The sequence below is a fragment of the Eumetopias jubatus genome, unplaced genomic scaffold (genome assembly GCF_037043125.1).
Source record: "Eumetopias jubatus isolate StellerSeaLion01/CBP00866 unplaced genomic scaffold, mEumJub1_p1.0 scaffold_9, whole genome shotgun sequence".
NCBI classification, from domain to species: domain Eukaryota; kingdom Metazoa; phylum Chordata; class Mammalia; order Carnivora; family Otariidae; genus Eumetopias; species Eumetopias jubatus.
The window spans coordinates 6,805,887-7,094,244 of NW_028274815.1; the positions used below are offsets into that span (position 1 = coordinate 6,805,887).

Sequence of the window (288,358 nt, forward strand, 5' to 3'; positions counted from 1 at the left end):
TTGGCATAAAATACTTTTGGAGGTCAGTGAAATATACATCACCACTAGCTCATTGCTATTGCTAAAGTACAATCCAGCATGACCATGCCACATACTAAAGTAATATTGTGCTTTTTCAATCCAAACAGGACTCCATCAACTGTAGGATGTGTCCTTAACTTTAGGAAAGGCTAAAGAAAAATGCTGCCGGTTGTCAAAACATTTCAGAAAAGTCAAAAAGTGAAAAAATGTGCATCTTGGAACAGAGGATATACTGGTAAGAAAAAACTGCAAAGTGGTCAACAGAGTTAGACTGCAGAGCGTTCATCTAAAGACAAAATTGTGGACATGAAGTCTAATTCCCACTGACTTCTAAGGGCAGGGGTGCTATTTCTCGGACAGGAGTGGTCGCTAGCAGGGGTTTTGCGTCTTTGTGAACAAGCAGTCCTCCCTCCCCGCCGCCTGGGGCCGGGAGCCTCCCAGCACCACACGCTGCCACCTCTCACTACAAGGAAAAGCAACAGAGAGTCACTGTTGCCCCTGTTCCAGGAGGAAGAGATTTCAAAGAATCAATAGCAACAGAAAGTCAGGCAGATTCTGGATGGTCTCAGAGTCTTTGGATAGAAAAGCATTCTAGGGGAGTTGTGAAACTTCATTCTTTTCCCATTCTTACCTTGCGAAATTCTTCCTGCAGCCTGTTCCACATCAGAAATCTTGTTAAGTTTCTTGGGTGCACAGAAAGAACCGGCTAATTGGAAACCATCCTGCCCTAAAATCCTTCTTCTAGGTTAGGTGTTCTGATTTTAACAGACTTCCCTACCAGAAGGAAAACTGCATACAAAGTAAAATTTAAAAGAGATGTCAACAAAAAGAAGGAACTGATGTTAAAGTGGAAAACAAGATGAGTCACGGTGTTTAATCTGCCGCAGGTAATCCACGTCAATTATCTAAGTAGAAAAGGCTCCTGCATGCTCCCCAAAATGTTTGCTCTTCTTGCAGGGCATGCAGTTCACACCCTAGCATCCCCGGCAGTTCGCGGCCACCACAGGACTCAGGAAGGCCAGTGGAAGGGGGATACACCACCTGCCTGTGTGGACCATGCACACGGCTGGTGTGCGGTCCTCCAACCTCTCTGCTCCCCTCTGTGCTCACAGAATGCACGAGATGGGCCCGAGGACTCTGAAGCCTTGGAGCCTGGTGAAGCCACAGATGAAGGAGCACAGGTCTCCAAGTCTTTAGGTCAATTTAGATGACAGTGAATGTCACAGGAATAAGAATAAATTTCAACAGTATTAAGTCAATGAAATTGGGGGGGTTGTTAAGAGTGGTTAGCCTATCTCACTAAAGAAATTTTCAAGCAACACACAATGGCCTGCTCACATATAAAATATTCAGTATAGAATCCCAGAATAACATGCTCATTCTTGGTCAAACTTAGAGTGATCAACCTGAGATAAATGACAGAGAGCAGTGAGGGGTGGTCAGTGAAAATAATAAATAATGCTACTAAAAGAAAGGTTGGAAGACTGAGCTATAGATAAGGTGAACCTACATACCAGGCTCTCTGAGATGGCCCTGATATTAAATGTTCTCCTAATAATGATGTATCCCCATGGGGCTCAGAGAAAACATGCTCATGCTAAGTCATACTCGAAATTTTCTCAACGTCCTAAAGTAAAACATAAAGTGAAGCATTTTAATCTGACTCCACAATTATATTAATTTCGAAGACGGGCATCTCCACAAAGTACCAAACAAAGAGCTTACAGCGCGTTGCCGATTACAGACACACCCACGGGGCACAGGGCCTAGCACTCTAAAGTGAGGGCGCTTATCAGGTTGCGCTGTGGATAACCCTCCCTGGGAGTTTTTAACAAAGCCTGGTATAAATGTCCTGACAGACTCCCAGAGTCCCAGACAGAAAAGCTTACAGCGGCCAGACAGGTAGCAGGGCGGGGATAAAGTGATGGGGAGCCCTGGGGGCCTGTAAGGAACTACAGCACAAAGCCACAGTGTGAAGGCATTCCAGTTCAGCATTTTTAAGACACAGTGTAGGATCTGCGGGCAGACTCTCCAAGTCTACGGTAGACTTTATTCACTCACTTGACAAGTACTGCCTCGAGGTCCACTGGCTATCTGAAATCCAAGATTTGGTCTAAAAGCTGTCTTGAGGTTCTGTCCCATTCTGCTAAGGAATGCTTTATGGTAAAATAGGATAAATATATGGCAATATAAAAAAAAAAAAGAACTTAAGAAAAAAAAGCGAAGTCAGGTTAAAGGTAGAGGAAGAAAAACACAAAGAACTCAAAAAGAAAATAACTTTTTAAAGAATACAAAGAGTTTAATGTGCATTAACTATAATAACATACATTGTATGAGTTCTCAGAAACATGCTAGCTAAAAACGTGCTAGTATCAGGAGCTAGAATTTTAAAAACAACAATCTAACTTTTTATTACATATTTGACCAAGAAGATGCTAGAAGATACGAAATGTCAGGTTTTGTGAAGTTCATTGACATGCTTTTTGCTATACATTTGGGCTTTTATCTAGAATTTCATAAACAGAAAACTTCATTAAAACTAATTCAAATTTTACAACGACTAGGAAAGAAAACTGGTAGAGGTGAACAAATCTCTCTTCTCCAGCGACTGGGTAGCAGGATTACTGAGTGGTAGGTAGTATCTTCTTGACCCCCTTAGGTTTGGTGAGGAAGCCGACCGTGAGAAGCTAACCGAATTGTCACGAGAAATGGTCTACGGGCAAGGTACTAAGATCTAGAGCCCTTGTTGCCTTGAAAGAAAACAAGGTAAATAAGTATAAAATATATGTTAGAATTAGAAAATGATGGTGGGTAATCAAGACAATCTTTGTTATTTCAAACAGCTTAATTTGAATAATATGGAGCATGTAATTCTGTATTTGTTTTAATAGTAAAAGGTCATTTATTCAAATTTTAATAATTTGGTTTCATATATTATTTCACATTTTGTTAAATCTTGGCAAAACTAAGAAAGGGCTCCTGATGTCTATCACTGATGTAAGTAGCACTACAAAAACCATATTCAGACTCAGAAAATTCAGGACTTAAGTGTGTTCTCTGTAAACAAATGACTGCTGATTACACTCCATAGGCACATTCAGAATACTGTGTGCTCGAAAACAATCACACCGCCTTTATCACACAGATTGTGTAATTCACATTTCTGCCAACTTTGGTCTTCAGTGAGATCAAATCATTGACATTTTCATTGACTTTTTCAAGAGTCATACTACTGAGAGTCTGGAAATAATTGCTCTTCCTTCTGCAGGACCCTTTTATGTTCTTATAAATTCTTTATTTTCTCGATGCCTCACTGTAATGGGAAATTCAGGGTGGAGCTAATCATACAAGCCACCCAAGCCCCATTCAAGAAGTTCTCTGCTCTGAGTCCGAGTAAGGCTGAGTTAATGAAACCTTTCAGCCACCACAGGGACCTGGGCACAGCGGACTCAGGATGGTGTAAACCAAGACTGTGCTTTACTAGTAATTTTACTTACAAAGTTTTGGCTGTGTAGGGGACAGTAGTTTGTTTCTAGTGATGGTTTTAGATGTTTCTTACCTAACTCTGTTTCTTAAAGCAGTAAGAATATACTCTAATTGGTGAGAATTGTGTCTAAAAACTGGCTTAAAACTAGTTGAATTTGAAAACTAATTTTTTACGTACCTTAGTTTAAATTGGATCCTCTGAAGATGTATCTATTTCAAGGGCCGCATTTTCTTCCTAGACATGAAAGGGTTTAAAATTACGTAAGATTTTAATTTCTCTTTCTAGTTAATCAGTCTCAACCAAGGATTCTCAACCTTTCTGAAGTGCTGAACCATTAAGAGACCATCCAGTGCAGGCTCACTGTTAACATATAAATTTCTATTTTTCAATTAATTTTCATAATTATGGCCTAGGCTTGAAATGATGGGGTAGGGAAGGGTAAGGGGCACCACCACCAGGAAATTAAAAATTAAAAATTAATTAAAAATTAAAAAAAATCATTTCAAATAGCCCACCCCAGGCTAGCCAGCCCTCACCTGTACCCCCAAGCAAGGAAGTTTCCCCGCCTGCTTCTTCCCTTCTGCCAAGTGTCAGCGTAAGTCTAAAAGGGCAGGTAGGGAATAAGGGAGCCTAGACGTTCAGTCTCAAGTGTTTGCCAAAATTAATTTTATCGCACCTTCCCTTTTCCCTCCTTTTCCCTCAGTGTCACTCACCCACAAAGTGAAGGGGACAGTGACCTCTAGTTCCCTCTTTTCCGGGTAGTTGTGTTGATTTACTCAAGAGTGAGCCAGGAATTCAGGGATTTTTAAACTCTGGGATACTTCTAAATAGGCTGAGAATTCCTGGTATAACCAAAAATTATCTAGTCTTAAAACCTTTTTAGTATTTTAGTCAGAAGAATAAAGAATTTAATTTCATCAAACAGTATTTTCTAATGGTTAGTATTTGTAAGAAAAAAAAAAATCATGATTACAAATGTATTTTCCTGTAGCACTACAACATGCAAATGATCTTTAAAGAGTTCTCAAGTTGAGAATTTTAGCAAATAAATTTCTAAAATTATTTGGCTAGGCAATTAAAATTATTGACTGCTATCTAAAACTCACATAAATAAAATATCACACAAAAACAGATTTTCCCGTCAATTTTGGAAATGTTGGTTCAGTTACGAATGCTTAAATTTCCCAGAATTTGAGAGCTGACCTTACACGTTCAGCACTGTGAAAATTATATCAATTGAGAGATGTCAATAGCTTCCTTCCATTTCCAGTTTCCCCCACAGGAGGGCTGTACTCCTATGCACCACTCCACATGTCCAAGGTGAATGACTGGGCTTAATGTTCTGCTATGTGAACAGAACTATCTGTGGCTTATGGTGAAGGCAGAATGATTTATAAAATATGGTAAGACTCTAAGTGACACAGAATCGAAGGGACTAGCAAGATTAAAGCACCAATTTTCTTTTCTATCATTTTCCACCCAGCTTAAAGCAGAGTTTTGTATACGTGAGGATCAGACTGAGCTATACAGTATAAATAGACACACATACACGCACACATAGACACAAAGCTTCAAAGTAATGATGGTATGACTCAAAAAGCCATCTGGTTTGTCAATTTCTTGTAACAGTATGAGAAGAAAACTTTTCCACAATGCTCATATAACAATTAAGTCGATATCCTCCCAGGATCTGAATGAGCTACTTCTTGTAGCTACAGAAATGCACAGTGGAGCGCTGTGCTGCTGGGCACTGATGCCACAGCACCATCCAGGTGCGGGGACCTAGGAGCCATGCTCTCTCCAAAGGACTATGGGGCAGCTCAGCACACATCTGCCCCGTGAACCTGAACATCTTTCACAAACTGTACACACATACGACAAAACACACACACACAGTACTCTTTTATTTGTAATCAAAATGTGAATCATCATCACTGTAGTGAATAAAAATTCATGAGTCAGAATAACATGCAATTTTTTTATTGTTTTCTAAATCTATTTGTACACTTAATACTCTAGTATTAACTTCACAAACAGCATAAAGAATGTACGACAATCTTAACAAGCTATCAAGCTGCATCTACTCACCGGAAAAAGAACAAAATATCGCCTCTGAAATAATTACTAATTATACAACATTGTGAACTAAAGCACTATAAATACTAAAATGTTAACATTTCAATATATAATGTCAATAACATCCTGCCTTTTTTTAATTGGTTAAAACTATTTGTTAAAGTCATGCGAAATAAACACTTTAAGGAAATGTTAGATTATTCTCAAACATCAAGGCAATGAAACCCAAACCGCAACTATTTAGTGCAATGACTGGTCAACTAAATAATTTATTCAGTGTATTAATAAAAATCTATTAAGTGAAAACCATCACAAATGTAACACTAAATTTGGGTAATTGCACATTCTACGATCTCACCATCTACGGTCTTATCTGTGACTGAGGATATACTGCCAAAATTAATTCTACATAAATAGGCTAAGTTAAAACAACAAAAAAATTCAATGCATGATGACAGGGTCCACTTCTAGTCCATACAATACTTATATGTGATCATTCTCTTAACCCTGCTAACAATAAATGGAAAGTCTCACCAGTTTTATCTGCTTTTTACCCTTGCTTTGTTACATTTTAAAATATTTTAAAGAAGTATATCCTTTCTTATGGTCCTCCCCTGGGGTTAGCATGCCAGTTTTGGAATAGATGAAGTAGATAGACATACTCTACTCTGGCATAGAAGACAATAATTTAGTTTTACCTAATTAAATATTTCCTTGTCATCTGTCAAATGACACTGACCTTTCTGATGTAATTATTTCCTTATTCTCTTGGTCCATGAATATTTATTAGAGCCTATTATTACCCATGTCTCCCTGATTCTCCAGAGAAAGAATTCACGTTTTTCCCTCTCATTGCTAGGCTAAGAAAAGTTGGGCACACCATTTAAGAGTCACAGGAGAGACCAGCATGGGTTCTCAGGCTGGTGGATGGTGCTTATAGCCAGGTCTGGGATTTGGAGGCAAGCCCACAGGCCACTCTCCTAGCAGCTCAAAAAGGTCTTGTCACTGGGGCTCTATTTTGAGCACTGTTCATTCATCTTCTTATCAATTTTTAAAGCCCTTGTTAAACAATATGTCTATTATATACAACACTGGTTCTCAATTTATAGAGCATTTAGTCTCTGGGCTACTCCATAACCTACAAATTCTTATCTTCTACCCTCTAAGAGCAAAATTTGCTTCTGGTTCGTCTAACACCATGTCTTCCTTTGAATATCTGATGAATGAATGTTGTACAAAAGGGGTGTCTAGCTTTCCATTTTCTTTGGCAAATCACGCCCTTTCTATCTAATAATATTTCTGACCTATCTTTATACTTAGATCTTGTCTCAAAAAATTTTATGGGGTTGTGTGCCAATGAAAGTTCCAATAACAACGAGTTTTTAAGCTTCTAATTACAAAGACAGCGGAGGCTGACTGATCAACCACCCTTTCTTATACTTTCCTCTGTTGTAGAGTGTATGTTTTTTTTTACCAAAGACTTTCCCATTCGTTAATTATTTGTGAATGAAATACAAAGATGACATGCATGGATGGTTTCACTATAAACTCAGGTCAATTCTGTCATGGGGTATAATACTATTCTGCTTTTGCTTATTTCTCTTAAAGAATGCTTTCTCTTTCCTCTCCGAAGCCTGCACTATCAGCAGAGGCCACTGCGTGAAGTTCTGAAGAATCCTTGGAGAGCCTTGTGTAACTTGAACGTTGGCTTCGCTTATGCGTCATGCTTTTTAGGTTTTCATTCTGAATAGCAGTTGGGTTGGAACTGGAACCAGGCCTCAGAATGACTTGGGAAGTCTCCCTCATTCCTTCCATTTCATCAAAATTCTGATTGGATCTGTTAGCTGGGGCACTGTTGTTGTTCAGAGTCACAGTACTGGGTGTTCGATTCAGATTATAGGCTTTTTGACACGCTGGCCAGTTTTCTTCAGGACTGCTGGCGATCAAGCTACATTCGGAAGGGCTTTTCTTGTCTTCAGAACAAATGGACATCCGAGCTATAATTGGATCTTGCAGGCCACTCAAGCTATGTGGTATTCCCCGTTTTCCACTGTGGCTATCATCTTCAAGCTCAATGAGATTTGCCTTTTCAAGCTGGGAATCATCAGCCCCTTCATTGTGAAGAGAGTGATTGGGAGAACTTTCGCTGGATCTCACTCCTGAATCGGATGAGTCCTTTTTGTCAAGGAGGGCATCTGACAAATATTCTTTTGCTTTAATGAAGGTTCTAATTGGCTCAGCACTGTGTTCTGGAGACTTTGATACCCTCTCTACTTTGCCTTCAATTTTTTTATCTTTATCATCTTTGAGCAGTGGAGTATTATCTGATTCTTCTGTCCCAGATTCATCCTCATCACTTGGAAGTTTTTGATAGCGCAGTCCACCTCCCTTAAGCTTCAAATCTGTCTGGAAGAGGCTTGACCTTTCTGAGGACTTCTTGCCTGGGAGAAGCTTACTACCTGACTGATCAGATTTCTCATCTTCTTCAGTAATAGGATCCAGGGGTGAGGCATCATTAGTGGAAACCCCTGATGAAGAATAATCTAGAACATCTCCCCTCTTCATTAAAAATGACTTCCTTCCATCATCTTGCTTTGGTTCACTATCCTTCCCTTTCTCTGGTTCTAGATTAGAATGAATAGAGCCCCCTGATGAACTCTGACCTATGTAGTATGTGCTATGTGGAGAAGACCTGCCGCTGATTGTTGTGGAGCCTGTACCCCCTTCTAACTGAGACATCTGAGCGATATATTCTCTATAGGCATCTCTATACTCGGCCTGCACCTTATCAGTAAGCTTTGAAATTTCAATACTGGAATCCTGGGAATTGAGACTCGAAAGACTTGGGGTTCTGCGAGTTTGTGACTGTGAAGACAGAAAAAAATAAATTTAAAAATTCAAATAAGCAAAAAAAAAAAGGCATAATAAATATCAACTTAGGAAATATATATGTACACTCAGAATTTTTAAAGTCCTCAAAATACCAAATTCTTTTAAAAGAAGTCTACATAAGACAGTTTAATGAAAGCTGTGAACTTATGGATAATTTTACTGTTATTAGAAAGCTTTATATAAATTTTAATAAAGTTAGTTTATTATTAATATTTAAAAGTATAATTAAAGGTTGTATTAACAAATAATCTTAGCACCTATTTTTATCACTTTAAACTTTTAGCTTTTATTTAAGGTAAAAGTCACCTTTGTTGATAAAATATAAAAATTCCTCTTAGAAAAGACAAAGAAGATTAGAGTTAAGATATATCTCAAAAACAAAACGGTCAAGTTTTCAGTGTATGTTAAAAAGAACCTTTCTCTGGTGAGCACTGGTTATTGTATGGAAGTGCTGAGCCACTATATTGTACACCTGAAACTAATATTACACTGTATGTTAACTAACTGGAATTAAAAAAATATATTTTTAAATAGAAAAAAAGAATTATTCACTAAATATCTTAAAAAAAAAAAGAGCCTTTCTAACTTGTACGACTCAAGTTTCAATTGGGAAAATGTACTCTAAGTGTCAAAAAAAATAATAATAATTTAAAAGGAATAAAGTATAGGGTGCAATATAAAAGACAAATACAGGATTCAAATCAACAGAAATGGAAGCCATGAGGCCAACAGTCAGGTCCCAGTAAACAGGGATATGAAGTATTTTTAAAAGTTTGATTTCCAATGTGAAGTTTTAGGATTAGAATTGCTTTAGATCTCAGAAAAGCTGGTAAGGGAGGAGTAAAGAATACAGATTAGGAAAAAGAGGAGTGAAATGGAAGAAAAAGAACCAAGGAAGTCTAAGAAGGGATAAGAGTAAAGGCTGAAGCAAAGAAGCAGAAATAAGGCCAAGAGTCTTCCTCCCACGGGAAGAAAACGACCCATCTCCTTGAGAAGGTCTCCTGCAAGTGGATTCGGACTGTACAGACAGCGCCATCTCCGCTCTCAAATGCAGTGTGTACACACCACTTCGGGGACCCAGGAGGTCTAAACAACTCTCATCAGAGCATCACAGGACAATACCAGTGCCTCTCACTCTCATTCCCACCAGTATGTCCAGTGGGGCTTCCAGAAGTCCAAGGTGTGTGAGGTCACAAGAGATTTAATGCAGAAGCAGATACGGGGGCAGTGGGTCTGGTTGCCTTCTATTGAGCCAGGCATCAAAGAGATTTGCAAAGCAATCCCATTTTCACTAAAGTTTGTCTTGTTTTGGAAGATATTGCCATTTCTCATAAAAATGTTATTCATGTTAACACATAAGTGGTTTATTTTTAAATAAATAAGTAATAAAGTATTTCTAAAGTTTCTCAGTTTTTATTTCTAATGTAATATACAGATACAACTCACATAAACAAAAGCTCTCTGGGGTCTTCAACCATTTTTAAAAGTGCAAGGGGACTCTGAGATTACAAGACTGTTGGGAGAGCTGCTGCATGGATGGGAAGGCTAGGAGTTCCCAGGTCACGGGAGGAGATACCAAGTGTGGAAAAGCAGAGGAGGAGGATTTCTTACGTAACACTAAAAGGAATCCCAGGGAAAAGAAAGGAAACACTGCTGCAGAAACACAGGGACGAAAGGGTCAGGTGTGAGCTTATCTTCTCATAAAAGGGAATTTTTATCTCAGTCAGTACCCAATGATCAAATAGTTTCCCAACATAAAGAAAAAGGTACTTGGTAATATAAAAAGATACAACAAAAAATTGTTTTTAGTACCAAGCCAAACCAAACTGCCTTAAAAATCGCAGACCTACCAGGTGCTGCTTTTCCTAAATACTGCTGTCAGCACAGTTTCTCTGCAGCTACTTACTGCGTTTCCGCCCTGGCTTGTCTCCTCTCTTCTCTGCAACCTACTCTGTTTTTCCCTAGTTTATTTTTCTTATTCTCTCCTTACTCCCTCTCACGTGTCTCTCACTTTCTTCTTTATTCCTGATCCTCCCCAGGCTCCTGTCTGCTAAGAACATCCAAAGAAGAAAGTCACCCAGGGGCGCCTGGGTGGCTCAGTTGTTAAATGTCTGCCTTCGGCTCAGGTCATGATCCCACGGTCCTGGGATCGAGCCCCGCATCGGGCTCCCTGCTCAGCGGGAAGCCTGCTTCTCCCTCCCCCACTCTCCCTGCTTGGGTTCCCTCTCTCGCTGTGTCTCTCTCTGTCAGATAAATAAATAAAATCTTAAAAAAAAAAAAGTCACCCATATCTAATATCAGATAACAGAAATAAAATGACTATCCATGAATACTGGGTATAGGTACTGACAACCAGATTATGCTGCTCAAAGGGATAATATATGGTAAATTTCCAAAATAGATGTATCTTAGCCACCGATGAATGAATTTAACAAGAAAATAGCAAGTGAACCCTGAACTCTGCTAACCAGCCTAACCAAAGCAGCCCAGTTCCCACTGCCTCTCTGTGCCATTACCCTAGTTTATTGCTTTGACAGTTCTTGCCAATTTCCAAAAAGATCTTTTTTCTTTGTTTTACTCACTGTCCTCTTCAGAAAAATACAGTTCCTTAAGAATAGGGAGCCCTCTGTCTTGCCCACTGAAGTACTCATTAAGTATTTTCTGAATGGCTACATAAATGCACCAACATATTCCCAGTGAATTAAAATCGCCCTACTTCTCTTCAGTAATATGAAAAATTACATTTAATAAATACCTGCCAACTTAGATTACTGTGACGTGGGGCACCTTCATCTAGGCCAAGTGTATTCAGTTCTTCAAAGCTAAAGTTCAGTGTGTAGGGAGTTTGATTGGAAAGCTCGGTATGAGGCAATTCATTGTGTGAAGAGCGACGAGCAGATTCACCATGAGGAACTGGGCCACTGTTGTTCTCACTAAGTAAACGTGGGTCTTCAGGGACCACTTGGTTTTCTGCATTTCTCATTTCTAGTACCTTAACAGAAGAAAAAAAATAACATTAATATCCACACTGAGCAATCACATTTTAGAAGCTTTAGAAATTATTTTTTAAAATAAAACATTATAGTTATTACAATGAAAATGAGAAAGCAGACTTCTTGTGAGTTTCTAATGAATTTGAAACATATCTGCTTATCTTTCATTTCAATTATACTAAAAGAAAGAATGGCAAAACCACCATCATATACGTATTGCACTCTAATCTGACCATTATGTTATTATTACTTTAGTTTAAAATTTAACTGGAGAACAAAACAGAACGCAACTGTAGTGTGTCAAAGAGAACCAGAGCTGCACAGTGGCTAATGTGGTGAAAGCAGATTCTAATCAGAAACTACTGCAATGGGCAAAAAGAGACCTCAGGGTAGAAATGGCCTCAATCCAAAAAGCAGCATGGACGAGAAGGTATTTATAGCAAGCAGTGGGGTGGGGGTCAGTGGGTAGAAAATTGCTAAGAGGAAACATCAAGGTTAAGGGGGAATTCTGACTGAACCAACTTGACAGGATTCTCGCTGAAGGCAGGCCAGAGTGATCAGATATCATCTGGGGGGTTGGTGGGGAATGAGGAGTTTGATCACGGACCAAGGATGATCAGATAGTGAGGGTGGGAGTTGTTCCTAAACTGACTTAACATGATGATCCTTGCTAAAACTGGGCAATGCAGGCCTGACAAGGACAGACACCAAGGTCGAGGCCTAGAGGCTTAGGGAGCCTGACTAGAGGCAGTTCAAAGAGAAAGCCTTCGTCAATGAAAGCACAGAGAATCGGCAGGTCACCTCTTCCCCAAATCTCCAAGTGAAATGCCCAAAGAAAAGGTTACCACGTGCTGCTATGTATATTCTGCATAACATAATAGACAAGGGTCATAGTTAAGTGTAAAATGTATTTGTTACATGTTTTTTAAAAATACAGAAAAACAGTTGGACCAGTAATGATTAGCACTTGCCTCATACAATATTATACATAATTCTATAAACATAAAATATCTTACTGTGCTTCTAAAAAGATGCCAGTCCCCAAAATTCATACTCATCTCTTTCTTCAGTTCATCAATGTTACACTGAGCTAAGACACGGCCATTTATGTTTGCCTGAATAAAAATAAATGCAAGTATAGAGACAAACAAAACAGGAGATATCTGAATTATTAGTGATTAAAAAGTACATTTATATTTAGTACTAAGAAAGTCATTACTGACTAGAAAATACTGACCTAAACAAGTTTACTATCCTATGTAATAATATTGTAAGCATGCTGACTTTGAACAACATCAGCCACTCCGTATTTTTCCAAGTGTCTTAAGCACAAAAGTAAAACAAATCACTCTTCAGGGACCAACCCAAGAGCTAACCCTCCCAACTATTTCCAAAACTACCTACACACTGCCATGAACAATAAACAAAACCGTTAGTTTTTCTCCTCTAATCTCGTAAAATATGAACAGGAACGAAGCTCCCGGGAGGGGACAAAGACATCTGTCCTTGTAAGTATGTCAGTCACAGATAAAAGTTCTAAATGAAGTAAACTCTGACAAGCTTGTTTATCAGTTATATTAGATAACTTCAGCCAAAGAATGTCCACCCACTAATTTCCCAATTTATTAAATTCACCAAAAATGACTGTGTCACCACTGGGTCTCTGTAATTCTAATTTCTGCCAAAAAAGAACAGATGGAATTTTCTTCATTAATAGTAGGTGGGTTGCTGATTTTACAAAATACACAACCTGGATTTATTAACTGTGGCAAAATGATGAATACTTCTGTTTAAAACTGATGGAATGTTCAGTCTCCAAGTTAATTCTGAAGACATGAGTGTACAGAGCAGTCCTGGGACAGAGGTCCTGCTGCAGAAATGCAAGGCAGTTCACCACACTTAAGAGATCAGGCGCTAGGATGGGCCTCAGAAGCCAGGGCTGCCGGCAGAGCTGAGTGGGAAGAAGATGCTGTCATAATGGAAACAAAACTGCCAAAGATTCAAGTTGGAGGGCTCACCCTCTCCTGACACTACCCAAGCTGCCTGGAAGAGTCAGGTTTGCACCTCAGAAAGGCAGTGCTTGATGCTTTCACAAACAGGGATTAGCACTAGCCAGAGCTGTAAGGAAACTGACGTAAATGCAGTTTATATTTCCTAAATGTAGACTGAGATTAGTAAAATGATATCTATACATGCTCATAATTCTTTACAAAACTTTTTAGATGCCATTCTTTAAAGTATGCAAACATTAGAGGCTTGTTATTAATGTTTACTTTACTGTAGTTCTCTGCTAGAAAAAAACATAAAAAGCATATTTAGTGGCAGTATCTACTATAACAGGGACGCAGCCTTGCGTAACATGGGAAGCCTTCCCTCAATCCCAGGCATTACTGTCCAACTTCATGGTAGCTACTAGAAGGGCAAGAACAGGACCTAGGAAGAAATAAACTCCCTCAAATGTGTTAATCAAACCTATGAGGTTCATCAAATGGGACACACTCATAAGTCCTATTAAGACACAAAAGTAACAGTTTGGGGAAAATGAAGTGTGGTTTACTCTGATAATTATTAAGTCACAAATAAGTAATATAATCAAAGAAAATAACACATAAAAAGGCTTCAAATGTTCTATGCTGCATACTGGAGACATGAGTTATTATTACTCTGTGAAGCTCCATAGAGCTTTGTATTTCTCATCAAGGCATTTCTACTTATATTAGGTCATTTAAAAAATAACACTGTAATACAGCTACTTTATTTTCTTTTATCCATTTATAAACTAAGAAATAATAGGGCAATTTTAGGATACAAAATAATAAGAATCATGTTTCCATTTGGAGCTTTCCTATTTCAACAGAGCATCCATCTTTGAGAAGCTAAAAACAGAGTGTTCATTGTCCACGGAGCCCCATCTCCCACACCCTCAGTCCTGCTTCCAGTCGGCAGGTAAATATGTACATCACCTTTTTGATGGTTGCACAATACTGAGGCAGCATACTCTGGTCCAGCCCTTCTATTTGTTTCAGTTTCTCACATACTGCATCCACATTCATTGAATTCAGTGATATCATTGCTCCTGAGGCTGGGCCTGACCCCTAGATGAGCATGGAAAAATACACATATGAATAGCTTTTAATGCCAGATGTACACAGCACAGGACAGAGAAACATTCACAGAGTTGCACTGTGAAGTACTCTGATTAATAACAAATTTTCAAACTAAAGCTAAAAACAGTAAATGTGTATAGTATGGGAAATGCCAGTAGGGAATAGATTTAGCTACTGTTTTACTTTAAGGAGTAGCTTGTATTATAGCAAATACAGCCTGATCACAACCACTTTTCTAAGAAGATGGAACATTCCATGAATCAAGCATAGGCTAACTTCTCAAATGTCTGCAGCCTGACCACGGAAGAGTAGGGTGCAGCCCTTAAGGAGGAGTTTAAAAAAAAAAAAAAGGAACAAAGAGGGAAAATTACTGATGCCTATATTATAAAAACACAAAATGTAAAAATAAAAAAAAATCTTTGAAATAATTTTTAAATGCCTAAACAGCTTTAAATGTCTCTATATACTACCTTAATAATATGACAGCTAAAGTTTTCAGATCTTGATCATATTTTAAATCCAAGGAACTTAAAATTTCCCTTTAAGAATCTATACAATAAGCATATAAAATATAAAATATTACTTCTTAACACATATAAAAGTAAATACAATCCATTAAAATTTGGTCTCATTTAAAAGAAAAATCACAATAACAAATAATCTAGTATTTATTTAGAAGAAAAACGTTTTCTGAATGTGGTGACATACTAAAGAAGTATTTGCCCTGTGGTCCATTATATATGGATCGCCTCAATTACAGACGTGGACACTGAAGTCTAAAGAGATTAAGTTTTGGCTTCAAAGTCACAGAATAAATAGCCAGTTAGTAGATTTGGGCCAGAACCCTAACTTATCAGGTCTTAACAACTTTCTACTTTCCTTTTTGAAAAGTTTAAAGAAACTATAACCTATAGTTATAGTGGACCTCTATAATGGAGAGAAGACAAACGAACTAGCATAGCAGATAAAGACAACGTTCCAAATGATCTGCCCTGTTTACCATTCAATCTAATCTTAAAATAAGTAATATTTATCCTATCCTCAAGGATGTGTAAATTTATATTTTCTATCTTCTACCATTATCAGGACAAAAGTACACTATGACACAGCCAAAACGGCCTAGTAGCCAGTTGTTAAACTTTATTTGTAATGTGAAAACATAAATGATACTGTCTTTATGAACTGATAAGTAAATATATACACAAATAGTATATACACAGCATACATCTATATTACATATAAATACAGCTAGGAAATGAGACCATATTGAACAGGGAGTTGGAGTATTAATTCTATGACAGGGAGTCTCAGCAAGTTAACAAGTATGAGACGGGCCCATAAAAGTTTTAAAATTAATGACTTGGAATATCCTGCACCAAACAGGTTTACTCATAGTTTGTTTTTAATTAAATATAAAATTGAAATATGCCATGTTATATGGTCCGAGGTACAATGCTTCAAAAATACTAACAGCAAAACACTAGTATTTCCATAGTTTAGTTTTCATATCTCTACACATAGTTTGATTTTCTGCCTGAATGAGTATAGCCAATATTCAAAACATAATTCCCCAGTATCTACAATGGAAATTTCAAATCCTTTGTATGAATTTTTAATAACCATACTTGTTTTATCTTCCTTTCCTTTTAAACAGCTTTATTGAGTTATAATTCACATACCCTACAATTCTCCCTTTTAAAGTGTATGATTCAATGGTTTTTAGTATATTTGCATAGTTGTAAAACCATCACCATGATTCACTTTATGACATTTTCACATCCCTAAAATGAAATGCCTGTATCCATTAGCGGTCATTTTCCATCCCTCCAACCAACATCGATTCCCAGCCCCTGTCAACTAGGAATCTTTCTGTCTCTAGATTGGCCTATTTTGGACATTTTATATAAATGGAGCCATACAACATGTGACCTTTTGTGTCTGGCTTCCTTCACTTAGAATAATGTCAAGGTTCACCCATGTGATAGCATGTATTAGCACTTTGTTCTTTTTTATTGCTGAATAATATTTATCTTTTAAATGACCTTTAATACTGTCTTCTAAATATTCTTATTCCTCAACCAGTCTCTTCTCTCTGGATACATTTCTACTTTAGATATTCTCGGTTCAAAAAATAACAAATGAACAGTTTGATCACCAAAATAAATAATTAACATACTGGATTATAACTTATTCTATATAGAATGAGTCTATAGTGATATAAAGAAATAACTGAATAAGTGAAAATAAATAATTGAATAAATGATTGAGGAATAAAAGACAGCTTTTCCTTATAGAGTTGGATTAATAAATGTGGAGAGAAACAGAGAATTACCATTAAGAAAACATTACAGTAATAGTGGTTGCACATAAGATACATCAATGTGTACTAAAATTAATGGGCAAAAGTATAAGCAGAAACAGGTTATTTGCAGAGTGTCAAAGTATCTTTCCCAAGATATTTATTCATTACAAAGGAAAAAATAAGACTTCACAGTGTTGAAATCCGGCAGACGCCACCTTAACCAAGTGATTAAGGTTGGCATTACCAGGGTAAGACTGCGGCCCAGCACCGACCCTCTAATAGGATGCGCTGAGAAGGGCATCGCATCATTCCTATGGGTCTCTTACCAGGATATATAACCTCCAGAAGACAAACCCAAGCAGAGGAACAATCTGCAAAACACCTGACCCGTATTCTTAAAAGTGGTAATTAAGGTCATGAAAGACAAGGAAGGACCAAGGAATTGTCACAGACCAGAGAACTCTAAGAAATAATTAGCAACAAACACAACTGAATTAGATCTTGGATCAGAAAAATGACATTAGTGAAAAAACTGGTGAAATACAAGTAAAGTCTACAGTTAGTCAACAGAATTGTACCACTTTAATTTCTGCTCTTGAACAATATACTACAGTTATGAAAGATGTTAACATTAAAGGAATACTATTTTTGTACCTTTTCTTTAAGTCTAAAATTATTTTAAAGTAAAAAGGTTTTTTTCTTAATCCCCAAAAAACTTTATTTCTGACTGTGCTTTTAAAAAGGAAAAGTATAACAGACATGGAGCAAATTAACTCTGCCAGCTTAGGGGGAAATGTAAACTTTTAGAGTATCTTATTTCCACAGGGAATCTGGAAACTCAGCAATAGAGACCTGCTGATAGATACTACTCTTGTCCTTTGAAAGAGAAAGCTCCATATGATTTTACTTTTATGAGTCTTTAAAACTTGCACTTTATCAATTATCTTAAAAATTTCTCAAAAAAAACCCACAATTTATCATTGGGCATTATGTAGAAAATATATATTCCCTAATGACTTTTAGAAGCTTTATAAGACAGACACACACATGAACATAAGATCCCTGTGATTCCATCAAAGCTATAGTCTGACTCTAGATTAGATTTAAGTAGGGCTTTATCAAGATAAAGAGTAAATTATCAATAAGTTAAAATATGTTACAATATGCTTCTCTGAGGAGGAGAAATGGTAATTATCTGCCAGGTCGTTGCTAAAGTAATCACATATAATACAATTATTTTGAAACCAAATCAATCTTAGTAACCATAATAATGATTTTTGGATGGAAATCTCATCAAAGGAAGGAGAAAGAGTACAAAAGTTATAAGGAAAAAGCATACTTAATAATCCAACAGGTAAATTAATAGGAAACTAATTATGTTACTTTGACAATACAAAGGATGGTAATATTTTCAAGTTTATCATGCATTCTTACTTGAAATATACCTGCTGTAAGTCTAGAACAGATCATTTCAGCAAATATCACAATTTATTTTTTTTAAATTTCTAATGTGGATATTTGAATAAAGAAGATGTTAGTTTGTTTAAACTGTTAAGTATAAACTTCAAATTGCACACAAATCAGAATTTCTTCAGGAAAAAGCAAAGATAACAAAAGAGACTAGAATTACCTTGACGTACAACTGTATTGTTTTATATGTAAGTAGATTAAAACTACACTCTGAAACATTATCACTTTGGTAAATTTATTAAATAAGTTTAGAATTGATTAGCCAGAATGAGTGCCATGCAAAGGCTGAAAGCAGCTATTAAAATAAACCCAAGGCACTGAAATAAGCACAGATTTATCAACAGCCCAGCGTGAAAGTGCCAAAGACTGCTTCTAATAGTCTAATAAGAAAAGTGAGTAAGATTTCACTGAAAATTTCTGTACCTGTCTCTGTTTGTTAAACCCAGAGTCACACGGCTTTAAAGAAGGAATAAAACAGAATGAAGGACACGAGCTTAAGTAAAACATCAAACAGGTACATAAAATAAACATAGGCAGCACGCTTGTCATTCCTCAGACTTTCCATTAACTTTGAACACACCACCTCTGCAGCAGCACAAAGCAAAGAACGCTCACATGCGCACACGCACACACACACACACACACACACACACACAGTAGTTTAACATGTGCTTGGTAACTTTACAATTGTACTCTCAAAATTCATTGAGAGTACATTTCCCATTAAACAAATGACTCATAGGCCATACATTCAACAAGGTAACTGGGTAAATAAAACTTGCTCTGAAAAGTCAGTATTCCTACCACATACCAATGTAACATTAATATTTAAATATTCTGATTTTAAAACACTACAACTAAAGTTAACCAATTTAATAATAAGACTTAAGCACTTGGAATTCACATGATCACTTCATAAAATGAAATATTATCTAGCCACACTATACTTAATGCTCAGAAATATACTTTTCAAACTCCAGTTTTGTTCCATTGGGCATTTGGCACATGACAGATGCACTAAAACACCATCTGAAAAGAAAGGCCTTAACAGCCTTACAGCTTTATGCTGTAATGGCGAAAAATATCTGCATACCATGATTAACATAATTATTTTAGTGATGTAGATTTTTAAAAACTCCCATTCAAAGCAGATGCCACTGCTGTTACTTATTTTTCTATACCCATTAGGTTGGTGGCAAAAATTGTTTAGTTAAAATAATCTACAGATGACTGACAATATTGATTCAAAGTTAATTTCTAACATTGTTTTTATAAAGGACAGGGCTCTGCTAGCCTAATGTCAGCTGTTCTCCTTCTGACCTACTCAATATCTGCAATACCTAATGGAAACCTTTCTTTCTAATTTACATACCAGCCTTATAAATAGGATTTTCAGGAAGTTATTATGTATCTATCTATATATCTGTGAAGACTTGAAAAAAACATCAAAAAGGAGTCCAAGCTTAGTTTAAGATACCCAAAATACAAAAGAAAGCTATTGTTAACCTAGCTGGAAAATATAACTTATTCTTCAAATTACATGAGAAATAATGAGGTCAAAGTTGACAGATGAGGCTTAACCTACAATTTAAGGGCAATTTAAAAAAAACAAAAGTACTAAAAAGTGCAATGAATGTGATTTATTTTTTTAACTTCTAACTGTACTCTAGTATCTCAGTGATCTCATTACTGCAGTATATTTCTGTGGAAATCTATCAATTCCGTGACAGTTTATTAATTGCTTAGGGAAAAACGTTTTCTTGAGTTTAAGTCTGGCACAAAGACTTTCAAGCTCAAAGTGAATACAATTTTTCACTATATTATTAAAGTAAAAATAAGTGAATGCTTTTCCATACTGAAACAGAATAATAAAAATGTACTTCTAATATACTTTAGAAAGTGTGAATGACCCTGAGAAAAGCCACTGAGAGGTGGCAGCGAGTACCTGTCCGGATCCTACACTCAAACAAAACCTAAAATAAGCCCATTCCTTACCCAAGGCATCTTTAACTTTCTCGTCCAATTCTGCTCCTGAACAATGAGAGACAGCTTGATTTGGACATACATTTGTTCGAAAACAGGTTAAAAGTTCTAAGCCAGTGGTGGAAATAAAAATTATCTACAGTTGAGCCCCATCTTTTTTTACTTTACTTTTTTTTTTTTTACTTTTTACTTAGTTACTCTGCCAATTGGATCCAGTTTAATGAAAACCAAGACCTTCATTTTTAATACCTTTATTAATTCAGCAATTTTCATTGATCTCTAACAGCACACTAGAATTAAGGATACTGTCATTAACACTGTCTTTGCACTTCTGAAGTTCTTCACAATGACACTGGGTACTAATTCTTTTCATGCCTTTTTTTAATTAATTTTAATTTTTTTTAAAGATTTTATTTATTTATTTGCCAAACAGAGAGCACAAGCAGGGGGAGCGGCAGGCAGAGGGAGAAGCAGACTTCCCGCTGAGCAGGGAGCCTGATGTGGGACTCGATCCCAGGACCCTGAGATCATGACCTGAGCCGAAGGCAGACGCTTATCTGACTGAGCCACCCAGGCATCCCAATTTTTCATGCCTTTTCAAAGTGGTATGTAAGTGATCTAAATACAGCTGCCTAAAGGTATCAAGTAAACCCTGAGGCACAGAAGCCTGAGAAAGAATGACTTCGGAGCCCGGATAATTCCCTTGGTAGCCTTTGAACCCCCAAGCTCGATGTGGGCAGGAGTTTCATCAGTTTTGTTCACTGTGATATCCTACTAGGATGGTGCCTGGTAGACACTCAATAAATTTGTTGAGCCAGTGAGTGATCACACAGGCACCTGTAGAACTCAGTGCTAAATAATTTAAGAAAGGATAAGAAGGAAAGAGATGCTGTATCATTCCTGCTTTTGAAGGACTGCTTTTCAGTGAAAAACAGTTTCTACCATGAGCAGCAGACCTTAAATAAAAACTGACTCCCGTACTCCTAAGAGCAACTCTGAAAGACCATAACAAAATGCCACTGAGGTGCCCTGGCCTGAGACAAGTCCTCCGACTGGGTCCTCCCCTTCATGGTCACAGAATGCTCGGATGCCACTACTTCTATTGGGACCTGGACTGAAAGAAAGCACAGGCACCAAGTAAATTCCCTGGAAAGCTGTCAAAATTTTAAAGTATTTGGAGCATTCAAATAACCTAGAAATCCTTCTCAATTCTAAGAAAACAAACCAATTGACACCTTTGGGGCCAGAGAAGCATCAACAGATAAAAGGCTGAGTTAATCTACACTGACTAGTGTATTTGTACACTAGTCCTACTACTGAGACAGAGGTAATTTAACATGAAACAGTTTTGGTTTCTGAGTCTTTAAAGCTCCATGAAATTTGGCCTTTGGTGTAGTAATAATAATAATTAAGTCCTTAAAGTGTCCTAAGGCTGAGTAATCCTTACATCAGACCTATGTGGTAGGTCTGCTTTTTCCAGATGAGGTTGGGTATCCAAGAGGTTAAGTAATTTGTCCAAGGCAAAGTGCTAACCACCAGGGTCTATTTGACTTAAGATCAAATACCTGGCTAAGTCATGCTTAGTATTAACAGGAGCAAGGAAGGCAGCATGGTCTGAGGAATGGGCCGCGACACAGGCATGTGGATTCTAGTCCCACATCTGGCACTCTCCTCCTGTGAACCTCAGGCAAGTCTCACAGACCCAGTCCTGAATGATGTCTGCACTGTGGAGCTGAACGAGGCCACAGGTCCTAGTGTCCCTGAGGATCCTTAGGAGGGGAGGCAAGTCCAAGGTGGGGGCCACACTTGTGCTTTTACTGGTTTTATGAACTAGAGTTCTGATTAATATTTCATTTCTGAAAGAAACTTCTCTGCTTTGAAAAGTTTGAAAACTACTGGTCCTTTCTAGCTCTAATCTTCTGGGAAACATATCTTGGGTCCAATGTTAATTTTCTTCCCCAGTTTTAGAAGATGTGGCATATATTTTCTCTATATAAAATTATTTTTTTAAGTTAGCACAGAGTCTTGTACTTTACATCTTCACTTTTGTGAAACACTTGGACATATCTGTAACTTATCTGGTAAGTCCTTGGCTGGCCTTCACAAGCTATAATCATTACAATGTTCCTTAATGTGAGCAAAACCAATTGTTTCATTAGGATCTACTTTATAAAGGTTTATCAGAATTCCTTGTGGTAAAAAAAGATGGGACCATTTATGTTGAAAATAACAGTTGGTTAACTCTTTGTGGTCTTGCTCTATTGGCAGTGTTGTTATTTTTACTCATTACTGTGTGTCTGTAATGACTAGACAATTTATCCAAAAGTATTTGTGTGGTTCCTGACTTATCTATAAGCAGCTCTTGTCATCAACTGTTGCAAACAGGAGGACAGTTGAATAAGCAGATGGACTCAACCCATAGTCCTGTTATCTCAGAAATATAAAACTTTCTACTACAGGACTGTAAAGCCGTATGAGCCACAAAGGGCTAAATAATTTTTATATTAATACTTCTATGTTGGTTCAGCTATAAAGATCCTGGACAATGTTCCCATGTACAGGTACTTCACATTTCCACCACTGCTTTTGATTTGGCTTTGAACTAAGTTGTCTATTTTTACTAGTCTTCTACCAAACAAATTTTACATGCTATTGTCATTGTTAATTTCTTAAAAGCAAAGAAAAGCTTGGTAAGCACTTATTATTCATTAAGCCAATCACAAAACTATCGTTTAATATTAAAAGAAGAGCAAATAGTATGGTTATTTTACTAAACAAAGGCACTAATATATGCAGAGCACCTTTATTCTTTGTTACTGGGTTTCTAAACACATCACAAGAATTGCATTATTTCCCCTTCCCCAAAAACTCGTTTTAAATTTGCTTAATGCTCCTTCACTGGTCCCTGAAAGAAACTACAGATATCTTTTAATTACAAGTGTTTGTTCACATTCTTAAGCATAGGAATAGCTACTATTTTAGCATATCTGTGTCGTTAAGACCATCAAATTCTTCACAGTCTCTGCTTTTCATCAAAAGTTTGCTAAGGAATTTTAGCTTAGAGAATTACATTACATGCATGAATGTATGTATGAAGGGTTCTCTGACTAAACTAAAAGTCATTCTTGCATATCATGGCAATGATCCACGCATTAAAGATTCCCCCAACACCCAAACAGAATTATTATGGTTTATTGTGCCTATTATTCCTGGATAATTGGAGTCACTCAAACACTTCAGCTGAAATGTTAATATGACTTAAAAAGAATTATCAACTCCTCAACGAAAACACCAAAATGGTTCTCTTTCTCTCTCTTACTAACATTAACTCAAAGAAAATTAAAGCTAAAAAACTACTGCCTACCCAAATGCATGTTTTAAGTTAAAAGTTACGGATAAGCTCAGGATGCAGTATTTCCCCCACAGTAATTCTAACTGTCATGCCACACTTCAGCAGAACTCTAGATTAAATTGATCATGTCCACGTGGGCGTAACATTCTGTAAATAAATCAATATAAGTTAAAATATAAATTGGATTCCTAAATTCCACATTGAGTAAATGAACATTTTGAGGCTCACCACATTAAACATGTTTCTTATTAAACACAAAGTCCTGAACAATAAATATACGAAGTGATTTCCTATAGAATTTTTTTAAGAAACCCACTTTAAGGTGTTGGCCCAAAAAGGTTTAAATAATTCCCTTTACATAATGAACTACCTCTGTTTATCTTGAAATTTTATTTTAATAAAAATACAGAAAAAAAAAATAGTACTACATTCACACTAAGGTTTCATAAACTGTGAACACCCAGATTAAGAATGAGTCAGTACAGATGCATTCTGGTCTACACCATCTAGCTTATAATGTCCTTTTGTGGTCTCAAGGGTGATTCTGGATACTTTCAAAAGTATTCCACATGTGCAGTACCAACTGCAGGCTTAAGAAAAATAATCAAAGGTGAAAATATTGCTCAACACTAAGGAACAAATACCACCAACTGACTGCTCCTGATGGCTGCTAGAAAAATCCCGTCCTTCTTGGACAATAAAAAAAGAGCCCATCCCATGTCATTGAAAAAGGGGAAAAACAGGAGGAAATAAAGGGTAAAGTTAAACATTAGCTTTTAAATTAATCCGTGAACTACAATGATTAGTATCAGCTACTCTACACTAGCGGCCATCACAACACAGATGCAGAGTTAGGGGACTGCTGTCACCACAGCTAAGACACTTGTTACTGCTGCAGAAGCGATGACAGGCTTGTGTTCCCACCACAAGACTACTCCGTTACCCGCAAGGAGTCTGTGGGTGAAGGAAGCCCCTCAGCAGCATCCTCCTTGATAACCTCCTAACAACACAAAACAAGAGTGTGGGTGAAAGGTGAGTGGGGCCAAACTAGGATGATGAATGAACACGATGCTAACATGATCAGAGACAACACTGAAACCTGGACATGAAGAGAGTTTCCCTCAGTGACATTTAAATTTGAAATAACAGTTTAAGTTCTATAGCTTTGACCTTCTAACTTATAAAAATATATTAACAGGAAATTCCTTTTTTTAAATTGTTAAACTAAGCTGACCATCAGGAACACGTAATATTTTACAATGTATTTTGTTTCGGATTAGATTCAATCATACATTTCAGTAATTCCCTTATCCTATTTAATTTCTGCCATTAGATTAAAATGCTCTTCCAATATATCCTCAAATTTTCATACCACAGAGCTAACACACACATATATATATATGTTTTATATATATATATATATACACACACACACAGATACCATGTATGTATGTTTTTGTAAAAAGATATTAGAAACTAGCAGATGTAAAGGTTTAGTTTTTAAAGTTTTGGTAACAGACACTGCACTATAAGCCAGAAACTCTCGTTGTAAACAACTCAACATTTATTCACTGAGGCCACTAGTCATTTTCCTTCCATAGACATTCATCAGAAATGAAAACAAAATACATTTTATGTTAGTAATAGCTTATGTGTCTTAAAACTATTTATAAAATAAGTTGCATTCTTTTGCTACAGAAAGAAAATAACCAAACTTCTACTGCTGTCTATGTGTCTTAGCAGATTAATACTTTAGTTACCCTTTTTTATACTTACTAGGCCATTGCTCTGATCTCTGGGCAAATTCGTTTTTACTGATGGACGTGAGATGAGGTGTTGGGAGCCGCCAGGGTAATACCTTGGCGTGTAAAGGTAGGGGGCAAAGAATGGCTATGGAAAAAACACGTAACAAAAGAAGGGGATAAACAATTACAGAAATCAAAATGTGATGAGATTTATCAAATGAAACTAACCAATAAAATACAACTCCAAATTTTTAATAATGCAAGTGACAAAACAAAAGAAAAAGAGCCTTACTCATAGTCTATAAGATATCAAACCCAAATTTAAGACCCAGTATTTAAATTTTCAGATTGTTGATTTAATATAAGGTTTTTTAAGCAACTAAAGTTTTACACCTTACAGTGTGACAAGAGTTTCTCCTTAACATTTTTATGGGCTTACCATGTATCAGTTCCTAAGTGATTTACAAATATTAACTCACTCTCTCTTAAAAAAAAAAAAAGAAAAAAGGCAGAATGGACTCTTAATAGAATACTATTTTTTACAAAAAAAGATTAGCCTTAAGCAAGACCAAAAAAAGTCTCAATATACATGAGAAGACCCTAGCATGGATTCCAGGAATATTTTTACTCTAAGTTCCTAGAGCTTACTTTATATCCTATTCCCTGGAGTGTATCTCCTAAATCAGGTGTATTTTTTTTAATGGGGAATCCATTGTTTAGTGAGATTTATAACTATGGCATTTATTTGTAGCCAACTTCACATAAACAGGAGATATGAGATTATATGGGCTAAACATAAAGATTAAAACTCATTAAGCTTCATTACACTGAAATAACATCTTCTCCTACCTTTTTACTGCTGCCATTTAAGAAAATTATTCCCCTTTTAACTTTCAGACTAAAAACCTCAAATAACTAGAACAAAAAAATAACTAGATCTAAAAACATGAGAAAATTTTAAGTGTTTTTAAAATGATAAAATGCCATTAAAGCATCACATCAGCCTATATGGTATGGTAAATTAAAAAAATAAATAAATTTCTTGGTTTCAAAACCTCAACTGTCATCTACTGATCAATGAGCCATTTTATGTTAAATTATAGCAGATTTTAAGACTGCTAAATAAAACCCTGCATTTCAACACTGTCTACCACACAGTTAAATTTTACAAGGATGGAATACATTATAAAATGTTATTGTTCCACCTTTTTCTCCTTGTCTGAATAAAAGAGTAGAATAACATTCATACGACCTGTATGAATAGTGCGCCTAATTACAGTTGAGCTTGAACAACACAGGGGTTAGGAGTGCTGACACCCACCCCTCCATCGTGTAGTCGAAAATCTGTCAAAATAACTTTTGACTTCCCCAAAACTTAACTACTAATAGCCTACTGGCGACTGGAAGCCTTACTGAAAACATAAACATTCTAAATGCACATATTTTGTAGGTTATATGTACTATATGCTGTATTCATACAATAAAGTAAGCTAGATCTAGAACAGAAAATATTAAGAAAATCATAAGGAAGAGAAAACACACTTACAGTACTGTACTGTATTTATTTTTAAAAATGCTGTGTATTAAGTGGACCCACAGAGCTCAAACCCGTGTTGTTCAAGGGTCAACTGTACTTACATGGCCAACATTTTTCAAAACCTGAAAATTTAATTTAAATTCTGGAATTCCTTCATTGCCACATTTATTCTAAACTTCACTTTCTTCCTAGCTCACAGGATATTTCCTTAGGCATGCAATTGGCTTCTGTGACCACTAGCCCCTACGTTTTTCTCAAATTAGACTAAAGAGGGAGACAACAAAAATAAGAAACTGTAATGGACCTTAGTGTACAGTTCCAGAAAGTGTAATACTAGGGCTCATGCTCCATTACCCTGTAGAAAATATTAATGCTTAAGAACAGTAGGATGGGTATAGCTCGGGCCACTAAAGTTGACAGGGTCTGTATACCACCGATCATCGTACTTTCAACTTTTTCAGTAGAAAGTGATCATATTTATACTAAGTAAACAATTACACATGGCTGCAGATAACTTGAAATATAACTCTAGAAATGGGCTACAGCGCTATTATTTGGCAATAACATCTAAATCCTACAAGCAGTATCTTCTATCATAATCTCACATTTAAAAGCTGTAACACATATTAAATATAGGTTTACTGAATACTGTGGAAATTTAAGTTTTAAGTTAAATCATTGTTCTAAATGCCAATATAATTTTGCAAAATGTAACAAATGGAATATCTGTTTATGAACAAATAGAGAAACATCTCCCTTTGTAGCATAGGATAGTCGCTGATGACCTTGTGGAGTTCGCTTTCTTATAAAAGCAAAACGCATCTCTAACATTCAAGACTCAATTGAGATCTAGAACCCATTAAAGTTAAAATTTCTTTTGATTTAAAAAAAATCATATATTTTAACTCATGACCATAACCCTGAGAGCAAGAGTCACTCGCTCTACCAACGGAGCTAGCCAGGCGCCCCTATACCTTTTTTGAACATATAAATACATTACTCAAAAAACAAAAAAAGTTATCTGTAGCAAATACAACATCAAGATTTGACAAACCACGAAGATGAGTAGTGTTGCAACATTATTCTCTCTACTTTTCTATAGCTTGAAGTATTTTATTAAAATTATAAAAGAGGGTTGCCTGGGTGACTCAGTTGGTTAAGCGTCTGCCTTCGGCTCAGGTCATGATCCCAGGGCCCTGGGATTGAGTCCGAGTCTGGCTCCCTGCTCAGCGGGAAGTCTGCTTCTTCCTCTGCCTGCTACTCTCCCCACTTGAGCTCTCTCTATCTCTCTGACAAAATCTTTTTAAAAATAAATAAATAATAAAATTATAAAAGAATTTAAAAAATCATATTTTAAATTCAAACTTAACATTTTTCCTATTTTAAAGCTAACATGCAGTTTCAAAACAATAACAGAATCCATAGCAGAAAACTTCTGATATTTCCCCCAAACAAATTCTTAGAATGAAAGATTCCTAGCACTTTCTTACTCTGTTGTAGAACGGATGCTGAGGTCCTGTCATCCCACTGTAATAGCTGCTATGAGGCTGTGGTGACACGACCCCACCTCCAAATGGTCCATTGAAGGAAGTGGAAGAAGAACAGACAGATGGAGGCTGACTGTAGCCTGACGGTGGTCTCGGTGGAGCTTCATGTAAAGGCAGTGGAGGATACGCAAGTCCTCCGATATTAATCTGGTCTCTCGCAGCGCGAACATCTAAAAGATTAAATGGTACCCCAGAAGGCAAAAGAAAATAAGACTTTAGTAATTAGTCCAGCTATCACTTCCGCCTTTAAAAGGTTATCAGATAGAAACATGCTTTTTTTCACTCTTGCCAAGGATTCCAACTGACTTAAAGGAGACAGGAAATCCTGACTCATAAAATCTCATCCACAGAAATTCTAGTGAGAAAATCCAACTACTCTGCATAAAAGCTTTTGTCACCATTTGAAAAGTCACCAACATCTGGATTCTTCTCTTCAGTTACCAGAACAATAATTTTTCTCTGACTTTCTAAGGTATTTGTGCTATTCTAACAATGGTTATGATCCATAAAGTGTTACTATTAATAATTTAGTGGTCTAATATTAATATAATGATTACTAAACTGTGGGTTTGTGAACTATATGATTTATCCTTCTCTGAACAAAACAATTCCATAGCCACAAACTACACTTTGATATCAGCCTTCAAGAATATAGTAGTTTTAAGCTCTCTCTTCATAACTCCCAGAAAACTCAACAATGGGTCAGCAGTGCCACACAAAAGATAATGTGTTTCAATAAAGGTTGTGTGTGTGTGTGTGTGTGTGTGTGTGTGTGCGCGCGCACACGCGCGCGTGCACATAGTGGTACTTCAAGAATAAATGATATTATTCCAAACCTTTAACATCACTATCCTTAAGTTCCAGTCCACAAATTTAAGTTAAAATTTAGAAAGTAATATAAAAATATGTTTGCCCCTTTGGACAGAGACCCCTATTAAGATTAGTCACAGAAAAATTACAATGGACTGACATCTTAAAGTGGTGACTATATCTTAAAAGGAATCTGATTCCAAAGAAGTCAGGTGTGTGGGTCAAGAAACATTGTAATAAAGTGGTTTAACAAGTAACATTTTCTTAAGTCTCTAAAGGATGTCAAGACTCCTAATCCTCAATTTCATTAATTATCCTGCCTAGTGCTTGGTTCAGTATTTCCTGGGTTTTCATGGAGCAAGACAAACTTCACATAGCTAAATTAGAAATGGGAAATTCTGAAGACTTCAGATAAGACAAATTAAATTTACTGCTAATACCTACCTGCAATAATTTCCCGTAGCTTGGGGTCTAGGTTTACAGTGCATGGCAAAAAGGTTTTTACATCTCGAGCCACAAGAACTGGGGTCCTTGAAGACAAAAACACTTCAAAGTTTCTTATATCTCCATCTATTTCAAGCAGTGGCTCAACATCTTTAGTTGTTGGAATATTCTTTGATATTCTTTAAACAAGAAACAAATGAAAAAGGTCATTAATGTCACTATTAGAAAGGAAAATTCTACATGTACCTTAAAATTTATTTATAAAAATAAATAACACATTATACATCTTGTTCTCATTAAAAATTTTAAGGAAAAAAATTGGTACACTACAAAATTACTAAGATAACAAGTGTGAGGTCAGAATTACAATGCCTTTGACCAAAGGTAGGACTAGAGCTAGGAAACAGGAGAGTAGCGTATTCCAGGCACTTCACATGTTGGCGTGGACCTCTCAGGGAAAATTAAATGAGTTATCATTTTACACATGAGGACAGTGAGCCTCAGACAAATAAGGTGTCCTGCCTAAAGACACACAACTGCACAAGAGAAGCTGACTGGCTCCAAACTCCATGCTTATTATGAGATACTGTGGTTCTTGCCTTTGCAAAGAAAAGGATAAACAACTTTTAAATAAATTACATAAACTAGAAAAAAGTTAGCATAGGTTTTTCCTTTTTCAAAAAAGGTTTTATTCTCTATTTCTTCACTGCTCAGACCCAATCCTGGGCTGGTAGCCAAATATTAAAAGCCATCTGAGGGAAAATCCAGAGAACAAAATTAGCAAACAAGAGAAGAATAGTGTGCTGGTGAGAAGATAAGGACGGCAAGTTTGTCTTCATGAATTTCAGGGAGTCCCTCTTACGCCCGGACTCACTCACGTATGTACAAAACGGAAAAGCCCTCCGAAATGGGATTACTTAATAAATTAAAATGGCATTCAAACTGATTATTAATATAGTTTAAATGATATGAAAAACTTGGAGAACGATTACAAAGAATCATTTGCCAAAGTGGCCAAAATTTCAGAGCTTAAACAGTTAAAAAGGTGGTTCATCTGTTTCAGAAGTTTAACATAAAATACTGAGAAGCTAGAAAGATTTAGATAAAAACACACAGCTGACAAATCACATGAAACAAATTAACTGAATTTTAATGCCAGCTCTGCTTAAACTTGAATGTGAACAGTGTTCTCAATATGATGAACAATACTGCTGTTCACAAGCCAACAGTCTACTGCTGGTTTCCAGATTGAAGTCTCGATTCTAACCTTTTGAGCTCAATACATTAAGCTCTTCTACTGAAAGAGATATTTATGTAAATGATAATCTTTTGGCAGTGGGCCATTAAAATCATATGTGTCTTTTATTTTTCAGATATTTTCCCAAAGGTTAGTATTTAAAGAATTTCAGTAACTTCACTTTTCAATTAAGACTGAATTTAAATTTCTAGTATTATGAATCATGTGAATTAAAGTTGCCAGCAGTTAAATGGTCCACAGAAAGCATTATAAAACCTCAGGAATCAATGAGTTCTTAGTAAGTTTAAATGCAATTTCTTTCTATGCTACCAATCTAGCAGTACTTGTTAATGCCAACATCAATGTAAGTTAAAAGCATTTTGATTATAAATGACAGTGGTTTATAGAAAGTCCATATTAATTCCTTGGCAGAAATTACATAAGCCATTCAAATCACTTCCATTCAAAATGAGGTCTTAAATTACAGGGAAAAAAACTTCCTATTTAAATCAAAATATAAACAGATTCGAAAAGCGTAATTTATGAAGAAGGCATTACTTATCATACTTTATCTAAAAGTAGCCACCTAATAATGTCATTATTTAATCATTGGAGGTTAAAAATAAGATAAATTTTCTTTAAAAATTGAAACAGGGAAAACTCTTAACTGCCTCAGAATTTTTTACCTTAAAACCAATTTAACCCCTCATAGACCCAAATACTTTCTATCACAGTGAATGCCCATTTGTTAAATAATGTTGTATGCATTCTGGAAAGAGATGGAACATACAGACAGAAAACAGCTACTCTGCACTGTAGCGAATGGGTGAGGAACAAAAGATGAAGTGAAATGCACATCTGTGGAAACACAACCAAACACCCTGAACACCTTCAGAGCTAACTATGCTCTCTTGTTCTGTCTGGACGCAATTAATGCCTACTCATCCTTCGTCTCAGCCCAACTCCCCCTCTTCAAGGAAGTCCTCCCCAAGAGCAGGCCCTCATAGCACATACACTTTCTTGCACACCACATATCACTATTGGAATTATTTTATTAATGTCTACTCCCCCTCTAGACTAGAAGTTTTCTTAAAGCTGGGAACAAGTTTGGTTTTGTTCACTACTGTATCTCCAAGTGCCTTGAAGTGGAGTACTGTCACATTACTTTTGCTTAACAAATATTTGTAGAGTGAATACACACAAAAAGATGCATTGTTCTCAAAGAACTCTACTCTTCTACAATAATTTTCACTTTCATTACCCTTTCTGATTTTGAAAAAGAATTTATGCTTGGAAAAGTGTAGGTCGATCCACTTTCAGTTAATTTTTGTACATGGTGTGAGATAGGGGTCCAACCTCATTCTTTCGCATGTGGAAATCTAGTTGGCCCAGCACCATTTGTGGAAGAGACTATTCTTTCCCCCATGAAATGGACTTGGCACCCTTCTCAAAGCTCAATTGTCCAGAGATGTATGAGTTTATTTCTGAACTCTCAATTTTATTCCATTGGTCTATATACCTATCCTTAGGCCAGTGCCTCACTGTTCTGATTACTGTAGTTTTGTAATAAGTTTTGAAATTGAGAAACATGAGCCCTCCAACTTTATTCTTCTTTTTAAAGATTGTTTTTGCTATTTGGGATCCCTCACAATTTCATATGAATCTGAAGATCAGGTTTCTATTTCTGGAAAAAAAAAAAAAAGGCTATTGGAATTTTGGTAGGGATTGCACTGAATCTGTAAATCACTTTGGGTAGTACTGACATCTTAATATTTACTCTTCCCTGTCAATGAACATGAGATATATTTCCATTTACTTAGATTTTTTAAAGATTTTATTTATTTGACAGAGAGAGACACAGTGAGAGAGGGAACACAAGCAGGGGGAGTGGGAGAAGGAGAAGCAGGCTTCCCGCAAAGCGGGGAGCCCGATGCGGGGCTCGATCCCAGGACCCTAGGATCATGACCTGAGCCAAAGGCAGACACTTAACAACCGAGCCACCCAGGTGCCCCTAGATTTTTTTTTTTTAGATCTTCTTTAATTTAGCAATTTGTAGTTTTCAATGTACAAGTCTTTAACCTCACTGGTCAAATTTATTCCTGGGCATTTTATTCTTTTAAATGCTATAGTAAATAGAATTGCTTTCTTAATTTCCTTTCAGATTGTTCACTGAGGGGGTATAGAAACATGACTTATTTTTGTGTTGATCTGTAGCCTGCAACTTTGCTGAATTTATCAGCTCTAGCAGCTTTCTTGTGGATTCCTTGGGATTTTCTGTATATAGGATCATGTCATTTGCGATGGGAGATAGTTTTATTTCTTCCTTTCCAATTTGGATCCTTTTACTTCTGCTTCTTGTCTAATTGCACTCAACAGAACTTCCAGTAGAGTAGTGAACAGCAGTGGTGAAAGTGGGTATCTTAGTCAACTCGGGCTGCTATAACAAAACACCAAAGACTGCACAGCTTAAACATTTATTTCTCACGGTTTGTAGAGTCTGGAAGTCTGAGACCAGAGTGACAGCTCAGACAGCTTCTGATGAGAACCCTCTCCCTGGTTTGCAGCTAGCTCTCTGGTCCTTCTCATAAGGATACTAATCCCATCGTGAGGACTCTACCCTAATGATCTCATCTGAACCTACTTACCTCCCAAAGTCCCCATCTCTGATACGATCACATAGAGGAGAAGGGCTTCAGCGTATGAATTTTGGAGGGATACATGTAGTCCATAGAGCAGGAATCCTTGTCATGTTCTGTCTTAGTGGGGAAACTTGCAGTGTTTCATCATTGAGAATGAAGTTAGCTGTGGGTCTTTTACAAATGCCCTTTTTCATGTTGAATAAGTTCCCATGTATTCCCAGTTTTCTGAGTGTTTTTATCATGAAAGGATGCTGGATTTTGTCAAAGGGTTTTTCTGCACCCTCTGAGTATTCTCTTGCAATCCTTTTTATTTCTGTATGATTGGTGGTAATGTCTCCACTTTCTTTTATTCTTTGTCAGTCTAGTAAAAGGTCTTTGATCTTTTTCAAAGAAACAACTTGTGGTTTTGTCAGTTCTCACTACTGTTATTCTATTCTCTATTTTATTTATCTCAGCTTTTTTTTTTTTAAGATTTTATTTATTTGACAGAGAGAGACATAGCGAGAGCAGGAACACAAGCAGGGGGAGTGGGAGAGGGAGAAGCAGGCTCCCCGCAGAGCAGAGAGTCCAATGTGGGACTTGATCCCAGGACCCTGGGATCATGACCTGAGCCGAAGGCAGACGCTTAACAACTGAGCCACCCAGGCGCCCTACTTATCTCAGCTTTAATCTTTATGATTTCATTCCTTCTGCTAGCTTTGAAATTTTTAAAATATAGTTTTTTTCCTAGTTCCTCAAGGTCTAAAGTTAGGATATTTAGGTCTTTTTTTTAGATATGTATTGGATTTATAGCTATAATTTCCCACTGAGCACTGCCTTTGCTGCATCCCTTAAATTTTAATCACCCCTACAATTCTTATAAAAGTACCTTGATAACAATTCATGAATCACCTTCATATTATGTTGGAAAGGCCATTAGCCTAGGGAGTCAGAAAAATAGACATTTTCCTTAGCAATAGCTAAAGTAAAGTTATAACATAATAAGAGCTAAAACTGCCCACATGCAGAAGGCTGTGTTGAGTGTAGAACAACACTCAATGGAGCAAAGAACTTGTTAGAAGTGAAAACAAAGAGACATCCCCATGCAGTGGTCAGAGCTGATTCTCAAGACAACAGTGCACACAGTGTCAAGTGTTCTCAGTAACAGTACTTTTCAAAGCTTACAAAAGTAATCTTGCATTTTAAAGGCATCCTATTCAGTAACTACACTAGGAAACAACAAAGTATTTTTATATGTGGCAGAGTGAATACATAATCACGCCAAATCTTCAGGTTTGTTTCTGGTTTCAAGTATTTAATGTGTTTGATTTATGTGCTTAAGGATGGTCCAATTAGGGTTATATAATACAAACCATAAAAGTACTTGTCTGTTTCCAAATAAAACTTTGGCAAAGCTAAACAATGTATTCTTTTCCCAAAGAGCTTATTCAACATGTAAAAAAAATTATTTCCTTCTGAATGTGTATATATCTAAGAATATGTACATTTCCTACTTGGTCAAAATACTAGGACCAAAGATTACTTTTTTACACTGGAGGAAACATGTAGTCATGTAATAAAAAAATGTTTTAAATGCTCAATACACGAACTCAGTAGACTATCATTAAGACCACAATTTGCATATCAGCAGCTGGGCTTCAGCTAGACCTCACAAGGGCAGCACAAGATATGACTCTGGTGGCAGAGATAACACTACATCCAGGACCTCACGTGACACGGCTCCCCCTCTTCCCAGTTATGTTCACACTTCTGAATTGTAAGTCAGTGCTACAGGCCATGTCTCGTTCATATGTTTCAGTTGTTCTTGCTTCTGGCTTTGAGCATGAAAAATAAACTAGGGCTAGAAATAACAGGAAAATTTTATGACCATAAAAATCTCCTTCTTGGGATTAAGAGTACACTTATTGTGATGAGCACTGAGTAATGTAGAGAGGTGTTGTATCACTATATTGTACACCTGAAACTAATATAACATTGTACATTAATTATACTGGAATTTAAAAAAATCTCCTTTATACATTTTTAAAAGCATTGAATTATTGTGACACAGAAGCATTTACACTCGAAAAGAAATGCAGCTTAATAATCTCCAGTGATGATTCAACTCAATCCAGTAATGAACAACAGTGTGTTCAACTGCTGAGAGAACTTAGTATACCAAAGTCTGGGGTAAAAAAATCTCCCTTTGCAGCTTTTATATAAACTTATTACATATTTACATGTTAGATGCTTTCCATTAAAGGCAGTTATTTCTAGGAATACAATGCCTACACTGCCACTTAAAATGCAACTTGGATGGATTCTGAAAGCATAGAACAGAGGCAATGGCTTTCCTTAAATCCAGATTTGATCATCTCAGTCAGAATAAGGCTGTAATATTTGACAATTAAAATTAAAAAGAAATTAAAAGCAATGAGGGGGGCCTGGGTGGCTCAGTGAGTTAAGTGTCTGTCTTCGGCTCAGATCATGATCTCGGGGCCCTGAGATCAAGCCCCCAGGGCAGGCTTCTTGCCCAGTCCCTGCTCAGTGGGGAGTCTGCTTGTCCCTCCTCCTCTGTGCCCCCTCCCCACCCGGCTCATGAGGGCACATGCACTCTCTCAAATAAATAAAATCTTTTAAAAAAATAAAAACAAAGGCTGGGTCACTTGTTAACGGTCACTGGGTCAGTTACCTCTCTTTGATTCCAGTTTCCTTACTTCAGAGGGCTGAAGCAGATCTCTCAGATCCTGTTGACAGGCCTTTAGATGCTTTCCACACACCCTGCCATGCGGGAGATGCTCTTTCAAAGTAATGAAGGAAAGCACTGGCCTACACAGTCCCTTCCACATCTGAGCTCCCTTGGTCTTTGGTGTAAAAATGACACAGGAAGCATAACTGTACTTGGCTTTAAGGTTGCAATTTTGGTAACTACAGGGGTGAGAAAGGATCAACAGACAGGAAGGGTAAGATAGGAAAGCCCAAAGAGGCATCTGCCTAGGGTCACCTCGCTACTGATAGGGCACTGCCTTCATTCCTGTGTGTTGTGGAAAATGTTCTGAGGAACGCGTCCCTCTTCTTACATACAATCCAATAGGAAAACTGTATTTGAGGGCTATAAAGACAAGAAAATTTAAAAAAAACTAGCATTTGTAGAACACCTACGGCCTGCCATTCTCTGAGCCAGGTGTTTGATCTAGTTTTCTATCTCCCAACATTCCAGGAGGTACCACTTAAATTTTTGAAATGGGAAAACTGAGGCTCGGAGATGTTAAGCACCCAGCCTGACATTACCTCAGAGGTAGGTGGCCCAGCTGGAACCTATCTGACCTGATTCAAAGGCCTGTGCCTTGTTCCCTCCACCGGTTCAAACTGGGTGCCACAGACATGGTTCAAAGTTCTTAATTAATGATTTACATATTTTTAATTCCTTAAAATATAATAAAATAGAATGCTGTTACATATTAAATTTTAACACACTCAAGAAGACCAACATATAAGCCAGGTCATCTTGGCTTTTTGTTTTAATTTTTCGCAGACTTTGAAATAAAGTTTCTCCTCCATCTTCATGTGTATATTTAAATTCTTTCATTTTTTTAATCTAGTTTTTCTGTTCATAAAATTAGGCAAGCAAGTGTACTACTCCACCCTATGTGCCTGAGTGCAGAGCGTAATAAACAGAAAATCACAATGTTAATTCACAACATGACCCAGGACCTTGTCAGAGAAGCAGCACCCAACAAACACTTCAACCAATTATAAGAAATGTGAGCAACTGTAAGATAATGCTGGTGATTGACCTATGAAGCCAAATTAATTGAAAACATCCTGCCACTACAAAGCAGGTTAAAAAATTGGTAACATTTGTATCTACTTAGGATTTAGAATTTTCTCTTTTTTTCTTCTAATTTTATTTATCTGAGAGAGAGAGCGCGCACGCACAAGCAGGGGGAGGGGCAGAGGGAGAGGGAAAAGCAGGCTCTCAGCTCCATCCCAGGACCCCGAGATCATGACCTGAGCCTAAGGCAGACGCTTAACCACTGAGCCACCCAGGCTCCCCAGGATTTACAATATTCTTAATATTACCAAAACTAAGTAGAGAAACAAAGAGATGTTTAAACCAATGTTAAGACTGCAAGGATCGTCCACATGTTTCAATTTTAATATTCTGTAGCACAGCTCATTTTTCTAACTAAATTTATTAGGAAATGTTATAATTTGAATCAATTAACTTATATTCATTCTGCTTTATTTACTGGGATTGTGCATAAGATTTGATTTGCAAAAAGGTTTCCACTAAGGGGAAAAAGCCTAAAAAACAATGTACTAAAGCATGATGCCTACCCAGTTGTTACCACGCAAGTGATAAGATAACAACAATTCAGACAGTAAAATAATAGTTTCATGGTAGAGTTATGAGAGAAGACTCAACCTCGCAGTAAAGAGGTTAAGAGAGGCAAAATAATTCACAACTGACTCAGTATGAAAACAGTATCTATCATAACAGAGTAAAGACTATTGTTTTATATCGAGTTTGTACTATGATGTATTAAAAAATATTCTGATGAAAGTAAATGAGATCCAAGTTTCAAGGCTGTTGGAAGTACTAATAGTATTGTGAGGTGCTACCAAGCAGTAAGAGATACTCATGTTATTGTTTCATTTTAGAAATTTAAAAACTTGTTCCATTAACCATATAGAAGCAGCAAATGTTTTGCAATAAAACTCTGAAAAGCAGGTATAGAGAATGGAAGCTCTGAAGTCAAAGTCTGCCTATGAATATGCCTCAGATTAAAGGAAAACCTTTATTAGACAAGCTGTTTTGAAGACTGAATGTCTATTAAGTATAGAACCCAAGATCTAACAATGATTAGAATTTAATATTTTTTCATCCAAATACAAATTTTTAAGATCAATTTTAAACACTCCTCTTTTTCATGTCCACCCTTTCCCCAAAAGCTAATTTAAAGGTATTTTAGCAGGAAAAAGTACTATTTAAACTCAATAAAAGACTATGCCATATGATCAGATAACCATTCATTTGCCTATGATCATGATTCTCAGTGCTTATGAATGTCCTGTGAAGCCATTAAAAAAAAGGAATGGAAATTAAACGTTAAAATTTAAAATATTCATATTTAAACTCGGAGTTTTCCTTGTTTTTCTGCTATGGAAAGGGAAAAACAAAATGCATTAGATCTTACTTCGTGGCTGAACATGCTAATCATAATGTCTCTAGTGAAATACTCCCATCTCGTGGACTTCTCCGGTATTGCTAACAGAAGCTACTTGTAGCTTGGCTTTACAGGAGCATCTCCCCTTACCTTAGTGTTTCAATTATGAAGCATTCTTGTTTTTTATTCTCATATTTCAAGGAGTCTTAAAAATATTTTGATTTGAAATTCTGAAATCATAAACTTCTGTTGAAGAAAATAATTTCAGGTAAAAAACCTGATCTCTGAAAGTCTCTCTATAAAGATTCTACATATAGAGAGAACATACATATATGTGCGTACATAAATATATATATATGCTCTATACAGACTCTATATAAATATAGTTTGGTGGAAAATTTGAATTCTTCAATAATCAGAATGGGTTTTTTTTAATATAAACGTGCATAATACTCTTACTGTATTATAAAATAAACTGTAAACCTTCATTATTTTTTGTTTCACATATTAAAACATATACTTTAGAGAAATTAATTTTTCTACTTCTGTGTTTTCAAATAACCTTAACTAATATACTTCAATTTTTCATGTTGGAATTAGAAACACACAACTTTGGAATATTTAAAATTCTTTATTCTACATTATCATAAAATTACTGGACATGGCATCATGAGTTCAAATGAGAAAATATTTTAAAAATCAATTTTATCCTATTTAAAGCAAAGTTACTGAAAAGCTACCTAAAAAAAATTACAGCCACTTAGTGCATATAAAAATGATATAAAGTTAAACAGACATACCAGCTGTTTAAGTGCCAAATATCACAACTGATTTTAAGCATTCCCTACAAAACCTACTGCAGTTACCAGACACAATTAGAACTGAATAAAGCACTTATTTGGGGTTTTACATAAGTTGGTAAGAAGTTTGCATTTTTCTAATAGAAAAGATATTCAATCTGGAAAAAATTCTATCTGCCCATTGATACATAATAACATTCCCATTGACTATAATATATAATTCTAAATATTTATTTGAAAAATGAATAGAATATATCTGGAAATAATAAAATTAGTATAGTTATGTATTTCTAATGTCTCAGACCTACTGCCCCACTGTGTAGTGACAGACCATCTCTCCTGGCTTCCAGAAATAGGCCTGGGGAAGGTCCAATAGTTACAGCTGTGTGATCTTAGGTAACTGCCACTCTGCCTCCCAGACTTAATATTAAATAAAATAATCTATGTAAAGTGCTTAATCCAATATATCCAACATATATTGAAGGCTCAACTAATACTAACTAGTACTTTTATTAGCATGTACCCAGGACATAACAGACTCTATAAATATTTGCTTAATGAATGAACCCAATGAAAATGTTTAGCATGAAAAAATGGAGTCCAGCTAATTTATAAGGCCTTTTTATTTTTTTTTTTTTAAGATTTTATTTATTTATTTGACAGACAGAGACACAGCGAGAGAGGGAACATAAGCAGGGGGAGTGGGAGAAGGAGAAGCAGGCTTCCCGCAGAGCGGGGAGCCCGATGTGGTGCTCGATCCCAGGACTCTGGGATCATGACCTGAGCCGAAGGCAGATGCCTAACACCTGAGCCACCCAGGCGCCCCTATAAGGCCTTTTTAAACAATACTGTCAACAGCCTGTAAGTAGGACCTGAAGTGGGAGGGATCTGTCTAAAAGTGTGCCAATATCAAAAACTGACAAGGCAAGAAACAACAAATGTTGGAGAGGTTGTGGAGAAAGAGGAACCCTCTTACACTATTGGTGGGAATGCAAGTTCGTACAGCCACTTTGGAAAACAGTGTGGACGTGCCTCAAAAAATTAAAAATAGAGCTACCCTATGACCCAGCAACTGCACTACTGTATTTACCCCAAAGACACAGATGTAGTGAAAAGAAGTAGCAGCAATGTCCGCAATAGCCAAACTGTGGGAAGAGCCAAGATGCCCTTCAACAGATGAATGTAAAGAAGATGTGGTCCATATATTCGATGGAATATTACTCAGCCATCAGAAAGGATGAATACCCAACTTTTACATCAACATGGATGGGACTGGAGGAGACGATGCTAAGTGAAATAAGTCAGCAGAGAAAGTCAATTATCAGTATGGTTTCACTTATTTGTGGAACATAAGGAACAGCATGGAGGACATTAGGAGAAGGAAGGGAAAAATGAAGGGGGGAAATCGGAGGGAAAGACGAACCATGAGAGACGATGGACTCTGAGAAACAAACTGAGGGTTCTAGAGGGGAGGGGGGGTGGGAGGATGGGTTAGCCTGGTGATGGGTATTAAAGAGGGCACGTTCTGCGTGGAGCACTGGGTGTTATGCACAATGAATCATGGAACACTACATCAAAAACGAATGATGTACTGTATGGTGACACAACATAACAAAATAAAAGTGTGCGAATATGAAGCAATTCCAAACCACGGCATTCATAAAAGGATTATAAATGCAAGGAATCTTAGAAATGTGGCTGAACTCAGAGTTCAGGGAAATGTCTATGAAAACATTGCTTTGATTTTAGTATCACCCAACAAAAGGTGAAAACTAGTAGGTGTTAACTGAAATGGTATTCACCATTCAATTGTGTGTACTGAGAACTTACTAAGTGCCTGACCCAGGGATATACTGGTATAATAACAAGGAAACATTTACCCACATTTAGAACCAAAGAACAAGTATCTGTATGAATAGTATTCTCAAGATAAAACGTGGCTTCTCATTCACCACCCTCCCCCAATCCATGCTTTCCTCAATCCAAATGTCATATTTCTTTACTGTTTCAGAAATAATCACTACTGCCTACTCTATACCAAAAATGTCTAGAAGCGAGGAATTCAGCAAGGTTTAAGGAAGTTACAGTCCATGGAGTTAATAGTCTAGTTCAGGAAACAAGTATTAAAGAAAGAGCAATGAGAATATTTAAAGAAGGGTAACTATGATAAGCACTATGAAGGAAAATGCCAGCACATAATGAACATATCTAGTAAAATCTTGGAGAATGGGGTATGCCTGGTCACAAAACGCTTCTTGAGGTTGTGGTATTTACGATGTGAATGAGATGGGGGGGGGAGGATGGGGGCCACAGAAAAGTGCAGGTGGAAAGGTGAAAAGCAAGAGGGAGAAAAAGAAAAAAAAAAGCAAGAGGGAGAAGGCATGAGAATGGGCTGGAGAGCCAGGCTAGGACTGTTTAGAACTCCAGGTAGACCTGATTCCTCTATATCAAATTCTGACCAATTATTTCTCTTTATCCTTAGAGCCCAAGTTGACATACAATGACCATCATTTCCATCTTATAGTACTCATAAATCAAATTCAGTATTACTCTACAAGCAACCCATTAGTTGCTAACACCTATCAGTTAATGCAATGGAAACCACCTTTCATTCACTCTCAATCAGGGGTTTAAATGTGAGGATTAGGGGACAAGCCATGCAGCTGGCAAGTCTAAGGGAAAGAAGGCTATTTAAAAAATGATTCAAAAAGTAGGCTTCTAAATCCAACATTTTACTAGAAAATAAAGAATAAAATGAACTTAAGAAACAAACTATTACAACAAGAAAGATATACATGGAAATTAGTCACTTAAATTACTGGAGATGTTTAGAATAACCAGTTTTCTTTAGTACACTGCAACAAGACTATAGAGGATATTGTTCATTTCTTAGCTTTTTCACACTCATCTCTATGAGCCATTCTCTATCACTCATTTCATCTTTACTGTGGGATCCCCACCTACTTTCTGCACAACTTTTCATTTACCCTAGTTTTCCCACCAAGATTCACTCTTACCCCTTTACCAGCACAGGATTCTCAAAATATGCTCCCTTATGTTAACAGAATTCCCTAACTCCAGCCAAGTTACAGTGATGCAACCAAATACTAGGCACCTTAAAGCATACAGGGTATGGATACAATTTTTTCAAGACCTTGCAACAGATCTCCTTTTTACTCAGTATAAAAAGCCAAAACCCTTCAATGACCCTCCATGTCCCACACTCCCCTGACCTCCCTGACCTCATCTCCTACCTCCTCCCCTTTACTGAGTCCTCTCTAGCCACATCAAATCTCTTGTGGTTGCTATTACTGGTACACCCCGGTATTCTCTGGTCTGAGGACCTTTGTCCGTACTGTTGCCTCCGCCTGTCCTCCCTAGACATCTGCTTGGCTAATTCTCTCACTTCCTTCAAGTCTTTGCTCAACTTTTCCCTTCTCAACAAGAACTACCCTGAATACAGTATTTATATTATATGTATTAAGGGAAAGTGTGTTTTGAGAAAAAAGATGGAAACAATAATTATATATAAGACAGCGATTTAATAAATGTTGAATGGTGACACCACCAACACATACTGAGAACTCACATCATATCAAAAAGATAGAATTTCATTAAGATTCTAAACTACACATAAAAAGCACCAAAACAACATGCATAAAACAGTATTTGGCGTAAGTATTTCTATCTAAATTAGGAGAAATATTTAGTACAAAGGATGTACTTTGTACTACAAAGGAGATGAGACAACCTCTTCACAAATCTAAACTAACTAGTCCAGCTTTTCATGCTATTGAAATTCATAACTTAAATCCACATGCAACAGAAATAAACCTGTTCATAATCTGGGTCACATCATGGGCATAGGGGCAACAAATAATTGCCCAGAACATGAAGGAAAGAGGAAGGAGGTCAGTCAGAGCTAAGGGAGACATGAGATAACTAGAAATGAGCAAATTAAACTTAGGAAAATTTTGGCTGAATATCAAGTAAGAACATCATAAGATATGAGGTTTTATTATGAAAAATGTCAAGTACAGAAATACCACTACTTGAAAAATTTAAAGATACTGAATTGAGCATAAATGTTATAAGTCAGATGTCTATATAGTGCCTATTCAGCAAACAGCTATTTCAGTGAAGTGGAACATGGTTATCATTCTAAGACTCTCCCAAAACTTACTCAATTGTTTACAAGTATGGCACTATCCTTATCACAAAACTATTCTGACCATATCATCCTGAATAAATGACTGCTTGAGCAATGTCAAAACAGAAATTTAAAACATTATCTTCATGAAAACTACTTAAATTCAGCTTTTAAAAGCCTCTATCGTTGTTTAAAATGCTTACTGAAAAATACCAGAAATAAAGTTTTATATTAAAATATTTCAATGGTTGTCTAAAACGTCGTAATAAAAAGTAGACAGAAAATCTTTATCTATAGTTTTTATTTTACTCCCTTTCTTCTTACTAAATGTATGTTAACAAAAAAAAACCCTCAAATGATCTAGACAAAAGCTTTTAGCTCAACACATAATTGCAAGAAAATTACAATAATTGTACCAATTAAAATAATCTTGAATGAACAGTATGTCATCTTAATGTTCCGATGGTTTTTAGAGGGATCTACTTAATTAGCTGAAATTGCTTTCCAGTGTTAGTATCAAATGTCATTTGTTAAAAGTTGAACAATTTAGAAAATAATTTAACAAAGCAATTTTACCAAACACCAAGAACCAACATTTTCTTTTTCAGCTGAATAAAGCAAGCAGATGTGTCATCAAGTTGCTATAAAAATAAATGAGGCTTTTTATGGATTAAAAAATAAATTTTACTACTAGCGTTAAAAATACTATTTTCTGATTGTTTTTATCAAATCAGATTTCTTTAATAAAATAAATGAATATCAATTATATACTGCTGCTTTTGTCTGCTGTAAATAAAACTTTTTATTATTCAAATGACAAGCAATGGAATCAAAGAACTCAACTATGATTAACTAGAAAGAGTCATCTAAATTATTCTAACATATTCCAATATATGTTCTTTCAATATGCTGATCAAATTGTCTTCACATAGTTTTTTATTGCAAATCATCTTACATTCAATTATTAAGTCAATCCCTTAAGGAATTCTTGAAGATTCTTACTACATTGTCTTTTTCTCTCTTCCTTAGACTAGCTATAAAATATTCTTTGTTAAGTATTTGTAGGCATGTAAATCATGCTTCTTTCTTAAAAAAAAAAAAAATATCTAGGGGCACCTGGGTGGCTCAGTGAGTTAAGTGTCTGCCTTTGGCTCAGGTCATGATCCCAGAGTACTGGGATGGAGGCCTGCACAGGGCTTCCTGCTTGGCAGGGAGTCTGATTCTCCCTCTGCCCTTTACCCTGTTTATGCTCTCTCTCGTTCTCTCTCTCTCAAATAAATAAATAAAATCTTTTAAAAAAATCTAAAAATCCCCCTGAATCCAACCCATTAATGGATGTCAGGCCCAGCAAGTTCTAAAGTCTAAAATAATGGATTAATTTAATGGCAAAACAAAGTTCTGATTATCTCATATCTCCAATATAGAATATTCTATATTTACTTGAACAAAATATCAAAATATTCCCCCTACAAAACTTCACTCCAAGTTATTTTTATTAATACGATGAAAAAATACCCCATCAAAAACATTTCTTTGGCAACTGTTCTATTTCATAAACAAGATGAAAAAATTACTACTGTCTTTAAGCTATAGGTGATGTATTCTCTTTTGTAAGATACATTTTAATTCATAAAAATGTAAATTTTTGAACATTTCCTTGAGCATTAGAAAGTCATACAGTTTGACAGTCAAGCAATTTTCTATCAGCAAAGAACAGTAGTTTCAGCCTGAGAAGTGTTTTACCATTCAGAAAGCAATGTTTCAGCCTGAGGCTGATGAAACTTGTTAAATGGCTAATTGTTTGAGCTATCACATTTTTACTTTCCTCTGATTGTTTCAAGTGTGTATGTTTTACCTTCAGTCTGAATGTAAGTTCCTCAACACTCAAGCACTTAGGGACAAAAGATATGTTGTATGAAAGTTACCCTCTAATGGTTTAGAAAAAAGGGTGTGTGTGTGTAGAAAACCAGTCAGCACAGGAGACAGTATGAAACTAATGATATAGCAATTGAGACAGAATCTTAACTTCAGATAAACTGCATAAAGGGCACATGGGGTTCTCTGTACTGTTCTTGTTCTTGCAAATTTTCTAAGTTTGAAAGTATTTTCAAATGGAAAACAATTTTATTTAAAAACATGTAAGTTCCTCAAGGACATAACATACTTGTCATATTTGTCCCTCTATGCACCCCACCTCCTGGGCCAGCCCTGCAACAGTGGAAAGCATAAAGGACAACCATATAAGCCTTGGCTCATAGTAAAAACTCATGTTGAGTGAAGAAAATTGACTAGAATAGATAAACAAAAATCAAGGGAAGCTATGAGTCTCTAACCCCTATTCATATTGGTTTCTTGAAGAAAAGAAGAGGCAAGATTTTAGGAAAATATGTTCAAATGATATAGTATCTAAAATGAGATCAAATTACTCCTCATCCTTTTGTATCCTTGTCTTCCTGCCACTATCCCAGCAAAGATTAAATAGGAAACTCCAAAGCTAGTACTTTCTAATTCAAAGTACTACCCAACAATAAGTTAAAAGCTCTGTTTCACACAAACATGCTCAGCATCTTCTATATAATTTAACAACGTGCGGGAATAAGAAATTCTCTGCAAAGAAATGGGATACTATGGACTTCTTAAAGTCTATGTGGTTTCACCTGGATAATTTACTAACCCAAGAGCTGCAGATTCTAATCATGCTTGACCTCCTTGATGGACTGTCCACCTTATTTTCTTCCTGTAGGGTCTGAAGTGGCTAATTTGACTTCCTGGCGATTTGTAGATTTCAGTTCTTAACACACTAATGAGCACTGCCCCTTCTGCATCCATTTGCTTCATACTTTTTAGAGGTACTGCTACTGACATTAGAATCAATCAACCAACCAATCAAGTGTGGTTTGTGATTCACCCTGCCACCATGAAACAAAACACTAGGTTTTTGTGTGTTTTTTTTAAGCTTTCAGTACAGCTATGTTTATATACATAATGATTCTCAACTACATGCATGTAAAGGTTACTGAAATCATATGCGTTTACTAAGAAGTACAGTTCTTGGATGCATTTAGCTTAAACTATGTCCTTAAGTAAAAATGTTAGCAAAGCAACAAATAATTATTCAATATTCGCATCTCCTTTCTCCCAAGGGAAAAATACTAGTTCCCCAAAATATCTATTTATTTATTCATTTACTCTATCCTACAATATGCTCAAAAGGATTTCAAAGGTATAATCGCAATACTATCACCAACAACAAGCTCAAGATTTCTTTGCAGTTAATTCTGTCCTCAGGATATATTCTACTAAGAATAAAGAGTCAGAGTACTAAGTTCAAAGGTGATTGAATTAATTATTTTCTCTGTGTGGTTATGTTATCAATTTTATATACAGTTAGGATCATTTCTTCCTGTTTTTATATGATACTAGGATTTGCTTTTTCCATCCTCTTTATTTTGGAATATGACTGAGAGTCCAACCACATGAAAATGGACAGAAATGTCTCATCTCCCATCTCTGCATCCACGACAGGCAAGCATTTTCACCAGATTCTGGTTTACCCTTCCTAGAAGTTTGTTTTCTGTTTTGACCAAAAAAAAAAAAAAAACCTATTTATATATAAATGTTCTATTCCTCCTTCTTTCTTATACAAGCACTATCATGCTGTACACTCGTTCATACTTTGCTATTTTTACTTAATATATCCTGGAAATTCCTCCATATCAATCACAGAGTTTTTTTCTCATTCTTTTCTACAGTTATAAAATATTAGCGTAGATATGCTAAAATCTATTCAACCAATGTTCCTATACACGTATGCTTAAGTTGCATCGTTTTGTATTTGTGGAGGTGTATATTCAGAGTAAATTTCTACAAGTGGGATCGCTGGACTGAAAGTAAATATACATGTACTTGTTCACTACTGTATCTCCAGCATCCAGCAGCAGGACCACAAATAATAACCACTTAATACATTTTTATTGGATTGAACTGAAATATGAATTTTTTTGAGGACTTTAAAAACCTTGTATTCATTTTCACAACTCTCCTGCTTCTGTCTCCTGGGGACCCAGACTTTGACCACTTCCCACCTTCTTCACAGAACATACAGAGAGGGCCTAGTGCCTGGGGGATTCAAGCACACAGCCCTTGAAATGCAAAAAGTTGATTAGTGTTTCTGTAATCTTGAGATACAGTGTACTTCTAAGCAATATACTCAACTAAAGGAAGGTAAAGAGCCTGACCTGAGTCCTCTTCTGTACCAAAACCACAGATTGACATGGGCTATATTTACTCTGTTAAAAGCCCGGGGAAGGGGGGGGGCAGGGAGGAAAACTGAAAAACATAATAACTAATAGGTTATCTTAAATAGAGAAAGCTGATGTTTTTACAAAGGCAAAGAAAAATTGCAAAAAAAAATAATATAGCAATGTCTGCTTAATAGGTTAGTTGTCATTGGAGTAAATAAGACAATTTATATTAAACATCTTGTATCTTAAATAGAGTATTACTATCTTATAATATTCTAGAAAGAAATGGAGAACACAGAATTGTAAAAACTCCAGACATTTCATTTTCATCATAAACGTTCACTGTCTTAAGTATTCCAGACAAGGCTACAGCTGAAGAAAATTTAGATGACACTACCATGCTGTGAGAAGCGGCACCCTCTGCCCATGGACTCTGGAGCAGGTACCCAGCTCTAGCACTCAGTGGCTGTGAGACATCAGGACATGACTCACCTTCTCTGGGCTTCAATTTTCTCATGTGTAAAATAAGAATAATAACACTTACTGCTTCATAGATTGTGAGAATAAAAGGTGTTAAAACAAAGTGTTTAGAACAGTGACAGGCACCTAAGTAGTTTACAGACTCTGAGAGACCTGGATGGAAAGAGCTCTACTACTCAACAGCTAAGTGACTTTGGGAAGTGATCTAAACTTTCTGAACCACAATCTTCCTTGTTAATAACATGGAACTGTTCTAACCACCGAGCTTTCTAAAGCTTCAAGAGAACTAAGGCACCTGGCAGACCCTGGTGCTTGAGGAAGAAAGGCTGGAGATACACATGCCAAAAGGAGAAAACGCTAATGATGAGCAACCCCTCCTCCTTAAACGAGGACACAAGGAGCTCTCCTGTTGCCATGGTTTCAAATTTCTTGAAACCAAATGTATTACTCTAAGAACAATACCAGTTCAGACAGACTCTAAGAATCCTGTTTATAGTTCCTAAATGAAGGCTTAGTTTTTTTCTCAGACATATTTTTATTTACACACAAATAATAATTTCTCAAGGATGAGGTGAAGTGCCAAAGGACTACCTGTCCATGCTAATTAGCACTTTGTGTAAAAACTATACCATGTGAAAAATAAAACCTATTATATTGGTATGAATTATAATTAAGTTAAAACATTTAAAAAGTTAAATTTTAACTGTTTAATAATAACTACGCTCATCTAGCAAACATTCATAACTATGCAAAACGTGTTATGATGTAAAACTTATTCATGAAATAAAACTATTTTTCTACACAACCAAGAGAAAAATCAATTGTGTATCTTATAAGAAAAAAGATTTCTTTCTTTTGTTTTTTTTTTTTAAAGATATTATTTATTTATTTGACAGAGAGACAGCGAGAGAGGGAACACAAGCAGGGGGAGCGGGAGAGGGAGAAGCAGGCCTCCTGCAGAGCAGGAAGCCCGATGCAGGGCTCGATCCCAGGACCCTGAGATCATGACCTGAGCCGAAGGCAGACGCTTAACGACTGAGCCACCCAGGCGCCCCGAAAAAAGATGATTTCTAAAATATCAAAGAGCAGACGGAATTCAGGGCCACGTCGCCACAGCATGCGGTACTTATGCATCAATGCCGTCTACTGGGGCACCTACTTGACACGGCATACAGTTTAAACAGCTTTAGTATAAATTAAACAGCAAAATCAAGAAGAGTTCATATCTGTAGACTATTACTACACCATTCTCTATAATTCTAAAGCCTAGGACTAAATAAAATACATACATGAAAAATGGGGAGGGGCGCCTGGGTGGTCCAGTTGGTTAAGCGACCAACTCTTGATTTCAGCTCAGGTCATGCTCTCAGGGTCATGAGATCTATCCCCGCGCTGGGCTCCGTGCTCAGCATGGAATCTGCTCGACATTTCTCCCCCTCTCCCTCCCACACTACCCCTCCCCCACCTCTTTTTTTCTCTCTCTCTCTAAATAAAATCTTTAAAAAATATGGGGCTTGAAAAATAAGGAAAACTGTATGCTAACAGTACTTTAAGAAAAAATTTTTGTAATCTTAAAAGTTTTAATATATGAACTATACACTAAATGCTTTGTTAGTTAGTATTTCATTTATATGTTACAATAATTATTTCAGTTATACCGAGTTTTACAAAACTGTCTAATTTCTTGGCACTATCTTTTTTCTAAGAGATGTTTATTTAGAGCAGCAATTAAACACTTTGAAGGTATTAAGTATTCTGGCAAACAAAAAGGATTATAATTTCATTTGTGAATTTGATAAATTGTCAACTCTTAAAACTTTACATACTTGACATTTCGCTGAACCTTAACTGCGTATCTTTTGAGAAAAAATTTAATTAATTTCTTATCAGAAGAAAAAATCTTAAAAGTACTTCAAATGACTGACCTTAAAGGAACAATAAATTCCTTTACTGCTTAATGCAAAGAATGTTTTCCAGCTTATATTCAGTTTCAAAAGTCCTCCAGATAACAAAACTGAAAATATCTGTACTAAATGATTTAAAAAATTTAACCTCCTTGGGGCGCCTGGGTGGCTCAGATAGTTAAGCATCTGCCTTCGGCTCAGATCATGATCCCAGGGTCCTGGGATCAAGCCCCACATCAGGCTGCTGGCTTGGCGGGGAGCCTCTTCTTCCCCTGCTCATGCTCTCTCTCTCTCTCTCTCTCTCTGTATCTCTGTGTCTCAAATGAATAAATAAATAAATAAATAAATAAATAAAATTTAACCTTAATATTCTAAGGAAAGACACAGAATAAAAAATAAGATGGAAAAAATAATAACATTTCAAGATTTGCATTTTGTATGTATAAATACACAAAACTAATAGGACTATTAATTAAACTTTTTTTTACCATGTAAGTTACCCTGAAAAGGGAAGACTATATCCAACTAAAGAGGTAAATCCTACATGAGACATTTACCTGTGCTAATACAACTCCAAATTATAATGGAATAAATGAGAATGGTTAGTTGAATACAGAAGTATACATTTCATGCATATTATTTTGTATTCATTTTGCTTTATATGCATTAACTTTTTTCTCAAAAGTCAACTCAATCTAAGATAAAGTTAAATATCAAGAGGTCAGACAAAGTACCTTTCATAGATGGTTTTTAATGTCATTTGATCTGGAATACCTTCAGTCTCTTCCAAATATAATATGAGCCATGAAGTTCGGTATGGCCACTGCTCAGTAAGGTTGATCCAGCTAGCAAGCCTGTCCCAGTTGAAACTAATCTGATTGGCTCTCAGTAATCGTCCTTTAAAAAATATAAAAACATTTTAAAATTAATAGATGTGTAATATTATATTAAGCAAAACATTTAGCATATTGATAAATAATTTAAATATTTAAAAGTTGCAATTTAATTTACACTACAAATTCAAACCTACTATTTATATGGCTTCTATAATCCAAAGAGCTGTACTGGAAAAATGCTAGGGATTAAACACAATTCTGTTTAAGTCTAAAGTAATTTTTTTGTGTCATTTGCTACTAGTGTTACATACTGCCATGTACATGCCGGCAAAAATCTTTCAGAATTATGTGTCAGCCAGTCTCAACACTGCCCACAATCAGGCAGCAGAACATCAATGCACCCATGATGGACCCCATCCTCTAAAGTACCATTCTAAGTTGATAAGGAAATGATATAGTGCATTAGAAGGTGATCACTTCTATGAAGTAAATTAATAAAGCAAGGAATGAAGAAGGAAGTGTAATTTTATATAAGGTAACAAAGGAAGGTCCCATTGAAAAGCTGACATTTAAGCAAAGACTTAAAAGGAGATGAGAAAGCCCATTATGCATCTCTCCAAAGAAAGATCATTACATGGCAGGAACGTGCTTGGCATTTTCAGGGAACAGCAAAGAGGTCAGTAAGGGATGGAAGAGGAGAGTAGAAGATGAGGTCAGAGGTAGGGAAAGAGGTAAAGAGAGAGACATCACGTCAAAAAGGGCCTTGTAAGAAACTGTAAGAACTTAAGATTTTTATCTTCAGCAAAATGGGAAGATAATAGAGTTCTGAGCAGAGAAATAACATGATTGGCGTCTATTTCAAAAGGTCACTGTAGCTGCCACATGGAGACTAGACCAGAGGAAAAGTAGGAGCAGGGAGAGGTCAGGCTACTGCTATAATTAATACAGATGAGACATAATGATACAAAGGATAAGGGTAGTATGTTACAAACCATGAAAAATGGTTAGATTCTGGATATAGTCTAAACATAGAACTAAAGAATGCACTACAGATTGGAGGCAGTATATGAAAAAAAGACACCAATGTTTTTTTGCCCAAGGAACTGGGAAAAGAGTTGGATTAACTGAGATGGGAGACTATAAGCGGATTAAGTTTGGAGCAGAGGATCAGAAGTTCAGTTTTGGACCTGGTATGTATCAGACATGTATTAAACACCACTAAATATCAAGTAGGCAACTGGAGAGCAACAAGGTTGAAGATATACATTTGAGAATCTTTTGCATGTAGATGGTATGCAACCCTTTGGGACTAAATGAGATCACCAAAGGAGCTGGTTCAGATTGAAAAGGAAAGAAACAATGACTGCACCAGGGGCACTCTGACACTAAATGGTAAGAGTAGATGAGGTTTTTATGGTACTTATCATTACATGACTTTATATGTTTCTGTCTTTACCAATAGGGCAAGAACTTTATCTTGTTTACTGCTTATCTCCACAATACCCAGACTGATAATCTGGCATCTCTAGACAGTCACCATATATTTGTTAAATGCATACAAAGATATTGATAATATGCTAGAACATTTCCATTGTAGAACATAATCAATTTAATAAAGTTTGAGACCTCACTTAAAGGGATTTAATTAGCAAAAATATTGTACATATATTAGATACAACTTCACTTGCAATTTAGTTCATAGCATGTACCCCAACCTTAGTCTAAAAGCAAATTCCAGTGTAACTATCGTAACAGTGTTAACACTAGTCAATATTACAAAGTACCATTCAATATGATGCAAAGAAACATACACTTATATACTAAATTTATATTTATATGTATTTGTATTTATATGTAAGCATTAACATGGTGAAGAGCTGAATTCTATGCTTGGAATTCCGTCACAGGGCAATAATCTTCAATTTTATTGTCAATATTTTTATTTAAAATATCATTTGAAAACTAAAACGACAGCAGCATATAAAATTTGAATTTCAACATTGTTTTAAAGATTTTATTTATTTATTTGAGAGGGAGAGAGAGTGTGCGTAAGAGCACAAGAGCAGGGTGAAGGAGATGCAGACTCCCCACCAAGCAGGGAGCCCGATGCGGGGCTTGATCTCCAGACTCTGGGATCATGACCTGATCCGAAGGCAGACGCCTAACCGACTGAGCCACTCAGGCGCCCCCAAATTTCAACATTTTAAATTATAAGTTAATTAAGACATCCATGTTCTTGGATTGGAATATTCTATTGACATTTTTACCCAAGTCATCTATAGATTCAATGAAATCTGTCAAAATTCCCAATGACGTTTTTTGCAGAAATAGAAAAACCCATCCTAAAATTCATATGGAATCTCATGTGACACTGAATAGCCAAAAGAATCCTGAAAAAGAAGAACAAAACTGGAGGACTCACACTTCCTTACTTCAAAACTGACTACAAAGCCACAGTAATCAAAACAGTATAGACTGGCATAAACATAGGCATATAGACCAACAGAACAGAGAGCTGAAATAAAGCCTCATGTGTATGGTCAAATGATTTTGACAAGGGTGCCAAGACCATTAGATGGGGAAAGGACAGTCTTTTCAATAAATGGTGCTGGGGAAACTGGAGATCCACATGCTAAAGAATGAAGTTGAACCCCTACCTAACACCATATATAAAAATTAACTCAAAATGGATCAAGTTACCTAAATGTAACTTAAAACAATAAAACACTTAGAAGAAAACATAGGATAAAAATTTCTCAACATTGGATTTGGCAGTACTTTCTTGAATATGACACCAAAGCCACACAAACAACAACAAAAAACAAACTGAACTTCAAGAAAATTTTAAAATTTTGTACACCACAACGCACTATCCACAAAGTAAAAATGCAACTCACAGAATGAGGGAAAATATCTGCAAATCATTTATCTGATAAGGGATTAATATCCACAATATACAGAGAACTTCTAAAACACAGCAATAAAAAACCCAAACAACCCAATCCAAAAGTGGACAAAGGACTTGAATAAACATTTCTCCAAAGAAGATATAGGAATGGCAATAAGCATATAAAAAGATGCTCAACATCACTGTCATTAGGGAAATGCAAATCCAATCTTCAATGAGATACTACCTCTCACCTATTAGGATGGCTACTCTCAAAAAAAAAAAAAGAAAAAGAAAAAAGTGTTGGCGAGGATGTAGAGAAATTGGAACCTTTGTGCATTGTTGGTGGGAATGTAAAATGGTACAGCCACGGAAAACAGAATTAGGTTCCTCAAAAAATTAAAAATAGAAATACCATGTGACCCAGCAATTCCATTTCTGAGTATATATCCAAAAGAACTGAAAGTATGGTCTTGGAAAATATTAAGATACACTCATGTTCATACCATCATTATTCACAATAGCTAAAACACTGAAGCAACCCACATGTCCATCAACAGATGAATGGATAAGCCAAAATGTGGTATATACATAATGGAATAGTATTCATTCTTTAAAAGAAAGGAAATTCTACATGCTACAACATGGTGAACCTTGAAGACATTATGTTAAGTGAAATAAACCAGTCACAAAAAGATAAATACTGTATGATTCCACTTTTATGAGGTACTTAGTGTAGTAATATTCTGTAGAAACAGAAAGTAGAATAGTGGTTGCAAGGTGCTGAGGAAGGGGAGAAGGGGGAGTAATTATATAACAGGTACAGAGTTTCGGTTTTACCAGATGGAAAGAATTATGGGGATGGATGTTGGTGATGGGTGCACAACAGTGTGAATGCATTTAACACTATCAAACTATACCCTTCAATACGGTTAAGATAGTAAATTTTGTTATGTGTTATTTATTTAACCCAATAAAAAAGAAAAAAATCTATCATCTGAAAACTAAAAGTGTACAAAATCTGAATGCCAACATTTTAAATTATAAGTTAATTATACTCAGTCATACAAATTAGCATAAAATTATCTTTATATAAAGAGAAAAATTAAACCTGAGGTGAAATAAAAGATTTTTTAAATCATCAAGTTTTAAAAATAACAGTGTACAACTGATGGTTGATTTTCATTGTCAAAACTAATATAGGTTTTATTAGATACACTTAAGGCAAATAAAAGTGGTATACAGCAGTATAAACATATGAACACAGTACATCCTTTTGTTTCTGAAAGTGAATTGCTTTGCTAATGTGTTCAAGTTTATTATCTACCACAAGATAGTAAGAAACAAAAGTTACCTGTCACAGAAACAATATTAAGTAATCTTCTCATGGTCTGAGGACTTATGTCACTGAACCAGTCCTCGGTAACCAGCAGTTTTGTAAGATCAAAGGACATCTGCCGAGTAATGGTCCGCTGCATCTGCCTTCTTCGGTAAGTATCCTGAAGGAGTTTAAGAACAATGAGAATGAACCAATACTCCCAAGTCTGAGAACTTAAGGCTTTTTGAGAAGTTAATATATGTTTATGATGACAACAAAAATAATCTAAAATTTTAGTCAAAGAGGAAGATTATATACTAATAAGTCATTATTATTATTATTCCCTGAGGCAGAATCTTTACAGAACAGTTATAAAGTAATATTAGCAGCAACTGCATCAAATGGTGTGATTTAACTTCAGATGTATTTTGATTTATAGTCGTACAATTAGAGAAAGCTAAATGCCTTTAAGATTATAAATAAGCAGAATTATGTAAAGAGAATTCAAGTCAAACTCTTATAGGAGTTCCAATTTCATAGGGACCCTGAAATAATAAAACAAATAAATTCTTGTCTAGTCGTAAGAATTCAGCACCTTGATGTTTAGGTTATTTTTAAATGTGTGACAACTACCCTCGCATATGTATAAGAATTAAAGGTGCTCCTGAGATTAAGAATTCCTTCATTCTTAATCTCAGGAAACAAACTGAGGGTTGCTGGAGTGGTGGGGGAGTAGGAGGGATGGGGTGGCTGGGTGACAGACACTGGGGAGGGTATGTGCTATGGTGAGCACTGTGAGTTGTGCAAGACTGTTGAATCACAGATCTGTACCTCTGAAACAAGTAATACAATATATGTTAAAAAAAAAAAAGAAGAAGAAGAAGAAGAAGACAGCAGGAGGGGAAGAATGAAGGGGGGAAATCAGAGGGGGAGACGAACCATGAGAGACGATGGACTCTGAAAAACAAACTGAGCGTTCTAGAGGGGAGGAGGGTGGGGGGATGGGTTAGCCTGGTGATGGGTATTAAAGAGGGCACATTCTGCATGGAGCACTGGGTGTTATACACAAACAATGAACCATGGAACACTACATCAAGAACTAATGATGTAATGTATGCTGATTAACATAACAATAAAACATCTAAAAAAAAAAAAGAATTAAAGGCGCTCTAGTGGGCAGAGTGGGATAGAGAATCCCTTCTAATCCGAGGAAGAATAAGCACAACAAAGGTGAGTTCTCATCTGAAGTCATGGCAGATGCAAGCACAGGGAGCCCAAAAGGCCAAACTACTAAGAGACAAATTCGAAATGTGAAATTATACCCTCCTTCTAATTTAGTACTATCAAATGTCATTCATATTAATTTTGCACTCATACTTATATAGGTTAGAGACATAAAATCAAAACATTAAAATGTCACTGAAGACACATTTTATATAAAATGTCCTAAATGTAATGGTAGCAAACTAGGAAAAAGAAAACAGTGCCAATGCTAGCCCAATGTTAAGTGGCACTATCACTGTAACTTACCTGCAAGTGGACGTCTTCCTGTCTTGTAACACTCTCTTGATCTATACACAAAAGAGGGTTCTAAGAGTGGGGTAGGACAGGGAAAACACGAGTGTTCGAGGAGAAACCTGAGGTGGCTGGGCAGGACACACAATCACTGTGTGGGTGTAAAAGAAAGGGTCACAACCTCACAGATATCAGGGAAAGAGGAAAGCCAGCAGGAAGAGCATGGAGCTCTTCTCACACCACAAGCCTCTTTCCGCCGAACAGCTCTGGTGGCAACAGGCACCTGGAACAGGTACAACCTAACCTGGAATGAATACAGGGCTTCTCAACCCCGGATGACATCATCTGGAGAGCTTTCAAATCTCACTCCCAAAGATTCTGATTCAGCTGCTCTGAGGAAGGGCAGCTGGGAACAGGTTAGGAGAGGAATGGGACTACCACACAATGCGCAGTTGTTACGGGCTCTAGGCTCACATGTTTCCTAAAATGCCACCTGAAGCCAAAAGGAAATTCAATAATACAATTTATTTGATGAGTTCGATGCAGTATTTACAGTAGCACATATTTACGTAGTGTCACCTCAGCTTGACCTTAACAGCAGCAGCACAAACACACCGCTCACAACAGCGGCATCTTACCCGCCTGTTAAGGGCTGTCTTGCTCCCGAGTTTAGTCATCTCTCCAAGGCTGTTTTGTGAAACTCTTCTGTCAGCATCTTCCTGTATCCCTTAAAGAATGTGTCGAGAGAGCACCACTGTATTAAAATTCTGTTGTACATGATATTTATTTAATTATTTTAAAGATTTTATTTATTCATGAGAGACAGAGAGAGACAGGCAGAGGCAGAGGGAAAAGCAGGCTCCCCGCAGAGCAGGGAGCCCGATGCGGGACTCGATCCCAGGACCCCAGGATCACAACCTGAGCCGAAGGCAGGCACTTGACCGAAGGTGCCCCTGTTGTACATGATGTTTAAAGAAAAGTGAAATACCAACAGTATTTTTCAAGGTAAAAGGGGAGTCAGCATAAAATACTACGTAACTACTTCAAACTGAAGTACCTGAGGAACTGGATCTTTACCTGCATTATCTGTGCATGGAATGTCCCCATTTGTTGTTGAAGTCACAAGAAATTTTCTTGCATTGCTTAGTCCACGACTATTAAGGAAAACAGGTAAATGAACTATATTGCGCATATAGTCATGTCCATTTATATTTGAGTCACGAAGCACACTGTTGAGGTTCTGGTTAATTGCCTTTATAATAATATGTGGATCACTTGCAAAAATGGCAATGAATGGGCCTTTTGAAAAGAGAATTCGGACCTGTGGTAGAAAAAAATGTATACTTATGATATAAATTTCAAATTATCCAACAAAAGTCCCTTTCAAATCTGTACTAACCTTTGGTGACTGTATTTTTTAAATACTTTTTTCAAACTCTTATTTCATATGAAAACAAATTTCATTAAATTCTCAATCTGGTTTTTCACCAACAGTGATAAAACCTCCAAAGAAAACAATGAATCCTGTCCTATTTTGAGATATTTATGGACAACATAAAAGGAAAGATCAAAACACATAGGAATTTTGTGAATATACGTGAGGTGCTGGGCACACTGGTCTCTCTCCACAGCTACACACTATTGTTTTGACATACCTTATAGAGAGCCACTGATGTACGCCTATTTAAACAAAAACTACAAATTCTGTGGGTTCCCTACTGTTGCCTCTGATTCTAACCATAAGTATCTGCAAAAGAAAGCTGGAGTCACACTATGGACTTCAGAGCTATTTTGTTCGTTTTCTCCCACAGCCATTGAAGCTAAAATTATTTAAATCTCTTTGTGATGAGACATTTACTCCTGCTATCCTTCTGCACTTAAAAAAAATAGTTGGTTTGACAAAAGAGAAAGTACTATTCAAATTCCACTTGAGAAATTCACAAAGTCATTCCTCTCAGCTACCACATGTGACAATTATTTATAAGTTTCAAGATGGCGAAGACATACAGTGTCCAGCATCTGGAGTACTTTGTCCTGCTCGCAGGCATCTAATCCATCAATGATAACCACCAGCCTTGTCTGATTCTGAGTGAAGCTGTCAATGGTTTTTGCCATCCTGGCCATCAGTTCCACTTCACACTTAAGAACCTATGCAAAAGAAAGGACAGAAGCACCGAAGATAGAAGACATTTAAGCACATTTCTTAAAAAGCCTGACAGAAACTCATCTAATAGGAAGAAAAGAAATCCCAAGTCCTCACTGCCAGTTGTGGTCCCACTTAAAACTGCAGTGAGTGCTTCACAATTTATAAATGTGATACAAAAATTTATGACTTTACATAAATTAGAGCATTTCACCCTTACAATGAGGTAGCCACAGTCATACCTACACTGTAAAAGGACAAACTGGGCTGAGTGACTTATTTGCCAAGATCACATACTCTGGAAGTCAAAAGACTAGGAATTGAATGCAAATTCAAATGATCTAAACATCACACTACAGTTGGCTCCTGATGGCACATGACCTTGATCAAAGGAAGGGGTTACAGATATTGTATAAAGTCCCTTTTGATTCTAAAAGTATGGTGCTATTTTATATGTTTTGGTGGTTTTATTTGCTTCCTCTACCGGAATCTAGAGGAGCCTATATTATTAGGCAGGACACCCATTACTATTAGGTAGTTGGTGACCTGTGGAGCAATCTCCTAACTCCTAGAAGTACCTTATAAAAGTCTATTTTATAAAAACCTGTATTTTAATTTTTCCCACTTCAGATGTACATTTCCACAGGGCAAATCTGGACTAAAACTAAAAACAAATGCAACACTGTAACATTTACAGAGTCCACACCCTAAAGCCCCACCATCAGGGTCATGGTAGCATACCCACATTCATTTACTTTCTAATGATCAGTGAGTGCTTACCTTCATGAATCCTTCACTTTTCAGTTTGTGCAGTTTTGAGGCAGCATTATGGAGGCGTTTCCTTTGAGAATTCAGGAGAGAGTCCAGCACCTGCCACCATGTACGACAGTTCAGCACAAAGGCCAATCCCACTATTGACGCGATTGATATGAGGACAGCATTCACTGTCAGATGTTTTGGGTCAACTCTGAAGATAGCCAGGAGAGTAATTCCAGCAATAATGCAACCAAAGATAAAAAGGAAGATGACAAAAGATGGCAGGCAACATGTTTTTTTCCATTTCTTTTTGCCTGTAAGACAACAAATAGTTTTACCAATTATTTACATACCAAGTATCTAGAGGATCCTAACCATGACAGACATGGCATATGAATTTCTGATGTTCAATTCGTGTTTTCACAGAAACGCACTGAACATTCATCTCAGCCTCATCCCCTACACATATACACAAAGAAGGAGGAAGAAGGAAGTCCTACCCTGTGTATCTTCAGTCTTGAATACTCGAAAGAGCCTGGTTGCCAAAAAGCCAAACTCTCTCTCACAGGCATCCGAGAGAGTTGCGATCATTTCAGCCATCGATGTTTCTCCACCTACACTGGACAGCCTGTTGTAATCTGTAAACAAAAACCTTGGGGTGAAAGGAAGTAAAGTGTTACTCAGATATCTAAAGCAATAAATAATTTCCACATACATCAATTCTGTATCATGTACCCTACATTTTCTTAATGTCTCTTTTAAAATATTGCCATTCAAGTTCTGAAGAGGGAAAAGAACTTGTAATTAGGTTCCTTCCACTTCTAACATCGTACATACTTGTCTTAGGAAAAGGCAATAACCAAAGTAAAATGTGACAGAGTTGTATGAAGTTAATTCTGATGAAAAGCAGCAGGGTCAAATGTGGCGGCAGAGCCTCAGGCACAGCATCGGACACATGCAGGGCCCTCGGCACAGGGACTGAAAGAGCCACGCGGAGAAGCGTATGAGGCCCCAACCGAAGAGATCAGAAGGCTGACAGAATACTACAGTCATTAAGATTAAAGGCCATTTCAAAACTCAAGTTTTAGAATGTTTTATTTATAGCTTAAACATTTAGTAAGGATTTAGAAATGAGGTGTAAAAGATTCTTTTCAGGTTGTTCTTTGAGATAACTGAATAATTTGTATCCTGATCCTCTTGAGTGGATAGGATTTCTGCATTTGCTCCTTTCTCCCCTTCCATCCCTAAATTAAATACTCATCTCAATCCAGTAGAAAAGCACTGCTTTCAAAACACAATTTAGGATCACACTGTACTCTGTGTGTGGTATTAATTTATGCTATTTTTTTTAAAGATTTTATTTATTTGGGAGAGAGAGAGAGACAGTGAGAGCAGGAACAAAGCAGGGGGAGTGGGAGAGGGAGAAGCAGGCTTCCCGCCGAGCAGGGAGCCCGACGTGGGGCTCTATCCCAAGACCCTGGGATCATGACCTGAGCCAAAGTCAGATGCTTAACAACTGAGCCACCCAGGAGCCCGTGATTTATGCTATTTTAATTGTTCTAACTTTTTTTTTAAATAACATCTCATTAATCTAAAATAAATTTTCTGTGACAATATTTCCCTCAATTATTTTATCCCACTCTGTATGTTTTCTTAACTTTTTCATTCTACCTTTTCATTTGTAAATCCTTCTCCTAATACTTAATCATATATGCTAATTATACAAGTTTTTATTTTATTTTTATCTCATATTTATAGTTTTGATGTTTCATCTGGTTTGGCCTATTAATTTTCATCTTAAGTTACACATTTTATCTTTTAATAATTTTAAAATTCTTAATCATTTAGTATGCATTTAACTATTTTCCTCATTTCTATTGAATTCCTCTTGCTTTCAATTCTGTTTTTCACTTGACGTTCCTCTGGAACCCTCTAACTTTCCTTTATTCTTGACATACATGTTTTTCACCTTTTCTGAACTGTTTTCTCACACATTTCCTATTTGACATTAATAATAATTTTAGATAGGCAAGTCAATTTATTTCCACAGGTGAGGAAAGAGTGGTTCAGAGGGCACGCTCAGTAGCCAAGGTTACATGCTAATGCAAGGCGATGCCAGGACCCCATCCTACGTCCTGTGCTCTCTTCAAAGTGTTCCTAAAGGATGGAAAAGGTGTCATGGCGGCGGGGGGGTGGGTTATGCTCAGATCAAATTTGGTAAATCAAAGTTAACCAGATTTTTTTAGGGAGAGGTGTCTCTCATCCTTTTATGTACAAGAGGAAGATATGATATAAAGTGTTTCTCAAACCTACTTAACCAGGACATATTGTTTTATTTCTCATATAAAACGTTCAAGAAACCAATGCCTTGGTATGCCTGGGTGGCTCAGTCGCTTAAATGTCTGCCTTCAGCTTGGGTCATGATCCCGGGGTCCTGGGATCGAGTCTCACATCGGGCTCCTTGCTCAGTGGGGAGTCTGCTTCTCCCTCTCCCTCTGCCTGCCACTGCCCCCTGCTTGTGCTCTCTCTCTCTCTCAATCTCTCTGACAAATAAATAAAATCTTTGGGAAACAAAAAGAAATCAATGCTTTTTTGGAACATACACTGAGAAAGCATTATAAACTTTATTTTTGCTTCATTGCATGAAAAGCTACTTCTGTCAAAGGGACCAACTCACCTCACAGGTAAAGCTTTAGTGGTCTGCTCTGGCAATTCAGGTGGGTTTACAAACATCAATTTGAGGAGGAGCTCCAAATATCCAATATGTCTTGCCAATCTAGTGCTGAGGACCCAAGCCCAATTCCAACTCTCTCCTTCCCTTCGTCCACCAAAGTAAATGACAACTGAAATTCAGTTTAAAAAAAGTATTCAAAACAATCATCACTCAAGCAGCCTCTTTTCTCACACTGTCAAATATCAAGTAATGAAAAGTAGGCTTACATGACTTTCCCTGGTTCCATGCTATTTCCTAACTACTCCTCAAAGAATTCCTCAGCTAATTAACCAACATAGAGAAGGTATGTGGAAAACAGTAAGCTAACTAAAATATGATGTAAGAAACACAATCAGAAAGATAATGCCTTAAACAGAAACATATCACTTAGTTCAGACTCAAATGTAAATGATTTTGGGTTTATCACTTCTTGCACCTGTTGAAGTTACCAGTTCCTCCAATAGTGAATCTATTTCCTCTGCTACAACTGAAGATACCCCTAAGAATAGGACTATAATTGTTTTTACTTTGCTTTTAAGTAAAATAAAGATCATAGGCATGATCAAAATGCCCAAGAGCATGCCACTGATGGCTATGAAGACTTACTTTCAAAAAAGACTTAAATATAGTAAGTCATTAGCATATAAAACAGTGAGTATAATAAATTAGAGTTCTACTTCAATATCAACAAGCAGTACACCAGTGTTTAAAGCTACTCCAGCCAGGTTGTGGACAGTTCCTCTACGCCAACTTATAAAACAGCAAAAAGATTATGAAATCTTTTAATTAATTATGAAAATCACTTATAGGAGAGATATAGATAATATTTTATATTTTATAAATATAGATATATAAACTATTAATATCTTTAAATAAAACAAGGAGTTTTAACACTGTCTCTATTTTTGAAAAAATAAAAAGCAAAAACTTACTAAAAAATATATATAAGAGAGCCAAGAAGCTCAATGATACTGCTATCCCAAGATTCAGGTCGACTGTAAAAGTAAACAATAAACCAAGCCCTCCACAAAGCAGCAAGGTCAGAAATACTATAAGCCAGGAAAACTGAAAAAGAGGTTCAATCTGTTGTCCTGCAAAAGTCTTCATTTCATCTGAAAGAGAAATAGGAAAATCTTAATCCTGTTTTAAGAAATACAATTTCTTTTTTTTTTTCCCCCTCCAAGTTTTTATTTAAATTCCCGTTAGTTAACATACAGAGTAATATTAGTTTCAGGTGTAGTTTCGTTTTTTTTCTCCCAAGTTTTTAAGAAATACAACTTCTAACTCAATTTGCAATTTTCAATATAAACATTTACTGGGCACTTACTACTAAGTCCCTAGATAGAATGTTGCTCCTTAACCATTTTGCCAATGTGCTCTTTAGATAAACATCCTAACTCCATTCCCTAGGGGTACACCCACCCTTGTTTTACCCACTCTCTTGCTTCATACTGAGGATACATAAATCCTTTTTCATATATTCCCATCTGTCAAGATTTTGTCTTTATTTTTTGTGGTTTGTATTATATAAGCAACAAGGTATAGTTTCCACATACAAAACTGGAACACATTACTTTGCTATGCGATAAAAATTTTACAGGCAATACTGAAACCTGTCCTTGAAGAATGAATAAGATTTTCCCAATCAAAGGGGCAGTGGGAGGAGCTGTCTAAGAAGCTCCTAACAAAGGGAGCAACTCAAGAAAAGTATCTAGTCTGTTCTTGCAAGAGCCAACAGCCCTCCGTAACTGCAACACGGGGCATACGCATGAGGCAGTGCTGCTGGGTATGCCATGCAAAGTGACGAGTTTAGGAAGGGCTCTGGATATGATGACTATAAACAGCATATGCAGGGGAGCCTGGCTGGCAGTGGAGCATGCAACTCTTGATCTTGGGGTCCTGAGTTCAAGCCCCATGTTGGGTGGAGCCTACTTAAAATTAATAATAATAATAAAAATAGCACATGCAGAAAATCTGCTACCAAGGGATCTTAAGAATGTTATAACACAACTGGATCTTTGTTTTAGGAAGAGAACTCAAATGACTGTGTGGAGGATCAACTGGAAGCGGTAACACATTCAATGTAGTAAACTGTGCAACACATACTCATACATGAAAATCTATTTTGCTTTACTTAAGAACAAACACCAGAGAAAGCTTCGTTATATATACAGACTTTGTACAAACATGCCCTTTACCTTCTAGTTTCTTCAGTAAGAAGGATTTCCCACTTCCCCACTGTGCATACAGCCCCACACAAATGGGTGGCTGCATGGTAGGCTCGCTGAGAATGTCTGCCAGCGCACTGCTATACAAATCATAGCCAAGCATGTCACCGTCTGTTTCAGTAGGAGACAAGTGTCCTGTAATTATAAACACACCATATTCTTACATTAAAAAGAGACATTACCACTAAAAAGGAACATCAATTCTCAGTTATCAATTGTTTATTTAATTAGAAAAAAACTGTTTTATTAAATGGTTACGCCCATATAAAAGTAGGTTAAAAGATTCTTAAACACCGTATTTCACTGAACTTAAGATACCTACTTATTGTAAGATGCATCATTATTATGTATAACTAAGAAAGAAATAACATATTGCCAAACTGTGACACAGTGCTCTCTTATCCACCAATTATAAAACACATTCCAATTTCAGACATGTTAAAATGTGGAACACTGTACATTTTAGAATCAATAAAACATGATTAAAACACAAACTAGTATATAGGAATAAATTCAATATGTGTTAATACCTATATACAGAAAGCTATTAAATGTTACTGAAGAATAAAATATAGTAATCAGAGAAAAAGACATTATATGGCTCCAGGCAGAAAGGTTTAATGGCTTTGAGACAGCAATTCTCACCAAATTAATTTACCACTTTAAGACAATTCCAATCAAAATCCACAGGAATTTTTGAAAAATTGAAAGGCAGAAGAACATATAAGAATAGCTAAGAAAAAATTTTAAAAGACTATCAGAGAGGGGCACCTGGGTGGCTCAGTCAGTTAAGCGTCTGCCTTCGGCTTGGGTCATGATTCCAGGGTCCCAGGATCAAGTCCCACATTGGGCTCCCTGCTCAGCGGAGAGCCTGCTTCTCCCTCTCCCTCTGCCTGCTGCTCTGCCTACGTGTGCTCTCTCTCTAACTCTCTGTCAAACAAATAAATAAAATCTTTAAGAAAAAAAAACAAAAAAAAGACTACCAGAGAAAGAGTAGTTGTCTTTGGAGAAAAATAACCAAAAGCTACAATAATTAAAGCATCACAGAACCAGCACAAGATATTAGCAATAAGTGGCATTTCAAACCAGTAGGCAAGGGAGGAATTAATAAGTGGTGCTGGGAGGGGCGAACCATCCATTTTTAAAAAAATTAAAGGAAAACTCTATACATCTTATACCTTAAAAAAATAAGTTTCTCAAAAGGGAAAATGAACTTGTGGGACTTCATCAAGATAAAAAGCTTCTGCACAGCAAAGGAAACAGTCAACAAAACAGAGAGGCAACCCACAGAATGGGAGAAGATATTTGCAAATGACACTACAGACGAAGGGCTGATATCCAAGATCTATATAGAACTTCTCAAACTCAACATCCCAAAAAAACCAAATAAGTCAAAAACTGGGCAGAAGACATGAACAGACACATTTCAAAAGAAGACCTATAGATGGCTAACAGATACATGAAAAAATGTTCATCATCATTAGCCATCAGGGAAATTCAAATCAAAACCACACTGAGATACCAACTTACACCAGTTAGAATGGCAAAAATTGGCCAAAAATAGAAAGGCAAGAAACAACAAACATTGGAGAGGTTGTGGAGAAACGGGAACCCTCTTACACTGTTGGTGGGAATGCAAGTTGGTACAGCCACTTTGGAAAACAGGGTGGAGGTACCTCAAACAATTAAAAATAGAGCTACCCTATGACCCAGCAATTGCACTACTGGGTATTTACCCCAAAGACACAGGTGTAGTGAAAAGAAGGGCCATATGCACCCCAACGTTCATAGCAGCAATGTCCACAAAAGCCAAACTATGGAAAGAGCCAAGATGCCCTTCAACAGATGAATGGATAAAGAAGATGTCGTCCACATATACAATGGAATATTACTCAGCCATCAGAAAGGATGAATACCCAACTTTTACATCAACATGGATGGGACTGGAGGAGATTATGCTAAGTGAAATAAGTCAGCAGGGAAAGTCAATTATTATATGGTTTCACTTATCTGTGGAACATAAGAAATTGCATGGAGGACATTAGGAGAAGGAAGGGAAAATGAAGGGGGTGAAATCGGGAGGGAGACGAACCATGAGAGACTATGGACACTGAGGGTTTTGGGGGGGAGTGGGGGGATGGGTTAGCCCGGTGATGGGTATTAAGGAGGGCACGTATTGCATGGAGCCCTGGGTGTTATATGAAAACAATGAAACACTACATCAAAAACTAATGATGTACTACTGTATGGTGACTAACATAATAAAATTAAATTTTAAAAAAATAAGTTCCTGAAACATTAAAAAATTAAATGTAAAAAACCATAAAAAATACTAGAAGAAAATACAAGGAAAAAAACCTTTTTAATCTTTGTGTATTAAAGTCCCTTCTTTCTCAATATAATACTAAAGCCAGAACTGCAGGAAAAGACCAACAAATAAACTACAAATCTGCATAACTTTTAGATGGGGAATAAAAAAAAAAAACCCATCACCATAAACAAAGAAGAAGCTGGGAGGGGGTACAACATATAGGATGGACCCAGGATCCATATCCATAACATATAAAGACACTTAAAATCAATTTTTAAAAAAAATATCAAAAACTCAAGAGAAAAATGGGCAAAGGATATAAAGAGGAAAATGGAAAAAATACAAATATCCTGTGAACATATGAAAAGATCACCATCTAATAATTTTATAATGCAAATTACATGAGATTTTTTTCTTGAATTGATCTGATTAGCCAAGATTAAGGAGGTTGGAGCTCTCCAGTATTCTCAAGGTCATAGGGAGCTGCCCTACAGTACATGGTCCAAGGCAGAAGAAATTGTTACAGTCGCTTGGAAAGTCACCCAAAACTATGAGCATTAACTGACTTGCCTATTCTACTTCTGGGCATTTATTCTAAGAAATAATCCTAAAAACACGAGTTAATGAATACATGTACAAAGATGTTTACTGTACTAGCTTTTAAATATAGTTCATTATTAAAAATATTTATAATATGGTATGACCCGATTATTAATTTTTAAAACTGTATATATAGTACAAAACATTTTTAGAAATGTACAGAAAATCCTGTAGGGTCATTCAAACAGTTACGAATTAAGATATAAGGGACAATGGGAAATTTGCACTTTCTACTATATTTGTGTCTTCATTTTGAAATTTATGTGTGCATTAATATTATAATCAGAAAAAATATTTTAAAATACAAGAACTCATAATACAATAGAAGCATACTTAAAAACAATCTATAAGTAAGAAGCTCAACTGGAAGGTGGTGGGATTCTACTATCTCCTTGGTTTCTGAGACTGGCATATCTCTTTTTTTTTTTTTTAAGATTTTATTTATTTATCCATGAGAGACAGAGAGAGAGAGAGAGAGAGAGAGAGAGGCAGAGGGGGAAGCAGGCTCCCAAGGAGCAGGGAGCCCGATGCGGGACTCGATCCCAGGACTCTGGGATCATGACCTGAGCCGAAGGCAGATGCTTAACCATCTGAGCCACCCAGGCACTCTGGCATATCTCTTTTTTAATTCTAGTAGAAAATTGTTCCATATTTCAAAACACCACATATGATTATATACTCATGTACATTCTTCTCAATCAAAAACCATTTGAGTACAATATTCGAAGCATTATGCTAGATGTTACAGAGGATGTAAAGATAAGAAGAAATAGTCCCTGTCCTGAAGAACGTGGAATCAGAAGGGAGAAAATTCTAAAAGAAAAAGAAGGCCATGTACAATAAGTATAAAAAAAAGAATGTAAACACAAGTGCTTAAGTATTCAAATGAGGCAAAAATTTTGTCTGGTTTAGGCAGATCAGTTAAAACGTCACTGAGAAGGGGACAACTGACAGGAGCCTTGGAGAGAGATTCAGACAAGGAACCTTGGTGGAGATGGAGAGGTAAGACCTGTGGCAGGCATAACAAGCAAACATGGAGAACTCTTAAGTGCTCAGGCCACAGAGAAAACAGAGCATGTTTTGATAAAAGCACAAAGTATACCTGGGAGAATAAGAAGGAAAAGATTTTTAGAAAAGCAGGCTAGATTTTTAGAGGTCTTCAAAGTTGATAGACAACTCTGGATGTACTTCATTTAGATGCTACAGGACAATGCAGAAGAACTCTTGACAGGAAGGAGTATTCTTCCACAGCAAAATAGTAACTTTCTCAACTTCCATAATCTCCAGTTAAGTGATACATGCAAAACTGCTATTGGCTTCTTAGTTTTTCATAGAACATTCATTTTTTAAAAGCTCAGTCAGGAACAAAGCCCAATACTTACTGGCTCCAAATATTTGAGTTAAAATACTTTTTTGATGGCTACAATCAATGTTGTAGGGAGTCTCGCCTGCTTTGTTGGGCCTATAAAGTAACCTCCCATCTTTGGGATTTCTTAAAAGAAGTTCTGCCAGTTTCCGACTCCTCCCACGAATAGCAATATGCAAAGGAGTGTCTCCTTTCTGTAAACAGAGAGGAAATTGGAACTTTCATATACTTTACATATAGTATATACAGAATAACAATTTTCATGTTTCAGAACTTTTCATATTTTTTATATAGGGTGAAAAAGTAATCTGAATTTTTCTCTCTCTCCTCTGTAATTTTTTTCTCAAGATCCTCACCTAGCTTTTCTTGGGTATTATTTCTCCCACAGCCCTCTAGAATGAAGGTCATTCTTCTCCCCTCCCCTCAACTCACTGAAAGGAGAAGCAACAGGCTTTCTCCTTGCAGCACCTCCCAGGCCATGGATTTACCTCTATCCCTCATCCAATTATTTATTGTCCATGATGTCCTCCACTTTCCCCAACTAATTCAAATTCTACTGTACAACTTTCTTCTGCATTTGTCTAGAAAGCTTCACAATCTATACTGATATCCCATGTAGCATGAGTGACCTCAGATGCTCCCACGCCCTCTGCCAACCAGCCACCATCATGTTAGGCCCTTAAATTCATTCTACACTTCCCTCCTTGGAGTCCTTCATATCATATCTATCCAACTCTGTCCAGTACCACCTCTTCTGCCCTCCTCACCTTTCACTTCTCCCTATATCAACCTACCTTCTTCCCTTAGTAGAATCCCCAGTCACATTAGTATTCACATCCAACACTAATGAAAACATGTAAAAAACAAACAAACAAACAAACAAAAAAAAGACCTTAGGTCTGCAATGTATTCTCCCACTTTTTACTTCACAAACACCTCTCTTGAAGACAATGACCTAAGAAGTTAACAAATTAAGTTCTCGGTTCTCATCTACCCTGATCTCTCTAGAACACTAAATGAAAATGACCTGCAAGATTCTTTCTATAGCTTCGATGGCACAACCTTATCTTGATTTTGACTCTCCTCTTCTGCTTTGGGTCTACTTTTTCCTTTTCTAGATTCTCTTTCCACATCCTAAACACATGGCACAATAACTATGTATTAAGCTCACTCTATGTAAGGTACTGTGCTGGGTACTCTGGAAGATAAAAAGATGGAAGACAAAACAGTCCCTGACCCTAAACAGCTTACAATATAACAGGAAGAAATTAGATAAACATGCAAATTATAAAACAAAGTAGAATGTGACACATGCCGTAAGTTCTGACCTCAGCTTTCATCTTTCTTCCCATTGATACCTTAGGCACACCATGCAATCCTTACCTCTCGGTAACTAAGTGCCAAATTCTCATCACTAGGCTTGATTTCTTGCCCAAATTCTAGTCCCACACTTCCCAATGCCTATTGGTGACAGTCTCCTGAATGTCTCATCAGCCCTCAAACAAAACACACCTAAACCAGATTTCATCATTTTATTTCCCCACCTGAACCCCGTCTCTTATATCCCCAAACCTGTGAGAAGGTAGAAACATCATCTGTGGCATTTCTGCCAGACACAAGGTTTCTGAAAATGCAGGGAAGACGTTAACACGCTCAGCCAGTGTGCAGAACTGAGATCAGGGACAGGCTAGGTGAAAATAGCATTAATCTTCATTCTGAAATGTATCTGTAGGAAATCCTCCATGAAGAGCCAGGATCAAGACTTTTATAGGTTTGTATTCCAAATTCTAGCATGACAGCACCTTATCCATCCTAAGTATATGCTGAATGAAAACAAATGCTCCAAGTATCATGTGTGTTTTTCAGCAAGTATGTGCTGACTTGAGGCGAGGCAATACACAAAAGGATATGGAGACAGAGAACTCCAGGAAACTTATTAGTGGGTATGAAACAAATATTTATAAATGGCATGTTACCGAATTAATGAGGCCATGTGGAATCTGAAAGGGCACTTAGTCCAGTGGTTTCTTATTGCAAATTAGGAGGCCAGGGCCAGAAACAAGTCAACGGCAGAATGAGAAGAGGAGGTAATGCAGGAAGTTTTCTATAAAGCTAAATATATTCAGCTGCAAAATCTCTTGATTTTATGTCATTCATTCCTAGTTTCAATATCAAAGTTTACTTTCTTTTATAAGAAATTATACAAACATGGTAATAGATGGGAAGATTTTTTTGTTTTTTCTTAAGCAATGTTGTTTCTTGATAAATGCAAATACATACTGATTCTGTGTTTTTTGTTTAATTGCCTCATAAACAGTAGAAAGATAAACTTCAATTTATTATGGATTAGGAGAGCCCAAATCATATCATACATTTAGATGGAAAAATTTATATTTCTAACTTCATATATAAATCAATTCATTCCCTTTATGGGAGGAAATCAAGAAGTAGAGAAATTCTGTTTAAAATGAAAACAAAATCAAACCAGGAATCAATTCTATATGAAGTAGTAAGCAATTTAGAGTTAAATTTGCCATGGAAAATATGAACATTTCTCTAAGAGGATTATGGCGAGGACATGGCAGAACATTTTATCTCCTGTTAGTGGATATTAACACTAGTCTGCTCTGAGTCTATCTTTTCCAGACCCTTGGATTCTTTCCTCCTGTTTGTCTGCAACAAGCTCTACATCTGATGATGTCCTCTTTGTACGGTGGTCAATGGCAGCTTGCCATAACCGGTGTGAGCAACAGAAGGAAAATCTGATGCAGCCTCTTTAACAGCATCCTAAGCCTGCCCATTCCTCAGCACGCTATCAGAACAGCCAAGAAGATATCACAGGACCAAAATCCCACATAGATCGCCCTGGCAAGTAATCTCTCCCTCCACAAAATAAAACCAGACTCCCTTAAGTCCAGCAAATATACAGGTCAGTCTACCAACAGCCTTCCAAAAAGTGTTCTCTCTGCACAGATGTTTTACCTTATCTACAGCAGATACTTTAGCTCCTTTATCTAGCAGCAGCTCTACTACTTCAATATTTCTCATCTTGGTAGCCTTTATAAGTGGTGTTTCACCGTCCTGCAGGCACAGATAAGATTTGCCAGATTAATAGCTTTACTCATAAATGTTTAAAGTTACATCAATGTACATATAAGAATTGAAATATCTGACTCTGGCACAAGTCTATATTGAAAATGTTCTCAAAAAAACATAGCTGTAAAAACTAACAAGAAAAAATGCTTTTCCTTTCCCAACCAATCATTTGTATCAAAATAATTTTATATCACTCAGCCAAGAATGGATATGCCCAGCTCCTTAGCAGCCATTTCTGGCAACAGTCCCCTGCCCCTCATTGATTTGGCTATTTCCCAGTTTCTACCGTTGGCACGTGGGCAGCCCCTCCAGAGACTACTTCCCATTCACACCACTCCCCACCAACCAACCCACAGCTTGGCCAGTCAATGTCCAGGCAAGAAAGTGCCTAGATTTTTCAGAGATCTTTACCAGCATCACTTCAGTTCTCTGTGCACCTAAGGACCCGTGTGTAACAGGAAAAACAATTTGATACAAGAAGTGTGCCTCTGGAAAAACCTCAAAAAAGTTCATGATTGCTTTTCAAAATCAAATTAAGGGATATAGGAAGAGACCATAGTTCAGCAGTGAATTAGGAGACAGAAACCTGGTCAGAACCCACAGATGGTCACAGTGGCTGACACATAGGTTTAAAAAAAAAATTATTATCAAGGAGCCACCCACACACCAAAAGGTATCCCAGGAAACTTTCTGCCCTAGGGCTCTAAAGCTACCATAGTATAGGAAGATGCTGGTCCCAATCTCTAGCAGATAAAATAGGAGTATCTTATGAGTGACTCCACAAGTTTGTTTATTCATTTAGAATTCGTACCAATTCAATTCAAATATATCCATTCCAAATACATTTTCCCCATGGAAAACTATTACACATAAGGTCAAATACAATCACTAAAGTCTTATATAGGTTTTATATTTTTCACATGATTTGAGCAAATAGATTAAAGTGACTGGTTTGGGGAACCAAGAACCACTTACACTGGTCTTTTAAAAGAAAATGTGTTCTGCATTCCAAATAAAAGCATAAAAGTTCTGAAAAAAATGACCTGTCCACAATTTATGAAGAGCTGATATTTTCTGAAAGTATTTCATTAAAGTAACACATTACACACTATATTTTCCTGTGAATAAAGAACTTCTGGAAGGATACAAAATTACTCCCCAATTTAATATAGATTATTACCAGTAAAATCAGTATAATTCTGATATCAAACAAAAGACGATTGAAAAAAATAAGCAGTACTAATATTCAGCACTGGGTATTGCTAGGAGAACAGAAATGTCCTTGATACCTTTGTGCATATCTCAGTGTCAGGATTGCACTGTAAGATATCTCTCACCATTGTTGCATTTCCTTTCTCTACAGCCCAATACAAAGCAGTTTTGTTGTCCTATATAATAGAAAAAAATCAACAATCACTTCATTTAAGATACGATATTGGAAACTGCTATTTGTAAACATAAAACATCATTTTTAACATTTCTGCCAGAATACCAACAAACAGGAAATAATATTAACCCTTATTCTATCTTGGATTTACTCTTAAGAAATTCTTTATGAAAGAAGCCTAAGAAAACAGTATTACTTGATGTAGAAAGCAGCAATCCCACATACCTGATAAGGTAAAGTATGCTTTTGTTAATGTGGTCAGATTTCCGGGCTGTGCAGTGGAAGTTGTCAATACCTGAGCTCATCCTTGAACAAGTCAAATATTCTGCAAATATTATGACCCTTGGCTTTTCATCTGCCCAATCTTTTCAAAAGATAATGCATGAGAATGTACTACACAAACAGAAGGTGAATTTTTTTTTTACCATGTTTTCCTTTCTTAATCCTCACCCACCCTGCATCCATTACACCAATCCTGATCTGATCCTTTATAATCCCATCTAGTTCAAAAACCAAAAATTGATCCAACAGACCCTGAAAGGAGAGCTAGAGAACAAAATAAAGTGACTAAAACGTAGGAAAACAGGCTTGACAGACAAAAAGGAATTAGGTAAACTCTAAATAGGGGATCCAGTAACCATCTTTTAGTGAAACTATGATTTTAACGCCAAAGACAGTCACTGACTTTCCAGGGCTGCCACACTAAGTCTCCCACACCAAACTTTCCTGGTAGAGTTCCCCACCTCAACAACGTGCCGTAGCTTCCCAACGTTCCTGGTCTGGCCCTCAGACCTCTCCAGCCCTGCCCCTTTCTATTTCCCATGCCACACTGTCTCCCATGCCACACTCCCCACCGGCCCGCAGCCAGCCAGACCTTTTTGCCAGCTAAGGAGTACAGTCTTTCACTTCCCCGTTTTCTTGAATTTCATCTTATTATTCCACTATCCTTGCCTAAAATACCAGGCTTCCTTTTTCTTTACCTATCTAAATCCAACCCATCTTTCAAACCTTGCTCAAATTCTACCTTCTCTCAAAAGCCTTCCTTAATGCCTTCTTTTCCCACCTCAAGACTCTTACAGTGGTAAGTTTCACTAGCCAATCAATCATATACTATCTTATACCAAAAGGCATCACTTTGTATGTTTATGTAAAAACACAAAAATAAACATAAAATAAAGTAAAACCTCCTTAACTAAAATACACATTTCTTACAAGGCAAGGGTTTCATGTTAAGTCCCTCATAGCATTTGGCATAATATTTGTTAGTTTGATTCAAAAATAGATTTGGATACAAGCTAAACTCAAGGGAAAACTAAGTAGAAATGTAGGCTGTCCAACAACAAAATGGAATATTAAGTAGATTTTTTTTTAACCTAAAGCTCTTGAAACATTGGATAAATTCACAAGTTTAGGGGAGGTTTACCTAATCTTAGTAACCTCTGTAGCTCTGTGAGCTATGACTGCCTTAAGCAAAGTCCACAGGCACTATCAAGGGGTCCTAGGAAAGGCAAGCAGAATGGGGAAGAAGGAAAAGAAAGATAAAACAGCAAGAATGGAAGAACAACACATGGATGAGAAAGACAAAACAGAGGGAAAATACTAAAGAAAATAAACTGGATACATTCAAAGTATCAGCAACTGTCTCAGTATCATACTACTCATTTCAGGATTGAATATATTTATACACTAGTAAGAGAGGTGTATTTGAAAAATATGAGCTTCGAACATGCTCTAATGTCATCTAACGTGACATTAAGAGAAATTCTGTAATAAGGGCAGTCAAACTTAATATAGGCATCCATTAACTATATTAGGATCTACTAGCTCATCTCCAGAGAAAACTCAGAAAGACATTGTTCTCAGTCAACATGCACAAATGATGGTGCACAATGACAGCAGCACAGGAATCACACACACCTGTCCTCTAATGTCTATATCAGCATATTTCTGGAGAAGTGCTCGAACGATTTCCACATGACCACCTCTGACAGCGCCAATCAACACAGTATCTCCACTCTAAAAAGATCAAAAAAAAAAAAAAGGTAAACTGATAAAAGAACAAATAAACACTGTTTTGAAGTTAATTGTATATTAATAGATATTTCTCTGCAAATTTCTTGGGAAAAAGAGTATCTCAAAATAAGAGAAAAATTTTAGTTAACTAACATTAATACCAGACATTAATAGCCCTAGAGTAAGAGATAGGTTATACCTCAAAATGAGGACTCTTAAATTCCACGACGAAAGTTTAGAAAGATAAGTTACCAAGAGCAATAAGCCATACTCTTTGAAGGTGACTGACTTCCCACTATAAATGTAAAATTAAATTAAATGACACCAGAGCTGTCAATGAATCAAATGAACATTGAGAAATAATACAAAACCGTTGGACTAATGCTATATGATGAAAGCCATGGATTATAAAAAAGGGAGTTGTACGGCTACGGCTGTCAGTGAGTTTATAACCACATTTCATTAAGGGATAGGGTAGTTCCCAGACCAGTATCCACAGTCATGGCAATCTGGCATTACAAGCTAACAGTGCATAAGACTGACCCATTCCCCATGACAAGGATTAGATGAAGTTCATTACCTCATAAAGACATCTCTTTGCCCTAAAATTATATTTACCAAACAACAATCATTATTAATTATATCTTCCTACTACTTCAAATGTAAAATGGCTATTCTGGCAATGCCTGCCTAATTTTTTTTTACTCTAAATTACAAATCAGTTGTAGGAATTTGAGTTGGGCAAGTCCATGAGCTGTGGCTCATCTCAATCCTTCGTGGGCCTCAATGGGTTATAAATCAAGATGCAAGTCCTTGAGGATTATTGAATTTAGCACCCTGTGTAGTATCTTAACTACTACATTAAAAGCAGAAATAAATGCAAAGCAAACCAATTTTAGTTGAGAATGTTAGCATTAATATGGTGCCAGAGTAGTAAGTTAATAAAAGGTTATAAATATCTCATTGCTTACTATGTGCCATGTACCGTTCTAGGTATTGGGAAACAAGACAGACAAGTTCTCAGCTCTAGAAGAACTGACAGTCTAGAGGAGACAGACAACATAAAATAAACACAAACAAAAAATTAGACAAATGGCATGTAAATAAATTAAAATATAGTGATGACATAGAAAGTGACTGGACTGTGACTTTGGATTGGGTCACTGAAGATCTTTCTGAGGAACTCATATTTAAGCTGAGGTCAGAATGACAAGGAGGAGGCAGCCATATAGTGATCATGAAGATCAGCATTCCCCACAGAGCATAGCTGGTGCAGAGGTCCCAAAACAGCAACAAGAGCAGTATGCTCTAGAAAGGAAAAAAGTTAATATGGTGGCAACCAATTAAAACAGAGGGAAGGGAAGTAGACAGACACAGGATGTGTTCTGGAGGTAGAGCCAAAGGGACCTGCTGAAGAATTAGATGTGGTAGGTGGGGATGAGAAATCAAGGCTAATGCGTAGAACTTGGGGCTTTAACAACAGGGTGAATGGTGATGCCATTCACTCAGATGGAGAAGACTGAAGGAAAAGCAGGGTTGGGATGAACCAAACAAGACATCTGCTTTGCTGTAACTTTTAAAGCCCATCAGACACTCAAGCAGACAGTTCGAGTTGGAAATAGAAGTGTAGTGTTCTGAGAAAAGATTAGAGCAAGAGGTACAATTTTGAAAATTCTAAGTATAGCTGAAGGCTTGGGAAAGTGAGTAACACCAGCCATGAACAACACTACAATCACAGACATCAAGGACAATTACAGACTAATAGTACATGTGACATTTTCAGTAACAATATTATTTGACAAAGATTAAAAACAACACTCTTCAGAAAGATTGCATACATTTTAACTTCTTAGTTTTAAAAGTAGAAATAAAATTTATCTTTTATTAAAACAAATGTATGACATACATGAAGAATCCTGAAAAGGTGTGAGAAGATAATCTTCCATTATGTTACCACTAGAAGACAAATCTCAAATAGGTAACCTACCCTATCAGGTATGTTCACATATGTTCCGGCATCGAGGAGATCCTGTACAATCTCTGTATGTCCCTCCTTTGATGCAATCATCAAAGCTGTATTTCCATCCTTATCTGTTAAATTTACATTTGGATTCCTCTTCAAAATTTCTTTTACTGAGTGTGTGTAGCCTCCTTTTACTGCCACAATCAGTGCAGTCATTGAATTCTAAAAAACAAAAACAAGCCCAAGAAATCAGTATAATCTAGAAAACATATGATTTATGCCACAGTCATAAAACTGATGTTTTCAAAAAGGTGGTCTATTATTAAGAGTGATTTCTGATAATGAAATGCCAATATAAATAGTCACATACCAAAACTGGCTAGGAAGTCTATTTTCTGTTTTTGAAGATACATTAATTTTCTTGAGTCAACAGGACAGTTACAACATTCAACTCTTCAAATGATAATCTGAAATTGGATTCGCTGACAATAAACAGACCCTCTCACTAATATAATGAGATGAGATGGGATGATTCAAAATGAAACACATTCTAAATTAAATAATCCAAAATAAGGTCAATCAGGCTTCAAACAAAGAATTGTTTATAATAAAAATCTGTAAAACAATGAATCATGGAACACTACATCAAAAACTAATGATGTAATGTATGGTGATTAACATAACAATAAAATTTAAAGTAAAAAAAAGTATAAAAAATCTGTAGGAAAACTGAAGTACAACAATGAATTAATAGCTACAGGATATTTCAATAAATTATAATATATTCTTCTGTCTTTCACAGTGATCTAGAAACCACATTTTCAAAAATGATCTCATTTTTAGTGGTTCTTTTAAAAGTTGCACATCTGGGCGCCTGGGTGGCTCAACTGATTAAGTGGCCAACTCTTGATTTCAGCTCAGGTCATGGTCTTGGGGTCCCAGGATTTAGCCCCCCATCAGGCTCTGCACTCAGTGGGGAGTATGCTTGAGGATTCTCTCTCTCTCTCTCTCTCTCTCTCTCTCTCCCCCCCCGTCCCTCCCCCTGCTTGCATGCTCTCTCAAAAAAAAAATAATAAAATAAAATCTGCATATCTAATTTATAACAATAAATCACCTAATAGAAGAACCTGACTCATTACCAAAAGAAGTATTAAAGTTGCTTCCTGAGAAACTGATCTATATTGAGATGTCATATAATCTCCTTATTGAAATATTTCAGTCATTAGATCAGCCCCCCAAAATGAGTCATAATTCTCTCACATATTAAGATAGCCTTTTAAAATCCTGTAAGAGTCAAAAATCATAGAAATAAGCCACTTATCCACTTGATAAAACTGTCCAGAAAAAAGGAAAGTGAAAGGTATGAATTTCATGGCTGTCTAAGAATCATGCTCTTTCTCTACATAGCACTAAAAATATTATATACTCCATAAAGGTCAGCAATTAGTAGCTTCTGCCAATATGGAAAACAGGAGGAATTGGTTGATATTAAGCCAAGTGTGATTTAGAGTTCATTTTGTTACAATGCAGCCAGAGATTTGGTAGTAACCCTTCTAAATACTTTATGATCCATCTCACATAATACTTAATTTTACAAAGAATACTCTGTATTAATCATTTCTTGAACATAAATAGCATTTCCTTTAACTATAATCTCACAAGTTCAACAGAAAAGCCATCCGTTAGGCTTCTCCAGAACCCTGAGCACATTTGGCACAGGGCTGCAGGCACAGCAGGTGCTCAACAAGTTATTAATAACTGCTACTTGGTAGGATGTATTGAACCAGTTTTTAAGCTTTCTACGTTTTGACCACTGATTTCTGACATTTTTAAATCTATTAGAGGAGGAAAATAAGTCACAGCTAAAAATATACAAAAATTATAATATTTTAAAATCTTAAGGAAAAGGTATTTTAACAGGGCATAACTTTTTCCCACAATTAACAGTATCTCAAACTATTTGATTTAAAGAGTATTTCAAGGGGCGCCTGGGTGGCTCAGTCATTAAGTGTCTGCCTTCGGCTCAGGTCATGATCCCAGGGTCCTGGGATCGAGCCCCGCGTCAGGCTCCCTGCTCAGTGGGAGGCCTGCTTCTCCCTCTCTCCCACTCGCCCTGCTTGTGTTCCCTCTCTCACTGTCTCTCTCTCTCTGTCAAAAATGAATAAAAATCTTTAAAAAAACAAAATAAAATAAAAATAAAAGTGTATTTCAATACTGATTCAATCAATAGTAAGATTACTGTAAGATGTTCTTTATAGTTTTAGCCTCCCAAAATTTACACGCATTAACAATAGATCCCTAAAAGCATGTTTATAATACATACTATCTAGAACACAATATATTTGTCAGGATAATAGAAAGAAAATGCTTGTTTTTCTAAGTATCACTTAAGAACTACAGGAAAAATTTTCTAGACATATACTAAGAAAGAATATTCTCTCCCTTAAAACTAAAAACATATCTCTATTACCAGGGTTTATTAAACAGAAAATATACTTACAGCTCCTTCTTGATCAACATCAGCTCCCATGGCCAATAAATGTTTAACACACTCCAAATGACCCTTCCGTGCAGCCCAAACAAGAGGGGTAGTTCCATACTATAAAAAAATAGTAACAAATGTAAAATTATTATCAGAGCTGTAATAAAAGAAACTTTCTCAACACAAATTTTAATAAAACTCATATTAAGTATTCTTAAATTACCTTTTATACAAATTATAATTTCAATCCTAGATAAGCCATATTTTCCCCAGTGTCTTTCTCCTGAAGAGATGACTAACCGCTGTATGAAACAACTTTTATAATTAGTGACAATTTTTTCCATCATAAAGTCACATGGCCTCTAATTTTCAACAAGCTTTCCTTGCTTCCTGTATCTTGTGAAATACAATTTAAAGTCCAACAGTCTGACTACAGGCAAAAAGAGTAACAACCAAATGACAAATATAATTCTAAGTACTTTACATGGGTTAACTCATGTTTATCACATAACTCATCTTTATCACAAGAATAAGGAGAATTTGAAATATCACATTTTCACAGAGAGCAAATGAGGCCCTGAGAAATTAATTACAGGTTTAAAGTCACAAAGCTACTAAGAGGTAGAGTAAGACCCATAACCCCAACAGGCCTGCTTCAGTCTGTGCTCTTAACCACCACCCCCTAATTAGCCTCTAAACTTGATAAAATAAACTTCCTTAGAAACTGCACTTAAAAGCACCTTTAGCTGGAATGTGATTCAAAAGACATCAGAGAATTGTACATTATGCATAAAAGCAATGCTGTGTCTTTGGGAAGTCTGGCAATCAAGAGACATACCCACCGCGATCTTTAACTACATGAGACTACAGATTGAAATAAACATGTAATAAACGCCTACTTTCTATAATAGCTCTGTTCAACAAAACTTTCTATGCTGATGGAAATGCTCCATAATTCTGCACTGGCCAATACAGTAGCCACGAGTCTCATATGGCTATTGAGCACTTTAAATGTGGCAAGTATGACTGAGGAACTTTGTTTTTGTATCTTCTGTGTTTAGTACAGATACAGGGTACTGCACACAGTAGGTACTAAACATTTTCTCAAAATGCCAGAGTGACAGACTAGGTGGCATACTACCTGATTCTGGAGGGGCCTTGAATACCAGGTCATATAAACCATTTTTCAATATGCCAGAAGGAGAAATTAAAGATTTCACAATCATACTAAAGTGTCAAATCAAAAACATCAATAGAGAGAATCATATCCACTTTGGACATAAAATAAAACCTCACTAATCTGAATTAAAAGACAGCCTATCTTGATGAGCATGAGTGTTGTATGTTAAGTGATGAATCACTGAATTCTACTCCTGAAACCAACATTGCATTGTATGTTAACTAACTAGAATTTAAACAAGAATTTGAAAAGAAAAAAAAAATAGAAGACAACCATTCTGAATTAATGAACAGTCCCAATACAATATTTTTAAGTACCATATTATAAGTATTTGCAATAGTCTCTTTACAGTCCTTGTCAACCTATTATTTTAGGTGATATTTTTAAAAAATGAGCATAACCTACATAAAGTGTATAAAATACATCAGTCTAGGGGCACCTGGGTGTCTCATTTGGTTAACCATCTGACTTTGGCTCAGGTCATGATCTCAGGGTCCTGGGATTGAGCCCTGCGTGGGTCAGGCTTCGTGCTCAGCACGGAGTCTGCTTCTCCCTCTTCCTCTGCCCCTCCCCCACTTCTCTCTCTCACTCTCAAATAAAATCTAAAAAATAAATAAAATACATCTATCTTAAATGCATTACTTGATTTTTTTCCATATATATACACCCATACAAGCACCACCCAGATTAATGTAAGATGATTCCCAACATTCCCATCAGGTTAAGCAATATTATTTTACTTAAATTTATACTCAGAATATATTCCAATTATCAAAAATGTCTAATTATTAGCTATTTTCCTATATTTCACTGAATTGTTATTAATTTGAAAAGATTACAGTTACCCACAATGTGTCAAGTTCTAATTAAATAAATACTTATTAATATGTTTGAGATGAATGTTAAGGATTTAAAAAATGAATAGAACAAAATTCTGGGAAATTTTCTAAAGCGTATGGCAAATGAGCTGAGTGTGAAGGATGAACAGAAAGTAAAGCAGACGAAGAGGAAAGAGCTCTTCACACTGAAAGAGCACATGCAAAGGCATGGAAGGGCTAAAAACAGATGAATCCAGGCACCCACATCCTTTGGCAGTCTGGCAGGCAGGCAGTTTTAGGGTTCAGATGGCAGGAGAAAGGGCAGAAAGGGAGCCAAGGCCTGTCTACACACATCATACCAGGGATTGATGTCTTCAGCATTTTAAGTATAAGAGAGAGAGAAAAAAAAAACTAAACCTGAATTTTACAAAGATCATTCTGACAACCATACATAGAAAGCAGCTAGGACTGAAGGTAGGAGTAAGAGTTACAATAGAAAACTTCAAATAATGAAAACAGGAATCATCCCTATCTATTTTCCAGAGAATGATGAATGTGATGTAAAGAAAACAATGGAGGGAGAGTTACTATGTGTAAGGAATCCACCTATGAGATATCTATCTATATAAAATATATTCATATATATAAATAGAAGATTCACCAGCACAGTCTCATGAGATCATATGAAAAAACTTGCATTTAGACATACTGAGTAGACATAATATGAACTGGAACCTGGAAAGATCCTGCTGACCTACCTTATCAGAGCAGTTGACTTTAGCACCATTTTGCAGTAAAAGATGCACTATATCTGCATGGCCTCTCCCTGCTGCCCAAATGATTGGGTAAACACTGTACTGCTGGGAGAGAGGTAGGTGGGGAAGTAGGTAGAAAAGGAGATGAGAGGAGGGAGAATGCAAGGGAGGGAGGGAAAGAAAAATCTTTTAGGTAGATATTTACAACACACATTTGCTAAGAAAAGTAAATAGTAAAGGGAGTAATACAAAGTAATATTTTAAAAAACCAAGTTACAGATCATCCTCCACTTTAAAAAACATATTAATACTCATAAGACATAATCAGCTAATAAAATGTACTCAACCTTAAATACATATATTATGAACACATTTATTTTTACAGATTAATATATTTAATATGATTATCTAGCCAATAGGAAACACTATTAAGAGAAATGTAAAATAAAATCCTTCCATTAACTTACATAATCCTTCTACTAACTTGAGTAAGTTTCTCCTTTTTTAAAAAGCTTTACTGAGGTATAACTGACAAAATCGCAAGATGTTTAAAGTGTACAACATGATTATCTGACATATGTATACAGTATAAAAGGATGTCCCCCATCAGAAGGATAATCTCTCAATCAGCAGTCTGAGATCAAGTCTCAAACAGAACAGCAATGCATGTATTACCATGTAAAGAAATGTACAGAAAAATGGTATGGATATTTGGTAAATACCCTTTTTCTTTAAATTAAGTTTAGATTAAGAATGCATACCCACAGAATACAGGCAAGGTGACTTAGGGATTTCAAAAATCTCCTTGTGAAATGTTATATGTTATAATTAACATTTAAGCTCTAAGAGTTGCCTTTTTGTTGATAAAAACTGAGAAATAAGCTTAGCCTGAGAAAAAAATTCTCATTGTGATTTGACATCACATCTTGCATTATTATTTTTATTAACATCTAGATAATTTCTTTCCAATCTGAAGTCTAAAATACAATCAGCCTTAAGTATTACCTAAAAGAACTTACCACTCATATTACAGTGAAATTTTTGTGAACGCTTACCAAACCAGTGACACTTGGATTGGCACCATGAGAAAGAAGTAATTCTACCACTTCAGTACGGCCTTTATAACATGCCCACATAAGAGCTGTCCATCCTCCCTAAGGAAAAAAGGGTTGAGGGGACAGAAAACTTATGGTCATCTCCAAGCACAAAATGCCATTAATGAAGTTCCTTCTTTGACTATTTCTACATAAAACCACTGTGTATGAAGGCACTACTATGTAGTTTTAAATCCCCAAGCTCCCCAGACAAATACACAATAGAATCTGAAATAAGTCAAATCTCTTAATTCCAAAATTACTCCAAATTTTGACTGTATCATGGAAACTAAAATAGAGAACATTCATGTTCGATTTTTCAAATTTCCAAGATTTATTTTGGCTGTTCAAAAATCTTTTCTTCAAAACACTTTCTATGTCCCTAGATTTCCTTGTATGAGTCTAGACTTTTTCTAGAGAGGCATTCTGGCAATCATATTCAACTCCTGCATTAAACACATCCTATAAATCCCAGATTATAGCACCTCTTCTTAAAAACAAGAGGATACTGAGGCAGAGGATCTGCAGGTCACAATTTCCAGCATGAATGAACAACATTATGACATTCTATTTTCTAAACTATAGGAGCAATTTTCTTTTCTTTTTTATTTTAAGCAATTTTCTCTTCAGCTATAATGCAATTCAGTAAAAAAGACCAATGTAATCAAATTATACAAATAAATGTTTTGTTTTTTTTAAACCAGTGTTTAAATCCACATTTGGTTCTGAGAATATAAATCACTTAATCCTTCTGAGTCTCTTTCATCATCACTAAAAAGGAGATTAAAAAATACCTGCCCTGATCTGAAAAAGGCACAGTTGTAGAAAGGGAAAACAGATCAGTGGTGGCAGCGGTTGAGGAGTGGGTAGAGGGGATAATTATAAAGGAGCAGGTGGGGTACTGCTGAGGTGATGGAACTGCTCTGTATAGAACATGGTGGTAGACATAAGACATGCACTTGTCAAAATCCAGGGAACTATACACCATAAGAGTGAATTTTACTGTATGCAAATTTTTAAAAAATCAACCAGAATATGGAAAGAAAAAATTCAATACAGACTGGACCAAATCAATCTAACTATACTACAAATGAATCACAAAATCACATAACTACTTAGAAGCTAACCTTAGGTAAGTTTGGAAAGCAATATTTTGACTGAATACTGTAATGTTAAAGACAGAAAGAACTGTACACAAACACTGTACTTAGTAGGTAAATCTGTTTCTCTCGGAGTATTAATTAGAAATTCTGGAACTGCTTTATTTGTATACTAGAATTGAACAAATAAGTAAATATACTGTGTAGATAATAGAGCCAGATTTGTCACCATCAGAGAAGAGTTACAACTTAGGGAAAGGGAAAAGGTTGTAACAAATTGGGTTAGCAGTATCAACCTGGTCTCTTAAAAAAAAAAAAATACAAACACACACAAATATAGAAATAGATGCATGTATATGCAAGAGTTAGTATACAGACATGTATTTTCTATGTCTATCCATTGAGAAGGACTACAAGTAGTGATATCCCAGTAACAATAAGCTCACCTAACACCTAAACCAAGATACTGGTTTCTCAATACCATTTTCCGATAAAAGAAACCATGGTTCCTTGGAAAACTGATTGATTCCAGGGCTGATAATCAGGAAAATAAGCCAGGAAAAATACAAGATAAACATGGGCCTGAAGTATATGATGCCAGAAAGTAAGGAAGTGCTTTAAAAAAAAAAAAGATAGGGTATCTCAAAAGGGCACAGAAGCTCCCAATGGCCAAAGTTGGAACAACCTGAGCAGGAAAGTAAGTACAGAACTAAATTATAACCCAAAGAATAAAATAAATGTTCATCAGACTATATATATATATATGTATAGATATCTAACTACATACAAATACATAGAGAGAGACATGGAAAGAGAAAGAACTCTTCCTTACAGAAGAATGCAAATTAATCATCGTATTGGGAATGAGGGAAGTAGAAAAATCACCATTAAAACACCACAGTAGTAACTGCTGCATGCAAGACACATTGGTAGATGTTAAAGTAAATGAGTGAAAGTTTAATCAAAAGCAGGACATTTGTATAGTTTCAAAGTATCTTCTCCAAAATACTTAGTAATTACAAAGGCGGAAACAGTAATCTTACAGTGAATAAATCTGGCCGACCATACCAAGAGATCAAGGTTAACATCACCAGTGACGGATTTGCTATCATGTACCTTGGTGTGGTGTGCTTAGAAGAGAATACCATCTCCATGCTATCCTTCCCAACAAAGCACAATCTCAATCTAATCATGAGAAACATCAGATAATCTAAATTGAGAGACATCCTAAAAATGCCAGAAGAGGGGGCGCCTGGGTGGGTTAAGCCTCTGCCACAGGCTCAGGTCATGATCTCAGGGTCTTGGGATCAAACCCCGAGTCAGGCTCCCTGCTTAGTGGGGAGTCTGCTTGTCCTTCTCCTTCTCCCTCTTCCCCCGTTCTCATGCACTCACTCTCTCTCTAATAAATAAAATCTTTAAAAAACTAAAATAAAAAAATAAGAGACAAAAATGCCAGAGGAGCAATCTTTAAAAGGGTCAAGGTCATGAAAGACAAGGAAAGGCTGACTATTTAGGTCAAATTATAGAACTTAGCATTTAGTCAATATTTTAATCTTTAAAATGCCTGCCCAGAATTGTTTTAATATCATGCTCTCTTTTTAATTTGTATAATGTTACCCTACACAAGAATTTAGGAGAAAACTATACCTGAATTTGCAAAATGAAAAGATTAGAACTGAATACCATTAGTTTAGCGCCCACAAAGGTCCCCTTAAGAAAAAAATCCTTACATTTAAAAAAATCCTCACTAGACTTTGAGATGTTATATCCTGGCTCTTCCTGAACCCACAGACAAACCCTGGCGGACACTCTCCTCCCCTACACAAGTCCCAGGGACTCTGCCTTCCCTCACAGCTCAGCAGTTACTACCACCCACCCAGTCCGTTGAGGTCAGGGTCCCTCAACACTAACTATTCAGGGAGACACAGCCCTCAGTTTCCCCAATTGTGGTGTTTTAAAGCCAAACATTAAGACCCTGTAAATATGTTAAAAGATGCTGCTGTAATTACTTAGGGGAAATAAAGAAACATATAGAAAACTAAAAAAGCTTAAGATCATTTTGTACAAATCTTACTAAGTCTGACACATTCATAATGTGTCCTTTATAGTTCCTAACTTCCTATTAATATATGTGGAAGAGCAATAGAGGAGAAAACTTTTGTAGTAAGGCAGACCTGGGTTCAAAACTCAGCCTGATTGCTTTGGGCAAAGGGTACTTCCTCCAGTTTCAATTTCCGGAACTATATACATTGAGAACAAAATGCATCCCTAGCCCAGAGGATTGTTCTGAGAAGTCAACTAACCATAGAGAAGCTAAAGCACATAAAGAGACCAGGCATAGAATAGGTACCTAATATTAATTCATCTGATTAACTGGTTTGGGTGCCTTTAATAAAATATTGAGAACTAGGTACCTCCACACATTTCCTTTCTACTTTATATCCCAGTAAGATGAGAACACCACATTTTACTCTCACCTGCCATACCGACCCATCCTCTGCCTAGGTTACTGACATCATGATCTTCTCTCCCTAAACTTTTATAGCAATATACTTTAACTTCTTTTCAGAAATAAGTAGGATATAAATAGTTCTGTTATCTTCCTATAAAAATAAGTATGCCACCTACTTCATTAAGTTTGAGAATACATTTAAGATTATAGAGATAAACATACTGTGTAAATTATAATTATAATATAATAGTAAGTACAAGATGGTAGAATGCTGCAGTTTCTTAAAAACTCAGACCGCCTGCACTTCATATCAGCAAAGTAGTATGTTTTACACGTCAAGGCAGATCAATTCCTTCCTCTCTTTCACTGTTAAAATTAACTTTGGAAAAGGCTGAACATTTCACAGAATAAATAAGCTAGAAATGATCTCGTTCTTCATCTTTATGTCTTAAGCAGATGCCAGGAGCAAATAAGAGCTAAGACAATTAAGGGTCATATTTTGTTAAACTTGTAATGTGTACAGACTAGTAATGTGCTCATGCCTTAACACGATTAACATTTTTTAAATTTATAAGTATTATTCTGAAAATTATAACTTTAAACAACTGAAAATATTTTTAAAACTATACCGTCCCTCTTAAAGTTCCCCTTAAAGGAAACCATTCTCTCATATAAGCTTTAAAACATTGATATATTGGAAGTTAATGAGTTGTTTTTAGTAATATTTCAGAATTTTAAACTCTGAAATAAACTGAAAATGATGACTAAGAATATTCTACAATGGTCATTATATCCCCCGGGTTTTCACACATTCTTGAGAGTTGTTTCAATGCCCAGCCCCAAATCCTAAAAGATTATAACCGCCCCCCAACAAAAATACAATGTTCCAGACATACCTATTACTGTTAATAAGATTCCAGCTAATTAAACAACACACCATAACCAACGTACATACCATATCGCGGTGCTCCAAGTTGACCCCACATTTAAGCAGTTCTTCCACAATGTGCATGTGCCCTTCTTTTGACGCCGATATAAGCGCTGTCCAGTTATCCTTAAATGCACAGTCACCAATGTTATCATTTCAAAACCAAAAATAACAATCCAAAGTGAGGAAAAATAAATTTGAGTTTACATACCAAATGATCATACCAAACTGACATGATTTGACCCACTGTGAACTACTCTAAAATAACACTGCAGCATGAGCTCTGTTAAGAACATATCTGTGCCTCAGGCAGTGGTGCCGCAGTGCTTTCACAACTGCTTGGTCAGTCTTTTCACTGGACGTCTAATCATATACTGTGTTTTTTTTAAAAAAGAAAAGATGACTATCAAAACCTTAAAGCTAATCCTTGTGGCTGGCAACCATTACAATAAATTGAAATTAAAGAGCCTGTCATCAGATTTAAGAGCACATTCGTAGGCTATTAAACTAAGGTGATCCCATATGATAAATTTAGAAACTACGTGATAAAGAAAAAACTACTGTCCTTTTTTTTTAAATAAAGGCTACAAGTATCCAAGTATATGTGCTTCTATTCAGCCAGTGCCATCCATATACGAACATGAAGAGCTGAGACCTTTCATTTAAAGTAAAAATTTCTCTCCTCCATCACCCCTTTAAAAAACTGACTTAGCATATTACTAGTCAAAGTTAAGATAGATCTGAAAGAACAACTGTAATCTACTAATTTTGAATCACTTCTTAAAAACAAAGAGCAAAGTTAAGGAAAAGAAAAAGACAAAAAATAAGTAGATTATTTTAATATATACCAAATCTTCCAGATTGCAATTAGCTCCATTCTTAATTAACTCTTTCACTATTTCCAGATTGCCTTGCTCAGCAGCTATCATCAATGGGGTCTGGCCACACTAGAGAATATAAAAGACAAAGAAGGCTTTATGAAATGCCACAGTTAAATATACCACAGTTACGTTTTCACAACAGTATGTTAAACATTGTTTACAGAATTTCTTAAATTTAGAAACACCTTTGAAATCTTAAGTTTTCAGTTTGGTAATAATATAGAAGTCAAAGAGAAAAAGAAAAAAAATTTTTAAAGATTTTATTTATTTGTCAGAAAGAGAGAGAGGGAGAGAGAGCACAAGCAGGGGAAGCAGCAGGCAGAGAGAGAAGCAGGCTCCCTGCTGAACAAGGAGCCTGATGTGGTACCCAATCCCAGAACCCCGGGATCATGACCTGAGCCAAAGGCAGACACTCAACTGACTGAGCCACCCAGGCATCCCTGAAACATTTTTTTACTACAGCATTAGTAGCCTGGTTTTGGCACTACAATTTCATTCAAAGTAAGTAAACATGAATACTAGGCTCTGAAAAGTAATTAGCACAATATATATAAAAATCTTAGCATATCTATAATACATTATATGTTAAAAAAAGAAGAAGAAGATAGCAGGAAGGGAAGAATGAAGGGGGGAAATCGGAGGAGGAGACGTACCATGAGAGACTATGGACTCTGAGAAACAAACTGAGGGTTCTAGAGGGGAGGGGGGTGGGGGAATGGGTTAGCCTGGTGATGGGTATTAAAGAGGGTACGTACTGCATGGAGCACTGGGTATTATATGCAGAAAATGAATCATGGAACACTACATCAAAAACTAATGATGTAATGTATGGTGATTAATAACATAATAATAAAAAAATTAATTAAAAAAAAGGTGCATATTGCCTAAAATTAGTGATCCATAAGCTTCCATTCTGACTAGTGGACCACAATTGCATTCTGGGTTGTCAGAATATGGATGTACCAGTTTATTTGTCCATTCATTTATTGAAAAGCATTTTGTTAGCTTCTGGTGTTTGGTTGTAAATAAAGCTACATAAACATTCAAAAAAAATAACCAAATTTTCTAACTATACCAGATAAAATATGATATAGAACATGATTTTAACTGTATATATAAGATGTTCATCAGGACAAGAGAGAGGAAAAGTAAAACAATAAATAAAAACAATATAGGTACTATATATAATATATATATCGTTTTTTAAGACCTCCCTTAAAACCTTAATTCATTAAACTAAAGCTTCTTCTCATTACACACTTGCCCAGCCTGCATGCCTAGAATGAGCCACAATAGTGAGAGACAGTACTTCTGAGCTCTGAGACAGTGCGGCAGGACCCGGGCAGCCAGGTCTGGGATGGGTTCCCTCCAGCAGCAAGATTCATCTACCCCAAGTACAATACACACGTGGTCAATCTTCTGTAAGTGCCACGGTATGAAACAGATGAGCAGCACTGGGCTAACAGTGATAGTACTAAAGGTTTACTAAGGTATATGAGAAAAAATTTACACCCAAAATTAAGTTCAATTAGACAAATATTTATTTAAGCATCTACTTATTATGTGTGTATCAGTGTGGGGGAAAATATCTGTGATTTTTTATAATGCTAATATGGCATCGTTTCTCTGCCTAAAATCCTCAGTGGTTTTCTATTGCTCTTTTGGATCAGAACCAAAATATTTACAGTGGCCATGGCAGGACTACCTCAAAACTTACTCCATGCCATTTCCTCCTCACCAACATACCCTTAAGCTCTTTCCCATCTCTGGACACTCACACAAAGTTTTCCCTCTGTCCCACCCAATTAACTGCCACCCATCCTTCAGCTCTTGGGTCAAACATCAACCCTTCAAGGAAGCCTAACTAACCCCTTCTAATCTTCCTTTACTATACTAATCCTTGTTTGTAATTACTTATATTTGTGTGATTAACAACTGATTATTGTCCATTTCTCCTAAGGGCTCTAAACTCCATGAGGGTGAGAAGCATGTCTGTTTTTTTTTTTTAATTTAATATTGTTTTCCCCAAAAAAGAGAGGCAAACCAAGAAAAAGACTCTTAAATATAGAGAACAAACTGATGGTTAACAGAGGAGAGACGGGTGGGGGATGGGTTAAAAAGGTGATTGGGATCAAGGAGTGCACTTGTCATGATGAGCGCCAGGTACTGTATGGAAGTGCTGAATCACTAAATTGTACATCTGAAAATAATATCATACTGTATGAAAAAAATAAACATAAGTGTAAATGCAAAAATAATAATATAATAATAATAATACTGTATCGCCAGGGTAAAGGACAGTGACTGTTACACAGGTACTCAAATATTTGTTGAGTAAATGAGTGAGCAAAGGCTCAAAGAATTTAAAAAAATCCGTCAGTGGCAACATATAAAAAAGCAAATAATTATAATAACTGACAAAGTACAACAGATGCTATTATAAGAATAATACAAGTAAAGAGTTAAATACAAATACTCGTTTAAACAAAGTACAAAAGTAAATCACATTAAATAGAGACATTCTTATATAACAATGGATACTAAATTATACATCATTCAACCAAAGTCATTAGCGAATGAGGTATGCACAAATAGATTTTCCAGGTGAAAAAATTTATCCTTTAAACATTAAATTTGATTATATATTTTATGATAACCATTATTTTAAAAAGCAATGCACACATTACTTACTACTTGTTAAACAGATTACCTTAAACATCATGTTTACAATTGAGTCATAACTACAGACATCAATTATTATACCAAGCTTGCCTCTGTCAGCTCTAACACCTCTTTGACAAACTTTCTATAGCATCCTTCTCCATTCTAATCGACTGAGATAAAAAGTGAGATAACAAAGTAACTGGTATAACACATAAATTAAAGCCAATTAATCCTGAATCCATGGCCCTAAGGATATATGAATTTTACATCAGAGTTTTCAGATTAGTAATTCCAGAGACTCAGAAGTTTTCTGTTTACTTTCTGGGGTCACATTCACATTTCAGATTGTTCACAGAGATAGGTGCTTCTAAAGTATGAGGGAAAAAATAACATAGATGTGCATAAATACCTATAACACAAATAAGAAAGATGGTATAAATTTGATTAACTAGAAACAAGCCAGACAAAAGACTTGAACAATCATTAGTTTCTCTCACAAAAACTATTATTTGTCTCTCCAGTACCCAGAGTGACAAGATTTTATTTAGGGGTAGCAATGTGCTCAGCTAAAAAAATCCACATTGTTCAGCTTCACTTGCAGCTGGAAATAATCCCATGATACTGCTCTAGTTAAGTCTCCCAGGACAGCTCAGTAATTAGACTAGCTCAGCCAGCATGTCTTTTTCCTTCTTCTTGCCCCATATGTGGACACAATGCTGGAGTTGTAGCAAGATGGCTGATACGCAGTCACCAGCACTCAGTGAGTAGTGGAGAGATGAGCAGAAGGAGCCTGGGAAGATATCCTGAAGCCATCATAACAATCTTGGAATGGTTCCTCCAGCTTGTCATCATGTGAGAAAAATAAGACCTTACTTTCATTAAGACACTGTTTTAGGAGCTATTACATGCAGTCCAATGTAATTCTCAACTGATACACCTTTTATACCTACACTAATCAAAAAGATAAATAATTTTCAAAAAAGGTTACCATGAAGTTGTATTAGACTTTCAAAGATAGAAGAAAAGTTACCTTATAAGCTAGGCCTTATAACAAAACATTTATTTATTCTATTAGTTCTTGCTTAACCAATCTTGTAACTACACTTGTGGAGATAGAGTAACTTAGAAACAGCCATGACAACTTTATTCTTCTGCTTCAAAATGAATCACTAAAGGCCCCTTCCATACCTAATCCCACACATCCCAGTAAACCCCAAGTCCATTGCTTCCCAAAATACACAGAATCACATACCTCATGTAACCCCTACTCCACTTATAATAACCTCAAGCCAAAACACATTAGAACAAACACTGCACCAAATGAAGTTTCCCCAATAGGTCCCATACTTTCTCAGCTTCCCAGAAGACTATAGTGCAAAAATATTTCCTATTCAGCATCTCTCTGCTCTTCCCAATTCCTAGGTAGTCCTACTTCTATTTATTTAGATGTACTAGACCTCAATAACCATTGCCCTTTAAAGCAAACCTTTGGAGAATATATACTTCTTCCAATAATTGTAGTGAAATTAAAACATTTTTAAATTCTCCTTTGAAATGTCCCTCAGAGCCTTCTTCTAAGCACATAACAAAATGCATCCCTTGAATTTAGATTCCCACTTCATTTTCTTAGGAGAATACTGTCCAACCTCAGCACTATAATCTTGTACCAAGAAGAGCTGAGAGTAACTTTCTGTTCTTTTCGAAAAGGGAAGAGAAGGGAAGGGAAAGGGAAAGGGAAAGTGAAAGGAAAAGGAAAAAGGAAAAGAAAGGAAAGGAAAGGAAAGGAAAGTCAAGTCTTCACTTCTCTACAAAGGGCAAAGATCTGCCATTATTGAGAATATTTACAGGCCACGAAGTACCTAGTTTACAAATAAAGCAGAGAGAAAAGAAGACAAGAAATTAGCATTTACTGATGACAGCCAATTGTATGCTAAACACAGTATGGCAATTTTCCCCACATTATTTTATTTTATTGATGTAATCTTTAAGAAACCTTTTCAAAACTGATGAAACACATTAACATAAAGTAATTAAATACTTCAAAGGGCAAGAAAGAAGAGAAGAAAATCCACACAACTTTACAGAATTCTATAAAGTTTAAATTTTATCAGAAGCTGTAGAAGCAAAATGCCAAAAAAGGCCTTGAGAAAGCTACTTTCTCTCCAACCCTCACATTGAGCCATAATTGAAAAATCCAGGTTGTTTCAAATCATTATTTTAAAACTCCAATTTCAACTGATGCAATACTAAACTAGATATAATTACCATTAATATCTGGGGTGCCTGGGTGGCTCATTTGGTTAAGCAGCTGACTCATGATTTCGCCTCAGGTCATGATCTCAGGGTTGTGAAATCGAGCCCCTCATCGGGCTCCACACTCAGGACGGCATCTACTTGAGATTATCCCTCTCTCTCTCCCTCTTCACCTCCCTCCACATGTGTGCTCTCTAAATAAATAAATAAATACTAAAAATTTAAAAATAAATACCATTAATATCAGTTAAATGCTACCTCATGCATGGTATCTAGTGAAGCTCTATACCAAATACACTTCATTCTTTTTTTTTTAAGATTTTTTTAATTTATTTATTTGACAGACAGAGACATAGCGAGAGAGGGAACACAAGCAGGGGGAGTAGGAGAAGGAGAAGCAGGCTTCCCCGCTGAGCAGGGAGCCCGATGTGAGGCTCGATCCCAGGACACGGGGATCACAACCTGAGCCGAAGGCAGACGCTTAACGACTGAGCCACCCAGGCGCCCCTACACTTCATTCTTTATGGGAATAAGAATAATATACTTCTGTGCTTATTGATGTGCTATATTTTTCCTAAGTGAAGCTATTTTCTCAGTAGAGAAAATGTCTATGAAGTAAAATTTAATCTTTTTAAAATATCATCATTTTATTATTCCAAATATGCTAATATAGGCTAATGACTTTTGTAAATAACTCTTTATAACAATCTCCAATTACAAATTTTCTCTCTTATCTATTTAAAACAATTATTGACAACACGTAATCACAGAAGAGTTACCTAACCAAAACATACTGTGTTCAATATAGAAACACTGAAAATATCGGCATATCATTAGATGAACTTATTCTGAAAACTCAAAGAATGGCAACAGAGCATAAACAGATTATAGCTTGAAATAGAACAGAGTTCAAATTTGGGTTCTACGAGATAATATCTGGGATAAGAAACTAAGGGCTTAAGCCATTTACCTGTAAATCAAGATAAATAACAGCATTATTCTTTACAGAGTTGCTATGCAAATTAAATAAGCTGATTCAGTAAAATCATTAACTATCATAAGGTTATTGCAATAACAAAATATCAAAATTTTATGTTAAGATTTCCTTATGACAATTAACATTTAATGAAATTAGGTACCCTATGTCAAAAATAATAATCATAATCATAAAGTAATAATTGCTGATTTCACAACTTTAAAAACATTTACAGTATTTGCATATTCATGTTCACAGCAGCACTATTCACAGCAAACAAGAGGAAGAAAAAAACCCAACTGTCCATCAACAGATAAATGCATAAGCAAAATTCAATGGAATAGTATTTAGCTTTAAAACGGAAAGAAATCAGAGCGCCTGGGTGGCTCAGTCGGTTAAGCATCTACCTTCAGCTCAGGTCATGATCCCAGGGTCCTGGGGTAGAACCCCGCATCAAGCTCCCTGCTCAGTGCGGAGTCTGCTTCTCCCTCTGCCTCTGCCCCTCCCCACTGCTCATTTGTTCGTTCTCTCTCTCAAATAAATAAAATAAAATCTTTAAATAAAATAAAGAGGAAAGAAATCTTGTCACATGCTACAACATGACTGAACCTTAAGGATATTATGCTAAGTGAAATCAACCATCACAAAGACAAATACTGTAAGATTCCACTTATATGAGGTACTGAGAGTAGTCAAGTTCATAGAAACAGAAAGTAGAAGAATAGTTACCAGGAGCTGGAGAGAGAAAGAAATAGGGAGTTGCTGTTTTACAGGTATGGAGTTTTAGATTTGAAAAAGTTCTGGAGATATTTCACAACATTATGAACTAGTCACACAACTGAACACAAATGAAATGGTTGGGATGATAAATTCTATATCTTGTCCCCATAACAAAAAAAATGAAACTCTTTACATGTCTACACACACAGATACATGCATGTACACACATACAGACATACATATATATGTACCACTCCTCATTCACCTTATCCACTGTCAAAAAAATTATACTACATTGAAAATACAGTTTTAAGAAAGTTTTGTTTTTTGATTAAGTTTATTTATTTCTTTATTTTTAAGTAATCTCTACACTCAATGTGGGGCTTGAACTCACAATCAGAAGATCAATGGTCACATGCTCTTCAAGCTGAGCCTGGCTCAGCTTAAGTTTTATTTTTCTTGAATTTTATAAAATAAATACAAACTTTGGCACTTAAATAATTCATACTAAAAGTTTTTTAATCCCTAAAATGCTGTACTGTGGTGCTTCACGATGAAATAAAATCAACAGTTTACTTATTTGTATTGTTGAATAGAAATATCTAATAGAAGTTAATGAAAATGGTAAATATATGGGGGCCCCTGGGTGGCTCAGTCATTAAGAGTCTGCCTTCAGGTCAGGTCATGATCCCACGGTCCTGGGATAGAGTCCCACATCGGGCTCCCTGCTTGGCGGGAAACCTGCTTCTCCCTCTCCCATTCCCCCTGCTTGTGTTCCTGCTCTATCTCTCTCTGTCAAATAAATAAATAAAATCTTTTTTAAAAAATGGTAAATATATACTTCCCTATCTTACTAAACAAAACCCACAACCTATTTAACTGTCTCTTAAAGATGCGGTCTGTTTAGGGGAAGAATGAAGGGGGGGAAATTGGGGGAGATGAACCATGAGAGACGATGGACTCTGAAAAACAAACTGAGGGTTCTAGAGGGGAGGGGGGTGGGGGGGATGGGTTAGCCCGGTGATGGGTATTAAAGAGGGCACGTTCTGTGTGGAGCACTGGGTGTTATACGCAAACAATGAATCCTGGAACACGACATCAAAAACTAATGATGTAATGTACGGTGATTAACGTAACAGTAAAAAATTTTTTAAAAAATAATAAAATAAAAAAAAGATGCAGTCTGTTTAAAATCCCTAAGTGTATGGAATGAATATCTCAGGAAGAGAACTAAGTTTCCATTAAAGAAAATATTTTAAAAATTTTGTCTAGTTAATCTATTTCTAAGAGATTGGGTCTAGAAGCTCTCTAAAACTTCCTAGAAACACTTCAGACTTTAGTCATCAAACTTCCCAAATATTGATTATTCCATCTAAAAAAAAAAAAGAGTCAATCATAAATCTAAACTCCATACTCAATCATGTATGTGAGTTCAAATGTATTCCAAAAGTATGGAATTTGAAGTACTTTTAACAATCTTACCAAGCCTAAGAACTTTATATTTCATACTCACCTGTATCCTTAGCACAATGCCTTGTACACAGTAGTGGCAGTCAACAAATATTCGTGTAAAGAATTTAATTTTAGAAACATGGTCTTAGGGGGTGTCTGGCTGGCTCAGTTAGTAGAGCATCCTACTCTTGATGCCAAGGTCGTGAGTTCAAGCCCCACATTGGGCGTGAAAAAAAGAAAAAGAAAGGAAACTTGGTCTTACCTCATTTCTCTCATCTACATCTTTGCATTTTTCAAGAAGAGCTTTGAGGGCAGGAATGTTTTCTTCCTCTACATAATTTATTACACTCTGTGATATCAGAACTGACATCTTCACAGAAAGCTGTATTTATCTTTATTCCAATACTGTTAAAAGCAGATTAAATAACACATAGTTTGTGATTAGGAAAAAACCAATTTACTACTAACTATATTATCCTTTTTAACCTTACACTTGTCCAAACACACCTCCACTGGCAGGAGTAAAAACAAAGCCCCATAGTTCAGCTGTCAAAATGCCCACCCCTCCCTTCCCATGACTCACACACCTCTCAATCTTAACTCATCCAAAGCCATCCCTACCACCCCTACACAGAAGAAAGTGCTCCACTGTTCCTTCATCTCCGTAAACGGCAGGTCCAGCTCCATTCTTCCATGGAATTATCCATGACTTACCTCATCCTCGACACTCTACATTCAATCTATTAGAGAATCCTTTTGTCTTCACCTATAAAACATATTTCACATCTAACTGCTACTCACCACCTCCATCACAACCACCCTGGCCCAAGCCACTGTGAGTTCTCATCTAGATCCCAACTGCTCTTCCTACTTCCATTTGCCTTGCCCACAGTCTCTCCTCCACAAGCCACCACAGTGATCTTCGGAAAACATAAGTCTGACCAGAGCTTCTGAAACCATAATATGCATCAGAATCACCTAGAGAGCTTGTAAAACAGATGCCTGGGCCTTACCCTCAGAGATTCTGATTCAGTAGGTGTGGGTGCAGCCCGAGTCTGCATCTTTAATAAGCTCCCAGGAGATGCTACCACTTCAGCTGCTGCCTGAAGAAGCCCGCCTGGAGTAGTACTGAGTCAGATTCCATCTTTCCTTGCTCAAAGCCCTCCAATGGCTTCTCAAAAAATACAAATCACATGTGTTACCTTGGTCTCGATGACTCTAACTGACCTCATCTCTTACCATTCCCCCTTACCCATTTCACGGCTTGAACATGCCAAGCGCTGTGCCACTTCAGGGATTCTGTCTGCCTAAATCTCTTCCACCAGAAATGCACACGCCCCCCCCCCCACTTCCTTCACTCACCCGATTAGGAAATCCTCACCTGACCCTGTGATGTAATACAGTAGTAACTTCACACATCCTCCGTAGCGGCCCCCACACTCCCACCCCCTTGCTCTGCGTTATGTTATCCGTGGCACTTAAACACCACTGCAGATATACCATATTGTGTGTTTACTGTCCATCTACCACTACTAGAATGTAAATTCAAAAAAAGTAGGCATGTCGTTTTACCCAACTGGACATCCAAAGGCAAATAAACAAGTCTCAATGCATACCTTGCACAAAACACATATACTAAAATTGACATAAATATCTAAAAGCACAAAACTTTTGGAAGATAATATAGACTATTTTGGATTAAGCAAAGATTTATTTGATATAACACTAAAAACATGGTCCTCAAAAAAAGAAAAGTGATAAATCAGAGTTCACCAAAATTAAAAATTTTTGCTCTAAGAGAATAAAATTACTTGAGACTGGTGACGTCTTTTTTCCTTCCATTTTCCCCCTTCTTGAGCAATGTCAATTACTGGTATCCCAAGTTTGTCCCCTCATGTTTATAGCATATGACTTGTATCTCAAGTTTCACAGGTTCACAGATGGATAGGAATCATGCCTCAAGACGGACTCTACCCAGAGCCTCACTCATACCTGATTTAGATTTAGAACTTGAGAGCTGATGAGATTCAAATGAGACTTTGAACTTTGAGTGAATGCTTTAATGAGCTGACACTTTGGAGGGCCTTGGGATAGGGTGATGTGCTTTGCACATGGGGTAGAAGTGTATCTCTGGGGACCAGAAGACTGAAACTATTCCACTATATGATTCCATTTATATGACATTCTGGAAAAGGAAAACTATATGGACAGAAAACAGATCAGAGGTTGTCAGTCTAAAGGACGAGAATGAGGGGACTACATTAGGTGCAAGAGAATTGGGGAAGTTCTTGGACTGTTCTATATTCTGCTTGTGGTGGTATTTACATGATTATATGCATTGATCAAAATTCAAAACTGGAGAGTAAAAAAGGTAAATAATATTGATGTAAATTGTACCTCAATAATACCTATTTTTCAAAAATCCTCAAAAAAAAGTTATGTTACTTGATCCAGTAACTTCACTCCTAGGTATCAATTCTAAAAACACAGGGAACATGGACAAAGATTTTAAACACAACATAATTTTATTCATAAGAACAAGAAACTTAGAGACAGGAGATTATGAAAGTTACGTTCAAACGGTGGAATAATATAGGGTCACCAAATGTTTCAAAAAATATTGACCAAAAAAAATGCTTGTGATACATTCTGTGGCAGAAAAAATTAACTAAAAAAAAAAAAAAAAACCCAACTACATATACAGCAACTCAACTATTATAAATATACACATTTTTAAATACTGAAATGAAACAGATCAAATGGTGATGGCATTAATGTAATTTTTATTTTCTTTAGAAACTTTATTCCCCAATTTTCCAGAATGTGATACTTTGTTTTTCCTGAAGTATAATGGACATACAATATCCTATTAGTTTCAAGTATACCTCCTGATCCCCCTAAGTCTAGTTGCCATCCATCACCACACAAAGTTATTACAATATTACTGACTGTACTTCCTATGCTGTACACCACATCCCCAAATATATGATACTTTTGTCATTGCAAACCAGTTAGAGATTTTTATTAACCAATATCCAATGCCTTCATTTGTTCTCACATCTTAAAGGATCAAGTCTAATACCTCAGTAAGGCATCCAGGATCTGGTTCTAACTACCACTCTTCTCTCTTTACACCAGCACCACTTCCTCCCAAAGCCCAGCGAAGCTGACGCAAAGTTGTCCCTACCTGCATGCTGCTCCACACACCTGCCTTTGCTCAATTTACCCCTTCCATTTTGAACACCATCCTCACATCCACTGTATCAAAGCATCGACCACTCTCTCCAGAGTACAACCATTACCATTTTCTGTCTAACATGTTTCCTAACATCTCACATCAGCCTAACCGACTCTCAGTGCCCTTCTTTAGGGTCTTCACCATCTATACTAATCAAGACTTCAAGAGACAAATTTAAACTAGCTTAAGCAAAACAGGAAATTTATCTTAAGGATACTGATTTATTTCCCATAACCACACTGTGGGAATGGTGGGTGCCACTGTACTTCAAATGCCAGTAGAATTCTAGTTCTCTGTTGGCTTCATCTACTTTCATTATAGACCAACTTCATCTACACAAATGGGAATATGGCTGCCAATAGCTATCTAGTCCCAAATCAGATAGTTTCTCAAAACAGAGAAAACAGACTATTCTTTGTTCCCAGATTCAAAAGTCCCAGGTTGGGTCAAGTGCCAACTGGAACCAATTTACTGTAGTCACAGGGTTGGGAAGGGGTTACAAGGTCACATAGTGTTGGCACTGTTTCCAAAAAAGAGGAAACTGTTGTAATCTAGGCACCTGTCCTAAGAATTACTACTGTACCATCTCTCACCTGGATCAATGTGACAGTCCCCCAACTTATTCTCCTCTCTCCAGTCTTCCCCCACCTCAATCAAGTTGCCACACTGAAGCAAGGGTGATCTAAAATACGCTTCTTTTAAAATCCTTCTTTTAGTCCCCCATAAATTCATGCTGGGAGAACAAAAGATGATGGCTTTATTACTCACAAGTTGTTCAAGGGACTGAAACCCTCAAAACCTTTGAAAGCGACTGTAAAGATTCAATTCTATGATTCCTATGAAAAGCTTTGCTCTGTGCAGGGCAGTCAGGACTCATAAACACAATTCTGGATTATGATGGTGAAGATTTACAGATCCTTCAACAGTCTGGACCCATCTTACCATTCCAGTCTCATCTCTGTCTCCCCTCCCAGCCGCATCCCTCCCACCCTTGACCCAAAGCTGCTTCCCTACTCACATCCACTCTTCCAGGTCCAGGCAGGCTAATCTGCTTGCAACCCTTGGCTGCCCCACACTTTCTTTCTTTCTTTACTGCCCCCTCAGCTTAGACAGCCCATCCTCCACAGATATGCCTGGACAGTTTCTACTCATCCTTGTGGATTGGCTCTAACATTATCTTCCTCTGGAAGCCTCCACTGACTGGCTGCTTACTCTAAGCTGGGCCAGTGCCCTGACTCTCAGACTCTATACCCTGTGGATACACCTAAATTTTGACTGCTCATATACCATTTTACTCATTCTTGTCCACAACTCTAAACTCCAAGTTCTTGAGGCAAGACCCACCTTATATGTGGCACAATGCCTACAAAATTGGGGCTGAGAAAGAGAAAAGTAGCCTCTGACTGTCAGGAACTGGACGGACATGCAGAGTTAGACCTTGGTATTCTCACGTGAAGATAAACATGGACAGCCGAGTGACTATGTAGTGTACACCCAAGAACAATGAATAGCATGGATGGAATGTTTAAGTAAAAAGTAAGCACCGAGACTGGAAAGCGAGGGTGGTTGGTTAGATCTGTAACTTCCTCAAGGATAAGGGCTGTCTCTCCTTTGTTCTTATATCCCCAGAACCTATCACAGGAACATACCAAGTAGAAACATCACAGTAACTGTCAAATTGAAAAACTGCATGGGTGTACTAAACGTGCCTCCTCTGTAGGTCTTTGCCTGCCCATAGGCTCTGCTACCATCAACAGCCCTGTCTTCTACAATCAGCCATTATCAGGGATGGGCACATGATCTGGGACATGTGAATGCTCAAAAACATAAGCCGGGCCAATGAGATTCCTCTCTTTAGAACTCTTCAGATTCAGAAACCAAAGACTCAGTCATTATGGGCCATGTGCCAAATGATACAGTTTTGAGATAACCAGTCAGCAGAGAGAACCTAAGAGATACGAATAGAGAAGAGGCAGAAGTGAAGCTGCCTTGGACCCTAATTTCTTGCTGATTCTCATTAAGTCCTATAAATCTCCTTTTCCCTGAGGTAAGAGAGTAAATCTCTGTTCCTTTCCTTCTAAACAGCCCTGACTAACATACTGGCAGATAAAGCTGAGCAACACAGTTTTTGAGCAAAAGCAGGAAGAGGGAGATGGCACACTGGCATGATCCTAGGAAAGTTAATCTCCCAGCAGTGTATGTGGTCCAGGATAGAAAAACACAAAGAATTAGAACTCTGGACACCAGTCAGGGAACCACCAAAACAACCCACAGGAAAGGGGACAGGTGGTGAAAATGAAGAAGAAATGACAGATATGAGCTTAAACAATATAAAACCCCCCATATTTGACTTTTTAACCTAAAAAAATACCCAGAAGAGAGGTTCTGGATGTAAAAATCAAAGAAACCATAAGACTGTAGATTTAAAAAAAGGATGACAAGATGCCAAGCATAGGTGACTGAAGGAGGGTGTACCCATTAACAAAAAAGGGAAGTCAGAAGGAAGTCAGGACTTTTCTCTCCAGGGTTATGGCCATGGGGTGCTTTGGCCAGGCTGAATTTGAGGTGCTCCAAAAAAGCTGGGTTGGTTAATCCACCCAGTATTTGTAAAAACAGATCTGGAGATCATGCACACAAAGAATGTAGAACAAGGATTCTCAAACTTGTGTGCACCAGAGCCACTTGGCAAATTTGTCAAATACAAATATCCCTTGGCTTCTCCGCCAAAGAATCCCACCGGCAGGTCTGGGGTGGGCCCAGAATTGACATTTTAACAAGCACCCCAAAATGATTCTGATGAGAGTATCCATGCGACTAAAGCTAGAGAACAAAGAACGCAACCTGGCCGCAGCATTTCTCCCCCTTGGCTCTCCATCAGCTCCCGAAGGTGCTTTAAACATTTTTAGATGTTCAGTCCTCAGTGTTGTCAAAGTGTGGGCAGTGACAAAACATCAGAATCACCCCCTGGAATCGGAAGGAGTGACTCCAGAGCCACACCCCAGGCCAGCTGAACGGGAATTTCTGAGGGTAAGGCTAGGAAAACTACTTTTTTAGCCAGCGCCCCTAGCGGCTAAAGGGATGGTTCCACAAACAGTTATTAATAAGAAAACATTCTTCATTGGTTTAAACCTTTCTGTCAAAACACCTTGGAAGAAAAATAATCCAATATTGCTGGCTGACAAAGAAATCGTTTCCCTATAAATAAATCATGGAAGCATCGTAATCAACGCCTTGCTGATATTTTGCCAGGCACTTAAAGGCCTGCACAGGACAATGGAGAAATGAAGCCCCATAAGAAAGCCAAGGAAGAAAACTAACCACCCCGCCCTTGGAAGCCCGGGGAAAGAAACCTGGGCACCTGCCTTAACGGTACCAGCTAAGGCGGGTCCCGAGATGGAGGGTGTGCGAACGGAGGCCGCACAAAAGAAAACAAATAGTTTCCCTGAGGCCCCTCCCCCCCACCCCATCCCACCCCGCCCCACCCCCCAAGCCAAGCGCCTCTGCGCCGCCTCACAGACTGACCACGGGAGACACCGAGTCCGAGAGCTTCCCGGCGCTGCAGCGAGCGCGGCCTCTCCGGAAAAGCCAGACCTCGAGCTCCCCAGGCGCCCAGCCGCGGGCCCCCACACCCGGCCTCGCCCTCTCCCCGCTCGGCCGCGGCCCTGCCACACGTGGCCTCACCCCCTCCCCCTCCGGCCGCCGCCCCGCCAACACTCGGCTTCGCCCCCTCCCCAGCCACCCCCTCCTCACCCGGCCGCGGGCCCCCACACCCGGCCTCGCCCTCTCCTCACCCGGCCGCGGGCCCCCACACCCGGCCTCGCCCCCTCCTCACCAGGCCGCCGGCCCTCCACACTCGGCCTCGCCCAGCCAGGCTCCGGGCCTCGCCCCCTCCCCGCTGGGCCTCGCCCCCACCTCCTCTCCCCGTCATCCCGCGAAGCTGACCATCGCACTGACCGTCTCACAATCCGGCCTAAGGACCGCGCAGGCAGCTCGAAGGGAAAGGGCCTGCTCTGTGGCAGACGCTGTCAGAAGACGGGAAAGGGAGAGACTGAGGCTTCCAGCGCTTCGCCCTCACCAAGCCCGACGGCCATTTTCCTCCCTCTCCTGAAACTGACAGATCACGTGGCCGCTGGCGGCAGGGCGGGGCTGCAGGTGGCCACGCCCCCCGGAGGGCGGAGGAGCCCGAAAGCAGCGGGAAGCCGGTGGGCGAGGTGGGTGCGGTGCAGGGTCTGCGAATCCCCGGACTCAGCGGCCCTCCGCCCCCTCCCTGTGGGCTCCAAATGGTTGTATTTTTTTTCCTTTAAAATTTTTTATTGTTATGTTAATCACCATACATCACATCATTAGTTTTTGATGTAGTGTTCCAGGATTCATTGTTTGGGCATTAACACCCAGTGCTCCTCGCAGAACCTGCCCTCTTTAATACCCATCACCAGGCTAACCCATCCCCCCACCCCCCTCCCCTCTAGAACCCTCAGTTTGTTTTTCAGAGTCCATCCTCTCTCATGGTTCCTCTCCTCCTCCAATTTCCCCCCCTTCATTCTTCCCCTCCTGCTAGCTTCTTCTTTTTTTTTTTAACATATGTTGCATTATTTGTTTCAGAGGTACAGATCTGTGATTCAACAGTCTTGCACAATTCACAGCGCTCACCATAGCACATACCCTCCCCAATGTCTATCACCCAGCCACCCCATCCCTCCCACCCCACCCCCCACTCCAGCAACCCTCAGTTTGTTTCCTGAGATTAAGAATTCCTCATATCAGTGAGGTCATCTGATATATGTCTTTCTCTGACTGACTTATTTCACTCAGCATAACACCCTCCAGTTCCATCCACGTCGTTGCAAATGGCAAGATCTCATTCCTTTTGATGGCTGCGTAATATTCCATTGTATTTATATACCACTTATTCTTTATCCATTCATCTGTCGATGGACATCTTGGCTCTTTCCACAGTTTGGCTATTGTGGACATTGCTGCTATAAACATCGGGGTGCACATACCCCTTCAGATCCCTACATTTGTATCTTTGGGGTAAATACCCAGTAGTGCAATTAGCTGGATCATATGGTAGCTCTATTTTCAACTGTTTGAGGAACCTCCATACTGGTTTCCAGAGTGGTTGCACCAGCTTGCCTTCCCACCAACAGTGTAGGAGGGTTCCCCTTTCTCCGCATCCCCGCCAACGTCTGTCGTTTCCTGACTTGTTAATTTTAGCCATTCTGACGGGTGTGAGGTGGTATCTCATTGAGGTTTTGATTTGGATTTCCCTGATGCTGAGCGATGTGGAGAACTTTTTCACGCGTCTGTTGGCCATTTGGATGTCTTCTTTGGAAAAATGTCTGTTCATGTCTCCTGCCCATTTCTTGATTGGATTATTTATACTTTGGGTGTTGAGTTTGAGAAGTTCTTTATAGATTTTGGATACTAGCCCTTTATCTGCTATGACATTTGCAAATATCTTCTCCCATTCTGTCGGTTGTCTTTTGGTTTTGTGGACTGTTTCTTTTGCTGTGCAAAAGCTTTTGATCTTGATGAAATCCCAATAGTTCATTTTTGCCCTTGCTTCCCTTGCCTTTGGCGATGTTTCTAGGAAGAAGTTGCTGCGGCTGAGGTCGAAGAGGTTGCTGCCTGTGTTCTCCTTTAGGATTTTGACGGACTCCTGTCTCACGTTTAGGTCTTTCAACCATTTGGAAATGTCTATTTTTTGCGTGTGGTGTAAGGAAATGGTCCAGTTTCATTCTTCTGCATGCGGCTGTCCAGTTTTGCCAACACCATTTGTGGAAGAGACTGTCTTTTTGCCATTGGACATTCTTTCCTGCTTTGTCAAAGATAAGTTGACCATAGAGTTGAGGGTCCATTTCTGGGCTCCCCATTCTGTTCCATTGATCTATGTGTCTGTTTTTGTGCCAGTACCATACTGTCTTGATGATGACAGCTTTGTAATAGAGCTGGAAGTCCGGAACTGTGATGCCGCCGGCTTTGCTTTTCTTTTTCAACATTCCTCTGGCTATTCGGGGTCTTTTCTGGTTCCGTACAAATTTTAGGATGATTTGTTCCATTTCTTTGAAAAAAGTGGATGGTATTTTGTTGGGGATTGCATTGAACGTGTAGATTGCTCTAGGTAGCATTGACATCTTCACAATGTTTGTTCTTCCAATCCATGAGCATGGAACGTTTTTCCATTTCTTTGTGTCTTCCTCGATTTCTTTCATGAGTATTTTATAGTTTTCTGAGTACAGATCCTTTGCCTCTTTGGTTAGATTGATTCCTAGGTATCTTAAGGTTTTGGGTGCAATTGTAAATGGGATCAACTCCTTAATTTCTCTCTCTTCTGTCTTGTTGTTGGTGTATAGAAATGCCACTGATTTCTGTGCATTGATTTTATATCCTGCCACTTTACTGAATTCCGGTATGAGTTCTAGCAGTTTTGGGGTGGAGTCTTTTGGGTTTTCCACATAAAGTATCATATCATCAGCAAAGAGTGAGAGTTTGACTTCTTTGCCGATTTGGATGCCTTTGATTTCTTTTTGTTGTCTGAGTGCTGTGACTAGGACTCAAATGGGTGTATTTTTGACAAGTGCCACGGGCAATATTTTCTTCCTTGTCAGTGTCACTCTTTTTATTATAGTTAATTTATAATCCCTATTCACCATTGTCATCAAAATTCAGGCAGAGAAATAAATCCAATTATAACTTCAGAAGACATTGCTAATACATGGCAAACTAAGGCCTGCTCAAGTGTCTTCCTCCGGAACCCAGAGGCCAGGTGTCCACCCTGTCCGAGCGCCTGTGCGATCTATATCTATCCTGGTCTTCCAGAGAGCCTACCTCTTCCCTGCCCGTCTCCCCGGGCCCCTGGGCAGCCCTGGCCGTCTGGCCTCCACCCGGTCTGGGCTGAAGGTACCTCGGGAGTTGCCCGAGGCCAAAAGCGATTGACAGCTTTCAACTCACATCCTACTGTGGACACCTTTCAAGACTCCCTCCTGTTCTGCTCCCTGGGCGTCTGTGACTCCCATTCTCCTAGTTAGGCTCCCATTTCTCTGGCTGCTACTCTCAGATTCCACCTCCCTTCGACTGTTGATGTTTCCAGAGTTCAGCGCAAAGCTGAGCTCTTTGCCCCCGCACCCAATGTGATCATCCTCCTGTGCTGCTCTGGTCTCGGGACCAGGCTCCTGCCCCCATCCACCGAGACCGAGACCGGAATTGGGAAGTCATTTTATACAGCTCTCCCTCCCCTCCCCAAGGTCATCCTATCAGCCACTTCATCAACCCCAATTTAATGGCTGCAGAAACTCCCCACCAGGATTATCCCAATAGCCCCCAACTCTCTCCCTGCCTCTGCTGGTGCCCCACTAACTGGTTCTTCAGGAGATTGCTCCCTTGGGTCACCTCTTTGATTAAATTCCTCAGCAGCCTTCCATTTCCATAGAATAATTTCCCAAAAAGTACTTGACATGCAGGACGACTCAGAAGCTGGCCCCTGCCAGACTTCCTGCCGTTGCTCTGTCCATTAATCTCCTCCTATCCTGCCTCTACCCCCAGGATGGCAAGTATTTACAGTTCCTGGAACATTGAGCCATCCTGGGTCTCATCTCCATCCTTTGCACAGTGTTGTTCCCTCCCCTAGACGTTCTTCCCTGTCTCTTTGTCCAGCTGATTTCAAGGGATGCTACTGAAGTGGTCCCCAATTTTGTGTAGCTTCCTGATTGACCCCAAGCATAGGCGGTCAGTCCATCTACTGTATCCACCTTCATACGCCACAGTGCCTAGAGGTACTGAGAGAGCTTGTGTTAAAGCATATTTAACCTGTTTACCTGTCTTACCCCTACTCTAAGGTTCACTCCGTCCTTATTCCACATCAACTCCCTTACCCTGTTTGGAACAGTGTCTGGCCTTAGTAAGCCAATAAGGAAGAAACTACACTATTTACAACCCTCTCATACGATTTGGGGTACTGCCTCCTTGTCTCATGCATGTCTCGCCAACATCTGACGGAGCCATACTCTTCACTGGCTTTTTCCAGGAGTTGCCAGATTGATCCCCTGGGAAATACTTTTCAATGGTCCCCAACCTTGGCACATCAGAACCATCCATGGACCTTCTTAAAAACTAAGACCATGCTCGGGGATTTAAAAATATCTCCCCAGCCGATTCCAATGACATACCATTCTCAGACTTGGGTTTGAGTCCCATTGTGTCCAAATCAGTGATTTCAATACGAACATACTGTTTTCATGTCTAATAATTTTTTGAGGGCCTACACAGGATAGCAGGTGACGTTTTAGTAACCACTGATTGTAAAAGTGACATGGCAATAGGAATGTGTGGTTTCATAGGGATTTGTAGCCCCAGAATGGCAATCTGCACTCTAAACATAAGGTACCGAGTAGTCAGCAAGGCATTTGACAGGTTTTTTTGATGAGTGTGTGGACACAAAGAGAAAACGTGGATTGGGTCAAAAGGCACTGAAGATCTTGCGGAAGTGTGTTGGCTAGTGAAATGATGACTCAGGGAGATGGGGTTCTTCAATCTTTGCATGCCTTCGCCTGAGGGACACCACTGTGAGAGGAGCTGCCCCCAAGATAATCCCTACCTCACACCACTTCCTCCAGCCCTTTGCACCCCATAATTTTTGCAAGTGCAGCAGCATTGCTTGGTTAGTGCAACTGCCCCTCCACAGAAAGGCCAGGGGTTTCTGCATCAGCTGACCTCTGAGTCATGCTGAGTGACAGTGAACCAGCTCACCAGAAAGCCTCTCTCGGGGTAAACTGGAATAGGGGCAGGAAGCTGTCGTTCTCCAGCTTCAGTGGTCCCAAGCCCCTCTGCACTACAGCAGGGAGTTCTCATTTAAGAGCCTTGCAAATCCCGTTCTAGAAGTGGGACATTCAGTCCCAGATGTTGAAAAGACAATTGCTTTTGCAACTTAAACCTCCTCCCCTCCTCCTCTCCCCAAATAAAAATCCCTGAAGATACTCCGGGTACAAGTTGTGCTTTTAGGAATATTAAAACAAAAAACAAAAAACAAAAAACAGTCCAGATAACCGCCTGGAAAGAAGCTACTGGAAACAGGCTTTACTCCAGGTCACATGCTAATGGAGGATGAGAGGAGGGTCAGATTCCAAGGATGGCAGAGAGGGAGGAAAGAGAAGCAATGAAGGAGAGAAAAGATTCACTAAGTAGGGTTTCCCCTCCATCTCGGCTCTGACCTGGGGAAGGAAGAAACCTGAGGAAGGGTTTTAGTGTTATAACAGGCCAAGCATTTAATTACCAAAATGAGAACTTTTACTAAAAGTGACTAGATATGATCTAAGAGTGAGGAGAAAAGTTATGAAATGATAAGCCCTACTGGAAATTTCATCCAGGGGTGGGAAGCAAGAAATAGCCAAGCAGCATTTACAGGTGCAGTCCTGAGGAACAATAAGTTACTTTATAATCCCACTGTAGCCCATTCTCTTCTACCAACATAATGGTTACCTTTAGGAAATAATATCTATTTTGATAATGTATATTTCCTAACTCATGCCAAATGCTGTTTATCCCCTTCATACTCAAGGACTCTAACACTCCTCTCTTGCCACAATGTAACTATTGCAAAACAGAAGTGAAATGCCTTCTCCTCAACTTTCTTCCAAACTTCTCTCTCTTTTCACTTTCCTTGGTCTTTCTGCAGTTTGTACAGCTTGCCTAAATCTTTCTGGCAAACTCATCCTAAGGGCTTTCTCGCTTCAGCAGAAACACTTAAATCACTCCAAGAGTCTGGCTTTTCTATTTGTCATGTGCTATTATGTGGAAGGAAAACTAGGAGTTATCTTTCCATCCCTCACCACTCTCCCCATCGACACTGTAATTTTAATCACCCTTTCATCTTTTTTAACAGTATCAGCATATGGGGATGAGGGTTTCAGCAGTCCAATCTCCTTACATGGCTTCAATTTCCTTGTATATTAGATTTTCCATAGAAATCTTAAAAAGTTACGGGGCTCCTGGGTGGCTCAGTCAGTTAAGCATCTGACTCTTGGTTTCTGCTCAGGTCATGATCTTAGGGTCCTGGGATCAAGCTGCCCTTGGGCTCTGAGCTCAGTGGGGAGTCTGCTTGTCCCTCTCCCTCTCCCCTCTGCTCCTCCCCCCACTCAGGCTCACATTCTCCCTCTCTCTCCTTAAAATAAATAAATGAATAAAAATATTTTTAAAGGGGCGCCTGGGTGGCTCAGTCGTTAAGCATCTGCCTTAGGCTCAGGTCATGGTCCCAGGGTCCTGGGATCGAGCCCCGCGTTGGGCTCCCTGCTCAGCGGGAAGCCTGCTTCTCCCTTCCCCACCCCCCGTTTGTGTTCCCTCTCTTGCTGTGTCTCTCTCTGTCAAATAAATAAATAAAATGTTAAAAAAAAACCTTAAAAAATCTTAAAAAAAGAAATCTTAAGAAATTATACACTATCTTGCTTTTAAAACAGCTTTCCTCTGATTATAAAAAGGAACATGTGTTCATTATGAAGAATTTGTAAAATACAAAAAATTTGAAGAGGTATCTCCCCTAATCTCACCACATAGAATTCTCTAACTTTTCTAACAAATTTGAAGCAAAAACTTTATTGAACAGTTATTACTTTAAACATCCATTACTGAAAAGCAGCAGGGGAACAGGGGTGTTCCTGAGATGCCGTTTTTCTGCCTTAATTAATGATGGTGTGACTATCACTTCTCTAGGTATTTTTGCCAGCGTCCTCCCTGACCAGTTTGATTAGTATGTTCCTTCTGCATTAAAACACACACACACACACACACAGAGAGAGAGAGAGAGAGAGAGAGAGAGAGAGAAGGAAGTTTCCTTCATCCTAGGATGACACCGGGAAGAGAAGGAACATAAGACCCTATGCTCAGGTGGGGTGGGGAGAGAGAGGGAGAGACAGGGAGGGGAAAACTGGAGGAAAGAAAGTTGTAACAGAGTTAATTATCAGTTCACATGAAAAAGACTGAGTTTTAGTTGTTTGCAGCTCAACTGAAGTCAAACAAGGCTACCAGCAGGGCAGACACATTACCATGTTGCCAACCTAGGAAGCTGACTTAACGAGACAACAGGAAGAAGGAAAGAAAGACATTTTTTATTCTTTTCTTTTAAAGATTTTTTAAAAAGATTTTATTTATTTATTTATTTTAGAGATAGAGAGTGAGCCGGAGGGGCGGGGGGGGGGGGGGAGAAGCAGAGGGAGAGGGACAACCAGACTCTGCGCTTGAGTGCAGAGCCTGACTTGGGGCTCCATCCCAGGACTCTAGATCATGACCTGAGCAGAAGGCAGTCGCTTAACCAACTGAGCCACCCAGGTGCCCCGGAAAGAGAGAAATTAAGGATGCAGTTAATATGCAGATCAAATAAGCTGCATGTTCACTGAACCCACTCCAACCCATAAAAACAGAAAAGTCGTCAAGCTACATTTATATGTGTATTTGAGGCAGTAAAGAGAGTAAGTCACATGTACTTCTCTTCCTTTGTACTGGTGCCCAGGCTTTTCCTGAAAGTGATTTTCCTTCAGGGGCACAGGTAGGTCATAAACAGATAAAATTAATGAAAACTTCAACTTTTATCAAGAATAACAGAAAAGTAGACAACAGGATGATTCAAAATACACCCAATATAAGGAAACAGCCCAAATGACTATCATCTGACTTTCTGAATCAGTTTGCTCAGGGAGAAACGACTAATGATGAAGAACTATGGAATTTTATTCCAATAATCATGTGCCCCTGTGACATTTTATTCCATTAGGAATTTGGACCCATAAACCACAGTGTGAGTAGGTATTTTTAGTATACGACGGTGGTCCTTTTTGGTGGAAATTCCCGTATGAATGGGTAAGCCATCCAGACCTCATGCTGCCACAGTGATTGAATGGAAGCTTCTTTTGTCTAGAGTATAGCACTTCAATATCATGTTTTTCTCTTGAACAGATTTTGGCAGGTGAGAACTTCCTTTTTGGCCAGGTATAGATCTTCCACTTACAATTTTACATGTCTAATGATTGAAAGAACATTTCAAATGCTAGCACGAGAAGCCCAGGAGGCTGGCTTTAGGTGGGCCCAGGCTCACGCCTCGGCCCCAGAGAGAAGTAGCTCATCTTTGAATGCTTAGCATTCATCATTATTCCTGGCACATAGTATAAGCTCATGGAACATTTCCTGACTGGCGACAATGAGGCCGTATCCTGATGATGAAACCAGAGTTAGCTAGGCAGGACAGGGCTGGTGGTGGGGAATATGGTATGGAGGGGACTTCTGGGTAAAGAACAGCACGTACAAAGGCAGAAGAGAGAAATTGGAGAAAGTATAATTATCCAACATGGCTGGAACATTATAAAGGTGAGTGCCTTAGTCCATTCAGACTGTTTAACAAAGTACCATAGACTAGGTGGCTTATAACGAACAGAAACTTATTTCTCACAGTTCTATAGGTTGGAAGTTTAAGATCGGGATGCCAGCTTGGTCAAGTTCAGTGAGGCCCTCTTGCAAGTTGCAGTCGGCCCACGTTTACACCGTGTCCTCCATGATGGAAGGGGCAAGGGAGCTCTCTGGGGTCTCTTTTATAAGGGCACTAATCCCAATTTGAGGGTCCCACCCCCATGGCCTAAGCACCTCCCAAAGGCCCCACCTCCTCACACCTTCCCCCTGGGGTTAGGATTCCAACATAAATTTCATGGGGGACACATTCAGTCCATAGCAGTACGTGTGTATTGTCAGGGGCATAAATCAGGAGAGAAAAGCACCAAGAAGGATAAGCAGGGGTTATTAGATCATAGGTTTTATGCCATACTTAAGAGTTTGAACTTACCAGAAAGGTTTTGGGCAACAGGTTCCTTTTTGAAGCAGGAAAATGAAACATGTTGATTTTGGAGATGGCTCAAGGCTGTACGTTAGAGAATGGGTTGAAGACATGCCCAGAGGGTGCAAGGCAAGCACAATTATGAGCTAGGTGAGAAATGAGGGGGCAGGGGCAGCAGAGAGTCCGTTAGTTGTACAGGAGATGGGACACGGGGGAGTCTCGGTGGGTAAGGAAGGCTAAGGGTGGTGCACGGATTTCTGACCCGGGTCATCATACCATACCATAGCTAGTGAGACAGGCACTACGAGCGGAATCACAAGTTCTTGGGAGGTGAAACTAGATGATGAGTTTGATGTCCTAAATTTGGGGTGCCTGTGAGTTTTAGGTGCGGAGGGTAGGATGGACACTGAGGAAGTAGGCGAACAGACAGGTGTGTGACCGGGGAATCCGGCGTGGCGTCTCTGCAAACAGTGATCATCCAGAAGCAGCAGGAGAACCAAGGAAGGACAGTTTAACAGAAGGAGAGAAAAGATCTCAAGACAGTGGTCAACAGAGCCAAATGCTGTGAAGAGCATGTGATACAGAAAAGGAAGACTAACCACAATTCAGCAACAGAGGTCAAAACTGACCTTACACGGTGTTCAGTAGAGGGTTGGGTCGGGTAAGGAAGCAGAGGGCCTGTGTTGACTTTTCTTTTAAGAAGTTTTATCATACAGGCCGTGGATTGTAGGATGGTTTTCCAGTATTTGTCTGTTTTGGGGTTTTTTTGCTTTTTCGTGTGGTTTTTTTTTTTTTGGATGGGAGTTTAATCCTAAGGCAATGTGTTTATCACATTCTTCCTGAGGCAGATGATTCATGAATTTAAAAGTGAAGTGACAAAACAGGAACTCCGCTTTCTTGAGGGACTGTTGGCCCCTCATCTTCTCACCAGTCCTTGGGTCTCCGGGTGCTGGGCAGCTGCCTTCCCCACTGATGGTATGAATAGCTCAGATCTTAGGGTACTCTCATACTCACCCTGACAAAAGGGATAGCAACCAGTGGTGGCCTCCCTCTACTGAGCACAGTGCGCCCCTTCTGCCCTGGCTGGCAGATCAGGACCTGCCTTTCTGCGGACCGTGCGTCTCAGCCTGTGCTAACGGACGCCATTGGTTTTGCTCTAAAGGATGGGACCAAAAAAAGATAACACGAGCACAAAACAAAGCATATTTGAAAAATAAAAGAAATGTAATAAGAAAATGGAAAAGATTTTACCAGTGAGGAGAAATGCAGTACTTTAATGATACTAACGATCTGGGCTGACATCTGGCTATAGCAACAAGTTGACTGAGCCCACACAAGCCATCTTGCCACAGACACCTGAGCAGCTATACAAAATAGAACACAAAATTATTTTTACAGTCACACAGCTAAGTTTAAAAGAAAGAAAGGCAACCAAATGAAAAGCTGACCAAAAGAGGCTCATGCTGACACAGTTGTTACTTCTGAGGGAGGAAGGAGGGAAATGGATGCTGGCTTTATGCGCCGATATGCTTTGAAAAAAAAAAAAGGCAAATTTTGAATCTAATGTGGCAAAAGCACCTGTTCAATCGGAGCAGTGGGCACATGAGTGTATATTATAGTGTTCTGCAGCAGACTATGTGCCTGAAATATTTTGTAAAGTTTTAGTTTTAAAAAATTGTCTAAACTCAATTTCTTCCTATTACGCCTTTTTTCTGATTGGAGGGAAGATACGTTATTGTCGGGACAGTTGGCACACAGTGCATTTAACCTTGTTATTTTTCTTCTATTTGTGTTTAATACTATAAAATTCTTGACATACGCTTTTCCTCTTTCTCTAATTAATGCCCCTCCCAGGTCTTTCTCAGCCCGTGAAACACTTCCTCACAAACCCAAGCACCAGCTTCTCTGCACAGCTAGCCTGGTCTTTTCTCAAGCTCCCCCGCCCCCTCCTGATTCCAAAGGCCCTGTGTAAAGCTGCCTTGAATAAAGCACTTAGTGCACTACATAGTAATCATTGATTAGGTTCTTGAAGCCAAGGGCAGTGGTTTATTTTGTAGCTACCCAGCCCGTGGGTAGGAACTCATCAAATAATTGTGGAATGAATAGTTCGAAGAAAAAAGACAAAACACATTACGAGGTCCATCTATATAAAACAGGGGGCCTGCTCTCATCTGGCCTTCCAGGGCCTGCCTTACTGTGAAGCAAATTAAGTACCCACGCTGTCGTGCCTGTCAGGGTGAACACGCGTAAGGGATGTGCTGGCAGGCAGTTCGGGCTGTGGTGTCCGTACTGCTCTCGGTCATGGCCCAATTTCAGCACAGCCCTGAATCTCAAAATGGGGTCATTAAATCTGCCATCACAGTCTAAAGTCTTCCAGTGAGAAAGCACCAAGACGGGATTTACTTGGACGTGTTCAGCCTACCGTCTTTGTACAACAGTACAAATTAATGGAGGATTCTTCCACAACAGTTCAGGACAGAGTCTAGAAGAGCCTCTGGAAGCACATTCCACGGTTCCCTTGAGTTTGAAATCATGGCACAGGAACCTAGTGGGACTGACCGTCTGTGCTCTGCTATAGATACCATATATGATTGTAAGGGTTTGGTTTTGTTTTTTAAAAGTATGCTCTATGCCCAACGTGGGGCTTGAACTCATGACCCCGGGATCAAGAGTCACACGATCAAGAGTCACACGTTCTACCGACTGAGCCAGCCAGGCGCCCCTTATTTAAGGTTGTTTGAATTGCCTTCCAAAGTATTTACAATGTGACTACAGTTTGTTTTAAGTAATTTTTAAGCAGTTAAAGAGACAATGACTCCTTAGAATATCATCATATTGAAGAATCCTTCAGTAAAAACCGAGCATCTCACCTCTCATGATGTGACAGGCCCGGTATTCAGTCCTAGAGACGGAATTTAAAGCCTCTGGAATTGCAAACACGCACACAAGCACACGTATTTTTAAACTACAGTTTAATCATTTTTAAAGACACACAAATTAGAAAAGAACATTTATATGTAAGTTAAAAACATCTTTAAAACCCAGCAATAAGCCAGCAGCGCAGCGCTGAGGACACGGGTTGGAAACGAGCGGTCATGAAATTATCACGTCACAGGCTAACTGACACAGTGGTAGCTTAAATTTAGAACCATACAACAAGAACTAATTTATGGATCTGTTGAAAAATAACACTTCTTTAAAAAAATATTTTGGATTAATAAAAACAAAAAAAGCACAGAACACCACGTGCTAGTCTCACCCAGGGAAGGCCGACGAGCGCTGTAAAGACCGGCTGCCGGAATTGGGGCCCTCCTCGTGTTCGGGCGACACTGTCCAACCACTGCTGGGCAGAGATCACCATTTGGCTCTCAGAGGAAGGCAGGAATGAACTCCCACAGTCTCACTCTGCATGTGGAAGGGTTTCTCTTGTGTCACCTGAATTATTTTTTTTACTTTCATTCCTACTGCTTTCTAGGGTACTCTTCTGGTTTGGAGAGGCGGTGGCGCCCAGGGGACAGAGATGCAGACCGGCTTGGGACATGTTTGGGTGGGATGTAAGATTCCTTTCTCCTTGGGACAAAAAGTCAGGGGCAAGTGTACTTTGTGGACAAATCTGCATATACAGAACGAATAATACTTCAAACTGGGAAGAGGCCTATAAGTCTGTCAAACTCTTTACGTGTGTGTCCTTTAGCAGGAAAGGACAAAAAGGGATATTACCAAACTAGTTTCTCAAAGTAGTTACCCCAAAATAGAGACTGGGCAGGATACAGTCATTTCTGACTCCTGTCAAAGGCAGCCAGTCACTTTTTCCATCTCAAACATGTTATTAGGAAAATGGTTAGTCATTCTACTGATGTTGCTCTGTATCTTTCAGTTTTTCATTATATTTCCATTTCTTTTTCCAGTAGCAAAATCTGATAAAACATGAGTGGAGAGGTGGCTATGCATCATTGAGTAAGCTTTAGACAGTGATTTTGTATGGACCTTTATACTATTCTTTATAGAACTATATAGTCTTGGGTTTTTTTTTTTTAATTTGTTTTTGCTTTATAAAAGCTTTACTAGAAGACGACGAGTATAATTAGTTTAAAAGGCAAGACAAATTAGTCGGCATAAAAGTGTGTCTTCAGGCTCCATTCCAGAAAGTTGTCCCAATCACTGACCTACAGACCTTGTCCGTTGTTTACTGGGGTTTCCATATGAAAAATCTATTAAAATAAATATTATTTTAAAACACATAAAAACATTAATAAGCAGCCCACCAATTAAAATGTAATTGGTTGCATCCTCTGTACAACAGCAGCCTCAAAAACAACTTAGTCATTGATTTTAAGAGCATTCCTACAAAATAACCAACGTGGAAAATTTCATTTTAAATTTTCTTCTGTAATGAGAGTTGCTATAAATTGATTTGACCACACGGTGCTGCAGAAACACACTGTGCAGACCCTTGACAGGCTGATCTTTCAAACCCAAGTTTCAGGTGCAACTTAGCAAATCTTTTCCTTGAGCATCAGGAGCATGCACTGATACAAACCCACTTTTACAAGGACAACTATGGAAAGCAGAACTTTCTGCATCTCAGATTCTTGTAGAAATCATCAGCCATTCATTAAATGTACACCGGGTTCAGAGTAAGAGTTTAATAAGGTACTTGAGGGCAGTTAAGATTATATTTCACAGTGTTATGTAGAACTCCGCACCTATGTTAAATCTGATGTACTGAATTTCAGCCAGGATAGATGACTGGTGGCTGAATAAAACTCCATAAAATACTGGTTTATATTTAAAACTCCTGACAAATCCTTCCTGGACACAGTAACAGGCACCATTCCGAAACAATTATTTTCTCCAGTAATTTTTTCTTTCAATTATAATGTAGAACTCTTACAGTCAATTATCTAACAATTTAGAAGTTTATAACAAGGAAACAAAAAAGTATAAATGTCCAGAACTGTTTGTGAATATGCAAATTAAAACTTACAAGGTATGAATTTTAAATAGGAAAGATTTTTTTTTGTCCTAAATGTAATCTAGTCCTTGAATTAAAAAAGTGTAAGTTTTGTAATTATTTGTATGGCAAAATTTTAATGTAATTTCTTTTGTAGTTTAAAATGTGTAACTAAACTAAATGTGCCTTAACTATCTTTGAATGAAATAATATTTGAGAAGTTAAATAAGGTAAACCCTGTCCAGTAAACTTGGTGGTTTGTACTAACATTTTCTAGCATACAGCACCATCAATTTCACCTAGCACAACCAACCAAACAAGCAGAAAAAGCAAAAGGAAAACATGTTTCCTTCAATAGAGACTATTTCATCATCAAAGACGCACTTTAAGGGCTATATTCAGTGGAAATGGATGCTGCCACACCTTCTAATTTAACAGAGTGGAAGGTTTTCCTCTGTTGCCAAGAAAACCTTTTGACAAGTCAGGGCTTTGAGCTCAATAAGAGTTTTTTTTTTTTTTTTTTTTTACTTGATGCCGAATCTGCCCTTGTCCATAACTCTTGCAGATCTTGCTAATGGCTCCCACAGATTACAAACACAACTGGTCATAAACTTTTAGAACTGACCCTTTAACTTCCTATTAAAGAACTTCCATCTAGAGGACAGGTGACTTGCCCAAATCCTAACTCATTAATAAAAGAGCCAGATGAACATCCAGGTCTCCTCCCAGGACAATCAGTGCTTCAATGTGAGTTACCTTCACTGTTTAGAACCATCCTTTTTACCACACATTTTTCTGAAAACTGGGATCTGTGGAAATGTCACACATGGCAGGGGTCAATGACAAAAATACTCTTCAACCAAAAGTATGGTGGTGGCTGGACATTGCAGAAACAAAATAAACCTTCTCTATTAGGCTGGACGTTTTCGAAGCCAAGTAAATTTCCCCAATTACCCTGAGTTCCAATAAAAATGCTTATTTTAAAAAACTGAGACTGTTACTTATAAAATGGTGATAGCTGAGATACATCAAATTAACTGTTACTGCTTCAAGAAAATGAAACTGAGGGAAAAATAATTATTTTTGTTCAAATTTTTTTTCCCTGAGTAGTATAATAATGAACCAAGAGTTTAAGTATGATGGTCATTGATCATCTCTGGAGTAGTTTCATGACAACCCAAGAGTTGAGAAATAATAGAAATATGTACTGCATCTTGTTCTGTTGATCAAAAAAGCAGCAGCACATAGTACAACAAATCCCTTTATATTAGCAGTATGTGGAGACAGACCAGTTTTCAAATCTCCTACTGTAAGCAGAAGTGAAGCATTAATCCTTACAACACTCCAAGCAGATATATTCATTTCATAGAGTACAAAGAGTTTCTTTTTGAGGAGAAAAGTCAAGCTGAGAATTAGAATTATTTCTTTAGTTTTTCTTCTAGATTACACACTTATGGTTATAATTTCTCCAAAATTAGAGAAAAGCTATCCAAAAACCCTTTCATACAAAATTAAAAAAAGCAAAACAAAACAAAACAAACCTAGTTGATCCAAGGGGATGAAAATCAGTCAAACTGTATAGATAATGTATCATCTTCAAAGCAACTGGAGAATTCTTCGTCATCTTGCTGTCTGCATGACAGCTCTAAGAGTACATTCATCAAGCAAGAAACAGGTAACAGTGATTTTAGGTTTACAGACTAAGAAATGACATAAGTAACAGAAATAAATAGGGATGATTTATAAATGGCCAGACGGGCTGAAAAAAAGTTTTATTAAGCTTTCTTGTTTTCCCTTATGACATGCCTAAGCTTGTCCTTTAAACTCTAAATTTGTTTACATTTTTTTAAAATAGTGATCAGATTCTCTGCAGCATTAATGAAACTGAGGAGACCTTTTGGGGGCAATCAATTTCCATGATTATTCTTTTCTATCCTCTCACATTACACAGCTAGCTTAATTTCAATGCATGGGAAAATAGAGAAAATTTATTTAGCTATCCATCCTTTTCTGGGAAGTTAATGGGGCATGGCTAACCTCAGCAGGTAGAAAAACTTTACCTTTAGAAAAATAAAAACATTTTATGTAAACAAAGACTAGGATATTTCTAACATTTTACAAAAATACACTGATATTTTTGCTGATTAAGACCTCAAAAGTTCCAAGTACATTTGCTGTTCCTTTCTCCTTTAAATGAAAGACTGCACAGCTTAAGCCAGAGAGTGGTTCTGCCCGTAACTTCATCTGCAAACTTATTCAACAAAAATATAGAAGACTCACCAGAGACAGACGATTTGCATTTCATTAAAAATCTAAGGCAAAAAAAGAAAACAAACTGGTCAAATAAAGGTGAAATCCAATAAAAGATTGGTCAAATGAAGGTGGAGTCAGAAGGCCCTGCCCACCCTCCTCTCTCCCAGCCCACGATCCTGGGATTTGGGATTTACTACCTATGGCTAAAGCCCTGATGGGATTAAAGGAGACATCCAGTAATTGAAGGTGAGATTAATTGTGGTGAAAATGGCCTAGAGGATAAGAGCACATTTTTCTACTTTCAGAATCTAAAACTCATTAAAGAGACCTAAGAGCAGGGGCGCCTGGGTGGCTCAGTCATTAATTGTCTGCCTTCAGCTCAGGTCATGATCCCAGAGCCCTGGGATGTGGGGCGGGGGGGCCCACTGGCTTCCCTGATCGGTGGGGAAGCCTGCTTCTCCCTCTCCCACTCCCCCTGCTTGTATTCCCTCTCTCGCTGTCTCTGTCAAATAAATAATTAAAAAAAAAAAAGAGTTAAGAGCAAAATTTTAATGTGAGAATTTAAGAGTTTAGAAATTACTTTCTTTGATTCTCTAAACATGAGGGTCAGACCCAAAGACTGTAAGCTTTCACGTCCCTAAGAATTTCTCAATTATGAGTTACGCTGTCAAGGATAAGGAAGTGATTAGACAGATGGTCACCTTACTCCGTGATTTCTCCTTCATAGCCCTCGTGCAATCTACCACGATTATCTTCATAATCCCTCTATAATTCTATATAATTTATGCTTGGTAAGTTTCATTTAAAAGTCCAACATATTAAGAAGTCATCACACGTTTATGTCTTTACAGACTCACAAAGAACTCAAGAGAAAGAAAGGGGGAGAGCACTTCTGCTGAGCACCTGGGCCCTGTCCCACCCAGCCTTGCCATGGCTCCAGCCCCGGTCCACATGGTGCTTCCTTCATTCATGCCTTCCTTCCTTCGTCATCTTCTCTTGCTCAGTTTTCTTTCTTTTTTTTTTTTTTTTTTTTAAGAAAATCAGCTTAAAATATCACATTACCAACCTTTAATTATGTTGAAGAAATTCTTCCTTGATGGGCTCTGACTGACACAAAGTAATTAAACTCTCCAGGACAATAAGCTACCCAGAATCTGGCATCCATTAACTGTTTACGGTTTCACTACGTACTATAGTCATTTGAGATACTTTAAGAAAACCCTTCAAATACTGAGATGTTTATTGCATTTTTAAAGTGTCCACAATCTTAAATATCCTGTTTCAGATTCCTCCAGAATTCCTTTACAGCACATGACATCAAATACTGAAATAGTGTTCTCACAATATTACACTCGAAAATACCATTTAGGAACAATATTTTAGGAAATAGAGGGTTTAAGGCAAGACATTCATTTGGAAAAGGTAATTTCTCTCAATCATCTAGATCGACAGGGTTAGTCTTCCACCTCTTCAGTGCCTTGGGATACGCAACATACATTCAGCAACAGGGCACATGTATGACCCTACGGACATCTGCTGAGGTCCTGAGTGCCCATTGAAATAATGGAAATATTTTTATATAAGGCGTGGCCCACAGGGACATGGCATGGGAGGGGTTATTCACTCCATTCCCAATCTGGTATACAGGAAATTCCCCACCAAATCCGTCCCATTTGCCCCCCCCACTTCATCATTTTTCAAACGAACACAAAGCCCTCGAAAAGGTGCTAAGATTGGTTTCTGTTAACAGAGACAAAATAGCCATCAGAGTGTTTTCCCCTTCATTGCTTTAATGATGAATGTCTAGAGGCTATTTCTTGATTCTGATTGCAAACATTGTTTGTTGTGGAAAAACTATTCTGTCCCAAAGAATTTTCTCTTTCATCACACTGTTTGGATCGAGACAGCTGCACGTTTTCATGTGGAGTCTTTCCTCTTTGAGTTTTTTTCACCGGCAACAATAATACTAAGATACCAGCAATGTGCAGGCAGTAATACCAGGAGCTAAAAGAAAAAGGACAGAGTTTACTTTATTAAATTTTGAGAATGATTCCTTAGCAACGGCATCCTTGTCAAAATGTCACAGGTCCTGCGTAGGATGTGCATATTTACTCCATTAATTGGGCATTCCCGCCCCCGCCCCTGCCCCATGACATGAAGCTCTCCAGCTCTGCAAGTGGGTATTTATAAAGCACCCTATAAAACCAGGCCACTTAAAAGCACGATACTAGATATCGTATTATATTCCTCTGTAAGGGTCATAAGTCCATGGCTACACAGAACAAAAACAAAAAGGTACTTATTAGCAGCTGCAGTGACCTGAAAATAATCTCTCAGTTCCACAGAACTGAACATTAAGCAAACAAAGAGAACGCAGAGCTACTCAAGACCTGAATGCTCTGGCCTCCTCCGCTGTGACGGTCCCTAATCAAGTTACAGATATTCCAGTGATGTGAGTAATAGATAATATTGCCTCTTGATGGTTGCTGTCACATAATAAAGACCATGTTATTAAAAATATTATTAGAAGCATCATTCTTAAAATCAAATATAAATCAAATGTGACCTTTTAGAATTGTAAACTCAAGTGATTGTGAACAAAGTACCTGGGATAGAAAATCTAACCAACTGCTCAATCACATGTAAATTTATGTGATCATTTTGCGAAAAGGGGAATTTTAGCTGGAGTTCCTTGATGTCTTTCTGTGGGAGCATCGCCATATTTGGGCAACAACTTTTGACCACTCTGGGCTGTCGTTCTCAATGCAAGGGTGGTGGAAGCTCTATGAAAGGTGAAATTTTTGATCTCAAAGATATCACTAACACAGCGAGAGTGGAATCTGGTGGATGAGGAAGAGAATAAAGAGAGAAATCTAACAGGGAATGCAAAACAAGAACTTCTATAATACAGAGAAGACAAAAGATCCGTGAAACATAAAGGAATAAGAAGGGAACAAACTCATGAAAAAGAAGTAATTCAATTTTCTTTTGGCTAAAGCAATTAAGAGAATTAACAATTCCTTGTAAAGGATAAGCTACACATTTTTCTTTCTTTTTTTAAATTGCTCTGTCATACTCCCTATTGTTCCTCTTATTTCAAGTTCCCCTATCCTTTCCTTTTCGGAGTTAGCCATCCGACAGCCTGAACTTTTGGTGCACAGACTTTACCAGTACTTACTCATAATTATCATAAGGCATATTTTGCTTCCGCTCCCAGAATATTCCCAGTGACACATAAGCCTCTGCTTGAATACATACACTCCTACACCCTGACCCCAGAGCAGGGGTGAGCAAACTCCAGCCTGCAGGCTGCATCTAGCCTGATGTCACTGTCTTAACCAGAGGTACACGGACCTATAACATGGTATTAGCCCTGGGTGTACAATATAATGATTCAATATATATACATATTGCAAAACAATCACCGTGGTAAGTCTAGTTAACATCCAAGTGTAAAAAGAACAGCCACCCTTTCCAGTCAAACCCCTGAGAGATCTGAGGCCGTGCTCGCCCCGCTGATACTCCTCTGTCTAAATCACACTCCTCTGAGGGGTGAGTGGTGGGAATCATTCCATAAAAAACCTGAGACTTGCTGATTTAAGATGAAAAGGTAACTATAGAAAGTAAGGGGGTGGTGCTATTTTTCTAAGCCATGCAATAGCAAAGCGCTCGCTCTTCAAAACAAAGTGGTTCCCACTGGCGTCTCTGTGAGAGTGACACTTACCTGTAAAACATGAACGATGGGTTTACGGAAAGAAGTACGAATGGCACAACTGTGTAGCTTATTGCTATTTGAGTCACTATCCATGTTAGAACATCATACAATAATTTCAGCTGGGGAGGTTTGATGAAATAATGTCTAAAGTTACTTCTCATCTGGAATAAAGAAACAAAAATATTTGCTTCATCTTTCATATTGTTTATAAAATCACACTGACCGTATCTGCTGTTTCAAGGATGAGGAGTGACTGCTATTCCCACGCTCAGCTGGCGGATGTCTACAATGGGGCCACCCCCGCGGGGGAAGTCAACTCGGTTCAGGAAAAACGAATGGGCATGTGCGTAAAAGATACGGAGAGAGCCAAATGTGGGAATGTGGGAATCCGGGTGGAGGGCATGTGGCAGTGCTTTGCAACTTTTCTGTAGATTTGAAGTTGTATTAAAAGTTTCTAAAAAAAGTTAAAAATAACACTCCTTCAATCGTATTTGGTAAAGTATGTAAATAAAGTTCTGTCTGTTTTCACCTTTTCTACTACAATGAAATGAGACATCCTTCCTCTCCTTTAAGCTCTGCGTTTGTGAAAGACAGATGGGTATCATACACTGAGCTGAGGTCAAAAGACACTTAATCAGAATAAATGGCAACAATGCACATTACTCTCAAGATAGGTGTTTCCTAATAACTATTTAAATTTTTTTTAGCTTCCAAAAAAGTAAAAACATTTCAGTTTTGAAATGCACAAACCTAACCAAACATTATTTCCTCTTTTCTACTGTGTTCCCTGCTTTTCTTGTAACATGTTCAGAGGTGAAACACAGCCCTGCAGCGAGGATGCCACCGGGTTTTTCAGAAGTGACCTGCTGGAATTTTTTTTTTTTTTAAGATTTTATTTATTTATTTGAGAGAGAATGGGATAGAGAGAGAGCATGAGAGGGGGGAGGGTCAGAGGGAGAAGCAGACTCCCTGCTGAGCAGGGAGCCCGATGCGGGACTCGATCCCAGGACTCCAGGATCATGACCTGAGCCGAAGGCAGTCGCTTAACCCACTGAGCCACCCGGGCGCCCCAACCTGCTGGATGGTTAATGGCGCTCCCATAGAGACACCATGATTCCTAGTGGCCGGGTTGGATCCCGGCACCCACCACGTCTTGCCCGGTTCATGGCCACAGCAGCTACCCACCCTCTTCCATTCCATCCATCGATGGCAAATCATTTCTCCTGAGGCATGGCTTTTGGCATTCCATCCCCCTGCTTAAAAACCTCACCTGGCCCCCAGGTACGCAGACAGAATGAGGATTAGGCCCTTTCCCAGGCTGGTGTTCAAGTTCTTCTAGGATTACCCTTCCCTCTCCCTCCCCTGCACTCCTTTGCTCTTCCAGAATTATCCAGAATTATCTACCCCTTAGGTATTCATGATGTCTCTGCTTCAACCAGATTTACTTGTCATTTCCAAACACACTGGGCACTTTCAAACTCGGTTCTGCTAATGTCATTTCCATGCCTAAAATGTCACGTTCCGCCCCCATCACACTTCACTCACTTTTGAAATAATGTTCATCTTTCAAAGCCCAAATCCAACTAAACTTCCCTAAGGAGGCCACCTCGGGTCAACCCAACCAAAAGGATTTCTTTCACCTCGAAACAACTACGTTACTTACTGTAAAACCCATGGGATGTATCACACATGCCTCATGCTGTATGCACACACACATACACACACGCGCTCACACACGTACATACGCCTTATGCCCCAGTTAGACCACAAACGACCAGAAGGTATGGCCCTTCGTTAATACTTCTCTGAGACTTCCCTCCTATACCCCCCATGGTACCTGAAAATTGTATAAATATCTGCTAGTTTGTTAAATGAAGGCTTCTCCCCTGTAAGTGCTGTAAGAAGCCTGTTCAAACACCGTTTCTGTCATGTTACTTGCCTCTGACTTTCGAGGACTTACACTAAATTGTCCTTCTTCTTTGTCCACCCATGTCACCAACCTAATTTCTCAACTATTTCCCAAAATATTACTCCAGGTTCCAACCAGGCCAACACTCTATAAAGAACTGTGTCCACCAGCCCAGGAATGGCCCATCCACTCTGTTCATACTCCACTCTTCATCTAAAAGAGGACTCAAACGTGAACAGCTTTCAGGAAACATTTCTAAAATAAACCTACCCTTCTGATCCTCTTTATTTAACTCAGTTTTTAGCTCTCGTTCAGAAAATTCTGTCAAGACAATGAACACTTTGTGGGGTACCTCCCATGTGCCAAGTCTTCTCCTCAGATGAACCAAGTGTGGAGCCCCGGGAGTGTTCAACAAACACGTGAGGCACACACCTCACTTCTGGCCACAAGGCCTGCCTGTGGAGGGGTCCTCAGCCTCCTCCACCAGTGCAAAGGGACCACCACCGAAGTAGGAAATGGAATTCTGGATACTCACAGCTCGCGCTGCCATTGTCATCACCATTCCTGTCAGAAACGTCAGATAATATCCTGGATACACCCCATGCCAAATGGCAGACAGAATGAATGTCTGGATAGTTGGACTCAAGGAGGCTCGTTCATAACAAACCCTAGAAGCCAGAAAACCACGGAGAGGCAAGGGCAGTGAGTTTAGATAGTCCACAGCGATCATTCTTTTCTTACCTGACAGGACAGAGAGTAACCAGGAAAACAGCCACCACTTAACATCAGCAATAACTTGACCTGTGACCTCAGGGAGGTGACAGCTATTTTCCTACTTAACTAGGAAAATAAATTTGATTTTCATCTTTTTATGGTATATGTAATAAAGTGAGCATTGCCAGTGTTTAGAAATCTACACGATTTACCAAAAAATCTTTAATATTAAAGATTTTTTATTTTACTTTTTTAAAAATTTTCTTTAATGACTTGTTTAATTAAGAACTTTCAACTGACCTAATAACACTTCTTTCTGGCAAGTCTGGCTGTGGCTTAGTCTAAAATTTCTCTGTAACAGGGTGAAGCACTCAGATGAAAACAAAATTTTCCAAAGGTATCAAATTTATTTTTTCTAAGTCATCTCTATGCATGGGGCTCAAACTCACGACCCCGAGATCAAGAGTCACGAGCTCCACTGCTGAGCCAGCCAGGTGCCCCAAAGGTGTCAAATTTAAAACACAACAGTAACAAAAATCACACAACAGATTAGCTGAGAGAATCTGCAGCCAACGGAGAGACTGCAAGGTACCACGAAGTGACACTATTGTATGGTGGGCATTTCGAGGGATAAAGATACTCAACTTGTCACAAAATAAAGGACATTCCCAAAACAGGTCACTTGACACAGAACAGTGTTTAGAGCTGTACCGTCACAGGGCAAGATTCCATAAAGTAAACTTAAGGTAGAGTAACAGGTCTCACTGGGAACAAGAGGCAGAGTCACCGTGAGTTTCTGTGCGATTTCATAACGGGATGTTGCTATACTTGGTCTGCCTGTATCTCCCCCTTGGCCATGCGACCAACTCCTATCACAGATCCCAGAGGGTGCCCCCCGCCCCTGCTCCCGCTCCCGCTCCCTGCTCTTCCTCCCTACAGGGAATGGTGCGTGTAGGTGACGCTGCTGTGTTTTTAACAAGATCGCGAACTCTCTGGCTGCAGGGGCTGGGTCTTTTTGTCGGACTCATCCTTGTATCCTGTGCCTAACATGCAGAAGCACCTGTCAAACTGAAATATTTTATTTTATTTTTATTTATTTATTTTTAAAGATTTTATTTATTTATTCGAGAGAGAGAGAATGAGAGATAGCACGAGAGGGAAGAGTGTCAGAGGGAGAAGCAGACTCCCCGCCGAGCAGGGAGCCTGATGTGGGACTCGATCCCGGGACTCCAGGATCATGACCTGAGCCGAAGGCAGTTGCTTAACCAACTGAGCCACCCAGGCACCCCAAACTGAAATATTTTAAAACTGGAACTGTTCTGGAAAATCTAGGGCATCTGTATAGTGGTTGTGTAGCTACTTTGTTTTTACTTAACACATCTCCAGGGAATGAGAGTAGGAGGACAACGGCGATCTCAGACCCCGTAAAGATGCCAGGGAGGGCGCACCGAGAGGCCGGTGAGAGCTACGTTCACCACTCAGGCTGAAAAGTTCTCACATCTGATAGACTCTCGCTTCAGGGGATGTTAGCAGTGTTTCCTGGTTAACACCAAGGTCCCAATGTCACTCAACACACTGTTAATTTGATCAAGAATCGGAACTCAGTGAAGCTCAACCTCAAGTATTAGATGTCATAGCGCAGCTAAAGCCTGTTCTTGAAGAAACATACCTTTTGAGCCAAAGAGCTGTCTGAATATTCCAATTATCAAGAAACATCTTGAAACTTGTTGACATCTGAAAAACAAAAGAACTTTTTTTCTTTGGCCCACAAAATGATGAAGCTTGAAATAGAAGTAGTAACATTTTATTGTGCTAAAAATAAGTTACTTGACATTGATGGTTAGGGTACTGATTTCTTTCCTTAATACTGCTTTTCTAACACAGTAACATCATTGTGTAAGTGGAATTTGTTTATTTTAGAGACCATCTACACGAGATAAATGGATTATCACCATTTTCTCCTATATGTTAACAGTTACTGGGGTTGTCATAGGATTATCCCAAAGACATTCCTGACATGTGAATGACCTTTCAGTGACCCTCCAATGACTCTTTCACTGGGGACTAGACGTCCCATCAAGCCACGATCCCCTCACCTCCATGCCTCTTCAGCCACCATCTGTGGCCACCTGGAACCTTCGCCCCACCTGGAACCACCACCGTCCGCCCAGCTGTCCGGTCTCTCCACACACGCCTCTCCCATAAAAGCTTCCCCTTGACCTCAGAGGGAACTTCTGGTCCCCTACCCCTCCCTCCCTCCGTAACTATCTCCTCCTTGCATCTTCACTTCCTTCCCACCATGTAAATTCCATGGTCCATTATTTACTACTCTCATCAAAATGCTGGGTGTGTTTGTTTCTTTTTCCTTTTAACTCACCTCCCTATCAAAATCCTAACCCCAGATCAACTTTACTTTCCCCCTTCCCTACTTATAACCTCTGAATCTGGGTGCAGAATATCATACAGCCCTCGAGACTTCTGTCCGAAATCCATCCTTCTTGATCTCAGTTGAGGCTTCAACCTACCAAGCAATCCTTGTTTCCCTAAACAGTGTATTCTCCTCTTCCTGAGAACAGCTATTGGATTGAACCATTTTAAACTGTTTTTTTTTTTTTTGTGGGTAAGTCAAAAGCAGGTAAACATCAGCAATTTCAGGAGATCCCAACTAGTACTTCAAAAGTTCCCCACTTTCGTATCTCTGGTCCTATCCCTTCCTCCCCGTCTTCCCTCCCTTCCTCCCTCCCAACAGGTGATTTTGCCTCTAACTTTATTGAGATGATATAAACCATCAGACTTCAAATTCTCACATCAAAACTACAAAGTCAGCTGCCTCCGCGGTTCCCTTCCTCCGCCCCTGGTTCCTCCTCCAACACGGTCAGTCCCTGCACCTGGCCTCTTACCTCCCTGCTCTCCATCTTCTTAGGGACCTCGTGTGTCCATCAGCCTCTCTCTCCCTCTACCATATTTTCACACTGTCTTCCAATAGTCTAACTGGTAAACGTGTCAATCTCTCCATTTTAAAACAAAATTAAACAAAACAAAAATCCCCCCTTCAATCACCCGTTCCCTGCAGCTGTGGCCTTCTCTCTAACCTCCTTCCCTATACAGGTCATGAATGCCTAGGAGTTGTATAATCTGGCCTTTACGCCTATCCCTCCCTGGACACTGTTACCAAAATCACCAATAAACTCCCCTGTTGTTACAGCTGATGGCGCTCGTGAGCCCTCCTCTGGCTGCACATCTCAGCAGCCTTTTAACACTGACTACCGTTCCCTCCTTCAGAAAAACGAACTCCTTTATTCTTCACTTCCTCTTATACCATGCATTCTCAACGAGGGTGATATTGCTCCCAAGACGATAAAAACCAGTTCTTGGAGGCAAAAAGTCTTATTATTTTCATGTATAAAGCACACGTATACATATAGTACATACACTGATATACGGTGTATGCGGTATTCAATTTCATGGGGGCTTGATTAGGAAAAACGCGTCTCAAAAGTCTCCACAGGGAAGCAATAATGAACAGGAAGTTAGAAACACTGCCATGTATTCATCACTCAATTTCCACAATTATCAGTTTTTCCTTCCCCTTCCGCATTTTATTACTGATATTAAGAGAATTTCAAAGCAAATACCAGACATCTTGGTTCACCTGTAAATAGTTCAGAATTTACTGGACTTTTAAAAAACCAAGATCAGACCTAACAAAATTCTTACTCCTTAATATAATCATCTAATACTCCTTTTGTATTCAAGTATCCCTGATTGTTTAAAAACATGTTTTTCAGGTTGGTCTGTTCAATCGTGATCCAAGCAAGGTGCACACAGTGCATCTGGCTAAAACTTCTTTTAAGCTGTAACAGCCCCTCTCTGCCCCCCACTTCCCATGTCATTTATTTGTTGGGAAAAAATGGGTCATTTGTCTTGCAGAATTCCCCACTTCTGGATCTGGTGTTTAACTTACTTCTCCATACTCTACACTCCCTCTAAATTTAGCAAGACTGAAAGACCTAACCAGGTTTAACTGTCTCAGCAAGTGCATGAGAGACGGTGCTGTATTTCCTACGGCAGCCCATCACAGGCGCTTAATGACAGACTGTCCCACTTGGAGTGACGAGCCTTCAGTGATGCTAAGGTGCGTCGGTGGGTCCTGACCCATTCACTATAAACAGACTGTCTGTCAAGCTTTCACTTAAAGTTCTGGTAGTTTCTACTGTTGGAGTAATTCTCGCAGGCTGGCAAACCGATGTCCCCTTTTCGTTCTGCTCTTCTCCCTCTGGCTCTTCCTTCTGACCTTCCTGACCCGCCTTCCGCAGCCCAGCTACAAGCACAGGTGCTCTGGGGAGCGGGGGGTTCTCTTCCCTTCTGGGCCTCTCAGTGCTCTCTCGTGGCTACTCGCGTGGTTCCTCCCAAAACTTGAAATGCTACAGGCTGACAGCTCCCCAAGTAGGATCTCCAGTTCAGGTGTTGTGGCTGGAGTCTGGTCATTTATCTGCCTGCTGGACAACTTAGCTGAGTCTGAAATCTGAACACACAGTACGTTCCCCTTCAAACGTGTGCCTGTTTTTTGTTCCTTCTCGCAGCGAAAGGCATCGCCATAAAACTGGCTTAAGCCAGGTATCTGGTCCCGACGCGTAACTCACTCTCTCTTGCTGATGACACTGTAACACCGAGTTCTGCTGAGTCTCTGGAACAGCGCTCCCAGGTGTTGATGTCTCTCCAACCCCACTGGCACTCCCCTGGTTCAGGCCACCATCACTTTGGATAAACACAACACCCTCCTAACAGACCACTCTGTCCCACGAGGGCAACTCATTCTACCTGATGCAACCAGATCGCTCCAAACCACAGCTGTGATCACCTCACTTGTCTGCATAAAACTCATCCACAATACTCCATCGCTTTTTAAGAGCTCCAAACTCTTAATATGGCCTCTGGAAGTATCTGGGCCTGTCTTCAGTTTCTGCAGGCTCATCTGTCACCACTCCCTATGTTGTGAGCCTTACCCTGTCAGGATGTTCCCCCTCTCCTTGGAGTGCCTGGCAACCTCCTCCTTACCTTTTAGGACTCAGATGGGACATTATTTCCTTCAGGACCCCTCCCTGAGCTATCTCATCCGAGATGGAGCCCATCTTGTAGCACACACCCTACACCTCTCCGATCACAATCTATCCTTCTGTGCCCCTTTGCCCCGCTCTAGATTAAAGCTCCCCAAGGGCCCAGATCACACCAATCTTACTCACTGGATCCCCAGTGCCTGGCACACGTGCTGATGACCGATAAATATTGGCTGAATGAGTATTATTAATAAAAAGCCTTCAACACCACTCTTGGGACATCACATCATAACCCATAAAAGCAAAGTATGGTACATAAAGTATCACATGGTAACTAACCTGTAAATGATTGACTAACCTCTATTTGTTGAATTCTCAAATTGGAAATCAAGTCCCAACGAGCTGTTCCGTTTTCATCATATCCTCTGAAACCAAAGCCTGCAGCATTATTAATAGCATCAGCTGCAGTAAACAAAGTGAAAAGAGCGTATTAAGAATCCATATAACAATCTACCATGTTCTCCCAGAAGGTATATGTTATTATATACTAGGATCTTTTAAACAGTAGATTTATTCATTTTCATCTTTATCTGATATTATAATAAAATGGGCCTTGATCCAGTTTTTAGGATATCCTAACAGTTTCTAGGATATTCCCTCGTATTTAGGATATGAGCTGTAAAGTTTGTTTCTTCTAACAGAGGACTCTAATTTTTCAAATTGGTCTTTAACTACATATCCTCAAGAGGGCGCTCTCCCCGCTAGCTACTAAGATACACCTCAACACGTTAACAGTCAGTCCATTCCCAGGCAACTTACCTAAGGTCCATGCAAAATAGTATTTGGGTCTGGCAGCCAAAAGTGAGACATAGAGATAGACGACTTTTGTCGGCCATGAAGCTGTAGCCTGAAAATGCTCATCGATGTTATACTCCACAGGTAATGTTTTAGAGATGGTCAAGTGAAAGAATAAGGAAAGTCCACAGACTAAGAGCTTCTGAATGACTGCGACCTGAAAGAACGGGACAAGATTTCATAAGCTTAATCTATACCCCTTTTAATTCAACTGCTATACTACTGTCAGATTAATCTGGCATAAACTCTATAACTCTCCTGGTGAAAAATCATAAACTACGCTGCACTCAGCATTTCAAGCCCTCAGGGTCTCAGGATAGGAACATGTATGTCCAGCCTTCTCTCTACTACCTCTGGATTAGGGCTCAAGTCACACTAGAAACCTCAATTTATGTTTTCAAAGCTTTCAGTTAAAAAAAAAAATACCTGAAAGCAAACACAGGCCTATAGGTGTGAATACACAAAAATAATCACATGAATAACTTTTGGGAGTGGATTTCATATTATACACACACACACACACACACACACACACACAGAGCTTATTTTTCCATTGTGCTTTTCCCTGTATTTTCCAAATGCTATGTGTATTTCATGGACATTATTTTTACACTAAACAATTTAATGCATCCCTTTAAGTCTGACAGTTCTCCAATGCAATTTTGTTCACAAATGATAAAACCAAAAGAACTACACACCCAAGAAAAAACGGTTTGCATGAAAGACTGGTGGGGGGAAAAAAAGGCCATTCTTTCCTATATCCTGGTAAAGTTAAATCACCTTAAAAGAATCCAACTCATGGTGTTTTTGTATTTTTAGTAGGCCAGAATATTTCAATCTGACTCAATATAGGGGAGATTATAGCACCTGCCAAGGGAAAGAAACACGTGGAAGAAAGGAAAGGCTGCGTCCAGGTAATGGAACATAACAAAATACTTGGATTTTGAGTGTCCAGCATAGTAGTCAAATACTATTCAAATTAACTAATCTGCAAATGAATATTCCTATTGTCACACTTTCTATAACAGTGTCAAAAGACAGGGCTCAAAGGCAAGAGTCAAAGCACGCGCCAGATTCACTGCATTTCTGAAAAAGCCGTCTTTGCTCTCGGGCTGCTTGTTAGGAGGTATTGAGCACTTGAGGACTCTGCTGCAGCTTTCATTCTCATTTTCCTCAATGTTTTTTTAAAGCTTTCTCTAGTACAATAAGGCTACCTTTTCTTCACCCCTCCCCCCAAATATATAAGCTTTACATTTGAGAAGAGATTTAAAACAGGTAATTAGAGAGAAATTGTAATTGTAAGCACAGTGAGATGAAACAAATGGCCTCATACATTAACCTAAAAATTGGGTGTATCACCTTAGTGACACAATGAGCAATACTGTGGCCGTTAGACGAGACACACAAGTTTCCAGGTCTCAGTTTCAAAACAAAAATTAAAGTTGCATACACTTGATCTCAACTACCAGGTGGCTCACAAAGGCTCAGGCAATGTGGGATCAGGTAGCTCGGAAGGCAGGAGTGAGGGCCTAAGCCTGGGAGGCCAGGTATGACCCCTGGTTCCCATCGCCTCCCTGCTTAGTAAGGGGGCACCCTTCCACCATTCCAGCAGGAGGCCAGAAGTTAACTCTCAGAGAAGCTGAACCAGAGAAGATCCAGGCTTAGGGACATGGGTCCAGAGTGGGGGGCTGGGTAAGTGCTAGAATGAAAACGGGGAGACTCTGGAGGAAGTCTGCAGCCTGAGAGGTGGAATCTTCAGCCCCCGTGCCTGGGCCAGCCCCAGAAACCAGCTGTCAAGTTTGTATCTACCTCGTAAGATGGCAGAAGACTGAGGGATCCTGCACTAAGAAGCTAAGGAGCCCCAGAGGAAAGTCGTACAGATGTCATGACAGAGACTGACAAGTGCTCCCCAGGAGCCACCCTCCCCTTCTTGCACAACGATGGAATTTTTATATGGGCCCGTCTAGCTAAAGACCACACGTGACTATCCCCTTCACAGCTGAGTGTAGCCACGCGGTCCATGCGATGTTGGCTCGAGTACAGCTCCTGTGGCGAGCCAGCTTACATGGTGGGGACGGGGGCAACGCCCTAAGGATGGCAAAAACAGGGGAGAGCTTGGATCCCCAACCCACGGAGCCGCCACATTACCCATGGACCACTGACACTTCAGATGTCATGGGAGAGACCTTGTTTAGGCCATTGTGATTTTGGTCCTTGTTTCAGGACCCAAACCTGTACCTGATTTAGATAAAGACAATCAGGAGGTCCCCAACAGAAGGGCCACTGGCTACCTGATTGTCCTACTTTGGATCCTAAGAGTCTACATACTCCAGGGATGCACAAAGAGCTTCCAAATGCCTTTGAGTGATTTGTAAATAACTACCACTTCTGACTATATAGACTTTACACATATGGAATTTACGCTAAAAATATAGTAAGACAGTGAAATAATAGATTAAGAGTATTTGCCCTTGCCAACAACCTCTGATTTATGATGTCTACAACCCAAAAGAGGAAAAGCCACCTTTTATAAGAGTGAATCCCACAAAAATTCAGAGTGAGGTGACAGAATATATAAATTTGTATTATTCTTTGTTGGGTTTGATTTACTGCAACTCAGAAGTTTATACCACTTGAAATTTTTCAAATATTTTACACCATTATGTCTAGTACCTTGATTCCTAGCTTTTAATCCTCTTTCCAGTATTCCAGAGTAAGATTCTGGAATATGGAAGCTATCTGTATTAATCCTTTCTTTCTCCTGTGGCACTGAGATCTCTAAAGGCTTAAGCGGTCAGCCTGGAGACACAAGTAGTCAATGGAAGAGATCTGAATGTACTCAATTTCAAGTCTGAAATTCAAGCCCGTATGATATGGCATTTATCAATTAACATTTAACCAGTAATAAAGTATGAAGACAAAAGCACCTTTTTGGTACAAAACACAATGAGTCACATGGCAGAAAAGAGATAAAATAAGAGCTCTTGTGAATGGGTGCAAATTTCCTCATTCACGCTTCATTTTATAATTAACTTGGAAAGGAAGGTGATCCTTTGCTCCAAAGCCCCACATTCAGAAAAAACATACTAGTCCCCTTTTTTGTCTCATAGTTTTGATTGGCCTAGTTCTCATGGGACTTTTAGCTTCTACCAGATCAAATCCAACAGAAACTCGGCCTACGCAAAGCCTCAGAGCCTTTCTTGATAAAGGAGCATCTATCCCAGCAATCCAAAGGAAATAAAGCTTATGTTCACTTGTGAGGCAATCTGGCATGGACTTCGTACTAGGACTGCCTGGGTTTGAATTCCAGTTCTCCTGCTGCCAGCCTGGGACATCTCAGTCAAATCACGTAGGCCTGACTTCCTCATCTGTTAAGCGGTGAGAGTCACAGCACCTACCCTGTGCTGTGAGTGCTGAGAGAGTAACTGTGAGGTGTCCCCAACAGGGCCAGGCACACGGGAAGTGCTTTCAAAGTGTTAGCTATTGTTAACTGTTCTATTGTGGGGAAGCAGGAAAACTTTTGTGGACAAGGTGGTATTTGACGTAGGCCTTTAAAGAGGAGTAAGACTTCAACTGGCGATGACCAGGAGGAGGAGAGGGAAGTCAGGAGGGGAGAAGAGAACACTTTAGATTAGGTGGAACGTGAAGTGCAGGGAAGGAAGAAGCCTGAGAAACTAGGCTGGGTCGGGTCTGTGCAAATGGCTTTCTTGTAAAATATTCGGTAACTATAAAACGTCGTTTTCACTCAGGAGCTCAGTACTGCTTCTTTTTTGTTTTTTTTTTAAAGGTTTTATTTATTTATTTGAGGGAGAGAGAGGTGGGGGAGAGAGAGCACGAGCAGCGGAAGGGCAGAGGCAGAGGGAGAAGCAGGCTCCCCGCGGAGCAGGGAGCCCGATGTGGGGCCAGATCCCAAGACCCCGGGATCACGACCTGAGCCGAAGGCAGACGCTTAACCCACTGAGCCACTCGGGTGCCCCTCAGCACCACTTCTTAAGTAACCTTAGTTTTGTTCTTTGATGATGATCGTACCGCTACTAGACATCACTACTAACTGCAGTGTGAAGAGTCATTTATCTTAAAAATAGTTTCAAAGGCACAGTAAGTTCAGACCTTGAAGATATCAGTATCGTTGAACAAAGAACACTACGCAACACAAGCTGTCGAGGCTCAGGTCAACCTCACGAGCTTACGTTCGGTGACGGCTCTGCTCTCTCACACGGCATGTCCTCTTTCCCACTTGCGCCTGGCGGCGCCCTGTGGTGCGCCCGGCCCTCGATGAAGGTGATGTAGTCTCTGTAGGAGCAGAGTGGGCCCGCCAGGATGCCCATGAAGTTGCAGTTGTAGCTCAGGTACTCCAGGAGGCTCGGCATGCGCCTGCGGGTAAAACACACGCAGCTCGTGAGACGGGGCCCCGAGCTCACCGAAAACATGGGTGCAGGAATCAGGGGCTTCCACCTCGCTGCTCTTCCCCTTTGTGCCACAAAGCAAGCTTTAATTTTCATTTGCATTCGTATGACAGGAATTCCAAAGATGAGGATGTGGTAATGCCCAGCACTATTTCTGGAGAAGAGAATTTCCGTACAGATCTTTGTGAGCAACTACAAAGGGTTGCCACTGGATTTCTCCATTACAAAACAAACCTGAGACCGACAAGAGACGGCATAAAGAATCTTCCCCTACCAGTTAGTCGGTCACTCGCCCAACAAATCCATGTGTGCATTGACTACGTGCCCACACACTCCAGGGTCTAGAGATGCTACAATAACAAGGCAGAGCAATAGTCTGCATTCACAGAGCTCACATAACAGATGCAGAAAGCAGATAATTGAAAAAGTGTATAAAATATTTTCAGAGGTGCTAAGTACTACAAAGATAAAGGGTTCTTCTTATATCTATATAAGAAGGCCTTCTATAAGGCAGTATCTGAGCAGAGATGGGAAGGCAGTGAGACAGGGAGCTATGTGAGTAACCGGGACAAGGATTCCACGCAGAGGGAACAGTGAGTGTGAAATCCCTGAGATGGGGTGCGTCCAGCAGCAGGGAGGCTGGTGTTGCTGAACCAGGGAAAGAAACAGGAGAAAAACCAGAGAGAACCAAGGTGAGGTCATCTAGGGCTGCCTTATAAGCCATGGTAGGAACTTTGGCCTTTATTCTGAATGCAATGAAAAAACTACAGTAGGGTTTCCGAAGAATCCCTCTAGCCCGAGTGTGGACAGGACAAGGGTGGATGTCAGAGGCCAGCCAGGAGGCCACTGGGATCCCCTGACAGGAGGTGACAGTGGCCAGGAACAGCGGGGGAGCAGCACCTGCATACGCTCTGGCAGGACAACCCGGGGGGTTTGCTCACAGACTGGACGTGGGTGCAAGAGAGTACCGAATGAAGGATGCCTTGCAACATTCGTCATTCAACTGCTTTGAGGTCTGTCCCGATGGCACATGGCATCTAGAGTTTACGGAGCTTTCTAGATCTTAATGCAAGGAACTGGGTAAAAAATACTTAGTAACACAAGAACCTATATAGACCGTATACATTATCATATAGATGAATTAGCAGTCTATGTCTTTATTTTCTTTTCCTTTTTTTTTTTTTTTTTTTTAAAGAGAGAGAGCACATGTGCAGGAGCAAGAGGCAGACAGCGGGGAGGGGCCGAGGGAGAGAGAAGCTCAAGCAGACTCCCTGCTGAGCGTGGAGCCCGCCCCGCCGTGGGTCTCAAACTCACAACCCTGAGATCATGACCTGAGCCGAAATCAAGACTTGGATACTTAACTGACTGAGGCACCCGGGTGCCCCTTATTTATTTTCTACCAGCAGTTCCATTTACTAAGTTTGCTTCCCACTGACAATTATAAACTATAATCAATAGAAGAACGACTCCACCTGAGGATGGGAAGCAGGCTTCTGGAAGACGTTATGATCCTTCCTTCCTCTCTGAGAAGTGGTTTCCTTAAAAAGCACAAACCCTCTCTGTGGCCAAGAGAAGCTGAGAGACCCCCTTATATGTACCTTTATAAAAAACAATAAACAAGAAAGCAGTGCTTCCTGTCCATCTGATACTAGCTACATCCCCACTTAGCCCAAACTCCTTTTTTAGATCTTTCCAGAACTATTCTTCTACATTTAAAAGCGTTTTGAGCCTTACATATTTTCTCTTGAAGGCTCAAAACTGAGGAGAGAAAAATGTTGCTGGCAGATTTGCTCTTGCATTTTTTTCCGTAATGCTGAAAGAGAATGCTTTCTCACTGCCTCACTTGCTGGGGTAAGCGCCCGACAATCAAAAGCCACGGAAGAACTTCCTGTGCTCCCGTCACAAATCTCCATCTCAACCCACCCCAAACAATGCCAGGTTATCAAGGCGCAGCCCAGTCCTACCAAGTCAAACTATGTATCACAATTTGCAACGACAGGAGATAACTCTGAACCGTGAAATTTGCTGAAGTAATTTCTGGCTCAACGGTCATATCAAGTGACAAATCATTTTAGGTACTCAGTAGATAATTTTAATATTTGCTCTTAAAATGAGAACAAAGTATAACTGTAATACTTCATTTATGACATTACATGAAAGAATCATCCTTTCATTCCATAAATATTTATTTGGGATCAACTCCACATTGTCCCAGGTTCGAGCTTCTCAATCTCAGCATTACGGACTGTTTTGGACAATACTTCTTTGTTGTCAGGGGCTGTCCTGGGCACCGTAGGATGTTTAGCGGCATCCTGGCCTCCACCCACTAGGTGTCAGCAGCACCTCCCCTCTCCACTGTGACAACCAAAAATGTCTCCTGCGGGGGCACAAGCACCCTCAGTGGTGAACTGCTATTGAGGCCATGAGGACAGAATGATAAATGGGCCAAAGTTCTATCCTCACAGAGTTTACATTAGAAAGACAGAGAGAGGGACAAGCAAAATAAATACATAACATCAGACAGTAATACATATTGTGAAGAAAAATCAAGCAGGGCCAAGGACAGAGAGTGACGGCAGAGAAGGGGGTTTCTGACAAGGAGCTCTGTGTAGTTACGAGTGGCAGAGCTACGAGCTCTTGTCAGGTCTTGTACCTAGTGGTCCTAAGCGGTTAGTCTGCTCCCAGTTAACTACATGAGGAGCCACTGTGGGGTTTCCCTCAGAGGAGGGGAAAAATATAATCCAACACACATTACAAAGACCCCTGGCTGCTGGGTGGAAGGTAGACGGTGGAGGGAAAGAAGACAGAAATCTGAACCCTGCTGGGGAGGCTGTTCCAGTAGACCAAGCAGAGAGCGAGGGTCCAGCTGGGGTGGTCTCAGTGGGAATGGTGAGAAGCCAGTCAGATCAGGGTCAGTCAGATGTCATGGTCACATGAGAGACAGGTCTCCAAGGGAGAGTGAACTTGCCAGTGAAGCAGATTTGCAGTAAGAACGCGTGAGTTTGCCCAAGTTTTCGCCCTAAGGCACTAGTGACAAATGGTGCCGCTGTGAACTAAGCCAAGAGCGGGCTGGGGAGAGGGAAGAGGGAGGCAGGACTCAGGAGTTCTATTTGGAACGTGCTCTATTTGAGACGCCAGCTCAGACCCATGCTGGGATGCTGAAATGGCAGCTGGCTGCAAGGCTGGAGCTCAGGAGACAGGTGGCAGGACAGTTACGAGACCTCAGATACGCAGACAGTATTTAGGGGCAACGGACTGCGCGTGACACCCAGAGAAGACGGCGATGTCTAAAGGCATGCCTTGGAGTCCACGAATATTAAGTGGTGAGCCTCGCAGCGGGGGATTCAGCAAAGACGACAGAAGTAAACAGTCACGGAGGCAAGAAGAACACCAAGAGGGTGGTGTCCCGGAAGACGAGAGAGGAATATTTCAGGGACTGAATGGTCCGCTGGATCGACGGTACTGAGAGGCTGAGCTGCATGCAAACCAAGGCTGACCACTTACACCCCCCGAGATAAAGGGTCCCCTTGGAGCACGCTATCAGACCAGCGGTGAGGACACACCCGACTGCGGGGGCCCGAGGAAGGAATGGGGGTGAGGACGGGGAGACGGTGACATACATCCTTCCCAGAGTCTTGCTCTAAAGGCTGCAGAGTAATGGGGAGGGAGCTCGAAGGGGAAGTGAGGTAAAGGTGTGTCTCCTTTCAGCGGGAAAAGATGGAGAAACGATGAGTGACCATGCAAGGGGCGGGACAACCGAGGAAGCAAAAGCCTTGAGTTAAAGAGAAGCAGCTGGATTCGGTGAGAAGTGAGAAGCTGGCCTCGGACTGGATGAGGGACAGTGAATCCTTGGTATGGGACAGAAAGAGGATTATTTGTTACAGACACAGGCAGTCTGGCAGGTTCAGTGGTAGCAAAATGAAGTAGGGCTGCCTTTCTTTTCTCCAAGAATCAAACTTTGCTACCACCCTAAGTGAGTGCGGGGGAGGGAGTGCTGTAAGTCTGAGGAAGGAGCGCACACGAGCTCATGGTGGGGGGGCGGGGAGCGCACGGGACAGATGCAGCCGAACTCCTGGCAACACTAAGGCCATGATTCTAAATTTGCAGTAACACACTCAAAACAGGTCCAATCTGCAATGAATGTTTTCCACTCTGCTTTCTTCCACTGTTTAGGTAGGCAGAGAGTCGAATTTAATAGGGTTTGGGGTTTTGCCAGGTGGGTGTGTGGGAGGGAAAGGCAGAAACGGGGGGGGGGCGCTGAGTGTCTCTTAATGAGAGGTTTAGGGATGGGCGAAGGACGCCTAAAGATTACAGAACCCAGATCAAAGTAATCTGAGTATATTCAAATGTATACCTACTGATATGTAAATACTGACTATAGAGAATATCAAAATAGGAAAATATAAGAAGATTCCCAAGACATGCTACCAAAAGGGTCTATCTACTATCACAAGCTTAACCTCATTCTTCTGACAGCCATGCATCTGTTTGTTCTAGATTTACCGAAAACAAGGGGCTTCCTAGGAATTTTTCTTTAGGTAAAATGATTCAATCTCTAATTATATTAGGTTAAGATAGAGCCTTCCAAGAAATTAAGCTATTCCTTAGATTAGTCAACAGAGTACTATCATAAATGAAGTAGAAGCCTACCCAGAATGAATTCCTCAAATAATATCGAGAAGGTCTTACTGGTTCTTCATTATTTCAAAACATGGTGTCTATGTGTTGTATTAACATATCTTAGCCCAGTAACTGCCATCAAGTTATCGGTCTATAAACAGAAGCAGCGATTATCACTCATTACTACATGGCAGACATGAAGACTGTCTTCAGGGAACTCAGAAAATCATAGGAGAGAGAGAAAATTTAGTGATATCCGTGTGGTACATAAGCAGCACATCCTGTAGGCTGATATATCCAAGGTGCCATGGGAGCCTTACAAGGGACAGGTAGCCTAGCCTCGTAAGATGTGGTGGCAGGGCGGTGTGCGGAGGGAGGAAAGTTTGGTTTTCATGAAGTCAGTACCGCCAACAGGATGAGTCAGCCTTAGCCATGAGAGTGAAGTGCATCTGAGGCAGAGACCGCGCGAATCAAGGCACGACACGGTGAGAGAGAGCACGTACCTTACAGCTAACCCCCTCTGTGATGACGTCAGTTCTTCATCCTTTCGAAACATCCCTGAAAAATAAAAACAGGGACTTTTATCAATTATGGTTTCCTCCAAGAAAAGAATGGTGTTTTTCCCCATTCACACTTCCACCACTTTTCTCATTGGAAATTCAAGCTATAATCCCAATTTTGGAATCACTGGTTCCTTTCTTTCTCATTGCAACACAGGTTCAATCACATCAAAGGATCACCATGTAACCCAACACATCTAGGTCTGTAGGAGATAAACACCACAAATCAGGGCACAAATCCGACTCTTCTCTAGAGGAAATCATTATTAACTTAAAAATTCCAAAATGCTAGCATATTTTATAGCAAACACTATGACTTTCAAAAGGGGGCATTAAGATGTTTCTATTATTAGATGATTTAAATGACTAATCAGTATTATGGGCTACAAGCTCAACATAAAGCAAGGAATGGTTTCCTTATCTCTCGATGACTCTAAGGAATGAAAACTGTACTTACACACCTTCTCCATCCATTTCTTTACCTTCTCTCCCCAAAGAGGAGGATACGATTTACAATTACACATCAACTTACTAGATTCTAAGCCCAATTTAAAGACCAAAGGAGGACTAAATTAAGAGGCAAACAATATACTTAAAAATTATTTGTAGGTCTTCCATAGGAGAGGGTACAGGATGGGTGATCTATATATACAGTGGGGCTAGAAGCCCCATGCAAGAAGCTCCCTAGGCCACGACGAATGACGGGTCTGATGGGGATGCTCCTCCATTAGCATTTCCTATGGCAAGGTGTCCCTTCACTGAAGATATAAAATACGAATATATAAATATTTATGCTAAAAATATATGTCGCTGTGTGTATTATATATTAAGGGATAAGGGGCATGGGGAAAACATCAAATATTAATAAAAATGTAACACAGAGATGAAGCAGGGACTAATAACACTTGATTGAGATCAAATGTCTATTTCCTTTATATTTTAAATTGCCACTAATGTGGGTCCTATGACAGGATCCCATTCTTTTACTCTTTTTTTGTCACTGGATCAAGTGTGAAATTGAGATTAAACACTGCAGAAAAGTAAATACACTTTAATGTAGACAGAGTTAAAGATTCCCCTCTCTGACCTCCTTAAATACAGAGCAGAAAGTTAGGGTCATATCTCAGGTGAAAGTACATTTGAATAGGATTTCTTTCAGCGACAAAAGATTAATTTCTAAATTCTTACCATCATGAATTTCGTAAGCCAAACTAGTGATCTTCTGGGTAATTATCATCATTGGGCTGTGACAAAATAAAAAAAACAAGTATTTGAAAGCAGAAACTTAAAATAATACTTAGGATGTATGAAAAAGAGTTTACTCTGCTTATACAACTACAAAATGCTGACATTTTTTAACATACAAAAAGATTTTGAAGGGATTTCAGAGATAATCCAGGGGCTGCTGTGTTTGGGGTAGGTATAGGAGCTGACGGATCCAGGTCTTCTCCCTTGCTTTAAAAAAAAAAGCAGGAAGGGAGAGAGGGAGGGAAGAAGAGAAAGAAGGGAAGGGCGGGCAAGGAGGCAGGCAGAGAGAGAGAGAGAGAGAGAGAGAGAGAGAGGGAGAGAGAGAGGGGTAGAAACGCCTGCTCAAGCTCCACCTGAGACCCTGAGGGAGCAACAGCCCCTGCCGTGCCCTCCCCCCCACCCCCGCCGTTGGCGACCTAGAACTCGAGGCCAGTGGAAAGAGCCCCCAGGCATCAGGCGTGGCCTGGGCTTTCTGATTTTGAGTTTTCAACACACCACACTGCCTTTTGCCTCAGCTGACCTACAGGTGGAAAGTGAGTTGGGAAAAGGGGAATAGGTAGAAAATTAAAAGAGGCTGGGTGAGAATGTAGAAGAGAACAGGAGGGATGGGGGGGGCAGAAAGAGGACAGTGCCCGGCTTGCTGGTCGGGGACCCCGGGGCTAAGGGCCTGCGAGAGCTGCCCTTGGCCTAGAGCACCCTTTAAAGAGGGCTCCAAGCCATGCCACAATCAAGAAAATGGCAATCGTTTCGCCATATTTTATAATCTCTAATTGAATGGACAGTTTGGAAAGGAAAAATAAATAAATCCACATTTTGAAAACCACCAGGATATACATTTATCCTTTATTACGTTAGCTTACAGACCTTCATGGTACAGAACAATTAATCACAAGGTATTTATTTATATTTTTGGAATTTCACTAAAACCGGGAACTCCTGTTTTGCCTACAGGTAGAGTGTGAGCGTCACCTGCTCGGAGTCCAAATGGCCTCCGTTGCGCAGGGAAGGCAAGGCGTTGGGGACAGGCCAGCCACGCCACCAGCGAATGCAGGAGGAAGCTCAGACCCCACCGCAGAGACCCGGTGCTCTTCCACCTGCTCAGTGCTCAGCACGAGTGGTCAGTGTCCACTCCACCTCTGGCCAAACAGGAGCATCCTTCAACACGTAAAGAAAGGAGGACGCCATCGGGGGGCCATGAGAACTTACGGCTCATTCTCCTCACCCAGCAGGCAAGATCTCTCTCTCTCTCTCTCTCTCTCTCACACACACACACACACACACACACACACACACACACACACACACACACACACACAACCTGTCCTGTCTGATGACAACTGCTCTCAAATTCAGTGCATGAGGGAGGAGATTCCCACTGGGTTCCCTTAAAAGTCAGTTCTTCCTTTTCTACCACTTGCTCTCAGGAAACGAGCCCTCAGCCGACCCATCCTCCGGGCTGCTACGAATACCCAGCTGCCCTGTTAGCTTGCAGGATGTTTCACGTGCCTCTGAGGTTTGTAAAAACAACGATTCCCACTTCCCTGAGGGCAGAGAATCACTTTTCTCATCCTGCCTCATTCTCTTCATAGTTTAGTTCACCAAAGAATTCTAAAATACTCTTCAGTTCTAAATTCTAATTCCCATTGTCCCTCAAAACATAATAAAAACGATATCAAGTCATGAAGTTTATCCCCTCAGTGACATACTAAACTGTTAGGTACATATATGTAAGATGCTCCATAAATGCATATACGTGCTTTCAGTGTGCACGCCCTTCGTGCCCCGCGCGTCCGGGCAGCCCCAGGCAGTTCCTGCGCTATCAGGTGTGCAGCCGCAGGATGCCTCCGGGAAGTGAGCTGGGCTGGGAGAACGGGTCGTGTGAGACCGCGCTGCTCCATCCGAGAATCACGCTCCCTAACAGGGTTGGAAAGAAGGCAGGAAGCAGAGCTGAATGCTCCAGAGTCTTTCCAAATATTGCTCCGTCCACTTCGACCACTCTTTCTGGAACCGTTTTGCAAGGATAGCTCCTTCTTCAAGTCCCAGCTGAGAAGTCACTTCGTACTAAAGGCCCACTGGACAGCTCTGCCTCCCGTAGCCCCTCAGCCACGATGCCCACACCTGTCCTTCATTTAACCTTAGCTTGTTTGCTTCCTTCCAAATATTTTCAGGTTCATGGGTGTTTCGTTGATCCAATTACATTGGCTGTTTTAAAATCTCTTTCCTTTCTAGAAAGTCTATTAGGTAAGGAACAGTCTTTTTCACTACTGAATCCCCAGTGCCTAGCCCACGATATGTGCTAAATAAAAAAAATGCCAAATACATGGACTCTTCTAAGTGTCCAGTCAAGGTCTCTTACTCCTTCTACAGGTTGATCATATTCACTCCTGCCTGTCCATTTTCATCTGTGCTTGAAAGCATTTACCATACTGTTTTGTAATTTTTTTGATTTACTTTCCTGTCACCACAAAAGTCATGGGCTACTGAACACCAGAAACACTGCCTTATTTATCTCTGCACCTTCGATACTTGGCATACACATGGGCTCAGAGAACCAACTGGTTTGCAAAGACTTCTCAACATCATTTTGTTTTCTTTACTGGTGATCATTAGCCCTGAACGTTCCCTTTGTTGTTGTTGTTGTTGTTGTTGTTTTAAGATTTTATTTTTTATTTGACAGAGAGAGAGACAGCAAGAGCGGGAACATAAGCAGGGGGAGTGGGAGAGGGAGAAGCAGGCTTCCCACGGAGCAGGGAGCCGGATACGGGGCTCAATCCCAGGACCCTGGGATCATGACCTGAGCCGAAGGCAGACACCCAATGACTGAGCAATCCACGTGCCCTTCCCTTTGGTTTTAAATGGCTGGCAGTTCTGCTGCCTCTGGTCCAACCTGTCATGGGGTGGGGGCAGGGGGTGGCAAATGTGAGAGTAAAATGCTAGAAGGCAGAATTACTACAGAGAGACTCTGCAGGAGTAAGTTATAAATGAAAATAAGACAGTACTACAGTATAGGGTTCAGTAAGGCACAGATTAATGAGAGCTCAGAAAAATAAACCAGAGGGGAAAATGGACAGAGGAGTCCAACACAGGCATGTGCAAGACCAGGAAACAACAGAGTGATGGGGAAGGAGAACCAATTTCACCTCACTACAGCCGAACCCAGGGTGCGAAGAAAACACTTCTAAATGAAAACAACTCCACTGTTCTCAAAGAGATTACCTGCAGCGGGTCTTAACAGTGCATTTTGTTCATAAATACTTGTTTCAGTGACTCAGACATTATTTCACTTATACTTTTACTGACATTTTCACTACCTGTTGATTTTGCATCTGGCGGAGCGTGCAATAGGTAATCACTTCCCGGGTTCTAGAAAGTCTGAGATCACTTGATGTGAATCAGAGAGGCCCTCTGGCTTCCCCCAGGGTGGAGTGTGAAGGATGGAGGAGGGGAGAAGGTGGAGGGCTTCAGAACCTCCACCGAGTACGCTCTGGGCTGCGGACTGAGCCACCTGTACCTTCTACATGACGACATCACTGTGTTTGGGTGGAACGACACGTATTTACTCCTGCTGGCACTCTGCTAGGAATGTGGGAAGATATGGACTCTAACTGTTCAAAATAAATACTTCAATTGATGAAATAGTTTCAGGTAATATTTTTAAAAAGCGAATCTGATGTAAAGAACTAAAAGCTCTACACTTCTTAAAACTTAAAATGATGCAAAAGTTAAAAATCATTTATATGCATTTTTCTGTCTCTACAAATAATGAGAGTAATAGGATTTAGTTAGAAAATGAATACCGGGTGATGGGTATCAAGGACAGCACGTGATGTGATGAGCACTGGGTGTTATACGCAACTAATGAATCGTTGAACACTACATCAAAAACTAATGATGTTGGCTAATTGAACATAATAAAAAAAAAAAAGAAAGAAAATGAATGCTAAAAAGAATAGTCACTTTCTTAATTGTCCATCATCTCTAGGAGATGCTGACTCTAAAGACATCTGCATACGAATGTGACAAAGCAACAGCAAGCACCTGCCAGGTCAAAGGTCGGTTTGCCACCAGGGTATAAGTCACCTGACAATAGAGAGGAACTGTCAATTCTCCCCCGTAGTCATCTCTTTCCTCCACAAACAGCAAAAACCCCTGCAGCCAAACAAGCCTCACACACCGAATGCCAAAGAATACACAGGGAGACATGATGGAAAGGGCATGGGTTTCTGAGCCACGCTCATTCATTCACCTTACTCCCTCCTTCAAAAACAGGTGTTCAACAAGCACCTACAATAAGCCAGATGCTGGAGACACAACCGTGCACAAGATGAAGGTCTCGCTGCCACAGACCTCACAATGGACAGGACAGAGAGAGATAAGAAAGGAATAAACAGGTAAATGCCTCGTATACCAGATGCTGCTGAGTGCGGAGCACAAGAACGAAGCAGGGCCAGGGAAGAGGGAGTGCCCGCAGAGGGTGATAACCGGCCTCACCCTGAAGGTGACATTTCAAGCGAGAACAAGGCAGAGAGCAGCTTGTGGAGGTTAAGAACATCCAGGAAGGGAGAAAAGCAGTTCAACGGCCCTCAGGCAGAAATGTGACTGGCCCAGGGGGAGACGGGACTGGAGCAGGTGCGGAGCGGAGACAGGGGCAGAAGCTGGAGACAGGCGGGGGCAGATGTCAGACCCAGAAGGCTTCTGTAGGGGCAAGTGAGGACGGGCTCTGAACCCAGCGACGCACGAACTGGAGGGTTTTCGGCATGAAGTCACCTGGTTCTAAATGGATGTATTCTGGCTCTGGGCTGAAAAAATCTCGGGAGCCATGGTGGGATTAAATAGGCCAGGAGGGGATGGTGGGGTGAGTGGGCAGGAGAGGGTGACAGCACGTGCAGGCTGACGTGGAGCCCGGCTGTCGTCAGAAGGGAAAGATGACAGCATCTGATGACGATCCGACAATGGATTCAATGTAGGGTTTGAGATCTGAGGCCGCCAAGGTTTCTGACCAGAGCAACTACCTAGAAGGACGGAGGCAGCTGAGAAGGAGTGCAGGAGGGGCAGGGAGGGGAGGCAGGGAGTCTGTTTTGGGCACGTCCAGTGCGAGGTGCCTCCTGGACCCCCGGGTGGAGGTGCAGGTGGGGACCACGGCAGCCGGCCACACGAGTGAGAAAGCTCCACCCAAATCCTGCCCCCGTCAGTGATCCCTTGTGGGAGACTGAGAAACTAGTTCACTTTTCCCCCCAAATTATTATCTAAAAAATCGAGGTAATGATGCCACTGTGTGGATCAAATAAAGTAGCAATATGACAAATACCTCGAACAGTATCTGAGACACAGCAAATGTCTGATAAAACCTTCTTTTAATAAATATTGGAATTGCTACTAGGCATCAGGCACTGAAGGACATGATAATTAGCTGTAAAGTGTGGTCTCCAGAGAGCCTTTCTCACTAAAACAGGGGATAAACAGGTATGTGAATAACTGTAGAAAAAAGGGTTGCAAGCCAAAGGAGACATTTGAAGGAATGCGTGCAGAGATGAGAGAAACTTCAAACCGAGGGGAAAACCTGGAGTCGGGTCATGTCCCCTGGGCCTGTATAAGGGGCACGGATGGCTGGCCTGCGAGGGTGCCCGGAGCAGAGGGAATGGGCTGGGCAACAGTCCAGAGAGGAGAGCAGGGCCACAAGGCTGCAGCATCAGACAGCGAGGAGGACAGGCAGTCGGTGGGGGCTGAGGGGCAGGACCAGGCATCCCCCCTGGGGGGCTCAGAGCCTTCAGAAAACTGCAGACCTCTGATAAAGATCATTATAGCCCGCTGCTTTGTGAGCGACAGAAGAGCGGAACAGGCTTAGGGAGGCTGGAAGCCAGACCATTCAAGCCATAGAGTAGCCTGTTTGCTCTTGGTAACTTGACCTACGTTAGTAGCAGCCAGACAGAAGGTCTCCTCTTACCAAATGTAGGTCAGGGTGTGGGAGACACTCCCTTGGGATAAAACAGGATCGACGGAACATTAAGGTTCAGCGGTTGAATAATTTACATCCATCCCGCTTACGACACAGTTAGTGGGCTTCATGTGACAGGAGGATGATGAGAGCAGGGGCCTTCTAGAACTCAGCACAGAGCACAGAGAGACATCTACAATCAGACCCTCAACTTGAGCAAGGCTTTCTGAAAGAAGTACATGCAGGGCACCTGGCTGGCTCAGCGGGTTGAGGGTCCGACTCTTGATTTCAGCTCAGGTCATGATCTCAGGATTGTGAGATGGAGCCCCACTTTGGGCTCTGTGCTGGGCAAGGAACCTGCTGATTCTCTCTCCCCCTCTGCCTCTGCCCGCCCCCCAAATAAAAACAAAACCAAAAAAAAAGGAATGCATGTGACAATCACACCTGTAGCTTTTAGACCCGTGGTCTGTCCCTTATATGCTGGACAGGACTGTCACCTACAAAAGTACTTTGCACCTAGCAAAATGTATAGCACGTACTCAATAAATCCTAGCTGAATGGACACTGGAGTAAGCAGTAATAAAATGTTTGCTGAGGATCTGGTACTATGTGGTTAGCTATAAAACATATCCTTAATTTGAGTGGAAAATTCTGTCATGTACATCTCTTGGTGGATGCACTAAGCTATCCCTTCAGCACAACAAAAATTGAGATACTCTAATCAGAACTCATTACCTTCCTGCCAAAAAAAAAAAATCTGTTCTCGCTTCCACCTACAAGTTATCTTCAAAGAAGGCAAGCATTTACCTTTCTTCTGTCTCAACACCATTTACTGAATAATCAAGAAGTGCTTTCGCCACTGGATCTATAATCCCACCATTTCTATTCTGTACCTTTATTTCTCAGATCCCATGAGTATGTTTCTCCCCTGGCTTCATGGCTTTGTCTATTCCTGTGCCAGTCTTGTAATATTTAAGTGCCTGCTACTTGACAAACAGTAGTGTGTTTTACACTGAGATTGCTATTCTCGAGCACTTACACTTCTAGAGAAACTTTTCAGTTCATCTCATTTCCCTCAAAACCCTACCTTGAGCTGCATTACACCTACAGATTAACTTGAGAGGAATTACCATCTTTATAATACGGAATTTTACCACCTAAATAACAAGATGTTTCTCCAGTTAGTGTTCTTTTATATCCTACAGTAAAGTTTTATAGTTTTCTACACAGAGGTCCTGTGCATTTCTTTTTACATGTATTCCTAGACATATAGTTTTTAACTGCTTGTGAAACTAGGATCCTTTCTCTATTATATTTGCTAACTGGTTATTGCTGATATAAAGGGAAGCTACTTAATTATTTTACACTTCTTCTGTATCTATTTTCTGAGGCTAGCATGAAAGTCAAAACTTCAGTAGCTTTTCAGCCTTTCTGCGAAAAGAAACTTCTATTAAGAAGTGAGTCCCTTAGTGGCGCCTGGGTGGCTCAGTCGGTGAAGCTTCTGCCTTCGGCTCGGGTCCTGATCTCAGGGTCCTGGGATCTAGCCCTGCATCGGGCTCACTGCTCAGCAGGGAGTCTACTTCTCCCTCTGCCCCTCCCCCCACCCCACCCCCGCTTGTGCTCTCAAATTTGTAAAAAAAAAAAGTGAGTCCCTTTTATCTGATCAACATTTTAACCATATCTTGAACTCATGCCTAACTACACACACACACACACACACGTGCACGCACACACAGTCATTCGCACACACAGTATCAGTTTCCCGTGCCTCATGCAAATAAGAGTGCCCTGTACAAAAGAGCTCCCATGTGATTCCTCAGCAAGAGCCCAGCTTCACTTCCTGTGCTGCCAAATTCAGGGCAGCATGAGCACTTAGGACAAAGGATGGTTCACTGTATTCAACTCTACCTTCTGCAGACATCCAACATTTTGGATATTTACCCTCATTAGGATCAAGTTATGATCTTTTCTGCTCACGTGTTAAACACACTCAAGACTTTCTAAATGCCTAAATATTTCATTAGGGGAAGAGTCTGCCTCTAGGAGTGGCTTGTGTCCTGTGTCCAGTTAAAAAAAAAAAGAAAGAAAGAAAAAAAAAAGAGTCTTTCAACTTCTGCCAGACGGCCTCCTTCAGCTAATTTGTCTCGGCCTAATCTTTATCAGTTTACTGCTGATGGTCAAATGTTTCCTCCTAAGGGATAAACATTACACATTACACTGGGAGTTTTTTTATCAGGTTGTCCATCTTTCACATGCTATGTTGTTTTTCTTCCACATACTTAAACATTTTTAAATATTTAAATATTGAAATGAAATTTCAAATTTCAGCAGCAAAATACTTAAAAGCCATGTCATATAAAGCTATTTTTAAACATGCATCTTGCTCTTACTGCAAACTACCCTCTAATTTGTGGGCCATGTAAGTACTCTTTCCCAATAGGATGTGAGCAGCAGTGGTGAGGAGGCATGCCCTTCCTTTGCTCATCAACAGCGCCTCCAACAACATAATCACAAGGATTCCAGAGATGCTGGAGGAGGTGAAGCCCTGAGAAAGAAGCTTCCCTAAATGCGTGTGTGAAGCAAAGGGTCCCTCCTTAGAGGACTGCCACGTGACTGAGAAATAAACATGTATTATGCTGAGCCACTGAAACTGTGTTGCTGTTTCAACAGCAGTTGGCCTATCCCCAGCTAGAGAGTAGTAGTGAACAAGAGTTTAGAATGTCAGGTGAGAGAAATAAGAAAGGTAACAACTAAGATCAAACCAAAGGAGGGGTGGTGAGGGCCCAGCAAACAGTGCGTCATGCAAATCCGTACTCACGCCGACCGCATCCATGACTTCAATTTAGCGACGTTGGATTACTTTTTAAATCTGGCAGTTTAAAAATATAAGCAGCACGATATTTTTTAAATGAAGTAGTATGTGGAATCCCAAATATAAGCTAGAGACACAGAGCAGCTGTGGCTGAAGTAAGACTGGAGGGCAGAGCCTTGCCTGCTTAGTGCCCCCAGTACATGGCTACAGTATCCAAGCACTCAAGAAGGCAATTTGAAAAGTCATGACCCTACAGTCTTAACTTCAGTTGCTAACGTTAACATTTCTGTTATCAACATGCGTAAACTGAATTTGTCAAGAGTATTCTTTTTGTTTCTATTTCATACCAAATGCTTAATTCATTCCTAAGTTCATTATAACGCAAACACTAAAGCTATGAATTTATCTCTTAGATTGCACAGCTTTGCCCACGTTGCTCAGGTGGTTCTGCATTGCGTTTGTTATTCTCCTCCCCCGTTCTTCTCATGTATTTTCTTTTTTCTTTACTAAGGTATTATTATTATTATTGATTCAGTAAGTGTTTATTTAATGCCACTATGTGCTAAGCACGAAGGATACCCCAATGAACAAGACCAGTTGGGTCACTGCTCCCAGGAAGCTTAAACTAAGTGATCTTGACTCTTGTAAGCATTCACAACTAGTTCCTACTTTCATTATACCCTAATGACAACATGCAACCTGGCTGACATCTTCAAATTCTGAAGATTTTCAGTGGCCCAACATATTTACTGATCCTGCCTGTTGGCTCTTTTCCTGCAAGAATATCTATAATTTGTAAGCTAGATCACCAGCACCTATTCTCCTTTTCTGAATTCCAGATATATTTCTCTATTCTACTCAACATATCGCTAATTTAACTAGTTTTTTTAGTGTATTTTATCAGTTCGTTTTGGCTTGGTTTTGCTTGTTCTTTTGTATGCCACCTCCTTTCATCCAAATCAGTTTTTAAGTCAGTTTTAAAAAAAATAAAATCTACTTGAATCCCATTAAGGAGAAAAAAAATTTCATCTTCTAAAATTCTCTTGTTTCACAGCAGTAATTTTTCTCTAAGTTCATACAACTTTGGTCCATTTCTAATGTTGAATTAACTGTTTTTCATAGATGCCATGATATACTTTATTTTTTCCACTTTGCTTATCCTTAGCAGAGGTCCCTTTAGAAAGATGGTGAGCACATTGGTCCTCAGGGACTTGGACTACATTTATCTTGGAGCAGACATTTAATCAGTTTTGTTACAGGACAAAGAGTACCACAGAGGAACTACCTCCCTTTTGGAGGAACAAAAAGGCAGAAGTTATTTCCACAACTCAGCTGAATACTAGACACAAGAATATAGAACATTCCATAAAAGTGAAATGCATACAAGTAAAATACATACTCAAGTGTCTTCTCTAGGAAATTCAGAAGACAAGGCGAGGCCAAGGACCTCTGGTCCAAAAAAAAATCTCAGGGGGTATTAAGAAGCAAGAAGAGGTGACCAGATCTTATACAGAAGCTGGTGAATGACTGACTATACAAAAGAGGCTCAGGAGAACAAAGAAAGAAACAGAGAGTCAAGGACAGACTCCAAGGGGCTGGTTTTCAATAGTTACAACTGATGACAGAGATTTCCATAAAATTAGAGAATGCTTCCATTATCAGAATGCCATACAACAAATTTAATTGCTACGTATTTAGAAATTGTATATAAGTCAACTTAAAAGGACAGGTTATTTTTGTGACTTATACAGCACCATAAAAGACCACGTCACAAGAAGAAAACATCTAAATTTGGGGTGCCTGCGTGGCTCCGTCGGTTAAGCATCTGACTCTTGGTTTCAGCTCAGGTCATGATCTCAGGGTCATGAGATCAAGCCCCGAGTCAGGCTCCTCACTCAGTGGGGAGTCTGCTGGATATTGTCTCTCTCTCTCTCTCCCTCTGCCCCACCCCCTGCTCGTGCTCACTTTCTTCCGCGCGCTCTCTCAAATAAATAATCTTAAAAAAAAAAAAAAGAAAATGTCTAAATTCATAGAAGAATTTTCAACTAAAACATCTGTTGATCACTTTTCATTTTAACTACTAAATGCAACTGTACGTTGTCCTTTCATCAACATGTCAGAATAGATAAAACAGGGTACTGAGTCAGTGTTAAACTTACCCTGAAAAATCAGCAGAGTATTGTCCATAATCAAAGATATAGACTCTAGTAATTTGGCACACTGTGAGGTATCCCAAAGCAAACACAAAACAATATCTGGAAAACAAAAATAAACTAGATTAGTGAAAATAAAAGATTCATTCTGTTAAAAAATACATTTTAAAGTAATTTATTAACCATATGATTCAAAATTTAAATGGTTCAAAAATTAAATATTTCTAGATCTATTCCACAAATAGCTTTCTTCAATAAACTGTAAAAACTCTTTACTAATATCTACTTTACTTTTGTAAATTTTGTACCATCTTCAATGGTAGATGCATCTAATTACTGCTTTTATTAATTTTTTCCTTCTGAAAGACCTCCATGAACCAAATTATATATTTGAAAGTCATATTCACAAGTATAAAACTGTGAGTACTGGGTATTTCTATTTATTCCTCCTTCTTTTGTAGAAAACACAATGTGGCCCAAAAATATTTGGCTAAATTATACACTAAACAAATTCTTAATAGGATTTTAAAAACTTGTTCTCAACATTATAAAATCATTCATCCTTAGTGTGGATCAGGTGGCATTTACTCACATTTTATAGGCATGAACACTTAGTGATTTTCACATTCTGGAAGTGCTTGGGACAGAGTTACAATAATTAAACACATAGTATGGAAAAGAATTTACGTATCAATATGAAGAGAACAAAAACAGATTCCAGAACACACAACACTGCATAGGATGAAGGCTGAATTGCAAATGAGCAGGGAGAGATTATCATCTAAATAGTTAACAATATAATTCTAGATAGACTAAAGAACTACTGTCAGCAGAAAAACCAGAACACACACGAAATGTGGATAAATATCCAAACGTTCTCAAACTGGGGAAGGACTTTCTAAACATTGATCGTATAGAAGAAATCAATAGGAAAAACCCAATATATTTGGTTACTTTAAAATCTTAAGTTTCCTGCGTAGGCAATTTCAGGTAGTTTTATGAAAGAAATCTTCTAAACTTGGGGCGCCTGGATGGCTCAGTCAGTTGAGCGTCTGACTCTTGATTTCAGCTCAGGTCATGATCTCAGGGTCCTGGGTATGAGCCCTGCGTCGGGCTCTGTGCTCAGCGAGGACTCTGCTAGAGGATTCTGCTTCCTTTTTCCTCTGCCCCTCCCAACTCACATGTGTACACACTCTCTCTCTCAGATAAATATTTTTTTAAAAAAAGAAATCTTTTAAACTTTAGACAAATAGGTAATTTTGATCTACTTGAATTATTCCTGGGGGGGGGTGGAAGGGGGATAGCTTCCGAATTCAAATGTTTTACAAAACTAATACACTTCTGATAACTATATCTGACAAAATAGCACACATGCATACTCACACACAGAGTGCTGACAAATCAAACTTAAAATAATGTCTAAAAATCATGTGGCTGACTGTGTTTCCCAAGGATGACCACAACAATATCTCCCATCTCATACGCTCTTCTGTAATCCGACCTTCTGCTCCCCCATTACGAACAAGAGTCTATTTCTCTATCCACTTTGAATCTGTGTTGGCCTTCCAGCTCCTCTGACCAGTAGATTACGGCAGAAGTAACACTTTGCTAGTTCCAGGCACAGCCATAATTAGCCTGGCACTTTCTACTTCTTGCCTTTTGGAAGTTGATTGTCATGAAAGAAGTGTGACTATCCTGAGACCACCACATGGAGAGGTTCTGGAGGATGAGACACCATGCAGAAGGGAGAGTGAGACAGACAGACACCAAATCGTAAGATATGTGAGTGAAGAAGTTGATGCCATATCAAAAAGAGACGATCTATCCAGTTGAGCCTTTTCTGAATTCCTGACCCACAAAATTATTAGGAAAATAATATACCTATTTGTTTTAGGCCACCACAGTTTGGTGGAGTGGTAGTATCAGAACAGAATTTGGTAAGTGAAAATGGGGTGCTACCATAATAAAAATCTGGAACACAAAGCACAGGCTTGAGGACTGGGTGCAGATGGGAAGTGTAAAGGCCTTAAGGAGATTGCTAGGGAAGATCTGAAGCGTAGTAAGGAAATTGTCATTGGAAACTACAGAAATTGGCTAACACTGCTGCTCAGTCCAACATGGAAAACAGAACACATACCACTAAAAGTGCCAAATGGTTCCTTCTAGATGTGTACAATAAGGTATGGATATACAGAGATGAACTAAAAATGAGCAGTATTCAGGTTTTTAGCAGAATTTAGAAAAAAAAATAGGGCTCAGGATAATCTTTCCAGGCACAAAATATTTTCAAAGATTTCACAGTAAAAATGAAGTGAAGAGTATTCTTTAATCATACCTCAGGAAGATGTAAGGGCACATTTTTAGAGAACCTCTCAGAAAAAAAACAATAGTTTCCAAGAATCTTAAGGTTATGCCTCTTAGACTCTCTGCTAGACAAGAACGTTTTCAAGAACCTGAAGGATGTTGTCCCACAGCACGTTCAGACCACAGTAAAAGGAGACGGTCTAAAAGAGGCTGTGGGTGTGGCTTCTGTCTAATGCAGGAGACTTAGAGACAGAGGAAGCCCACAGGAGTCTTTTTTTTTTTATTCATTTATTCATGGGAGAGAGAGAGGGAGAGAGAGAGAGGGAGAGAGAGAGGGAGAAGCAGGCTCCCGAGGAGCAGGGAGCCCGATGCGGGACTCGATCCCAGGACCCCGGGATCATGACCTGAGCCGAAGGCAGACGCTTAACCATCTGAGCCACCCAGGCGCCCAGCCCACAGGAGTCTTTAAGAGAATTATACGAGACTGGATGGAAAGGGAGAAGCAGTTCAAAATGAAGAGATCTTTCTGTCCCCAATTATCTACTGGTAGGTAGCAGGCTAAGAAAGCTGTTCAACCACAAAATCTGGCCATTTCTTGCATAAAATGAAGGACAGCTCAGGGTGTAGAGAAAGAGCCACAGAGAACAACTCACAGGGATGAGGTGGGGCACTACTCAAGGAACTGGTAAGAGGTGTCCATCTGGACCTCACAATTGCTATGGACCAGAGATTGCTAAGAGACTTACATTCCTCTCCTCTTTTAACAGAAGGATCTACTACGGTTACCCTCTCACTGTTCACCATTGTATATTGGGTACTGGGTGGAAAGAGACAAAAACTTCCCCATTGGTCCTCACATGAAGAAGAGCTTAATTTGAGGAGCCACACTGAAGAAGCCTCATCCACAGTAGACCCAACTTAGATGACCAGATGGAGGTGTCAAGCTGGATGCAATAAGGAGGTGACACTCTGGGGGTCTTGGGAGGAAGAGAGAATATTTTTATGCAGGATATATGTAAACTGTGGGGGCCAAAGGACTGTCTCCAAATTGCTGCCCCCAGTAAAAACCCTATTGCACATGTAGCTCCAAACAGCAAGAGATGGAATACAATCCTTTTCCCCCTGGAAGGGGCTGGACTTAAGAACTTGGTTTACCAATAGACTATAATGGAAATGACTTCCTGAAACTTCAAGGCCCAGTCATAAGAAGGCTTGCAGCTTCCTCCATTTCATTCTTGAAATGCTTGTCCTTAGCATACTCTGAGCCCAGCCATCACACGTGAGCAGACCAAGCCCGCACAGAGAGGTAACAGTCCCAGTCAACAATCCCAGCTGATCTCCCAGCCAACAGTCAACTTCGACTGAAGGGAACCATCTTGGATGTCAAGCAGTCAAGCTTTCAAATGACCACAGCCCCAGCCAACATGTAATAGCACCCACATAAGTCCTCGAGCAAAGATTGTCCAGCCAAGTCTAGCCAACACACAGAACCATGAAAAACAATAATAAACTGCCATGAAGCCACCGAGTATGGGTGGTTTGTCATGTTGCAAAAGATAACCGAAATAATTCCTTAGTACAGAGTTTAGTGTACTAAAACTCATGGTAATTTAAAATAAAATATCTCGATCAGGTAGGGCTTATCTGATAAATGCAGGTATGAGTCACTGTAAAAGGACTAGTGATATCTATCATCACAGTGATGCGCCAAAGGGAAAAACAGAGTCAATACAGAGAACGCCATCTAATAAAATTTAACAATGTTTCCATATAAGAATTAGAACTCTCAGCAAACTAAGAGAGAAGGATGCATTCTTAACATATAAAAAAAACTGTCAGAACACTCAGTACTTTGTTAGCCCTGAGACACTACTAATTCCTGGGGAAAAGCATATGGAAGTTTCTGAAGTGGGAAAGAAGTAGGAATTGTGTTAGTTTGGATGAACTTAATCTCAGACTTACTCTGAAAATTCAAATAACATAAAGTCCACTCTTCTCAAATTAATCTCTAAATAAAACATCATAATCCCAATCAAAATCCTAACAATACTTCCAGCAGAACCTGACCAACTGACTTTCAAGGTCTTCTGGAAAACTAAACAAACCTACGATGAAGAGGACTTGCCCGATCCCTGCAGATAAAAGAACATGTCACAGTGATTTATAGTGTAGTATTGTTTCATAAAGAGATCAAAAGATTAACCAAACAGAGAAGAAAGTTCAAAAAAGACCCATCCAACTGCAAGTTTTTGTTTATTAAAAGCTGGCATATGAAATTAGTGGGAGAAGGATGAATGAGGTAAATGAGGTTAAAAAGTTAGCTCTCCTCTCAGAAATAAAAATAGTTTCCTGGTTCGCACTACACACACACACACACACACACACACACACAAATCCAGATTATTGTAAAAAAAAAAATAGGACAATAAAAAGTACCAAAATAAAATACAGAGGAATATCCTCAAAATCCTGGCATGGGAAAATCTTCATAAGCATGACAAAAATCATAAATGCCATGAAGATAAAATCTGACAAATATTTACCATATAAACACTGGAAATTTCTATAGGACAGATGACAGAAAACTAAATAACAGAAATCGTTTACTACACGTAGGTTAATATCTTTAATAAGAAAATTCCACAAATCAGTAAGAAAACGATTAAGAAATCAAGTGAAAATGGATGAGAATGTGAATGAGTAAATAACAGAGTTTAAAAAATTACAAAGTCAGACCATTTAGAAAAATAAATGAGTGTCTGGCTGGCTCAGCTGGAGGAAAGGATGACTCTTGATCTCGGGGTCATGGGTTCGAGACCCATGTTGGGTGTAGAGATTACTAGAAAAAATAAATAAACTTAAAAAAAAAGAAAAAAGAAATGAGATTCAAGATAAGGAATGATCAGGAAATCATAATAATAATCCAGAAATGCATATTAGAACTGAACCTGGGCGGTTCAGTTGGTTAAGGGTCCGACTCTTGGTTTCAGCTCAGGTCATGATCTCAGGTTGTGAGATCAAGCCCCGCGTTAGGCTCCACACTGGGCGTGGAGTCTGCTTGGGATTCCCTCTCTCTCCCTTTGCCCCTTCCCCACCCATGCCCTGGTCAAGTGCTCTAAATAAATAAATAAATAAATAAATAAATAAAATGATAATACTTGTCCAGTATCACTGGCAAAAGCTTAAAAATAGGCAATATCCAGTTTGGGTCAGGAAAGCAGGCATTCTCAAATGTGGTTGGTGGCGATGAAACTTTAAACAGCCCCTTTTTTGGTGAGTGATTTTGCAGTATACATCAGAATTTGTATACTCTTTGAGCTGCCAATTTCACTTTCTGGAGTCTATTCTAAAAAACAAAAATACTTACATATATTTACAAAGATCTACACATGGATACTCATTAAAGCACTGTATTTTAATGATGAACAGAACCAACGATCTCCAATACGGTATTAGTTAAAATAAGTGGAAATAAGAACTAGAAAGCCCCACTATGGAATTCAGTAATAGTGAATAAGGGGACACCTATATGCACACACAATGAAGGTCAGTTAAACAGAAAAAGTGAACCCTAAAGAATAATCCCATTTTAGGTACTAAAAACCTAGAGATACACAGATGTATCTACACATTATATACACATTTGTGTGTATATAAACATATATTGATATATCATGGAAAAAGTTCTAGAACACAACTGTAGCAGACACTCTAGGTTGACTCACTCCATGTGCATTTCTGTCTCCATTGTCCCCTGTTCTCCTCTACTATAGAGGCCAAAGAGCTAAATACTCAATGCCCAGCCTCTTGCAGCTGGAGGTGGCATGATGCACAGATCCTGCCTATGACGTGTATGCAGAAGTCTGCTGAGGTTCCTGGAAAAGACTGAGATCTGCGCTGTCCACTATGGTCTCCATTGGCAAGAGTGTTCCAGATCTAGTTCATACCAGCTCATGAAAGCTGTTAGTTTAAGAATTTTTGTAAACTGGTGGTTAAACACAGCCATTATGAAAAATTAAATGTGAACATAAAACAAAATAAATAGTATTACAAAGGCATTAAATATTCAAAACTCATCACCTCAATTCCTTCTTATCAACTGCTGTCTTCTGTGCTCTGGAGGCTATTCACATATCCTGTATTTGCCTGATGGAATACTCTAGAATGGTGAGCTACTGAGCATTTCTTCCCAGACCCATTCAGGGACTTCAAGTTAGTCACTTCAAGGCTACCAGGATAGAAGCATTTACACTATAAAAACTGGCAAACACTATAAACTTTCTTGATCATTTAAACCAAGGATCAACAAACTAAAGGCTGTAGACCAAACTTTGCTCACTGCCTGGTTTTTTAAGTAACACTTTACTTGGCCACACCCATACCTGTCTGTGTACATGTATCTACGGCTTCTTCTGCCTTACAACAGCATGGCTGAACGGTTGCAACAGCAACTGTAATGATCCTCAGGGCCTAAAATATTTAGGGAAAGTTTACTGACCTGAATTAGAATTAAAATGCTGAAAAAAAAGATAGGGGGAAAAATGATGAAGAAAATGCTAGTAATGAACATTAAACTTTTAAAATGGTGTCATGACTACAGCCATTGTATTGAACAAGAAAGAAAGACGAAATAGTCTCCCATTATGCAAAACCTATTACTGAGGCAGCAAAGAAGTTGCTCACACATGGACAGATGTGTGACGTTCCAACATACATCTTCCTTGTCTGATTTTCATTTACTCATTAATATAAACAGAAATACCAACCAACATTCATATTAGAACTGCCTTCATTTGTCCACGATATAAGCAACTTCTTTACTGAACTGGATGGTAACCATTTATTTGTACTCTGATTTTGTCAAATCATGGATGAAGTGCAACCACAGGTGAGCCTTGTAAGAGTTTGGCAAAAATCAATGAAAGCATTCTGTAAGAATCGACTGGCTCTTTTTACAATTTACAATGAAGAGTACTGTATATTTATTAATAATTAATTATTAATAAATTAATAATTTATTATTATTTGTAAATTATGTACTATCTTTCCACTATATCAGTAAAATTTATAATAAATTTGCATAGGTATATTTATGCATCTTGTTTCCCCAGAAAGCCCGTTAGGCACTAACATTTCCCAGCATCATCACTGACTAGCCACATGTGGTTACGGAGCACTCGAAATATGGCTAGTCGAAATTGAGATGTGTTATAGCTGTAAAATACTCTGCTTTTTGAAGCCTTCACAAAGAATTTAAGATCTCTCATTAATATTTTTTATACTGACTATATTTTGAAATGACAATATTTTGGATATACCGGTTAAAATAAAATATATTCTTTTCTTCTTTTTTAAACCGTGAGTGTTGGAAAATGGAGAATTACATCTGTGGCTTACAATGTATTTCTAATGTATGGTGCTAGATAATTTTCCTGAAAACAAAAAAGCGGAGAGACAGCTTGTGTGGCTTTTCACACTTGTGAATTCTTTCTGCCCAGAAAACAGATCTAATGGTTGTTGTAGCAACCATCTTGCCTCCGTGAGGTGGCAAACAGGCTCAGATAGCACAAAAGAGCAAGAGAAGAGTCCTGCTTCTTTAATGACACAATGAGCTGCTGCATTGGCTCTGAACAACCTAATCCAGCAAGAATCCCAGGTGGTGAATTTTGTCCCCTATTATCTGCAACTGAAATGCATTTCGAGCTGATGGCAAAGCACATTTAACTTCTGTTGTTTTCTTCTAAGTTAGACTGCAGGGCAAGGTGACGGGGCAAGCCCGTGACTTTTCACACTCACAAATCAGCAGAAGAAAGCAGCATATGAGCCAGTATGTATGTGCCTGGTATTATCATAAGGGCTATGCTCAAGGTATGAGTTCCACTGAGTGCCTTTCAACAGAAAAACATACATGCAAATACCCTCCAGACAGAACGGACCTTGATGTAAATAATGGCCCCATCACTTTTTATTATTCCTACCTGTGACAGTACAAGAGTTATTTTAAAAAGGCAGACACACAGGGATCCTGATGACTCTAACTCAGTCAACTGTGATCTTGTCCTTCTTGCAACTGCCTGGGTTTATGGGTAGGCATAAAACTTAGGTCTGGTCAGTGAAACTTGACATAGGGCTTCTGGAAAGGCTTTGTTCCTTCCTGAAGTGTAACCCTTGCTATTGTCATGTCTGTTAAGTGAAGCATTCACCTTTAGCTTATAAAAGGAGCCAGCCTATGGACAGTCAACAACTAGGATGGCAAAATAGAAAAGTTAAGTAGAGCAAACGGTAGAGCTTATTGATGCCCTGGTTAAGACTGGGTTGCTGAATTAGCCAAAATGAGCTGCCTTGCCTCATGACTTCTTACTTTGAGAGTTAAATCTTTCTATACTGTTCACACCACTATACCACCATGATGGGATTTCCGCTCTTTGCAGCCAAAAGCATCCTGATATAATTATTACTCATAACAAAATTAAAGCAACAGCATTTGAAAAGCTCTAGAACAGAACATTTTCTTATTTGTTAAAATATAAAAGTTCAATTACTGCCTCATTTCAAAAAGAGAAATCACATCTAAAATATTCATTTAGATATCAGCTACAGAGTGAAGACTGTTCAGGGAAAAAAAAAAAAAAAAAGGAGAGAGAGCTCTGGGACTATGGGATTAATGACCAGAAATGCTGAGGGGAAATGAAAAAGAATTCTTCCTGAATGAGGAAAACAGGTAACATCACCAAAAGGTTCAAAATCCTAACGGGAGCAAAGACAAAATCTAACAAATGAGTAATTGTTTTAACGTGCTGAAATCAAATTAAACTGTTCGCTTTTCCAAGGTGCATGAGCTCAGATGACCTTGGTTTTTGCTCGGCTTCAGAAAAGGCATGCACATCTGTATTCTAACTCACTGTCTTCTCTTTATTTTGCTTTTCCCTCTGTCTATATTTTCCCAGACTCTGTTTGTTTATACTTTGGTCTTGAAATTAGGTACTTATAGTTAGTTGTGAAACCTTGAAACTTTGCTCTTCTCTTTCAAACACTCTGTTGGCTAACCTGTAGTTTTTGCATTTCTATATAATATTTGAGACAACTCTAAAAATACAGGGACACCATATAACAAAAAGCATACTAGCAAACAGGGTCTTGGAAAGAATACACAGAGGGGGAAGGCAAAATAAGGAGAAAGTCAAGTCAGTATTCTTATATGTAAGTCTTGTGCAAAGTTAGTCATGTGGATCAATAAGCAGAGGAGAGTCCAGAAATAAAGCCACACATATAGATGAGTTGCAATCTAATACAGAAAAGATGGTATTTGCAATTAACAATGTTGGGACAAATGGATATATGAACAGAAAAAAGTTAATTTCAACCTGTAACTCATACCATACATAAAAATTAGCTCAGAATGGATCAGTGATCTAAGCCTAAACAATAAAACTATAAAACTTCCAAAAGAAAATGTTCATAATCTTAGGGCAGATGAAGATTTCTTAGAAAAGACACAAAAAGCTCTAAAGTATAAAATAAAAAATTGATAAGGTGACTTCATCAAAATTTCAAAGTTCTGTTCCTCAAAAATCACCACTAAGATAACACTTATCATGATGAGCATGGAGTAATGGATGGAAGTGTTCAATCACTAAATTGTCCACCGCAAACTCATGTAACACTGCATGTTAAATATACTGTAAGTGAAAATTAAAAACCTAATTTAAAAAATCACCACTAAGGGAATGAAAAGGCAAATCACAGATGAGGAGAAAATACTCATAATTCATAAAACTGACAAAAGACATATCCAATTAATAAAAAGAATGAATTGTAAAATAATAATAAAGTTCAAGTCAGATTTCAACAGACATGTACCAAAAGAAGGTGTCCAATTTGTCAATTAGCCCAAGAGAAAATGCTTGACATCATTAACCATGAGAAATCTAAATCAAAATCATAGTGAGGTACCGCTAAACACCCATTAGCATGACAATTGAAAAGTATGATAAAACCAAGTGTGGTTGAGACTATACAGCAACAGGTACCCTCATACTTCACCAATGGGAATGAAAATTCATATAACCACTTTGGAAAAGTTTGGCAGTTTCTTATATAATTAAATATACTTTCACCCTATGTCCCAAAAATTCTTCTGCGGCACACAACACATGCAGGAGAAATGAAAACATATATCCATCTAAGACTTGTACAAAAATGTTTTAGAAGTTTTATTCATAATAGCCCCCATTCTGAAACAACCCAAATGTCCATTAATAAACAGGTGAAAGGAAACATAGATTATGGTACATACATTCCATACAATGGAAAGTCACTCAGCAACAAAAGGAACAATCTGTTGATAAACACAACGACATGGACGAATTTTAAAACATTAAGCTGAGTTAAAAAAAAATGGGGGGCAGACACAAAAGATTACATACTACACTATAGAGTTCCATTTATACAAAATTCTAAAACAGGCAAAACTAATCTCTAGTGACAGAAAGCAGATCACTGGTTGCTGGAGACGGAGCCGGACTGAATACACAGGGAAAGGAAGAAATTCTGGGAGATGAGTAAAAATGTTCTCTACTTTGATTTGCGTGGTGGTTACAGTTTATGCATTTGTCCAATGTTAACTACGCTGGAATTGAACTGAACTGGTGGTTTTATTTTGTTTTAGGTAAATTATACCTAAAGTTGATTAAAACTTATTTTGGAAACAAACACATTGTATACAACCTCCTTTGTGTATTCCTCCTCATCCTGGGGCCCCAGGGTTTGCTTTTCTTGTCCAGGGACACTGATTTCCAAGAGGATGTCACCCTGCCCCATGATTTCACATACTTTCTGTATACCGATAGCTACCAGATTCTCAAGCTCCAGCCTAGATATGCCTCCCAATCTCCAAACTCAAACAACCAACAAGCTACTTAATACTTAACATCACTAGGTGCTGCCTAGTAAGTCAGTCTTTGGAACTTAACATGTCCCAAGTAGAAATCCTGATCCCACCAAAACCACCTTTTCCCTAGTTTTCTCCATCCTGGTAAACAGCACCATCTCTCATGCAGTTGCTTTGCCCCCCAAAAAAACTAAAGTCATTTTTGATGTATCTTTGTGATTCCCATCCCCATCTCCCAGACCTCCAAATCCATCTTCATATTGCATATCATTATGACTCATATCCATACCCAAATCTATCTACAAATATACACTGGATTGAGTAATTCCCACTGGGAGCGGGTCTGGGCCAGGACTGATGTAATAGCATCCTGATTAGTCGCCCTTCCCCTGCTCCCTCCCTAGTCTGTTATAAACACTGCATCCAGACTGCTCAAGACTCCCCAACAGCTGCCCACCACACCTATAACAAAATCCAAGTTTCTTCAAGAACTTTTGTTAACCCCGGATCTAATTTTTTTAAAAAATAAAACTCTTTTCTTTGGTTCTACTGGATGAATGATACACATTCACAGAAACTTTTATTTTGATTACAACCAAGAAGATTAAAGACTGATAGCATTAGGGCATTACTGATCCTAGAGAAGCCCGGCAACATTCAAAGCACCCATCACACGTGTGCATAGGCAGATCACAGAAATTCTAGCAATTCGGAGGGAAGGACAAGTTAATTACCATCAGTGTTGTCTGAAGTTGGCCATGATTTTCAACTGGTGCTATTTTTGCATTAACTAATTTGGTGAGATAGGGCTCCATTTCACTTTAAAGATAATTTTGTTCTTGTATAATTGCTTGTTGCTAAACCATCCTTGGTCTAGGTGGTTCCTCTCCGTCTGTCTCCTTGGCACTGCTGGGTGGAAACACGATGCTGACAGCAGAAAGCTCAGGTTAAAACTGCTAGTGGGTCACAAAAGACTTTAAGTCAAGGATCTAGTTTTATTCAAACTGTATCTCCAAACCTTACCTCTACTTGCTGGCACATAATCCTGAAGCCCATAGGTTATCGTTTAATTTTGAAAAGAGACTCCACTCAGTTTAAACAAACACCTGTAAGTAATTCTCTAAGCCTACATATCAAATCCATTTTTCTCAAAATTGATCCCAAAAATTTTTAAGATTTTTATTTGAGAGAGAGAATGAGAGAGAGAGAGAGCATGAGAGGGCGGAGGGTCCGAGGGAGAGGCAGACTCCCCGCTGAGCAGGGAGCCCGATGCAGGACTTGATCCCGGGACTCCAGGATCATGACCTGAGCCGAAGGCAGTTGCTTAACCAACTGAGCCACCCAGGCGCCCGATCCCAAAATTTCTATCCACAATTACGCATTTCTACTTCCAGAATACACCATTTCAAATTAAATAACTACAATTCACCCAATCTAGCTAGCCTTTTTATTTTTTTTATCTAGCTAAACAGCAATAAACATAAGCTAAGAACTAAAAATTAAATATTGGTGGGGTGCATTAGATTTAACTCTAAAGATGCCACTACTGGGAAATGCAGACTGAAAAGTACTCAATAAACAATTTATAGGAGCAGAGACTTGGAAAGATCACTGCCTAAAAATTCTTATTTTCTATTTAAAAAAATTTGATTAATCAAGTTTGTCTGTTTTCATTTAGTGGTTTTTATGTGGAAAGCAACCTGAAGAATTGTTTTTCTATGTAATGGCATCTGAAAGTCAAGTCAACATCCCAAAGAGGGCTCACCTCTTCTTTTGTCCCTATTTATAAGAAAGTCATACGTGCACCGAGTTTCAAAGTCAAAGGGCACGACATGCTCGTCTCGACAGAGCCGTGTGCGGGCCCACACACCCACTCTCCTGGACCAATCCCTGAATGGGCAGGACAGGCAGGCCCCTTGACAGCACCATCCTCTGCATGCGCTTCGGGCCTCAGCTCTCCCAATACCTTCATCTCTGACTTTATACCTTGGACAGCAGACAGCTTACTATCACTTCAGTGGAGTTTCAGGGAAATGTGTGTGTTTAATCTGCCACAGACAACTGGCAGTCGCAAAATTCCGCCTTAAGGCCATTATCAAAATGTCAGGTTTCTAAAATCTTTTTTTTTAAGATTTTATTTATTTATTTGACAGAGACAGAGACAGCGAGAGCAGGAACACAAGCAGGGGGAGTGGGAGATGGAGAAGCAGGCTTCCCGCCGAGCAGGGAGCCCAACATGGGACTTGATCCCAGGACCCTGGGATCATGATCTGAGCCAAAGGCAGACACTTAACGACTGAGCCACCCAGGCACCCTTCTAAAATCTTTTTGATAATTTCCTGAATTTTATTCTAATAACCCAGTTATACATTTAATGGACTTTTATTTTTTTTAAAGATTTTATTTATTCATTTGAGAGAGGGAAAGAGATAGAGAGCACGAGAGGGAAGAGGGTCAGAGGGAGAAGCAGACTCCCCGCTGAGCAGGGAGCCCGATGCGGGACTCGATCCAGGGACTCGAGGATCATGACCCGAGCCGAAGGCGATCGCCCAATCAACTGAGCCACCCAGGCACCCTAATGGACTTTTAATAAATGTGTTACTTTTCTCATTTTTTTTTCTCTGCACACAATAGCACATTCTAAATAAAATAAATAAAATCTTAAAAAGATAATAATGGCCATTCTTCACATGTTAAGATCACATGTCTTATCTTTTCCTAGAGTTGGTTGTTAAAGACGTCTTTTGAATCAATACACTTGCCTTTTATAGAGGAATAGAAAGAAGAGAAAGATACAAGTCAGGGATGTTGTCACAATGTTTGAGAACCAATCACCAGTAACAGCGCTGGCTTTCGGAGGATTAGCTCCAAACCAGTTACCTCCATGCCACACTTTGTAAACACTGGTTTCTTAGCTGTCCACAACCTTCACGACACTGAGCTCCTCAAGGAGCTTGACAAAGAGAAGACATTCTCTTCATTTCTGTTGGGTGGGACATGTGCATGCAAGTGAATGGTGGTGATGAATACTGGGTACAGTAGAATTAGTGTGAAAAGATCAGCACAGGCCAGAAAGGGAATGGAAGGCTCCTCCCAGGATGACAATGTCTTTGTTGGCTCCAAACACAGAACAAGAGTGACGGAGAAGATGGTGCTTCCCAGTTAAGTTGAGTGTGTCAAGCCAAGAGTCAGTATACAATGCCATGGCCAGAGTGACACTTATCTAGCAAAAACTGGGAAAAACAATAGGAAATAAGCTTAGTTGGTAGAACAAGGTTCAAAGTATTCTGAAGAGCATGGATTTCTTGAATATGAATGTTTTGGGTATTCTCCTGTAGGCATTTTTTGAGCAAAGAAGTAATAGGATGAAATAGTTATCTGGAGAATAATAAAGACTAATCGATGTATACGATGGATGGTAAGAAAAAGGAAGTCTGGAAGTCACAAGTATGGTTAAATACTTCTTTCAAGTCCCTGGCTAAGGGAGAGAATGTGAAAGAAAGTGCTAAGGATTTCCAAGGAAAAGTATAAAGAACTCCAACTTTTTAAAAAAGATTTTATTTATTTATTTGACAGAGAGAGAGAGAGAGAGAGCAATCGAGCACAAGCAGGAGGAACGGCAGAGGGAGAGAGAGAAGCAGACTCCTCGCTGAGCAAGGAGCCCTATAGTGGGCTGGATCCCAGGATCCTGGGATCATGACCCGAGCCAAAGGCAGATGCTTAACCGACTGAGCCACCCAAGCACTCGGAACTCCAACGTTTTATAACTTCTTCTGCCTATAGAAACTGAGAAGAACAGGTCAAGGTTTTATATTTGGGTGTCTCAAGAAAACACAGAAGTTGATTCTGGAGTAAAGAACCCCAGGTTGGAATGCTGGCTTGACCTCTTCTGGCTGTGACTTAAGAAAAGTTGCTTGAACAGAGCCTCAGCCTTCTCTTATTTAGTAACAATTTTCCCCCCAGAAGATTTCATTCAATTCTAAGGCTTGAAAGCTTTTACCGCAATCACCAGACCCGTCTGGCTGCCAAGCTGACACTGCCACGAGCGTCTAATAAAGGCTCTCCTACTGAGTTGCGTTGCAGAGCCAGCATGTTACTCCTCCTCCACCTCATACATGACACCCAACACCATCCCACCAGTGGCTCAAGCCTCCAGAAGCCAATCCCTCCTTTTCTTCATGCCCTACAGCCAATCCTCAATCCAGTCCTTAGTCCTGCCTCTATAATCTACCCCTTTGTGTCCACCTCTCTCTCCACAGTACCTCCCAGGTCCGAAGCTACCAACACGTCTTGTCTGGTTTCCCCATCCCTTTGGAAGCTCCTGCTATACGTTCCCTGGAACAAGGCCATCCAGCAGCTGGAGCCGTAGTCTGACAAGGTACATCTCTCTGCTCAAAATTCGCTGGTGGGTTCCCACTGTACCTACAACTACAATCTGGCCCAGCCTGCCTCTCTGAGTTCATCTCATAGCACTGGGGATCTTGCTCACAAGGCACAAGCCTGGGCCTCTCTCGGGTCTCTGACGACACCAAACACTCTGAAGAGCCAGGCACGGGTCACTCCTTCCCACTCATGGGCTCTCTCTCTGCTTCTGTGAATGGCTGGCTCACGCGCATCGACTTTCTCCGATATTTCATTCATCTCTCTCTCTGAAATAACTTCACTTCTATATTTGTCGACCCACCTGTCTGCCTCCCGCACATAACACTAACTCCAGGATGGCAGGCTTGGCATTGGTCTTTGTCTGGAACACACTGTGGCACAAAACAGGTACTCAGATGTTTGAGTACTTGTTGATTAGAGCCCCATACTCCCAATTTTTAAATTGGGCTGTCTTAGTATTGAGTGGGAAAATTCTTTATATATTCTGGATGAAGTCCTGAATCACATATATGTGTTGCAAATATTATCTCCCAGTGGCTTGCCTTTTGATTGTTTTAAAAGTGTCTTTTGAAGAGAAAAAGGTTTTCATTCTGATGAAGTACAATTAGTCAATTTTTTGTGGGGGCCATTCTTTGAGGGTCATATCTAAAAAGTCTTTGCCTAACCGAAAGTCATAAAGAGCTCCCATATTTTCTTCTAAAGTTTTATAGTTTTAGGTGCCAGTTTAGGTCTATGATACATTCTGAGTGACTTTTTATGTATGGTGTGAGGTAAAGGTGTAATATTGCTTCTTCACATATTCAATTGTCCCAGCACCATCTATGGAAAAGACCATCCTCCCCCACTGAATGGCCATGGCACTTATGTTGAAAATCAGTTGACCATAAAACAATAAAGGGTTTGTTTCTAGACTCTCAGTTTTGCTTCAGTGATATATGTACCCACCCTTACACTATTATCACAACATCTTTATTACTGTACCATAGTGTACAACAAACTTTGTTGTTCTTTTTCAAAAAAATTTTCTGTTATTCAAGGTCCTTTGTATTTTCATATACATTTTATAATCAGCCTGTTAATTTCTACTTAAAACACTTACTGAAGTTTTTATGATAGATTACATTAAATCTGTAGATCAGTTTGGGGAGAACTGCCATCTTAACAATATAAGCCTTCCAACCCATGAATATGAAATATCTCTCCATTTAATCTTTTTTTTTTAAGCTCTACACCCAACATGGGGCTTGAACTCACGACTCCATGATCAAGAGTCACGTGCTCTTCCAACAGAGCCAGCCAGCCAGCCCCATTTAATCTCCTTTAATTTCTCTCAGAGATGTCTTGTAGTTTTCAAGTGTAGTTGCAAGTATTTTATTCTTTTTGATGCAAGTTCCAAGTATTGTATAAAATACAATGGAATTGCTTTTGTACTTTCATTTTTGGACTGTTTGGAATATATGTAACATATGTCTCCTGATCTTGTATCCCAAACCCACTTATTAGTTCTGCAGTGTCTTGTATAGCCATTCTATCACTTGTGCAGTTACTGTTTGCAAGGTATATCATATCCATTCTTACTTCCAAGCTGTTGGTGTCTTCTCTTCTAAAGAATGTGTCTTGCAGATAGCATATGATTAGCTCTTTTTTTTTTTTTAATCCCATCTGCCTTTTGATTTACATTTAATGTAATTACTGATGTGGTTAGATTTACATCTGCCATTTTGCTGTTTGATTCAGGTATGTCTCGGGTCTTTTTTGTTCCTCCTTTACTGACTCATTTTTTATTAAAAAATGTTTGGTAGCATATTGTTTTAATTCCTATGTTGATTTTTTTCATTGTACATTTTGCAGTTATTTTGTCAGTGATTAGGGATTACAGTGTGCATCTTATCACTCTCTTTCAGATTAATGGTGACTTAATTCTGATAAAATACAGCAAATATGCTGTATTTCCTCCCTTGTCTTTTATCCTACTATTGTCACATATATGGCATCTATATACGCTGTAATCCTAATAATACAGTGTAATTATTGCTTCATACAGCCCTTTAGATAAATTAAGAAAATGTATATGTACACCATCTTTTCTATTCACCACCGACATTTACCATTTCTGGAGCTCTTCATTTCTTCCTGTGGATTCTAATTACTATCTGTTATATTACCTTTCAACCCAAACAACTTCCTTTAGAATTTCTTGCAAGGCAGGTTTTTTGAGTATCTGAGAATGTCTTTATTTCACCTTCATTTTTGAAGGATAATTTTGCTGGCTATAGAACTTGTGGTTGAAATTTTTTTCTTTCAGCATTTAGAATACGTCATTCCACTTCCTTCTAGCCTCCATTGTTTCTGGTAAGAACTGCACTGTTCCTCCTAAATAATTTCTCCTGCTGCTTTCAAGATGTCCTCATTCTCAGTGTCTTTCAACAGTGTGATTACAATGTATCTTAGTGAAGATCGGCTTGTTTATCCTACTGGGGGTTTGCTGAGTTTCTTGGGTCTGCAGATTTATAGTTTTCATCAAATCTGGGATACTGATGGACATTATTTCTTTAACTGCTTTTCCTCTTTCTACTCTCCTTTGGGAGCACTGACTACGCACATGTTGGTGTGCATGATGTTGCCCCATAGAAATTGGAAGCTGTTTGCTTTTCTTCGGTATGTTTTACATCTCTTTGACAGACTGACTAATATCTACTGATCCACCTCTAAGTTTACGGATTCTTTCTTTGGCTATCACAAATCACTATGTTGTGCAGTCAGTAGGTTTTTCATTTCAGTTACTAACTTTTCAACTCTAGGATTTTCATTTGGTTCTTATGAATAGTTTCTATTTCTTTAGTGATATTCCCTATTTGTTGACTCATGGTCATCATAGCTTCTTTTATTTCTTTGAACATATTTATAATAGCTGCTCTGAAATCTCTGGTAAATTCAACATCTGGATCTATTTAGAGGCAGTTTCAGTTGACTGCCTTTTCCCCCGTTTGTCCTATTTTTTGGTTAGAACTGGACATAGTAAATAATATAGTAAACTCAGTTTTGATTGTTTTGTTTTGTTTTTCTCTTCAGCATTGTTGTTGTGCTGTTCTTTTTTAGCTCGGACTTAATCTGCTGACTCTTTCTCACCCATGGTATGCAGCAGCCAATGTCTCTGCTCAGTTTTTTAAATACTTGGGTTTTAGTTTTCAGTCTCGTTCTAGGGGTCACCCATGTCTGCATAGCTCAGTGGTCAGAGCTTGTGTTCCAACACCATCAGCCAGTAAGGCACTGCTGTCTGCCTATGTATCTACATGTGGGTTAGAGAACTCGTTCACAGTCCAGGGCTTGTGAGGTCTGCCCCAGCTTGTACTCTCCCCCAGGCCCTCTCAGGCCTCCCCTATGCCTGGATGCAGCCTCCAGGCAGCCAGTGCAGCATGGAGATCTTCTCAAGCTCCTTTATGGCTCTCTTATTTCCAGTGTCTCCCAATTCAATGTATGCTCCACATCTGCAGGACAGGAGGGCTGGAGGTATTCTCTGTTCACCACTGCGTGAATTTTTTGCCCTCCAAACCAAGTCAGCTGCTTCTGGCATTAAAGCTGCTGTGTCCATGGCCAGCCCTGCAATAACAGGATTCCTCTGCTAAGGAGTGAGGAGTGGAGGTAACCCCAGGCAAGAATACCACCAGTTCCATTATTCTTTCTCCAAGTTTAGCAGTTTCTTTTAATGAATAAATGCTTCTCAAAATGTTGTTTGCTTCTGGTCAATTTCCAGAGCCCTAAAATGGTTTTGACGAGTTTGTCCAGTTTTATAGCTGTTTTGGTTGGGGGAGAAAATTTGTCAACCTCTTCATTCCTCCATGGCTGGAAGTCCCATCAGTTAGAACGCGTTTTGGTAGGCTAGTACAGAAACATTATATGTGTTAGAGGTAAATTAAACTTCCAACATAGACCCAGAAAAGAAGGAACTTACCCATACCTAGTGAAGTCTTGATGGCAAGAGGAGATTGCCAGACCTCCCTAGAAGGAGTGAACTGAGTTCTGTCAATGGGAAATCATCTCTATATTTACTACTCTAACAGAAGAATTTTTTAAACACTAAAAAACCACCTGCTTTACCAGCAGAAGGCAGCCATGCCATCTTTACATAAGATTCAGAGGTCCCTCATTGTGTCTGCCGTCACGTTAAGAAGCTGTTGTCCTTTGTAGGGTCAAGTAACCACCTCTTCAGGATCCCCACTTTAAGGCTTCTCCCTGAGTACAGAATCTGGTCTTTGGTGACCAGAAAACACTCTTGATTCCTTCCTAGACACCGGCAAGTAATCTTATGTTCCTTAAGAAAACGCCACTGTCCCTGGGAAGTCTGGGCTGGCTGAGTGATGTACCCTGCTTTTCTGACCAGGTGTCCTCCCAGCCGGAACAAAGAGACCGCACTGAGTTACAAATATAATAAAAGTCCTGAGGGATTTCGTGTGTTCTTTTATGAAGCCTTATTCACAGAAAAAAATGGAGAGGAGCTTAGCTGTATTCACTAGACTAGACACAAATAGTGACAGTGACATATGAAGTCACTCCATTCTTTCCTGTTCTCACTTTGTTTACCGATGACTGAAAGGAACCAAACCACCCAGCTATTGTTCAGCTTTAAAAAAAAAAAAAAAAAATCCAACTTTTGCTCCCATACCTGGTTCAGTAACATAATGAAGTCACTTAATTGTTCTCAAAGTTGACTCAAATGTACAAATAAAATTGGGTTTTGGCTGTTGCATTAAGCAAGATTATTTTATCTTTCAAAATATAGACTTTTATAATTTACATCGAGATTTAAGATCTCTGGATTTTAGTTCAAAATATCATCTGATTAGTAGTCCCCCACCTCAGCCTCTCCTCGTAAGTCAATCAATTTGCATAAACTTAAAGCTTTTAGTAACATCAAGAACTACAACTGGCAGACAATGTAATGACAGAATCTTGGGAGCAACTGAGAAAGACAATTATCCACAAAAAAACATATCCAGATTTCAGCCTGTTCTCCATGCTACTAAAACCAGGACTCTGAAAACAACGAATGTTTGGAAAAGGCTTCACATCACCCCTACCAGTCCCCAATTCAAAGATCTTGGGCCCCTACCAAGAAGAAGATTAGAAACCTGTCACTCCCTGTTCCTCAGGGGCTGCATTTTAACATAAGGTCCTGACCTCCCTCCCCACCCACACAAAAGACCACTCATCCTTCTGCTATTCAACTTCAGAGTGAAAAATTTATAGGAGGAAAGCAGGGGGAAGAAAGTGATTCAATTAACTCTTCAAAGCTCCTAAAAGCAAGAGAAAGACTGTCAATTACAGTTTTCCATCATCCATATTTTGTCTCATAATACCAAAGATCTAAAAAGTAGGAATAGGAAGAAGACACCCGCAGAGCTGAGTAAAAGCTGAGCTGGTCAGGGCTACTCAGACACTGGGACCTGGAAGAAGAGGAACATACTTCAGTCTGCCTTTGGCTGTAGGTTTGAGAAAATGGTCAGCTCATGAGCAGAGGCCATTCAGATACACAACCCAATCGCTAATGCTGTCTGACCAGATTCTGAGGACACAAAATCGAATACAGCTCAGTCCCTGTCCTCTCAGGTTCCAAGTCCAGTAAGGGAGGTGAGCACGTACCAGGTAACACATGCCTGGCACCCGCCCCACACCACCCAAGGGGCTCTGTGTATCACTAAACCTGATACTCATGTACTTTCACATTTTAGCATCTCTGAAATCAAGAATGCTCTCCCAACTGACAGCAAGTAATCCTCGTCAGTGGTAGGTAAAATGATAGCATATCTTACAATCATTGACATTTTACACTTCATGAAATACAGTATACCTCATCTTTGCTACAGTCCTATGAGGTAGGAATTATTATTAATCCTAATGTACAAATGAGGAAACTGAGGCTAGAGAATAAGTGACTCAGGGTCGCCTGGGCGTCAGACTCTTGATTTCAGCTCAGGTCAAGATCTCAGGGTCATGGGATCGAGGCCTATGTCGGGCTCCATGCTCAGTGGGGATTCTGTTTGCGATTCTCTCCCCCTCCCCTTCTCCTCCCCCCTCTCATGCTCGCTCTCTCTGAAATTAATAAATCTTAAAAAAAAAAAAAAAAGGGAGAGAGAGAAGCTAAGTACCTCAGTGTGGCCAAGCTAGCAAGCGGGTGAGCAGGATGGGGCGGTGTGGCTCTCTAGCCGGGATCTCAACCACAGCGTTGCTCCGCCTGTGAACAAATTTGTCCAGCACAGCATAATATGTGATATACAGGAGCTGTACAAGGTGAGACCAACTACTTCTGGCAGGAAGGGGAGAAGGGGGAAGGGCTTGGGCTCCAAGGTCACACCCAGCAGGACCAGCAGGAATGCATGTTGGGGTGGGGGGCTCCCGGCAAACACAAAGGGACCAAGTGTAAAACAGCAGAGTGTGTGTTCAGAACTACAAATGGCCCATTATGGCTGGGCCTGTCAGAGTTGAGGAGTGAGAGCGGTAACCGAGGGAGGAAAGGAAGGCAGGGCAAAGGCACAAAGGCGCTGCCAAGCTGCCAAGCTCAAAGGAGCTCGTGCACAGTCCAAAGCAGAAAGAGAGCCACGGTCAGGCAGACATTTTAACAGCCCATCGGGGCAGCAGAGCAGAGGCCAGACTCACGTGCATGACCCCTGGGCAGCCATGGACTTGAGGCATCGGGAGGGAGGGAATAGCAGCAGCTAATGAGGCTCACTACATGGCGGTTGCTATTTTACTTGCCTACAAAGGTCTAAACTTCAAAACAACCCAAGAGGAAACCGAAGCACCAAGAGTTCTTAGTGACGGCTAGACGTGGAGGGGACAGGGAGCAGCAAGGACCCCCTCCCATACCTGCCTTGGCTGCCCCGCTGGAGGATGCCAGAGAGGGCGTCAGCAAGGAAGAAGACAGCTGAGGCCCAAGATGTGTTTGGTTCCACATGCGGGCTGGGTGTGGAATGAACGGGACAAGGGAGGGGGCAGCATCCTTCTCTGTTTGGGAAGGACCACCTGCAGACCACCAGCTCACATCCCCTCCTTGCCGGGGCCGTTCCCCTCCTCTTCCTCCTTGCTGCTACCCCTTCTAACACCTTACCCTGCATCTTTAAGGATGATCTTCCGAGGATTATCTTCATCTCCATCCCAGAAATTTTAATTAAGAACTTACATTGTCTGCTAAGTGTGAGAATATAGAGATAAGGTGAATGGACTTAAAGGTCACTGAAATTCAGAGTAATCTTTGAAAAGAATGGGAAACAAAACTGAAAAACATCCATTAAAATAATCTGCAAGAACATAAAGACTTAGGTGAAATAAGAAACAGCCATCCATAGTAGCCTCGTGTGGCTCTCTCTCAAACACCTGGCTGCCCAAGTACATTAAAGATCTGTGTCCACCCCAGCACGGACGTTTGCCTGGTGGTGTGTGGAATGATGAAGAGGTTGTGAGAAACTAGAGAAAAACAGAAAGCGAGGTCAGGAAGACGCTGACCGGGAGAACCAGGGACAGCGGAGTGGAGACATCACGGTTTCTGGGCTCTGGATGCATGTCTCTGTCATTTCCTGTACCACCAGGGAGGCGGCCCGTCATGGACGGAGCCAGGGGGAGCAAGGGAGTACATAAGCACACGGAAGTGCTCTCTGAGGGTTCCAGAACTTACAGATTTCAGAAGCAGAATGTACCAGGCAAGTGGACAGTGAGAGCACAAACATAAAGGACACTGGCGAGGCGCTCAGATGTCTTCAATAACGGTGGCTGGGTGAGAGCTCCACAAAGCCCACACGGGAGGCATGAAAGAATTCTAAAGAGGCTACTCTCAGATTTTTCGGTCTCAGGATCCTGTACCCACTTAAAAATTATTGAGGAAACCAAAGAAGCATAACCTGCATAAGCAAGAGCCACGAGTCTTTACCACACTAGAATAAAACTGAGAATTTTAAAAATATTTAATTCAAAAATAATGATAAACCTAGTACATGCCAATATAAACAATACTTTTAGGAAAAATATATTTTCTAAGTATATTTTAAAAACAGTTAATGAGAAGAGGGGCAATGTTTTACACTTGTGCAAGTCTCCTTCATGTCTGACTTAACAGAAGATACCTAAACTCACAAATGCTCTAATGCAGTATCACCCAGCACGCAGTCTCTGGAGAAAGCCCCACTGTCTACCCACGAGAGAATGAAAATGAAAAAGGCAAATAATCTCTAAATGTCATTATGGAAATAGTTTTGACCTTTCCACCTCCTAGAAGGACCTCAGGGACTCCCAGGGGTCTCTGGACCACACTTTGCTAACTATGATCTAGAGGAGGGCAGACCATGGTGATCAGGAGAGACAAAAGACAGAGCATCCAGGTAAGCCCCCACACTGGGAAACCGTGAGGGGAGGTGGGAGAACATCTGCCTCATGTCAGCAGACATAAACATTCAATCAGATGTCAAATTCTGCCGGCACTCTTTTTGTTTCATTGCTTGGTGGAGGTGGTGGGGTGCGACATATCAGAATCATGATCCCATTCCCCTAAGTTATGATATAATCTCCCTTTACTCCCAAGAGGTGAGAATTCCTGGTACAGAAAATATATTGCTAATAAAAGTATGTTCTGTTAGGTATTGGGGATAAGAAGAATGATTTACTTATAGAAGCCATCAAATGAAGTGCAGGTAAATTAAGAACCTAAACCCCAGAGGGGCACCTGGGTGGCACAGTCGGTTAAGCATCTAACTCGGTTTTGGCTCAGGTCGTGAGATCAAGCCCTGCATCGGGCTCCACGCTCAGCACAGAATCTGCCTGAGATTCTCTCTTCCTCTGCCCCTCCCGCTTGTGCTCCCTCTCTCTAAAATAAATAAATCTTAAAAAAAAAAAAAAATTACCCAAGATTTAGAATTACAGGTTTTAGCTTCCCAATACAGTGTTCAAACTAAGATTAATTTATATTACTTGTATGCACACCAAATAACAAGGAAGGAAAACAACCCCGAAATAAAAGGGCTGGGACACTGAGTGTTTCCCATAGAAAATCCACACATCGGTACGGCTGGGGAGGAGCTGAGGTTAGTGGCTAGGTGCATGGGCTCTGGTACTGAACAGGTTTGGTCTCAAACTCTGGGCCTGCTGAGGACTAGTTGTATGGGGCAGGTGCACGGCTCTCAACCATGACGCTGAGAGAACAGGCTTCCAGCACTGGGCAGTCGTGATGACCACATGGGAATTCACTTCAGCATTTGACGTGTATCTGACATAGAATTTGGATTTAATAAATGTCGGCTGTTAATGGTAATTTAGCTATTACCACCACTACATTATTAATAATTAATGTTCTGTTGTCCTTCAGGGAGTTTATCCTATTCACCTCTTAACTTTTATCCTTCTCTTTCGTTGGATATTTTTTTCAATCCTTTAAGTCTGTTTTCTAAACATTTTAGTGCTCTCGTGTTTAAGAAAAAAGCTTTGCATAGTAATCTAAGAGACAGCTTTCTAATCACTGGAATTTTAAAAGGAAATTGTTCCAACCATAGGAGTTCCAGACAAGGGTTTCCAAAACTCTGAAAGGCCAACTGTGCCTAGCCCATCCCAATCCTCTCTTCTTCCCAAGACAAGTCATGCTAAGGGCACATCCTTTGTAATAACCGCAAGATTAATTTCTAGGCCAGGAAAAGACATGTAATCCCATCTCCTTCCAGTCTTCATTAAGTGAAAGCTCAGTTTTCACTGTGAAAAACAGATGCCCGCACTCACCCACCATCATACCCTTTCACCAAAATGCCTGGCCTGGCCGTGTTCTGGGTCCTCAGGTAGGTCATCTATTACCATCTGTCTATCTTTCCATAACTGCTCGAAATATGAATTATTTAGTAAGCTAGCAACAAGTAGGAGGAGGTCGGCACTATTTTCCCTACACAAATTAATTTATCTAAAAGTATTTTAAAATTCTATTTCTCGTCAATTGACATTGAAACAACATTTTAGAATCTATATTATGTATTTTAGTAAATATCGACCTGACTTACAGCACTTACAAAAGTCTGAACAAGTTTAAAGAATGGGAGAGGTTTTAGAGATTAAAATCACTGCTATTCGGATATTTATTTAAAGGTTAAAGCATTTTTAAAAGACCCCAACACTTCATTCTAATGAAGACTAAGAAAAAGCCAGTCAAAATACAATGCCTCAATGGTGCTTGTTACTCTTCCAAAAAATAAATAGGATTTGTATGCTGTCTGGTAAACAGGTGAAAATCTTCTAAAGACAGCAACAACAAATCTTTAAAAGAATGTTGATAAGTAATCTAACAACATACATGAATTTCACAGACTTCCATGCCTGACGGTTACTGGTTCTGTGACTGTGGTCAAGTGAACTGACCTCTGGGACCTTAGGAATACCTCCTAAGTAGGCCTGTTGGGACAGTTAATTGGGATATTTGTAAAAAGCACTCCACAAAGGGACTGGCACCTAGAAGTCCCTCCATCATTCAAATGCCAAAGTCAGAGTCCAAGGGCTCTCTCTTAAATCATACTGCTTCTAACACTGTGAAGACAAAACTCACACATGTGAACAGGTTACTATAAGGATACACCACAGGTACTTCCATCCGTTAGCAAGCCCTAATTTTCCAAAACCATTTCCTCACTTCTTACTCAAAAGTTAAGAAGAAAACAGTCACGAAGCTTTTATTCTCACAAAACTTCGACAAGGACCACATATTTTATGTAAGTGGCATGTGTTATGACATATTACTGAGTGATTTTGCTCATCATTCTAACAGATGGTTATGTGAGTTTTTAATTTTTCTTTCAACATTCTGGCAAGGATGAAGGTCTTAATGTAAAAGTAAAATTAGTTTCCAGAAGTATCTAAAACCAAAAAATGAGTCCTTATATTTTTCCAATGAAAAGTACTCTTATTTTTAATTATCACAACTAACCAGTTATTTTTGATAATATATGAATTGTTATCTTCAAAACAAAAAGGATATATCATTTAACTGGATAATATTGCCAAAACTCTTTCATTTTTTAAGTGATTAATTTGGGGTATTAGTTATTAATCTGACATTTTTAGACAGACCTGATGTGGCAGAACCTCATCACACAAGTAATCCTTGCAAACTTCTCTTTACTCTAACACATTCAGATGAACAGCATCGCCCAAAGTAACACCTTTATTTACCAACGGATGTGTGTCAGTCTTATTAGCATCCCTACATTAATATAACCCCCCTGCTTTGCATAAAAACCCTTGCTTAATCCTAAGGAGAAAAAAAAAAACTTGCTCAAGGATGACCAAACCCTCCTTAACAGAGAGATCCAGTATACAATTAGAAATAAAATTTAGAATCCAAATACCTCCAAAAGAGATACTATAATTGACTGAATGACATAAACGAAACTGAATCATGCCCTTTCCTGAGTTCAGGCTTTTATGGAATGATGCTATGTCCTCAAGATTTTTCAGAAATCCAACGGAACCTAAACATCCTATTGCCAAGTAACAGGTTTTCCTCCCTATGAGAATTGAGAATATTCAAAAACCTTAGATCCTAAGCACAATATGCTACAAGGCCACTGCATTTTTTTGGAAAAAGATATCTGCATCTGTGTTCTAAGGAAGAGCGACGAACACATACAAACCTCTGCCTTTGTTGGGGACCCTGTTGGCTCTCATTCCTTTTTTCCTCAATCAATTTAGGGCATTTCTTTTCTAATGACTCATTCTCATAATCATCATGCTTAATGCTTAGAAGTAATCTACTGCAGAGGTAAAAAACTTAGGCCCTGGGTAAAGGCAGACACACCTAGTTCCAATCCTAGATCCATCACTTACTAAGCTGTGTTTCCCTGTGGGATAGGTCTCCCACGCTACCTCCAAAGGCTAGTGCTAGGATTAAGTGCCAATGCATGGGCTTTGCACAGTGACTGATACACAATAATTACAGAAGCATTAACTATTATAAAAATAAGATCACGTTAAAAATCGATTTTAGAATTACAGTTTTCCAACTGAAATTCGACTTCTGGCACAGCCATACCAAAAGGGCCTGTACCTTTATCCCCAACCACCACAAGGCTTTCAAACATGGTCCACGGAGAGCATAAGAGAAAAAAAAATCTAAGAGTTCAGTTTCCTTCCTGCCATATTTTATTCCCTCTCATGGAAGCATGAGATTGTTTTCAGTGAAGTTAATATTCTCCCCACAGAGTTCCCGCTGAGCCACTACCCGCTGCTAATTAACTTCATGAGGACAAATTTTCAAGTGACTTGAGGCTTCTGCCTGCCAGATGGCATTTCCAAGATCATCATTCCTTCCTAGTAGAGTTCGGGCAGTTCCTAATGCCATTTTTGTCTAGGAATCCATATTGTAGGAGTCTCGTTAGAGCTGGCAGATAATAAGTGGACATGACCCTGGGCTACCTGCTCCTTGGGGTCTTCCTGGATGGAAATCAAGGCCAGGTCAGCTACAGCTGCCTCTTCTTGCCCCAGCCCCACCCCAACCCCCAGGACTGCGGCTCTATGGGGAAGAACAAGGAGGAAGTGAGCCAGAAACACAAACAGAGCTGCAAGTCAACCCATCAAGCATGCCATTCAAGGCCTATCGCAGGAATGAATGTAAGATTTGGAAATACCAAACCAAAAACATGGAAAAAAAAGACTCAAAAGCAAAAGCCGCAAAATACTCAGAACAGTAAAGATAACCTCACCTACTGAGAGCTTCTAACATCTAAATGCTCAACCATGGGATTAAAAAATAAGTAAAAGATCCTTGCCAAGGAGTTCATGTCCTGGGAAGAAGAAAAGACGAATTACGGTGCACGGTGGCCAGGTTGATGGCCCAGCTCTAACATGACATCAGGAGGAAAAACAGCAAAATACGTGTCACTAAGAATGACCTCTGAAAGCATCTCATGCACAATTTGAACACCTCTTCTAGCTGAACACTGTATGCAAACAACAAGCATAGCTGGATGCCCCAAGCATGAAACGGGCAGGCACATGCTCCTTAGCAGAGTCACCAGTTTAATCCAATTTAGACCCAAAAAGGTTAAGTGACTTGGCCAAGGTCCCAAAGCTAATGAAAATTCAGCAGAGTTCGAATTCAAACCCATATATCCAGGACTCCAAACCTCTACTCATCCAGTCAACCACTAAGGCCACCTGGGTGGAAGGCAGAGTTTGCATTCGATCTTCTTCCATGACCTAGCCAGCTGTTCAATTTCATCATCAATAAAGGAAGCATCTGAGGGGCACCTGGGGGGCTCAGTTGTTAAGTGTCTGCCTTCGGCCCAGGTCATGGTTCCCAGGGCCCTGGGATCAAGCCCCACATCGGGCTCTCTCCTTGGCGGGGAGTCAGCTTCTCCCTCTCCCATTCCCCCTGCTTGTGTTCCCTGTCTCTTTCTGTCAAATAAACAAAATCTTTAAAAAAAAAAACCAAAGGAGGCATCTGAGGAAAGTATGTGTTAATATTTCTCAATTCTTAAAAACATACGTTAGCATAATTTCTCCTTAACACCAAATATCTGTACTCTGTTCCCAACTGTTTTATTCTACTGAACATACAGTAAATGGCTGATACACATACAGCCTGTCCTCATGAAGTTAATTAGCATTCCCAGCTAGCCGCTCCCTCCTTTACGCTTCCCTGGCCCTGAGTATATTCTTCTTTTCTAAGACTCATCACAGTGTGACTGGTAGTTTGACAGGAAGACAGAGCACGTCCTCGTACCCATCCCTGGATCCCAGTATCAGCTAACAAATATCTGTTGCATGACTGACTGTCTTAGTATCTCCAACCCAACAGTGCATTTCAGAGGGTGAGGACCACATCTCCATTATCTTTTAAGTTTCTGGAAACACTGTGGCACACAAGAAATGTTTGTTCAAATTAGTAGGGAGGCAAGGCGTTAGAATGGTTAAGTTTAAAACTGATTTCCTCCCTCGCTGACAATATAACCCCATCCACAGCCTGGCAGCCTGTTGGACAGGTATGATTTTACTGTATATACCTACACCTTTTACATTTTTTATTTAGGTCATCTGTTTTGTTGAAAATTACTTGCCAACTTATAGTGATCAGCTTAACTTCTTTAGGCTAAGGGGATTTTCTACTCTTTCTGTTTTAACCATTCCACATTTCTGCTGTTTGTATTTAGATAATGGCAGTTCCTTTGTGCTGTGTTCCAGAAGTCTGAGAATTTTTAGAACTCAAAACAAGTTTTCCCATAGAAAAGTCAGAAAACAAAAAGCTGACATGAAGGGCGCTGAGGTTCCCACGCCCGTCCACAAAGGCTTGTTTTGCACATCTGAGCAGCACAGAGCCCAGCCCCACTGTGCTGCCTTCTCCAGGGAAAAGGCCTTCCTAATTCCAGGAGGATGCCCAAAACACATTTCTACTCCCCTTCCTCTTCTACAGGCTACACCCAACCTCCCACTCCCACCCTTTCTGCCCCACCCCCATTCCACTCTCCCTGGGGACCCGGATCGAGGTAAAGCCCAGCACAGATGTGCAGGCTCGAGAATTAGGTCAGGGACTCTGCCCCAGATAGACGAGGACACAGGGCTACGATAATGGCAGCCCTGAGATGCAGCTCAGGGGCTCTACAGGAGGCAGGGGCTGGGGCCCTGAAGCAAGAGCTTCAGGAGACGACAGGGAAAGGGTCTGCTGTCATGCAGGAGTCATAGTATCATTCATCCATCTGCTCATTCATTCAACAGATGCTTCATGAGAACTCGTAGGTACCGCACTGTATTCCGAAAACAATAGACATGACATGGCTGCTGTTTTGGCCCCCAAGGAACATCTGACTATATCTGGAAACGTTCACAGTTGTCACAGCTTGGGGGGGGGGAGGGGAGGAGGCGCTACTCGCACCTAGTGGGCGGAGGCCAGGGACGCCACTCACCATCCTACAGTGCACAGGACAGCCCCCACATCAAAGAATGATCCAGCCCAAGATGTCAACAGTGCTGAGGCTGACAAAGCCTGCTTTAAGTAATTTATGACAGCTCTTCTTGAGAAAATTATCACAATTTAGAATAATTTTTAATGTAACAGAATTATATTTTGATCTAATTCTATTATAGGGAAATCCATATTGATATGGGAATAAAGAGGAACACTTACTTGTGCATGTTCTCCACTCCTATTATGATCATGATACAGTAGGAAATTCCACTTTGTACAAGAAAATGTAAGGCATACCTATAAAAAGTAAGAGCACTGTTAGAATAGGGGTACCCATTCACAGACATCAAGATGAGACCACTGAGGCTACAAAGTGCTTATGTATCACACAGAACATCTCCAGGTAAAAAGTAAGGAATCTAACTTCCAGAGCCTAGAATTCTGTAAACACCTTACAGGGGGTCCCATATCACAAGCCCCAGAAGAGCTGGAAAAATAAAATGAAACCTCATAAAGGCACACTCAGTGCCCTGGCATTCCCCGTCTCCTAGCTACATGGAAGCGCTGTGGGGTTATGTGGCTCAAGGATTACAGCTTTTTCCATAACTCAAGGCACAATGAGGAAAAGGAGTAATAAATCTGGATTTCAGAATAGTCCTGAGAGAACATTAGTTGTTTTCCCAAAGACCTAAAACTGTTTCTCACAAAGCAACAAAAAGTACCAAATAATAGTATTGACTGAAAACCAGGTACACCCAAATCTGTTTATTCTGAAAGCATGATGGCTCAAATCAAATGATCTAATTCTTCATTTGCAGTCATCCATCTATAAAACATTCTGGCTGAGGTGACACAGAATTTTGTAATGTTCCAATGAGGCAATCCACCATTAAATGAGAGAACTAATTTACCCATTCATGTCACAAAATTCAGGCAAACATGATTAGGATTTCTGGTTTTAAACTCAATCCAAACTATCCCTAAGATTATGCATACATGGGCACACAGACATGAACTCACAAATTCCTTTCCCCTTTGATGGCATGAATAATTTACGAAAAAATTTTCAAACCATTGTACACAATTTAAAATATAAATAAGGATCTTAATCCGTGATTAAAATTACTTTTTAAGCTAATCATTACAGAATAACAGGCATCTCCAATGTGGGAAAGTTACTTAAACTTTTGAATACATTTTTCCATAGAAATATTATAAATAAGAAGGAGGCTCCAAGGCAGGCCCACAGAAGAAACTTATTTAACCCATTGAACAGAGGATGTCAGTCAGTCCATCTCTCTCTCTCTCCCTATCTAACACACACATAACACACAGGAAAACAATGTTGGCCTGGAATACTACTTTGACTAGAAAGTCATGAGAAAGCAGAAAAACATATATGAGTATAAACTGAAACAGAAGGAAGCTTTAAAAACATGATTAAAACACACTTTTCTAATTAATATCCACCTCCTATTTGTTGCCAGCATTAACAATTCACTAACAGATTTAATGGGGAAATGATGAAGAGGATTACTACATACTTTTAAGGGCTTTATTGAGAGTAGAACTCATTAAAGATACTGGTCTTAAAAAATATTTTTTTGAGGATTCTTGGGGAAATATACTTTTCTCCTCTTGTGTGAGTAAATTTCCTTGGAACTACAACAACTCTAGAAGCTACAAGTTTTATTTCTCAAACTGTGCCACGGTTTATTCTAGACTACCCTGGCACCACGGTTCAGACGATGTGCTTGGCAATCTTGTGGGGTGCAAAATCGCACGTTGCTAGCCTCCTGTTATAACAGCCTTTGTCACTGTGACCGTACAAGTTTGTCCATATGAAGCAGATCTGCGTTCACCTCTGCATCACTGACCTCCGTGACAAGCCTCGAGGTGCTTTTCCACTCATTTATGGCACCTGGTGACTTTCTTCATAATCCCCCACATGCAGCCACTCCACTTGCTCTCATTAGGAAAAGGAGCATAATAAATAACAGAGGAGCCACAAAGTATTTTTCAGGCTTAAGAGAGAATCCGTGCAGGGTGTTGACTGGGGTGTCTGGCACACAGTAAGCACTCAACTATTAAGTATTATTAGTAAAGTAGAAATTCAAGATAGGAGGTATCCTAAAGGTCTTTAATGCAACTCTCATCATTTTAGAGTTGAGGAAACTAAGTCCTGAAGTCACATACCTGGTTAGTACCCTAAAAGACATTAAAACTCAAGTGGTTTCCTTCAGGAAACTCACCCGAAGGAAACTCACCCACTGGCTGACTCTTCAAGGGGCAGAGTGGGGCAGGACCCACAGACTGTGCATCACGCCTCTCAAGCCGCCCGAGGACTTTGAGAAGAAAGTGATCTTTTATCTCAAAACTTCAGGGTTTTTTTAGATAACACATCTTATTTTGAATTTCAAATCACACTAAACACAGGTATAAATTGTATGTTTAGCAAAAAAGAACGCAAATTTAAAAAGGTGGAGAAATACCTCCCCACTTGTTGAACGGATCTGTGTGGAGTGTGTGTTTTCTGGCAAGCACCATCCTGGGCACTAGGAACAAAGAGTCAACGGGACACAGTCTCTGCAGAGAGATTACAGTGTAGAGGCAAAGACACACAAATAACAGAGTATGTTAATACTGTGTGACAAACACTAAAAAAGAGATTGGATAAACAGAAAATTTCCAATCTGGACTGCCACCTGGACTTCAGTAATGACAGATGATAATAATGAAAATGGTCTTGACCCTGGGTACTTTCCAGGTTCATAGTGAGCTGGCTATGGCGCTAAGCTCCTCTCTGTAGTACGACACCTTTCAGCTCTCCCCATGATCACTGACTCCCTTTCACAGATGAGAAGGTAAAGCCAAGGGTTGGAAGTCCATGTCCAGAGAAACAGAGCTACCTGCCCAAAGTGCACCGAGCAGAATCCAAGTCTGACTCCAGAGTCCAAGCTCTATTCCACTAGCTTTTACTGTTATCAAAGATAGTTAAATAAATAATTAAAAGTATAAGCAAATTCTCAGTTAAAACAAACTTGCAGATGATGGTTAAAAAAAAAAAAAAAGGCCAAGACCAAATAGAAGTAGGTAAAATGATCAATTCTATTTACAGAGTATGAACATATGTCTTCCAAAAGGGAAGTTGTCTAAATCAATACCAGAATGACTGCCTCTGAGCCTAAAAAACCAAAGTGCTAAACTGCAAATTGAAAGGATACTCTACTTCCCCTACTCATTCCAATTAGCAAAGAGTTTAGACCTGGTACAGAGAAGTAAAAAAAAAAAAAAAAAAAAAATTCTCTTCCCAAAGAAAGGAATATAAACGTTTCTTCTTCAAGGAAAAAAAAAAGACCAGAGAACTCTATTTTTAAAAATCCTGGTTCTCCAGAATCGAGAGCCCAGAAATGGACCCTCAACTCTATGGTCAACTCATCTTTGACAAAGCAGAAAAGAATGTCCAATGGCAAAAAGATAGTCTCTTCAACAAATGGTGTTGGGAAAATTGGACAGCCACATGCAGAAGAATGAAACTGGACCATTTCCTTACACCACACACAAAAATAGACTCCAAATGGCTGAAAGACCTAAACGTGAGACAGGAGTCCATCAAAATCCTAAAGGAGAACACAGGCAGCAACCTCTTCGACCTCAGCCGCAGCAACTTCTTCCTAGAAACATCACCAAAGGCACGGGAAGCCAGGGCAAAAATGAACTATTGGGATTTCATCAAGATAAAAAGCTTTTGCACAGCAAAAGAAACAGTCCACAAAACCAAAAGACAACTGACAGAATGGGAGAACATATTTGCAAATGACATATCAGATAAAGGGCTAGTGTCCAAAATCTATAAAGAACTTATCAAACTCAACACCCAAAGAACAAATAATCCAATCAAGAAATGGGCAGAAGACACAAACAGACATTTTTCCAAAGAAGACATCCAAATGGCCAACAGACACATGAAAAAGTGCTCCACATCGCTCGGCATCAGGGAAATCCAAATCAAAACCTCAATGAGATACCACCTCACACCCGTCAGAATGGCTAAAATTAACAAGTCAGGGAACGACAGATGTTGGCGGGGATGTGGAGAAAGGGGAACCCTCCTACACTGTTGGTGGGAATGCAAGCTGGTGCAACCCCTCTGGAAAACAGTATGGAGGTTCCTCAAACAGTTGAAATTAGAGCTACCATTCAATCCAGCAATTGCACTACTGGGTATTTACCACAAAGATACAAATGTAGGGACCCAAAGGGGTACATGCACCCCAATGTTTATAGCAGCAATGTCCCCAATAGCCAAACTGTGGAAAGAGCCAAGATGTCCATCGACAGATGAATGGATAAAGAAGATGTGGTATATATACACAATGGAATATTATGTAGCCATCAAAAGGAATGAGATCTTGCCATTTGCAACGACGTAGATGGAACTGGAGGGTGTTATGCTGAGTGAAATAAGTCAATCAGAGAAAGACATGTATCATATGACCTCACTGATATGAGGAATTCTTAATCTCAGGAACAAACTGAGTGTTACTGGAGTGGTTGGGGGTGGGAGGGATGGGGTGGCTGGGTGATAGACACTGGGGACGGTATGTGCTACGGTGAGCGCTGTGAATTGTGCAAGACTGCTGAATCACAGATCTGTACTTCTGAAACAAATAACGCAACATATTTTAAGAAAAAAGAAAAAGAAGAAGATAACAGGAGGGGAAGAATGAAGGGGAGTAAGTCAGAGGGGGAGACGAACCAGGAGAGACGATGGACTCTGAAAAACAAACTGAGGGTTCTAGAGGGGAGGAGGGTAGGGGGATGGGTTAGGCTGGTGATGGGTATTAAAGAGGGTACATTCTGCATGGAGCACTGGGTGTTATGAACAAACAATGAATCATGGAACACTACATCAAAAACAAATGATGTAATATATGGTGATTAACATAATAAAAAAATTTAAAAAAAATCCTGGTTCTCACATATGATTTGAAATACTAGGGATTACGTAAAGTCAGGTTCCTCATGGCACTGTGTATAAAGCATCTGAAAAGGCTTCTCAGCAAGGAAACACCCACTCAGTACAGAGTCCTAAGGAAAGAACATGCTTACCTTCACAGTGCTCTGTGTTGTCCGACTCCAAAAGATACTACTTACATTTCAATTTTCTACTCTGTTTCTACTGACCACAACATGAATGGTGTCCCTGGACTTGGCCAATCTGAACTATCAGCCTTCCCCAACCCCTCTTTAAAATGTGTCCCCCAGGGGCACCTGGGTGGTTTAGTCAGTTAAACATCCAACTCTTGATTTTGGCTCAGGTCATGAACTTAGTGTCCTGGGATCAAGCCCTATCTTGGGCTTCCCGCTCAGCAAGGAGTCTGCCTGAGGATTCTCTCTCCCTCTCCCTCTTCCCCTGGTCACATGCACACACACGCTCTCTCAAATAAATAAATCTTTAAAAAATATATTAAAGGGGCGCCTGGGTGGCTCACTCATTAAGCGTCTGCCTTCAGCTCAGGTCATGGTCCCGGGGTCCTGGGATCGAGCCCCGCATCAGGCTCCCTGCTCCGTGGGAAGCCTGCTTCTCCCTCTTCCACTCCCCCTGCTTGTGTTCCCTCTCTCACTGTGTCTCTCTCAGTCAAATAAATAAATAAATAAATAAATAAATAAATAAATAAATAAATAAAATTTAAAAAAATAAAAAATAGGGCGCCTGGGTGGCTCAGTCAGTCAAGTGTCTGCCTTCAGCTCAGTCATGATCCCGGGGTCCTGGGATCAAGTCCTGTGTCGGGCTACTTGCTCAGCAGGAAGTATGCTTCTCCCTCTGCCTCTGCTCCTCCCCCCCGCTTGTGCTCTCTCACGCTCTGTCTCACTCTCTCAAATGAATAAATAAAAAAGATCTTCAAAATAAGTAAGTAAATAAGTAAAAAATAAACTGTATCCCCTAAATACTGGAGCATTTAAGGGTGAAATATGCAGACTGGGATATAATTTTAATTAATTCAGAAAAATAAGTTGGGGAATAAATAAGAATGGTGAATAAATAAGAATGGTGGAATTTTTAAAACTGTTGAAGCTGGGTAATGGGCATATAAGGGTTCATTATTCCCTGTACATCTCCATTTGAAAAGTTTCATAATAAAAAAAGTATACATATATGTACACACACACACTACCCCCTGGTATGATTTATGAGAAATTTAAATAGAATCACCTGAGAAAACTAGGAAAACTTTGATGCTACAAATCTGCTGTCATCAGAAGGAAGCCGAAAAGACGGTACATGGGAATTAAGAGATCAGCTCTAAGTCTCAGGACGAGATACCTACAACTGGCCGCGCCTATCAGAGGACTGGCCACATGGCAATATGGTAGAGGCTGAATAAATGATCCCTGATTAATTTTTTTTCATTAGTTTCTAGGAAACATCTGCAATTGCCAGAGCCAAAAATTAGATTAAGAAACACCAGTATATCCCAAGCCTCACAAGAATCAAAAACAACATGCTCGCACAAACACAGAGGCGATAACAAAGTCCTGCAGATCCTACACCCCACAAGAGGAACTACTAAAGCACAGATCCAGCAAGTTCATCCTCCCCTCTCAGGGAATTTTCATCTCAAATAAGAGTCTATAGAAGAGCAAACCTACAAAGCCTTATCTGTGAGCGTGTTAATAGTACAGCAAATGACCAAGCAGCATAAGCTCTCACTTAAAAAGGAAAATTCAGAAGAAATCACAAAGAAGCCCTTCCACTGAGTCTCTGCTGCTTTGCCAAGACTGTGTGCTCTTCTCCTGATTTGCTTCTGTCACCCAACCAGTCACCTGTAACAAACAGGAAGGAGGGTATTTCTGTATTTAGAGCTCGCCGGGAAGCCCTGCAATTAAGAAGGGAGCTACCTGAGGGGAACACACACACCTGAAGGGTCATAAATAAAGGCTTTCTATCATAAAGAATTCTTCCCCACCAAAAACAAAAAAACCTCTTTTTACTAATGGCAGCATCTAAAAAATGGTAATAGAGTTCTATCACTGGGCTGTACCCAAATGCATGGTAAGAAAATACTACTTTAAGTGGCTTATTTGTCTTGGCATAAAAGATGTGCAAAATAGGTGAAGAGAACTACTCAGGACAGAAGGAAATGTTTGTATGTCTTTTTTCGTCATCTGTCCTATTTCATACATTATAAATAGTAAATTGCCCTCTGAGCCCAAACTGAAGAGACAGGGCCCATTCTCCACACTTGATTTTTTCTATTAAAAATAAAAATATAAAACTTTACACGTAATAGATAAGAACAAAACCCACATAATGTATCTTTGTACACACTCAATCACAAAGATGTCCAAAGTCTTCATTTAAATATAATTAAAATAATTACTTACCATCCAAAGCAAAAAAGTGCAAGATAAAGGCCCAAAAGGGTAGCAACGACATGTCTTATAAAAGAGCTAGTTTTGCTTGAACGTAGATAAGTTCGAAACCAAATGGCTGCTAGCAAGGCAAAGAGTTGGCACACTACAAAGTTGACCTGTAAAGAAAAATTAAAATTCCACATTAGCAACACAGACTTGACTCTTTCATTTAATGTCACATTTAAATTCTCAGGACAAAAACCACCAAAGCTATATAAAATTAAGATCTTCCAAGTTTACAAGAGAAACAAAAACAAAAGCAAAAATCGGGGCCTTGGCAGGGATGACAGCTCTGAGTTCTAAGAGACGGGCGGGTGCACGCAGCCTGTACTACAGGGCCAGGCGGCACCCAGCGTGGAAAGGCCTGGAGGGGCAGCTGGAAGAACCTGCAGGACATGGGGATGCAGACACAGAAACAGCACAGGGTACCCTGTGGTTTAAGGGAAAGAAAAAAACATGTCTTAATGACACAGGCATCCCTCTATTAGAAAAGAACGGCTCTGAGCTTCTCCAAAAGTCCCCTGGGTCAAGATCTGCTCAGGACCCCCGAAGGTCTGGTGGAATGCATCCTCCTCCACGTGGAGTTCGCGACCACTCCTGGCAGAGGGCACCAAGGCACAGCGGCGGGTCTAGAACCACCACTTAGGAATGGCGGGGACCAGCTGCCTCCTCAGCTCTGGGGGATCTCGAGGACTGATGCAGGAGGCGAATGGACGAACGACAAGAGCGGAAGGTGCCTTCAGAAAGCAATGAGGAAACACATTGACTCTCAAGTCCACCATGTCCGTTTTTAATTTTCTTCATAACTCGCAGACACACTGCTCTTAACTGTGGGAATGAGGTGCAGGCTGACATCAGCGCGGCTGCTCTTCTCTCCCCTAATACTTCTGCCCTGGCAAAACGGGGCATAGTAGGCTAAGAAGAAGAATCTCTTTGGTACTTAAAGACAAGAAAAATCTCCATTTCTTTCCTATGAAATATTTTCTCATAGGCTATTAAGGAAAATAGCTCTTAAAATCTAAATACAAGAAAAAAATCCATTTGACCAGAGGAGCTTGCAAAAAACACAAAACAACAAAATCACTGTTTCAGGCACCTCAATTATGAACAAATCACACTATCTACACGTAGATGCTGCCATAAATCCAGACATTTCTGCCTAAAGACACACACAGTTATGTGCTTTTTCTTGCATTACAAGGAGAAAAACAGTTGAACATTGTTGTACTTTGTCTAAGGGACCATTGTTCTTTGAAACAGTCAGACTCAATACACGCAAATTGTCATTCCAACAGGTTCTAAGCACTTTTTCCCTCCTAAAGGGTCCTAACAATATTTTCTTAAACTAAAAGTAAATACATCGGAAAAATAAATATTTTCGATACAAATACTACTCACACCTGCAAAGCCTCATCCAGTTTAAAAACTTCATTTCAAACATCCTCGAGTTCTTCAAAAATGTATAGAGCCTCTACTATGGGCAAAGCATTAGGAAACCAAAAAATGCACAAGTCCCAGACCTAGCCCTGGATAACTTTAGAATCTAATGAAAAAAGAAAACAGGTACACAAATAGCTTCAACTCAACTATTAAACGTCTTTTTAAAGGTTCTATGAGAAAGCGCTTTTAAGAACACCACACCAAAGGAAAGCGCACAGAGGGATGAATGTCTCAAGGCAGGTGACAGGATTTCCCAATCACAGCTGATACCCACAACCGTCTGACGAGTTTCTCCCTGTCTCCCTCCTTCTCTCTCTCCTCCCTTTCTCTTTTCATTAGTGTCTAATATAAAACAAAGTGTGATAATTATCATAGAAGCATTCTTGGGCCACTGACATACAAAATATTGTATTTTTGCAAATACCCATTTCAACATTGTCATCTTACAGATAAAGAAAATGAGATCAGGTCTTACTCCAGACACTGAATCAAAATCTTAGGGGGTAAACCCAAAAGTCGATATAAAAAACAAAAAAAAAAAACACCCCACAGGTCCTTATAATCCTCGACGTGTAAGAGCCAATAGTGTTGGAAAATTAGGGAAAGGGCATTTTAAACAAACACATGACAAAAACAAACAAACAAAAATAATGTGAAGGAACCACTGAGAAATTAAAGTGCAAAGGAGCACAATGTGGACTCCTGGGGCGGGGGGGGGGGGGTCAGAATGGGAGGTGGATTTGGAAAGTGAGGGCTCTGCGTGTCATGCTGAGGAGTTTACAGCCGAGCCCTTAAGAACTGAAAAACCACCGGAAATTTTTTAAAATAACAAAGTGATATGGTCCATCCTCTGCTTCTGCAAAGGCAGGAGCGGAACAAGGACAGGAGGCTGCTTTATCAGCCTCCCTGAGAAAGGAGCCCGCAGTGGCAGGGGCAGAGAGGAGGGGACCAATTCAAAGGATGCTCAGGCCGGAGGGCGGTCAGGTCTGGTCACTAGAGGAAGGGATGAGTGAATATGAAGGGCAACAGGTCGTTAACAAATGATAACATGGTGAAAAAGGACAATGTGGGGGGGATATCCAGAGCAGAAAGCCACATTTTATAGATAAGGAAACTACGTCTTAATGTTTAGGTGACCTGTCTAAAATAAATAGCTTAAGAATAATTCACAAATTATCCACTAATGGCCAGGATAACTGTGCAGGAGATATAAAGATGCACAAAATGTGGTCCTGCTCCAAAAAAACCAAGAGTAAGTCACAGACACAGAACCAGAGTACAGTTTAAGCGCTAAGGCTCAGACCCCAGGAGAAGCCGGAGGAGGGGCACTCCATCCCCCGGACCTGGGGAAGCATCCCCACGGCAGAGCCAGTGTCTGAGCCTTGTGTCTGGGCTAGGGAGGGTAAGGAATTGGATGGTCAGACAACGGCAGCAACTCTAGGAGGAGGGAGTAGCAGAATTCGTATCCAGAAAAGAAGCTATAGGACACCCAGACGCAGAAGTCCACACTACTACCTTACATAGAAAAAACTAGAATACACATACACACCCAAATGTTCAAATAACTGTTCTGAAAGGTCTTAAAGGTAAAACTTTGCCGAACTGAAACCATATCTCCGTCATTCTTTCATGGGTGGGGTAGGGCTGGGGAGGCCAATGATTACCAGAGAGGGAGAGAGCAAGAAAGAAGGAACACACCTACGCTATCTGGAGATACATCATGTCCTGGGTACTTGGCACTGGTTATCTCATTTAATCCCCAGAACAAAGTGCCATTTCCTCATTTTACTCAGCCAACTCCAGGTCACTTATAACAACAGGTATCCAAGTCCGACTGTTCTAGGCTGATTAATGGCTGCCTCTCTACTTCCAGAGAATGTCTGAAGGTCAAACTTGATTGCGACAGGCAAGACTTCTAGAAAGGATGTTATCTGCAAAACACTGCCACCCTATTAAACAGAACATCGATAACTGGTCGCGTCCCATTGCTAATAAACACAATAAAAAAGATCCTATGTGGAGTTCATGTACATTTGTTTTGACTTGTTACAGGTCAACCCTTTCTACAAGCTTTCCTTTAGATGGAAAGAAATTTAGACTAAGATGACTTAATGTTCTTTTTTCAAAGCTGTTTTGTTGAAAATATATACACATGACCTGATGTGCCTTCAAAGAAACTGCCACCAGTAATTTGGGAATGGGGGAGGGGGAGGGCAGGCAGGGTACAGGAAGGAAGAAAGAAGTAAAATTGGAAAACCTTAGCTAACTTAAGACTTACTGGTAACAGTAAAAAACGCTGCACAAAAAAGTCCTTATAAAAGCAACAGTTGTAGACATATCAGAGGATGTTCTTTAAGGAGCATGTTTTGCATGAGCTGGTGAGAGAAGTATTTTCTTCAACACCAAATGACGTAGCTTGATATCACAATTAAGTCAGTGTCTAGGCACTCAGGTTAAAAGCCTACTACTCAGTAATTTATGACACTCCAATGTAACAGCAACAAGATTAATTATTTTTTAAGGACATTCAAAGAAATACTGAAATATTTAATATCCCAAATAAATTTGTAAGCGCATTTAGGGAGAGAAGGATCCAAGATAGTGACCTAGGAGGCTCCTGAATTCACCTCTTCCAAAGGACACACCACAACTCAGAATCCACAGAGCGATCTGTAACTATGGGAGGCGCTGCATGGTAACTACCTTACTGTGGTGATCATCTCACAATATGCTCACATACCAAATCATTATGTTGTACCCCTTAAACTCATACAATCACAGACATCACTTACATCTCAATAAAACTGGGGAGAAAAGTATTTAGGTAGTTTAAAAGCTATTTCAAAGATTAAATAATGGGAATAGGGTAAAGGACTCTTCTTCTGGAAAGACTAAAATCACACCCCATTTCGTCAGCTCTGCTGCTAACATCTTCCTGCATTCTTACTGTGGGCCAGGGGTGAGTAGGCTCCTCTCAGGTCTCCACCTGACCAGCGGTTGCTTGCAGTGCCCTTGAAATCCATGGCCAGGGCGTGCTCAGGCCCCACTTCCATGGGCTCCTCCCCGTGAGTGGGTGTGGCAGGAAAAGAAGGTAGGCCCGTTTCTAGGACACTGGAGACTGGCTTTGAGGACCCCATCCACAGGACTCAGACCTGTAGGCGGCTGGCTCTACCACCTTCTTCCAGGCCCTTCCGGCTTTCTGTCCCAAATACTTCCCCAGGTCGATCGCATCGAACTGCTCCTCGGGGACCCAAACTAACACAACCATTCTAAGCCCTTTACAATTATCAACTTAATCCTCACACAAACCCTCTAAGTTGTGCTCTACTGTTTTAGAGATGAAGAAACCAAGAAACCAATGTACTGCCTCCTACACTTAAAAACAAATTCCAGATAAATTAACAGTCCATACTCAACTGTGGCGGTCATTCATGCTATTCACCTACTGCAACTTCTCCTCTCCTTGGGCAGAGGAAGAATGAATTTCCTGACTCCCTGCCATGATGAGCCTTGGCCAGTGAGCTGTGAGCAGAGTGATGTGTGTCACCCCTTAATTACCAGAACCAGAACCTTCAGACTTCAGAGTTGTCTTCCCATCTGCAATGTTCCAGAAACGACGAGCAAAGTCCCCCTGCCAACTTGTAATCAGACAAGTAGCAAGACAGACCTTTGTTCTTCTAAGCCTATGAGATTTAGAGATAGTTTGTCACCCCCGCATAATCTAGCTTATTCTGACTTGCTATGATAACTAAAATTATGTATGTCCTAGACAAGAATGTAAGAGATTACATAAGCTTATTGAGTAATATAAGTAACATAATAAATAATATTAATTTTACATAATAAACAGATTTGCTACACAAAAGTTAAAGACTTCTACACAACAAAGAATACTAAAATAATGTAAGTAACAGTCTAGAAGGAAAAAATGCGTACATAAGATACATGATAAAGGGTTTTAATATTCAAAATGTAGAAACAACTAAAAGTCAGTAGGAAAAAACGTAATTAAAAAATAGGAAGGGGCCCCTGGGTGGCTCAGTCAGTTTTGCATCTGCCTTCAGCTCAGGTCATGATCCCTGGGTCCTGGGATCGAGCCCCACGCTTCTCCTTCTGCCCCTCCTCCCATTCATCCTCTCAATCACTTTCTCTCCCTCTCTCAAATAAATAAATTTTTTTTAAAAATTAAAAAAAAAAATAAAATGTGGTTAAAAGAATGCATACATCTGTATGTTTTGACGTGAAAGATCACCAGGATAGTCTAGTAAGTGAAAAGCCGCAGAACAGAAGAAAAACCCAAACTACGGATACATTCCCTCATTCTATATATATACTTACTGTACTAACTACGCACCTGCTATGCATCCACAATGTGCTAGACGTTAGCATGGTCTCCACATAATCTATTCATGAATGCTGCACGTCCCTACTTGCCAGTGCTCAACAAACAGCAGGTGTGCTCTAGGCACAGGCCGTGTGCTTGACAGGCCGACTTCAGGTAACCCTCAGGACAACCCAGGGGACGCAGCTCTGTGCTGCTCCCCACACACCGCCCTGCTTCCCTGTGCACATGCACAGAACCAAGCATCAAACTATCAGACTGGTCACCCCTAAGAAGGAGGTCATGGAGAAGAAGTAGACTTGAAATACCCCAGTATTTCCGATGCTGAATGTAGTGAAACCCCCTATGCAAACCCCTCCCATTTCCCCCACAAAAGGAATAACTACTAGCCTAAAGTTGTAGTGCTCTCATAAGTATTTTCAAACTTTTACCACCTGTGTAATTTTATCCTCACAATATTCATGTGACCTAAATGTTATCTCTACTTTAAAGGACACAGCAAGCATGGAAGATTTGGGATCCAGACCTTGTGACTCCGTCTTAGGCTTTTTCTTTTAGTTCCGAAGTTGAACCTGATGCTACCATTTTCTCATTTTTACCAAGGGTGCCTACACTTTAACGTGCAGCTAAGAAAATGTTGTGCTTCAAATTTCCTCCCTCTCCTGGAACACGAGGAGGGGATTTCGGAAGTGTTCAAAATGCATATCAAGTTATACACTCATCACTGTGCAATTTTCTGAACAGATCTGGGCTATCAAATAGGAGATCACCAGCTACATGTGACTATAAGCACTTTCATGTGGTTACTCAAAATCGAGATATCAAATACACACCAGACTTCAATGACCTAGTATGAAAAAGAATATAAAATTACCTCATTAATAATTTTTATATTGATTACATATTGAAATATTTTGAACATACTAAGTTAAATAAAATATTTTATGAGCATTAATTTCACCTGGGTTCCTTTTTACTTTTTTAATGTGTTTACTAGAAAACTTAAAATTATATATATGGTTAACATTTGTGGATCACATTGTATTTTTATTGGACAGCCACAGGCAAATCTGATATACTTTTTTAATTTAAATTCCAGCACAGTTAACATATGGTGTCATATTAGTTTCTGGTGTACAATATAGTGATACAAGTCTATACATTGCTCAGCTCATCACGATAGATGCACTCTTAATCCCTGTCACCTATTTCACCCATCCCCCTCCACCTCCCTTCTAGTAACTCTCTGTTTGTTCTCTACAGTCAAGAGTCTGTTTTTTGGCTTGTCTTTTTCTTTGTTCATTTGTTTTGTTTCTTCAATTCCACATATGAGTGAAATCATATGGTATTTGTCTTTCTCCAACTGACTTATTTCACTTAGCATTATACCCTCTAGATCCATCCATGTTGTTGAAATGGCAAGATTTCATTCTCTCTTATGGTTGAGTAATATTCCATTGTATATACGTACCACATTTTCTTTATCCATTCATCAGTCGATGGACACTTGGGCTGCTTCCATAGGTTTGGCTATTATAAATAATGCTGCAATAAACATAGTAGTGCATGATCTTTTCAAATTAATATTTTTGTATTCTTTGGGTAAATATCCCATGGTGTGATTATGGGATCATAGTATAGTTCTATTTTTAACTTTCTGAGGAACCTCCATACTGTTTTCCAGAGTGGCTGCACCAGCTTGCTTTCCCACCAACAGTGGAGGAGGGTTCCCCTTTCTCCGCATCCTCATCAACATTTGTTGTTTCTTATATACTTTATTTTAAAAGCTTAAAAATGTTCCCCCTCCAATGAAAAAATGTGTAAACTGCTACATGTGCCCAAGAACATTTTGTCAGTTACCACTACAACAGAACTAAGCATTCTATTAGCCAACAATTGACTTATTTTAGAGTAAAAATAGAATTTTAAAAAAAGTTTAGAGTACAAAAACCTAAACCTTGAGGCAGCTCAAGAGGAGTACAATCCTCAACATATTAACAAAAGTGGCCCCAAATATCAATTCCTACCTCCATATCTCTTATCAAGGGAATACAAAATCTGTTTTAATGTTACTTTTCTATAGTATTACTGGCTTTTAGATAGTGCCCTCACATTCTCAGCCAGTGTCTTGCAAGGTAAACAGCCAGGCTTTGGGAGACCCCACACTGCTGGGGTGGGAAGTGAGGCACGCAGCCTATAGCCAAGGAAAAAAGGGTTCTCAAGGCCCCACAGACAGAAAGAACAACTTTTAACATCATCGGCACTGTGCTCAAATCTACCTGTGTAAATCCAGCTGTGTAAGCATCATCCAGACAGCCAGTTTGAAATGGATTCTTGGATACTTGCCCCAAAAGTTTTATTGCCCAAGCCTAAACCAGGACCTGAATTTTTTTTTAATTCCCCAGGCAAAACTTGTGTGTAGCCATGTTTGGGAAACATGTCCTCATCAACCAACCTCAAATCCAAGTAGATACGATGGGCAACAAAGGCAAGGCATAAAAACACTTTTTAAATCTTTAGGAAATAATACAAATTAAACCCATATAAAATACCATTAAATACCCACCAGTTTTGCCAAAATTTTACGTCTGACAACACCAAGCACGGACTACAGTGTGGACAACGGGACCTCGCAGAAGGCTAACACAACTGCTTGGGAAAACAGTTACATTCTCTTCCAGGACTGAAGCTATTCATACCTTATGACTCAGCCACTTCACTACTTAGACGTGTAATATGGGGAACACGAGACACGTACAAGATAGTCAAAACAGTGTGATTCACAATAGCCAAATGCTAGAAAACACCCAATGCCCATTAACAGTAAAATGGTTAGGGGCACCTGGGTGCCTCAGTCGGTCGAGCATCCAACTCTTGTTTCAGCTCAGGTCATGGTCCCAGGGTCGTGAGATCCAGCCTCCAGTCAGGCTCCGTGCTGGTGCTGGGCGTGGAGACTGCTTAAGATTCCTTTCTCTCCTTTCCCCTCTATTCCTCCCCTTCCCCTCACCTCTGTCTCTTTCAAAAACAAACAAATAAACAGTAAAATGGCTAAATTGTGGTATACTTTTACAATAGGAAACTACATAGAACAATGAAAATGAAAGAACTATAGATTTTTTTCACAACATAGGGATTAAATTCAACACACAATGCTGTACAGAAGAAACCACACATCTCTTGAATTCATTCAGAGGAATACAAACAACATAAAAACATATATTAATAAAAAGCTCCAAAAAACAAGCAACAACCCACACTGTTTGGGGATGCCTACCTGAGCCGTAAAGCTACAGACAAGAGCATGGAATGATTATCACTGAAGTGACAACTGAAGGGAAGGGATCAGGTTACAATGAGGAACATCCAGGGGGGGTAATATTCTATTTCCTTCCCTGGGTGGTTACAGAGAGACTGACTTTTTAATTGTTAAACTTTATGCATTAGCTATGGTAACATTAGGTGCTGTAATAAACAGACACCCAAAAATATGTAATGGTCCCAACAAAACTGGGGATCATGTCATGTAACAGCCTGAAGCAGATATTCCCTGGCCAGTGGGCAGCCTCCCTTGGCGGCTGATTCAGGGGGTCCCTGCTCCCTCCATTCTGGGGTGCCATCATCCAGAACCCCATCATCGCTTCATCCAGCCACAAGAAGGGACACATGAGAGCCTGGGAAAGGCACACCTGTTCCTAAAGAGCCCCAGCCTGAAAATGGGACAGGGATCACTGTGGGCAGAGCCGCTAATGGAGCCCCAGCACCCTGCGAGGCCTCCTGGGCCCTGCGCTCGGGCTGCGAGCCAGGACAGGCAGAACGCTGACTCCCGCCGAAGAGCTCAGTGGCCTCTGCCTCACATTCGCTGTTTCATAATTTCCTACACGGGTGTTACATTTCACAATTAAAAAGGGAGCATGAAAAACTATAGCTCTATCTGTCCAAGTAGTCATGAAGGGATTGAAGGAAGTCAAGGAAGAAATCCAAAATGTCGTTCTCCATACGCAATTAAATTAGGAAGGCAAGGCATGAAACTGATAGTATTAAATTGTTATGTGTGTATCTATACCTTATGCTTATCATGAATGTTGAAACCCATAAAAATCTTAAAATTAGAAGTGTCCTAAAAGACCAGCCAGTCCAGCCCCCAGTCCATAGAGTGTTTCCCTCAGAAACTGCCTGGATATGGTTGGTCATCCATCTTCTGACTTCCAGAGACAGGACACTCACTACTTCGCAAGCCAATTTGTTCCATTCTTGGAAATCACTAAATTTTCATAAGTTCTTCCTGACAGAGACCTGAACTCTTCCTCTGAGAAGTCCTCCTTGCTTCTGCTGGCCTGTCCCCATCCAGGTCAAGTGTCCCTCTGTGGTCCCACAGCACCTACACACACTCCGTGGCTTGTCTACCGTGTGCACGCCTCCACACTCCTCAGATGGGGCAGAGAATCTGGTACACAGTAAACAAACTTTTTTTTTTTTTTAAGAAATTGGCCTATTTTGTGTCTTTTAGAAAGACACAAAATAAGCCTAATTAGCTTTCCACAAGAATAACCCCTTTGAAGATGCACAAACTCCTTTCCACAGTAAGCCACAGAAACGCAACAAATGCTATTTGGAGAATAGCATTCCAGACTTTTTACCAACTTTGTCCAATTCATTTATACACTACTCAAATAAAGAAAACCAGGTATTTCTCTGCTTTTGATATAACAATTCCTGAATCCTACAACACCAATATACAGCTTTCTTAAAGTCACAGTCTGACGCTCTGTCAACTAAATTTTAGAAGACAAAATACTGCTTAGGATTTTATCACTTGCTCTGACACCCACCAGAAAAGTTAAGTCACTGAAAAGAATTCCAAATAAAAAGTTCTAAAGAAATATAAGTGGGGAAAAAAAAGACTGAAGAAACAAAGTTTAGCTTAGTCCAGTATTTTCTTTGAAGAACAGGTCGAGATTTCAATCCTCATTTCAAATGCAGCCATTCTCAGGGAGTGGGGAATTAGAACTCTCTATGCACTCTCAACACTAATGGCTTTTAAATATTCAAATTAAAGTCAAGAATTATATAATATCTCAACAGTACTGACAAAGACAACATCTCAAAACAAACTTTAATAGACTCATTTTTCTTTACAAAATTTAGCTAATAATTTTTTTAGTCCTAAGTATTAAATACCATTCCTCCTCACAAATTATTGTTCTCAGACTGAAAAACTGTTCCATAAACCCAGTTTTCCAAACTGTTAACTGAATTAGTCTATTGGAAAATGTAAAAACAAAACTTGATGGCTTTTGGTGTAGCAAGTGAATACCAGGTCCAATGTCACTTAACAGAATATATCATGACTATACAAATAAATTAAAAGGAGCGAACAGTTCAATATAGACTAAGAAGCAAAGCATCACACTCACTAATTAAAATACCTAAAATTTTCTAATGAATGAGGGATCACGAACAATAAAAACCTGTCCAACAAAAGCTTTCTGCTTGAGGTTTAAATGTCCCTCTGAATACACCAAATATAATTTGTAGTTTGTAGTTTGTAGTATGGTTGGTTTTAATTCTTTGGGTGTTCTGAAAAGCTAAGCAGAGCATCAGAACCAAAACAGAACAAGGGTAGGAAGATGATAAGGCAAAACAGAATGAAGCAGCAGAGCAGGCTTTGGAGTCCAACTGCTGTTAACTTGTTTAGTATCTCTTAACTTCAGCTTAGAAACCAACATCTTCATACAGACAAATAACAACCAGCTAGAAACTCTAATGGATGGAAAAAACCCAGCTACAAAAGCAACCGGAAATATTAAGTAACAAAAAGTAATCTTAAAAAGAAATGGATAATACCAACGTGAAGCAAATTTTAAAATGCTACATATATATATATATACATGGGAAGAGATCGAAAAACTACTTGACTAGAAAGGGCAGCCATTCTTGGATAGGAAGACTCCAGTGTCATAAAAAATGTTCATTGCTCCCTATATCAATCATTACATTTAAGTCCAGAACAATAAAAATGTCAATAGGCTTTTTAGAAAAGAAAAAGTTGATCTTAAAATATAGAAATATAAACAAGTGAAACAGCCAGGAAATTTATAACAAGAGGAGACTTCCCCTATCAGAGGGTAAAGCAAATTTAAAAACTAGAATGAGGACTAGATGAAGAGAAAGATCAATAAAACAGAACTGGAAGTCCAGAGATAGATTCAAACACATCATGGGCATGTAGAATATGACAAAAGTAACATTTTAAAATGTTCTGGGGCAAAACCAATAAAAAAAAAATTAGAGGCAATTCCATTACCATAAATGTAAAAAATTCCCTAGTTGCCAAACACTATAAGCAAAGTAAAAAGATAAATAATAAACCTGAAAGGAATACTTGGAAATTATACCATAAAAAGCTACTTTCCTCAATATATATAAAGCTCCTACGAATCAATAATAAAAAAGGTAACAGGGGTGCCTGGCTGGCTCAGTCTGTGGAGCCTGCAACTCTTGATCTTGGGGTTGTAAGTTCAAGCCCCACGTTGGGTGTAGAGATTACTTTAAAATCTCCAAAAAAAAGTAATAAAATAATAGAAAAACGGGCAGATATATGCATGGTGAGTTCTCATTCACATGAAAAACAATGCCCAAACTCTATAATAAGAGAAATGGAAATTAGAATAAAGTAACATTTCACCTATCTAACAGAGTAAAATGAACTTCAAAAGCACTCTGTATTGTCAAGTGTATAAGGAAACAGGAACTCTAAAACACTGGCAGTATATACTAACAGAATGCTGATGGAGAACAATTTGGCACTGTGGGAGAGGATGCATTCAATATTATGTATATGCATTGCAGCATTCTATAACAGGAATAATTGGAAAAGACAGAAACTAGTTAAAGTATGGTACATTAAGTCAATGAAAAGCTAAACAGCCATCAAAAAGAATGAGGCAATCCCGTAAGTACTACCATGAAATGATCTAGATTTCCTAGAACAGAAGACCTTTCTCCTTGCCAAGAAAATGTTGATTTGGTTCAGTTACCAGGCAGCCGCTTGCCTCAAGAAAAACTAGAGCCTTCCCTAGTGCCAGGGGGTGAACAGTGACTGGTGTTACACAGTCACTGCCAACAACTAATTCAGGACACGGACGTGTGCTGCGGTTCTGGTCCATGAGAAATGAAGCTGAGGACCGTCGGCAGAGTCCTCCTTTTTACTTCCCCACACGTAAAAATGGATACAACATAGATATGCGGGTTTTGCCCCTGGACTTTGCGATTTACGTGAGACCCACGGAATGAGAAAGGTGCCTGAGAGATGAGGCACTGCCTAAGAGAAATAAATAGAGAAACAGAAGAAAAAGAACAAAGAAGCAGGTCTTGATAACATCATTAAGCTGCTGAGTTAACGGATCCTGGAAGCATGCTATCCCTCGGTTTCCACAAGGTCACAGACATGCCCTTGGGGATATCGCTGGAAGGATACCCCAGTAAATGGTAACAGTGGTTGCCCTTCAGGGTAGGGGATAGGGGTAAAGAGAGACTTTTCATCATATATCCCTGTCTACTTTTTTATTTTGTACCACAGTCATTTATTATCTACCCCCAAATAATTACATTTTTTAAAGTGATACATGCTTGTGGGGCGCCTGGGTGCCATGGTCCGTTAAGCATCCGATTCTTGGTTTCAGCTCAGGTCGTGATCTCAGGGTCGTGAGATCGAACCCCACATCTGGCTCTGTGCTCAGTGCAGAGTCTGCTTGAAATTCTCTCTCCCTCGCCCCTCCTGCTCATGCACTCTCTCTCTCTCTCTCAAATAAATCTTTTTTAAAGAAATGATACATGCTTGTTTTCAAATTTCCAAACAAAAAAACTGAGCACCAAGATTTAGGATCACAATTATCTCATCTCCCTACATTGCCTCTGCATTGCTAGTTTCATCCCATTAAATGTCAAGTCATGGCAGCCAGGTCTTAAAGGATATGAGCATTTCGAACATGATTAGGTCACTGCCCTAGAGGAACAACTCTTTCAACAAGCATAAAGTAAACTGAACTCCACTACTGTCAGAACCAACTTTGGTGAGGTAACACAAAACTCTTAATTCAAGAACTACCACCTGCCCCTAATTAGTAAAAATAAATTCAAACCAAAACTTTGGAAAACTGGTTTTTATAAACCACCATAAAATCTACAGATTATCCAATAAGAATAACATTCTTCACAAAACTCAAATTGGACACATAAACTGAATTCTTTACTGTATCCTCTTCTATCTCCTCATTCTACCAAACCTGCCCCTTCCCTTTTGGGGCCCCAACTTAGTTAATGGGATCGCTTCCACCCAGCCCCTCAACTAGAAACTATGGAACATTAACTCATATTTGGGGGGGCTTCCAAAGCACTTTTTTAAATCACTCCTATACAGCACTGGTCACTTACTGGCCTATTAGTCTGACTTTCCTTTAGACCGTGAGCTTCTCAAGGCTTGAGAACAAATTCTGTTCATCTATGTATTCCCATCCATCCCCAATGGAGTGTCTGGCTCCATGCGTGCTTCTCATTGACTGAAAGAAAAAGTAGGGGGGGAGAATTCATGCCTCTGAGTTTGCTTAAAACTTGTGAGAGGCTTAATGCTCTTAATATTAATTGCTACAATTAAAAACTTCACAACCAGAAATTAAAAAAAAAAAAACAGAAGCATGAAGATGAATTCTAGTCACCATTCAACAAACACTGTTTAGGTACAATGAACAACACAGACATGGTACTTTCTGCGCTCACAAAATCTACGGGCAGCAGGAAGACACGCAAATGGACAACAGGAATGGCTGCTGAGCAGGACGGTAGGCTGAGGGTTGGCCCCACGCAAACACAAAGCAGAGGGACATGCCTCTTGGGACTATATCCTAGCTCCTGAATTATACGGCAACTGCATCAATTATATGGCAACTCCCACATCAACAAAACACATAGCCAGCAAAGAACCCTGCTCTCCCAGGACAGGCGCATACCTAGACATGATATTCTCTCCTCTTCCTTCCCAGACGACGGCACAGGGAACTGCAAGGCAGGAGCCAGACCTCCCTTAACCACCTACTCCACGGTGAATGCAACATCATTAAAAACAGCCAGACTCCCAGGGGTTTATTAACTGACAGATCCTGAAGCATATTCTCAGATCATCCACAGAAGCCAAAAAGCAGTAAACTCTTACAAATGCACAGAAGCAGAAAGCAAGTGATTGCATCAAGACCTCACAGAAGTTAGAAGTACCTATCTTCTACCTTCCAGATTAAGGAGAGCTTATCTCCTTAAATTTCACTCTTAACCGTCTATGTTTAAAAACTCCTAGGAACTAATTAAGGGGAATTTATTTATACTTGCCTATGAAATTAAAAGGTGCTAGATTAACTGCATCCACAGCTGCTAAATTACGAAGCTCAAGTAAAGGCAATCTGCAGAAACAAATTTAATCCAGATAAAAATAAATAAACTCAACACACACACATCCCAAAATATCACATGAGCACAGGCACAAAGGAAGGGTTAGTCTGTCTAACATCCACGACACCTGTCAAACGTACTCTGCCATAGGACTAACAAGTTGCTCATCCGTGAACAAGATAAAGGGGGATAAATATAAGAACGAGGAACTACTCCCCCCTTTTTATTAAAAGGGTTTGGGGTGTGTGGGTGTGTGTGTGTGTGTGTGTATACACCTCCATATTTGTCTCTTCCATGGTCACAAATAATACTAGCAAATCAGAAGACTTGCAAAGGGAAAAAGATGAATCTAAACTGACAATGACTGGGTAAACAAATCATACTGTATCCATACAACAGGCTATTCCTTAGCAATAAAAAGGAACTCTTAAGACACACACAACGACATGAATAAACCTCAGAATAACTGAGAAAAGTAAAAAAAAAGAAGAAGAACAAGAGGACTACAGTACAATTCTATTTATATACATTTCTGAAAAAATGCAAACTATTCTATAATGACTAAAACAGATCAGTGGTTGCTTGGGGATGCAGGGCAGCGAGAAACAAGAGGTAGGTGTTACCTAAGGGGCACAAGGAAGCCTCGGGGGTGATGGATATGTGCGTTAGCATTGTGGTGACACGTGACGGAGGGACACATTCGTCAAAACATCCAACCTTACACTTTAAATATGGATAGTTTATCGTGTGTCCATTATACCTTAAAACAGCTGTTTAAGGGGCGCCTCAGGTGCAGGTGGTTGAGCGTCCGACTCTTGATTTTGGCTCATGATCTCAGGGTCCTAGGATCGAGCCCCATGTTGGGCTCCCGCTCAGTATGGAGTCTGCTTGAGATTCTCTCTCCCTCTCCCTCTGCCCTTCCCCTGGCATGGCATGTGAGAGATGCATGTCTCTCTCTCTCTCTCTTAAATAAATAAAATCTTTTTTTTAAAAAATGGTTTAAAATGTTTTAAGTAAAAGGCAATTCACATTGACCATCGTGCGGGTTTCCGTGAGAACATCACAGCATGTGTGATCACCTTGACTTTTAGAAGGCTATGTCATTTCAGTTACATATCACACTTGTGGACTAGTGACAGACAGCAGTTTTGGAACAAATATAGATAGGAAACACCTACGGGCTTGTATTTCCTCCCTGTTCATCACTCTCATGGTTTAAAAAGACCCATTTTAGTGAAACTTCTTAAGTTCCTCACAGAGAGTCTCTGTGACTCAATAAATGTCTGGTCTTCAGAAAGAAGTGAGCTTAAAGATCACCCCGTCCCACTTCCTCAGTTTAAAGTAGACTGAAGACTCTACCCTTTCTTAGGGAGTTCACCTCTGTTCACTGACACTTGACTTTGTAATCTTAGTCTCGACCTCTCCACTAGGCTTCAGACTCATTTATCCAACCGCCCACTAAACCATCTCACCTGATGTCTAATAATATCTAAAACTTACAGTGGCCCAAAAGGGAACTCTTGGTCCCCCACCACCACCATCTCACCCAAATTTACACATCTCAGTAAATGCACCATCACAAATTCAGCGGCTCAACCGAATCACGAATTCAGCTGCTCAACCAAATCAGCTGAAGTGCAATCAACCCTTGACTACTACTAATTTCTTCCCTTCCACAGCAAATCCACTCCTAACTCCTTTCAGTTCTCTCTCCAAGTTGTACCAGCCATGCCTCTGGTCTCCATCTCCACTGCCGCCCACGCCTCTCCCCCGGATACTACAAGGTCCCCCATTCCCTCTCTTGCCTCTACACCTCAACCACCACACAGCAGCCAGTCACACGCTGGCTTCAAAATAAGCTAGTAGACTGCCCATCATCATTAAAATAAACTAGTCTTTACTCTGCCCTCAAAGAACCAGGCCCCCTCCCTAGCCTCATCTACCACTATTTCTCACTGACGGCCTTTAAGCCATACTGACCTCCCAACACACCAAACTCATTTCCACCTCAAGGCCAAGGTCCCCCAACCCCACACCTGGAATGCAGAAAACACAGATACTTCACCATTCACATCTAAACTCAAGGGGCACCAGTCGGTTGAGCGTCTGACTTGGGCTCAGGTCATGATCTCAGAGTGCTGGGGTTGAGCCCCACCTGGAGCACCTCATCAGGGTCCTCTGCTCAGCGGGGAGTCTGCTTCTCACTCTCCCTCTGCCCCTCCCCCTCAAATAAATTTGTTTATTATATTTGCTAATAAAATTTATTTATCAGTTTAAATTGCCATTCATTCCTGCTATCAGAAGCATTAGCCCAAGTAAGAATAGTGACCCTTTCCTAATTTACCTTGAAAGCATTCATATCCAGGGACCTACCTACTGCTGGGTAACCATCACCCACCCTAAAACCCAAAGTCAATTTCAATACTCCTATTAAATTTACAAGGCTTTGAATTATGCAAAAAAACTCATTGTTCTCCTGGGCTGCCTCATTAGCATCAGATTTCACTTCAGTACAGTAGCACCTTACACATATGTTGATTTGATTTGAAATTATACTACCTCCCAAAAACAGTATACTTTTCAATAAGGATCATGTCAATATAAAAAGTATTAACTTTTAATGATTAGCTTGAGCTCTGAGAAGTGTCCTTGGAATATTTAGCCATCAAGCACTTATACATTATCCAAATGAGCCGATGTAAGCATTTTTGATTTTTCACCCATTTTTTTAAGAACTTTCAAAGCTTTCAGACATCACTATGCAAAAAAGAAATCACAAGCGATCATTATGTCTCTTGATGTCATATGCTATAAATTATCCTATAGTAAATCCTTAAAAGTAATCCCTAGAAGGTACATTTCATGAGAACAGGGACTACCTCAGGGGCACAGTAGTAGTGTAAGAGTTCAGTAGTAACCCTTAACACCTATTCCTGGCCCGTGACCGCACATAACAAACATGCGTTGTTAAATACTTGCAAACTCATATTTGGTTTCATCATTTTCAGATCACCATGTTATTCCAAATTCACGTATAATCTCTTCTTCCTATTGCTTGATGTCATTTTAACACTAACCATGAGCTAAAAAGTAATTCTTTGATATAATCACGACAAATATTTGACTTCCAAATTACGTGGTGACATTCGGCGAGCTGATCACAAGAGATCGTCATCTATCCTCTTATGTAGGGGATGCAGAGCAGGCAAGACTCCACGCACTTTGAGATGCTGACTCCATTACCAAACTCCTAACAAGAGTTTCCGCTCTCAGGCTAGGGAGGAAACCACAGCTGGAAGACCATCTGTACATCCCAATTTATCAAATATTTACACCAACTCCGAGGTGAATGTTAAGTAGCTCCATACAGCTGATAAAGTCAACATGATTAAGTAGTCGAAGGCAGCAATTATGAATCATAGAAAAGCTGCTGGGTTTCGAGGTGTGTCACTAGTAATTTATTCCTAATGAAAGTTAAAATAGTCAAGTTTGTGAACAATTTACTTTAATAAAGCTTATCCCCAAAACATTACTCTTGCCCTCACATTTCTAAGAAAACAACAGCAGAGCCGCAACTGGTTTGCTGGGAAGTACATGTGACACATTATACAGAAATGGAAATGTGTCTCATAGGAATGTCACCTAGCATATCACAGCGGGCTGACAACTGTGCATCTAAAGTAAGCAGCACATTCCTACCCAACAAACTATAAATACAAATCCTTGCTCCAGCCATAACCAAGTAACCTCTGGCATTTATAACCTCTTCATGTCATAGTTTCTTAATTGGAAAATAAGAATAACCTCTATCTACATTCGTGGATTATGAAATTGACAAAGAAAAACAGACCTTATACAGACTTCGCTTCCTTCACCCAACGCGGTCTGCCTGCCTGGACAGCTGGACTGAGGCAGAGCGGGCTCAGACCCCACTACGGGAGCTCCCCTTAGATGAGGTAAATCTGGAATAGTAAAATTCATAGAAACGGAAAGTAGAAGAGTAGTTATCAAGGGCTGGGGGAGGGAGAGATGGAGAGCTGTTGTTTAATGGGTATACAGTTCCCATTTTGCAAGATGAAAACGTTCTGGGGATCTGCTGTACAACAATGTGAACAGACTTAACACTATGAAAGCATACAGTTAAAAATAGTTAAAGTGGCATATTTTATACACTTACATATGCTATATGTTATCATAATTTTTTAAGTTTTTAAGTTATTTTAAGAAATAAATAATCAAGGGGCACCTGTGTGGCCCAGTCAGCTAAGTGTCCAACTCTTGGTTTAGGCCCAGGTCAGGATCTCGGGGTCATGGGATCGAACCCCGTGTCAGGCTCTGTGCTGGGCGTGGAGTCTGCTTAAGATCCTCTTTCTCCGTCTCCCTCCACCCCTCCCCACCTCTCTATAAAAAATAATAAATTTTTAAAAAAGAAGGAATCAAGAACTTCATCAAATGAGACATCATAAAGAAAATGAAAAATCACACTACAAACTGGAAGAATACATTTTACAACACATACAATAAAGAATTCAAATCCAAAACGGAGAGAGAACCTCTAAAACCACTAGGAAAAAGACAAACTGCCCAATTTTTAAAAAGGCAAAAGAATGAGCATTTCACAGAAGAGAAATACAAATGGCCAGGAGCTATATGAAAAAATACTAACCTTACTGTGTTCAGGAAAAATGAAAATTAAAATCACAAAATATCTTTTTATACCCAAAAGAATGGCCAAACTGTTTCAACCTGGTAACTAGGTGCTAGGTGCTGATGAGGATGTGGAACAAGAGAATTTTAATACACTGTTGGTGGGAGTATATATTGGTATCACCACTTTGGAAAATAGTTTGGCATTATTTAATAAAGTTGAAGATACATTCTCCATGACCATTAATTCTACCCGAGGTAGATAAACCTTAGAGAAATTCTCACATATGTGACAAGGAGACATGAACAAGAACTTCACTACAGCCTTATTTATAAATAGTAAAAACCTGAAAACCACCCAAAAGGCCTTGGTTGGGAGAGAACACAAATAAGTTATAGCATAGTCACACTCCACAGAAGTGGGAATGAACAACTGCAGCTAACCTACCAAAAGAAATGTATCTGGCAAACATAATATTGATTTAAAAAGCAAGACTCAGGGCGCCCGGGTGGCTCAGTCTGTTAAGCGTCCCATTCTTGATTTCAGCTCAGATCATGATCTCAGGGTCGTGAGATCCAACCCCGTGTTGGGCTCGCAGAGTCTGCTTCTCTCTCTCCCTCTGCTCCTCCCTTGTTCACGCGCTCTCTCTCTCTCAAATAAATAAAATCTTAAAAATAAATAAAATAAAAAGCAAGACTCAGAAGAAAACATATGGTATAAGTCATTTAAATAAAGGTCAAAAGTCAAAACTGAGCAAAACTAAACACCATGCTGTTTAAAGGTACACACGTTCATGGCTAATATCAACCACTAAAAGGAAATGGTAAGTCCCAAATTCTGGAAGTTACTCCTGTCTTGAATGAGTTCAGAGAGGGGCACCCAGGGAGCCTGAAAAGTTCTCCCTGAACTTGTAAGTATGGGTGAGGATTTCATCATCCTCTAATAACATGGTGATCGCTCCTAATCCCCTGCAAATCTAATTTTTAAAATGAAATCCCCAGGAAAGGGAGGACGTACTCAGACAAAAAGCTCTAAAAATAAGTAAAAAACTTTGGGGGATGGAAGGGAAAAGGAGAGAACTGTAAATCCCCCAATATTATTAAATTTGTTTTCTAAGTAATAACCTACCGACTCCCATAGAGCAACTTAAACTTGACATCATTTGTGGCACTGGTCACATGGTCATGTAGTAACTGCCAAATGTCTCTTAAAATTCCTATTATGGCACCAAACAGTGTAAAGCCTTCAGCCTCCCTACATTCACCATCACCAGGAGAGGACTCAAGACGGGAAAGCCAGCTGCCGTCCTTGGCCACTGAAGATTCAGGGTGGAGAAGGGGCAGGAATGCAAGGAGAGGCTCCCCTGGGGAAGAATTCTGCGTCAAGAAAATGAAGACTGGCAGCTACGTGAAAATGCAGCTAGCTCAGAGCCCTCCCACTCCTGAATGGCATCCCTCTAAGGAAGAAAATGTAATACACTGGGACACTGGCTGTCTTTGAGGGCCCAAAACATATGTACACAGTTCCTCCGGGAAACAACTTAAAATTTCCAATGTCTTTTCCTGATAGCTTATAACGCCCACATCAAATTCTGAGTTTTCCACTGCTCAACTGGCCGTATTAGCTGGGACCTAAAGTCAGACACAGAGAGCCACTGATGCTGACTGAAAGATCATCTGTTTTCTTCTTTTTACTCACAACGCTCTCAGAAAGGATGTGTTTGTTTGATTTTAATTTTTCTCATCATTCTAATCAAATTACCACAGGCTCTTTATTCTATCAAACCAAATTCTTAGTCTGAAAGCACAATGGAATTCTTTAACTGAATCCCAAGCCCTCCCCTATCCTGAACTCCAGTCTCACAGTCAATGGTCTACTCAACATTTCTACTTCAAAATCTAGCAGGCAACTCCAAATTAACACAGCCAAAGGAAAATCCTTCATACCCATCCCTTCCCACGATCCAAAGCCACTCTCTTCCCTCCTCCAGCATTTGCCAGGCGCTCAGGCCAAACACCTAGGAGCAGGTCTCATCCCACTCCTCTCTCTCCAGTGCACCCAGATCCATCAGCAAGCACTGCCGGCCCCGCCCCCCAGCACACCTGCCCCACCCTGAACACCACGGGCTCTGCCCCCCAGCACACTGCACCCCCCCAGGAGGCCCCCATGTGTGAGCTGCTCAGAATGACTTCTTCCAGTGAGTATAATGTGGAAAGTGAGGGTAAAAAAGAGAATTCAGTGGAGAACCCGGACAAACAGGGCCTCAGCCCAGTGATCAGAATTATACCAACAGTGATAAGTCAAGCTGAAAGTACACACACTTGATGTGAAGTGATGAAAACAATGCTGCACCTCTGTAGTCTTCCCAACACCCACAAGCCCAGACTAATCATGAGAAAAACACGTGACAAATCCCACTTGAGGGGCACACTACAAAATGACGAACACTCCTCAAAGCTGTCAGGTCATCCACACCACGGGAAGTCTGGGAAACCATCCCAGTCTAGGGGGTTTTAAGGAAACACGACAACTCAATGTAACATGGAAAATTCTACATAGGATCCTGGATCACAAAAGGACCTTGTTATGAACTGAATATCTATCTGTATTATCTGTATCCCCCACAAATTAATACATTGAAGCTTTAAGCCCCAATGTGATGGGATTTGGAGATGGAGCCTTTGGAGTTAATGAGGTTTAGATGAGGTCATGAGGGTGGGGCCCTCTTCAGGGGATTAGTGCCCTGATGATCAGAAGCAATAGCAGAGAGCTCTCTCTCTCTCTCTCTTTCACTTCCCACCATGCACCCCTCCCCTCCCCAAACATGCACGCACCAAGGAAAGGCCATGTGAACACACAGCAAAAAGGCAGCCGTCTATGAGCCAGGAGAGAGGCCACACCAGAGCCCCACATGCTGGCGGTCTGAACTCAGACTTCAGCCTCCAGAACCCTGAGAAATAAATGTCTGTTGTTTCAGCCACTCCATCTATGGTATTTTGTTATGGCAGCCCAAGGTAATACAGACCTTAAGTAAAAACTCAGGAAATCCAAATAAAGCATGGAAGTTAGTTAATAACGATGCACCAATGTCGGTTCACTAGTTGTGATAAAGGGCCATACTAATATATTAACAACAGGAAAAAGTAGATGTGGGTTATATGGGAACTTTCTGTACTATCTTCACAACTCTCTGTAAATTTAAAAATGTCCAAAAATAAGTTTAAGGAAAAAAACTCAAATGGCTTCCTATCCTATATAGACCATTGCCAAATTCCAGCTAATCTTTTTTTTTTTTTTTTACTGCATAGTATCATTTGTTCAATTAAAAAAAAAAAAAAAAAGCCAAGCTCATAGAAACAGTAAAATAGTGGTTGCCAGGGGCTGGCAGGGGACTGGGGTCTGCTAATTAATCTCTTTCAACTCATCACCTAGCAGTCTGGTCTACCAAGTTCACTTTCATGAGGGTTAGTTATCTGGGATATGGGTTACATAGGTGCATATGCATTTGTCAAAACAGATCAAACGATACACTTCTGATCTGTGCATTTCACTGTATGTAAGTTATACTTCAATAAACATTTTAAAAAACACATGACTGATGAAATGAGAAAGTTGATAACATAAAAATTGCCCTCAACTTGGTAGCTTAAAACAAATAACAACATTTCTTTTGCTCTCGAAGCTGCAATTTGAGCATAGTTGGACAGGGAGAGCTCATCCCTGCTCTGGCATCAGGTAAGGACTGAAATTATCTAGACTCAACTCACTTGCATGTCAGATCATTGGTGCTTGCCGTCTGAGATCTTTGCTGGGGCTGTCGGTTGAAACACCTATACCTGGCCTCTGTATGAGCCCTGGGCTTCCTCACAGCATGGTGACTGGGTTCCAAGGACAAGCACTCTGAGAAAGAGAGAAAACAGAGACAGAAACAGAGCCACACATACTGGTGGAAGCTGTGGCCTTTTAATGACCTAACCCTGGAAATCGCCTAGCGTCACTTCCACTATATTCTGTTAGTTGGAGCAGTCACAAACCTGTCCGGGATTAAGGGGAAAGGAAATGAGCTCCATCCTTGATAAGAAGTGACAAGTACTGGAAACAGTGCTGTGACCATTTTTGGAAAGTAAAATTTACCACAGGTTGAAATACAAAGTTAAAGGAAGTCTCCAAAAGACATTGAATAGCAAGAGAGAATATATAGACTTAATTCATCCAAGATGTCACCATTTAACAAATAAGAATTCTAGAAAGAAAACAACAAAATAGAAGGAAGAAGTTATCTAAGAAACAGTTCCAGAGGATTTCCCAGAATTAAAGAACATGAGTCATCAAACTGAAAGAACTTACCAAGAATCCACACTGAGATCATTTAAGATCATCAAGAAAAACAGAAAATCCTGTGAATCTTCAAGGGAAAAAATCAGGTCAACTACACAGTTAAGAGAACCAGAGTAGCATCAGACTTCTCATCATCAATACCGTATGCGTAAAATAACAACACAATGCCTTAAGAGTTATAAGGGAAAGCTATTTTCAACCTAAAATTTTATGAAGATACTTTCAAATACATAAAGACTCAGAAAGCTGACTTTCCATGTGCTCTTTTCTTAGGAAGTCAGTTGGAGATGTGCTTCGGCAAAATAAAAGTCTAAAGCAAGAAAGATGGCGCAGGTTTAAAGAAATAATGAATTTGGCTCATTTATGCAGTCAAAAGAAGCTGCAGAATGACAATGTTGCAGTAAGCTGATACAGCTATCAATCCAAGGTGGAGATGGAAAGTACAAGGCTCCAGAAGACAATTATCCAAAGGAGAGAAAAATAAATTCTCAAAAGTGTAGATGTTATTCCTAAGGATTTGGAATTCAAAATTTAAGTTAGCAATATACTTTCCAAATTTCTACAACGGGCAATATTATTAATTTTAATAAAAAAATTTTATATAAAGAAAATTTTAAATTAGCAAATTTAAAGGACAGAAAGCTATTAAGAAAAAACGTTTTTAATTTCAAATTTAAATTGATTGTTTCTCTGCCTAAAACTAAGTCTTTGGAAGTTTTTTTTTTTCTCCCAAAAGAGAAATGACCATTAAAACCTTACACTCCCCAACCCACAAAACAAACGAATTTTCTGTTTAGCTGCCAACGAAAATTGTCAGTTTTTAAGGGTTCCATTCTGTGTCCCAGAAGAAGTAATTTTCAAAACATACATAATTCTAAAAAAGTTAGAAAGCTGGCAAATCCACACAAAATCATTTCCATCATATACCTTCACTCATTTTAGAAGTAACCACCCTGGGGCGCCTCAGTGGCTCTGTCAGTGGCTCTGTCAGCATCCAATTCTTGATTTCGGTTCAGATCATGATCTCAGGGATCAGGGATTGAGCCCTACGTCAGGCTCTGCACTCAGCAGGGCGTAGGCTTCTTTCTTTCTCCCTCTCCCTCTGCCCCTCCCCCCTGCTCATGCACTCTCTGTCTCTCTCTCTCTGTCTCTGGAATAAATAAATCTTAAAAAAAAAAAAAGAAGTAACCACCTGTTGAAAGCACTTATGTGTCCGTGTGCACACTGCAGTGAGAACCACCCAGTACAAAAGTCATCAGATCCAAGCTGTAGAGCCCCAAGGCTCAGCTGCTGGAAGGGCCTGGAGGCACGGGGACAGCTGCACCAACGCCGTCTATCCCAACAAAAGCGAGCTTTGTGGTGCTGTTGGGAGGAGCAAGGGAGTGAATGTGAGATCTGAGAAGGAACTAGCATGCGCCCAGCACAGAGTGGGCACTCTTTCACACAATTTGCCCATATTCTGAAAGCATGATCAGTAATCGCTGCCATTTGTTGAGCAGCTACAATGTACTAAGGTATCTGGTAGCCTCCATTACCTGAATAATGCTCTCCGTAACCTGGAAAACAGTTACTAATAACCCCATTTTTAAAATGAGGAAATGGAAGCTCAGAAAATTCAAATGTGCCAAAGTCAGAGAGTAGGGGAGTCAGATTCAAGCTGAGGCCAAAACCAAAGATCACACTCGGTCCACTCTGCCCCCAATGTGCATATGACTGATTTATAACAGTTGGGGAAAGAACGATGAAAAAAAAATCAACATTTTCCAATATACAAAGGCTAATTCTGAACCATGAGACTTAAACTGCCAGGAAGGTTCTAGGTCCTGTGATTCAGGGGCTCAGGTGAAACCTCCCTCGCCTGGTAAAGCAGGACAATCCCTGGGCTGTTATCCCTCCCTGTGGCCATCCAGATCTTGACACCACACCTGATTTTGAGACCCTGTCTTAAGTGTTCGCCAGATGACATTTTAGTGTGCAAGTGCAGTTGTGACTGGAAAAGACCAGGGAAGCGCCAGGGTGAAGACAGAGGTAGACTGCTTCTGCCAGAGTTAGAACAGGTAAAGTTCTCCACCCTGGAAGGGAGCGCCAGCCTCATTACATCTTGCATCTTGTCACCAGGCTCAGTCAGAACAATGTGTGACAACGTTGATGGGCCGCAGAGACTGCGAAAACAGAAGCAACGCTGAGGACAAGGAGCTCCAACTCAAGGATGCCTAACAGAGAAGACAGATGGGAGAACTAACCACTGTCTGGTAATGTTATCTGCCGTTGACCAGAACTTACTGTCTTCTTAAATTTTATCAACATACATACATGTTTCCCTACAGTATTTACTGACTGTTCACATTAATGAGATATATCCAAAAAAGACTTAACTGTATTTTCTCAGTGTTAATTTCTCCTACTTTGTCTTTACTTTTTAATTAGAAAACACATTCTAATATTAACATCTGCAAATTATTCATCAATCTGCAGTGGAGCCTAACTTCGTTACCACTAACCATTCACGAGAAGAAAAGAAACACAGTAAAATCTAGACAAAATGAAATACTCAGGGTCTGTGTTGTTTTTGCTTACTTGGTTCTTCAGTGAAACAGAAATTGTTTTAACTACGATTGTTAAAAATCTTAAATATATATATATAGGTCCACCTTCCTTTCTTGGTGTTTACTTTTTTCTATCTCTTTAGCTTAAAAATAATTTAAAGCAGATACCTTTTGGGCGCCTGGGTGGCTCAGATGGTTAAGCATCTGCCTTCGGCTCAGGTCATGATCCCGAGGTCCTGGGATCGAGTCCCGCATCGGGCTCCCTGCTCCTTGGGAGCCTGCTTCTCCCTCTGCTTCTCTCTCTCTCTCCCCCCCCCCCCCCGTCTCTCATGAATAAATAAATAAAATCTTTAAAAAAAAAAAAATAAATAAATAAAAAATAAAGCAGATACCTTTTTCTGACTCCAATACCCATATGCTTTCACTATGCCATTTTTCTCAAATATCTAGTCACTGATGGCTACAAGCCAACACGAAATCATCTAGCACCGGAGAGTCAGGAGATAATGAAGAATTTCTTCTCCCAAGAGCTTACAATCTAGTCTAGTAAGTACGCAGGAAAAAAAAAAAAAAGATCACAGTCCAGTATGATAACTGCTTTATAAGTCACAATAAACACAGGTGTTACAGCACTAATAGTGGCTAACAGTGATTCAGCACTTCCTGTGTTCCAAACTCTACACAGAGAAAAGACCTTATAAAAGTCCTCATCACACCATGTAGTACTTGTTGGGGGGACCCTCTGTTCCCTGGGTGTCATCTTTCTCCTAGTAATGCACCTGCCCTACCTACTCCTTCCAATCAGAGGAGGAGCGATTCACTCAACTTCTGGGCTTTTTTTTTTTTTTTTAAGATTTTATTTATTTATTTGATAGAGAGAGAGAGAGCGCACACACAGAAGCAGGGGGAGCGGCAGGCAGAGGGAGAGGGAGAAGCAGGCTCCCCACTGAGTAGGGAGCCCGTTGTGGGACTCGATCCCAGGGCCCTGGGATCATGACCTGAGCTGAAGGCAGACGCTTCACTGACTGAGCCTCCCAACCCGTTCTGGGCTTTCTTTAAACCTGCCAGTCTACAGGCTGCTTCCCTACTTGGGAAGTTTACGGGGGAAACTGTTTCTTCTGGGGGGGAATCTGCAGACACCCAGCTCTGCCTGCACTAGGGGAATTAAACTTACTCCCGGGAGTAAAGCACTGGGAACCCTGCACGGCAGCACCTCAACATCAACCACCTCCAATCCAGCTTCTGTCAGTAAGGCTGACAATCCGATCCATGTCTTCTGACTCTTGCAAATCTCTCTCTCTGTTCTAAATTTGGCAAGAGGGAGTTATTAATGACTAAATCCTAAAACTCCAACATTACCATTATCTCCATTTTACATACAAAGGAACTGAGGTGTCTCTATTTAGAGGTTAAATAACTAGTTCCAGGTTTCCTACCTAAAAAGCAGCACTACCACCATTTCCCACCACTGGCTCTCAACAGGAAAAAAATACGTTTCTGAATTGATAATGCATTAATCTTAAAGGGAAATGACAAAAAGGAAATAGAAGTTAATGCTAAGACAGGTCATCTGTTCTATCATTGGCTGCTGATAAATTATATTTGGTTAGCTTTAGGAAACAAAAACCTAAAAAATACATATATCAGGTTCCTAGTTCATTAATACAATGGACAAATATTTATTGAGCACCTGCTATGTGCCAGGCCCCATCCCAGACACTAGCGGAAAAAAACAGTCCCTCTTCTCATGGAGATTACATTTTAGTAAGAGAAACAGACAAACAAATGAATATATAATGTGAAAATGTATGAAATAATGTAAGGTCAATATTTTTAAAAATATGACAGAAAGAGGAAAATGACAGGAGGCTCTTTTTTTTTAAGATTTTATTTATTTGTTTTGAGAGAGAAGAGAGCATGAGTGGGGAGAAGAGCAGAGGGAGAGAGAGAGAGAGAGAGAGAGAGAGAAGAATCTCAAGCATACTTCCCACTGTGCACAGAGCCCAACCTAGGGCTCAGTCTCACAAGCCTGAGGTCATGACCTGAGCAGAAATCAAGAGTCGGATGCTTAATCGACTGAGCCACCCAGGTACCCCAAAATGACAGGAGTTTCTATTTTCAAATGAGGAGATCAGAGAAGGCCTCCTTTAGAAGGCCTTGAGCAGAAAGCTACTTTAAGTGAGGGACTAAGCTATACAGATATCTTCAGCAGGAATATCAAGTGCAAAGGCCCTGAGGTAGGAACATGCTTCAGATATTCAAAGAACTGTGAGAAGGCCAGTGTAGTTGAAAGAGAAAGGAGGAAAAACCTGTAGGAAATTAGGTTTGACAAGTTGGTGGGGCCCAATTATGGCAGGACTTGGGATTCTAGTCTCAAAAAGAAGAGACTTCCCCAGGGGGCCCTGAGCAGGGATAGGACCTATGACTTAGTACTAAATATCTATCGTCACTTTCTTTACAATACATTTCCTAAAGTAATGTGACAATTTTTTGTTTCTTCTTCATGTGCAGGCAGAGAATCAAGGAAGTGTGGAGTCCTCCTATTATTCTCAGAAACATGAGGCAGGACTCACTAAAAGGAGGATGAAGGAAAAATGGACATATCTGCTCAATTAACCCATGACACCTCATTAGAGGTGTCTCTGGGTGACTTCTGAGCACAAGACAGGCAGATACCAAGCCTCCAGCGTCCCTTGACCATACCATCCAATCCGTAACTGGCACAGTTCCTTTTCACGTTAAAGTCTAACTCAACACCACACAAACTGGAGTAAGATATGAGCCTGGAATGAGAACATGTAAGCAAATACCATGAATACATTAAGCATGATACTGAAATTCTAGAAATGCTTTTGAGTAACTGATTTGTTTTAAAAACAAACAAAAAAAAAAACCTGCTGGTAGACTTCCAAATGGTTTGGAGGCTTAAAAATTAATTTAGTATCATTTTTCTAAAAGTTGGAAGTATCATCCTAAACTTGTATGCAATGCAAACATCTGACAAACACCTGCAGAGGCAGGCATGCCCATTGGAGGGATGCAGGAGATCTAGTCCTTGCAGCAAAGATCTTAACTCAGTCTAGTCGAGGAAACAACCTAGTAAACCAACACTTCTAAAAACAGAGTACAGAAGAGTACCTCACTGAGTGCCAGCCAGAGGCAAGGTATACAAGAAGGCCACATGCCATCTGTGGTAGGGCCTCTTCTCGATCCCTTCAACCAAGTGCTACAGGCGGGGGAGTGGGGGAAGCATGTCCACAGTTGGGAGCAGACCCTTACCCAAGCTGAGCAGCACTGGCAACCTGCCTACACATAAAACATTCCCATACAGAAGAACAAGGCAAGGTAACTTATTATTTTTTTTTAATAGGCTTGAACTCAGGATGGTGAGATCAAGACCTGAGCCAAGGTCAAGAGTCGGACGCTTAACCAACGGAGCCGCCCAGGCACTCCTAGACAAGGTAACTTCTAAAGGGTGTAAGTCTGAAGAAATTTTCAAAAGTGAAAACATGATTAAAAATATTAAAGGAGAAAATAAACTGTGGTAATTAAGAGAAAATGAAAAGTTCTCATAATTGTTTTAAAAAAACAGTAATTTCGCCTATTGTCTCACATCTAAGAAACTTCTTATCCTAAGGAAACAAACAGGCATATGTACCAAATGTATATATAAGGAAATTTACTGCAAAAAATTATATACAACCTGAGAAATATTAAACTATATACTACCCAAATGTTGGAACATTACATAGGTTCTGAAAAGTAATTTAATAAAATTGGAAATGATTTTCAAGATGCTAAGTAAAAATAAAAGGTTACAAAAATTTAATATTCTGGTATGTACTCAATTTTGTTTAAACACACACACACACGAGTCAGCAAAAGTAGTCTGAGTTGAAGAATAATGTGTGATTTTCCAATTTTCATCTCTATACTCTGTATCTTATAAATTTTACACAATGAATTATGTATTACTTTTTAAATCAAAGAGAAAATATACAAGCTAAGTTCAGTTGCCTATTAGGGTACATAATACATCATTGGTAAAAACAAAAATGAAATAAAAAATGCATAAATATCAAATGAATTTATATGTAATATAAGAAGAATCAGCTCCCAAAAAGAGGAGAGAAAAAAAAAATATATATATATATAAATGAAATACCTAATTTCACCCACTTTTCAAGTTACAGATAAACTGAAGTTTGGTTTTGCCCTGTTACTCAGCACAAAACCACTGTTCTGCTTCGGTTTGGGTCTTGGCCTGTAAAAGGCCAAAAGGCCTGATGCCTATTTCCTGGTATCCCTGAATTTCTCATTTATCTCAATTTTATCTCACGAGATAACTTAACCTATCATTATTTCTGAGCAGCAAAGTAACACCAACCTTACAAACAATGCATGTCATTCACATTTATTCTTCACGATGAATATTAACTTTCAAATATATGTAGGTAAGCACTATACATTTAACTTGGAGTAAATTCACCTTACAGGATTTATATATTACTAATCTATCAGGTAAAATATAACTACATATTTCTTGCCACAAGAGTAAAATGCTGTTATAATAAGTACAAAAGTTATTAGTTATTTAGTTCCATTTAAGTCATGAAAAATGACCTTTCTTAATGAAAATGCTCTATTTGGGAATTCTACACATCTTGTAAGAATGAATTAAAAACAGAATAATCAGCTCTGCTATCTCAATTTCACATGCAGAAAAACTCTAAACTCACAATAATAACCATAATGAATCATACATACACAATAAAAATATATGAGAACTATGAAGAAAAAGAAGGCATAAAAGAGAACTAGGGTATCCAAAACCTGTTTTGTTTCTCGCTAATTAAACCTCAAGTCAACAGTCTTCATAAGAATGTTCAAGAAGAGAATTCCTATTGTTCTGAAGCTACAGAGGGAAACAAATGTTTGCAGAAATAATTAGAAGACATCGTCAAACATTTTCAGGAGTTGGAAGACAAAAAAATTCTCAAGATTTGCCTGGATAATATTCAGCTTTAACTCAATGTTGATTTTAACCATTCAGCCATTAGACATTTAACTAAAAATGTGATTTGATGGACCCCTATTTAAACATAGTCTTAGATGACACTTTTCCAGCATTTCATCCATGTTCTTCAGGTATGCTCTTTTTTTCACACCTGAACCCACAATCAGCCAGCTGTGTACAAGGAGGCCACTGGGTCGAAAAGAAGTGGCATTTGGGGCATGCTCAATGGTTTCTATCATTGTCCCAAATGTATCATTTATGAGAACATCCTCCATTACTCAACCAGTAATTTTATTTTTTAGTACATATTAGTAAATAATAGAGGGAAAAAGCAATAAATCTGAAAACAAGTATGCCAACAATGCAATACTCTCAGGAGGGCAACACTTGGAAACTGAATCTCCAGATGTGGGGCATCCACCCCAGGAGAGCACAAGTGTTCATCCATAAGCCCATGCATTCCAGATTAGAAGATTTCGGGGTATTGATACCTAATTTACTAAAGTGTAGTTGCCCATAAGCCAACCATGTAAAGAAAGAATGGAATGTCTCCAATGACCTAAAAGGTAACCATAAAGAAATGGGCTTAAACAGAGCATTTCTGGATAATTTCAGAAAGTTTATGGGCCACAGGATGACAAGCTCCCTCACAGGTACAGCTATCCAGAAATGGAACTCACTGCCCCAACAGAGGAGCAAGCTCTCCATCACAGAAGGGTTCAAGGAGAAGCCAGATGGCCACCCACCAGAGACTTCCCAGCAAAGACTGCATTTCACACGAGTCGTGCTCACCAAAGGTGCAATGGCACCATTGCTCATGGAGCGCTGGCTCTGTGGTACAGAAAGAGCGAGGCCCAAGCGACTCACGTGGCTTGTGACGCTCCATGGCAGAACCACAACTGAACCTAAGCTGACCCTGGCACCTATGATCTTAACCACTGGAATCTTAATGCATGAAGCATGTTTGCTTTTTAATCAGCGACATCATCAGACCCTGCCCATCTCCTCTCACTCTCTGCTGTACGAGGCCTCACGCAAAGCCTGGCCAGCAATCAGTATTTACTGAAGGAGTGAGCCTGCCCTGCTTTCCTTTGCAAACAGTTTCCTCAAATGCACGTTGCACAGCCTCTCTGGGATGCCAGGAAAATTCATCCTTCAAGATTTTGTCTCGAATGTTACCTTGAATGACCAATCCAAACCTGAGTTACAGCTGCTTTTCCCTAGATGATTCCAGAGTGTGATGGAGCCTGCCCTGCTCTCCCACAGTCACAGAACTGTAGCTGGACGTGGCTGCCCAGGTAGGTGACATTGACCAGCCCCCAGCCAAGCCCCTCCCCCCAACCATCTCCTTGCTGTGACCTGTGGCCATGTGCCAAAGCTCTAGCAAAAGGAATGAGTCACAGTGGTATGTATCTGCCACTTCTGGCCCACAACTGTGACCACGTGGGTTCTTTCCCCTTTCCCCTGGAACCCTCCAAGTTCTCAAAGTACGGTCGTCAGGGCAGTGGCAGTGACATCTGTGAATCCCCTCCTCTTGCAAATTATCAGGCCCCAACCTGGACCTACTGAATGAGAAACCTATTCATAGGGCCCAGCAATCTGTGTTTTCAGCAAGTGCAGCAGGGGATCCTCATGCCACCCCAAGCTTGGGTTTACGACCACTGTCGTAAGCAAACCAGCCTCAACCAGGCTGATGGTAAGGCCCCAGGTGGAAGAACAATGTGTTGAAAGGAGCACAGGTGTTTGTAGGACCAGGTGGTGCATAACTATCCACCAGTCTAGACCATTTGCATCAAAACTGTTACGTGAGGAAAATAAATGACTATTTTTAAGTCAACAGCTTACTGTTGGGATTCTCTGTTGTAGCTGCCTTATCCAAACTAATTCCAACTAAGCCACCCAGGCACCCCAGCAACTTTCCTTTTTTAAAAAAATGTTCTAAAAGTCGGGGCACCTAGGTGGCTCAGTCGGTTAAGCATCAGCCTTTGGCTCAGGTCATGATCCTAGGGTCCTGGGATCAAGCCCCAAAACGAGCCCTGCATCTGGCTCTAAGCTCAGCAGGGAGTCTGCTTCTCCCTCTCCCCACCCCCTGCTCGTGCTCTCTCTCTTCTCTCTCTCAAAAAAAATAAAATCTTAAAAAAAAGTATTCTAAAAGTACCAACATTCACCGCAGACCACAACCCTACAACAATTTACAAATTTCCATAATCATTCTCAAAGGATACCAGTTTGTCAAAGGTTTGTCTTCTACGTGACTACTACCTAGTTTACTTGATTCCCAGTTTCAGAGAAGGCTCTGGATTTTGGTCACGGTCCACCTTCCCGGGATATGACTTAACAGTAATACACAACACATTTGGCTTTCCTTTGCTGTGCCTTGCCCTGTTGCACACTGTTTGTTGTCCAACACAGAGATGGCTAATCTTGCTAATCCATGTCACCAACCTGGCCAAGGCACACTGACCTACAGGGCCGTTCTTCATTTTACAAGAGCTAAACCTTCAATATCATACATTTACCTAATCTAGAATTAGGGACAAAATAGGGAAATGCGGTTTAACATTTTCATTATTTTCCAGAGGCCCTTGCTTTCAATAAAATCAATACAAAAAGGAAAACAATCCAGGACCAGCTTTGGGCATTATTCCAATTTATTTTGTCTTTGCTGAAATGGTCCCAACATTCTTTTGTCTTTAAAATTTTGAGGATTTTTTTTTAAATCTACTCAAGTGTTGGCTACCAAAGTTACTTTATAAATTACTTTATAGTCCAATGTGGTAAACTCTGAGTCTGTGCCAAAAACCTTCTTAGAACAGCATATTTCTCCATTAATTTATATTTCCTGTACTTTAAAAAAAGGAAACCACTTTAGAATGGAATCCTTCCAATCCATATTGAAAATTGTAACAAATATACAGTTTGACAATACCCAAAATTCTTTCAATTTTGAACAGTTTATCGGAATTTCCATTCAAATCCAATGGAAGGCTGAAGCTCAATTTCGTGATGCCAAATACACCAAGACTTTCCTTTACAATGTGATTTAACAATATTTTACAAGAACAAAAGGAAAAGACACATTAGTCTGATACTGTAGGAAAGGTACAGAAACCACCTCATAGCAGGATTATCATCTTAGACTAAGGACCCCCTAACTATCTCCGAAGATACTAAGGACCAGCAAGGGAAGCTTCACCCTGCCCTCTACCTTCAACTTCTTGGCTCTACTCAGACACCCAGTCTTCGTCATTTCTATTCTTGGTAATCAGCTAACATGAACAGCTGTGCCAGTCCAGTATTAGAAAAGGCACGCTAAGACTCACAGTGAAGCAACTGTAGATTAAACTTAAACTCCAAAGCCTGAATAGTTACCACAAGACAAAATACTCTGGCCAAAATTCAATGTACACTCCCAAAACACTGAAAAACTGGTAGGGGCTTATAAAGCAATCAAGACCTTTTCAAATATTATTTTATTCTCTATTAGCTAGACATTTTTTTTTAATGTCACACCCCATAAGACAGCCTGAACAACTTAGATCAGTTAATCACTGTAATACTGGATCTGCAAAAAGAATGAAATGATAGTTGTGTGAGAGTCCAACCTTCCCTCTTTAAAGGGATATTAACTTTCTGGGGCACCTGGATGGTGCAGTCGGTTGGGCATCTGACCCTTGGTTTCTGTTCAGGTTGTGGCCTCGTGGTTGTGGGATCGAGCCCCACGTTGGTCTCTGCACTCAGTGTGGAGTTGGCTTCAGATTCTTTCTCCCTCCCTCTGCCCCTTCCTGCTCTCTCTCTCTCAAATAAATGGATAAAATCTTTAAAAAAATAAAAAATAAAAAAATAAAGGGATATTAATGTTCAAAATATAACCCACTCCCAAGGGAAAAAAAACTAGTTGGGGAAAACATAATTTGAAATTCTGTTGGCCGATTAAAGGATGAAATTACGAAGTGATGAAATCTAGAATTACTTCTTCAACTACTGCATGAGTTTCCAGCCTTCTCTAGTCCTGAGTGCCAGCTATAGTTATTATCTGGTCTACTCTTGTTCCAGGGCAATAAACTTCAGAGCGGATTGACCACCGTCCACTGCAACAGAAACTGCTACCTACTTCTTAATGGCCAATAAGCTAAATCTGGCTTGTTCGTGTTGTTCGAGCTCAAAAAAAGAAAACTTAAGGATATTTCAGCCAAAATTTTAAAAATCCTATTTTCACAGAAATCTAGCATTCCAGCTTCCCTTGAAAAATCAGCTTTGGTGACCATCAGCAAAATGGAGTGAGGGCTTTCTTTTAGAGTGAGCATGGGCTTTGCAGATGGCCACGCTGTCCACGCCTCCTATAAGGGCTGCATCTACACTGACGTTCATTTACATTCCTTGCCTGGTGCCCTCTAGACATGTGCATTTGGAATTTATGTTGGCACTACTACTTCACCTAAGCTGTGACCTGGTCAGCTAAATGGCACCTTCCAATAAATAAAAACTCCCAGGGTTTACTCAGACAGTTTAATGCTGGTCTCAGGCAATTCTGCTTTTATACATACAACTTCTAGAAATTCATTGCAGGTCTTTACATTTATCTCTGAAATGTAATACTGTTAAATTAGATGCATTCAATTCAATCACTATTGGGCACCCACTAGACTAGTGGTTTTGCAAAAGGCAGAGCCTTTCTCTCCATTCAGTTTTAACAAGGTAAGTATCCATCTGAAACTAATGATACACTCTATGCTAACTGAATTTAAGTAAAATAAGTTAAAAAAAGAAAAAAAAAAGGTAAGTATCACCTAAATATCTTTCATGTGCATAGGTCTACATATAATTTAGTTTCAAAAAGAAAAGGATTCAGGGGGGCACCTGGATGGCTCAGTTGGTAAGCATCATGCCTTCAGCTGAGGTCATGATCCTGGGGTCCTGGGATTGAGCCCTGTATCACGTTCCCTGCTCAGCGGGGAGTCTGCTTCTCCCTCTCCTTCTTCCCCTCCCCCCTACTTGTGCTCTCACTCTCGCACTCTCTCTCATTCTCCCAAATAAATAAAATCTTTAAAAAAAAAAAACTGTTTAAAAAGAAAGGGATTCGACTCAATCACAAGAGGAAAGTCGGAAAGAACTCAAATACATGGAGGCTAAAGAGCATCCTACTAAAGAATGAATGGGTCAACCAGGAAATTAAAGAAGAATTAAAAAAATTCATGGAAACCAATGAAAATGAAAACACAACTGTTCAAAATCTTTGGGATACAGCAAAGGCAGTCCTGAGAGGAAAGTATATAGCAATACAAGCCTTTCTCAAGAAACAAGAAAGGTCTCAAATACACAACCTAACCCTACACCTAAAGGAGCTGAAGAAAGAACAGCAAATAAAGCCTAAACCCAGCAGGAGAAGAGAAATCATAAAGATCAGAGCAGAAATCAATGAACTAGAAACCAAAAGAACAGTAGAACAAATCAATGAAACTAGGAGCTGGTTCTTTGAAAGAATTAACAAGATTGATAAACTCCTGGCCAGACTGATCAAAAAGAAAAATGACCCAAAACAACAAAATCATGAATGAAAGAGGAGAGATCACAACCAACACCAAAGACATACAAACAATTATAAGAACATATTATGAGCAACCCTATGCCAGCAAATTAGATAACCTGGAAGAACTGGGTGCATTCCTAGAGATGTATCAACTACCAAAATTAAACCAGGAAGAAATAGAAAACCTGAACAGACCTATAACCACTAAGGAAATTGAAGCAGTCATCAAAAATCTCCCAAGAAACAAAAGCCCAGGGCCAGATGGCTTCCCAGGGGAATTCTATCAGACATTTAAAGAAGAATTAATACCTATTCTCCTGAAACTGTTCCAAAAAATAGAAATGGAAGGAAAACTTCCAAACTCATTTTATGAGGCCACCATTACCTTGATCCCAAAACCAAAGACCCCATCAAAACGGAGAATTACAGACCAATATCCTTGATGAACACGGATGCAAAAATTCTCACCAAAATACTAGCCAATAGGATCCAACAGTACATTAAAAGGATTATTCACAACGACCAAGTGGGATTTATCCCTGGGCTGCAAGGCTGGTTCAACATCCCCAAATCAATCAACGTGATACAATACATTAACAAAAGAAAGAACAAGAAACATATGATCCTCTCAATAGATGCAGAAAAAGCATTTGACAAAGTACAGCATCCTTTCTTGATCAAAACTCTTCAGAGTATAGGGTTAGAGGGTACATACCTCAATATCATAAAAGCCATCTATGAAAAACCTACAGCAAATATCATTCTCAATGGGGAAAGGCTGAGAGCTTTTCCCCTAAGGTCAGGAACGCGGCAGGGATGTCCACTCTCACCACTGCTATTCAACATAGTATTAGAAGTCCTAGCCACAGCAATCAGACAACAAAAAGAAATCAAAGGCATCCAAATCGGCAAAGAGGAAGTCAAACTCTCACTCTTTGCAGATGATATGATACTGTATGTGGAAAACCCAAAAGACTCCACCCCAAAACTGCTAGAACTCATACAGGAATTCAGTAAAGTAGCAGGATATAAAACCAATGCACAGAAATCAGTGGCATTCCTATACACCAACAACAAGACAGAAGAGACACAAATCAAGGAGTCGATCCCATTTACAATTGCACCCAAAACCATTAGATACCTAGGGATAAATTTAACCAAGGAGGCAAAGGATCTGTACTCAGAAAACTATAAAATACTCATGAAAGAAACTGAAGAAGACACAAAGAAATGGAAAAACGTTCCATGCTCATGGATTGGGAGAATCAACATTGTGAAGATGTCAATGCTACCTAGAGCAATCTACACATTCAATGCAATCCCCATCAAAATACCATCCACTTTTTTCCGAGCATTGGAACAAAGAATCCTAAAATTTGTTTGGAACCAGAAGAGACCCCGAATAGCCAGAGGAATGTTGAAAAAGAAAAGCAAAGCTGGCGGCATCACAGTTCCGGACTTCCAGCTCTATTACAAAGCTGTCATCATCAAGACAGTAGGGTACTGGCACAAAAACAGACACATAGATCAATGGAACAGAATAGACAGCCCAGAAATGGACCCTCAACTCTACGGTCAACTCATCTTCAACAAAACAGGAAAGAATGTCCAATGGCAAAAAGACAGTCTCTTCCACAAATGGTGTTGGGAAAATTGGACAGCCACATGCAGAAGAATGAAACTGGACCATTTCCTTACACCACACACAAAAATAGACTCCAAATGGCTGAAAGACCTAAACGTGAGACAGGAGTCCATCAAAATCCTAAAGGAGAACACAGGCAGCAACCTCTTCGACCTCAGCCGCAGCAACTTCTTCCTAGAAACATCGCCAAAGGCACAGGAAGCCAGGGCAAAAATGAACTATTGGGATTTCATCAAGATAAAAAGCTTTTGCACAGCAAAAGAAACAGTCCACAAAACCAAAAGACAACCGACAGAATGGGAGAAAATATTTGCAAATGACAGATCAGATAAAGGGCTAGTATCCAAAATCTATAAAGAACGTATCAAACTCAACACCCAAAGAACAAATAATCCAATCAAGAAATGGGCAGAAGACACGAACAGACATTTTTCCAAAGAAGACATCCAAATGGCCAACAGGCACATGAAAAAGTGCTCCACATCGCTCAGCATCAGGGAAATCCAAATCAAAACCTCAATGAGATACCACCTCACACCCGTCAGAATGGCTAAAATTAACAAGTCAGGGAACGACAGATGTTGGCGGGGATGTGGGGAAAGGGGAACCCTCCTACACTGTTGGTGGGAATGCAAGCTGGTGCAACCCCTCTGGAAAACAGTATGGAGGTTCCTCAAACAGTTGAAATTAGAGCTACCATTCGATCCAGCAATTGCACTACTGGGTATTTACCACAAAGATACAAATGTAGGGACCCGAAGGGGTACATGCACCCCAATGTTTATAGCAGCAATGTCCCCAATACCCAAACTGTGGAAAGAGCCAAGATGTCCATCGACAGATGAATGGATAAAGAAGATGTGGTATATATACACAATGGAATATTATGCAGCCATCAAAAGGAATGAGATCTTGCCATTTGCAACAACGTGGACGGAAATGGAGGGTCTTATGCTTAGTGAAATAAGTCAATCAGAGAAAGATATGTATCATATGACCTCACTGATATGAGGAATTCTTAATCTCAGGAAACAAACTGAGGGTTACTGGAGTGGTTGGGGGTGGGAGGGATGGGGTGGCTGGGTGATAGACATTGGGGAGGGTATGTGCTACGGTGAGCGCTGTGAATTGTGCAAGACTGTTGAATCACAGATCTGTACTTCTGAAACAAATAACGCAACATATTTTAAGAAAAAAGAAAAAGAAGAAGATAACAGGAGGGGAAGAATGAAGGGGAGTAAGTCAGAGGGGGAGACGAACCATGAGAGATGATGGACTCTGAAAAACAAACTGAGGGTTCTAGAGGGGAGGGGGGTAGGGGGATGGGTTAGCCTGGTGATGGGTATTAAAGAGGGCACATTCTGCATGGAGCACTGGGTGTTATGAACAAACAATGAATCATGGAACACTACATCAAAAACTAATGATGTAATATATGGTGATTAACATAACAATAAAAAATTTTAAAAAAAAGGATTTGGAATTTGTATAAGCAGAGAGTTATTTCAATATACACGTAACTGAGTAACTTAAGTATATCCAAAATAAAATTTAAAAAATCATATATTATCTGTAAATCCGACCTTCCACGAACACCTACTTTGGCACAGAAATCCTCTAAAACCTAAGAAAGTTTCTATGGGATTATGGATTAAAACAGAAATTATGTTACATTTTTGTCCAGTGCCTAGTAAGAGCAAGGTGAGCTGGTCAGAGGCCTGGGCCTTCACGTAAGAGTGAGGTCCATCTGGCTGGCAGCTGGGAGGGGTCCCCTAGATTCCCCACTCCACGAGGACACTGGCTGTCCAAGAGAATCCAGTGTTGAACCCGCTGCTGGCCGGGCTTCCCTGGATTGGCTGGTTCCAGGCCAGGGGGGAGATAGAGCAAAGGAGTCCTTCTGGAAGGGCCCAGCTGAAAGGGGAGAGGGCGTAGCACCAAAAGTGGCAGCCCTTTGTTCTTCATGAATAAAGACAATTATGCCCTCTGAAGGCTTCTTTATTCTGAATCTCCTGATAACAATGCTGATAAAGCTTCTCTTTTCAATCACCCCTAATCACCCCTTATTGCCAGACACTGTAATCATGTAGCTGAGAATACTGGTACCTCTCATGGTTATCTTCATTTCCTTTTTGAATAATCATCACAGTCCTCCAAAATTCTTCAATGCTTTACCAGTCGCCTTTTAAGTAACCCTCTTGAAGAAAATAAAGTCAGCCAAAAGAGTCGCTGGAGCTTCCTTCTAACCAAGGGATGTGCTGTGGGGTCTTCAGTGAGCCTCACAACGCAGGCCTGTGACGCTCAGGGCTACGCGGCCGCTAAGAGGCTCAGTAGCGACCCGCTGGAGGAGACCAAGTCACGGGGGGACCTGAACCCAATTTGCGGAGCTCTTAGCCAGCTGTGCTGCAAAGACAAGGAAGCGCCTCATCCAGTCAAGGGCCACCACTGATTTCCCGGCCCCCAACACCGAGCGTCCGCTGTGTGCGCAGTGAGCACGACCTCCTCATGGGGCAGGGCCCACCGGTTGCCACATTTTATAGACCAGGCCACTGCCGCTTGCAGAAGACCCGTCGATGCTAAGGCCACACCGCTGCGGAACGATGATCACTGGTGCTCACCTGTGCTCATCCCCACAGGAGTCCTACCGACTCCAGGCACGGTCTAAGCCAGTCCTAAGCATGAGGGATACAAACATGAGTAAGAGGAGGCCCCTATTCTTAAGCAACCGATAGCCCAGCAGGGAGAGGTGTAAAACGAGCAAATAAAATAATTTGTTTAAAGGTGGTACAGGGCCTATCAGAGCAGGCTAAAGCAGGAGGGGGCATGAGGCAGTTGCTTGGGAGGCCTCATCAACAAGGGGGGCCACATCCCCCGGAAACCAAAGGGGGGGTTATCCCACCACTGCCTCCTAGAGCTGGAAGGATATGCACATTTGAGAAGTGGCCAGAAGAAAGGGGAAAGACCCCAAGATGTGCCCATTAACTCCTTCCTAAGACAGACAGATCGGGACGATAGTGGGCTTTTGCTCCACAGACAGGGAGGGGCTGGTGGGAGTGCAGAGACGAGGGGAGAGGTAACCTGAACGGGATGACTGCAGACAGAGGAGAAGCTTACTCCAAGGCAGGGAGTGAAAAGACAGGAAAACATACTGGAGGGAGCACTGAGTGAGTGAGTCCATAGGTACTGCCAGCAGCAGAGCGGGATTTAAATCCCCACTCCAGCACTCCTACTCTCCTGGCCTTTGGCATTATACTGCCTGGTCTACGCAGGGGGTTCTGAATAATAAAAAAGGAAATGATAATATTTTCAGCCAATCCGGGGGCAAGCTTCAAATGATAATAAAAAATAATTTTAAAAAATAATAATAAAAATTTTAAAAAGCCACACTTAAGGGCGCCTGGGTGGCTCAGTTGGTTGAGCGACTGCCTTCAGCTCAGGTCATGATCCTGGAGTCCCGGGATCGAGTCCCACGTCGGGCTCCCTGCTCAGCGGGGAGTTTGTTTCTCCCTCTGACCCTCCCCCCTCTCATGTTCTCTCTCTCTCTATCTCATTCTCCCTCTCAAATAAATAAATAAATAAATCTTAAAAAAAAAAAAAGAATTTATCCTTTAAAAAAAAAAAGGCCACACTTAAGAGGTTCTAGGCCTATCCCTATCTTCGGGGGCCAGTGGTTCTCAAAGGAGGCTTGTAGTAGGAATGGGGGGGATGGGCAACACCTCTCAAGGGGCAGGTCTCACATTCAGGAAAGACCCCACATTCTGACTCCTGACACTGTCTATACATGAGGTTATACACACAGTCACTGGAGATGAACGACAGGATTGAAGGGAGACATGGACATCATTCAACAAAAAGCTTGTCCCATTTCAGGGCCCTATTGCCTAGAGTACACTACGAATTTTATTTTTCCAAATCTTGGGATCATATTGCCAATGGCACCGTTACACTGCATTATATTTTAAAGGTAACCCGTTAAATGATTAAATACAAGTGTTTAAAAAATACATCACACTGTTATAGCCTTTCAGTCATATGGAGACCCCTTAAAAAGCTAACGCCGACGGTAGCGGGGGTAGGGAGTAAGAAGGAGCCTGGGCAAAAACACAGGTTCCCTGGCCCTCGTTCAGAAGGTGCTAGGTAGACACTGTGAATCTATATTTATAACAACAATCACAAGTGATTTTTGATACAAGTGATCTCAGGGCCACACTTGAAAAAGCATTGCACTAGGCAGCACGGGAGCTATGAGGAGTCTTACCCAGGGAAGTCTGATGAGGAGTGCATTTCTTAAAGTTTGCAATTTGGCTGTTAGTGTTGGAGGCAGAAGCCTGACTACAATGGTTGTAAGAGTGAAAATGGAAACAGCAAGAACCAACTATTCTTTCAAAATGTGTGAGAAGAGATAGAATGAGGATGTGCGCTGAAGAGAAAGACAAAAGGGTTTTTATTTGTATTCAGCAGGTAGAGAAATGAGTAATATTGTCAAATACTTATTAGTCATCATATTGTTGTAGATATTTAAATGCCTCCAGATCCACCCTCCAGTTTAACTCTGTGCCCCCAAATCATTGATTGCCCTCTGAAGGAGACACCAGCAGGAGATGGAGGATGGGAGGGATTCATCTCCCATCCTCCGCCCTCAAGTTCAGCGGCAGGAGACCACAGCGCCTCCGGGAGCAGCCCTCAGGGCTCCCCCTTGGGGTTCCGCTCCTTCCCTCCCCTTGTCTCTCTAGGCCTAGTGAAGCTGGTACTGGGGGACTATACCATTCTGTGCTGATTTCCCTGCCCTTATCTTAGTAAATAGTTCTTAAGGTCTCCTTGGTTACCTAGTTCAATCTGGCTCCCACCAGAATCCTGACTGATACATGTAACACTAAACAGAATAAAGGCCAGCAGAGTATCATATCCAAAACGCTTTTGTGGTTCAAATCAGAAATCAGTCACTTCAAATGGGATTCAGAAAAAGATTTATAAGCAAGGTGTACTGGACGCAGAATTGGAAGAATGCTTAGGATGTGGATAAGCCCAGGAGGAAGGGGTGCGTTACTAGCGCCGAACCGTTCAGATCTCCTGAATCCTGATTCTGTCTCTTCACACATCAGCTACCCCCCACCTTTTCCACACCCTACAGACAGACCAAGCATGACTCAGGCTTCACCCATGCCATTCATAAAATTATTAAATGATCACTCTTCGGAGGACTATGTGTACGGCTTGTTTTATTCGTTAAAAAATCTTGTGAAGTTCCATCATTGTGGAATCCCACCTGTTAGCAGACTGCAGGCAAAAGCTGTGTGTGTATGAGTTGTTTTGATTATTTCCCTGGAAAGTCAGCCCTGACAGACCACAGTCAACAGAGACAAGGGTTATCTGTACTCATCAAGGCAGTGCCAACACAGGGAGCTCGAAAGCAGGGGGACAAAGAACTCCTGAAGCTGTGAAGAAGCAGAAAAGCCACTTCTGACCCCAAACTCAAAACTAGATTTTAATCCTAATTTAATCACTGTGTGGGCATAGGACTGAACCTCAACCTCATATTTCCCTTCCTAAAAAGGAAGTCATAAAGATTAAAAACGGCATACATACAGACAGACCTTAACTTACATACACTTCATAATCTGTGGAGAGGAAAGGTGTATCAAACATATATGAAGAGCTGGGTGCTTTACAGAGATTATGTGTTTTAATCTTCACAGTAATCTACAACTAGGTGTTATTTATTATTTATTTTACAGATGAGGAGACTGGGGTTTAAAGAAAAATGCAGTAATTTGCCAAAGAGCCCAGGGCCAGCCGAGTCTGGCTGCAGACCCAATTATGCCTTTTCCACTACAGCACCACACTACTTCCTACAGACAGAAAAAGGAACAGAATTCAGGGAAACCAACGTTAACTGCAATGTTCAGGGCATGTGGTTATTTTGCTTAGCTGCTTCAGATTAAACAGAGAGGCAGTTTCAATTCTTCCTGTTGAAAACTTCTTCAAAATTTATTAGTCCATTTTCCTCCCTTAAGTTTTTATTTATATTCCTTCCAACTCGGTCCAGAAAGAATTTGGGGCAGCTTCTTCAGTTAATGAAACAAACACAGAATCATGGAATTTTAAAACTAAGCACAACACACATTTTACACAGAAGGAAACTCATTTATGTAAAGTGACATATCTAAAATTAGTTAACTGACAGGGCCTAAAATACAGATTCAAGATTCCGAGTTCCATATGCCTTCCTTATTAAAAGGAAATCTTCCACAGCAGATTGTCCCAGTATTTTCTGGGTTATCATGATGAAGACTGATGCTCATTATGGGTGTAAAAGTAGACAGGACAGACAAATGAGTTAAATATTTATGTCCTAAACCTAAAGCATTCAAATGGCAGCTTTAAAATAAAATTAATCCTTGATGTGCTTGTTGTTGCTATTCACCTTCTTCTCCCTAAAAGTCATAATCCGAGAAAGACCCAATACTGAAAACTCCACTTATTTCTTCATCTGTAAAATGGGGTTCATCATAGCACAGACCTGTGGAGGATTAAATAAGCTAACGTTTTAAACTACTCCTTTCCCAAACATATTAATTCACTTCATTGGATGCCTACATTGGGGGGGGGGGGTACAGAAAAGGTCAATCAACAAACTGACCAAAATGGAACCAGGATTTTATTAGCCTCCATCCACACTTTTTTCTGTCTTACAGACACACACAGTTTTCCCTATTCCAACCATTACCACCAGCACTTCAGTGTTTGGGAAGTTCTTTATCTCCATTCTCTCCTCCCAAAATACATGGGCAACCCAGATCTACAACAGTGATGTACCAAAATTATTTGCCACATGTTAAGACTATAAATTACAATTGACCTTTCACTCAAACGGTTAACACCATAACCCATACAACATATATATAATATATATACATACGGCTAAAATATATCAGACCTTGAATCTCACCTGACTTCACAAGGTACTGCGAGGCTCAATTAAATCATACAATGCGGTGAAAGAGGTCTGCAAGCTGTAAGGTGTTACCCACTGTAATTATTACCCGACTTTGCAGGATTAACTACAACAGGTCACCCTCCTTCCCCCACCCATCTGTCTCTCCCTCCTCCAAACCTTTCGAAATATCCTGAGTCTCCCTCTTGCCCTCTCTCCCTGCCCAAACAGCTCCACCCACAATCTCTAAAATGATGGCCCTGTCCCCAAACAGGACTGTTTGATGAGGCCAACTGGCTGCCAAGAATGCCAACCTGGATACCCTGTCGCTGGGGAAATTTACTCCAGTTTCATAGTATTACCGCATCGTGGGAAATAAGGACAGAAAATGGCAAAAGGGAAAGACAGAGTAAAAGTCTGGTAACTCAGAGAGTTAGGTCCATCAGGTGCATTAGAACGTATGATATGATGAAATTTAAAAAACCCACTCTAAAAAATAGGTTGATCTGGGACACATAATTATTCTCACTTTGAGGCCTTTAAAAAATTCACCACACCAGCAGCTAATAAAGAACACAATTATATTCAATGACATCTGATGGCTTCTCCACAGCACAGCTCTCCCTCAGTCCAAATCCTCCTCAAAACCGGCTCTCCATCTACCCCTTCCATGATGACCACCCTAGAAATAAAGTCACCTGGAATGCAAGGCCTAGAAAGGGGAAACATCAGATGCTTAAAGCAACATTTACCCTCACTCTATATTGGAGTTAATATTTTCATTTAAATTTAAGGCATACTGAACAAATACTATGGCTACCTCAAGGTCACTCTGCAATTCTCAGTTAGGATTAACCAACCCAGGAGTCTAAGGCAAAATCTCCTTTTCCTTGCCTGGTCTTACTGCAAAACATTTCTCCTTTCTCCCTTAACTTATACCCTGCAATGTGCATTTGTATATTCCATACAGACCAGTATTTTCTATCATTTCGTAAATTCTACGCTCAGTCTTGTACAAGAATTAAACTATTTCTCTGGCCCTAAGGTCCTTTTCTTCCTCTGACGTTCAACAACTGCTTTTTTAATTTCCTAAATTTTCAAAACACTGTTAATTAGCACATACCGAATTAACATACTAACAAGTTATATTTTTACACTTTTCATTTCCTGATTTGTCTTTTTCCTGTTGAATCACACCATTTGATTACAAGTAATTCTTAGGCTTCCTCTCAACTTAAACTCAATTATTTACATGTTACAAAAATTAATTTCTATTTTGCTCAATTTTAAAGTAATGATTAAATGACTATCAATCCAATTTACAACATGAGTTTTTAGTTACTGCAAGAGTTTTCTCGGCAAAAAAGTCAATTCTTCAGTGCTTCAAAGAAATAGTGTCTTAGCACTATAAAAAGTTAAGGTGTGTGCGGCTATTAATCCAAATTCTTAAGATTTGCTTAGAGAAGAGGAAACAACTCAAAATACAAATGGCTGCAAAAATTCAGAGCTGTCCCAAGAGAATGAAGATTGTCCAAGATACCAAATCAAGACCTACAGATAATAAAGAAGTCAAAATTTCAAATCCTGTCACCTTCCCTTGAGACTCCTATTTATTTCAGTACTGAAAACAACTTGCTCTGGATTGCTGAGATGTTTACATAAGTTCACTAATACTAAATCACTTTAAAGAGTTATAAGCATTATATAACTTAAAAGGTATTAGCATAGTAAAAAAAAAACAATTCATCATGGTGGGCAGAGGAAGACTACACCCGTTCCCTAAAATTAATGAAAAGTCATATGGTGACAGATGGTAACTACACTTATCTGGTGAGCACTGTGTAATGTACAGAACTGTCCAATCACTATGTCGTACACCTGAAATTAATATAACACTATATGTCAACTATGCCTCAACTAAAAAGAAAAAAGTCTGAGGCCTATCTCCCTTGCTCCTCACCATCAAAAAAATTTTTAAACAGATACCTACCCTGCATTTGCTGATACCCCAGCAACAACCTACTTTAAGTCAGGGGTGTAATACACTAAAAGGTCATACTGTAGTTCAGTTTGGAAAAGTCAGAATCCTCCACAGGGCTGAGATTAAAAAAAAAAAAATCCTACGTTCTGATCAGTTTATTAATAAACAGAGAAGACGACTACCTTAGTAGAGTATAATGATTAATTTCACTACCGGTACTTTATTAGTACAAAATGTGTTCTAATTGTTGCTCAAGATTTGTAGGGGGTAGGTATTTTACCATGAATCAAAAATTATAACTGAAATAGAAGTAAGGGATTCAGATCCAAACAGAAAGTAAAATTTTTGATATACTCAGGCACACTTCAGTCTTTAAAAAACCAAAAAACCAGTAAAGCACAAAGCAAGTTAGTGTCATAATGTCAGGTACAGGAGTGGTTTCCCATCTTGCTATGAAACCTAGCCCGGCCACAGAGGAATCCTGCCTTATAAATGAAATCCCTGATGACATCAAATGACAGCAACACTCTCAAGAAAAGGACAGTGAACCAGGATCCCTTGTAAAGTGCAAACACTTCTAGATCGAGCACACCTGAAATAATTTGAAGCAAACAATTCAGTTAATTACCTCTAGCCTGGGGCTAGAGCAACTATCTCCACCGCCTCCTTCCCCAACAACTACCCTAAATGTCACTCAGAGAAAATACTTCCAAACTTTTTCTCAATAAAAATGGCGCTGCTTTTCCCATCACAATACTGTTTATTTCTCAACAGTCCTTAGGCCTTTCACACAAACTCAGCTGGCCTCATCTCAATACCCCCCCCTTACCTAAACAGTGTCCTGTTTTTTTAGGGGTGGGAGAGAGGGGTAAGGTGTCTTCTTCCAACTACAAGGTTGCAACTTTCTCAGTTAGAAACCCTGGGATTACCATCTCACTTTGACTTTTTTCCTAACCTCTGCCTTCCCCGCAAACTGTTGCCTGTTAAACAAGCCACACTTCCAAAGCAAACTGTCCCAAGGTGCATGCAGGTCGTAGCGCCCTAAGCTGGTCTCCCCCACGCCACGCGCGCGAGTCTAGTGCACTCTCCACTTGAGGTACAGCCATCCTGCTTCCCCGTGGGGCATTCGATGCCACGCGCGCAGGGCACAGACACCCCGGCTTCGTCAAAGCACAGCCTTTCTACACCGTCTACACCCGTGCCCACACGCACTGCAAGTGGCTTCGGGACTCCGGATCGCCGAGTGCCCGGCGCACGCACGACCCGGGTCGGGGAGCTGCCGTGGCGGGCAGCAGGGCCAGGCATGCACGCGCGCACGTCGGTGCCCGGAGCCCCCCCGGGCTGCACGGGCACGGCCGGGGTGGGGGCTGGGTGGGCACGCCGGGGAGGGGCGGCTGGCGCGAGATGGCGCGCGCACAATAACAGGCGGGTCGCCCCCTCCCCTCAAGGGGCGGCCCCTCCGCAGCCCGTGCCCCGAGTCCCGGCTCCCGCGCGGATGGCACACGGCCGGGGAGGGGGGCGGCGAGGGCGCGATGCCAGCAGGGCCGCCTCGGGTACCTGGTCGATGGGCAGCTGCACGGCGTTGCTGAGGGGCTGCAGCAGGGTGGAGCCCGTGGTGCTGGTGGTGGCCATGGCCGGCCTGGCGCTCCGCCCGCCGCGCTCCGGCCGCCCGCGCCGCTCACCCGCGCGCCGTGCCGGGCGACGCCGAGGATGGGGATGCAGCCGGCGCGCCTGCCCCCTGGCCGCCCGCGGTGTGAGCGGCGCGGGGCGGGGCCAGGGAGGGGCCGGGGGCGGTGACCGGCTCGGCCCTCCCCCCGGCGCCCCCGCCCTCGCCCGCGCGCCCGCGCCCCTGCCCGCGCCCGCGCCCGCGTCCCCGGCCGCCCGCGCCCGCGCCCGCCCCGCCCCCTGACTTCCAGCAGCTTCCAGCGCCCCCTCCCCACCTCGCGCGCTCTCGCGCCAGACAGCCCCGCCGCCCAATCGCGGCGCGGCGCCTCGACGCCCGCAGCCAATCAGAGGGCGCCGGCCGCGCCGCGCCCCACCCCTATCTCAGGCCTCGGCGAGGGGCCGGAGGGACGCCGTGCTGAGGCGAAGGGCCGTACGCAGGCGGCCCTGCGCGGTGCGGGTGTGGGGATTTCGCCCTGTCACCCCATCTTCGTCCTTCCCGACAGTCGGCGGGCAGCCACCGTTCTCCAGGAGGAACCCTGGACAACAAAGGGGAACGGGGTGGCCGCCAAAGGGGCGACGGGAGGGTCGCCGTCGAGCCAGCGCTGCGGGAAGCTGGGGACAAAGCCGGAAGGCTGGGAGGAGGAGGGTCACAAGCCAAAAATGTGACCTGGATAAGATGTCCCTTTGTCTTCTGTGGAAAGCCCAAACTTGAAGCCAGCCCCAGTCGTGTGTGCCTCTCAGTCGCCCCCAAGTCCCCAGGGCCCTCCAGGGGTGAGAAACCCCGGTGCAGCTGGCCCCGGGGCCGCAGACTCCTCACCTGAAGCGCTCTCGGCGGCCAGCCGCGGGTCGCCCAGGAGCCGCCTGCCTCGGAGGGAACCGGAGTCTGAGCAACGCGCCGCAGACACCTTCCCCGCAGCCCCCACGGGTGTGCTGTTCGCACACACCTCGGTGCATACGCGGGCTGGTCGGTGTGCGGCAGGATGTCTGAGGTATTTGCCCAGACTTCATGAAAGTGAGCCATCTGAGGTCCTTAAAAATGCAAGTGTCAACTTTTGTGTAGAAGACTCCGAAAGGATGCCTGGAGGAGGCTATCAGGAAGGCGCAAGATGCAACGATTTGACAATCTGCAATTTTGGGGTAGGAACAGCTAATGGTGAGTGGGAGTTCAACTGCAGGTTGCACACCGCTTTGAACGCCTTGGAGGTGTCGATGTCCACAACAAACCATGGGACATAAGTACTCTTAGCACCCTCAAACCGAACGGAGTCACGGGGAAGTTCAGTAAGTTCCCAAAACGACACAGCTAATAAAGAGCAGAGAAAGGGTTGAGATCCAAGTAATCCACTTCCAGAGTTTGTCTTTTAAACACTAGGCTCTCTTCTTCCTCACCCTTAGACCCAGTCCGGAAATTCTCCTAAGCTCTCGGGTGCTCCGTTCACGAGATTACTACCTAGTCTCGGACGACGAGACAGCACGGATAGGAATATACGGGCCTCTGCAAATCCCCTGGACCTCGGTTGTCTCACCGACAAGGAGGCAGTCGGACTAACAGGCTCAATCCCTTCCCGCCTGACATTCCTTGGTTGTTGGGTTAGCTTAATCCTGACAACTAAATTGATGAAAGGACAGCAGGAAAGAGCAAAATGCCAGGGCCTTCATTCTCCCCGGGGTAGTGTTCCGGTGGGAGTTGTAATCAATGAGAGAACAGACCCGTTCCACGGACTGCTCATTAAAATAGATTAGACCAGTAATATGGAGCTCTCGATTAATATAATGTTAGAAAATATTCTTTTCCTTTTCTCCACTGTGGGGAATCGTACAAAAAGCGTACAGGTGTCTGAGCATACAAACTGATGGAAAAATTAAAATACCATTTAAAAAACTCAAAAGGTGGGTGTTGGGAACATCTTGCAACCTAAATAAAGTAGCATAGAGATACAGTCTTCAGTCTAGAACAAGTAATGTCTACAAAAGGGAGTTTCCTTAGACTGAATTTTGATCTTAATAGGATACAATACACCTCTATTTGGGGTGACCACATATCTACAACAGGGAGGGTTTTAGCCACCTGGAAAATTTGGCTGTGTCAGAGTTGTAAAGCTATAGGTAAATGTAGTGTAATATTAATGCTTAGATTTTAGAGTCAGACCTAGGTTTTCGGCTGTTTCTGCCTTTGATTAGCGGCAAAATTTTGGGCTACTTAACCTTTCTAAGCCTCAGATTCCTCATGTATAAAAATGAGGATAATAATAGCACCAAAACCATGGGTTATGAGGTTATAAAAGCTTACCTAAATGAAGAGTTCACAGCTGCGCCTGGTGTACGGTAAAACTCAAGAAATGTTAATTACCATCCAAGAAATGGAATTCTGAATATGGAAACTATTTTTCGTATATTAAAAAATACTCTACCTTCATGTTTTTAATGACGAAACTGAGGCCCATATTTTGAGCTAATAACTCAGTGATGATAGCAAAAATTTGATGCAGGCCTTCTGCCCAGTATCTGCTAATTAGGCTACAAGCTCTTAAACTGTGATGAAGGGGGAAGGAATTGAACTAATTACATATAATGCCTCACTATCCTACCTCAGATAACATCCATCCTGTAAGAGTGATTCTCACATTCTTAATTCTTAAAAAGAAAAAAAATTATTGAGTACTTGCTATGTTCATGAACTCCGTGGGGTGCTATAATCAAGAGAACAAAAATCATATACAAAACAGAATGGGGACGCCTGGGTGGCTCAGTCAGTTAAGCGGCTGCCTTTGGCTCAGGTTATGATCCCAGGGTCCTGGGATTGAGTCCCACCGGGCTCCTTGCTTCTCCCTCTGCCTGCTGCTCCCCCTGCTTGTGCTCTCTCTCCCTCTCTCCCTGGCAAGTAAATAAATAAAATCTAAAAAAAAAAAAAAAACCCAGAATGAAGTGCTATAGGAAAAGTACCAAATAAGGTCCTTTTTCTAATGTTAAAATCAAAAGAACACATCCAGGAGAAAGAGACTTGACTGGAAGTTAAAAGACCCAAATTTTAGTCGTGACTTTTCCACTAAATAACTGTGAACTTGAGAAATCTGCTTAACTTTTCTGTGCCTTAAGTTTCTCATTGTTAAGCTGGATAATATAACTTCATCCTACCTTACAGGAATATTCTGACTATGAACGTGAAATTGACAATAGGCTGTTATTTTTAAGATATTAATAGTATTAGTGTTAGAAATAATAATTCGTAGGGAAGAGGTTTCCGTATAGCAACCACCTTTGAACAAGAGTTACTTAGACCCAATTGTAAGAGCACTGATCGGAGTTCACATATAATAAAATGACTGTCTACCTTGCTCTCTCCTCCTAAAATGGCTGTGGTAATTAAAGATTGCTAAAATGAAACTTATTTTTAACTTTGAATAAATCACTCAGAAGAAATGAATAATCTGCCAAGCTGCTTTTGTTTCATAAAAATGGTATGTGTCATGAAAGGAGACTTCTTAGGCAATTATTCTCCCTGGTCTATGCTCCTATATCTCAGAATAACTTGGAGGATGAAGGGCATTGGACCATACACATAGTAAAAGCCCCAGTTAACTGATTGGCATCTTCAAGCACTTACAAGCTAACCCTAACCGATCAAAAACTGAAATTCAGGAAGTCACCCTTTAAGACCTAACATGCTTCAATTAGGACATCACAAAGTACACCGAACAAGAGGTAACAAACACAGGAAACTGTAAAGGTAGGAGATCTGCATTGAAGTCCTGGCTCAGCTGACTTCTGGCTCCGCCACTTATGAATAAGTCGCTTCGGTTTCGTTTATGTACACATTAGGAGATTTAGAAACTAAATAATTTCGCGGTTGCCTTCTTTGTCTAAAATTATATGATTCCTGGGACACCTGGGTGCCTCAGTAGGCTAAGCGTCTGCCTCTGGCTCAGGTCATGATCCCAGGGTCCTGGGATGGAGCCCCGCAATCGGGCTCCCTGCTCAGTGGGGAGCCTGCTTCTCCCTCTCCTCCCAGCTCCTGGCTCCTGCTCTATCTCTGTCTCTCTCTCTCAAATTAATAAAATCTTTTAAAAAATATTATCCGATTCCCAAGAATTTCTAGATTTTTTTCTGTCTCCCTGAGCCTACATACAGTCTAGGTTTATTTGACTTAAGTGCTGCAAACAAAACTATTACTCATCAGTTTGAGGATTGCATTGCTTTCCAGTTGCTGTTCTGGTTTCAGAGCTACCTCTGATTTATCTCTAATCAAACTTTCTTCTTCAAAATGTCTGTGATTTTCAGTGACCCGTGATGACTTCTGAGTTATATCTGTGCATCTTGGGGAAACATTCCATTTTCCTCATAGATTTACTCAGCTTTTTCACCTTTAGATGAACGAGTCAAGTCTCCATAAAAAGAACAGCCCCTTAGCGCTTAGAGTATGCCATCTGAAACCCTTTGTCCCTAGGTATTTTAAAACAGTGTACAGGGCGCCTGGGTGGCTCAGATGGTTAAGCGTCTGCCTTCGGCTCAGGTCGTGATCCCAGAGTCCTGGGATCGAGTCCCGCATTGGGCTCTCTGCTCCCTGGGAGCCTGCTTCTCCCTCTGCCTCTCTCTGTCTCATGAATAAATAAATAAAATCTTTAAAAAAAATGAAACAGTGTACAAACTCTCATGCTTCCACATGTTTGCATAATGGCATTTGTGTCCAAATTATGAAACACGTTAAATGTAAGTCGCCATACCCACCCCAGATTCCATCATGATACCATCACCACAAGGAATGCTGACTGCATCTACTTGGGGTGCTACACTGTGTAAGAAGAACTCACTTCCTCAGTTCTGCTTAATATTCCAGGTTATTTCTGTTTACCTATAATTACAAGAAGAGTTCCTTTCCTTAGATATGTGGACCTATCACTGCTCTTCTAACTAGTCTAGTCTGACTAGAGGAGAGGAGTTATACCCTCCTCTTCTGTTACCAGCTCTGCAGTAAAGAGAAAGCCTTTGGTGATTCTCCAGCCCACCACGTTCTGTGTAGTCCCCCAGAGGCCTAACACTTTGAGCAAATTTCCCTCTTCGTGGGTAAATGTGTCAAAGAACATATTGTGTTGTAGATATTTTCTGCACAAACCCTTCCTCCATTTCTGTCATTTTTCAGATGCTGGGTTTTGCTTCACAGATTACAATATTGATGCTAGAGTCCTAAGCAGTAAAGAATTAGGAATGAGAATCATCTCTATGTATAAGGTCTGTGGTTACCACATCTGACCTAGTTCCCTTGTCAAAGGACTTGCTCTCCTGGACAGATGACTCTTCTGGTTAAACATAAGGTACATGCTAAGGAATGCTTTGTAATCAGATAATGACCTGGTTTTGATTTCATCAAATTATCTTTTAATATATTTTTCACTTAAAAGCTGATAGCTATTCTCTCTTATTTGTGTTCTTATATGTAAATTCTGATCTGGGCTTTAAATACTGTATATCACAAGACAGTTCCTATGAAAATCACAAATCACATTAGGGGCACCTGGGTGACTCAGTCAGTTAAGCCTCCGACTATTGATTTCGGCTCAGGTCATGATCTCAGGGTTGTGAGATGGAGCCCTGTGTCAGCTCTGCGCTCAGTGGGGTGTCTGCTTCTCTCCCGCTCTCTCTGCCTCCCCCTGCCCTGCTCGCTCTCACGTATGCTTTCTCTCTCTCTCTCTCCCTCTTTCATTCTTCCTAAAATAAATAAATATTTATTTATAAATATTTATAGATATATATAAATATATAGATTTATTTATAAATATCATAAATATTTATAAATAAAATAAAATAAAATCACAACACAACACAGTGGAAATCTGGGGTGCCTGGCTAGCTCAGTTGGTAGAACATGTGACTCTTGATCTTGGGGTGGTGAGTTCAAGTCCCATGTTGGGCATAGGGTTTACTTAAAAAACAAAATAAAATTGAGCTATAATTAACAAGATATTTTTAAAAAATCAAGTGGAAATCTGTAATGAAAGAGGTACCAAATGTTCCCAAGGTAGCTTAAACCAATTGCACTATTAGATTTATAAATGAGTTGCCACTTCCAAAATGAGAATGTAGATCAGGTGAAAATACTACCAGTGGAAGCTCCTTTCTCAGATTCTTCATTTGAAATATTACCCCTAATTTTGGTGAGGCATTGGGAGGGTAGGATTACAGAAAGTGCTAGGTAAAGAAGTTGAGCACTGGAACCAGATTTCTTGAATTTGAAGCCTACTTGTTACTTATTTGTTTGGGGCGAGTTATTTAACCTCCTTGGGGCTCAATCTTCCCATCTATAAAATGGGAATAATAATGATTTGTGCCGTTCAAATCACATGATTCTTTTCACACTGTAAACTCTCAATAAACAGTAGCCATCATCACCCCCACCATCATCATCGTCCTCACCATTGTTATTATAGGAGTCTCAGGTCTCAAAGTATACAGTCACATTTACAAGGGAAGCCATAGACTAAGTAGAAGTGTAGATTAACAACAAAAAGTTTAGTTGGTTTACCCCTCCAAATTGAGATTAACAAAACCACTGAGGACTAAAATTTGGAGTAAAAAGAGAACATTGATTTATTTTTAAATTTAATTGTTTTAAATTTTTATTAAGTTCTGTTTAGTTAACATACAGTGTTAATTTCAGGTGTACAGTGTAGTGATTCTACACTTCCATACATCACCTGCTGCTCATCACAAGTGCCCTCCTTAATCCCCATCACCTATTTCACCCATCCCCCCACCCACCTCCCCTCTGGCGACCATCAGTTTGTTGTCTATAGTGTTTCTTGGTTTGCTTATCTCTCTCTTTTTTCCCCTTTTGCTCATTTGTTTTGTGTCTTAAATTCCACATATGAGTGAAATCATATGGTATTTGTCTTTCTCTGACTTAGGCAAATGGCAAGATTTTTTTTCTTTTTTATGGCCGAGCAATATTCCATTGTATATCTCTACCACATCTTCTTTATCCATTCATCAGTCAGTGGACACTTGGGCGGTTTCCATAATTTGGCTATTGTAGATAATGCTGCTATAAACATCAGGGTGCATGTGTCCCTTCTAATTAGTATTTTTGTATTTTGGGGTAAATACCCAGTAGTGCAATTACCGGATTACAGGGTAGTTCTATTTTTAACTTTTGAGGAATCTTCATACTCTTCTCCAGAGTAGCTGCACCAGCTTTTATTCCCACCAGCAGTATGAGAGAGTTCCCCTTTCTCCACATCCTCGCCAACACCTATTGTTTCTTGTGCTGTTGATTTTAGCCATTCTGATAGGTGTGAGGTGATATCTCATTGCAGTTTTGATTTGCATTTCCCTGATAATCAGTGATGTTGAGCATCTTTTCATGTGTTGGCCATCTGTATATCTTCTTTGGAAAAATGTCTTCTGCCCATTTTTAAATTGGATTATTCATTTTTGGGGTGTTGAATTTTATAAGTTCTTTATATATCTTGGATATTCTTTATCAGCTATGTCATTTACAAATATATTCTCCCATTCTGTAGGTTGCCTTTTAGTTTTGTTGATTGTTTCCTTTGCTGTGCAGAAGCTTTTAGCTTTGATGTAGCCTCAACAGTTTATATTTGCTTTTGTTTCCTGTGCCTCAGGAGATATATCTAGAAAAAAGTTGCTATGGCCAATGTCAAAGAAGTTACTGCATGTGTTCTCTTCTAGGATTTTTATGGTTTCAGGTCTCACATTTTGGTCTTTTCTCCATTTTGAATTTATTTTTGTGTATGGTAAGAAAGTGGTCCAGTCTCATTATTTTGCATGCTGCTGTCCAGTTTTCCCAACACCACTTGTTGAAGAAATGGTTTTTGTTTCATTGGACATTCTTTCCTGCTTTGTCGAAGATTAGCTGACCATAGAGTTGAGAGTTCTTTTCTGGGTTTTCTGTTCTGTTCCATTGATCTATGTGTCCATTTTGTGCCAGTACCATACTGTTTTGATTACTGCAGCTTTTGTAATATAACTTGAATTGTGATGCCTCCAGCTTTGCTTTGCTTTTTCAAAATTGCTTTGGCTATTCAGGGTCTTTTATGGTTCCATACAAATATTAGGATTGTTGAGAACATTAACTTAAATGATTGATCACAGTCCTGGCCTATCTCACCTGAAACATTAACAGAGCTTTATATTCACAGAAATAGTTAAGAGGACAACTAGATTTAAACTTTGTCTTCTTCATAAATGCTGGAAAATACTGTGGTAAATTATTTTGTTTTTTAACTGTATCTATTCCAAGCCTTTACAACCTACGCAGTAGAAAAAAATGAAGAAAAAGACAAACAGTAAGTAATATAAGGATTTCATGGAGAACTGAGCAAATGAATGTTTAATTTATAATTTGGAGTATTACTTTGTGAAACATTTAAAAACTATTAATCTGGGAGCACCTGGGTGGCTTAGTCAGTTAAGCATCTGACTCTTGATTTTTGGCTCAGGTCATGGTCTCAGGGTTGTGAGATCGAGCCCCACGTTGGGCTCCATGCTGGGTGTGATGCCTGCTTAAGATTCTCTCTCTCCCTCTCCCTCTGCCCCCACCCCTACTCTACTCTTTCTCTCTCTCTCTTTCAAAAAGAAAAAAAAAATTATTACTCTGAATGATGATGTTGAAAATTCTAGGTACTATTACATTTCATCCTTCTGTATAGTATTTCTTTAAATACTATCTCTCTGAATCCACAAATACTTATCTTTTTTTGGTCAGCATCCAACTGGTAACCAATGAAATGATCTTATATTATTCTAGGACAGGAGCCAGGAACTTGATTTTATTGTATAAAGCCACTCTATTCCTCTTTGTGTAAAATATATTCAGCTTCTGGTCCCTGGATACTTATCTGAGAGAGCACTCAAAATTGTTCCCTCTGGAGTTGCTTGAGTGTCACTGAGAAATAAATTGAAAGAAAAATAAAGCCCACTCCAATATGTCTGATGCAACCCAACAAGTCAGTGTGTCTCAGTGGCTTCCACAGGACTACCTTTACCAGAATCACCGAGGACACTTGTTTAAAATCCCGATTTCTGGATAATACAAAACACATAGAGAATCAGAATTCAAAGAAGGAGAAGGAGAGAGGGGGATGGAGAGGATTTAAAGGTCAGGGCCCTGGAATCTGAATTTTACCAGTGTCCATGGGTAATTCCTAAGCACACACTGAAGTTTAAGAACCATTGCTCTAGGATCTTATTTTGTTAAGAACCTCATTTTAATGAAGCAAATACCAAAATAAGCCACAGATGTTGACTCTTATACTAGAACAAGTAATTTAACTAGGTTTCAAGGTCTTTCAGATTTATAAATAATCAATCCATAACCCTTTTTCTATGTCAAAATAAATCCACTAATACTAAATTAGTAATAACTATGACAACATTACTAGACTCATTCTGTAATTTAAATGAAATCAAAATGAAATGCTCAGAGTAAATTCTTGATTGTATATGTGTAATAAAGATATAAATATTCTTCGATGTTTCTGGTAACTGTGGTTTCTTACAAATATCATAAATCTGCCAACTTTGAGATCCTGCATTTGAGAGCCAGCATTGGCCAATATACCATTCAAATGATAGAGTATTTGGACCAGGAAGAGAATGTGGGAAGAAAAGGGAATTCATTTACCACAGTGTTCAGTTTTAAGAGGATTGTTTAGATCAAGACCTATAAATAATATGCATATCTAAAGTCTTTTCCAAGGAATGGTATATCCAAGGACTTCTATGAAGTAAAAGCAAATATAGACAAATATTAACAAGATCATCCAGGGAGAAGACGAAAAGAGAAGCAGTTAAGAGGCCTTAGAACAGTACAGGTATTTTTTTTTTGCTTTTATTTTTTGAATTTCACTGCTATTTATGTGAAATGGCAATATGTGTACAAGTTAAAAATCCAATAGCACTGTCTGACTTTAACAAGAAAGGAAGCTTCCCCTAACAACTCCTGATTTCTCCCCATTCCTGATTGTTGCTTCCCACAGTCAACATTTTCAACTCTTAAAATTGTTGGTATGGTCCCCTGAGTTTTCTTCAAAAAAAAAAAAGTTTACACTGCTATTTCAAGACTTACTCATTTTAAACATTATACATTGACCACTTTACTGTGGATGATGAGAATATAGCTATTTTTCCACCCTTCCTTCAGCTCTATCTTCCCAATATAATTATATCACTACTGTGGGTTAAATAAATATTCAGAGTTTCCATTATTATAACCTCATAAATATTCTTCAAAGATGAGCCATATAGTATACTGTGATTGTGTTTCCATGTCTCTACTACTTTGTATTTGTCCTGGAGGTAACATTTACCTTTCTTTTTCTTCATTCAATTTTCTGTGTAGCTATCACTAATTCATCTCCTAATCTGGCCCCACAACTCTAAAACTCCTATCAACAGGGCTGTAGGCATGGGGTAATCTATCGGTTTTATGCTTCCCTGGGTGTTCTGCTACATTCTCCTGCTCCATTCTGGACTGGCTGCTCTCTGAGCTCTAAAACAAGCCTTCAGCCTAGGGTTTTCATCTGGTGTCATGGAAGGATTTCTTTCACTTTTTTCCTATATTGGAACACCTGAATGTTACACAGCCAGGAACAACACTCAGTTACACCACTGGACTGTTCTAATAGGAACCCCATTGCCACTGCCACCTGCTGTTTGATACTTAGGATTCTAGGGATCAGATAGCACATGATTTCTCAGCAGGCACAATACTGCTCCAATAGGGACAAAAATGGTTTGGGGAGGGAACAGGTAGGCCAAACATATTTGCTTTTTTAAAATATAAAGCATATACTGGGGCATCTGGGTGGTGCAGCCAATTAAGCTTCAGACTCTTGGCTTCAGCTCAAGTCGTGATCTCAGGGTCGTGAAATCCAGCCCCGTGTTGGGCTCATGTGCTGAGTGTGGAGTTTGCTTGAGATTCTCTCTCCTTTCCCCTCTGCCCATTCCACTTGTGCGCGCGCACGCTCTCTCTCTCTCAAAGTAAGTAAATAAATCTTTAAAAAAATAAAATATAGAACATATATATAGCACATAAACGGATATACAATATATCTGTGATATTAACATTTCATAGGTGGGAGTAATTAGGAAGGGAAATCTAAAAAGGCTCCTCGGGGGAGCAATGATAAAAAGAAAAAAACTTGAGAAACACTGAGCTACTACAGCCTTTGCCACAGATGCCACAGAATATCTGATACCCTATGTAGCTACTACCTCACACATCTCCACTTTCCAAGTCCCTAATGGGTGGGTTTGCTTGATGGGACCTTGGCAAAGCACAGCACTTTTGCTGCATGGGAACCTGGGAAGTACTTTTTTAGCTCTGGAGTATTTAAAGTAGAGGAAGGCCGTTAGGAAGAGGAAAGAGGGGGAGTGGCTGTTGAGTGCCCCAGTCTGTAATATCTGCCTGGAATTGTAGGTTGAAACCCTTTTGCACTTAGAATCTTGAAGGCAGTGCTCCATTTTATTATGAGCTCCAATGATGCTGTAAAGAAATGCCACTTTAATTCCTGATTCTTTGTATATGATCTTTTTTTCCTTCTTCTTCTTTTTCTTCATCTGAAAGCTTTTTGGATATTCTTGTTATCATTAACATTCTGAAATTTTAGTGATGTGTCTTGGGATGTCTTTTCTACTTCTTATACTGGGTATTTTGGGGGCCCATCCATTTCCAGAAACACATGACCTTCAAATCAAGGAAATTGTCTTCGATCTTTGATCATTTCTCCACTTCATTATCTCTGTTCTCTTTTTATGAAATTCTCACTTGAAAGCTATTGGACTTCCTGAATTGACCCTTTAATTTTTTTTCTATTTTCCAACTCTTTGTCTTTTTTTTTAAGGTTTTTTCCAACTTTTTTTTTTAAGGTTTTATTTATTTATTTGACAGAAAGAGAGAGAGAGACCACAAGTAGGCAGACAGGCAGGCAGGCAGAGGGAGAGGGAGAAGCAGGCTCCCCGCTGAGCAGGGAGCCTGATGCGGGGCTCGATCCCAGGACCCTGGGATCATGACCTGAGCCGAAGGCAGACGCTTAACTGACTGAGACACCCAGGCGCCCCCCAGCTCTTTGTCTTATATAACACTTTCTCAACTTTATCTTCCTGATTTACTGATTTTTATCCTTCAAATATTTTCCATTAAATCAGTCACAAAACTTACATACATTTCCCTCACTGAAAATTCTCGTAACAAATAAAAGTAACAAAATGAGATAATGATGAAATATGGTTTACACATTTAAAAATTTCATGTTACGAGAAAAGGAATTTGTACAACAAAACAAGCGGTCACAACCCACCCAAATGCAGGGGCAAAGCTGATGCACCCATCAACTAATTCACTGTGTTCTACTGTTTACATAATTACTAAATCAACCACTTAAGAAATATAAGTGAGAACATTAAGAAATAAGAGATCTACCTGATGATTTCTGATTTTCACAGTAGTAGTGCTCAACTCTTAACAGCATCTTTATTGACTCTAACTGTTAAATGTTTCCAAAGTAAAAAGCAAACTTGATTCTTATAGCCTGCTGAGCAGGTTTTACTGAGATAGTGGATTTCATTGTATTTACAAGGAGAATCTGACTCAATATAGTAAATAAAGTAGCATGAGTAATAAAGAACATCAAATAAATATCACTAAGAGTAATGCTTACACATATTAAAGTATTGATTTGAACCGTGTTTTAACTGAATTTAGCATCAATTAAATCAGCCAACTTTACATATCATGAGACATTAGCATCATATCAAAGCATATGAATTCACCCATCAGTAGTTTCCAAATCTGGTATACCTAACCCCAAATTAATATTTGTACAACTGGCATAGTTGTTAAGAATTAAGTTTATTGGGGGGGGCGGAGCAAGATGGCGGAGGAGTAGGAGACCTGGATTTCGTCTGGTCTCAGGAATTCAGCTGAATAGGGATCAAACCATTCTGAACACCTACGAACTCAACAGGAGATCGAAGAGGAGAGTAGCAACAACACTCTGAACAGAGAAGCGACCACTTACTGGAAGGTAGGACGTGCGGAGAAGTGAATCCGAGGCGATATTTGGGAGGATAGACGGCGGGGGAGGGGGCCTCCGTCGGCCGCTTCTGGCAAGTGCTAGAGCCGCGGAGCACAAAATCGGACCTTTTAGAAGTCGGCTCCGCTGAGGGACGTCCCTCCAGTGGCTAAGCGGGGGGTGGAACCCTCGCGGGACAGTGTGGTCTCAGGACCCTCGGGGTCACAGAAAGACCGGGGGTGCCTGAGTGCGGCAGAGCTCCCAGGGATCGGAGCAGGGAAGCCGGCTGCAGAGACGGAGCCGAGGCGCGGGCTCTCAGCTCGGGGTGGCCATAAACTGTGATCCGCGGCCCAGTCGGGCCACTGCTCCTGCAGCAGGGGCCCAACAAACGGCAGATCCAGGGAGACTCCCCTTTCTTCCCCGGGAGGAGCGGCGCGGGAGCGCACCGCAGGGATCTGCTGGGTTTGGAGACTCCACACGGGGTCGGGTGCCAGAGATACAAACGCTCCGTCACAGGCCGGGTGAGCACAGAGTGTGGCCGGAGACCGGGGACATGGGAGTGACTGCTTTTCTCTGGGGGTGCACTGAGGAGCGGGGCCCCGAGTTCTCGGCTGCTCCAGGCAGAGATTGGGAGGCCACCATGTTCACCCTGGTCCTCCAAGGTTGTACCGAGAGCTTGCAGGGAACAAAAGCTCCTGAGAGCAAACTGGAGCAGCTTGCTTAGCCCGGACGGACAAGGGCGGGGCAATTCCGCCTCCAGCAAAGACATTTGGGAACCACGGCAACAGGCTCCTCCCCCAGAAGATCAGCACGAACAGCCAGCAAGCCAAGACCAAGTTTACCGATCAAGGAGAATGGGAGAACTCCAGCGCTAGGGGAATACTGCATATAGAATTCATGGCTTTTTTACCATGATTCATTAGTTTTTCAAAGTTAATTTTTTTAACTGTTTTTTTTTAATTTTTCTTTTTCCCTTTTTCAACCAACATTTTATCAATCCCTTTTTTAAAAAAAAAAACATTTTTTATTTTTCTTTTTTAGAGTCATATTTTATCCCTTCATAGTAGTTACCCTTATTTTTGGCATATATATATATATAAGTTGTTCTCTCTTTAAAATTTTGAGATACAGTTTCTTCTAACAGATCAAAATATACCCTAAATCACTGGTGTATGGCTTTGTTCTAGTCTCCTGCCTGATCACATTCTCTCCTTTTTTTTTTAAATCTTATTTATTTTTTCAAACAACTTCTTATCTTATCAATTCCTTTTATAAAATCTTTTATAATTTTCATCTTTACAGTCATCTTCCATCCCTTCATTGTATCAACCCTTATTTTGTACATATATAAGTCTTTCTTCCTTTAAAATTTTAGGAGGCACTTTCTTCTAACAGACCAAAATACGCCCAAAATCCAGTGTGTGGCACTGATCTATGCACTAGCCTGATCATATTTGATCATATTCTGTTTTTTTTTGTTTTGCTCTGTTTTTGTTTATTTTTATCTTTTTCTTTTTCTTTTTTTTTCTCTTTCTTTTTTCTTTCTTTCCCTTTCTTTTCCCCTGGTTTCAGGTCTTTTCTGATTTGTATAGAGTATATTTGCTGGGGACGTTGTTAACCTGTTAGCATTTTGTTCTCTCATTCATCTATTCTCCTCTGGACAAAATGACAAGATGAAAAAAATCACCTACCGTCTGCCAGGGACCTACTCAATAAGGACATTAGTACGATGTCAGACCTAGAGTTCAGAATCATGACTTTAAAGATACTAGCTGGGCTTGAAAAAAGCGTGGAAGTTATTAGAGAAACGCTTTCTGGAGAAATAAAAGAACTAAAATCTAACCAAGTTGAAATCAAAAAAGCTATTAATGAGGTGCAATCAAAAATGGGGGCACTAACTGCCAGGATAAATGAGGCAGAAAAGAGAATCTGCGATATAGAAGACCAAATGATGGAAAATAAAGACGCTAAGAAAAAGAGAAACAACTACAGGATCATGAGGGCAGAATTCGAGAGATAAGTGATACGATAAGACGAAACAACATTAGAATAATTGGGATCCCAGAAGAAGAAGAAAGAGAGAGAGGGGCAGAAGGTATATTGGAGCAAATTATAGCAGAGAACTTCCCTAATTTGGGGAAGGAAGCAGGCATCAAAATCCAGAAGGCACAGAGAACCCCTCTCAAAATCAATAAAAATAGGTCAACACCCCAACATCTAATAGTAAAACTTACGAGTCTCAGAGACAAAGAGAAAATCCTGAAAGCAGCTCGGGAGAAGAGATATGTAACCTATAATGGTAGAAACATTAGATTGGAAATTGACCTATCCACAGAGAACTGGAAGGCCAGAAAGGACTGGCATGATATCTTCAGAGCACTAAATGAGAAAAATATGCAGTCAAGAATACTATATCCAGCTAGGCTGTCATTGAAAATGGAGAGATAAAAAGCTTCCAGGACAAACAAAAACTAAAGGAATTTGCAAACACGAAACCAGCCATACAAGAAATATTGAAAGGGGTCCTCTAAGCAAAGAGAGAGCCTAAAAGCAGCATAGATCAGAAAGGAACACAGACAATATACAGTCACAGTCACCTTACAGGCAATACAATGGCACTAAATTCATATCTTTCAATAATTACTCTGAATGTAAATGGGCTAAATGCCCCAATCAAAAGACACAGGCTATAAGATTGGATTAAAAAACAAGACCCATCAATATGCTGTCTGCAAGAGACTCATTTTAGACCCAAAGGCACCCCCACATTGAAAGTGAGGGGGTGGAAAACCATTTACCATGCTAATGGACGCCAAAAGAAAGCTGGGGTGGCAATCCTTATATCAGACAAATTAGATTTTAAAACAAAGACTGTAATAAGAGATGAGGAAGGACACTATATCCTACTGAAAGGGTCTATCCAACAAGAAGATCTAACTATTGTAAATATCTATGCCCCTAACAAGGGAGCAGCCAATTATATAAGGCAATTAATAACAAAAGCAAAGAAACACATTGACAACAATACCAATATAGTGGGGGACTTTAACACCCCCCTGTGTGTTATCATCAAAGCAAAAGATCAACAAGGAAATAAAGACTTTAAATAACACACTGGACCAAATGGACTTCACAGACATATTCAGAACATTCCATCCCAAAGCAACAGAATACACATTCTTCTCTAGTGCCCATGGAACATTCTCCAGAATTGATCACACAAATCAGGTCTCAACCAGTACCAAAAGATTGGGATCATTCCCTGCATATTTTCAGACCACAATGCTTTGAAACTAGAACTCAATCACAAGAGGAAAGTCGGAAAGAACTCAAATACATGGAGGCTAAAGAGCATCCTACTAAAGAATAAAAGATCAACCAGGAAATTAAAGAAGAATTTAAAAAATTCATGGAAACCAAGGAAAATGAAAACACAACTGTTCAAAATCTTTGGGATACAGCAAAGGCAGTCCTGAGAGGAAAGTACATAGCAATACAAGCCTTTCTCAAGAAACAAGAAAGGTCTCAAATACACAACCTAACCCTACACCTAAAGGAGCTAGAGAAAGAACAGCAAATAAAGCCTAAACCCAGCAGGAGAAGAGAAATCATAAAGATCAGAGCAGAAATCAATGAAATAGAAACCAAAAGAACAGTAGAACAGATCAATGAAACTAGGAGCTGGTTCTTTGAAAGAATTAACAAGATTGATAAACCCCTGGCCAGACTGATCAAAAAGAAAAGAGAAATGACCCAAATCAACAAAATCATGAATGAAAGAGGAGAGATCACAACCAACACCAAAGACATACAAACAATTATAAGAACGTATTATGAGCAACTCTATGCCAGCAAATTAGATAATCTGGAAGAAATGGATGCATTCGTAGAAATGTATCAACTACCAAAATTGAACCAGGAAGAAATAGAAAACCTGAACAGACCTATAACCACTAAGGAAATTGAAGCAGTCATCAAAAATCTCCCAACAAACAAAAGCCCAGGGCCAGATGGAATTCCCAGGGGAATTCTACCAAACATTTAAAGAAGAATTAATACCTATTCTCCTGAAACTGTTCCAAAAAATAGAAATGGAAGGAAAACTTCCAAACTCATTTTATGAGGCCACCATTACCTTGATCCCAAAACCAGACAAAGACCCCATCCAAAAGGAGAATTACAGACCAATATCCTTGATGAACATGGATGCAAAAATTCTCACCAAAATACTAGCCAATAGGATCCAACAGTACATTAAAAGGATTATTCACCATGACCAAGTGGGATTTATCCCTGGACTGCAAGGCTGGTTCAACATCCGCAAATCAATCAACGTGATACAATACATTAACAAAAGAAAGAACAAGAATCATAGGATCCTCTCAATAGATGCAGAAAAAGCATTTGACAAAGTACAGCCTCCTTTCTTGATCAAAACTCTTCAGAGTATAGGGATAGAGGGTACATACCTCAATATCATAAAAGCCATCTACGAAAAACCTACAGCGAATATCATTCTCAATGGGGAAAAGCTAAGAGCTTTTCCCCTAAGGTCAGGAATGCGGCAGGGATGTCCACTCTCACCACTGCTATTCAACATAGTATTAGAAGTCCTAGCCACAGCAATCAGACAACAAAAAGAAATCAAAGGCAAACAAATCAGCAAAGAGGAAGTCAAACTCTCACTCTTTGCAGATGATAGGATACTGTATGTGGAGAACCCAAAAGACTCCACCCCAAAACTGCTAGAACTCATACAGGAATTCAGTAAAGTAGCAGGATATAAAACCAATGCAAGAAATCAGTGGCATTCCTATACACCAACAACAAGACAGAAGAGAGAGAAATTAAGGAGTCGATCCCATTTACAATTGCACACAAAACCATAAGATACCTAGGAATAAATTTAACCAAGGAGGCAAAGGATCTGTACTCAGAAAACTATAAAATACTCATGAAAGAAATTGAAGAAGACACAAAGAAATGGAAAAACATTCCATGCTCATGGATTGGGAGAATCAACATTGTGAAGATGTCAATGCTACCTAGAGCAATCTACACATTCAATGCAATCCCCATCAAAATACCATCCACTTTTTTCAAAGAAATGGGACAAATAATCCTAAAATTTGTATGGAACCAGAAGAGACCCCGAATAGCCAGAGGAATATTGAAAAAGAAAAGCAAAGCTGGCGGCATCACAATTCCGGACTTCCAGCTCTATTACAAAGCTGTCATCATCAAGACAGTATGGTACTGGCACAAAAACAGAGACAGAGATCAATGGAACAGAATCGAGAGCCCAGAAATGGACCCTCAACTCTATGGTCAACTTATCTTTGATAAAGCAGGAAAGAATGTCCAATGGCAAAAAGACAGTCTCTTCAACAAATGGTGTTGGGAAAATTGGACAGCCACATGCAGAAGAATGAAACTGGACCATTTCCTTACACCACACACAAAAATAGACTCCAAATGGTTGAAAGACCTAAACGTGAGACAGGAATCCATCAAAATCCTAAAGGAGAACACAGGCAGCAACCTCTTCGACCTCAGCCGCAGCAACTTCTTCCTAGAAACATCGCCAAAGGCAAGGGAACCAAGGGCAAAAATGAACTATTGGGATTTCATCAAGATAAAAAGCTTTTGCACAGCAAAAGAAACAGTCCACAGAACCAAAAGACAACCGACAGAATGGGAGAACATATTTGCAAATGACATATCAAATAAAGGGCTAGTATCCAAAATCTATAAAGAACTTATCAAACTCAACACCCAAAGAACAAATAATCCAATCAAGAAATGGGCAGAAGACACGAACAGACATTTTTCCAAAGAAGACATCCAAATGGCCAACAGACACATGAAAAAGTGCTCCACATCGCTCAGCATCAGGGAAATCCAAATCAAAACCTCAATGAGATACCACCTCACACCAGTCAGAATGGCTAAAATTAACAAGTCAGGAAATGACAGATGTTGGCGGGGATGTGGAGAAAGCGGAACCCGCCTACACTGTTGGTGGGAATGCAAGCTGGTGCAGCCACTCTGGAAAACAGTATGGAGGTTCCTCAAACAGTTGAATATAGAGCTACGATACGATCCAGCAATTGCACTACTGGGTATTTACCACAAAGATACAAATGTAGGGATCCGAAGGGGTACGTGCATCCCAATGTTTATAGCAGCAATGTCCCCAATACCCAAACTGTGGAAAGAGTCAAGATGTCCATCGATAGATGAATGGATAAAGAAGAGGTGGTATATATACACAATGGAATATTGTGCAGCCATCAAAAGGAATGAGATCTTGCCATTTGCAACGACGTGGATGGAACTGGAGGGGGTTATGCTGAGTGAAATAAGTCAATCAGAGAAAGACATGTATCATATGACCTCACTGATATGAGGAATTCTTAATCTCAGGAAACAAACTGAGGGTTGCTGGAGTGGTAGGGGGTGGGTGGGATGGGGTGGCTGGGTGATAGACATTGGGGAGGGTATGTGCTATGGTGAGCGCTGTGAATTGTGCAAGACTGTTGAATCACAGATCTGTACCTCTGAAACAAATAATGCAATATATGTTAAGAAAAAAAAAGAAGAAGATCGCAGGAGGGGAAGAATGAAGGGGAGTAAGTTGGAGGGGGAGACGAACCATGAGAGACGACGGACTCTGAAAAACAAACTGAGGGTTCTAGAGGGGAGGGGGGTGGGGGGATGGGTTAGCCTGGTGATGGGTATTAAAGAGGGCACATTCTGCGTGGAGCGCTGGGTGTTATGCACAAACAATGAATCATGGAACACTACATCAAAAGTTAATGATGTAATGTATGGTGATTAACATAACAAAATTTTTTTTAAAAAAGAATTAAGTTTATTTAGAAGGGAACAACAGACACAAACATGCATGCATCTTTATAATTTAATTATTTCACATTACACATGAACAATGTTCAGATTTAAGTTTTGAGCCAAGTTTCCTTTTTCTGAGTTATATTTATGTATCAAGGCTTTCTTACAAAGATAATTCTTAAGTGTATGAATTAGACAAACCTACAGTGGTATTTCCATGCTCGATTTGTTCCTACTGAGATGTGAAAGTATAAACCTATTCTGTATACAGGTATTTGTCAAGATTTGGGTGTCAACATTTTGTCAGGCAAACAACTTAGTGAAAAAAAATTGACCTTCATCTTAAAGTGTATGCCTTAAAATAGTAAGCCCCTAGACTTCCAAGTTGAAATATATCTTGGATTTCTAGAGAAGACACACGTTTTATTCAAAAGGAGAAGGGTGAGTTATAAACTCACCAACGTATTGCAAATCCATTAGTTTTAGAGAAGCCAATACTGCCTCTCAGGATGCAGGCGGTGGGTTATATAACACAGACATGAATTTCACACAATATTACTTCTTCCCTTCAATGGTATTCCTGTAGAAGGCAAAATCTTTGACCTTGGGCAGTGGTCTCATTTGATGGTCAGTGTAATATATTTGATTCTATATATATAAATCAAGCATTTCTTCCCTAAGATGTCATATTCACAAAGTAAAAAATTATAGTTCTATTTAAAGAATCAATAATGATAGAGTGAAATGGACCATTACTCTTGGCTGCAGGCAAAGTAAAAGTTCTGCACAATATTTTCGCCAGCAGCCATTCTGATATCTGTAACAGGTTTGGCACAAGATACAATTCTCGTCGACCTTAAAAAAGTACAATGAAAGTACAATGAAAACAACAGGTCATTTGTGGTTTTCCACTATTCCCAATAGGTGGTCAATTAACTGATATAAAGCACAAACGCGGTAATGTAGTAAAGGAAAACTAAGGGCTCGGGGGTGACACAGAAGAATACTTCTTCTGAGGTCATAACTATCCTAAAATGTTCCCAACTGGAGAATTAAATAAATCTGATTCAACCTGAATGGATAAGGAAAATTAGCATGAATGGTGCCAGCATTAGACCTTTTAGGAACCCCATTTTTACCTTTAAAACTTCCACAGATAACAAAATCAGGATGAAACCAAATCACAGACATAACTGAGCACTGAATTTTTTTAAATATTAAAAAATTCATGGGACATGCATGAAATTAATAAGTATTAGTTATTATAGTTATACTTCCTTTATTATTAGTTATTGTCTATTCAGTTATTCACAAAATATTTGTGTTTGCTGAAAAGATAATAGAAACATATCTAACAGTGTTTCCGTGAGCTGCAAAGTTTCTTTACTATGTGGCTAACATCAGTGCACATACAAATTTCACTTAATTCTCATACACACTGTGGGAGCTTTGACAATTGGAAAGCATGACACTCCACATAAATCTTTCAGGTACAAAAGTGTATTTGAAACTTCTTGTAACTTCAATCTGAAAACTGAGCAATTTTTGGCCCTGAGAGGGAGGAAGAAAAAAGACTTAAATTCTATGGACTTTTGCTCAAGATCCTTAGCGTCAATCATAAAGTAAGAAATGCAGAATTATTGACGGAACATCAAACTGCTAAGGACATCAGGCACACTTAATCACCTCAACCGAGTACCTTATAAGTGTGTTTTATTCACCACAGGGAAGCTGGGTAGAAGGTGTATAGATATAAAACCGACTTAACTGCTGAAAAAGACCGTTCAGGGAAATCTGCTTTCTCCATGCCTCGGTACACAATTATCACGGTATTCGTGGTAAAGAAAAAATGTTGCCAGAATGAAGCAAGTAGAAGGATCTATGTATGGTTCAACAAATTTGCTCAAATTTTTAAGGTTTTGAACTCCCAAAATTGTTGCTTTGTTTTTAATAGCTGCAGCCTGATATGCTATAAAGCACTTTTTTTTAATATATAGAAACTCATATTCTAACTCATAAATTTTTACATGCTACTTCTAGAATATAAAGTTGCTTCAACATAGCCAAATTTTTAACTACTGGCTTTAAAACAAGTCACCTATAGTCCTCAGAGATGTATATGAATTTGCTCAAGTTCACAGAGCAATTGAGTGACAGAGCAGAGATGTGAAGCCAATCCTGGCCAGAGGTCTCTCCAGAGGATGCAGAGCACTTGCTTTGTGCCAATATTCTGTCTGGGACACGAGAATTACAAAGAGCACGCCGAGGACTTAACATGCACTTGAGAAGATGAGATACAGTCTTCCACACCCAAATCAACCCAAAACAACTGAGGAATAATACAAGGCCATATGCAAAGATTAAAAAAAACACTAACGAAATAGTAAAGTGCTATAGGTGTCCAGAGAAAGGAAGGGAGATGGTTTAGACTTGAAGACAGAGAAATGGTTTCATGGACTCTGTCTCAGAACAGTAGAACTGTTAACTTTTTATCTGGAAATAATTTCAGCCTGAAAATAATTACAAATATAAAAATAGTGCAAGGGGCATTTGTGTGCCCTTTCCTCAGACTCAGTTTCACCTACTGTTAAACTTTTATCCCATTTGCTCTATCATTTGTGCTGTTTTTCTTCCTTCCTTCATTTTAAACATACATATCTTAAAAAAAATACCTGAATAATTTAAGGTAAGTTACATACATTATGGCCCATTACCCCTACACACTTCAGTGTGTATTTTTTAAGGTTAGGGACTTTCTCTTAAATAACCAAAATACAGTTATCAGCTTCATAAATTATATTGATACATATGCATTTATAATCTAACAATCTACAGTCCATACTCCGATCTTACCAGATGATCTAATAGCATTTTTAAATCTTAAGGCTTTTTTTCCCAGTAGAGGATCTGGTCTAGGGTCAGGTCTCTTTAGCCACATCCAATCTGGAACATTTCCATAGACTTTCTTTGGTTTTCATGACCTTGACACTTTTGAAAACTATAGTTCTAGCTCCCACTTTTTTTTTTTAACTACAATATTCCTCATTTTGTGCTTACCTGATATTTCCTTCATGATTGGATGGAGGTAATACTGCATAGGCGATTTTGTATTCTTTGTGTGTGATATCAGTCTGTCCTCATAGGCGATGTTCATTTTGATCACCTGGTCAAGCGGTTGTCAGATATCTGCACTCTGTAATGTTTATTTTTCTCCCATACAACTAATAAACAATTTTAACAGACGGTAACACACGAAGACCTCACAAGTATCCCGCTCCTCATCAAATTCCCTTAAACTTAACAGCTGCTGATTACCGGAGTCAATCTTTAAGCTAATGGTTGCAAAATGGGGATTTTTCAACTCCAGCCATTCCGCCCACACATAGCATTTTGCTTCCGCATCCTGGTCTAAGAGTAAGACCTCCCTCCTTCTCGCCCATCTATTGATTGCTTGATTGATAGGTTGAACTTTTTCTTTCCTTCTTCCTTGCCTTCTTGTCTATTTATTATAATTTGATAATAATGATTTTTTTAAAGATTTTATTTATTTGACAGAGAGAGATATATCGAGAGAGGGAACACAAACAGTGGGAGCGGGAGAGGGAGAAGCAGGCTTCCCGCAGAGCAGGGAGCCCGATGTGGGGCTCGATCCCAGGACCCTGGGATCATGACCTGAGCTGAAGGCAGATGCTTAATGACTGAGCCACCCAGGTGCCCATGATTTTTTATTTTTAAGTGGTTTATAATTCATTATTAGTACTTAGTCATATTGGTGGATGACTTGTCCCAGTTTTAGCCATCAGGAGTCCCTTCAAGCTGGCACCTGTGTCCTGAGGATATGCCCCTATAATTTTGGAAGGCACTTCCTTACTTCCTGGCGTATTGAAGAATTTCTTGAATGTGTTCCAGAAACATCTTGAACCTACTCTCTCCTATCTCTGTGGGGAGGAAACAATCTGGAAACACCAGTCTCCTGTATTTGGGACCTTTGGGTAATTATGAAGATGGGTAGAATTTTGATAGGCAAAGAAAATAGAAATTCATTTAGGTTCAAACAAGGAATATGCTGAGCACTGAGAAAGGATTTCACCTTCGCCCTTTATAGCAGTTGTCTACAGCTGCATAACAAATTACCCACCAAAACAGTGACAACTTTTCTGCGGATATGCAACTGGGGCAAGGTTCAATGGGAATGGCTTGTCTCTGATCCACATAGTGTTAGCTGGACTCAATTAAGACTAGAGGATCCAGGTGCCTGGCTCAGTCAGTTAAGCATCTGACTCTTGATTTCAGCTCAGGTCATGATCTCAGGGTCGTGAGATCAAGCCCTGCACCAGGTTCCACACTCAGCAGGGAGTCTGCTTAAGATTCTCTCCCACTCCCTTTCCCTCTGCCCTTCCCCGACCCATGTGGATGCACTCTTTCTCTAAATAAACAAATCTTTTTTTTTTTTTTTTTAAGATTTTATTTATTTGACAGAGAGAGACACAGCGAGAGAAGGAACACAAGCAGGGGGAGTGGGAGAGGGAAAAGCAGGCTTCCCACCGAGCAGGGAGCCTGAAGTGGGACTCGATCTCAGGACCCTGGGATCACGACCTGAGCCGAAGGCAGATGCTTAACGACTGAGCCACCCAGGCGCCCCTAAACAAATAAATCTTAAAAAAAAGTAATAAAGACTAGAGGATCCAAGATGGCCCCACTCAAGTCTAGGAACCTGATGCTCCCTGTTGGCTGGGATGTTAGTACTTCTCCACACCCAGTAGCATAGCTAGACTTCCTCATGTGGCAGCCCAGGGCACCAAGAGGGTGAGAGTAGAAGCTGCCGGGGCGTTTAAGACTTTAGCCTGGAACTAAGCCTCCACTGATCAAAATAAATCACAAGGCCAGCCCCGTTTCAAAAGGAGTGAAAATACACTCCACTTCGGGATGGAAGGAACAGCACACATGTATAGCAATGGTAAAAATTATTGGTAGCTGTCTTTTCAGACCAAACACACCACCTTTTTCCTTTTTAATTTCTAGAAGTAGGTTAGTCATTTTTGAGTTCCAACATGGCAAAAAAAGAAATGAAAATTTCAGAAAGCTGAATAGGAAAGGCTTTTGGGGCTTTTACTTGGATAATGTCTTAAGTGATCAATAAATTCTCGTTCCCTACATTGAATCAGAGTTTTGTTTATGAAAGGTGAAGAATATTCAGAAGTTATTAGAATAGTTTGTACATGTATCTTGATTTTAAAAATTCAGCTTAAGGGGCACCTGGGTGGCTGAGTTGGTTAAGTGTGCAACTCTGATCTCAGCTCAGGTCTTGATCTCAGTGTTGTGACCTCAGGCCCCGCAATGGGCCCTGTGCTAGGTGTGGAGCCTACTTTAAAAAAAAAAAAAAAAAATCGGCTTAAGTTAAGATTGAAAATCTAGAAAAGTTTCAAGGCAGATACATAGTGATGATTTTTTAAAGTAATTATTCAGAAGGAAAACTTAGAAAATCAAAGGTTGTTGGGCAGAAGATGGGGAACTATGGAAGGATTCAGTTACTTTTTTTTTATTCTTTTTAACAGTTTTCCGTTTTCAGTAAGGACAGAATGATATCACCACCAGCAAAGAGAGATTTGCATTTCAACATAAAGAAAATCATGGTGAAAGTGGCAAATGAGAAAAATGTTTTCCTGAAAATCCATTCCTTTATTTGGTGCACATCAAATACTGGACCAGGGAGAGGAAGATGAAAAAAAAAAAGGTATAGTCTCTGGCCTTCAGGAGTTTGAAGGGCAGAGACAGGCGGGCTAAAGGATTATTATGACACAAAGTGCAGAACAGAGACATGCCAGAGGTACCACCTGTCCAGCAGTGTTTGGTTGCTGTTCAGTAAAGATGTAGGAAAGTCACTTTGAATGAAAACATCACAGGCTCAGTGATCCTTTGAATCCTATAAAAAAAAAAATTAGCAGCAGAGTGTATGTGCACAGTCTAGCGTATGTATTGTGCTTATCTAGGTTTTATTGTTATTTTCGCCTTTTTAAGAAAGAGTCTCAAACATACACAAAAGGGGAGAGACTAGTATCATGAGTATCTATTACTGAGATTCAGTAATTAAAACACAGCCCAAATCTTCTTTCTTCTATACATTCCATCCCTTATCCCCCGATAGAGAACTTCAAAGCAAATCCTGGACATTGTATTATTTAATCTGTAAGTACTTCTGTTTGTATCTCTAAAAGATACACACATAAAAGTATTAAGTATTAATAGAAACTTAGTATCATCTAACGTCAGTCAGTGTTCAAGTTTCCCTGATCGTCCTATAAAAAGTCTTTTGTCATTTTTGTTTGTTTGAATCAAGAGATAGTCAAGGTCCACATTACATTTGGTTAATATCTCCTACGTTTCTTTTAATTTATAAAAATCCTCCCTCTCTCTTTTCTAATTTCCTTCTTTATTCCTATGATTATTTTGTTGTTGAGGAAACTGGGTCATCCATTCTGTAGAATTTTCTAGTCTGGATTTGGCCAGTTGTGTCCCTGTGGTGGGGTTTAATATATTCTTCTAACCTCTTTCTCTTCAACTGGTAGTTAGATCTAGAGCCTTAATCAGATTCAGGTTTGGTTTTTCTGACAAGAATTTCTGGAGGTGGTAGTGTATATTTCCTATGGCATGGCACCAGGAAACCTATCATATTGGTTTTTTTTTTTTGGTGATGTTAAGAGTGTTAAGTGGATTCAGGTGTTAATGGCCTGACCCTTCCTTTTACAATGCTCCCTCCCCCATCAGCCTTCGAGCTAATAGTTTTAACAGCTGTGATTTATTTTTAATGGTATGCTTTGATAATTGGATGACATCAGGTCTTTCATATTCTTTAACTAAAAGCTAAATTCTGCCCCCAAAATACACATATGTAACACAGTACAGTGGGGGAGCAGGGAATCTTCATCTCGATTTATCAGGTATCTAGCTGACTCCTCTCTAATCAATAAGTCACTCTGGGGTCTCATTTGCCTCCTCTGCAAGATGAAGGTGCTGCTGGATGACTAAGTTATGTTCTAACTCTGAGATTCTGTGGTTGTAATTTCCCCAGATTATCAGAGGAATGATACTGGTTCCAGAAAAAACATTTGGCCTTTGCCCATGTATACACAGGTCCCACCCACTTCCCTGTCTAAATAGCTTCAAGGGTAGGAAGCCAGGAGTGAGAATTTTTGTTGCTCCTATTGACCCATGACTAAAATTTTGGTAGTCTAACTGCTGAGGCTTCGGTATTAGTCCTCCAAGTTCTGAGTGGTCAAACCAGAATTCCTACTCTGCAGGAAGGGGGTAAAAACAACTCTATCAGTTAATCAAGCTTTATGGGGTTTTTTTGACCGATATTTGACATTTAAGTCAATTATGGCTTTCAGAGATTTTAAAAGAAAACAGCCTTGAGCTGTACTTGGTCAGAGAGAAATCTATTAGCGAACTCAAATTTTTACATGACAGTAACTACAGTATTGTTACTATCTTTAGATGCCTAAACTTTTCACTAGTGACAGTTACCTTACCTCAAAGACTGTTGCTGTACAGCCTGTATTTCTTGAGATATAAACAGAATAATGCACTTTATTTACCTTATAGGCATAGGATTTGCAAGATATATATACTTATATATCAGGTAACTAACAGTACCCTCAAATCAGTAATCCTACACACACGTAGACAAGAGAAACTATAAAGCATGGCTTTCGGTTAAAAGCAAAACCAAACAAATGAGAGAGCCATAGGAAAGGCAGCCAGATTTCTCCTGTCGAAGGACCCCCCCCCCCCGCCAAGTTTAAAAACTGAGCACAAAAAATACCCATCTCTGTCCCAGCAGATGTGTCTGCATTAAACCAAATGAACAGTCTACCCGCCTTTTATGAACCAGATTGCCCTTTGGAAACAAATGTCCCAATGACAACCAGTAACCTATCCCTTTGTTTCATTCTGCAGATCTAGACTGCCTGAGAGGATCTGAATTAAAAAATTCTTTGGTTAAGAGCTTTCTTCTTATCATCTAGAAAGCAGATAATATTTCATGTTGCATTCTGATTGTCACAGGCAGAATGAGAAGACTACTGAAGTAGAGGAATGAGGTTCAGGGAAAAATCTGTGTCCATTTGTGAACTGCCCCAGAAGTAAACATGTTTTGGAGAATGCTTTATTGCTTAATATATAAGCTGCTCTTTTGAAATATTTATAGTTAATTGCATATTAAAGAAAGTAAACCAGCCTGAAGTTGAAATTTATCTTCCACTCAATCCAGCAAAATATGCCTTCAGCCAACATGGATGTTTTTTTGTTGTTGTTGTTGTTGTTTTTTCTCTGAAGCTTGCTCAGAAGGAAGAATACTTACTGGAAACAACACTCTTGATTAAGGCTTTCGGTGAAAAGGATTTTAGCTGATAATGTGGAGGAATACAAAAGAGAAAATCTTGAAAGGCTGGGCCACGGAGTTCTCATTTTGGATGAAAGGGGTCCAAGGCTTTTTCCTAAAATGGGATGTCATGTGGGATGACACTTGACAAGTTGCGTAGAGTTGTCACCCAGTGACACTGTGATGTGGGATGGGCCACGCAGCTGTTTGCAGGGGTGTCCTAGAGGAGAAGGGGCATGGACTGGGTGTTAAATACTTACTGCACTCTTCATATTGAACCCAAAGTTTGAGAAGAAGAACACACTGTTCTGATGTTTTTAGGGGACAAAGGAAGGAAAACAAATCTGTACGTATGAATTTATACTTACCTTGTGTCTTCTGTTAAAGAAAAACCAGAGCTGGATAGCAGTTAAAGCAATAAGAACAGATTTTATTCAGGACTGTTGCAGTAGAAGAAAGAGACCTCAGTATAGAACCAGGCTCAGTTCTGAATACAACATCAGCAAATGGGAACATCTAATGAAGGAGAAGTGTAGGGGTTAGTGGGTGGAAAATCACTGACACGGGGCAGGGAAGGAGGGTTGTGGCTACACTGACCCAGTAGGATTCTTGCTAAAATGGGACAATGCAGAGACAAACACAGAAGCCAAAAAGTTGGGGCCTATTTGAAAAGTTTAAAGGGACTGAGTAGAGTTTGGTCAAGGAGAGAATCTTTGTCGCCCCTTCCCAAATGGACTTGGTGCAGACTGCCATAAAAATCATGACTGTAATAAATTCATTAACATAACAACGAAAATGAAATGACCAAATATTAGTGAGGGGAGATAAGGAAAAATGATAATAGAAATCTTGGACTGGGAAAAATCAACTGCAAACAAGCCTCGAACCAGCCCTGAGTTTCTTGGGGACGGGGACAAAGCGGGAGATAAAACATATTTTTCATTGCCTTAGAAAATGAAACATTTCAGCTCATCATGCAACAAGCACTTTCTGGCTCTGGAATCTGAGAGAAACTTCTCCAGTGGGTGGTGTCATGAGTAGCCCATGGGACAATGGGATTCCGGTAAGTTCACAAAGGAGGCACAGAAGTTCTATTTATGGCTGTTTCTCATGTGGCTTTTTGATAAAATGAGGCAAAACATGAAATTTTCTTCTACGAAAAAGTACCAGGGGATACAGCTGAGTCCACACTTTCTAGAGATCTGATCAGATACAGGGATAAAACGTGGAGAACCCAGAGGAGCAAGGAGGCCCTTCCAAATATCGTTTGTCTCACCTGAATTCATGACTCAGGTCTCTAACCGGTAGCTGAGGGACGGATCACCCCTACTGTAAACTGAAGGGGATCTAAATGCTGCAGTTAGTAGATAGGAGGGGGCTTTTGTGAACCCCGAGGAGCCTGTGTCAGGTTCTTACCAAACAGAAGGCCGTATGGAGATGGGCCCAGGACACAAGCAAGTACTTTAGTCATACGGATTTTATTTTTCAGATTTGGCCTTTTCTACTGGAACATCTGAAGGTCAGTTTTACATCCGAGTTGATCCAAATTGAATGTCCCTGGAGGTTGTTTCCAATTTTTCCATCATTATGTAAAGTGTGTCTTTCCAAACCCTCCTTTCAACCTCTGATACTAGCCTTTCCACTAAGCGGTTTCACCTACTGCACTTAAATAGTACCTTTCCTCCATAATATATCAAAAATTGTTTGTTTCCTTGTTATTAAAAATTGCACAGAAAAAAAAAATCACCCAGAGAGCTCATCAGGAAAATATTCAGCGTGATGGTTTTTGAAGAGATATTTGGTGGTCAACAATGTTTAACTCCGTGTAGTGGGAGTCATTGTGACTTTACCTCACTGACGTGACTTCTATCCTATTTCCCTTCTGGACAGACATACAGGACCCATAGAGATTGTGCTGTCCAAGGCGATAGCCATTATCCATATGTGGCTACTTAAATTTAAATTAATTAAAACAAAGTAAAATGAAAAATTCAGGTCTACTAAAAATTCAGTTGCACTAGCCACTTTTAAAGTGCTCAATAGCCATGAAAGGCCAGTGGCTGGAGTATTGCACAGGGCAGAGAGAGAAAGAGCATTCTTGTCATCACAAAAATTCCACTGGACAGCACTGCTCCAAGAAATAAATGTATGGGCTATTAGTACAGGAGATCATATGTGTAAAGTCATAGCTAAGTGGGTTAATGGAATTGATGACACTCAGAATGTACCTGAGACCCAAAGAGAAAGGATTTTGGTCTAACAAATAAAAAATGATTAAAACAGTAGTCATTTGGGTCTAGAGGTAGAAGTTATGTGTATTAATTACAAGGATTGTAATCATAAAGGTCTAGGAGAAGGACAACCATCTGACCAGAATGGAGTGTGACAGGAAATGCCCAGAAGGGGATGCTTGGTGGAGCTTTCTATTTATTGCACACGCACAAAAAACTGTTTTGCAGTCCAATCATTCCAGAAAGTGTGGGTTACACAAAGTCAGAAGGATTAATTTTCAGGACTTTCCTGAGTTTTTGCATCCTAATATCTCTAAGGTTTGGGGAGTGTTCCTCAGTTTTATCTGACTTTGGGAATTTTTTCTAAAGTGGGTCATGTTCTGGGGAAACCCTCTGCTTTAGGGCACGGTTAAGGACAGGCTCCTGTTTTGATTCTCTGACCTGCCCTGGCCATGCTCACCCCCAAATGTCTTTATAAATAAAAATACTCAGCATAACCTCCACCACACGGTCACTGACAGTTCTTTGGCTTGAAGGTGCTCACCGATCTGTTTCTTACTCTGGTGTGGTTTCTTTGGATGTCAGTATTCCATGTTCTGGTGAACATATCTGCCCAGAAATGGTGCCCCATACCAACAACAGGGCCGCAGATAGTGAAAATGTCAGGCAAGCATTTCAGACTGGCTGTCAAAGAGCAAGTTTTACACCAAGGAGGAGAAGACAGAAGTTAATGATCAGCAGGCCATTAAGGATGAGTGGAAGTCCTGTATCATCATGCTGAAGTATATGAGAAAGTCACTGTAGCCCGGGAGGACTGGTCAAGCACATGAATAGTAGCCAGAAGCATCAATAGCCTGAGCATGCAGTGACTTCTAAGAGTTTAAGAGAATAGGGCACCTGGGTGGCTAAGCCGGTTAAGCCTCTTTTTTTTAAAGACTTTTATTTATTTATTTAAGAGTGCACAAGTGGGGCGGTGCGGGGAGGTCGTGTACAGAGGGAGAGGGAGAAGTAGACTTCCTCCCAGCCGAGCAGGGAGCCCAATGTGGGGCTCCATTCCAGGACCATGAGATCATGACCTGAGCTGAAGACAGACACTTAACCGACTGAGCCACCTAGGCACACCACATCTGACTTTTGATTTCAGCTCTGGTCATGATCTCAGGTTCCTGGGATTGGGCCTAAATCAGTCTCCACACTCAGCGGGGAGTCTGCTTGAGGATTCTCTCCCTCTCCCTCGGTCCCTCCCTCTGCTCACGTGCTCTTTCTCTCTCTCTCAAATAAAGAAATCTTAGGAGTTTAAGAGAATAAAGGAGCAGTTGCCAATGTGCAGTGGCAGAACTCATCTTCACAAGGAATATGCAATACTTAGGCTCTGATTTGCTTATAGCTCCCACTTCCAGAATGTATCCCCTGGACTCAATGCAGGTCAAGTAGAACTCTTGCAATACAATTGCTCCCATTTACTGAGTGCTTCCTACATGCTGGGGATGACGCTGACCCCTTCTCATGAACTATCTCGTGTAATCCTCGTGAGGATTACATTATATTATTATATTATTATACCCATTTTACAGAGAAGAAAACTGAGGTGTGGCAAGAGTAAGTAACTTGACCATGGTCATACCTCTAGTAAATGGTAGAGCTAGGACTCAGAGTTCACCTTCAGAGTCTGAGCTCTTAGCATGATATCATCGTGTCTGGTATATTATATATAGTTTTTCAACGCTGTATCCTCTTACTTCCTTCATACTGTGGAGGAGACTTTAACAACCTCTCTGAACTGGGTCATGGCGGACAGAGTGAGAAAGAAGGTGTGCCTAAGAAGAGGTCGTTGGGAAAAGCAAAGTCACTGAGTCTTTGATGTATTTTATCTTCCTTGCAAATTTGTGGGTGGCTGGTAACAGCAGAATGACGGGTGAGATAGCAATGTGGAATGGGCAGAGCGTACTCTAGCTTATTTCGGCTTTCCTCCAGAACATCTCCATTTGAACGTTTCTCTGACACCTGAAACTTAACACTTTGAAAACCGGGCTCATCATCTTCCCTTCAAATAGTGATAGGAAATTCTCAGTCCTTCACCTCTACACTAATTCAGCTTTTTGACACCACCTTCCACATTCGCCAACTAACCTATATCGTTTTCTTGTCAATTCTTTTGTCGAGTGCTAAAAAAAAGTGTTTCCTCAACATTGTCTCGTGAATTCCTTCTCTAGGCCCTCCCAAATGCAGTCCAGCTCAAAGTCATATATATATACATATATATATATTTTTTATAGATGTGCTGTATTACATTAAAAGTTGGTGTTTGATCATCAGTTTCTCTCCTAAAAGTCTCGTAGGGCTTTCCTGCTTTTCCAGAGAGACACCTGGACTTGAATGTAGTGATACTTCGAACATGGGAAGAGATTCAAAAGAGCAGCCAGTTGTAAGGAGACCACAGGGGAAACGCTATGGGGTACGGTTGCTTGGGCGCCTGGGTGGCTCAGTCAGTTAAGCATGACTCTTGATTTTGGCTCAGGTTGTGATCTCAGGATCATGAGATCGAGCCCTGTGTCGGGCTCCACGCTGGGCAGAGAGCCTGCTTAAGATTCTCTCTTTCTCCCTCTGCCCCTTCCCCCGCTTAAAAAAAAGTACAGTTGCTTATTTCTAATATTTATTGTTGTAGGCCCTTGGGATTCATCAGTAAATAAAATAAAGTCCCTGCTCTTATAAAGCTTGCGTTTAAATCAAGGAGAAACTAAAAATTAGAAATTGGAAAGGAACATTTTAAATAAAGCCAAACATGAAAAAAAATTCTAGTTTTATATCCAGGGATGTGCTTGGGAGTGTTTAACACTTGTTTCTGGAAAAATTAAAGAGACCTGACTTGTGGTGTTTGCTGATTTTCATGGTGTAAATACACCCACCATGGCCAATTTCAGCTATCAACAAGATGTCACTAAGTGCAGAATTAGGAACACATGTGCAAACACAGCTCTCAGGCACTGGTGTGAGCCAACTCCAGCACACCATTGGATCTGAATCAACTCTATTATAATTTAGATTTTCAGACAGCTCAATGAAGAAAGTTAGGTTTTAAAAAAATGAAATTGGAAAAAAGCAAAAAAAAAAAAAAAAAACCCAAAAAACACCTAAGATATACAAAAGTATTGCATATCAAATAATGTGTAAAACTGAAAAATCTTATTCTTCTAGCATCTGATATAATAAGGACAGGTAACACGTAACAATAAAATCCAAGTAACAGGTAAAAATTTCTATAAAGTCTCTATCACTTTACCGTTTAAACCTTTTCAAACTGGGGAAAACTTTGTCAAATCCCTTGTTATCATTCTGAAACCCTGCAGACTCATTCTTATCTAAACTGTGCGGTTAATCACAAAATTTTAGAAATATGTTTTCATCGGGAGTACCGATGGCCATTTACTGGGTCTCTAATATAGACCAGGTATTTTCATGCATTTTCTGTACAGTAAGTCTGCAAAGTAGTTATTGTCCCATTTTAGAGATGAAGAAACTGAGGCTCAGAGATTAATTAAGAGAACTAACATCTCCTCATAGTAAACTCAATCTGGGACTCAAATCGATGTTCATCTGATTCAAAAGCCTGTGGATTTTTTTCATGTTGGATGCCTTTGGTTGACCAACAGGTACAAAATACAAATCTAATTTTCGGAAATACTCAATATATTCATTAATTCCCTGAGCATTTAGGGCTTAGGACTCTCCTGTAAGGTAGAAGGTAATTTTAAAGCAATGAGATCAGGTGCCCTGGTAGAGGTTTATACTTCAGCTGCTCCCAGAGCACCATGGCAACAAAGCATACCTCGCTAGGCCTCCAGGCAAGACCACTGGTGATTATTCATTTCCTTATAGCTCCTAGATGGTTGAATACTCTACTTGGTGGGCACCCAGCTGTGCGGGGTCAACTCTGGGCAGGAAAACACAAATACCTCCCCTTCACCCTGCCTTTCAGTAGCTCACGGCTTCTGGGCAACTGCACCACAGCCCCTCATGTTATATGTGACACTGAGACTCAATCAACCTAGCGACCCCTCAAAGGAAATTGATATTTTAAACAAATATAAAATAATAGAATTGTATGACCTGGTAGGACTTCAGAGGTTATCTGGTTCAACCCCTCATGGCAGAGACAAAGAAGTTGGGGTCAGAGGCTTCCTGCAAGTTATACGAGTAGTTAGCACCCCAGCCTAGGTGCCACCTGAGGTCTGATCCCAAGTCAGGCGCTCCCTGATGCAGAGAGCAGCACGGGACCTGTCCTGCAGGAGGACACCTTTTACAGAGTTTAATGCCTTGGGCAAAGCAGATAGTATAAAAAGCTCTCTCGTGGGCGCCTGGGTGGCTCAGTTGGTTAAGCGACTGCCTTCGGCTCAGGTCATGATCCTGGAGTCGCGGGATCGAGTCCCGCATCGGACTCCCTGCTCAGCAGGGAGTCTGCTTCTCCCTCTGACCCTCTGACCCTCTTCCCTCTCGTGCTCTCTATCTCTCACTCTCTCTCTCAAATAAATAAAAAAATCTTAAAAAAAAATAAAAATAAATAAAAAAATAAAAAGCTCTCTCGTAACCCAGGTGGTTGTTTTTTTTTTTTTTTTTAAGATTTTATTTCTTTGAGAGAGAGAATGAGTGGGTGGAGGGGCAGAAGGAGAGGGACAAACAGGCTCCCTGCTGAGACGCGGGGCTCCATCCCAGGACCCTGGGATCATGATCTGAGCTGAAGGCAGACGCTTAACCGACTGAGCCACCCTAGAATCCCAAGTTTTGATAGCGTAACTAGCAGAGGGTACAATAATGGTATTTAGAGAACATTTTTACAGGAATTATCTTTACTACTAATAATAGCTTATGTGTTTATAACATTTTGTAATTTGTGGAATACTTTCTCACCTAACATCTTATGATTATGGAACTTATTAGTTACTAGTCATGGATTAGTATCCCCATTTTACAGACAAGGAAACTGAAGTTCAGAGAAGTTCAGATGTCCTGCCACATGGTAAAGGACAAAAATAGGACCAGAGCCTGTGTCTGCATTCAGTGCTCTTTTCTCCTGATATCTGAGAAGAGGTATCAGAGTAGTGAATTTTTATACATTCACGTTAAAGAAAACTGAGGCACAGTTATCTCTTATAGGGACTTTATCCCAGATGACATATATATAATCTGCAGCAGAGTGGGTCAAAGACCTAAGCATCACAAGACATTCTTACAACTACAACATAGGACTTCCCTCACCTTTGAGGTGATCCTGTGAACAGAACACTATTTATATATACCAAAACCAAGCAAGCCTCTCCAAATTTGGCAAATTTCATTCTGCTAGGCAATGCAACTGGAAAATCTAATATCTCAAATGCATCTTTGCTCCTGCCAAACTTAAATCACGTGCATCTATGGCTTTTTCCATCCTTTGCGTAATGAGTTTGAATCTTTTAGAAGGTGCATCTTCACAAGTAGAGGTAACAGAGATTCCTCCTCTCGTGAGCCTTATGATGAAATAATTACTTGGCAGTTAACAAGCAAAATCTTTCCTGCCAGTTTGCAATTGTACCAAGAAAAGAACTGGGGGAAATTCCAAGATGCAGTTCAGAATTTGACCCTTGAAATATGAATTATAAAAGATTATGGTTTAAAGGAAAACATTCTATTTATTGAGGGTGGGGTGTAATTTCAGTGTATCTGGTAGGGAGTATGCCTATTGTGTCTGGAGAGATACGATTTCTAATATTTATCTTCAGGAGATCATCACATAACTGAGGCTGGAATGATCAAGGTTAAATGTCAGAAGAACTTTTTGCTCTTATTTAACTAGATGGTGATCATTTGTTTTACTATCTGTGAATGTATCAGAAATATTTACTGTTATAAATTCCCATAAATTAATTTATACCTTTTGGATTGTAAAAGTTTTTTTTTTTTAAGATTTTATTTATTTATTTGACAGAGAGACACAGCGAGAGAGGGAACACAAGCAGGGAGAGCGGGAGAGAGCGAAGCAGGCTTCCCGCGGAGCAGGGAGCCCAAAGCGGGGCTGGATCCCAGGACCCTGGGATCATGACTTGAGCCGAAGGCAGATGCTTGATGACTGAGCCACCAAGGCACCCCTAGACTGTAAAAATTTTGAAGTAGAATTCATTAATCCTGATGCAACTGTTATGGAAATACATAAACATTATAGAATGTGTGGAAATACAGAAAGGCATAAAAAAAAGAAAAACATCACCCAAAAGCATTTGACATATTCTGAAGGGCGCAACTGAAAGAGTTGGGTAAACAATCTTTCATTTTGATTCCAACCTTTTTAGAGATACCATTCTCCCCTAGGCCAGCTACGCTATGGCAGTTATTCTAATCTGCTTTTAATCTAAACTGTGTAGCCTCAGCCAAATAGTGTCTCAGCATATCCCAGAACCCTAGCTGCATAATATGTAAAGTGTTTATCTCATGGCTCAACTAATTTTAATGGTCCTCCTATATAAAATTTAGTTTTTAGATTATGTAATTTGTTTTTTTTTTTTAACATTTGTTTGTTTATTTTTAGAGAGAGAGAGTGCAAGCACATACAAGATGGAGGAGGGGGAGAGAGAGAGAATCTTAAGCAGACTCCCCACCGAGTGGGAAGCCCCACACAGGGCTTGACCCCAAGACCCTGAGATCATGACCTGAGCCAAAACTGAGTCGGACACTCCACCGACTGAGCCACCCAGGCGCCCCTGTAATTTAGGGGTTTTTTAAGTTCAATACTGCTTTCGGAAATTCTCCCTAGAGAGATTATAGGATCTCTAGAGGCATCTTGAACAATTTAGGAAAAGATATTATGGATCTGCTCTGGTTGTTTGGGACAAAGCTGCAGAAGTCACTTTTACTAGTACGAGTCTGAAGCTCTAAACCATGTCTTAGTACTAAAACTCTGTAAATAGGCAAGGAACTACAGATTTGCTAAGTACGTGAGATTATCTCAATGAGGCATGCAGATATTAGATAGGAAATGAATATACAGGGATAACCAAGAGTTTAAATAAACAATCAAATACACTTAATCCATGGTTTTAAGTTGATGATATAATGAAGACACATTATACTACTTCTCAGAATACTTTGAGAAAAGCTATTTTGCCAAGCAAAATAATTTAAAAACCTGTATCAAAAGCTGGCATTTCCATGGATTCTGCATGCCAGAATGCAATAAAACAAATCTGCTGATCTAAATGCTCCTCATTGAATTATACAGCCTCTTTCTTTTTGCCAATTTGCTTGCCAATTTTGATTGATTACTTGAGACAGTGATTTTCATCTCCAGCTTTTGAGGTTTTCCTGTCAATACCTACTACCTGACTTTCCAAGAACTTGTTCGCTTTACATTTCTGGTGTCATCAGGCTAGAGGAGCCTGTTTGAGATTGAAAAGACCCAGAAAGATAGGTCTCTCTTTGCTACAACACGGAACTCTTCCAGGTGAGAATCCGGTGGCATTTCACCTGCAGGAAAGTGATTTCTGACTCAAGAAAGGTTGGTGGAATGTGCTAGACTGTTCTCCCCAGGGAATGAAACCCTGTAATTTTACTCATTATACTGGTTGTGTGACTGTCACTTATGGTAACATAGTCTTGAAAATAAATACACACACACACAAATTCACAGCTTTTTGTGAACTGACTTTCCTTCCACTGGGCCTCCAGCCTTTCGTGCCAGTCTCCTTGCTTTGGGAAACACTAAAAAATTAACAAGGGGCTTCCTGTTTTAAGATGACTGAAGGATGTTCTCACCTTCTCCTCCTCTTGAAAATCAACCAAAACCAACAAGGAAAATAAAAATTAGAAACACAAATTCCATCTTTGATAAAGTCAGGAGATTTCTGAAATCCCAAGCCCAAACCTTACTCTTCTCCCACAAAGAAACTGGCTTTACCACCTGATCACATGATGGTGAGGCCCAACAGTCCACAAATCCTCTTCCCAGTCTGACCCGACTCCAGCACACACACCCTCACATACCACACACACACACACACACACACACACTCACACACACCACACTCACACATACAAAACTACGCACACTCACACACAGTACCACACCTCACACCACATACACTCACTCCATACACCCTCACACACACTCACACACACAAATATACCACAGGCTCACACACATAAATACATACCACACACACATACACCACACACCTACACACAAACACACACACTCAACCTCCAATCAGCTTTTTTGTGTCCCACTCTTAAATATAAGAATTAAAGACTGCTAGGGATTTGAGGAAAAGTTTCAATAAATAAGAGGCTAAAATTAACCAAGAGGAAAAAAAGAATTCAGAGAAAAATGAGTCAGTATTAATATGAACTAAAATTAATATCCTGAGAGAGATAAGAAAAGATATTGCATCCACAAAACAATAACATAAATTTATCTATTATTAAAAAGGTATCATCAGAGAACAAGAAAGATCTCACCTCTTGGAAATTAAAAATACATATCCAAAGAGATTTTTTTCTAAGCCACTGAAAGGATTGAAAGATAAAGTTGAAGAAATCCCTCTGAAGTAAAATAGTTAGAAATGCAAAAGAAGAAAGGTAAAAATGTTGATTATCTGAGAATTCTAACATCTGAGTAACAGAAATTCTACAGAGAAAAAAGATGAGAAAGAAATGATCAGAGAAGCGATATAAGGAAATTCCTCAAACTGAACCACACAAGTCCCCAGAATGAAGAGACTCATTAAGTACCCAGCACAATGCATGATGAGAAGACCCAGAACAAAACATATTACAATGAAAGTTCAGAGCGTCAGGTAAAAAAGATCATAAAAACTTCTGGAGAGACAAAAGGGGCCAGAGGCTAAGGATTCAGATGCCATATCAAAATGGCACAGACAAGTCTTTTAACTTTCATAATGGTATCTCTTGGAGCACAAGAGTTTTAAATTTTAATATAGGCCAATTTATTTTTTCTTTCATGCTTGTGCTTTTGGTGTCATACCTAAGAAACCACTGCTTAATCCAAGACCACAAAGATTTACTCTTATATTTTCTTATAAGAGTTTCATAGTTTTAGCCCTTACATTTGGGTCTGTAAGCCATTTTGAGTTAATTTTTTGCATATGGTGTGAGGTAGGGGTCTACCTTCATTCTTTTCTTGTGCATATCCATTTGTTCCGTCACTGTTTCAGTCAGTAGAGCATGCAATTCTTGATCTTGGGGTCATGAGTTCAAGCCCCATGTTGGGAAAGAGCCTATTAAAAAACAAAAAGAAAGAATGAAAGAATACAATAGTTCACAGAATGGGAGAAAATACTTGCAAATAATGTGTCTGCTAGGGGACTTGTATCCATGATATAAAAAGAACACTTACAATTCATCACAATAAAAAAAAAGCAACTCAATTTAAAAATGGGCAAATGATTTGAATAGACATTTCTCCAAAAAAGATATACAAATGGACAATAAGCACATGAAAAGATGTTCAACATCATTAGTCATTAGGGAAATGCAAATCAAAACCACTTCACACCCACTAGAATTTCTAAAATAAAAAAGACAGACAAGTATTGGCAAGCACGTGGAGAAATTGAGAACTTCATACATTACTAGTGGGAATATAGAATGGTGCAGTCACTTTGGAAAACATTTCAGCAATTCCTCAGAAAGTTAAAAATAGAGTTACACTATGTTCCACTCCTAGGTATATATCCAAAAGAACTGAAAGCCTGTTTACACAAAAAGTTGTTCATGAATGTTCAAAATTATTTACAATAGCCCCAAAGTGGAAACAACACAAATGTCTATCAACTGATGAATACACAGAATTGTGCAGTGCAAAGCTCTCTTGTTTGAGTCAAGAAGACATGAGGAAACTGGGGGCAACTTCTCTGAGCTATGATTGGCTCATCTGTAAATATGAGGTAATGTATTATTATTCCGAGGGCTCTGTATTATATACCTTGTTGGGTTAGTGTGTGTAAGATAATGACAGCCACATAAGAAGCAATCAATAAATATCAGTTTCCTTCTTCTGACTTTTTTTTTAAGGTCTTATTTATTTATTTGTCAGAGAGAGAGCATGTACAAGCGGGGGGCTGCAGGCAGAGAGAGAAGTGGGCTCCATGCTGAGCAGGGAGCCCGACATGGGGCTCAATCCTAGGACCCTGGGATCACTACCTGAACAGAAGGCAGACACTTAACCAACTGAGCCATCCAGGCGCCCATCCTTCTTCTGACTTTCTGGCAGGGCACCTCAACATCTTTTTTTCCTTAACTCTCAAAGAACCTAAAACATCCTCCAAGGTATGTTTTTGCATTATTTCAAGCTCTTTCTTCTCACTTTGAGGGATGTTTGATCATCTGTCCAGATAAGTTATCTCTTCTACAAATATCTAGATGGCCTTCATTCCATCCTTCCCTCACTTTCTGTATTGCAAATACACAGAAAGGAAGAGTAATACTGTAGCCAGTTCCTTGGTACCACCTACAAAAATCTCAATATTTTCCCATAATTACCTCAGATACATCTTTTTTAAAAATCGTATGATAGAGTTGAAGCCCTTTATTTTGAAATTGAGATTCATTATTCCCAGCCATGGTTTTAAGCTTTCACGACACTCATACATAGGTGTCTACGATATATGATATCATTTTGCAAATTTTTGAAGTTAAAGAAAATGTGTCAGGCTCTTTGCAGCATTCTGTGACTTGCTTTTTTCACCTGGCATTGTTCTTGAGATTTATCCCAAGCAGATTCATTTTAACTTCCGTATAAAATTCCACTGTGTGAATATACAGCAACATACTTGTCAATGCTCCTGTGATGGACATTTAGGTTGTGTCCACATTGTTACTGCAACCAACAATCTTGTGATGAACATTTTTGAACAGCTTTCCTTGCCAGTGTGCTCCAGAATTTCTCTGGAGTAGCATTTCTCAAACATTTTTGCCTCAGGACTCCTTTACAGTCTAGAAGTTTTTATGTATATTAGAGCTACTGGTGTTTGTAATGTTAGAGATTAAAACTGAGAAAATGTAAAAATATTTATTCATACATTTAAAAATAGCAATAATAGGGATGCCTGGGTGGCCCAGTCTCTTAAGTGTCTGCCTTTGGCTCAGGTCATGATCCCAGGGTCCTGGGATTGAGTCCCACATCAGGCTCCCTGCTCAGTGGGGAGTCTGCTTCTCCCTCTCCCTCCAGCTCCCCCTGCTTGTGCTCTTTCTCTTTCTCTCTCAGACGAATAAATAAAATTTAAAAAAAAAATAGCAATAATAAACCTGTTGCATGTTGTTACATTAAAACTATGCATAGCTTTAAATTTACAAGATATTGTCAAATTGTTCTCCAAAATGACCAAATGCATACTTTGATCATAGTATGGAAAATTCCTGTTTCCTTAGATCTTCTCCAACCCTTGGTCTGATCAGGCTTGTCAATTTCCGCCAATCTGATGATTAGGAAAGTTTATCTCATTATTGTTTTAATTTCCATTCCCAACAAGGTCCTTTATTAACTCTCCTCAAATTACCAAATTTGAGTATGCCAGGGTCCTGATGTAGGCTTTGCAAAATTTTGTAATTCACTTTATAAAAATGTTTACAAAATTTACTCAGAATATATTATTGTCAACATCATCATCATCATCAACAAACCCAGAGATACGTTATAAACAGTGGTCACTGTTCCAGAATAGCCCACAACATCTGAGTTCCCCAGTAATGTGGGGGATTAAGAGGTCTAAAGACTCTTACAGCAGTGTGTAGTAGGAAGAATGCTGCACTCAAGCTCTGAGGGCCATCTCTAGACCCCAGTCCCTCCTCATCTGTGTTACCTCTCAGAGTCTCTATTTTCTCAGAGATAAAATGGGGATAATAACTTTGCCTACTTCATTGTGTTCTTGCAAGGATCAAATGAGACACGTGAAAATCCATTAAAACTCTACTATGCAGCTACAAAAGAGAAATATGGAGAATATCCATAAACTGACATGGGGTGATTTCTAGGATGTACGCAGAAAAAAAAAAAAAAAATCAAAGGGCCAAAGAGTATATTTGCTCTCTTTTGTGTATGGAAGATAGATAAATCCATCAGTTTTTTTTTTAAGATTTTATTTATTTATTTGACAGAGAGAGACAGCGAGAGAGGGAACACAAGCAAGGGGAGTGGGAGAGGGAGAAGCAGGCTTCCCGCGGAGCAGGAAGTCCGATGCAGGGCTGGATCCCAGGAGCTGGGATCATGACCTGAGCCGAAGGCTGATGCTTAATGACTGAGCCACCCAGGCGCTCCCATCAGCTTATTTTTGTAAAGAAAAAAAAAAAGAGAGAGAGAGAGAGAGAGAGAGAGAGAGAGGACAGATGGAGTAGAAATTAAGGAAATTAATTACCTATAGGGGTAGAAGGGGGTTGAATGGAAGGCATGAGAAAGGGAATGTCACATCTCTGAGTACAACTTTTCCTACAGTATGGGCTTTTATAGCCACATTAATGTTTATATACTCCTAAGTTAAAAGTCCCTGAGATGGAAAAAATTCTACAGTGAAGTACAAACAGAAACAAATGAACTTAATTGTGTTTAAAATGGGGAACAAAACCACACTGAATGGGAGGGAAACTAACCCAAGTAACTTTTGTTTAAAACAAAAAAATTTATGGAGATACAAATTAATACCATAAAATTCACCCCCCCAAGAGCTGTTTGAACATAGTATTTTGACTATAAGCACAAAACTGATTGCAAACAAATCTTGAGCCCTATTTAGTAAGGTTTGTTTCAGCAGAGATGTTGGTTAGTGATTCTGAAACAGCTTTCTGCATATTATAGGACTGAACAAATGAGAACACATATTGTTAATGCCGAGGAGGGACACAAACACCGGGCACCCAAGGCTGAGAAGAGCCTACGGTGCTGGGTTGAAATTGGAAGAGCAGCATGAACTCGTGGTCTTTAAACCCTCAGATAGAAATATGGTCCTATTTGTGAGTGTGTGCATGGTTTGTAGTTCTGTCGGATGGATGGACCTAGACACCCAAGAGCCGTGAACATATCCACTGCCCAGATGCCAATACTGTTTTCCACTAGAAAGAACTGGAGCTTCTTGAAAAAAAAAAAAAGGCTGATTACGAACCTCAGGCAAGGAGAGTACAAGATGAACCTGAAACACTTTATTAAGACTAATAAATGATGATGATTTGATGATTAAAATAAAGAAGGGGTGCCTGGCTGGCTCAGTCTTAGGAGTGTGCGACTCTTGATTTTGGGGTTCGTGAGTTCGAGCTCCACATTGGGTAGAGAAATGACTTAAACAAACAAACAAACTTTAAAAAAAAAAGAGCGAGACATAAAATAAAGATGTGTCCAAAATATGACAGAGACATGTTGAAAGGACATAGGAACCAAGTTAGAGGAGCTCCCACTCACCAAGAGTTGGGAAATGTTGAGCATCAAGATCAATGATGATGATTAATGGATTATAACCCACTGAGTAAAAAAGAAGCTATTAGTCCACACTGATTCAATAGCATAGAGGAAACAAGGGAAAGCCTTCCTAATATAACTAATAGTTAGAGAGAATGGTAGTCTTTGAAAATTACCATTGTGCAACTGTCATACAAATAATCGATTTGGTAAGGCTCGTCGTTAATGAAACTAGTTGTGGATTCCCACCACAAATTTGAGAGACCCTCCAGAGAACACTTACCATGAGCTGGGCAATTTATGCTTCATCATCTCAGCTCAGTGAGGTGGCCCCAGTTGTGTTTATCTGCATTTTACAGATTAGGAAGCTGAAATTTACCGGACACAGGACTGAAATCCGGCGAGAGCTGTCCCTGCTCCCCCAGGGCCCGCAAACTCCTGCTGGGCCTGGCAGGGAACCCGAGGTGGCTCCAGCCACAGGGCAACCTGGTCTTTGAGCTCCGGTGGGAAGAGATGGGAGGGTGAGGGCCCAGTCTGTGGGGAGGACACAGGGTGGTTCGGAGGCCCCATCGCAACAATAGCAGTCAGGGTGACAGCTGTTTGGACAGGCCCCTGTTTAGTTGTCCCCGTGCCACACCCCTCTCCCCTGTAATTCAGGCTCAACTCTCTTGCTTTGCCTTACCTCTAGGAAACAAACTGAGGGTTGCTAGAGGGGAGGAGGGTGGGGGGATGGGGTAGCCCGGTGAAGGGCATTAAGGAGGACACGTGATTTAATGAGCATGGGGTGTTATATGCAGCTGATGAATCACTGAACTCTACATCTGAAACTAATGATGTACTATATGTTGGCTAATTGAATTAAATTAAAAAAATAAATAAATAATAAAATGAAAACTAAAAGCAGAGTTAGGGAAGATGTGGCCTGAATTAACCAGATATTCATCTCATCTTTCTATTCATCAAGGCCCATGTAAACATGGACTTGAACTACCCCCGTCAGCAGAAATCTTGTGTATCTTTTTTCCGGAAGTGGGCCACGAAGCCCAGGGTTGTCTTGTATTATCTGTTTACATCAGGCCTCTATGTACACCAGCCTCAGATTCAGCTGTTCCATGTTATCTCTGCAGAGGTTTTATAAATAGTTACAGAGAGCCAGCACAGGAAGAGAAGAAAATTTCCATCATGCCACTTCAATGGTTAAATGTAAACATCAAAAATGTACCACACTTTTTATAATCCTGTTTTGAAAATGCTTATTATTGGTTTTTTTTTCTGTACCTTATAAAAATAGAAGGGATGCAGGGCCTCTGTCTCTCTTCGGATAGTCCCCATTTATCTGTTTCCTGCTTTAGAGTGTAAATTCTTTGCCATTATTTGAAAGCACATGATGGCCGATGGAGTTTGTTGAATAAATAAAGATCTGATGCTATCAATTTTTCAATCAACAGATCACCAATTTTAGCAGCTCTGGAAAAAATAAGGAGACGAACTCCTAGAGAAGTACAGCAAATGGATATTGTAGCAATAGTCAAGATGACCAGCTGACTTTTGGCTAATTTGTTTATTTTCGCTAAAATGTCATTTTTCCCCTGGTTTTCAAATCATTTCTTTTATTTATTGCTTTTTATGCTGCTTTATTTATCTGGATTCTTTAAGTACATTTTTAAAATTTTATTTGTTTATCTAAGTAATCTCTACACCAACATCTGGCTCAAACTCACAACCCTGAGATCAAGAGTTGCAAGCTTGGGGTGCTTGGGTGGCTCAGTTGGTTAAGCGTCTGCCTTTGGCTCAAGTCATGATCCTCGGATCAAGCCTCGAATCAGGCTCCCTGCTCAGCGGGAAGTCTACTTCTCCCTCTCCTTCTGCCCTCCCACCACCCCCCCGGGCTCATGCTCATTTCCTCTCTCTCTCTCAAATAAATAAGAATCTTAAAAAAAAAAAAAAGTTGCAGGCTCTTCTGACTGAACCAGCCAGGTGCCCCTACCTAGATTTAAAGTGTTATTTTTTGAGATTGTTTATTGAAATGGTATTATAAGTAATTGAATATCAAAAAAATATATTAGGTTCTGTTTATAACATGCTTCTCGTTCCTTTTTTTAAAGATTTTATTCATTTATTTATCTGACAGAGACAGAGATAGCGAGAGCAGGAACACAAGCAGGGGAGTGGGCGAGGGAGAAGTAGGCTTCCTGCTGGGCAGGGAGCCCGATGTGGGGTGCGATCCCAGGACCCTGGGACCATGACCTGAGCCGAAGGCAGATGCTTAATGACTGGGCCACCCAGGCGCCCCATGCTTCTTGTTCTTAAATGGTAGTTTCATGTTTTTCTGTTAGAATAAAAATTAAAGAAGTATCATCTCCTATAGCAAAACAATTCATCACAGTAATTAACAGAAAAGGGTGGAGCAAACATAGGATGATCATACCCTTGGAGTTCAATGTCACTGAGAAGTACTATGTATCCCTTTGATGCCATAGAGTGCCAGTATGTCTGAAATACACACT

At 39.9% G+C, this 288,358-nt stretch overlaps 2 protein-coding genes across 7 annotated transcripts; both read right to left on the reverse strand.

Annotated features, from left to right (window-relative positions):
• Positions 1-5,472: 5,472 nt before the first annotated feature.
• On the reverse strand, positions 5,473-104,594 carry KIDINS220 (kinase D interacting substrate 220). Of its 6 annotated transcripts, none has more exons than XM_088026303.1 (29): positions 104,450-104,594; positions 97,520-97,662; positions 89,160-89,258; positions 88,339-88,437; positions 83,793-83,891; positions 82,741-82,839; positions 80,003-80,101; positions 77,527-77,724; positions 75,444-75,542; positions 73,429-73,527; positions 72,026-72,124; positions 69,060-69,237; positions 64,737-64,901; positions 63,471-63,650; positions 62,503-62,668; positions 60,326-60,477; positions 59,850-60,139; positions 58,934-59,074; positions 58,004-58,247; positions 57,565-57,653; positions 55,448-55,592; positions 51,105-51,267; positions 29,767-29,945; positions 28,456-28,682; positions 25,460-25,573; positions 14,433-14,564; positions 12,486-12,584; positions 11,232-11,468; positions 5,473-8,449 (listed from the first exon to the last, which is right to left on the reverse strand). In XM_088026303.1, the coding sequence occupies exons 2-29, from the start codon at positions 97,625-97,627 to the stop codon at positions 7,187-7,189; spliced, it is 5,262 nt and encodes a 1,753-aa protein (XP_087882429.1). In that variant the 5' UTR covers positions 97,628-97,662; positions 104,450-104,594; the 3' UTR covers positions 5,473-7,186. The 6 variants fall into 6 exon arrangements, with proteins under 6 accessions (XP_087882429.1, XP_087882428.1, XP_087882433.1 ...); XM_088026302.1 differs by having other exon boundaries at positions 82,741-82,842; XM_088026307.1 differs by lacking the exon at positions 97,520-97,662 and having other exon boundaries at positions 82,741-82,842.
• A 17,605-nt stretch (positions 104,595-122,199) lies between these two features.
• MBOAT2 (membrane bound glycerophospholipid O-acyltransferase 2) lies at positions 122,200-241,898 on the reverse strand. The gene is made up of 13 exons (XM_028099533.2): positions 241,824-241,898; positions 192,381-192,526; positions 185,211-185,288; positions 154,504-154,599; positions 143,538-143,593; positions 142,293-142,347; positions 136,954-137,137; positions 132,728-132,920; positions 132,267-132,370; positions 128,521-128,585; positions 126,673-126,805; positions 124,238-124,389; positions 122,200-122,517 (listed from the first exon to the last, which is right to left on the reverse strand). The coding sequence occupies exons 1-13, from the start codon at positions 241,896-241,898 to the stop codon at positions 122,295-122,297; spliced, it is 1,560 nt and encodes a 519-aa protein (XP_027955334.1). The 3' UTR covers positions 122,200-122,294.
• Between the last annotated feature and the right edge of the window lie 46,460 nt (positions 241,899-288,358).

What these genes read in the sequence shown, in the direction of transcription:
- KIDINS220 (XM_088026302.1), bottom strand. Translation starts at nt 97,627, where the DNA reads ATGTCAGTTCTGATATCACAGAGTGTAATAAATTATGTAGAGGAAGAA. An exon ending in AGACAGCCCTTAACAGGCGG is followed by an intron (nt 55,593 to 57,564) that starts GTAAGATGCCGC and finishes AAACTCCTTCAG; the next exon opens with GATACTTACCGAAGAAGGCA. An exon ending in AGCATCCGTTCTACAACAGA is followed by an intron (nt 25,574 to 28,455) that starts GTAAGAAAGTGC and finishes TTTTTTCCATAG; the next exon opens with CCATTCTTTGCCCCCTACCT.
- MBOAT2 (XM_028099533.2), bottom strand. Translation starts at nt 241,898, where the DNA reads ATGGCCACCACCAGCACCACGGGCTCCACCCTGCTGCAGCCCCTCAGC. An exon ending in TACTCTGCTGATTTTTCAGG is followed by an intron (nt 143,594 to 154,503) that starts GTAAGTTTAACA and finishes ATTTTGTCACAG; the next exon opens with CCCAATGATGATAATTACCC. An exon ending in GAGCAGAGCCGTCACCGAAC is followed by an intron (nt 132,921 to 136,953) that starts GTAAGCTCGTGA and finishes CCGTTCTTTCAG; the next exon opens with GTCGCAGTCATTCAGAAGCT.